General features: G+C 38.8%; 7 protein-coding genes across 12 annotated transcripts; 2 read left to right on the forward strand and 5 right to left on the reverse strand.

Moving 5' to 3' along the window:
• Positions 1-15,464: 15,464 nt before the first annotated feature.
• On the reverse strand, positions 15,465-64,239 carry FOXO1 (forkhead box O1). The gene is made up of 3 exons (XM_025170230.2): positions 63,439-64,239; positions 19,601-20,953; positions 15,465-18,476 (listed from the first exon to the last, which is right to left on the reverse strand). Exons 1-2 carry the CDS (start codon positions 64,006-64,008, stop codon positions 19,610-19,612), a joined length of 1,914 nt encoding a protein of 637 aa, XP_025025998.1. The 5' UTR covers positions 64,009-64,239; the 3' UTR covers positions 15,465-18,476; positions 19,601-19,609.
• A 24,253-nt stretch (positions 64,240-88,492) lies between these two features.
• On the reverse strand, positions 88,493-105,449 carry MRPS31 (mitochondrial ribosomal protein S31). The gene is made up of 7 exons (XM_007421201.4): positions 105,152-105,449; positions 103,725-103,973; positions 101,805-101,957; positions 93,766-93,900; positions 92,299-92,363; positions 90,767-90,916; positions 88,493-89,557 (listed from the first exon to the last, which is right to left on the reverse strand). Exons 1-7 carry the CDS (start codon positions 105,238-105,240, stop codon positions 89,298-89,300), a joined length of 1,101 nt encoding a protein of 366 aa, XP_007421263.1. The 5' UTR covers positions 105,241-105,449; the 3' UTR covers positions 88,493-89,297.
• Positions 105,450-106,916: 1,467 nt separating this feature from the next.
• On the forward strand, positions 106,917-124,774 carry SLC25A15 (solute carrier family 25 member 15). Of its 2 annotated transcripts, none has more exons than XM_007421203.4 (7): positions 106,917-107,210; positions 112,333-112,449; positions 115,429-115,687; positions 118,289-118,426; positions 121,243-121,412; positions 121,911-122,069; positions 124,510-124,774. In XM_007421203.4, the coding sequence occupies exons 2-7, from the start codon at positions 112,395-112,397 to the stop codon at positions 124,629-124,631; spliced, it is 903 nt and encodes a 300-aa protein (XP_007421265.1). In that variant the 5' UTR covers positions 106,917-107,210; positions 112,333-112,394; the 3' UTR covers positions 124,632-124,774. The 2 variants fall into 2 exon arrangements, with proteins under 2 accessions (XP_007421265.1, XP_007421264.1); XM_007421202.4 differs by having other exon boundaries at positions 106,917-107,206.
• Positions 124,775-127,018: 2,244 nt separating this feature from the next.
• On the reverse strand, positions 127,019-160,225 carry LOC103059712 (phosphatidylinositol 3,4,5-trisphosphate 3-phosphatase TPTE2-like). Of its 2 annotated transcripts, XM_025170344.2 has the most exons (20): positions 159,908-160,225; positions 157,514-157,590; positions 154,217-154,273; positions 154,001-154,081; positions 152,344-152,391; positions 151,350-151,511; positions 149,892-150,011; positions 149,291-149,390; positions 148,296-148,359; positions 144,823-144,887; positions 143,198-143,258; positions 141,203-141,284; positions 135,924-136,012; positions 135,299-135,360; positions 134,477-134,557; positions 134,013-134,118; positions 132,379-132,476; positions 131,301-131,396; positions 128,237-128,307; positions 127,019-127,159 (listed from the first exon to the last, which is right to left on the reverse strand). In XM_025170344.2, exons 2-20 carry the CDS (start codon positions 157,549-157,551, stop codon positions 127,057-127,059), a joined length of 1,584 nt encoding a protein of 527 aa, XP_025026112.1. In that variant the 5' UTR covers positions 157,552-157,590; positions 159,908-160,225; the 3' UTR covers positions 127,019-127,056. The 2 variants fall into 2 exon arrangements, with proteins under 2 accessions (XP_025026112.1, XP_087991463.1); XM_088135337.1 differs by lacking the exon at positions 151,350-151,511.
• Positions 160,226-164,288: 4,063 nt separating this feature from the next.
• LOC103059952 (fibrinogen-like protein 1) lies at positions 164,289-189,034 on the forward strand. The gene is made up of 8 exons (XM_007421205.3): positions 164,289-164,356; positions 174,254-174,340; positions 174,862-175,066; positions 179,475-179,634; positions 181,687-181,784; positions 184,333-184,421; positions 185,573-185,763; positions 188,308-189,034. The coding sequence occupies exons 1-8, from the start codon at positions 164,333-164,335 to the stop codon at positions 188,486-188,488; spliced, it is 1,035 nt and encodes a 344-aa protein (XP_007421267.1). The 5' UTR covers positions 164,289-164,332; the 3' UTR covers positions 188,489-189,034.
• THSD1 (thrombospondin type 1 domain containing 1) lies at positions 186,482-201,876 on the reverse strand. 3 transcript variants are annotated; one of them, XR_015795139.1, is made up of 6 exons: positions 201,469-201,876; positions 200,087-200,227; positions 197,908-198,858; positions 193,764-193,931; positions 189,812-191,868; positions 186,482-187,580 (listed from the first exon to the last, which is right to left on the reverse strand). XR_015795139.1 is itself a non-coding variant. In XM_015889025.3 (5 exons), the coding sequence occupies exons 2-5, from the start codon at positions 200,142-200,144 to the stop codon at positions 190,493-190,495; spliced, it is 2,553 nt and encodes an 850-aa protein (XP_015744511.2). In that variant the 5' UTR covers positions 200,145-200,227; positions 201,473-201,876; the 3' UTR covers positions 189,437-190,492. The 3 variants fall into 3 exon arrangements, 2 of the variants coding, with proteins under 2 accessions (XP_015744511.2, XP_007421269.2); XM_015889025.3 differs by lacking the exon at positions 186,482-187,580 and having other exon boundaries at positions 189,437-191,868; positions 201,473-201,876; XM_007421207.3 differs by lacking the exon at positions 186,482-187,580 and having other exon boundaries at positions 189,437-191,868.
• Positions 201,877-207,363: 5,487 nt separating this feature from the next.
• VPS36 (vacuolar protein sorting 36 homolog) lies at positions 207,364-226,489 on the reverse strand. Of its 2 annotated transcripts, XM_007421208.4 has the most exons (14): positions 226,341-226,489; positions 224,275-224,343; positions 221,653-221,723; positions 220,988-221,102; positions 220,569-220,658; positions 219,117-219,203; positions 217,291-217,323; positions 216,714-216,791; positions 215,720-215,854; positions 213,643-213,708; positions 211,700-211,764; positions 209,714-209,798; positions 207,731-207,807; positions 207,364-207,650 (listed from the first exon to the last, which is right to left on the reverse strand). In XM_007421208.4, the coding sequence occupies exons 1-14, from the start codon at positions 226,434-226,436 to the stop codon at positions 207,557-207,559; spliced, it is 1,161 nt and encodes a 386-aa protein (XP_007421270.1). In that variant the 5' UTR covers positions 226,437-226,489; the 3' UTR covers positions 207,364-207,556. The 2 variants fall into 2 exon arrangements, with proteins under 2 accessions (XP_007421270.1, XP_025026030.1); XM_025170262.2 differs by lacking the exon at positions 209,714-209,798.
• Positions 226,490-230,074: the final 3,585 nt, after the last annotated feature.

Here is a 230,074-nt window from a genome sequence, read left to right on the forward strand (position 1 = left end):
CATCTTTTGTGGGACATATAAGCAGACAGTCAGATAAATCTATCTAGAGGCCAACTATCCTAGCAGGATAATGATTAAGATGGTGTTTTTCAACCTTGGCAACTTTAAGATGTGTAGCTGGGGAATTCTGGGAGTTGGTCCACACATCTTAAAGTTGCCAAGGTGGAAAAATACTGGATTTAGGTGTTGGACTAGGACTGGGAAGATGCAAGTTTAAATCCAGTTTTCACCATGGATGTTCACTATCTCTCCATCCAAACTATCTCACAAAGCTATGAGAAAAGCTTAGAGAAGGGAGTTCTAGGTATGCTGCCTCGAGTTCCTTGAGAAAAAGTCAAATAAAACAAGGACAAATCCTGGTGATTAAAAGATATCCAGTTCCACTATCAAAGAAAGCATGTTCTCTGAAAAAGCTTTCCAAGATCAAACATCTTGTTCCCTTTAGTTATTGACCTTGTTGTAGTCACAAACATATCCTGTATTCCTCTGGTTTCTGGGACCCTCTAGCATTCCAGCATGTAAGAATGCTTATAGTTGAAAAGCACAGATGAATTATTTTCCAAGAGTATTTCCCTACAGGTATCCCCAACCAAACCATGAAGGAAGCACATCTAACTACGGTATATTTTAATTAATTTATAGAAAGTAATCAGAACAATCTCAGCAAATTCTTAGCCAAGTTGGTCCCTAGTGTATTTCTGAACAGATTCTAGCACTAAATATACTGTACATCTGGAAAATTATAAAAGTCTTGTTTTGAAATCAGTCAAACTAGTCACCTTCTACATCAACCTTTCTCAGATGGGTTGCTCTTCATATATATGGACTTCAATTTCTAGAATGCTTGGCAATGACTGGGGTATTCTAGGAGTGGAACTTCCTCTAACTATTGCCTCTAGATGTGTGGGACTACAGTTCTAACCATCTTCATGAGCTGGCTAGTGATGATTGGAATGGTAGTTCAACACATCTAGAAGGTTCCAGGAAGGCACAAGACTGATCCAAAACATTGAAAATGCAGACATCCTAGGAAAGCAAAATATTGCCCATATTCTGAAGGAGTCTGTGGCCATCAATCCTTGGCCCGTTCCATTAGTCTAGATCAAAATCCTTTAGCACATATATATCAACACCTGGCTTACTTTTAAACTTATTTAAAGGTAGAAATGGAGGCAAAGAATCCCAGATTTGCCCTAATATATAATAGATTGATATGAGGAAACCAAACAATCCAAACCAAAGTTGTTTGACTACACCTAGGAAAAACTGGTAAGAGGTGCTGTTCTCTTCCAATTCTCAGGTGGCTTTGGAGATCCAACCTGTTTCTACACCGATTATCACACACTGTCAACAAAAGAAGAGGAAACAGTCGTCTGCTTATGACAGAGGGTGATGGGGGTGCTGTTTTGTGGCTTTGTTAGAATAAATCTCCTTCACGTTGAGCTGGATCCCTTGTGACTTCACGGATACATCCATGTATTTTTCATTGTGATAATGGAGAGTTGCCTGCCCAGTCTAGCTTTCAGCCCTTGGATTTCCTGCTAGTCTCCCAAGTAAGTACTAACCAGGCCTGACCCTGCTTAACTTTTAAAGACCACCATGTTTCAACAGGGGAGGTCAGGTGTGCAAGAAATTGGCCCATGTATATAGATGCTAAGCAAACCTGCAATGCATAAATCCTTCCTCCCCATTTGATATTACCAGATTTTCTCCTGTAGGTCTTCCAAGAGAGTCCTCAAGGAGTCAGGTCTTAGGCCACTGCATATACTCAAGCCTTCTATGGCTTTGATCTTTTAATTCTGTACATATGCACAATATCCTGAAGCAAGAGAAGGCTTTTGGGGCTACTGATATAAGGCAGAGAATAAGCTACTTTTATGCATGTATGCATCCTTCCCTTCCCTTCCCTTCCCTTCCCTTCCCTTCCCTTCCCTTCCCTCTGAAATTCAGAAGCTGGAGGACTCCAAATAGTAGAACATCAATACTGGAAGGAGCTGGCTTAGCCAATGCACTCCACAGATATCTATGGTACAGAGATACAAAAGAGGACAAAATTTAAAAGGACATCTGATCAGACAAATCTGATGAAAGCATGAAATTCCATAAGGAAAATAATAAGGCCAACAATTTCATTCTTAGCCTCTCCTCCAAATGTTTTCCATGTTGGAGACAATTATAGTAAAAAAAAATTACATATGCAGATATGGTTCACTTAGATTCTATGAACAGATTAAAGAAACAGCAAGAATTACTCAGTGAAGGCCAGAATATACCATGGTTGATGTACTTATAAATTGCTGGAAGGATAACATGTGATCTTAAGAATGAGTGAGGGACTGTAAGAAACATGATCGAATTTGAAATGCTCCTACAATACCAGTGTCATCAGTTAGGCCACATATGTAATTTCCTATTCAGATATGACACAGAGACATAAAATGGATGCAAAACTTAAAAGAAACAATCGCAATACAACAATGGGAAGAATTATGGACCAAATCCATAAAATTTACTCCAAGTTATAACCTAAAAGAAAACTGATATAAAATGTTCTACAGATAGTACACAACTCTGAGAATAATTTCCAAGATATTTAAATCATTCAGTAATAAATGTTGAAAATGTCATGATACAGAAGGAACATTTTACTACATCTGGGGTGGACATGAAAAACACCTCATAACTGCTAGTAAGATATACATAGTACCCTTTGGAGAATTTTGGAAATTAAATTTGAAATGAAATCAAGTTTTTAACTAGGTAAAATTCCAGAATATATTAACAAGAAATATTACAACTTACTGAGATACATGCTTACGGCTGTGAGAATAAACTTTGCCCAATATTGGAAGAAAAATACAACACTGACAATATCTGATTGGGAACTTAAACGTGGAGAATACACAACAATGGCAAAATTAACAATGAATATCCCCAACAGAAGTTTAATTAAATTTAAGCAAGAATGGCTTCCGTATATACAATACATCGTGCAGAAAGGCAGATACAAACACTTACAGTATGGTGTTTAAGGGAATCTAAATGCTTATAAATATTGCAAATCTGTTGGAATATAAAGAAAGGGGAAGTTATCTATTTTTCCAAGCAGCTTTTTTCTTTTTCTTCTTTTTGTTTTGTTTTGTTTTCATAAACAAAATAAATAACAATACAGTGGAGACCTCAGTATTAAGCATTAAGCCCAAGACAGAAACTGTTATTATACTACAAAATAATTCAGTGCATTTTGCAATAATCTATCAATGCCACATTGAATTCTCTAAACCCATTCTGTACAATTCAAGCAATTTTATCTTCATTAACCTCAGAATTATAGTTAACATTTTTTCTCATCTTTAAAGGCTTAAGTTATCTAAATTATTATAGTACTAACAATTTCTAGTTCATATTGTACAAATACTATGGTGAGTTGGGTAATTAATTGTTTTACTGTATTATAAGATGCAAGTAATTAGCTAATAAGATAATTACTTGCATCTTATAATACAATAAAACAATTAATTACAAAAAAAGAGAAGAAGCTGGAGGACTAACTAGCTTCAATATAAGGAGCATCCATCTGCCAGCCTCCAGGCAATTAATCTATCTATTTAGTCCAGTGTGCCATTTCGACCCAAGAAAAACTGTATTCCACATCACAAACAAGGCAACAAAGCTCTTAAAATTGGTACATAGCCCAAACATGACCATAACAACCATGGATAATAGGTAAACTTCATGTTAGCCTGTATCAATAAAAATAAGTCTCCAAAATGGGATGTAGTTGTTTCATTCTATTTTATGCTGGTCAGATCCTGGTCAGAAAATAACCAGAATGGGTCGAGAGAAGGGGATCAAATTAGGGAATTCAAGACTCCTACAAGGTGAGATTGAAAGAATAGGCAGGTTTAACCTTGACAAGAAAAGACTGAGGGGAGATAGGAAAACAGTCCTCAACAGCTGAAGGGCTGTTACACAGAAGGTCATAATTCCAGAACACAGGACATGGAATGATAATCAAGTTACAGGAATATTCTGGCTCTCTGTTAGGAAATCCTTTCTAATAGTAAGAGCAGGTTGACAATGCAACCAGTTACCTAGGGTGCGGGAGACTCCCTTCTCTAGATGCATTCAAGCAGAGACTGAATAACAAACTATCAGGGATGGGTCATATGACCTAGGCGACACCTTCCCGCTCTTAGGATTCTCTGATCAGCCCAAGACAGTAAGAGCAAGTCAACAACACTTAGTGGTGAATGCCACCGTAACCCAAACTGAAGGAGAATTGCCTTTGCATGTCCCAGATTATTTCATAGAAAAGAAAGCCGTTCCTTTTACCCATGACAATCTGGATTTGAACGCAGGAATGGAAAGAGAGAAAGGAGAAGCAGTAGGGCCTGCAAATATTTTCAAAGAAAGTAAGTCTACTCATTTCTCATCTCCTTTATACACCCACTCTTGCTCTTTTCCATATTTTCCCAGGCAATTTTTATTGTAGCTTTTTTTGCTTCCCCAAATTGCCAAATCAAATGAGCTTCAATCCAGCAATATTGTTAACTCTCAGCAGTGGGACTCCGTGAAAAGCCACAGAACCTGTTTTGCAACATTTCCTGACCACCTTTCTGTTGACCTCAAGGAGGGGGAAAGGGATTTTGCAGGCAGGAAATCATGTTGGGTGTGTGCAAGGCTATTTTTCACTGTACAATACTTCATCATTGCACAGTGGTGAATAACTAGGCCTCCTTTACTTTAAAATTGGCATTACTGTGCAGCTGTAGAGTTGCACATATATTTATGCAACTTAAGGAAAAACTAGCCATATGACATGGTACAACAAACTGGGAGGAAACAAAATCTATGAGCTCATATAGGCAACCAACATTTCTACACAGCTGCTCATGGTTACCTGAGTCTTAAGTAATCAGAAATAACAGGATGATCTTCTTCCACAACCACTGTGCTCATGGCATGTGCTCACACACTCAAGTAATAAAATACAATTTTTCTCTTGTTTCTTTTGTAAGTAGAAGATCAGGCACAGGATTCCCTTATACATTCCATGAATACTAGAACTGCTTTCATTAACATGCTCACCAAGCAACGCCTGCATTTGGGGGGGAAAAGATCCGTTGTAGCAATTCCTCAGGAACAAAAGGAACCACCAGAGAGATCCTGCTCTAGTTAAATCCTTTTTCTTGGGGGATTGACTGTGCACTCTCTCTCTTTCTCAACTCCAGCTTTATACTCCTGTCCAATAACTTAGCAGTTGCTTCTAGAGATTCATCATCACTTCTTAGATCTATTTAATATTATCAAAACAATTCCTTCTTTAACGGCCTTTCCTCATGGCTCCAAGGGTTGTCTACCCAGCCTTCCATTGGGTAAAATTGGCTGTTCCTGCTGCCGACCCCAATCCTGCTTCTGTTTTGGCCTGTCACCAGATGGGTGGTTCCTGACTCCCAAAGGGCAGGGTGTGTTGAGCAAAGGCATTGATTAAATCCTCTGGCTTTGCTGTCCTCCCCTTTCAGGACTTCACCAGCTAGGAGGAAACCATGAACCGGGCATGTGGTATTGACAGAGGGGGAGGCCTGCAGATTTAGCCATCTGTCAATGCCCAGTATCTCCCCAAGCCTGGTGGTCAGCTCATCTGCAGAGCAGGGCTTTGCCCAGTAAAGCAAGAGAGCTTCTCTCCTGCTTTACTGGACACCTCTGAGTCTGCTGCTAGTTGGGTTTTCTTTCTTTCTTTAAAAGAGGGATTAGCACTCAGCTTGCTGTTAATGCAACTCCACCCAACATCTGATGGGGGGGCTCTCCCCGAGGGTAATAATCACCTGCTTTGTGGTCTTACTTTGAACCTGGGCCTAATTCTCTCTCTGCCTGCATCTGCAGGGTAGCTGATTTGCAGTCTGGGAAGGTGGTGGGTGCAGCAGAATAATCTGGCTGTTCCTAATGCATCATCTCTCAGATCTGCAGACACCAAGAGGTGAAAAGTCAGGGGAGGCCCAGGTGGAAAGAGCCAGATTCTCCCTCTCTCTAAATTGGCATGACCTAAGGGAGAGGGCCCAGGGACGACAGGGTGGGTGTGACCCTTCAACCTGAAGTGGCCAGGAGGTGCCAGGGTGATCCTGCCCCCCACAGTCATTTGTTTGTCTGTAGTAACATGTATGATATTTTGCACATCTTGAAACTGATGCTGGTTGCTGTTGGCTTAAAGGAAAAAACACAACTCTGAAACCAGATTAGCTAAGGGCAACTTAATGGTGCCTCAAGAATAGGCTGGGGATTAGATGGAGGCAACATATTGGGGAGCATGGCAGAAAAGGCACGGAGGTTGGGAAGTTAGGTGAACCTGTACATTATTGTGGTTAGCATTAATGGTCAGTAGTAATAGTCTACACCATTACTACTATGGTCTTGTCTACCATGTAGACAAGTTTAAAGAATTCACATTTAGGTTGCTTCTTTCGTCATTCTTCCCCATCATTTGTTCTTTTCTTATTGACAGGAGCTACGCGTGTGCTCTTTATGGAGAGGAAAAAGCTGCAGCTGGGGCAGTGTGCCAAAATGCAAAGGTTGCTTAGTAGGCACTTGATAAAGAGCACTATGGAAGCAAAGGGTTAGGGTTAGGGTTAGAGAAATAGGAAGGTGAAAAGCCAGGTGTTTTCTGAAAAGCAATAACAGTTATAGTTGGGGAAAGGGGGTTAGGTTATTTTTCAGGGGGTGAAGATGTTCAGACCATAATCCCCTTGTGTACATCATACAGTCGTATTTTCTTAAGGAAATCAATAAGAGATCCTTCCTATCCACAATTCCTTGGAAGATATAGATTTGGAGGTGCTACTTTCTATCCATCACCTCACTGGCCTTTTGCCTGTTCATTAGATCTACACATCCCAGTCTTAACAGTGAACCCAACCTAGCTTGTGACATTATCACTTAGATAATGTCAGAATGCCAAGCTAGCTTGTCCTACTTATATAAGTAGCATGCAGCTTTAGGAGCACTGAACTAGAAAAAGTAAGAGGCAAGTCACACGTGTGGAAGCCCTGTCACAAAGGCAGGGCAAAGAGCTGTTTCAGAGGATGGGTTGAACTCAAGAGTCAAAAGAAGGCAGTTATCAGTCTTATACATGATAATCCTAGGTGTCTTACAACAACATTCAGTAAAATCAGAATAAATAAAACTCACAGAACCCCACAGCAACAATAACATGTATGGCCCTGTGCAGGCAGCCGTGGTGTGGCCTGGCTTGGCTTTTCAGCTTTCTCTGCACAAAACTCTCAAAATGTAAGGGCTACTACATTACATATGAACATGACCCACTCCTAGTTTTCAGGCTGTACAGGTAAAAGCACATTTTCAAGCATCCTTTATCTTCTTGATTTATAGGGGTATGTAGGGCATCAAGTCATCTTGAAGAAGGTCTAGCTATGGGGTCACCAAGAGCTGACACTGACTTGATGGCCCAGAATCAGAACAGCAAGAGAGAAAGCAGAAGACGAATCATTTATTCTTTGGTACCAATGCTGAGAAGAGAGAGTTTAACCTGATATGGGTGGATGGGGGAGTAGCCGTGTGGAAAGACATAAAATTTAGACCCACAGGGATTATTTCAGCTGCTTACTCAGGATGATGTTAGTGTTATTTCCCCATCTTACCCACATGGTGATTACCTGTTGCAATCAGCATCCTTAATTGCAAGGTGAAAATTCCCAGTCTAAGTGCATGGCTTTAATTAGCATTAAGGGATTTCACTCGAGAGCAGAATGTCCAAGTACATCTTCATTCTGATCAGCGTTTTGTCAGTGGGTTTTTAGTTTTTTTCAAGTCAAGCATTTGCTAGATGAAGCTTACAAATCTGACGTTATAAATGATTAGTGTGCAGCCTTATTACTGACTACAAACCCTTCTGGAAACCAGGGAAAATTGGATCTGTCCTCCCTAGCAGAGTCTCTAATTAGTCAAGCTGAATTTTGCACTAATAATTAATAAGACATGGAAAAGCCATTAAACACATCACTGGGGGGTTTTGCCTGTATCATTCTTTGATTTTTATTTAATTGGTTTTGTATTCTGCTATCGTTATATCACTTTTATGAAATGTAGTTTCCCTTAGGTCCTGAGTTCTCCCTCCTGTATCTTTTTTGGAAGAACACTAAACGTTTATCATGACAATGATGAAAGCAATTTTAACTTGGCAGTCAATAATAGATTAACTGGGTGTACTTCATAAAAGACATGGGTATTCTAGGTGCATGTCTGAAATAGGAAGACTAAATGAACAAACACATAAGGGTTCAGTCTGAGAGAAACCTAGTTAAAGTTTGATGTTAGTTCTCTGCTGCGGCCTTATTCTGTAGTCACTGCTGCTGGTTGCTGCTTCTTTTTCCTGTTTCCCCTATTCTCTGATTTTGCCTTTCAATTCTTCTTCCTTCTCTTTCAACTCAGAGGCTTCTGTGAGGTCAAACAAGTCAAGATGGCATCTGCAACCAGGGGATTGAAGCCCTGTCCCTTTTTTACAGGTGTTGTGGACAGATGCACTTAAAAAGGGGGCAGAGCAGGACTTGAATCACACAGTCATGGCCACCATCTTGGCTTTTTGACTCCTCCTCCACAAATACCCCTGCTCTTCTTTTTTCTGATATTCCTTCTCCATTGAGCTAGCTCCAATTATTTGTTATTTTAACAATATGCCTATGACGGTATGGATAATTTTGTTCATCCTTTTGATGAAGGAGGTTGAGAGAAAAGTTTTCATGAATAAATCAATCTGAACTGTAGCAGAATGATTAGAAGTAGGAGGGGTTCAAAGCAAAGCCAACTTGCAGATAGCAATGCCAAAGGGCAGCACGAAGCCAAAAACGTGGGATCAGAGTTTCCATAATCTACAGGTTTAGTTTTTAAAATAAGTTGCTGCTCTCCATTTATACGTATATAAATCCCTCACCCCTTGCCAAAGCAAATCTTCTCATTTTGATACTGCCCCCACGGTGATTGGTAATTGTAGCTCATGTTCTGCTGCATTTAAAGACAGAGTTCATAAAATGTCAGTCCTTCTGAATGATGGCTTTCTTTTCACTCAACACATGTGTATCTATGTATATAATTTATATCCTGCTTTTCTTTCTATACAACACTGAAGGCAAAACAAAAATAAAAAATAGTACAGTAAAAGGCAAAATTAACATCAGTGTCATTAAACGGAAAGTCAGTTCCACCAGCTGAAAGCTGGTCACCATTTTCCCAAATGCGGGGAGACGGTCAGGGTCAGATACACCTCCCTGAGGAACACGTTCAGGAGAAGGTCCTCTCCCACATAGTAGTGAGCTGAACTTCCGGGACCAGGAGCCTCTTCCAAAGGGCTTCCCCACCGGATCTAAGAAACCAGGTAGGCTCAAGTGGTAGACCTGGTCCCTGAGATCACAGTGCTCTCTCTGTAACTATGTAAACATTTCCCTAACCACAGTTGTCACTCACAAATCCAGTCACAGCTGGGATCAAGGAGAGTAGGAGTACCCTCAAACTGTGAATCTACTCTTCCTGTGGGGGGGAGGGGTGTGCAATGCCCTGAAGCACTTTCTCAAGTAATTAACACAGAACAGTGCATGTGATAGCATATGCAGTAACCCTGATTGATTAAGCAAGGGTTAGCTGATGCTGCCTCAGCACTTGAAATAGCCACCTGTCTCCAGGGCCCAATGCCTTCATCACACTTCTTCCCCTTTAACCTTCCCTGGAGCAGATGTGCTGCATGAGGAGTGTCTGCTTCCATGGTGTCAGCTGTGCTAGCCATTCTCACCTTCCCCCAAAATCAGGAGTCTGGTGCATCTTTTTCAATTAGCCGATTTTATTAAAAGGTGTAAGCTTTTGTGAGCGGCCATTTACTTCCTCAGAGCTGCAACTCACAAAAGTTTATGCCATTTAATGAAATGGGTTAGTCAGAAAAGGTAATACCAGACTCCTCCTGACTTTTTGCCACCACAGACTCACACAGCTCTCCTTCTCCAACATCTTCCCAGAGGACTTCTAAGTTCAGTGACCCTCTGGAGAACCAGAACGAAGCCTTGGTAGCAGACCCTTCATTGTCCTTACTAAACATTTAACAAGGAGAAAGGGAATCATTAGAGAGCTCCCTCAAATCTGACACAATCCCTCTATTCAGCAGAAGAGGGATATGTCTGGGCATGCTTGCTAACTGGATGTCCCTTTTTTCTTCCAGCCTTCTTTCTCCATTCCATTTTTCCATCTGCCTTTCTACTTGGTTCCTTAAGCTCAAGGCCAAAGAGTGTATTTTAAACTGTGATTAAGAACATCCTTACATTCTAGGTGTTTCAACCAACCACTTTGTTTTTAAACAACAGGCAGCCACCTCCTATTCTAGAAAGTGCTCCAAATCTCAACCAAGGAGGACCCTCAGCAGTTTCCTGCTAGAACTTCTCCCTTCTGGGCTACTTTTTGCCTCCCAAAAGCAAACTTTGGGGGCAAGCATCAGGGAGGAGTGTGAATTCCAGCAACAATCTACTGCAGGGACATGTGTCTGGATGTGTATGATTGTCATACAAACCAAAATTGGTCAGTTGCAGTAATAATATGTATTTTAAAAATTCAAACCCAGGAAATTGGGAACACATTTACATTACATTCATTCATTCTGCCAAATATTTCAGTTTGTGCTATGGCTGTTTGCTTGAAGTCTTCTTCAAAATCAGAGACCAATTCTAAATATTGTTTTAAAACACAAAAAAACCTTGTATAACTTGGTTCATGCCCACTTTTGCCACCTCTTTTGGACAGGACTGCACCTGGGCACTTACTTTTCTGGTCCCCAACTACAGGCTCCCTCCAGTCAGCTTTCTAGTATTTCTTAGATTTACTATATACTCCAGGTTTTCTGCAGGAGCTCAAGGCTGCTTCCATGAGGATCTTCCTTCATTTTATTTCCTCAATAACATCCCTGAGATGTAGGTTGAGCTGAGAAAGAATGTAAGTTGATCCAATGAGCTTCTGTGGCCCAGATGGACACAAATCTTATACCAACATCTTAACCAGTGTAGGACACTGGATCTTCTTCCATATCACTAACTCAGGTTTTATTTTAATCCCAATTAAACCAGATTCTGAATACTTTGTGGTATTCCATTTTTTACCATTGTCTCTTCATGTGCTAAAGCAATCATTTCTGGCAACCGTGTATGAGGAGGCCTGGGTTGTGAGGGGCTGGATTTGTATCCATTGCCCAGTCCTAGAAGATCTACTGCCTGCATGAGAGAATGTGGCCGTTGAGAGCTCTGTTGCTACAGCAATCCTGTGGCCTAGAATGCAGTGGAGTGGGAGGCCCAAGTTGCACCCTGACTTGAATTAAGCAATCAAATTAATTAGCAGCAGGCTACCTGCCATTTCTTTTGATGAAATCATTAAGCTCTGCACCAAATGTGTGTCTCGTTTCTCTCACTTTGTTATAAAATGGGATACTAAAAACCTACCACATGTACCATTATAAACAGAAATATTCTCATTTAACTCAGACCACCAGAGATGAACAAGATTTATATTATATTATATTATATTATATTAATTTTATATTAGTATAGTATAGTATAGTATAGTATAGTATAGTATAGTATAGTATAGTATATGCTTGTTTTTGTAGACTGCAAGATGCTTATTAGAAAAGTTTCATTAATACTAATTATCTCATCCTCCAGATGAGTGATTCTCAATCTTCTTGACAACTGTCAGATGTATAGCCATCAATTCCCAGAATTCTCAGCAATGGCTATGCTGATTGGGGAATTCTAGGAGTTGCAAAGGTTGTGAAATACTGCTCTGTAATATGAAATCTCCCAATTATAACCTTTTTTAAAAAACAAGACTTTTTGAACTCCTTTGAATTAGGTCTCTAACTTTGGGGAGTGGTGGGGGTGGGGAGGTAAGGCTCATGATTTAAACTGGCCTGCTAAGAGCCACACTCCACAGAATACCTGGGGCCATGGCAAAGTAAATGAAGCCAGAACTAAATTAAATTAAAATTATATTACATTCATTAAATATATTATTTCTCATATATTTAACATACTCTTTTATTAAAAATTACAGTTTGGTAGTAGACATTGGAAGCATTCTTAGGGCCACAGCCTCTAAGTGCTTCAAAGGCTGTAAGCAGATAGCTAAGGCTGAAGATAGTTAGTTGATGTTAGCTTAATAAAAACAGGAAAAATTCCTAAGTAAAATGTCAAAGAATGGCACACAAATTAATGCCCTCGAAGTGGTTCCATTGGCTTATGAGAAGACCTGGTAGGCTGTGACACAACTGAAACCAGCCACATGACAGCACTGTCACTTTGAAAACAAAGACAGTCTATAAGAGAAAGTGGAAACACTGTTGTGTGTTTCACTCTTCATTTTTATGTATACCAAGTCATGTTTCTGTCGGTCTCATTTATTTTGGGGGAAACTCTTTGAGAAGACCCTTTTATTGTACTTTCCGTTTTTGTTGGGTTAGTTTTAGACTTATACTTTTTTTTTTAATAATATTTTACTGAAATGTTAAAGTTACAAAGTTAAAAGTTAGAAATGAAAAAGAAAATTGGAAATACAAATTATAAAGAAAAGGAAAAGAAAAAGTGAGATAAAGTAAAAGAAAAAAGATATGAAAAATAGATAACTTCCAATCTATCTCTGGTCTTAGGAATAATAAGACTATCATAGGTGCTAGTTTTTAATACATTAAGTAGGAATAATTCTTTGTCAAAACATATCCCATTACATTTATAATCTAATCTTCAAATCCCCATGTAAGCTTCACCCCACCTGCATTTTGTAAATAGTCCATCAATGGTTTCCATTCTTTAAGGTAACAGTTATTTGAGTTTTCTTTTAATAAGCAAGTCAGTTTATCATTTTCTGCCATTTCCATCAGTTTTAACAACCATTCTTGTATTGTTGGTAGTGTCTGGGTTTTCCAAAATTGTGCATAAAGAAGTCTTGCTGCAGTAATCATGTATTGAGTAATTCTAATACGATGTTTTCCTATTTGAAAATCCATTATCCCCAACAGGAATAGCTCTGGTTTAAATGGAATCTGTGTTTGTAGTATGCTCTGCATCAAGGTTTGTATTGACTTATACCTTCTTGTTAAACAAAGATAAAATTAAATGTTTAATTTAAAGATGAATTCAAACAAAACAAGTGGGTGTTTGAATCTCTTTTTTCAGTTGTCCTTCTACCTCTTGAAAATAAGAATACCTCCTCTCTCAGTTCTATTAGCAGAGCCCTCTCCACACAAGGCTGCATGTGGAAGCTATGCAGAAGGCCTCACATCTTTCCCCAAAAGGAGCAGCAGCAATATAAAATACTATCGCAAGTACTACATTATACTGACTAAACGGTACATGGCGTATCTCCTGTGACAGTGAAAGGGCAGGACGGAAGGACCCCAACAGAAAGGGAGGCAGATCAGTTGCCAAAAAGAGTGGCTGGCTATTTTCCACTGGTGATTTGCTATGATGATATAGCTACTCCAAAGAGATAAATATTGAAGTTTTAAAAGAAGTCCTGTTTTAGACATTGGCTTTGGGAGATAATCTACTTTTATTAGTAATAAGTAGTACTTTCGCATTCCGTACCAGAATTTATTCTGGTAATTGCTGTTAGTGCCTTTTCTCAGTGCTTTTTTTTTTTTTATAGAAACTCATCAGCATAGTCAAATACTGTACGGTTAAATGGGCAAAGAACTTTGGATATAATATAATGCTGGATCAGTGGGAAAATATGTGGAATAAAGATTTAAAGTTCACTTTTAATTATACATTAAAAGAAAATTTTTATAAAATGATGTACCATTGGTATCTGACACCAGATAAATTGTCTAGATTTATCCACCAGATAAAGGAACTTCAAATATTTGTTGGAAATGCAATCAATGTGAAGGTACATTTTACCAACTATGGTGGACTTGTGAAAAAGCCAAGAAATTTTGGTACATATGTATTTTGATTCAAAAGATTTTGAAAATGGATTTGCAATTGAAACCAGAGACCTTCCTTTTAGGTATGATGGACAAACAAATGGAAAGACAATATGGATATCATTTTTATATGATAACTGCAGTGAGACTTTTATAGTGGAAGGATTTACAAATACCTATAGCCAAAGAACAGATACTGAAATTAATGGAACTGGCAGAGATGGCAAAATTGACTACTTTGCTTAAAGAGAGGACACTGTCTAGCTTTGTTTCTAATTGGAAACCACTGTTGGACTTTTTGCTTGATACTCAAAAAAATGCAAGTTTGATTTTGGGATTTGATGACTGATGTATTTTATACCTATAGTAATATTTTGTATAAATCATATGTATTGTTGAAATAGATTGACTTTATATTTTTGAATGTTAATTATTATTTTTTACTATGTAAATCTTTAGATATTAGAGTAAGAGGTGAATGTATTTCTTTTTTCTTTTGCCTTTCTTTTGCTACATGTACCAAAAAAAGTCGGAGGTTACTCTTATTTTAATATGCTTTTTATTTTCTGATGTTTCTTTTTTTTCTGGCTTTTTTGTATTTTAAACTTTCTGAAATTTAATAAAATTTATATTTAAAAAAACCCTCATCAGCGTATAACCTTTGGTAATACATTCTATGAAGAGCACTGGAGTTATCAACCTAACTTTCCATCAAGCCTTTTTTTCAAGTGTTTCACTATGAGCACCACCATGCCATAATGAAGAACGGTTAACTGCAAAGGAGAAGGCTTGGTTTATGAAATCACAGTTTAAGTATATCTTGCTGTATAGCAGCCCTAAAGCCAGTTTCCTGGTTTAAATGCCATGGGGAAGATCATTTAGAAACAGGAAGTCTGTTCTGCAACAGAATATACCAGAGGAAAACGGAAGAGACTTCAAGTCAACACAACCCAACGTTTCTGGGAGCAGCCTGTCACCTCTATCTCAATCGCCTCTTTTTTCAAGCGCAATCATGATTCCTGCCAGGTCCAGCAGTGACACTTTGGGGAATAAGGGCACCCAACTAAAACAAACCAAGGTTCCAGATGTAGAAGGTGGTACAGCAGTTTAACTAATTTACAGTGGCATCGTTTTATTGCTGACACGTGGTTGTGGATGGTAAATGTCACAGCCGGAGGCAAATGTTTGTTGAGAAACTTAGAGGATGAGGAGCACAAATAATCCCAAACATTTAACTGAGTGAATGCAGAATTGGGAATCAGAGCCAGGGGATTTGCGTGCAAATCTGGGCTCAGCCAGTTCCTGGGTAACCTTTAGCAAATCATATCCCCTTAGTCTCAGGTCCCCATATATTAAAAAGGAAACTATTATTTATTTATTTATTTATAAAATATATTATCTTTCCAATAAAAAAAGCCTCTTCTCATGATATTACTGTAAAGACAGATTAGAAAGACTTCAAAGCCCTTTGCATATCTGAATGATTACAAACAATAACAAATAAACAGAATCCTTTATCAGCATACAGATAACCATATGAAAGACAAGATCATTAAAGTAATGCATATACATGTATGGGTTTATACAAAGGATTATTTTCAGTTTGGAAAAACATCAGGCACTTTTCCACAAATATCCAAAAGATAATCTGAGGTGTTCAGCAATGAAATTGCCTTCTCTTTACAAATCACAGAAATGACATATTTGATGAGGCAGTAATGGGGGAAGCCCAAAAGGAGAATGATTCTTTCCTTAGAAGATCTAGTTATAATGCAGTTACATTTTTTTTGTTTCCCTAAACCACATTGCTAATGTTAGGGCTTATAAAATGCAAATAAAATCATTTTCTTGAAATATTAATTCTAAATTAACAAGCCTGAACTTTTCATCCTGTGATCTTAAATTGTTTAAAAGTCATAGCATCACCAATCCAATTTATTGGAACAAACTTTATTGCAAACTTAAGATTGCAACCCTGAGACATGCTTACTAGGATGTCAGACCCACTGATTAGTCAGAATTATATCACTTATATCACAGCAAGCATGTGCAGAATTGCACTGTAAGACTTTTAAGGAACTGGTCCATGTTAATAATCATCTCTTCTTTCTAGATGTTCTGTTGAGTTGTCACCATTCAACAGTACAACTTTAGCTTATCATTTCATAGAATTTGTCAGTTTATCAAAGCAGAGATCTCATAAATGCAATTATTAATACAACATAAGTAGAAACAACGCATTAAATTTGAACAATTCTATTATAGAATACATTTCTCTTACAGAGCAAGACAGAGAATAGCCTGGCTGCTTGGAAAAGCAACTGACACACTTCACAAAGCCATCATATGCAATTTTTTAAACTACAGAATATAAAGATATATGCAGAAACATATATGATCAGTCTTCACATCATTTTTCATAATACCACACTCCATTATATTTTCAATTTCCCTATGGTTACAAAGGGAGAGTCCTCCTGCCCTATTACAGCATTACTGAGCATTGGGTCCAGGTAATGCTAACTGTCAGTATTTGAAATGAGCAGAGGTTTTCCTTATCTGGGCAAACAATATTCAATTAATATTCATAATGAATTAAAACATACACAGAGACACGGGAGCATTTAACAGTCTTTCCCAGGATTCTTTGCCAGAATTCTTAGAATATTCTTAGGTGTATAATACGCTTATGGGAACATGGGGCATTATATCAAAATATAATTAATCACAGGGTCTCCAAAGAACACCTTGTGTGTCTCCCCCATTAAACATGTACAGTTGAACCACATGTTGTATTAAATAGTTGGGGGAGGGTTAAAGCTTAAATGTCCCTCAGGGGCTGCACCTCACCTAATCTCCACTAAACCATCCAGGGCAAATCCTCATTAACTCACTCTCCAAAACACTGAAACAAAAAGATCTGGCAATTTCTTTGGGCCAATCCCCTTGTCTTTCCTGTCTTTTCCTCAGGTGCCCTTGAAATCTACTTCAGAGAGTTAGAAATCCAATTTGCTAGCATTATTTAAAGAGTTTTTTGAACAAATATTTTCTTTGCTTGGATTTTGGAGGGAGGAGGTTCAAGATCACATAAAAGAAAGATGAATGCACAGCGCAGCTATTATATCCAAGTGACATAAGATACAGCTCACAATTTCAATATTATTTATATGTATTTATATAGTGTAAGCCTGCTCTTATCAATCTAAGAGTAAATTATTGGAACTCCTTGATCATTGTAAAATGTTGGAGGCAATGGTCAGTAATCCCCATCAAAACTATTGTTATATTATTATGATCAAGATTCATTTCTAAAAAATACATTATTACATCATAATTAGTGTAAACCTGTTTCTAGCTGTATGATCTCTTCAAATCAGAATAGGAGGCAGTAATAAAAAAGAAATGAGGGACCATGCAATTAAAAAAAGATGACATTAAAATGGATCATTAATGAAAATATTAACACAGATGCCTAACAATCTTTATAAAACTTCATAAAATAAATACAAATATGATCTGTATATACAAAGTATTTAACAATGTTTAAGATGTTTGGATAGTCAATATAGTACTAAGAATACAGATCATCTTCATGCCAGAAAAAAACCAGAAATTTTATATGTAAAAACCTTCTGCTTATAAATCTTACAGAGTGCTAATAAAAATCCTCTCCTCTTATCTTGTTAAAATACTGTGTATAAAATATGCTGAATGTTTTTAAAGTACTGGATTCTGCATATTTTTAAGAAGCTTGTAAAACAAGAGATGTAAGAAAAATAGTTATACGTCTATTACAAATTTGACGTTTATTAATAAAATTAATTAATCTAGAAATGAGTTCTACAATAAATCTAGTACATATGCAAACGAAGCTTCTCAACACACTCTCTAATATAGAAATCTGAATGGCCAAAACTTTGGTTGGGTCATATTCAATGGTTTGTCTCATATAAAATGTACAGCAATTTTAACTCACCAAAAGACAATTCATCAAGCTGTTCACCATGTTCCATGAGCTTAATTACATCTAATACGTTCTTACAGAAATTAAGTTTACTTCTACAACTTATTCTATACACCACTTTGCCCATACTGGTGCCATATTAGCTAGGGATTATTGAATCTGAAGTTTAATACATCTGGAAGCCATCTATTTGGGGAAAGCTGCAACATAAAGTCAATTCATGATGCTCAAGTATCTTCTGCTTTTCTATGACATAGTAGTCAGTTTGGCACTTCCAAATAAAGACACTTCCAATGGCACATTCCTTATTTACAGCAGCAAATAACCTGCAAGTATCTGGCAAACATTTTGTACAAAAAAAAAGAAAAGAGAGAGAGAGAGAGAGAGAGAGAGAGAGAGAGAGAGAGAGAGAGAGAGATCTGCAGCCAAGACTGACGAGAGGAAAAAAATATTACACAAGAAAATGCAAAGCTGAAGAACATCTTTGGACTTCTTTATGCATATGCAGTTCTTGTAGTCAGAGATGTGTGCAGCACTTTAAACTGTAGCCTAGGATAATAGAAAGAAAACATACAATGACAGAAGGCATTCTTGATCGATACATCCCTTTACAAGGGTATATTTATGAATTACTTTTTAACTGGGATCCAGCAAACTTTGCTACTTTGACATAAGTCTGTCAGTGAGAATACTGAAGTATCCATGCCTTAGCAGTTGATGTAGTTCACCTTCCTGGGGTTTTACCCAAAAAAGTTGAAGATAAAACTATATTCAACTTCACGATAGCTTGCTGTTTGATGTCTGTTGTTGCCTTTTGATGAACCGCCCTTCTGTGGCACCATCACACACTGCAACTCATCTCCTAGATACTTTCAAAATGTAATTCTGCCCCAACATGCTTTCCATCATATAACAAAACAGCAGCAAATATGCAAGAATATCCTACCCAAACCATTTATTTTTAGAATATTGAGAATGAAAAGCATGATGGTAATTTTGAAATCAAGTCATTAATATGCTAGACTAATGGGAAAATATGTATCCCTTTCTCTTCCATTTTCTCGTTGCCCTTTCCACTGATATTATATATGTATGTATGTATGTATGTATGTATGTATGATTATTTGTGGCCAAATTGCGCCTAACTTTATCCTGCGCTACTAGACAAGACTTTTATCATAACAATTTACTACTATTAGAATTCAAGTTTCCTGTTTCTAGAAAACTCGTATCATATCATTTCTCATAAGATACAGTAGCATTTTTTCTAGTTTGTATATAAATTTTTTTGAAGTCCTGTATTTATAAAACATATTTCATCAACAAGGCAATTCATGTGTTTTTAAACTTTCTGATCTAGCATATGCTTTTAATCATATAACCAAACTATATAATGGCATTTACCAACAATGTTTTACGTGCCATATCTGTTGTGCCTTCTCCCTTGCTTTGTCTAATTTCCTTCTAGTGCAGAAGTTCCTTTAACACCACCGACTCTTGGAGCAGTTGTGTGTGTACTAACCATGAAAACAAGAGAGCTTATATGTGCAGCTTTTCTTTCTAATGGAAGAAACTTCCCCAAGCTGAATTTTGTCATCATACTAGTACTTTATCTTAAAACCTTATAGTGAATCCATTGCAACATATTCATAAATAACAAAAGGAGAACTAACCTTCCAGTCTTATCCTGACACCCAGCTGTGTGTTGTTGTTTTAACACCATGCGGCAAACTTTGGTTAGGTATCACACTGTCAAAGTTAAAATCTAATGTTTCCCCATCCATCAGATCATTACGAATTATTGATTCCATATCACAGTCCAATCGCTCAATGAACATATCATCTAAGTCACTAGGGAGCTTCTCCTGATGGAAAGAAACAATTCCCACTCTTCCATACCCATTACAGCTGTTCACAGTGGTGAAGGGGCTTATGCTATTCATTTGCATCGGGTGGCTCACAGGCCCTGGTACTGAGGCTTTTGCTGTGGATGAATGATTCACACTTGAAGCACGAGACACAGCGCTAAGGGTGAGAGACAAAGTATGGCTGTTTATTACTGGTGCTGGTTGGACGTGTCCTTGGTGAGAGTGAGCACTGGGGGCGATGATTTTGTTATGGGACTGCTGGCTGCCATATGGTGATATTGCAGAGTTAGAGATCATTAATACATTTTGTCCCAGCACTCGGCTATTAGGCTGGGAAACGTGAGTATCTACTGATGCTAAGACATCATTATGCGGCGGTGAATCAGAAGTAAGCAACTCCTTAAGAAGTCCTGGGCAATTATACTGGTTAATAGTTCCATAGCTTGATTTATTGTCCTGAATAGTCGGCATAGGTATCTGGGACAGAGAATTTATGCTAGGCTGGGCATAACTGTATTTCCTGTAGTCTGCATTTGGTGAGCCTATATTTGTGCTGGACGATGTATATGAATAACCAGGAGATTGTTGCATCATGGTGGTAGGCGGAGATTGGGTAGATCCAGTTAACGATGTATTAGGAGACAAAAGATTGAGATTATCCAATAGGTTCTCCATATTTTCTGAACTACTCATTTCAGAAAGGCTTGGCAGAGTTGAAGCCATTTTGGTTGTTGATGGAGGATAGACCATGGAATGCACATCCCCTTCTCCAAGGTCATCTTGTTCTGGCAGGATCGGGGAAAGTCTTCCACTAATGGTACTAGCATTAGAACTGGCTCGGGGTCTAAAAGTACTCCAATTATTATCAAAGTCATCGTTACTATGACTGCTGGGGCTTGCAGGCCATTTTGAGAACTGTGCTCCTGGACTGTCACCATTTCCATCTTGGCCTGCCTGAAGAGCTGATTTTTTCTTTGCAGCTCTCCCTCTGCTTTTGGCAAACTTGCTACTGTTGTCCATGGAGGCAGCTCTTCTCCTGGGAGACTTGCCACTTTTGCCTCCTTCTGGATTAAGCATCCACCAAGAGCTTTTTCCTGTTCCTTCATTCTGTACTCTAATGAACTTGCTGTGCAATGAGAGGTTGTGACGGATTGAATTCTAAAAAAGAAAACAAACGTAAGAAAGATATTGAATTGCTCTACTGCAGTAATATATCTTCAATCCCAAAAACAAATCCATCAGGTCCATCAAATGAGAAAAAAATCTTATTTCCCAACATAGTATCTCACTCATGCACAATACACAATTTCTCCTTTGGTTTTAAATTAAGAATGGCATTGTTATCCCTATTATGGCCAGTTTCCGATTTAAGAGAATATTTCTACAATATTGTAGACATTTGTTAAGTTTTTTTTTTTTTTTACAATCTCTATTCTCTATCTTAATTAGATTTCATAAAGGGAAATCTGGGGGGCGGGGAGGTGTTCTGACCACATCAGTTTGTCCCTTCTTTTTCAGATTCTTACCCCCTGCCCTTGCAGGCAACACTCTAAGGGCCAAATTAATGTTGCAGCAACATGATGCAGCAGAACTCTGCAAGGGAGGTACCCCTGATACTTACACAGTTAAGGATCTGAAAACAGGATTGATAGTCTCAAACAAGGACAGACAGTACGCACAGAGCTCTACAGAAGCATCGTGATAACAAGCCCCAGAACACATCAAGGCATCTGTTTACAAACTGAAGAACTGCAATGATTCCCTTGTGCAAATACAAAATTGGGCTTGCCTGATAGAAACACAGTACATATTTTTGAACTCATATTTTTGAACAGAGCACCATACCCCAGTCATGAAATCACACTTTTCCCATGTGCCAGGGATTCCTAAACTTTTTGCCATCATACCTCCCTTTAGAATAATCTTAATATACACACCTATCCTAAAAATCAAACACCAAAATGAACACAAATGAACAATGAAAATAATACAGTGAAACTTTATTTTTAATACAGACACAAAAAAATAAAAATCTTCATACCTCCCCTGGATTGTCTGCACCTCCCCAAGGGCAGTACATCTCACAGTTGGATGCTTTCCAGGCCAGGACCTTCAACACCACACCAAACTGGCTCTCCAGTCTTGTGCAAGGCTCACACCGCTGAACACAGAACCCTACGGGAAGCCCTAGCTCTGGACTACTTATAGAAATATTAATGTGAAATGCCAGCTGAGTCCCAGATATCCATAACACACACACACACACACACACACACACACACACACAGAGTATATATTCGTCTAACTTATATTTCTGTTACCACAATATCAGCCACAAAAACTATCATTCTTGTAGCGACACAGAGAGGGTGAATCAGGATCAACAGATCACAGTAGCTGTCACACCAAACTTATCACACCAACTAATAATACTCTTCACTATTATAATCAAAGGATCCTCAGTAAGTTGTCAGTAAGTACCACACACATCCAGGAAGCCACACCTGCTACAACTGAAAATTAACACCACAGATTATCAAAGGTCTGGACCTCAGACTTTCAGCCACACTGCTATGCAAAGCACCCTCCTCGTTGGGGCATAGCTGGAGAAGAAATTTCAAGACCTGCTATGGACTAATAGCTAGATTCTTTCAAAGAGGAACTGGGAAGTCTGGATTCATCAATAATTCCATCCCGTCAGCTTAGACAAACTTCTCAGGAAACAGACTAGACTAATGCAAATGCAGAGAGAGGAGGAGGAGGGGCTGCACAGGGGAATCACAGGACTCAGGAACAGTGTACATTGATGCCCCTGGCCTCAAAAGGGTGACCCATGGGCGAAGCTTACATGGGGATTTGAAGATTAGATTATAAATGTAATGGGATATGCTTTGACAAAGAATTATTCCTACTTAATGCATTAAAAACTAGCACTTATGACACTTATATTATTCTTAAGACCAGAGATAGATTGGAAGCTATCTATTTTTCATGTCTTTTTTCTTTTTCTTTTACTTTATCTCACCTTTTCTTTTCCTTTTCTCTATAATTTGTATTTTCAATTTTCTTTTTCATTTCTGACTTTTAACTTTGTAATCTTAAAAATTTCAATAAAATACTATTAAAAAAAAAAAAAGGTGACCCATGAAACCCACTATAACTTCTTCCTTGCCAGCGGACCAGATAATTAGTCTGAACAGAGAGCTATTTTACCTCTGCTTAGGGAGTGGGAAGCCAGCAGTCCATTCGCACCAAGCCTTGCATCACCAGGCCTATGAGAAATAGGGAAGGGGCTCAAGATTGCAAGAGAGCAAACGTGCCTTCTCCCAGCACGCCTGGGCACCTCCCTCAGCCCACTCTTTCTATATTAGATGTCCTAGAAGGGACTGAAATCAGGTGGGTGGGCAGCAAAGGCACAGATAGCTTTGCCACTGCCCAAACAAGTCTGCTATGTTTCTATAAAGGATAGGCATGGAAACAGGTCACTGGCCCTGCCTCTCTATCATTTGCCTACCACACATATATGCTAGACACACGGGAGATTTGCCTCTAGCATACAGATACAGCGTGCTGGCAGTGGAAGGAGGCAGCTCCTTTTTCTCCACTTAATTTCTTTGCTGGATCCATACTTGGCTACTGCAGAAACAGCACAGTGCTCCCCCTCCTTCCCAACCAGCATAGATGGGCAAAGGACTGCTGAAAGAGGGGCTGAGCACTGAAGTCCTTCCCCATGTATAGCCTCCTTGGATTTATGCTGGTCAGGCAACAGGCCAAACATCTCCTGTAAATTCAGCAGGCTGGAAGAAATGCAGGGAGCTCCACCCATCTTCTGGCAGCCCACTCTTTCACCTGGACGAAACTCCTAGATGAACAAATGAATGGTTAAAAACAGGCTGTATTAGCAAAATTGTAGATCAGTCCCAGAAAAGCCTATTGGGTACCAAGCCAAGTTGGCTGGAATTTCATTGAAGGAAGCCTGGATGTGCCTTCTTAAAGCCCAGGGGCTCGTCAATAAAGTCCAGTCATTAGTAGATGGTTCCAGCATGTTGTTTCTCTAATAAACAAAGAGCTATATTTTACAAACTTCTGTTTTCCTATTTAAAATCCATATCAGAAACAGATATCATTAATTCTGAATTTCCAAAAAAAACTCCTCCAGTGTTTCCTTGGGCAGTCAAGCCACAGACAAGAATTTTGCATCATGCCCTTGATGAGAAACAACTTCCATGGACTGTAATGTTTTAGACTAAAATTTGAAGTTTCTCACAACTTCAAAGCATAGATATTAATTGCTCCAAACAAAAATGAAAATTCCTTTAAGAAGCTTTGCAGAGTTTTTTTTTTAGGTCCATCAGCAGAATATCCTATCTACTGGTAATTCCACATAATGCAGAAGCTATCCCTTCTTTAACCTGATATATGTTTCTCCCTCCTTTGGAAGCCAGCTATTCCTTTGAAATCTTCAAATATTATTTGGTTTTGTCATAATATTAAGAATCTCTGTTATGCTGCTGCAGCCTATGAGAGCAGTTTGTTTTTTTTTTATAATGTTTTTTTTATTTTTACAACAAACACAAAACAAACATGAACAAACAAAAACATAAAAAGGCATAAAAAAGCATCTTCCATTTTATACCGTGTGTCAACCAGTTAAACTCGTTGGTGCCCCTTTCATAATCTTAAATTCTCATATCATCTATTCAAAAATATACTTGTATACTTATCAATTAACAATTATTAATCATTCATAGCTAATCTATAAAATCATATATTACAAAAAATTTTAACTTTCAATAGGATTAGTAATACATCTCCATCTATCTATTATATGTGTATATATATAATAATTAATATCAAATTTCTATTATAAAATTTCCTAATCTATTACATTACTATATTTTCTCATCTAATCATTAATAAAAACAAATCCCGTGTCATATAAAATTGCTTATCTTCTTACTCTAATTTCAAATCTCAATTTAACTCATCTCTGCACATTCCATAATTTTGAATAACTTCCTCCTGCATAAGTACTTTTTAATTTTTCCAATTCTTAAGAGTTACAATTCTAACCAATATCAGTTACAGTATCAATTACAATTCTAACCAAGTTACAGTTCTAACCAGATTTCACTACATGTTATCCAATTTTTAACTATATATCTCAGATTTATACTTTATTCCAGCGCTTGCATAATTTTGAGTTCACCCTTTTCATTCAATGTCCCAAAATATCTGGCTGTTCATTCCTTTTTTCTATATTATTGGATAAGAGAAAGCAATAATAAGTGTCCTTTTGAACATTCTGCTTTTGGAAGCTTCTGTCAGTTCCATCATTGTTGTATTCCCCTGATTTTCTCTTTAAACATCTGCAATAGTTTCTTTCAATATTGTTTTACTTCTTCTTTTTGTACATTCTCTTAGTACGATTTTCCATTATAATCTTGTATAATCTTTTTCTCACCCTCAGTGCCAAGAACAAATCTGTCTCTCTTCATTTATCAGTTGATTAACCCTTTTAATTCTCAGTTTATAGGCCTCACAATAATTCCGTTTAATGTTTCTGATTTCTTGTACTATTTCTTCCCTTTCCAATGATCCCGTTTTATGTTTAATTAAGTCCATTTTAGCTTTAATATCTTTTTTCTTTTTTTTTTTTTTGAGAATTTCTGCAGCTCTTCTTCCAATTTTTTATAGTCATCCTCAATAGTTTAAAGATCTTTTTCTGCATTGTGTTTCTCGTATAGTCTATTATCTTGATAAACCTTCATTGAGTCAAAGGATTCTTTATCTTTGTTCTTGCCAAAAATAAGAGAAAAAAAGAAGCAAAAGGAGAGAAAAAAAAAAGAAGGAAAAATAAAAAGAAAAGGAAAAGAAGGAAAAGGCTAAGCCTCTTTAAAAAAAAAAATCCATCTGGGGGGGGAATAGAAAGCAAAGCAGAGCTTCTAGCAGAAAAAAGAGCTACTGCCACTAATCAAGGCTCTTGTGACTGGCTCAAACTTTCCATCTTAATGTTTTCAAAGTCGCTTTCAACTCCACTTTCTTGTTTATAGTTACGGATGGCACCTGTATAAACATGCACATCCCACTATCTTTTTAGAAAGCACAGGGTCTTTGAGCGTGCGTCACAATGAAAAAAAAAAAGCACTAATTCGCGCCTCTAAATGGCAGTGCAACTTTCTTTCATTTACTTTCTCTTAACTCCATTTTCTCCCCCTTCTTTTTTTTAATAGGGTTCAATCTCGCCGCTTAATCCACTTTTCTTCACTTTTAAAAATCTCTTTAAGTTACTTAAGGTGTTCTCTAAGAATAGTTGAATAGTAAAAGTCCATCTCACCCAGTTGACACCCTTCTCTTCCATCTTCCTTTGGAGCTGTCCCGGCTTTCGCAGCCATTTTTGGCTGCCTCTCCTCCACCGGCTTCAAGAGCTTCTCCCCGGATCGATCTGGGACTTGCGGCGTCCCTGAGATCCGCGGGACGCGCCCTTTGCGTTCGCCATCTCTACGGGACGGCTTAGGTCCATCGGGACCGTCCGGGCGAGGAGATATCGGCTGCCATCCTGGGAGCCCAGGATCGCCCGCCGTATCGCCGCGACGCCAGCTCCGCCCTCTCTATGAGAGCAGTTTGTTGATTTATTGATACTCCATCATTACTGCAACCAATCAGCAGGATGCCAGTATGTAAGTTTCTTGACATAAAACTAAGGTATATGGCTGCTATGTCCAAGATCTTTCATTTATATTTTTTACAATCAATCCTTCCTCACTTCCACCCCTTACAGGAGATTTTTTGTTGTTCTCGTTGCCATATCTCCAGACAAATGTAAACTAATACATGTAGATATGACACTGATGGGGGGGGGAGACGGAAACACAAGCAAGTTTATTTTATTTTTGTGGAAATGGAATGGCTTTTTGTTAATTCATGGCTTGTTTAGGTGGGATAAAAATCTGCAAACAGATGCACGATCCATTCTTGGCCAGCCTGGAAGCAGCAAGGACAAAGACTGATCAAATTGTTTGCAAACTTTAGATTCAGTAAAATTTAGATATGCGTCTGTAATTAAACACTAAGAATTAAGATTAGAAGAAGATAAAGCCAGAGCAAAAGTATTCAGATTTCATTTGAACAAGTGTTGTAAACCCATTGGAAATGGTCAGGTTAGGGGTATATATGGTTATCAATTTCCTAATTTATTATGAACTCTCCTTGTTGCAAGATGCAAGATTTTTTTGCATAAGAGGTAGGTTAAAGACCAAATCGGTGTGGGTGTTTTGTATTGGGGGGGGGGCTTTTAAGGCTTTCTTGCAGGAGAACAGAAACCTGACCTCCCTTTCCCACTTTCTTGCACTATGCCTTCCTTGTCTGATTCACTTTTAATAATGGAATTAGACTGAGGAGTAAATTGTTTAAAGCATCAATGAGAAATGGACAGTGCGTGGTGTCAAATTTTACTTTCCTCCTTTGCATGTTCTTTTTTGGGTGAGAAGTAGGACCCTTCCCCCCTTTCACAAATGAATGGGAGAAACACACCATTGCTCTATGTGCCTAATTTATCTTGCAGGATGCTTCTAGCCAAGGCTTCTGTTAACTTGCTTCATTCATCCAATGACAAATCCAGAGATTATCATTTTCTAATTCAAACCACCATGTTTTGCTCTCCTTTCTTCCTGCTGAAAATAACTTAAAGATGGAGAGACAGAATAGTAGTGCAATGCCTTTTCCCTGGTAACATCAACAGCTCATCTTTGGAAGCAGCTTTAGATAATTCCGACTGGAAAAAAACATGAGGTCTGGAAAACTTTAAAAAAACACAACGCTCTGGATTGCTCAGAATAAAGTCCATTAATACAGTCCAAAAAGAATTTGACACCAAAGATGTTTTGTAGCCATCCTATATCCCACTTTACCACAGCTTGAAGTATGTTTATAGTGAGAATGTAATCCTGTGTGCAGAAGTATCTGTGCAAATTTTTCACTCCATCTACATAAAGACCATTTAGTATTTTGCAGAAACTGCAGACCTCCTTAGTCATCAGAAAGTTACAATCTAGTATTCTTATACAAAGGACATTCAAGGTCACTTTTGGAGTAGCTAAGCCATCTCCAAATTCTGCCAACAGCAACAAAAGTTCCAAACAGGAAAAAGTTTGCAGCAGAGCGCCTGTTACACAAATTCCTGTTTTTCACACAGCCAGGGGAGATTAAAGAAACTATGATTTACTACTTGGAAAAAAGTGTGGAAGAGAAATAAGTATTGCAAAAATATTTAGCATAGTTATTGATGTTGTGTCTACAAATCTTTGCCAAAGACAGACATGACCTGATAATAGTACAATTTTAAACACTAGAACTTGGCAACAGGGCCAGCAAGTGCAGTGACTGGATTTGGAGTCTGTTCCTTGTGCCTAGAAAGAACTTCAGCAGCACTGAAAATGAAAGGTGGCATTTTTCTAAAATAAACAGGAGTTTCACTTCAAAGTACATCAACATCAACTCAGTGTGTCAAATTTTATTGGTCTATTTCTTGGCAGGATTGATTGCAGCTTCATCCATAATAAAACTCCACTGGAGTTTCTCTCTAACTTTGGACCTTCTCTCCAACTTTGGAAGCATCACTCTGGAAACATTTTTGCATATGGGCATAATTATTCTATTGCCACTTTCATACATCAATGTTTCTATTCCCTGATCCTTCCATTATGTTTGGAAGATGGTCTGTGTGACCATTTTTTCCTCCTGCCAAGCTTAGAAAGCTAAGAACAGTCAGGATATACCATAGGCAAATCAGTGTCCACTCCAGTCAACCAAGCAGAAAGTCCAAAGACTACCAGCTTGTATCCCTCCCCTGAGTTACAGCAATTCCTGCAGTAATAAAAATCCCCTTGTCTCCCTCTGCACAGAGAAAGGGAGAATTTAATTTTTTAGCCCATGTTTTAAGTCCATATAGTATGCATTTGGCTATTTTGTGGCACATAGACAGACAGACAGACAGACAGACAGACCTTCTGTTATGACGGAAAGTTGTCTGGCTATCAAGACTTTCTGCAAATAAATTCCTATTGAATGCTGTGATGAAGCCATAACACCATCGTTTTACCATTACTCTCTTTCCCAATAGTTATAGGTCACACTGTAGAGCGGTGTATGGAAGTAGGGAGAGAGCAATGGCTTGCTTGAGTCTAGAGGTTTGGACATGTGGTAAGGAACAATCTGATGCATATTGCCGAAACAAAAAAAATCATGCCAGGCATTCATTGAGATTGTGAAACTGACCAGAAGGATTAAATAGGGTTCAGGGCTCCATTCTGACAATCAAGCTACACAGTTTTTTACAGGAATTGTGGAGCCCCTATAACATTGCCTGTAAAATCTGCTAGAAAGTGTTGAGCTTAAATGGTGGAACAAAGGTTGAGGCAACTGTTTTCCTGAATGGGAAAATGCCCCCCTCTAATCCTTGCAGAGCTCCAGCATCACAAACTGCAACCGGAAATTATGCTATTTGAGTTGGTCTGCAACCAGTCCAGAAGATAACTGGCTCATCTATTCCAGGAGGATAAGGTTGTGTGAACACAGCAACACAGCACCAATGCTGGATTGGCACAAACGTCATCTCCAATGGAACTCTGTGTTGCTATGGTCTTCAGGGATTAGCAGCAATACCCTCTTATCCCCATCTCTTCAGTTTCTAATCATGCTGTCTTTTCAATGATGCACTTTTCAATAATTTTAGCCAAAGTCCTTGGGTAGAATTCTAGCCAAAAAACTTCAGAAAACACATACCCAGGTTTGGAGAGCTGAACAAAGCTTAGGTGAAAATATATGGATCAAGTAAGTATCTTGGATTTGCACAATTAATTCACTGCACAGAAAGCAGTTGCATTTTATTATATACTCTCCTCTGAAAACAGCATCTAATCGCCAACAATAACAACTTCAAGGGCAAAGGAATTATTCCTGAAATATTAGTTGTAAGACAGAATACCGGTAATGCACTTCTATCTCTAATGTCTCCAGACACAAAATTGTACACTGTAAGAAATATTTCATTATCTTCTTTCAAGCACAGCAGAAGACATTTGGCTAAATCTAAACAGGTAGCATCCATTTGAATGGAATTATATGATTTCACTTAGCAGTAAGCTGTGCTATGTACGGCCCCAAACTATGTGTTAGCTTAAAAACTTTTCAGCCATCAATCCACTCCTCTTGGTCATGTTTCTTTACAGTAGACACATGGTGTGAAGGGCCCTGCATGCATGGTGAACTAGATGTATGGAGGACAAGAGTCTAGCATACATTCTTCATGTTGCTGTCATAGTTGTCAAGCAAAAGAACAGCATTTGAAATAAATGCTCCTTAACATGGGTATGCATTCAATTAGAAAGAAAAACACAAAGACATAAATACTCAGAAAATTTCTAAAAAATGATAGGGGAAGGGAATACAGACAAGATTGCTTCAGTGTATTCTTTTCACTACACTATTAGTATGACAATTGTGGGGAGAAAAAGGCCCCACTTCTTGACTCACAAAGACAGCATGTGTATGATAGAATCAGGGGAACGGGAAACAAGACTTCCCACCACTTCCATCCTTTTCAAATATTACTCAGTAAACTTGCTGCTTTGCTGTTAGCAATTTGCTACCCAATGTTTGTGGCACTTGAAGCACACTGTATCCTGATCAATGTTCCTGGGTCCCTGAACCAGATACATTAATTTTCCATCTACTGTCCATTCTGAAGCCCACTTATGTCCATCCACAGCAAAGCTTCTGCTTTCTGTTACTTAGAATATGATGTTCAGAGTACAGGAGGGGATGCTCTGAACTTTGGAAGCTGAGAGCTCTACAGAGGTGAAACTGACCAGCAAGGTCCCTACAGCTTAATACAGACTGTTGGTTTACAATGACTATTAATAGCCGGAAACCAGTGGTCTGATCCTCACCAATCTTTTGACTAAGTAATTAGCAAGCAATTGGGACACCAGATTGTTGAGTTTCCTGCCTTAACAGCAGGAGGAAACCAGTGATCCATTTCCTGCCAGCCAGCTGATCATGCTGATTAGCTGGTCAGCAGAAAAAGTGAACCAAGTTCCTAGGATTCCAGGGGTCACACTTTTGGTGGCTAAGGACTGCCTATGATCCTAGACCATAGCTTATCCACCCATGATATACTGGCATTTTAAAGTTTCAGTTAAACCTTAAAAGTCTTCTCCATTTCTAGCAATTACACTATCTATGGGGAAAGCCCTTGATATTCCATTAAAAAGAAGTATGAGATGATCTGCTCAGGAATGAATGTAATGTTTATAATAATGGTATTACAATATCACTTTTTGAACTTTTTATACTCTATTTAAAATCTTTTTGAGATATTTTAAAATAAGCAAGCTTGAATCTGATCACTAACAATAACTCTATAACCAAACTAGCCCATCTCCTTTAAGACAACACTGTTTTATTAGGAATTTTTTAAATGATGCAAATAATCAAACTATGGGAAAGCAGATGTGCATGTTGGTTTTGAAGACTTATCCATATTGATGGATTTAGTTAGCAGCTTGCTTGTCAAAATTATTTATCCATCAAATCATGGATATATTGATTTGGTACAATCAATATATTTGGTACATATAATGGTACCAAAAGAATTGGTTTTATCCTACATTTCAGGATTTGGTAACTGATTCCCATTCTGATACACAGAAAATGGTTTTCAAATCGTATTCCAAAATTAGAAAGTTATTTTGGAGATCTGTTGTACTGCTCTTTTCAGATGACAATTCACTGTGTCAAAATTTCAGGCAATGCCTTTAAAAGACTCTAATATTTTTAAAGTCAGTTATGAACTGCATCTCTGGGGAATTGAACATCTGCTTCATTAGCTATTATGCAGTCCTATTTTTAGCAGAATTGGGACCACCCAGAAATTACAAAGGAACTCAGAAAATGTGTGTGTATCTATGTTTGTGTATGTATCTATGAATGAGTGAGTGAGATAAAACCCTAGCTGTTTATTTCTTAATTCTCCATATGGTTCAATGTATTATTTACATTCTTTTTTTTTTTGGTTTTGGTTTTAAGAAATATATGTAATCTCACTTTAAATGAAAGTGAAATGTGCAGTGTAAAATGGATTTTTTAAAATAGCATATACATAGATTTAAAAAGCAGAAATGTAAACTCAAGGTAGCAAGAGGCAGCACAAAATCTTATTTAGTCAAAACCCAAACCACATATTATAAATGATTTTAAAAGGACTAAATTAATGCATTCAAACAACATATTTGACCTGATTATTTAATTAAAACATGTTGAGTTTATATAATACACTGTACCATATACAATCAAACACTGATTTTCCATAACATGCTAAGCCACAAAACAAAACAACCCTCCCCCCACCCCACAAAGCTAACACTAAACCAAGCTTTGAGATCATTCATATATCCTGCTTGCCACAGTGCAAAGACACCCCATTATCATTTTTCATGGACGCGTCCTTGAAAATGATATATCTTGCCACCAGCTCACTGCAGAGCCAGGCTGAAATTAGTCTAAAATGTTGTGGTCTGAAAAGTAATGTTTTCCCTCATATTGTGACACAAAACCTCTCATGTGGACATTCTAAAACACGTAGAGGGGCAGCCTTTGTAGGACATGCTCAGGTTCGGCCATCTGCTTGGCTCCAACTGACCCAACTGACAGAGCTGAAGATCAGCTCTGACACCATCCCCTCCTGTTTAGTTGCTGGTCTCTATACCTTCATGGACATTTTTGCTGTGGCTACAGGAGAGACAGGATACTTCACTTGTGTGCCCTAATTCCTCTTCTTTTGGGAGGTGCAGTTATGGGAATATTGACCTCATGGAAGATCATATACAGTCATCCTTATCTGGTAAGCAAAATAAAAATACATCTGTAATGTAGGTTTTGACAAGCAAAAATAAACCTCAGAAGTATTGCCTTAAAGGTTCTAGAGGACTGCTGAATTTAGAAGGGGACAACTCCGTGGGCTGCACCATCTCAAGTTCTGAAACAATCAGAAGGCTGGGAGGGACATCAGGAGAGCCTCACCTTATGGCATGCCTGGGAGAGTTAGTGTTGGAGCACAGACAATATTTATTGTGCTGACTTTGGCTGCTGGCACTAGGGTTCCTCAGGAAACAGCTGAACAGCCTATGCTTGTTCACCATGTAGAAGTACCTGAGCCAGATGAAAATCAATCCAGCCATAGTTTGCATGTCATCCAGCACTGGCCAGAGCCAGTGACCTAACCCCTAGCAGGAAGAAAAGAGACCAACCAAGCCAGAAACACAAGTGGCTTCCCTCCAAGTGGACCCTATAACTACCAAGGTGCTTTGGTTCTCTGCCGGGGGCCAGGAGACAGCAAAGCTGGGGGATCAGGGCTTCAAGAGCTAATGTTGGAGGCATGAACACTGCCTTTTATAGTTCTTCATTATCATCCTTGAGCCCCTGACCATTAGCAAGATAGAGGAATCAGAATAACTATCCTGATCACCAGGATCACTAAACCTATATAAGTCCCAAGGTATAAAAAATAGAACAGCTCTAGAGGACCCTTGAGATCAATATTCCTACAGCTAGAACTTTTTAAAGAACTTCTCATGATTTTCAGCTCCTGTAAGAAGAAAAGCAGTCTACTCCCTGGATGGTCCATTTACTTGCCATGATAAGCATGAAGTGAATAGGTAAGAAAAAACAGCCACCTAATAAAAATGACAGCTCAAACCTGAAACCCATCCCACAACATGATTGAACAGCTGTTGGTAGTTTATTTTCCTACCAGTGAGTGATGCTGCCCAGGAAGGGAAAAGTTATCTGGGAATCTACCAATCACTGCACAAGGTTACATGTTGGGCCAGGGCAGCAGAAATGACCAGTCTCACTGCTGAGGCACAGTAAAGAAAAGCTGCAGGAGCAGCACTGCTTCTATTGACATACTTTCTTCCCAACTCAAGGATAGGAAGAAAGTAATTACCATGGCCATGAGGAAGAGCCCTGAGCCTACTATATGAAGGTATCTGCCAGGTCTTTGCCTGGCTAGAGTTTAAGTGGAAAACTCAGCTGAATTGTGTTGCCTCGCTCATGCGCCACAACACACACTTTTCACACTGATACCCTCATGATATTTCAGCCTCTATATCCCAGTATTTTATTAATTTTTATCATGCTTTTCAAACACGCATCGCTGATTCTGAGCAGTTCTCCTTTACATACAGATCTAAATCACAAATTAAGAAGGTCTCTTGCCATTTAATTTATACAATCTATGTTATAGATGATAGTCAGGAAACTCCTTTGCATTGGGAAATCTCCAGGCTAAATAAAGACAAAATGATAGATTTGATAAGTCAAACCTAGAATCATCATGCATTTCCTGGAAAGTAATGAAAAGCTAGTGTAGCTGAGGAAACAACTACTTTGTTTAACCCAAAAGACCGGATCCCCTAAATTCAAGATGCCCCCTCCCAGGAATACCAGAATACTGTAAACTAGATTTGAAAGCCAAAATACATCCCAAAATCAGGGTCCTGCAAGAAAACTACACAGACATGTCCATAAAGTCATCAAGAGTAAAATTTGATTTAAAAGAGATGTTACTTATATCCCACAAAAGGGAAGATTAAATAGAAAAAGGGATATAAACACAAAAATCCTGTATTCTACCAAGATTTCCTACCTTGTCAACTAGAGGTACCAATCGCCATTAAAATCAGTCCTGGAGATTTCCCCATCCAATAAATGCATGCTTGTGATGATCCACCTGGTATATGTATGTGAATATATGTATAAATGCACTGGCCAGAAAAACAGCCTGAAAATGCTCCAGGACCCCCCCCCAAAATTGAATTAATGATTAGTGATTAAAATTATCTGTAAAATAAGGCACCTCACCCCATATGTGAGGTACCTTATTTTACAAATATGAAATTACAGATTTTTCCCAGGTAATTTTTGAAGTGGTAGGGAAAAATGTGTTTTCATTGTGGGTCAAGACTCCTGTATCAGTGTGTATCATAAACATTCAGGCCTGGCCCATATGTTTTTAATATTTATACCTACAATGAATTACAGATATTTAGGTATCAAAGGAAACAGTTGTTAGAACTGGCGATGAAAGCTGTCATTTAATTGTCAACTTACTCCATGTAAACACTTTTAAAAGGTCACTGTTTAAAAGCCATATCCCTTCTGAGCTGACAATAAAACACCACAAACTTCTTTAGCTTATATTTTGTCCCTATTTAGTATTTCCTGCAACTTCAGAATCATAAAACAGGAATGGCAGGCCCTAAGCCAAGAACCTCCATTGTTTTCAATGAGGCACACAAGAATTGGCATAACATGCTGGAAATGACAATGGAAGTAGACCTGGCCAGGCGTCCATTCACACTCCCTTCACCCGCTCTTTGTCTCCCCTTCCCCTCACAGGATGAGTTTTCCTCAAAAATTCCAGTACTGTACTGCAAACACCAAGGGGAAAAACATGCCATACACACTATAATGAGAAAGACAAATAGCCTGTTACATTTGTATTCCACCCAACCTCCAAGGAACTCAGTGCAGCCTTTGAAAGTTTCCTGCAGTGCCACAAACACTAGCTTCAAGTTTATGAATGGGACAGGCAGCAACTGAGATCAAAAGGCGTGCAAACTGCCCAGAGGGATTTATCAAAGCAGCATGCACCAGACTATAAAGTTCTGTTTAGCATAAGTAGTTTCTAACTGCACAGGCATGGTGTTATTCTACGCAAAGAATTTATTTCACTGCTGGCAAAACAGTGCAATATCCCTACTTTTATTCTGCTGCTCAGAACAATTCTACTTTTTAACAGTTCTCTGTGACCTTTTCTTTTACAGAGAGGTTTGTCCAGGTTCCTAATATTTTATTTGTTTACACGTAAACATATTAGGCATGTAATATGTTTTCTGTTTCAGAATGTTTGTTTTTCTTCCTTCAAGTTACTGTCAATCTTGTCATAATTTCTTTCCAGACCAATTTAAACAGTTAAAAAGAAATAACCAACATCGGTGCATGTGTATGTTTTTCCACTAGGTACACAAATGATGAAATGCAATTTATCAATAGACTACCCTGTGGTTCATTTAAGTAATCTTACATTCTGAATTTAATAGTCTTACAGGATGTCCCCTCCCAAGATTTTTCAACTGTGAAGCACCAACAAATATTTCTCTTCTCTACTCCCTTTATTATTCCCTGATTTAGACCAGTTTATAATCCCTGATAATGAGAACACAGCCCCAAAAGGTCTGCCAACACAGACTTAGAAACAAGGGAACAAAGAAAGGAAATACCCTGAGCATGTGCAGTTTCACATTTTAAACTTAGTTAAATCATTGTAACACCATTCCCATAGTCACACTGTAACTATGGGAATTAAAAACTTGCTTCTGCCAATGCTAAACATGCTTACTTTTTTTTTTTAAGTAATTTTAGTCCTAATAATAGACATAAAGAAAAAGAAAAGAAAACCAAAACTTAACAGAAATTAAATAAATGGAGCAAAAGAAAAAAAAAGATTATATACATAATATGATACTTATAGAAGAAAATAACTCAGTTTTTATACAGCAGATTCAATGCATGTGGAAAAAAAACTGTAAGCTTTTCTTGAATTAAATGCCTTTAGATCAAAAGGTGCATAGATAACATCATTTAAAGGCCAAATCCACTGATTAGTTAAGATGGGATATTCTAATTCCTCCTTCCATTCCTCTTGCAAATTACTAATACCCACCTGCAAAATTTTCTTTACTCGTCTATTTAAAAAAAAAATCGGGTTTAAAAACTTACAAAACTATTTCCAATAATAGTTTAAGAGTTTTGTATGCCGCTAGTGCAAGTCCAAACTGTATAGTCAAACCATGTTTTAATTATGGATACTGCCATTCCAGAGTTTTAGATAGACCAAATTCTTCTTATAGCACTTTTTAAAAGAAAAAAAAATAAAAATCTAGGACATTGACACTATTTCTTTAACCATGAATTCCCCCCAACCCCCCAAAACATTTACCTGCAATTCTCAAATAGGTTATCTGATAGATATATTTACCTGGGAAGCAATGTTATTTTATTGTAGAAAATGCGATGATATGTTTAAAGTAAATGTATATGACTGGCTAACTACTATCTATCTACCTATCTATGAATGAATGAAAGGAAAAACATATGCCATCAGTCCAATATCTCCAATCCAGCTACTGATGTGGGTTTTTGGGGTACCACTTTTTGAGTGGTTATCTGGGGAAGAGGAAGGCTTGGGCTGTCAGTCCCTGAAATGGTGAACAGATGCACCAGCAAGTGTTTGCTGGTGCTGGTATTTGCTGGAATTTTTATAAAACTTTTGATCTGGATGGGCCTTCTTGTAAAATGACAGTGCACAAAAATAAGCTGTAACTTCAAATATGAAAAATCACCAGGACATATGCTGTCACTGACATTATTTTCACTTACATGTTATTTAGGCTGTGGTGCTAGATGAGTAAAGTCTTAGATAATTCAGATACACTATGTAGCTTTACCCTATAACAATGAGAATTGCAAATATAGAAAATAGGGTAGCACTGAAGTCAATCTACTTACATACAGTACAAAGGTGTGCTATTTGCTAAGAATCCAATTTGTCTATTAAAAAAAATGAAAACATTTCTATCCAATTTATTTTTAATTAAATAGAGATTGATTGATTGATTATGTGCTGTCAAGTCAGTGTTGACTCTTAGTGACCACACAGATAGATCTCCATGACAATCTGTCCCTAACCTGTATTTTCAGGTCTTCCAACAGTGCACTCATCACCATTGTAACTGAGTCCTTGTTGCTGGTCATCCTCTTCTCTTTCCTTCTACCTTTCCCAGCATTAGGCCTTCTCCAGAGAGCAGGTCTTTGCATAATGTATCTGAAGTAGGATAATTTGAGCCTGGTCACTTGTGCCTCAGATGAGAACTCTTGATTTATTTGATGATCCATTTGTTTATTTGCTTGGCATTCCATTGTATTCTCAGGAGTCTTCTCCAACAAGGAGAAACACACACACACACACACACACACACACACACATTCATCTTAATATGTATATAAAATTCTTTTCAACCTTACTAGTTAAAACTAATAACCCGCATAGCCCAATGCACTAACCAGCAATTATCAGATCTATTTTGTAAGGAATGGCCCAGTTCTATTATATTTTATTTCTGATACTTAATTTCCAGGGTTAAGCAGTTCTAAGTCCAGCAACAACCTGTGCACAAATAAGCAAAACTGCAATAAATATATTCACTCTGACATCAATAATTCAATATTTCCAGTTTTTTAAAAATAAAATTGGCAGGACTAATAATCTCTGGTAGCCAGCAAATAGCTGTTAAAAACATAATTTACACTTACTGCATGATTAATTGAATAGCAGATGATTTATTACAGTAATGAAGATGGCTTTAAAGCACTAACAAATTCATAGTATCTGGCAACTATTTACGGTCTTGGAGTCAAGAATTGATCTCTCTAGTCTCTAATTTAAAAGTTGAAGATGATATGGAAGCATTGATGAAATTCGTGTTCAACCACTGAATGATGGATTTTGCCTTGACCATTTTAGAATGGAAATAACAACTTGGAAGTTGTTAATTATTAAATTAACAGATGAACTAGAGTAGGAGTGGCTTTTGTCATGCTATTGTTATCACAGCATAATAAGATCTCTCCCTATCCCTCCCTCTCTTTCCCCTTCATGGACTCTGTACAGTCATGAGGAACTGCTGCAGATCAACAAATTGGACAGATGAGATTATTCCAACAGAAACTTTTTTACATCTTCCAAATGACAGAAACAGTAGTTGTTTCTCCTCATCCTTAAACCTGCAGAAGCATCTTATTGAAAGAGCTACCACATCCCCAAGATGATATATAAAAAAGTGATTCCATCCATTATGGTAGGCTTCTATTAATCCTGCTACACAATAAGTAAAAGGAAGAAACAAAACAATATCTCCTCCTATTCCCTCACACAACAGCTCTGTACACACTTCATACTGTGGGGAGAAACTTTGGGTAGCAAAGCACAAGTAACCCATTTTTAATTCTCAGAGATTTCAGATTGTCTATTGTTGAATCTGGGATTTCTTTCATCCAGGTTAAAGTCACGGTGAGTCTGAAACCTTGCGTAAAATGGGATCTGTGAAGGATTAAAAATGGGTCAGCCTCACTAGGTAGACCAGATGAGGAAATCAATTCCACATGAAGGCTAAAATTACTTTTATTGAGATTGGCCCCCTTCCTCCACCCCCTATACTCCAGTGAATTAGGGAGGCATCTGCCTGAGCCACTGAATATTGTATCTCAGGGTTTAAAAAATATTTTAGCCCCCTTTACCTGGGTAAGGGTTCTTGCATATTTCTTTTAAGATCATCTTCCTTACTCTGTGCATTCTGCAACTTAAGTTTTATCCCTTAACATGTAATCCAATGATGGCTAATGCTTCTCATCCCCAATTGCTTTCATTAGCACTCCAGTCTGTTTGTGCTCCTTCAGTGAGCTAATGATTTCAGACGCCAAAAGTGGAAGCCAGAGTAATCAGAAAATGGCTTATTCTATATGAAAATATTTTTGGATTATCAGCTAAGTAACAGGTCCAAAGCCTTTACCATGATAACTAGTTTTATGTCAAGATGAAAAATCTAGAATGCCCCACCACATGGAATTCAGCCACTTTGCCAGTCAGAAGGTATTCTTGTTAGTTATAACTGGGTAAAAATAAAAGCAAAAGGAAAAGAGCCATAGCTGTTCTAAGGCTCTTGCCTTGTTTTAAGAGTTTGCATGAACCTGATGAGACTGTCACTTTCACTGATAATCACCTTCACAATATGGCACAGCTACCTACAGTACATTAAAAATAAATACATTCTCTTAGCCCATTTGATTATATAACCTTTCCTATCCCTTTCCCCACCACCTGCTGAGGTTTTCTAGAAGATTGTGCTAAGGGAGGAAATACAATTTAGACTATAAAAGCTAAGAAGACAAAATTATCTGTCCCAACCAAGTTCTCTACTTTTTCTGAGAGACCAGCCTCCCTTATGGGAACGTTTGTTTTATCTGAAGCCTAGAATATTAGAAGAAAAGGGCCTTAACCTTCTACAACAAAGCCACTCGAGTACCACCTTCCCACACGTACACACATCTTGCAGCAATCAAGCAACAGTAAAATCTGTGACAAGTGTAAAAAAAAAAAAGCCCACAACATTTAAAATTAGGAAAGCAGGTGCCCCAAACTCATTCATCCTTTAAACAGGCCATTAATGATCACCCATCTGCTTCCTGCTATATGTAAAAAAATAACGTTCACTATACTCAGTCAACCATATATTCTGTATATATAGATGGACAGCAAATAAGAGACTGCAGCATTCTCTCCAGAAAATCTAACTTTTTCAATATTATTTTACTATATCCTATTTGTACAGTGCTCTTGATTATTTAAAATTACTTGCTGTCTGTTATAATTTGCTCCCCTGTTCTTTGAGCTTACATCAAGATTTTATGAGCAACAGCTACATGAGCAAATTACCTGTTCTATAAAGCATACCTTGGTGGACTATAAATAATGAGGAATGCATTACAGGTAGTCCCCCTGGTTAAGAATGCCATTTACGGATGACTCATAGTTAAGTATGGAGCTTATTGTAGCAAAATTTGAGTTAAATACACAGTGATTCAAGTTCATTACACAATAGGACTACTCATTACACAATAGGACTACTCATACAGGTAGTCCTCACTTAACAACCGTTCATTTAATGACAGTTCAAAGTTATGACAGCCTTGGCAAAAGTGCTTTATGACCTTGCTTGCACTTACAATCATCACAAACCATTGCACCCCCTGCAGTCACGTGATCGTGATTTGCAATTTTTTTACGATGGTCGTTAAGCCATTCACCACAGTTGTTAAGCAAATCATTTAGTTGTTAAGCGAATCACATGGTCATTACATTCTGGCAAAAATGTCCATTAGGGAAGCTGGATTTGCTTAACGACCATGTGATTCACTTAACTGTTGTAAAAATGGTCATAAAATTGGGTCCGGTCACATGGTGACTCGCTTAATGACTGCCCACTTAACGACCAATTTTCCAGTCCCTATTGTGGTCATTAAGCAAAGACTACCTGTACGGTATTTATACAATAATACTGTTCTGGCTTACATACAAATTTGACTTAAGAACAGATCTTGGGAACAGAACTCATTCTTAAACTGAGGACTACCTGTATTTACTTATTTAATAACTTACATATTCATCTTAATTAATGATTATCTGCATATAAAAGTGCTTTTAAAAGGAGTTTTAAAGTTAAGACTATGAACAGCTACTAATTCTGATGCCTGTATATGATCCCTGTTATTATATAGAGTATTACTCTGTATACCAGTTGCTGAAGAACACGTCTGGGAGGTGCTAGAAGATTTGTGTCCTGGCTAATACTGAACTTTTCCCATAAATCTAGGTGCAAAATGTAGAAAACAAAGAGTACCATCATAGCATATTGAGCAACTCAGGCTAGTTCCAGACAGAAGGTCCCCATTGTTATCTCTCAGAAAATGACCTGCAGCTATTCCATCTTTTCCATGCTGGCAGATGAGAAAAAATGTGGGAGAGACCCCTGTACCAAGCCATCACTGAGGTGGGACAATTGCATAGTAACAGTCCCGGTCTGAATTATTATCAACCAAGTTCAGTCAAATACATTAATTCAGACACAGGTGTTAGGTTATTATATACAAATTACATGATAACTTTAGACTGCAGCAGAAGGAAAGAAGGAAAAAGGAAAGTGATAAAGGCATAATTATATAAAACTAGAACATCATCATAAGGTCTCTTAAAGGAAAATAAGACTCATCTTATTCACTCCTATCAGTGATTAGAAACAGGGCACGGGTAGCCATCTAAGCAAATGTTATTCACTCCCTAATGCCTCTTAGAAGGTATAATCATGCTCCCATAAACCTCTTCTTCTTAGTTTTATCTTGGTCTTTAAAGCTTTACTTTTTGCTATCTTCCCTACAGATATTCCCATCAGGGTCCACAGTAAACATGTAATTTGCTTTAGTCATTTCATAGTGCTTTTGAAACAGAACAGTCCTCAAAAGGAAATTATGCCAAATCCCAGACCTTTCCCATTTTGAATTATGCTCCTTTGACACACACACACACACGTGCACCCCCCTGTCAATTTATGGCTTATAATTATCAGTTATCATTCTTTTCCCCCTCGAATGTCCCTTTGAACCCCACATGACTCCTCAGAAATCTGGGGAGAGAAAATCCAAAACACCTTTTTTCTTTTAAAAGAAAAGGTGGGAAAATAATGAAAAATGGATGTGTTACTGACCAGCAAGCTTGTAGGAGGAGCTCCTCCCATTCCACCCTTTCCTTCCACCCTGTTTCCTTTCTTTTCTTTTCAACAGGAAGGCAGGATTTTATGGGCAGTAAGCATGCTCAATCCTCACTGGGCTATTTTTACTTTCCCTTTTTTAAGCTTCCCCCCCCCAAAAAAACTTCATTTTAGGGGGAGGGTTCTAGAGTAGATTTCAGGGTTTCCCAAGTCAGCTGGTATCTCCTGCTTGCATACGGCTGTTGCTGTTTTGACCTCCTAATTATGATAGTCACAGAATTAAATCAGGACAACGATGTTGGATGAAGCAGTATTAGGGTGGGGAAAGTATATACAAAAAGGAGATGCTTCTAATAAACCTTTAAAAGAGGTTTTTGAAGCTATAAAGTTATCAGAGACCTATAGAGGATACATATGCAATTCCCTCTGCAATTACAGGACCTCAGGTTTTCAGGTAAGGGACCAGTTACAATAAAGATCCCTTAACCATTATAAATTGCAACTTTCTATATGATTTTTGAACTAATTAACCAACACTGTATAGAGCACTCAGCTGAAGGGATTAGAACTGTATTTCTAAGTAGGAATGCCACGTTAAGCGAATGGCACAAAGTTCCAAAGAGGGCAGCACTGATGGAGCTAAGCAGCTGTGGATTTTATTTGCCACTTGGATGGCAAACAATGAGATAAAGTATGGAAAATGCATGTATGCTGAAAAGGCAGTGTTGTTATATGTGAATTCTTTTCTATCTTTCTATCTGGGAAGTAGAATAGGAAGTGAATGGTATAGAGAACAAAAGTACACTTGCAGAGTTTCTATTAGATACATTTTCAAACCTTGCTCCATCTCTGAACACCAAGGATGAGACAAAAGGAAATCTGAATGTATCTTATGTATATTTATGTAATCAGAGTTTAAAGGGAGACTTCCTTCTTAAACTTCTTTCCATCCCATTTTAGATTCTTAGGCTCTATCATGCATTATTTTATCTTTACAGCTAGTATGCAATAGATTAGGATAAGAGATAGAAGTTTGTTTAAAGTATCCAGTTGGCTTTAGCGGCAAGGTTAATAGAATCAACATTATTCAATTTACCATATTGCAGCCAAGAAAATGACAGAAGTTGCATATTTTGTTATAAAAATATAAATTTATAGAACATAATGAGATGCTTCTTCCCAAGAATTTGTCGTACCTAAAAGTCTGTAACTTCCATAATGAAAGTTGGCAGACATTGCTAAGTAGATCTAGATTAGGCACTTCATGACAATAAAAACAAAGCTGAATTTTCTTTGGCTATTAAGTTAGATTAATTTTAGAAAGCAGTCAGTAATTACTCAACTAAAATTTGGCCAGAATATTACTTGGTCATACAATTCTTGCAGAATTTTCCCAAGGATACTGTGATAATCACTGGAATTATCTTCTAATAAATTGATGTTATTTTGGTGCATTTCTTCAGACATTACTGAAAATACTGAAATCTGATCAACTTTGAACTAATGTCTGCCATTATTTCCATTAAATTGCTTTCTCAACAATAAAATGTTAATGTCAGGACTGTAGGCTTACTTTAAACTTTTCACCTTTTCTTTTCAGGATCTCATCAATTCCAAGGAAACAAGAATTTCTCTCAATTCAGTCAGTCTTCTGTAATATGCTTGTTTTGCAACCTGATCCTCATTCATTCTCTTATATGACCAAACCACCTTGATGTCCTTCTTTCACACAAGGTGTTCACTTTTGTATTCATTCCATGTTCATTCACATCCATTTATTCTTGGTCCTATCTCTTCTTGTTTTACCAACACACACTTCCCATGTACCCCATTCCCATTGCATTCAACTTACTTTTATCTTTCTCCTGTTACATCCAACCCTCACTTCCATGTAACAAACTGGACAGATACATGCTCTTATACTCAACCGTTTTCATTTCTTTTGACAAACATTAATTCCTTGCAGCATACTACAGTATGGCATAATCTGTATACAAACACAGTTTTACATTAATATCCTCAACTAGTGAATCTCTACCGTTGATAGCATTTTAATGCATTTCTCCATAAATATATAAAATGATCAGAGACATTACACATCCTTATCTTACTTTCTGCTCAATGATGGACCATTCGCCTAACATTCAATTTATTCTAACACATGGTTTACTTCCATCATATACCGCTTGTATTTCATTCAACATCCAGCCTTCAACTCCAACTTTTTATCATTTTTCAAGAGTTATAACCTGAGTTTTAATTCCATTCTTCAACATATCACTATTGTTCCCATACAAATCTCTAAAATATTCCTTCCAGTAGTCCCTCACTCAATTTCATCTCAAATGTTTTATCACTTTTATTTCTAGGAACTTTCACTGTACTGGAGCTTCTTGTTTAGCCCTCTTTACCCACTTCCAAACTTTTTAAAAAAATTCCATCAAAATCACTCTGCATTTTCTCTGCCTCTTTTAATTTTAATCTTTCCTTGCCTGTCTTTCACATTCTTTGTAACTCTCTATTTCTTTCTTATACACATTATAAAATATCTTTCCCCTATCCTTATTCTTTTGCAGTAGTCATCTCATATGTGCATTATTTTTTCATCCATACCCTCTTTAAATTCATCAATCCACCAAGGATCTTTTCTCATTCTTATCATTAGTGTATCTCCATACACTTCTGCAGCATGTAATTCTTTTCACTCTGTTGCAAGCCATTTCCACACTGTCCTTTCTTACATCTACTTTACACTAATTCTGATGGGAAATTAATATTTTGCATAAAAGAGTCATAATGACTGTCCCTGAAGATGTTCTATTCTCATTCTAGTGTTCTAGAGTTTTTGCCTGCATTTTTTATTAAGATCTACTCTTGATACTACTAAATATATTCTGTATTCAGAACCTATCATCATTTCTCTGGTTCTTCTATTATCACCTTTTACTGAAGTACAGCATACAACCCTATGGATTCCTATTTTCATACACACCACAGGAACTTAGATTACACCAATTTGTACTTTCTGACATACAATTTTTCCCTTAAACACAACCTTCACTTTCCTGCATGTATTAATCAACCCCTCTACTCATCAACCTTCCATCATATCTATTATATCATTTCCTTTCCTCTTAGTTTCAGATGCATAATCTTTCTTCCTTTCCTTTCCCTAATTCATTTATTTATCCTACATTCCAAGTCATAATCTTCTATATAATTTGGTGTCATTAAGTGGGCCCACAGATATTGACCACCACTAATCACTGTCACTTTGGTCAATCAAGGTTTTCGTGTAATATTTTCTAATAAGATATTATACTAGACCCATGCCAGATGTTGCATTAACTGCTAATTCTAAGGACAGTACTGGTCAGTTTTCGTATACTTTTTCCAATATCCCACAAGCACAAATAAATCTCACTTGTACTACAAGCAAGTTGTATCCCATACTATTCCACACAAGCTAGGATCTCTAGTCAGTAGATTTACCTTGTAAACCAACATACTGTTGTCCAAATCCCACCGACTAGGAGGTATAAACAGTGTACACTAATACACTCAGAGGCAAATGTATTAATTTGTAGCATCTAATGAATGAAGGCCAGGACACCCTTCCCCAGCAAAAGACAACTCTGGGGCTCTGAAGGCTGCCTTGGTGAGGACTAATCAGAGCAGCTATTTTGAAGGACTTCCTAACATGGGAGTTTGAACCCACTAGACCTTTGTGCATCCTCTAAGGTTTAAACTCCACTGATAATCCTTCCAACATGTTCTGGTAAGAGATTCTTAAAGTTCTTCAGTTAAGAGCTGCTGAAAGTCTTTTTTTCTGACTATGAAATAAGAGGCTTTATAGATATAAAAATGTCCTCAGTTTTAGCATATGTACTCATCAATTCCATCTGCTGGGGCCCTTTTGAGAATTGAAACTTTTTTAGGTAAATAGGCTTGATTCTCCAACAGTCCCTTGCTCAACCTCCAGACACTTATTTTTAGGAATTCTCAGTTCTAGATTTGACTGCTCTGGCTTAGTAGATATTTCCATCAGGGAATGGAATCAATTGATTCAGCAGGAAGCAAGATTTGGAAACTATAAGTATCTTGGTTACTTCAGAGCTATGAATATCTCTTTTACCCATTTATTTATTTATTTGTATGATTTTGCTTATCAGTGCCACAAGAAAGGAGGCACCAAAGAGTCCATTAGACCAATTCAGTACTAGACCATCCATTACTGCAACACCTTCCACTTGGGGCCTGGTTTTAGGGACCAAACTAGTGTTACTCAAACCTGGCAACTTTGAGATGTGTGGACTTCAACTCCCAGAATTCCCCAGCCAGCACTGGACTAAATTATTTCTTTCCTATTTTTCCCCAATTTATTTTTGGGTTGGCTTTATTTTTTAGGTGTTCTGTCTCAAATTTGGTAGCAACTGACTTCCTACATGTGTATACGGTAGATTTCTTGGTTAGATTATTGCTATTTGAATTAACACTGGACTTGAGTTTAGAAATCTGTTGCCACCTTGGCTTGGGCATATAGGTAGATGGAAGAGAAATTCTGAAGAAATGAAAAGCTTAGACTATTTTGGAATGCATTTACTTTCTTTTCCCTAAGTGTTGACCACAGCTTTCTCCTTGCTGCTCATTTTTATCAGAATCACATTTAGGAGTCCCTAAATAGCTACCAACTATAAATGAGATTTTCACTAGGGTTATTCATCCCAGTTACAAAGTCTCAGGTTGCTTATGGTCACTACCATGGAATTCATGGCTCTGGCCTCTAGTTATAAGGTATCTAAGGAGGACACAGTGAGGAAAGCTGAGCTAGTAGTGATCTCTTGGATTGCACCAAACTGTCCTTATCTATATGATTTTCATCAGCAGATCATTAACCTACATGAGCACACTGCAAACTACAATACAGGGAATACTAGCACACTTAAGTTGTGTAGAAAAACTTCAGAACATCATTAGACCTTGTTGCCCTGTTGGCTGCTTATTTGCATCCACTATCAGTGTAGCCAAACCTTTGTCATGTCTTGTGTAAGGGCTGTTTTTCCTGATCAATATAAAGTGCTTAACCACCAGTCCTTGAAAACTATGGGAAACTACACCATCTTAAAAACTGCTCTGTCTGCCCCCCTCCCCTTTTCTGGCCATCCCACTCTATCAATTTTTGGCCACTGTGGTTGAAAAGGATTGTAAGTTGCAAAAATAGTCATGCAGCCACATCTGACCTTAGGGGCTTGGGTTGTTTATCCTGGTATATCTAGTATGGCCCATTCCTCATGAATAGCAACTGTGAAACTTGCCCTAGCTTCTCCTGATTCTGGAAATCTCAGAGTAAAAAACTAGCACTATGCAAAGCATTCGAAAGGGATTCTTCCCATTAGGGCATCCCTCCTTGAAGTGTTAAAGCAACTATTTCCTTTGGAAGGCTCATGTGACTGCTCTGAAGGCCGTCTCTAGCCACCAAAGCAAGTTTGTGTTGCACAGCTACTTCACTTCACTGGCAGTCCCAGCAGTATTGACTGTACATTTCATGGAGACAGCCTTCAAAGCATTCGCTTGAACCTTCCAAAAGAAGCAGCTGCTTTAACACTTCAAGGAGCAGTGTCTGACTCATGCTATTTGGCACAGACCTGCAAGAAATTCCACAATCATCATGGGGAACGCATCTAGTGAATGCAGCCATTCCTGAGAGGTCTTCTGATCAGGATTTCTCCATCTCATCTTCCCCATGAGCCAGTATTGATATCTAACAAGGAGAGTGAACTAGAACTAGATATGAAGTAGACCAACCTCTAACGTTACAGAGTCCTGTAATCCAGGGATTTAGAGGGGGCTTTGCCTTCTCTAAAAATCAGGAAATTAGGACTCCTATAATCAATTAGAACATTTTGAATTGTTCTGAGGAACTGAAAGAAATTACTTTGCTTTATCCTACCTCCATTATACCTTCAAGGAGATACTCAACAGATACTCCTTCAAGGAGTATACCACATTCTTTCTTAAGTCAGAAGCATCCTGTTTGTAGTTCAATATAATAAGAAGGTGTGATTTGGTACCCAGGTTGCTCTTCTAGTATCCTGCATTATTTTGATTTAAAGGACCCAAGAGTCAAAAAGTTCACAGTAAGTCATAGCTGAAATAATAAATGGCTTATTTTTCATCCCGGTAAAGGAAATACATCATAACCCATTGTGATACATTCACAGATGCTGTTTTCACAGGAAAGTTTAAAAATAACTGAATCAATTTGCCTTGCTACTCACATTCAAACAAAGCCCCTTTCCACAATTCACTGGGAAAGAAAAGACATGTTTTCAACACAGTGAGTGAATTTAGAAGGAAACATCATCTTAAGAGGAGAAACAACAGAACCCCTAATTATTTAAAAAAGGAAGAAATTTGGCAAAACATAATTTGACAAGGCTGAACAAACCAGCTCTCCTATAAGCCACTGTCCTTTAACTCTAGAAAAAGGCTCATATATAGGTTGTATTTATACAAAATTCTTCTGGTTCTGCTGAGACAGCTTTTCCACAAATCAACAGGAGCACGCTTCAAGCTGCAAATCTAAATTCTGAGGGGTGGAAATGAGCACTGGTAGATTCAGTGGGGCTACTCAAACATACACAAAATCACACTCCAAACAGAAGTTTTACACAGTGGTTAAAACAGTGCTCTGTATGTTACACAGGTCCTTCTCCATAGTCAAGATTCTTCTATGATGTTTAAAAAACATTATATTCAGAAGGTTTTCCAGCAATGTGAATTAAAATTGTCCTTATTGCAAGTTCTACTCATTCATCCTGGCCAGTTATCCATGATTGCAGGTTAAGTATGATTAGTATTTAATATCCCTTTAATTAGTGTTTCTTTCCTGCATAAGTTTTTTTAGTTATTGGCATCCTTGTATTATGGCTTTCTTTTATAGTGAAATATCACTGCTTCACCATAAAGACATAAAAAGTTAATGCAAGATAGACAGTAATTAATATCCTCCCTCCACTGTATGCATATACTTATAGAGAATTAAGTCAACTAATTAAGAAGTAATCATTCATTACTAGCAGGCTGAACAGGAAACAATAACATTGGCAAAATGTGCATTGTAAACCTTTAATTCAAGGGTAGAGAATCTGTACCTTACTTATATAGTTATAACATAATTCCAATAGTCTTTCCTTACTGATCATGTCGGCTGCCATTGGAGCTGCAGATCAGCTGTATTTGGAGGCCAGATACAGTAACCCTTCAAAGTTTCTATAATACTTTGTCCTTCATTAGTTGTGTTTATTGCAAATAATCACAAATAGGTCTAGGGAAAAAAACAGTGAAGAGCAACACAGAGCACTGGAATATAATCATTTTGGGTGACAGTGTAATCTACATTATCTGAAAGAGGTAAATAATAAACGGTAGCAATTCTAGAAAAAAATATTACTGTGGCAGTAAAACCATACAAACATAAATTATTCACCAATATTTGAAGGTCTTCTGAAGAAACCTATAATGATCATAAGTAACCTGCATTATTTCCATCCACAACTACTACTTCTCTTTAAAATCTAAATCTCAAGATTCAACTGCCTAAAAAACTTAATTCCATTTTTTCAGCCTACAATTTTTATTAAGCACTGGAAATAACAGGGCAGGGTGATGAGAACTGAGTCACAATTGAAAAATAAACAAAGAAACCCAGATCTGACCATAAGGGAGATTTCTGCTTTTGGTGTTGAAAGCAACAGCTTTTAAAGCAACAGCTTTCTTGCAAAGATAGGTCTATGAGTGGGCCAGATAAGCCTCAACCACACTTCTTTCTGTCAGGTTAAGAAAGTCATGCAGATCTGTGAGTTTCAGGACAAAAATATTATCATTCATTTACTATTACAGAGGAACATATTTTTCCATTTGTTGCCATTTCATCGTTTCCCACCAGAGCTTCCATGTTTAAATGAAATATATGTCCAGTAACTTTAAATGTTCTCTTCTTACTGGAGAAAAAACATCACTGTCAGATTTCTTCTTGCAGAGTTGTCTGTAAATATCACCAGGGCCTTCTGGATGGATGGGCATCCACCCTATCCTAAAATTCACTTGCCAGACATTCTGGCAATTAGGTTGTCTTGCATTAATTAAAGGAATGAAGAACACAATCTGGCCCAAGGGTAGAATTGTCTCCTCCTAAACTTGCTGGACCAGACTGAAAGCTTTTCCACACCACAGCTTTAAGTTGCTTGACTGACTCCTGTGCATAAACCAGCTAGAAGTTAAGTTCATTCAAGAAATCCCTTTTCTGATTTCAGCTTCCTCCACTTGGCCATGGTGATGACTTGCTATTCTCTCTGGACCATGCATATCAAAGGACTTGACTGACAGGGTTTCCTATTTCTTTGCTCCACCCATTCATGCTGGGAAAGCAAGCACCAATTGTTTTGCCTTCTGTGGGCAGATCTTTAAGGATGTGGCTTCTGCTGAGAGGCATTGTGTAAGAATCCCCCTCATACCTGACACCAGTTCATGTGATGCATTCACCAATGGCCAGGTGGGGGGGGGGAGGGAGATGGATGGATGGATGGATGGATGGATGGATGGATGGATGGATGGAAGGAAGGAAGGAAGGAAGGAAGGAAGGAAGGAAGGAAGGAAGGAAGGAAGGAAGGAAGTTTGTTTTACCATTCTTCCTGTCATTCTAGAAGGGGAAGCTGGGAGAACTCTTGTCAATTTCATCTGGTTAACAAAAGGCCCACAGTCAGCTCCCCCAATCCACATCCTTGCAAAAAGAAAGAGACCAGCCTTTCATAATTCCACCACTGAACTTGTACAAAAAACCAAGAAGATCCTGCATTTAATTGGTTGGTTCACCAGCTGAAGTCTCTTTAGACAGGGACAGGCAGCCCATGAGATCACCCAGTGAGTGAAAAAAAAGGGGATATCCTTCCCTCAGCATGTAGTAACCAATTGGAGTGGAGGTATTTGCCTACCACAAAATGTGGTAGCACCTTAACCCTAACCAGGCAACATCACTTGCCCCAGAAGAAGTCAGAAAGCACTATTTTTGATGCAAAAGTCAGGCGGAGGTTGCCCTCCCTGTGAGCTGGACGGATTATGGTGCCAACCTACCTATGTGGCCACTAAGAGTCGAGAACAACTTGATGGTGCATAATCAATCAGATGACAATGTGAATTCCTGCCCTTGAGAAATGGTTAGAGCCCATGTTTAAATCAGAGCAACCCAGCTGTGCTGAACAAGCCCAAATCAAAGAGAAGAGCTTCTTCCTCTCCTGATACAGAGGCAAGGAATGACTGGTCCCTGGTTCAGCTATCAGTGGAGAAAGGAACCTCTTTCTCCATAAAGAAGAAGAATGGGACTAATGCTCCTGCCTTTTCATTCTGTGAAAAATACCATTTTTCCCCTCTCTGTGCTCCCAAATGGAGAATTTCTGAAAAGATAAAATTGCTTCTCTTCGATTTACTGCTGATCAGAAGAAAGAAGTGATATTATTCAAACTAAAAAATGGTGAGGGTGATCATTCCTGATGCCCATATTGAGATTCACTTGAGATTACAGGAGTTGGCTCAGTGGCTGGACTAGACAAGTGCTCTTCCTGTCTGTTCTATTACAGTTTTATACAGCAATCAAATGTTATAGGTCTTCAAACAGTAAAGTACATATAAGTGCATAACACTAGTATGCATTCTAATTTATTACATTTTGAAAAGCAGTTTATAAATTGTTTATATAAAAAATGTGATGTCTAAATTATCTGGAAATGCTAATTGCCAATGTTTCATTATTGATAATTACCTAAAGCCAGAATCTGCTATAATCTCAAACAGGAGTCTCCCACTTTATATATCCCATATAATGTGCCAATCAATTTCCATGGAAGAAAAGGAATTTGAATGTGTTCCCTGCCATAAGCCAATGCTCCTCTTTGACTTGGGTTAGTGATAATACAGTGAAGCCTCAATGCAATGGACTTGAGATGCAACAGACACAATTCCATGTCAATTTGCCTAGTAATGTCATTTGCATGATGACATAACTACAGATGATATACTCTTCAATTTAAAGGCCCCTCCTCCCCAATTTGTGGCTTAAATCAAGGTTTCACTGTATTTGCTATTCAGACCTGGACCTTTACAGAGTACCAGAAATATTCTGTGTCACTCCTTACTTTCTACCTGAAGGACCAATCAGCCCTACTATCTATCCTACCTTTCAGCTTTTCCTACCTTTTAATTTTTCAACTTCCTCCTCTATTTGCTTCTCTGAAATGGCTTTTCCAGCTTCTTTGACTGGCTTTGGGTCCTGGCTTGCAATTAGCTATCCTATATTTTATTTATGTCACCATGTTTTCTATTGCTTTCTCAGCCCTGCCATGGGACTTCATCCACCAAACAGTGTAATAAAAGGAAACAGGCCTTTCTACCACCACCAACAGTAGTAATTCAGATGTAGCTGAAGATCAAGGAGCCCTTGCAGTCCTGATCTTTTAATGGGAGTTCAACCGTATGCAAAAGTGTATGAACTATGTCCTAAATTAAACACTGCTTTTCTACTTGCAGTTCATAATCTGGTGCTTTTCTTTCTCCCTCCTTTTTTTTAAACTGGGCTGGGGAAATTACAAATGAATAATAATTCTGATGTGATTCTTGAACAGGGTCCCTACATTGTTCAGATGTCACTTTCTCTTCCTATTTGGGACGGTGTGAGGAATCTTACTGAACTCTCATTTTTTAAAAAATGGCATTGCTATTTTTAATAGGCTTATTTGTCATTTTAAAAAATTAAACGAAATAATTGAAGTGTCCCTCTACAGTTACACCCCTAGAGATATATAAACATGGGGAGGAGGAAGGAAGTCCTGGGATTTCCCCCAAGTTTTGTTCTGATCTTTCCTTCCCGTAGAAAAGAGACTGATAACGGCTCAATTTTAGCGCGGCTGTTCAATGGTCAAATCAGAAGGGATCTGTTATTAGTGTAACTTGGAATAGCAAGAAGTGGTAGAATAGGATGAACCTGCAAACAGGATGCATTTAGAAGCCTTGTTAAGTGGAAATGGTTTAATTTATTAAATACCTCATAAAATAAATTGCAGTGGGCATTAAAAATATAATAGCCTAAGAAAAGACAATAAAACCATAAGAACAAATGCACGTACCATTAATAGACATGGCAATCGGGCAAACTGCATTTAAAAACTGAAAGAACAATTAGGTAAACAGTGAATTATGAATAGATATTACATAGCTTTGGGGAAGGGCATTGATTGGTAATACAGTTCTATATTAAATGCTGTCTGGAGTTTTGATTTTAATTCTTCCTTTAGTTGCTTCTAATTAATTAAAAAAAAGCAATTCCACATTTTATAACAAAGTACTCAAGTATGGAAGGTTGAGTCCACGTGATTTAAGGTACTTTACCAGTACAATTAATATGTGCTGCCTACTAATGAATAAATATTGAGCTTCTCACAATTTCTTTTGCTGCTCTTAATGTAATGGATTAAACTAAAAATATGTGATTTTAATTATTGGCTGCAAAGTACATGGAGCACTAAGAGCAGGAGCCCCAGCAGAGGGCTTTTTTTCCCCCCAGGAACTCGTTAAAGTGGTACTTTCTAACATTTGCTCAAGAACTGTCTATGGAGTGCTCCCCTTGATATGAACCTGTCTGGGTGGTAGTATTTGTAGAGAACACCTATCTATCTATCTATCTATCTATCTATCTATCTATCTATCTATCTATGCAAAGCAAAAAACAAGCCCTGAAAAAAATACATAAAGAAAAATAAATACATGACAAAAACAAAAGTAACTAAAAAAGTAAAAATAGTAATGTATGCATATGAAATGTACACTTGTGAATTTAACAGAAACATTTTAAGAATCCACATTTAGTACTTCTGTCCAGAAGGATATTTAACATGCTAGGCTTAATATTAGATTTATGCACTGAGATTATCTTGGTTATGAAATCAAGCAGATATGCATAATTCTTGAAATGTTGTTATTGTTCTTAATCAATGAGACCTATAAATTATATGAAGGAATGACTAAGCTTGACCCATTTGGTATTTATGACATTCTTTTTCCAAAATGTATTCAGTCACAGGGTTACCATCAAGAACTAATGTTTCTCTTGAAAATTCCTCTGCTTTTGGAGGTGTCTTTTTTTGGTGTACAAAAGAATGCTCCGTTACAGCTGTGTTTGTTCCCCAGGCTCTTGACTTTTAGAAAATAAGTTAAATCTTGGTTCTTCAGTCAGGCCTTTTATGATGATTTTTTAAAATTTTAATGCCATCTTTTGGACAGTTTTGTATCTTTTTAAGCCAGTCAACTTGATCACCCTGACTGGGTAGAAAAGAGGGGTATAAATTAAGTGCACAAACAGAAAAATTTAAAGATGCAGAGGCCCTCCATAACACTGTAAGAACATACTTGCCCATAAAAGCCATAGAAAAGAATATAGAAAGTTTATTTAGAAAATGTTAAAAGGCAACACGACATCATTTGAGTCCACAAAAATCAAGTGATCCAAGAAAACAGAGACATCTGGGGGGGGGGCGGTGTATATCAAAAAAGACAAAAGTCAAGATGGCAGCCACAACTGAATGAGTGAAGCCCTACCCCTTTTCATGCACGTTACATACTACACCCATAAAAAGGGGGACTTCGATCATATGGTTGCAGCCATCATCTTTACCTTCTTTCTTCTCTAGATGCCCCTGCAAGGTTAGCAATATCAGAGAAAAGGGTTAGCACAGAAGTACCAAAAAATCATGTTACCAATGTATTTCGTACCATTTCACTAAATGCTGTCAATTATCCATGTTCTTGCTTCTCTAAGAAAGGTGAGCTCTAAGAACCCAGTATTACATTTAATTTTCCCTGGATCAGACAGATTTAACAGTGTTCTTTAATATATATATGTTTATAAAGTATAGAGATAGCACAACCAGTAATCCTGCTTGTAATTTCCACCTAACCTGACTGGCTTTAAATTGCTGGGCAAGCATATAAAAGAAGAACCATTACAGTAATCAGGAGGAGGAAATGTTGAAGCAGTAAAACAGAGATGGAAAAGCACATCCTGAAAAAATGTTTTCAAACATGCCTCTTGGCAGCCAGTTATTGGATGGCAGCATACTGTCGTTTTCAAACTCTTTAATATTAATATGTTCCCTTCAGGGTCTGCTTTTAACATTGCAGCTCTTTGAGCTGTACAGTGGGCAGGCATCAAAATCACACCAGTGTCCTCAATGAGCACTCAGACGTGCAAGTAGAGTTTTCTTTGAAACTAGCTCAACTCCTGATGACTCTATCCACGTGTTCATGCAGTTTCCTGGCAGTGATACCAAAGTGGTTTGCCATTACCTTTATGTGTGATGTTTATCAGTGTTAGACAATTAGCTTAATAATTGAGCAAGCCATATAGGACAAAAGCAGAGAAGTAATACAGAACGAGATCTTCATCAAACCGAATTGTTTATATCACTGCCTGAAAGATGCTTCAGTTCACAACTCAAACAGCCTCAGTTCTTCACTTTTTCAGACATGTCCTAACACTTTCTTACAGAGCACTTTGGAAAAGATTATATGAGAGTCTCACTTATTTCACCTCCATTCCTTCTCTGCGAGGTAGATTGGGCCAGCCTTCCCTCTGGACAGGCTGGTAGGGGATTATGGGAGCTGTATTCCAACACATTTGGAAGGTACCAGACTGGACAAAACTGAACAAGATCAGCCACTTCTCCAGTAATGTGTGAAAATGTAACAAACAGGACCCCAAAGCAGAAAGCACTGCTCAAGATTTTTTCTACTATTTGGGCCAGGAAACAATAAATTCAGAAAGAGTAATGAAAGCTGGGAAATAATAAATAATAAATAAATATAGAGTTGCTGGGAGCTGAGCAGCGTATAAATTTAATAAATTATTATTATTAATTATATTGGGAAGAAAGAAAGAGAGAAGAACTTAACTGCAGACAAGTCCATCCATTTTTTAGTTACTAAGAGGTTTTTTTTTAATCCATTCAATCAAGTCCGATTTTTGGAAACTGTTTGGACAAGTCCCTGCAGTTTTCTTGGCAACTTTTTTTTCAGAAGTGGTTTGCCATTGCCTCCTTCCTAGGGCTGAGAGGGAGTGACTGGCCCAAGGTCACCCAGCTGCTTTCATGCCTAAAGCGGGATTAGAACTCAGTCTCCCAGTTTCTAGCCTGATGCCTTAGCCACTGCACCAAACTGGCTCTCTGAGAGATATTCTTAGCATTATTCTTATTAGTGCTAGTGTTATTGGTGTTGTAGTAGTTATTATTGTTATTATACAAATAGTATAATAAAACTAGTACTAACATTACAGCTGCTTAGGTTGTACAGCTGACAGGTTTCAAAACGACATCTATGTCCTCAACATTCTTAAACATGTAAGTGAAGTCAGGTTGAGCTCAACTGCTCATGATTCGTGGCACATCCCTGTAGTTTTCTTGGCAGCATTACAGAAGTGGTTGCCACTGCTTTATTTTCTTTGTTAACTTCCCAGTCTATCTTATAGGCCTGCTCTTTCCTAGTGGTCTCCCAACCAAGTACTAACTAGATGCAATCCAACTTGCCTTTTTGACATCAGCCAAGGTCCACTGATTTCCAGATAAAAAGTTTCATACACAGGAATGCAAATCTACTAACCTATCTTTAAGACAATAATACATATAGAAAAAAAATCCCTGATATACCCAGAAAAGATTCAAAATACTTTTGAAGCTTTCTATTGAATAACTATTTCATGATTTTTATAGTAATATATTATTCCAAGCAACAACATCTTCTGGGTGAAGAAATATTAAAAAGGTATTAGATTATATAAAATCATTAAATGATAAAGATAAAACTTAATTCAAATATCAAAGTGAAAAAACACAATGCTATTTCTGACATTAAAAGCAGTTTTCCAGATGTGAAGTGCTAGAAATTCACCTATCTTTTACAAGCTTGCCAAGTGGATAGCAAGGCAAATTTTTTTATCTTAGCCGCTTCTCCATATCTGAATATATAAGATGAACATTCATTAAAGCACTTCTTAGTCCTCCTTATTCCTCCTCCTAAGCCTTAGCCTAGCAGTCAGAGGCAACTAGGAACAGTATGCAGGTGAAGAGTGCCAGGTGTTTTGTTATTCCTAGGGGGGCCCAGCATAAAAACCAATCAGTCTGCCGAAGAGAAAGGCTCTGCAACTCAGCATTTTACATGCAAATAACTTACATGGATAAAACTGACATTTTTTTCTCATTTAATTTAAACCTTAAATTAGTGACAAAAAGTCACTAGATAGGCAGCCACATAAATCATTTAAATAAATAAGCTCCAATGGTTTATTTACAAATATGAATTTAAGATGTTCTAAATATAGCATAAATTTTGTTTTCTATTCCTGTGAACCCTCCTATCAGTGGCCTCTGAATTAGCATATCACAGTCCAGCATTTTTTCTGCAGAGAAGCCTATTCAAGAGTAAGCAAATTTATTGTCACCATTTCCTTAAAAGTATTCCTTAAATACTGTGTTTAGCATTACAATGATCATATAGATTAAATAGGTAACAGTTCCTGAAATATTTTATTAATCGGGAGTTGTTATAGACATTAATAATCTCAGCTCCCACCTGAATTGGAAGACATGACAGTAAGCTCCATCTGAAACACCAGCATACAATCATGGAAGCATAATATTAGAAACCAACCTGATAAATTCATGTTGTATGTATGAACCAGTAATACAAAAATAGTATCCTCAATATTATAATAATACTGTTATCATTATAATATTGTATTGTGTTGGAAAGCTAGTATATTTCTATCTTTCCAACACAGGAAATATACGCAAGGCTGTTTAAAGGAAAATCATAATTTTCCAACATAGGATGATTGGGATTTAAAGAAATACAGACCCCAGGCTCTGATTTTTACTTTTTGAAAACAGGATGAGGGGGAGACATTGTTACCACATCACTGAGAGATCCTGAGTTTCTACATTGTTTCCTATAAGAGGCTGTCATTTTTTCCACTCTAATGAAAGATCATCATAGTATCAAATGAAACCAGGAAATCCGAGCTGCAGACAAAGAAATTGTCAGTTGTACACTTTCTTATGTCTGAGCCTCTGACACATGCAGATAATTCTGAATTCATTTCTCACTTCACTTGAAAGGCACATCAGAAAGTTCCGGGAGTTCTCATCTCCCTTTCCCCAAAGCTCTCCAAGTTGCAAAGAACTTGGAAAAGAAGTGGGACTTTTCTCCCCTGCCTAAAAGATCCTCACCACAACCTAAAAACTTTAAAAAGATAAGAAAACAAAAGATGACTTTCAGTTCACACTGTAAAATGTGGGACAGATGAGTGTAACTTTTATCTTCTTGAGGTAACACTAGTATTTCAGAAGGTGGGTGCAGTGAAGCTCTTTGTTGTTTTCAGATAAAAATTAGGAAAGGATATTGTTATATAGAATCATATCTCTTTGAAAACCTCCCTTTAAAAAATCAGCTCTAAAATGGAGAAGCTACCATATCACTTCATCCTTTTGGGGGTGGGGGGACATATTCATGTGCTTGAGAAGCAGAGCAACTTCTATACCATTTTTACAATTCTCACCTTTGAGAATTACTGGGATGAACCCTAAAGGAAGCACTTCTAATTCATGGATATTTCTAAACCGCAGATTATCTCTGACCATTGACCATCCTGGCTGGGCTTTATGGGAATTATAGCCCCAAACATCTGGAAAGCAGCAAGTCACCAACTTTTGCTCAAAAGTTTAATGAACATTTAAGTATGGGAGAGTCACAGTTTCTACTAGCAACAAATACAGTACTTTAAGCAATGAGAAAATAAAAATATTCAGGCAACAGATGATCTCCCTTCTCAAAACTGAGAACAATCACTTTGTCTGTACATCCCTTTCTAATATGGAATATCTAATTCACATGCATACACTGAAGCTCCTATTTTGATACCTATAATATTGTCCTCCTTTTTCAGTCCAGAAAACAAGTAAACTGAATCAAATACACAGACTTCACATAATTTTCACCAGGAATAGCAGGTAATTTTTCATAAATACTGACCTATGAATCTATAGCACAATGAAATCTGCATTATCACTTTGACATATGGATGAGTAAATCTATTTCATTTGGTTCACTTTTTGATTAAAGCCTATAATACACAATAAATCAAACTGACAAATCCATCAGTTCAGGCAGAGGGCATTGAGTGGGTGTGAATAGCTTCATCTCCAAGCAAGTTTGCAGCACCAAAACACTGGCAGAGATCCACATCCTATAGTAAAATTCTCCTTTTAATCCTGCCATAGCAAACCAGTCCTTCCAAGCCAGTTCCTGTATATAAATGGAACAAATTGTTATTGATATGTAACCTGGACAGGTTACAGTTTGGGTTTTAAAAAAAACCTCTCAAACAAACTGATTCACACAAACTTCTTGGCACCCAAAGGACAAAACTGTGTTTCTTTCTCTAGAATTTACAATCAGAGATTGTCTTAAGGATTAGATTTATTAGGTTATATCACCAAAAAGACTGAAGAAAACACAGAATTTTAAAGGCAGGTTTTTATCCGTTTGAAATCCATCTTTGAACAAACAGGCCACCCTGAGCAGAACAAGAAATGATAACATTTTTGGCAATTCCCCCTCTCTGTACAATTCACCCTGCCATTTTTCATGTTCTTCTATAGCCTCCAGAGCAGATTGGAAATGCAAAAGAGAGGAGGAATCACTGAAAACTACTTCTGGCTGCTTCTACTGACAGAAATCTCAGGTAAATCAAACACTGTGCTACAGTTTCTGCAGCACAGTGAGCTGTAGGTTGCAATCTATATGCAGATCTTATGCGGAGGTTACTCATTTCTTCTAGGGTCACCAGATCTGGCCTGCAAAAGCTAGAACAATTACTAGATGGGAGCAAAGAGTTGGAGTTTTCTGTGTCTCTTTCCTGCCATCTAGTGGCCACTGGGATTCTTACAGCCCAGATCTGATTTCATTTCTCTAATTTCTTTCATACTAATTATTGTACTTTATTATATGTTTCAAGGGATTCAGACACTGCATGAACAAGCTGATGAAAGGTGCAGCTTTCGCTAAGCCAAACTGCAGCCAATTAGTTGTTTTTGCAATAACTGACTTAAGTTTTATAACAATTTAAAAACTAAGGAATGTACTATATTGTATAAGCATTTTTCATCTTTAACATGTAACAGGATGGACAGCCAGGAATGCCTTAATCTCCCTTATCTTCAGAAATATAATTTGATCCTAAAGTATATGTTACCATTAAAAAAAAGAAATTGCTGAAAGGAAATTTAAAGCAAATGTAATTTAAAACATTCACTTCTTGATTAATTTTAGATAATGAAGACTTTGTAGATCTCAGACTAGAAATTTTGTTGCTTATGAAAAGCCCACTTTTTTTTTAGACTAATGTCAAAGTTAATACTAAAAGGAAGCAGCCTATTTCAAAAACTAGCAAGAAATCCAAAACATTTGTAGCAAGAATACAGTGTAAAGATCCCAGTCCATTTCTGTACTGTACAAGCTTTGTAAATTTCATAGTATTCTAAAACTCTCAGCTTGTATAAATAGACTTGAAAGCCCTGAGTGCTACAGCAGTGTTCAGGAAAGGCAGATAAAATTGGGGTTTTTTTTTAATTATCATGTATCATTATTTCAAAGTAAATATATTATCAAGAATTATCAAAGCTAGATTTTACTTGAATGCTAAAAATTGCTCAATAGAAATGTAATGGAATAAGTATAAGTACCATTTGGTTTTGCATCAATCAAATGCATAACAATTATTTGTGTATAGGAAGAGGGCATATTCATTTGATATGAATTTAATATGAACCAAATTACACTGAACTTTCCTAGTACAAATTGGAACACAGTAGTCCCTGGTTTCCAATTTTTAAATGCATATACCATTGAATGCACTCTCAGGGGAATTATATAAAAGGGCATTTTAGGGAAAAGTACTTGCTAAATAATGTAAATATTTAGGACCACTTCATACAAAAATGCACACAAACATTTGTATTGACTTTTTAAACAATTCAGACACAGACTGGAAACAAGACAGAATAAATGCATGTTACAGAATACGGAATACATATTTTTTCACCCTATGTTGGCCTATTAAGTAGGCATCAGCAGCTGAAACCTTGCACAGCCATGCTACGTAAAAATATTTATTAGTATACATTTTTCTGGGTAAAATCCTGTTTCCCTCCACCAAGAAAAGCATTTTTTGCCTAAACTGGTTAAAGGCATGAACACTTCCTGCCTTCATACTGTATCAGTACATGCCAGATTTCTGTAGAGAAGCTCAGTATATGTGACATACTCAAATTATGACTGTCTACATAAACAACAGATTGATAGATTAAATTTGAAATTACGTCTATACAAAAGGAAACTGGAAATAGTTTCCTACTGAACATTTAATGCTCAGCAATCTGTAAACACTTGAACAATTATTTTACTGGATTGCCTATGAGTTCATTGAAGTGTGTTTCCTATTTTCCCTTACTGAAAATGAAAACTATTGGCACGTTCACCGTATTTGTGGGATCCAGTTATCAGAACTGCAAATAAAGAATGAACTGAAGCTAATTAAATAAGAAACTAAAATTTAACTCTAAATCTGGCAATTTTGCTTTGTTTAATAATATGGCAGCTAAGCAAATGATCACTGCTAACTAGTTTTCTTTTTTCAGAAAGGGAGATGGGAAAGCCGACCAACTGTTTCCTTCCCTGAATGGCTTGCCACCAAATTCCATTGTTCGTGTACCTCCATAATGCTCTTCTTGGATTGGCAACATAAGGCACAACCAAAAGGCTAAATTTGATGAGGGCTGCCACTGCTTACCCTTAATACATTTGTCTTTTTTTTTTTAATTATCACACTATATCACTGGGAATCTGCTGGGAATCAGTAGTGTATCTCCTTAATATATTAATCATTTAGTTCTTTTACCAAAAAATGTCAGAACTCTACTCCAAACTTTTTTTTTCCTTTTTTTTGGCCCTTTGGAAAGCGCACAGATAGTATCCATACTATATTGGACTTACATAGCTAGTGAGCGCTCAGGAGCCAACAAAACATATCCATTCCCAAGATAAATTCTCAGATGTTAGTAAATTGTAATATCTTGCCCACTGGAAGGAACCCCCAAAAGCTCAAGCATCTCAATTAGTCATTTCACTTCATTAGGTAACATCTGCACCAAGATACATTAATGAAGTATGAGTGTGGCAGTGACTTTCTTAAAAAAAAGAAAACAAATTACACTTTTGAAAACCACTGTATTGATTTCTCTTAGCTTGCACGCTCTCAAAGCTATTATGTACAGATGCTTAACATGAACTAACTGACAGTGGCTATGATTTCAGAGCAGGAAGACGATCTTGGTACAATGTGGAAGCAATATAGAAAGAAGTCAACTTCGCACAGGGCAATACAGCTAGACCTGTAATATCCTGCTACTCCTTACCCAATGTGACATCCTCCAGATGCACTGGACTCTCATATGGGAGCGTGAGAGTCACAGACTCAAAGAGCATCAAGTTCAGAAAGGCTGCTTTAGTCAAGCAAAGCCGCTCAAGCGCCTGGATCACTAAAGGGCCTCTCAAAAAATACCAGAGGAAATGACACAGCTGTGCTTGAAACCAGCTGTCTAGCGAGTTATGTATAGCAACTGGGACAAAGACAGGAAAGGGCAGAAGGAACCGGGGACCCTTCTTAAGCCCAGCGCTGCCTCAGCGGCTGCTCGCTGGCAATCACCAAGGGCTAGTTAAGAAGAAAGAGAAAATAAAAGTGGGAAAATACGAGTCCACGAAAACCCACCCCTAGACACCCCAGCGTCGATAGGAAGGGGAGCGGCGACGCAGGCGAGCAAGCCAGGGATTATCCCACGGGCTCTGCAGATTTGTGGGGGCAGGAAGCGGAGGAAATGGCACGGCTCTCGAGCCGCTCTTCCCACTTCCCTCCTCTCCTCTGCCGGCCTCACGTTACCTCACGGCGAGGCAGCGTCGGTGCCTTTCTGCATTTCCCACCCGCCGAAGCAAAGCGGGCCAGAGCCGGGGGGGGGGCCGAGGGCCAATCCCACCCCCCCGCCTGCTCACCTTCCACCCGGCGGAGCTGTTGCTGTCCCCTTTGTCCTTGAAGTACGGCACGTTCTTGACCATCCACTCGTAGATCTGGGAGAGCGTGAGCCGCTTCTCGGGGGCGCTTTCGATCGCCTTCGTGATGAGGTCCGCGTAGGACAAGTTGCCCCAGGCGTTGCGGCGGGAAGAGCTGCTCTTGCGAGGGCCCGTCACCGAGGCCAAGGCGGCGGGCCCTGCGTGCTGCTGCGGCTGCGGGTGCTGGAGGCAGGGGAACTCTCCGCAAAGACAACCGCCTGAAACCCCGAGGTCTCCCGCTCCCGCGGCGGAGCTGCCCGTGCCCCCCTCGAAGCCGTCGCCTCCGCCCGCCTCTAGCAAGCTCAGGAGGTCACCACCGGCGGAGGAGGCGCTGAGGGCCGTAACCCGCCCGCAGCGGGACGGGGACGCGGCCCTCGCCGGAGTTGCAGTGGGCGTCTGTCCCGGGCTGGACGGGGCGAGCTCCGGACGGGGCAGAGGCCAAGTGCAGGACCTCGGGCGGGCTAGCGGCAGGAAATCAGGGTCGGTCTCCACGGGGTGAGGCGCCTCGGCCATGGCGAGGAAGGCGACGGAGGAGCAGGAGGAAAGGAGCGAGGTTTATTGAGCCGGGCGGGCGGCTTCCTCCGTCTGGCAGCGGCCTCCTGTTGAGCGCCAGACGCCACTTGACAAACTCCAACTCCGTCCCTCGGCCGCTCGCTGGCTGGCTGGCTGGCTGGCTGAGCGACAGGCGGGTAGGCGCTCGCACAGCGAGCTCAGCGTCCGGGCTGAGGAGCGAGCAGCAGCGCCGCCCCTCTTCGCCCGAGGCTAAGGGACAAGCGAGAGGGGGCGGCCCCAAGGGCCGAAGGGAACGCCCCTAAGGCTTTGCCTGCCTGGGTGGAGGAAGGCGGGTGGCGCTCTGCTTTTCACTCTGGAGAGAACAACGTTGGGGCATTCCCCCCCTTTCGACTTTCGCAGCCCACGCCGAAAGGGAAAAACAGAAGGGGCGCCGCTGTCCGTGGCCCTAAGGGAGGAGCGGGGGCTTCTCGACGTCCCTCTCCAGCCGCTCAGGGCCGTGTTCCTTCCTGGGTCGACGTCGGGCGGGCAGGGTTCCCTCGTCCGCCAAGGCCGCGCTCGCCTTAGGACTCTGCCCTCCCCCACGTCGTGGGATGGAGCCCCCGCGTGCGTGAACGACGGCGTGCCTGCGAGAGAGGCCGTGGGGGGTGAGGGTGTGGCTGCGGTGAGCCAGGCAGGATGTGCGGGTGGAGGGCGTGAGCGAAAAGCGCAAGCGAGGACATCATGCGAGAGGCGCCGCGCTAGCGCTGGGTACTTTTCGGGGATGTAAAGCTGCGTTTTAGATCTGTCTAAAAGTACAGATCGCGTTCTGATCATCAATATGTTGTGGCGGCTTTTGGAATGAAACGTGACTCGAAAATAATAAAGGGAGGGGGACAAGAAGCACAATACAAGGCGTACAGGAGTTTAAAGACCAGTTTAAAGTGGGTTGTTTACTCGCAGAATGGAGGCTGAGACGGGAGGCTGAGAGGAGGAGACCCTGCTGCTGCTGGGCAGGTTAATTAATTTCCCCACAACACACATCTGGGACAGGATCTCATTGGAAGGCCTTGGGTGCCGCAGAGACCTTCAGGCACAAGAAGACTCTAACGTATTCACTGTCTTCGGGGCCTTCTAATCTAGAAAATATAGCAAATGGTGCACCACACAAAGCTGGCCAAAGACTCCCCTAGCTACAGCCTCTATCTGCTGCTCTAGCAGGAGCCAGAAGTCCAGATGAACCCACAGATTGTACACCTAATTCTTCCCTGAGGGCTTCTGTACCAATAGAAGCTGGAAGTAAATTTCATCATCCAGTCCCACAAAGCCTCCAGGCACCAGGTCAAGACTTCCACTACATCTCCTGCTCAGCCTGGGGTAGAGATGTATAACTGAGCAACATCTCTCCCACCAACATGAAATGGAACTACTTACTCAGGAAAGAGCAGAGCCACTGCAGTGTCCTAACCTCCAGTCTTAATAGGTAGTCCAAAATGATACCATGGTCAATAGTATTGGATGAGTATCACCTAGAGATCCAACAGTAGTAGAAGTTCACTATCCCCATTCAGGTCCCAGTAAACAAAGTTTGGGGGAGACCACCACCAGCCTGGCAATGAAATCAAAGCTTTTGGGAAGGGAGCCTATTAGATATTACATAAACCAATACACTAGCAGTACCCCCACCTTATACCTAGCACCCAAAGTCACTTATAGGACTTCATATTCAGTTACCTGAGGAAAAATACATCTCACCCTCAAAGTATATCATGGCCCTCCCGTCTCCATCCCCTGGCCTTGGTGTAGTGGCTGGTGTACCACTTGAAATCCATCTCTCAGAGCTTGGACAGAGGGAACCCCTCCATCCTTGTTGACTCAAGTCTCTGTAACGCATGCTAGCTCTACTCTCTTCTCCATTACAGGTAGTCCTTGTTTAGTGACCACAATTGGAACCAGCAACTCAATTGTTAAGCAAAGTGACCACTAAATGAAACTGTGACTGTGCTTATAATCCTATTTCAACTTTCCTTTGCTTTACAAACCTAGGAAGGGCCTAAATGCAAGAATTGGTCACAAAGTTACTTTTTCATCACCATCGTAACTGCAAATGGTTGCTGTCCAAGGCAGTTGCTAAACGAGGACTACCTTGTATTAAGTTGTAGAGAAGCAGGGGCTTATGACAAACAGACCTAGCATTTAGCAGACCTAACCTGAATCCAAGGACCCATCTATCTAGCATCCAGGACCGTGGATTGAAGCTGAGGGCCTTGAAGAGGGACTTGGAACCAAATTGCCTATTCCGCTTCTGCTGTAATTGCCCATCCCCCACCTCTCATCACACCTTCAACTACTCATCACTACTAGAATCTTCTCCACAGTCTCCAATCTTCCATCAGTCTCTCTTGACCTCCATTCAGGGCCTCTCCCAACTTCCATTCACATCATCCTTCCTAGTGGTGCCCTCAAGTGGTCCTCTGCTTCAAGAAAGAAGCTACTCCAGCAGAATGGGCCGTAGGATACTCAACCTACTTCCCCAAGGCTTCGTCTCACTAGGTCCCTCGTCTGCCTGCCATCTACAGGTCTCTCCTTCTACGGCATGGGTAATTTACCCTTTCCCCACCCAATTCAGCTACTAGGCCTCTTTCCTCTCACCCCAGGGAGTTAGAGCTCCACATCCTTCCCTTTCTCTCACCAAGGGAGGAGAATGCTTACCAAAACTGCAAGCTTCCTTCTTTCCTCCTTTCTAGAGTTGGTCTTTCACCCCACCTGCCTGAACTATGTCCAGCCAAACAGCTCCAGATGTCACAACCTCTTCCTGGTGTCAGTCCCATTTCCCTCTCTGTATGGTGACTCCACTTTCACTATCATATAATCCATCCTTAAATCTAACTCTTTCCACCATGCTTCCTTCTTTTTCTTATTCTGTAATCCCAGTGGAGATCCTGTTGCTATTTTCAGAACTCTCCTCTCCTCTCCCAGTCACCACATCTCACTCTAGTCTCTTCATACCTTAACTCTCCTTCCACGCTCCACCATAAATCCTCCAACCTCCTCTTCATTTCTATTGCTCTCCTCATATCATGGGGCTTCTATCCTTTCATTTCCTATCAAAGAAGATGTTAGGAATCCAAAGCTGACTACACACCAAAATTCTATTCAAAACATTCCCTTAAATCAGGCAAAAGAGGCAGGAAGCCCAACAGATGAGTCTCAGGAGACAGAGCTCAAGACAGGCCAAGTGTTCTACTGCCCTTGGAATGTGCTGTACCCCTGGAATGCAGAACTCATAGCTTCTCAAAGCTCCCATGGTAAGACAAAAAGTGTACGGATAGTGATTGTCTGTCCACAATGGAATTGTTGGTATCAATAACTTACTGATCCAGATTATTGTACAGGGTCTTTTCAACACCAAACATAGTTTCTGCAATTTGCCCAACAAAGTTCATTGTCTGATGGGTGTTAGGAGTCTATAAAGCAAGCACTACCAACTTACTGCTGAGCCTCTGAGAGGGTCAGTATAAGAAATAGAATTTTAATTTGGACCCACAATTGAAAAGTAGTCTGTATATAGAATCCTAGAACTGAAAGGGACCTTGACTGCATCATCAAGTCCAGTCCCATTCAAAAACCATAAACCATAATGAACAAACCAAAATTAATGTAATATACTATGCCACAACAAATAAACCATATGATAGCCTGGTTCACACAGGCATAATGCAATTTGCTTGATTTTGGCTTACCTACTGTGGTTGGCTTCTAGTAGAGATGGATACTTCATGGACTGCATCAGATGCCACCCTGACATTCCATTTACATATGTTGGTGATGTGGAACTGCCCAGAGTCGCTCTGCAGGGAGATGGGCGGTGACAAACTTGAAAAATGAATGAATGAATGAATGAATGAATGAATGAATGAATGAATGAATGAATGAATGAAAGATTTCAGCCCATTTTGGGGGGTTTTAGGGAAATTTAATAGTGGGAAAGAAAGTAGTTTGCCTCCTAAAGTTCTCCTGCTCCCATTTCCACCTTTAATCCATCCCTGCTTTATGGTGATTTACGTTATGCAAGAGCCAAGTACCTGGAATGCAGGGTGCAAGTACAGTCTCTGTGACAGAGCAGTGTCTGGCTCCTGCTTAAATGTCTCCAACAAGGAAAATCTAACAGTGCAAAGGCAGCAACACTAAGCTATTCTGTTAGGATTTTTCTCCCAATAGTAAAAATTATTTACATGTGTATCCCACATTTCCTTTAGGAACAAGAAGTCTGTGAAGTAGGTGGGCTGAGAGACAGTGGCTGGCCCAGTTTCTTTCTGATATTCAGGATATGAATAAAAACATTGGAGGCTATCAAGTATAATTCCAGAACATATCATTAAAAATATCATATTAAGATGCATGCTTATGGCTGTGAGAACAAACTTTGCACAATACTGGAAAAAAGACATAGCACCAATGATATCTGATTGGGAGCTTAAACCTGGAGAATATGAAGTGATGGCAAAACTAACAGTATCCATTCATAATAGAAGTTTAGAAGAATGGCTTCCATATATATTACACACTATGCAGCAAGGTAAATATACAGGTAGTCCTCGGGTTACGATGGCAATTGGGACCAGAATTTCTGTTGCTAAGCGATGTCATAAAGTGTGATGTCACGTGACTACATCACTTAGCGATGGCAATTATGGCAGTCCCACTTGCTGTCATAACCCAAGGACTGTATGGGTTGTTAAGTGAGGACTTCATATGATCATGACTTCCTGCTGGCTTCCCTATTGACTTTGCTTGTGGAAGCTGACAATTATGTGAACGCAGGGATGCTGCAACAGCTGGAATTCCAAGAACCAGTCGTAAGTACCATTCATTTAGCACTGTCATAACTTTGAACAGTTGCTGAACAAATGGTCATAACTCGATGACTACCTGTACTGTAGTGTATGGTTTCTAAGGTTTACACCAATAGATACTGTAAATCAGTTTGAGAACAAAGGAGGAAGTCAGAAATTAGATATTTATATGGTTTTCAGGGGTGGACATTTTTTTCTCCCTTTTCCCTTTTTCTTCTATTTTTAACTATTATAAATAATATGATGATTTTGGTATTAAGCTCAAAAATTCTTTTTTTATATATATATATGAAAACAACTCAGTGTACTCTGTTTGGTATCGCTTATTAATGTTATGTTGTGATTAACTGTATAACCTCAGTAATTATCTGCTCTTCCATAGAATTTATTTTTTTCTGAAATATATCTCTGTTTTAAATAATAAATAATAAAGACATTGGACACCATGATCTTTCACTTTCCTGGCTTCCCTGCTAAATCAAGTTACAAATGAGGATGCTCCAGTACATATGATTAGTGTGATTATTAGCCTATGCTTCTTAAGAGATTACCTAATATTGGCACACTATGTCCCTGCTGAACTTTCTACACCAGCTTCATAGGCTGACTTATTGAGGGCATATTTCAGCATTTTCATCTATTGAACACCAGAATACAAATACAAGGATGGAGACACCCACCTTTCGGCCGCAGACATAGCTCCATCACAACAACTTGTGGAGCAATTAAGCTAAGAAAGAGGCATTGACACAGGTCATACAAGGAGGTGATGATTTGTGGAAATTTTAATTGTATGCTTTCTTCCCTTTGTTTATATACAGGCTTGTTTAGAACAGTGAGACTGATGCAATTAATTTCAACCATAAAAATGGAAGGCTATAGACACCTAGCAGGATGTCAGTGGCTTTGAGTTCAGGAGAGGTTAAAAGTGCAAAAGGTTGTGTTGCCAGAAGCCTAAAACATGGTTCCATTTCCCATATAGGAAAACACACAAGTTTATCTAAAAGAACAATAAGACCCTGTTTTCATATTTGCAAGGAATAACAATGTCAGGAAAGAGCATATGTGTGTGTATATGCTGAAATAATGAATAGTTTTAAATGGGATTAAATTTAATTAACATGAATATGCCCTCATGAAATTCTCATGTGTTGTAATCATTTCGTTATCATGCTTAATTATTTTTAAAAAGTCAACAGTAAATATTGTAAAATAGGCTGATTTGAGGCAACTGACTTGAATATGTGCAGGAGCAGACCCTGAAGAGGCACCCACAACAGGCCTGATTCCCAGGAAGTCCAACACTGCTGGGCTTGGAAGAAACAAAAAAACCGTGATAGTGGAAGGAAAAAATGTGTTTTATGGTCCAGTCATAGGCCCTGGCTGAGAAGGCCCTGACAGTAGAAGTACCGTATCTTTCTCCCAGAGGTGGGGGAATGCGCAGCTTCAGTAGAACCCCCTCTATGCAGTCCAGGGTTTTTCCATACTTTCACTTGTTTTCCGTTTTATTTTGAATTTTCCCTCTAGGAGGGAAGAAAAAACTTTTATTTTTTTTGGCTTGCTTTATCACATTCTATCTCGTCATCAGAGCATCTCTTAGCAGCTTATATTATATATGAAACAAAATTTAAAATATCCATGGTTAGTTTTTTGCAAAGTCTTTTTTGCTTCCATTTTATAACAAATCCAACTATAAATATGCATTGTTGTGCTGCAGCCTGCAGCAAATTTTCACCAAATTTTACTGAACTGGTTAGAAAATTCATTTCAAAATTGGGAAACGCATGCCTTCTTTATTGAAGTGACTGAAAAAAACCCAAAGGACGCTTCTTAGGAGTGAAGTAAGCTGTCACTTCCTTCCTGTGCTTTTTTCTTCAGAGGCACCCATACATCTGGTCAGCTCACTTGCTCTGCAGGCATGCACCAAATATACAACCAAAAGGACAAATTCATTTGCTTCAGAAAAACATGCATATGAGAGCATTTTGATTATTAAGAAGTATAAAAAGAAGTTATATTAAGTGTACAGTTCCTTTTTGCAATGTTATCTTACTATATTAAAGAATAAGCTCTTGAACCTTACAGTAAGCTTTGTTTTCCCTCCCTCACCATGGCTTTTTCCCATCGGAAAACCAAAATGCAAGGCATTAAAATCTCTCACTAGCAACGATCACCAAATTCAACTTGGCAAAATGTGTGCCATGTTTTGCAAAGCTGGCCACACCCTTTTCTTGCCCGAAACAAAGCAGAAGATGGAGCTGACTAGACAAGAATCTTCAGTACCTACGACTGGCTTGTCTAAGGTTAGCGAGCCAAGGAGTAGCTGGGAAGCACAGTTCTGTCCAGGAGACGGGGACGGCCAGGGGGCTCGAGAGACTGCTGTGCCTATCCCACTGGGTTCCTCATCACTTGAGGCAGTTGCCTCACTGCCAACATGGGAGATTATTATTAAAGGTATCTTAGAAATAAGGTAACTGCAGAAATATAGGCAAGAGTCACACCTGCTGAATTGCAGTCTTTGGGGCATGGGTGTCATTTTAATTACATCTCAATGAAACAGGATCCAATTTATTTCTGCTCCTGGGTGCACGCACACCTTGGTCTTGGTGCTGCCTAGAGTTCCAGCTTCTCATTCGAAACACAGACACAACCCTTTGCCCCAGTTGGCTGGGCAGCTCTGTTCTGGCCCTGGTCTTTAAGGGAGAAGGACCCTAAAGAAGCAGTATTTTGGTCCTAGCCTTTCCTGGGTCTCTTTGATGCTGTGGAGGAAGGAAGGAAGGAAGGAAGGAAGGAAGGAAGGAAGGAAGGAAGGAAGGAAGGAAGGAAGGAAGGAAGGAAGGAAGGAAGGAAGGGAACATTTGCACATAACAAGCACTTCATGTCAGAATTGCTCAACCGGTTGCCCAACTGGAAAGCAGCATCAATAACATGACTTATTTGACCAGGTGCAATTAACAAGCCATTGCTGACTATTCAAGACATATTTTGTATACAACCTTAAACTGAATAATCCATTTCAGTAACAAATACATAATTTATTAATGCTGTTTAAATTAAACATTGTAGAGGTTTGCAGCCTTGTTGTAGGATTCAAAGCATGTATTAATTGGTTACTATTCCCCTGGCTATACAATCCCCCACCCCCATCATTAAGACATTACCATCTGGCAGTATCAAAACAGCTAAAAATACATTTCTGGAAATATTGCTTGGGCTCATTATTTTTCATGTATGGTTCATCACTCTGAAATAAAATGAAGTAAAACATCTTATACATAAATGAAATAAACCTCCTTTAAAAAACCTAACTCATCTGTTTGAAAAAGAGCCGAGTGTAGTCACAAGAGGTAAAAGTATATCACGTTTCAGTTTTGGTTGTGTGATGTGGGCCTACCCATATGCAAAGGCCAATGTACCTGAGAATAAATGCAGCACTAAGAGCTATGTATTTTTCACAGTATCATGTGGCTGTTTTGATGTGCAGGACAGCTATTATAGTATTGCCCACATACCACATTTGAGAGATATCCTTTATTTATTTTTGTATTGCAATATGCTGGAAGCATCTCATTGTACATGGCACCGTTGTATATTAAATAATTTTAATGCTTGAATAATAAACGGGAAACAATATATTTGACACATTACACCCCAATTCATTTTTAATTTTAAAAAATCTCAGGTCATTTGTCAGTTTTGCAAGGGGGTTAGCATTAAAAATTCATTTACAATGTTTTACAACTCTGTTTACTCCACTGACAGTAAAGTAACCCTCTTCCCATTTTCTACAGTATATAATCCAACATGTCATGGTGTAATTGCCACGTTGTTTTAAATCATTTTAAAAAGAGTTAAAGCATAAAGTTGCTGGAATTAGTCACCAAATTGTCCTTCAAAACACTGTTCTTAGTCTGCTTGCAGAGATTAATCAGATATGACATAATTTTAAACTCTATAGCAGCAAGAGAGCTTCCAGAAATGTAACTACCAGCCCTTTATTTAAATATGGCTATGGATTATTATTACTTCTGTCATGGCAAATGGCTATTCCCACCCAATCTTGGCACAGCTAAAAAATGTAAACAGAGCTGGACCTGGGTAGTACTTGGATGGAGCTAACTAGGAAATCCCAGAATTTTAAATTTGCAAAAACTCCCCGGAAGGAGACCATTAATGGCAACCATTTCAATATTATTGCAAATCAAACCACATGGACATGTCTAGGCAACCCCCCAGAGTCAAGCTTTACTCAAGAGGGTCTTCACCTTTTTATTATCTTCACCTTTTTATTACTTTAGCTGAGAGTAATTGTTAAAGGTTCCTTTTATTCATTTAGACCAGGAATGCCCAGCTTGTTCTGGACTGAAGCCTGCACTTGGCCTTTGAGTATCATTGTGGTGGCAAAGAGAAAAACTAAATTTAACTGTATTTACATTTAAGCTTAATTAAAATTAAATGTGGTTAATAAGATTATTATCCAGTCATGTAGCTAATACCTTTTTCCTTTTGGCACATTAAAAATTACACATTTATAGCAACTTTGGAAGGTTTCCTGAGGTAGAAGGCAAGGTTTTAGAGGTCACGTGCAGGTCCAAGAGCTCAGTTTGTACACCCATGGTTTAACTCTGCTACCTCAGGGCGTGTCTCATTTTTCAGGCTTGTGGGCACACTGGGTGCCACCAGCCTGAAAAAGGGGGTGTAGCCAGTCATGAAATATCCATCTCACAGAAGATAAATAAAGCAGCGGACTGTAGCCACCCGCCATTTTATTTTTTGAGAATGCCTATGTTGATGGTCACATTGATGTCTCTGGGTGCCATGTGCAAGAACAGGGACTGTCTTATAACAGTCCTTATCTCATTCCACATGGAGTTAGAGATGGGTGAGATATTCATCACATGAGAATTTATATTTGGATAAATACATTTCAAACCTCTTGCATAAGTTTGGAACACACATACATGCCAAAATTAACATTTTTCAGAATTTTGCAGTGAAGTTTGTAACTCACTGCATGCAACTTGTGTATCACATATTACAGAAGAATACACACCATAAATAGCAATTTTGTGCATGTGTTCTCTGGTATATTCCATGCAGAAGTGCACACTGAAAGAAGTGTATGTATACCCTAAGAAACCCTGCAAATGTTCATGCACAATTTTTTCCAATGAGCTCATAAACAATGTGGCAGTGGTGGGGGTAATGCATTTGCAATCATTCCAGCCCAGCACTGAAATGTTTGGCTTCATCAAAATAATCTGAAAGATGTAGCTGAAATGTCAAGAGCTCCATGCAAACCCAACATTAATTTGTATCTCGGTTAATAAGCTTTTCCCTTATGTTTTCTCATTAGTGTACTTTCACTCTCAAAGTATGATCTATTGATATTTAAGCATTTATTCTGTAATTTCTCCCCCATGCTGGAGCCCTCGTATTGCGCTCACTGCGGTCCCTCTGCCACCCGCACTGGGCCAACCCTGTACCTACGCTTTAAAAAATTCAGATTATCGCCACTGCTTTGTCTGCTAACATACAGATTGACAGAGAACGCCAGTAAGTTTTGTGATGAGTCAGGTTTGCTTTCTCTGTGTTTTAACTGTCAGTTTCTACTTGCGTCGGAGCATCTGAAGGGAAGTCAAGTAGGTAATTGCTTAGGTTGCAGTTTTATCCTATCAGACTTTAATGGTTCAGAAGTTCAGTAAGATAGCTACATTTACCACTCAGAGCTGACGACTTGGTTAGAAAAACTGCAGCTGTAGCAACTGTCAGTGATATCTCCTGTTGTAACAGTTTCAAAGGTGTAACTCTTAAAGGCACTTATGCCTATGCTGAAGTTAAAGAAGGCTGCATGACAATGTTTCCTAAGCACCAAACTCAAATTTTTATAAAACGCTATCACATGATCTTAAAGGAATAGTTTCCAACCAAAGTTAAAAGGTTATTGGCAATTAGGAATATTTTGGGATATTTAAGCTAGCCTCTATTCAGAACAGTGTTCTTCCAGTAGAGGCTGTGAAATCCTATCATGTTTGGCAGAGCATTATCAAGTACACTGTATATGGAAGGTCATTAAGGATTGCTGCCCAAGCCAGAATCAAGTGGTAGCATATGACCCCAGCTTGTTCTGTAACCATGGTTAAAACTAGTCAGCATCCCCTGAATTTAGGCACAACAAGGAACTTTAGTTAGTTTAAAAGTAGAAGCATGCATTTCCAGTCATGGCTATAGCCGAGGAAGAAAAAGGAGCAACTTGAAACCTGTGGTTTTTTGTTTTGTTTTGTTTTTTGGTGCCTTCAAGTCAGTCTTGACTCCTGGCAACTGCCTGGACTAGTGCCTGTTTTCTTGGCAAGGTTTTCCGGAAGTGGTTTGCCCTTGCCTCCTTCCCAGGGCTGAGGGAGAGGGACTGGCCCAAGGTCACCCAGCTGGCTTTGTGCCTCAGGCCAGACTAGAACTCAGGGTCTCCTGCCTGGTGCCTTAACCACTACACCAAACTGACTCGTGTATATAACTGTAAATCAAATGTTAGCATTACACTTGAATTGGGCTACTAAATACTTGGTCTATTTATTTGTGAAACCCGAAGAGCCACCTAACTCCATAAAGATTCCGGGCCACCCAACTCCCTCAACAATAAAATATGCAGTGGGGAAATGTAATTAGTGTGACTCACTCGCACTTAGAGTGTCACGCACTGAGCTCTTTTACAGTGAAGGCAAATCTCACTGGGAGACCTCAGTCCAACAACTAGAGCTTACCACAAGTAACCCTTCTGAGGCCAGAAGCTGGCTGAGCTTTTTAGCAGGAACGTAGTAGAGACCCAGATTAGAAGCACATTTTCAGATAAGAACCTGTACCTTTCTTTTTTCTTTTTTCTTTTTTCTTTTTTCTTTTTTCCAAGTAGTGGCCAGCTTACACACACACAGAGGCATACATAAACACACATACATATACACACATCTATAAAGACTTTGTGCAGCTTTAATTTTTAATCACTTTTATATAAGATATAAATAATATGTAACATTAACAGAGAGGGAATTTAAGATTTATGATATTTATCTGTAGACAAGTTAACTTTCAACATATCCATTGTAACTTTGGATGCAAAGCTTGACACAGTTTTGAAGTTCTCCAAATGTGTTCTGCAGTTCTTATAGTACTGGTTACATTTGTTATCCTAGTATTTTATCCGATATCCATTTTATTTAAATCTTGAACTAATTCCCTCTCTGTTGCGTTTTACACATCATTTATATCTTATATAGAAGTGAAGTTATTAGAAATTAAAATTGCACAAGGATTTTATAAACATCCTGCAACTCTCTCTGGGTGTGTGTTTATTAAAATATGACTAATATAGAAGACAGAGGCATCTGCAGGCAGAGTCAAAAAAGTCAAAATGGATTTTTTGAAATGGCAATCTTTTCTATAAATCAAAAAATGATGCAGTACGTAGCAAAAGTTTTATTAGAAAGAAGCTGGGATACTGATTTTAAATCAATAATTTTGTAATTATTACTTTAAGGGTTTTTCTCAGATTCAAACTGAATTTGGTCTCTCTAGTTCACAACAATATCAGTATTTTCAATATACAGTAAGCTTGCTTTGATGGCTAAATATGGGCCAAAGGCTTTGGCCTCTTCAAAGATACCTGAAGTGCTTTCTTATCTTGTGGAATCCATGATGGAAGTTAAACCCATGACATATTTTTATTGATTTTAAAACAGACTTTGACTGTGGTCAAAACTGAAGCAATCTTCTGTTGATAGACGCCTCTTAGCACTCATTAAAATGCTGCATAACAATACTTACATTCAAATAAAACTTGACAACCAAAGACATCTTTTTGACCTGGTGCCTACTTATAAGGATGTAAAGCAAGTTTGTATTCTAGCCCCCTTATTATTTAATTTCTATATTAATGATATGGTGGCAAGACTCACAAAATTAGAACATCATTCTCCAAACCTGGCAGGAAGACCTACTGTACTTCTCTTGCATGCAGATGATGCAGCCATGATTTCTACTTCACCCATCAGTTGGAGAAGAGCCATAAAATCAATTGCCTCCTACTTCATCGACAACAATTTAATTATTAATTACGAAAAAAACAAAAAAAATAGGTCTTTTCAAAGCAGCCTTCTAGGCACAATCATAGGTGGCAAATAAATGGGAATGATATTGAACAAGTTCAGGCTTTTAAATACCTCAGAATTGTTTTTCATGCCACCAGCTCATGGAGGCCCCAAATTCAGTCTCTAAAAGAGAAGGACAGAAAAAGATTTTACAGTACTAAGATTTTTTTCGCACAATAGGCAGTAATTATATACCTGGTGGACTAAAAGTATTTGAGGCCAAAGTAATATCACAGCTATCCTACGGCTTCCAAATATGTGCATATGGGAACTTAGAACCATTAGAAGCTGTACAATCAAACTTCCTAAGGAACCTGATTTTTGTTCCTCATTGTGTTCCTAACGCAACCCCTCAGACTGAAGCTGGAATGGTTCCAATTAAAACTCATGCCCAAATAGCACATGTTAGTGACTGGCTCAAATTAATTTTCAACCCAGGTTGTCTGGCTTCTTTTACTCTTCAAGACAAATTCCAGACTTCTTGGTGAAAACTAAGCCATTGTGGATTTCCCCTCGATGTATTGACTCCAGTGGGATTTGATCAGGCCAAAGCATCTTTCAAGCAACATGCCAGAGATATGGCCCTGGAAAATGATCTTAGCCAGGCTCCACCATATATTAATTCAGTGAACCCACCAATGTGTTGCTCTTGCACATTACCTCTGCAATATTGTCCCCCAGAACACCAGAAGACCTTTTACTCTCGCTCATTGTAATGTTCTCCCCTCCGCCCTTTTGAAGCTAAGTTTCCATAATGTACCAAAAGAGCGGCGGCTTTGTCCCCCGTGGTGAGGGGGAAATTAAAACTGTGGGTCTTGTATTTTTATAGAAATCTATGAGAGAGAAAGAGAGAGAGATCCCCATGTATGACACAATACCCAGGCAAGCTGGAGGCTGATTATCTTAGTCTCTTGCAAGCTGACCAGGTGGCAGGGATCTCAGACAATATACCCGGCTTCTGTGTCAGAGCTATGATTAAACATAAACAGCTCCTCTAAGTGAGGTGATGCTGAGCCTTAATTAGGCTTCCATAACTCCCTATATTTTAGCTTCCTTTTTTTCCTTTTCCTTCCTTCCTTCCTTCCTTCCTTCCTTCCTTCCCCCCTCCCTTTTTTTCTCTTGTCCTTTTAAATATACACATACCATTTTGTTTTATTTTGCTATTTCTTTGTTATAATTGGTTGGACTATAATTGTCTTAATCCCAACAAACCCTAGCAGGGCTTCAGCAAGTATTAGAGTTAATATAAGTTAGCATAGTTTTACATTCTCATAGTGTTTTATAAATTCTAGTATTACTTATGTTCTTTTATAGTTATCTATCCTAGTTATTTATAGCATTTAGATTATTCATTGTAAAATTAATTGTAATTTTATAGGATTTTTTTTTTGCATTTTAATTCCTGTACTCCGTAATTTTACATTAATAATTTTATCTTTACCTTATTTTATTCTATCAATAAGACTTTTTATTTTTGTTTCTACTTTAGATCAATTGTTACGTTATTAGTTCTATGCTGGTCTATGATTGAAATAAAATTGATTGATTGATTGATTGATTGATACAGTGGATACCACTGGTGCTTATCAACTGTGGACTAAAGATATGGAATGTCTGAAAATGCCACATCAATGTTTGCAAATCCTTAAAAATGCTAAATTGTTATCAACAGTGAGATTATAATTGATTCATTAAAAAATTATATTTCAAATCTATTATACTCTCCAAATAATATATTTGAAAGGATGGACATCAGACTGGCTCTTGAAAATTTGTAATTTATCCATTTTGAAAAAGGCAATATTTTCATCTAATCAGAAAATGAAGCAGTACATTTTTCTTGGAATAAATTTTTCAGATAATTTTTTAGCCTTTTCTATTTGATATTAATATAGTGTTATAAGATAGATAGATAGACAGACAGACAGACACAGATAGATAAATATCTAGTATTGGTATTTTAATTTTTTTGTGTGGGTAGGTTTTTAACTTTGGGGGGTGTCTTTTTTCTATTTCTTTGTACTGTTTAGGTTTTTCTTGTCATTTATTAACTGTCTTTAGTATTTCATTGTTTCTTTCATTGTTTAACTTTTGCATTTCTGTACTCTGTGCATTTTTTGTAAACTTTCTATAAAAAAAACAATAAAATGGGAGAAATTTACAAAACTAGGTACAATATTCAAAATGAGAAATGGGAATTTTGGTTTCAGGTATTCTGTGTGATCTATAGATTTTTGTTAAAATGTACTTCTTACATAGTGTACGAGGATTTTTTTAAAGTTGCTACTTTAGTTTTTGTATAGATTGGAATCCTACTTAGTGTATCAGTTGCTTCTCTGTTATAAAAGGTTTATTCCTTTTTCCAATATTTTTTAAAGCTTATATAAAACAGATGAAACTAATACAAGAACCTAATACAAAAATACATTAAAAGAAAAAAAATTAAGAAAGTGCAGACAAAAAAGACCCCCCACCAAAAAAAACAATAAGAAGAAACTTCCCCCTTCATCCCAAGCAGGTATATTTAACATTAACAATTTATCACCGTCTCTTAAAATACAACCAAATATATCTTCATTCCATACTTCACCCCATTTTCTATAAACCCATCTCTAAATTCTCAGCTCTATTAATCAACAAAAGATGTAAAAATTAAGACATAACTAGCAACTTGAGTATTTAATCCCTCTTTCTATTTAAACATAATCCCCCAATCTCTCTTTTAATAATCAAAATCTCAAAAAAATCTCAAAAAAATAACCATTAATCATTACCAGAGATAGCAACCCATTATTTATCCCAATTAACAGTTAAACATTACAGGAAAATAAAAACTGTTATACATTACCAGAAATAATAATCCCTTATTTATATACCAAAAATAGTAATATGGATATTACAAACTAATTCATTACACCCAAATGAACATTTGGAACATTTCCAAAAAAAAACAAAACAAAACTCTATCCAGTCAAATATTCATTAAATAAGAGATAACAACCCATTACTTAACCATAATCAAGTAAACAATTTTGTATTTTTATTTCCTCCTCCCATCAATCCTTGAATCCCATAAAGTTCTAACATCTGCTTTCTTCTACTATCCTTCTCTCTTCTCTCATGAGAATCCTTGTCATCTTTGTCATCCAATTTGTAATTTCAATGTAGCCACTCCAGTAAGTCTCTTATATTCCACATTTAAATTTAAATGGGTAATCCACATCTCTCTTTTGATACATTATTTGTATATCCTTTTTTAATTTTTAAATGATCATCCAATTCCATTTGTAAATCCAATATTTCCATCTCTGTCTTATAGGTTATATTTTGTAAGTCCACCTTAAAGTCCATTTTGATTATCTTCCAAGGGACTTGTTTCTCTTCAATAACAGCTTTTGGTTCCAATGTAGGGTTAAATAGCCCAAGCATTTCTTGAGCCAACTTATAAAATATTTCCTTTAAAGTAGCCATCTGGTACTCTCTAGTGGTTAACCTTCAAAGCTTTGTCATAAAAGGTTCATTCCGATGAAAAATGCTGTACTTATTTGTAAGAACTGCATATTTCTGGAATTTATAGTAAATGTCAAGTACTAAGCGGATTCATTAGTTTACTATTTTATATGTTGAACCTGCATTCTCTTTTCAACCACATGGTTATATTTGCATTATTGTAGCTACAGTAGATGTTTCAAACTAGCTACAATAATGCAAATATAATTAAATACAATAAATACATAACAAAAATAAAATACAAATATTTTAAAAGGCAGGTAGTTCACCAATAAAACCCAGTTAAAACCAATTATGAGGAACTCCAGAGCCCATAAAGCAGTCACTGTGTCTTCTCTCAACTGCTTACCAAATAGGCTTCAGATGTTTACAAAATCTTATTGGTATTGCATGTCGAAAACTTAAGGTTTTTCCACTTGATTGGATCTGGCAAGATAATTTTAATGAGATGAAATAAGGTCAACTTATTGTATCCCATTTTCTGTTGTTTTCATATTTTTCTTTGTATTTTCTACAAGCATCTGCTCTGCATTTGTGCTCTTAATATTAGAAGATTTTAGCTTTGAAGAACAATCATACAATCTTATATTTCTTTAGGGACTGGCACACAAATGTGGAATTTTAAAAGCATGCCATGGGCATTCTCAAAAATGGGTGGTATGGTAGACTTGACCAGGCCCAAAACTGGCTCCTCATGATATTCTCTGCCATGCCCACCTACCTTTACTTTTTCTGGGCTATTTGTCACAGTTCCAAACAGCATGGAATAAAAGCCACCCATTGTTTTTAATTTGTTCCAATGGGACCCAAGAGAACATTCAAAGGAAACTCTGTAAAGGGGCTCTGGGCTTTTCCCATTTGTCCAGACATCTATTCATCCATCAGCAGAATAACTCACCCCGAACAGAACACAACAGAACCAAACTGGGTGTGGGAGAAGCAGCCAACCAAAGAACAACTGAGTTAGTTAAACTGCTCTGAGTATTTCACATGTCAGGTTTTAGACATTCATGTTTACTTTTTCACCGATACCGAGAATGGGTGAAATCATCATAACTGCTGAGGTTTAGCACAGTGACATCTTGATGAGGTTGGCTTTCTTGGACATCGAGGTGAACGGGTGTTGTGAAGTCGTCTCCATTTTGATGCCAGATGTTAGGCATCTTTTTCTCCCTTCCACAGATCTTGGGATATTATCCCCTTTCCACAGTGGCATTTGAATGATGCATCCTGAATGTTATCGTGAGTGTGAAAATTGATCTCCTAAGCTTATATCTGCACAAGGATACTTAATTAAACCCATGCAGTCAGTCAGAAGCACACTGTCAGGGGGGTAATTGAATGTCCTGCCCGCCCACCCCCCTTTCCCCTCTAAAATTGCAGTCCCTTGGCAACCGTTGCCTGGAGCTATACAAGTTCCACTGATCCCACTACTCCCCCACGACAACCAAGGGATGAGCCTCCTTGTATTTGCCCAGTATTATTATCGTCACCCATCAGGGACCCAGAATTGGCTGTAGCTTGCCACTACGGCTAAATGATGTTTGAATTAGCTCCAAGCAGCACCAGTGCAGGACTTCTTGCTCTATATTTAGTTCTTTGCCAACCATGAAATTTAAGATTTGTCCTAAGTATCCAGAGCATCATCATATCAGGCTCTTTTGTAAATGGATTAACCCTGCATTTTGGTTTTAACAATGTTATCAAGCATGGAGCAGAAAAACTGCCACCTGCGGTTATATGTACACCAAAGCTACGTATAACAATTTGGCAGCTCCTGATAAGTTTTTTGTTTTTAAATTCAGTCTATTCTTTTTGTCAGAAACAGAACTGCCAGAAAAGTAAAATATGGTGTTTACCCTTCCTCCCAAATTCAGTTTTTATAGGTGGAAAAAAAACCCGACATGGTTCTCTTGCTTATCATGTATTTGCCCTAGATAAATGGAGAGGCAGCATGGTATAGAGGATAAGGTGCTGAGCTAAGCGTGAGGAGACCCAGGTTCTAGTTCCTCCTCAGCCATGAAAGCTCCCCGGGTGAGTTGGGCTCAGTTCCTGTCTTTCAGCCCAATCTACCTCACAAGGTTGTTGTGGGGAAACATGGAAGTGATAGGTATGCCACCTCTAAATGAAAGGCAAGATACAAATCTAATAAATAAGAACCAGTTTGGCCTAGTGGTGAAGGCACCAGGCTAGAAACCAGGAGCTGTGAGTTCTAGTCCCACCTTAGGCATGAAAGCTGGCTGGGTGACTTTGGGCCAGTCACTCTCTCTCAGCCCAACTCACCTCACAGGGTTGTTGTTGTTGTGGGGAAAATAGAGGAGGAAGGAGTGTTAGGTATGTTCGTCACCTTGAGTATTTATAAAAATAATAAAGGTGGGATAAAAAAATCTAAAACAAATAAATAAACTCAGCTGCTGGGCACTTGGTCTCTTCTGGGCTTCACTAGATGGCATTATGCTTCTTTTGACTTGGGTGGCGTAATATAGAGAGGAAACTCAAATTTCATGTGTTTCGTATCAAGTGACATCTTCTGTTTAGTGGGGAATCATTTAAAAATAAATAATCCCCCCTAAGATACACAAATGGCTATTGCTAAAAGAATGGGTTGAGCACTCAGTATTAAATCTTAGCTCAATATACCACTAAAGTACAGACAAAAAGCTGTAGATGTTCACTTGTGTATAACAGCATTGCTATGTCTGTATTAGATATACACCAGTTCTTCCCCCCACCCTCCTGGACATAAAGGATGGCATTCTGTGCTATATTATGGAAGGAGAGTCCCATTTCAGGAGCTGCAGCCATGAGATGGAGCATCATCTTGGTACTGAATCCCAGTTCCAGTACCTTGGAGATTATTGTCATTCTCACAGAATTTGTATTCTATATAAACCTCTTGTACGCCAATGCTTAAGTATCTCTGGCACTGATACATATAAACAGATTTTTGTTAAGTGTTGCCATTGTTGATTGCATGAACAATCAAGAAGTTAAAATGAAAATTGCATTCATTAAAATACTCAGAATCTCATTTTAAGGTATTGTTAGGCTATCTAAAACACCAGGGATGTCCCACAAGAAGGCAAATGGTCAATCTATGAAGATTAGATAGGGCAAGGTCAGAAGCAAACAGCCTGAAACCAGACTGGTCTATTATAGCAACAATATGCAGAGGTTAACTGCTCTTCTCACCTAAAGGCGCAAGGTTCATGGCCTATTATGCTCCATAGGAGAGAGAAAGAAGCATACAAATTAAACCTTGCTTCTAATATAAATGGGGCTTGCATTTTATACTTGGCAGTTGCTGGATTTCTACTTCAAGGGCTTTAATCATTCTTGCAATAAACATATCTTATCAAAAATCTACATCTTTGAATCACTGCTTGTGAGGCTTCTATTATCAGTTGGAAGAAACCTGACAGCAAATCCAGCAACTCTATGCTCACTTTTATGGGAGCAAAGAATAACATGAGTTCATTGACCCAGACTATGCTGACCAGCCCTCTTGCAGCACTGTTTACTTCTGATCAGGTTACTTGCCTAGATAGAGCAACTGAACTAAACAAGGAACAAACTAGCACAATAGATGCATCAGATTTATGTTCTCATTGGTCACTATAGTACCCCTTCATGCTTAAGATCCTGGAATTGTAACTTTAACAGCCATTCTCCTACAGTTTCCTGATTGGTTGCTTGGTCAGATTTCTAGGCCACCCAACTCCAGAATGACTTAATGACTCTGGGCAACTTAATAGAATTAAGTTCTTGAGATTGCCCCAAGATCTGGATGGACCCCACTCTGCTGCCATTCCCTGCACAATTCTCATCTTTGTAAAAATAGACACATCACAGCATCTGAATAACTTTTCCAAGGCTTTCATTGCCACTCTACCAAATGCTAGTCTGTGGGCTATTTATTTACGGCTTCTTCTTTATGGTTGATAGTCTATTCTAAAAGGCAGAAGCTATCCACCACTTCAGTATCTTCATCAACAACTCTAAGGCTAGGTGCTATACCTGTTGTCATTAATTTAGTATTCTTTATATTTAATCTTAGTCCCATGTTTTCATTGTGTTCCTTGACTTTCACTTGCAGAGCTTGGAGATCATTTCCATTTTCAGCTATCAGAGTAGTGTCATCAGCATAGTGCATGTTACTAATGTTTCTTCCTCCAATTTTAAAACAATGCTTATCTTCTTCCAGTCCAGCCTCCCTCAATAAATATTCAGCATATAAATGGAATAAATAAGGAGAGAGTATACAGCCTTGTCTCACTTCTTTGCTGACTTGAAGCCAGTCTAATTCTCCATGTTCCATCCAGACTGTGGCTTCCTGTTCTGTCTATAAGTTTCACATGAGGACAATTAAATGTTCTAGGATTCTCATTTTCCTAAAGACATTCCACAGCTTGACACAATCAACACAATCTTTCTATAATCAATGAAGCACATATTGACTTTTAGGGGCTATTTTTTGGCTCGGTTATCCAGTGTGCATCAGCATAGATGTATCTTGTTCCTTGGCCTTTTCTAAAACCATCTTGAACATCTGGCATATCCCTTTCCTTGCAGAGCTCTAATCTGCATTGGATGACCTTAAGCATTATTTTAGTAGCATATAAAAATTAAGGATATTATACAATAGTTTGCACACTCTATTAAGTCTCTTTTCTGTGGTGTTAGTACATAGATTGACATCTTCCAATCTACTGACCACTGTGTTGTTCTCCAGATTTGCTGGCAGAGTTTGGTTAGAAGAAATTTTACTGATTTTTTTCTGTTACTTGCCATAGATATTTAATTAATTCCTGTAACTTTCCAACTTGGCATTGGCCAGAGTATATTCTAAGGTATCTTGAATGTTGACATTTTTACAGTATATCCCTTCCTTTGTTTGATCTTCATTGAATTAGTTACTACCCGATCACTGGCATCCTTTAGCATACCAGTTCCAGGTTGGAACCTCCTTCTGAGATTGGAAATCTTTTGGAAGACTCTCCTTGTTTTTCCATGTCTGTTTCCATCTTCAGTGTCTTTACAGATGTCGTAATACTGCTTCTTGTCTCTTCTAACAGCTCTCTGAAGTTCTTTGTTAAGAATTTGTCTCACATCTTGCTTGCTAGTTCTGTCAATTTCAGATTGAACTTGACCATAAAACTTGTCAACCTCCTCTTTTTCTGCATCAGTTATTGGAGCACAAATTTGAATTATTGCCATATTAAAGGGTTATCTGCAAAGTTGAATTGATATTATTCATTCATTGACTGCATTGTACTCAAGTACTGTCTTTGCTACATTCTTCCTTACTATGAAACCAACAATGTTCCTTTTTTGTGTCCTGAGTAGTAAATAGTATGATACTCTAACTGAAAATGTCCACTTCCAATGCATTTCAAAACATCAATGTATAGCTGATTCATTTTCTCTTTGACTGTGTTGAACTTTCCCATGTTCACACTTCTTACATGTCATGTTCCCATTGCCATTCTCTCTCTGCACTTTGTATTTTTTCTCCTGCATGGCAACATTAGCAACTAGATGTCCTGAAGTCTTTAATTTAGCCACATCGTAAACATCATTAGTACTCTGAAAGATCGTCAGTTCTTCCTCAGCTTTAATGCCATCTGACCTGAGGGGGCCATCATCTGCCACTATATCGGCAATCATTTAATATTTTCTATCCTTGTGGTTTTCTTGGTAAAAATACAGGAGCAGTTTACATTGCTTCTCCTGTGCAATATGAAATGACAACTTTGCCATTGTCACTAAAATGATCATCTGCCATCAGCCTCTTCTTGTATCACTGCTGCCCAATATAGGATGCTTGCTTTAGCTGGGCAGCTGGAATGACCTTCACATCTTGGGTGACCCTACTCAGAGTACACTTCTGGTGTTCTTTACTCATCCTTGCAGGAACAGCCCTGCCACCATGATGAAATAGCACAGGAGGACTTGATGGGGGGCTACTGTAATTTATTATTGTTGGTCTTACAGTCAGCCAGATGTTTAGACTGGATTTGGCATTTTTATCCACCTATCGAGTCTTTCCCAAGGACCTGGGATAGGCAGATGTTGTTTAGTGGTATTAAAGGTATAACTGCAGGATATAAGCTGTTCCAAGTAAAGCTGCCTTTTGCAATTGACTGATGGTGATTTTGTCAATGCCGATGGTGTTCAAGTGGTGCTCCAGACATTCTTGAATTGCACCCAAGGCGTCTATTACTACTACTACTACTACTACTACTATTATTATCATCATCATCATCATCTTCTTTAGGTATAACTCAAGGTGGCAAACATACTTAATACTCCTGCCTATTTTCCTCACAACCACCACCCTGTGAGGTGGATTGGGCTGAGAGAGAGGGACTGGCCCAAAGTCACCTAGCCAGTTTTCATGCCTAAGGCAGGCCTAGAACTCAGTCTCCTGGTTTCTCAGCCAGCACCTTCACCACTAAACCAAACTGGATTGCATGGAGGCATTTTAAATTCAAATGTTTGTGACCTTGTTCTAGAAAAAAGGCAAAAAAAATGTTTTCACTGTATCTTGCTTTAGTAGTAAGTTCTTTTGTAAGCTATTGTTTAGCTGTTACAGGGTTACTCTTCACTGGAGTCTGGGGAGGAGATGTTTACTTTAGCATGGTGAAATAGGTGGATACTGACATCTTGTGGGGGAGAAAAATGTAATATAGCTTCTTTTCCTCTAATAAACAACAGTATTTTCATATAATCCTCAACTGTCTGAACTATATTAAATCTCATTCTCTAAATGTTTGTGTATGTAGTTAATTATATTTAACTATTGACTTAGATTCTGTTTTCCTTGTGGGTCTTGCCCCCTTAATACTAATAGATGGTTTTCAATCCAAGTGGTCATTATCTTTTAGGTCTAAACTACCTGCATGTAAGTTTATGCCATCTTATCTATTCCCACAGGATTATGATCAGGCAATATCATTTCTTAAGCCATGCATTATGGATATAAAATGAGTCTGACTTAAGTAGATTTCCTAACCTTACCAAATCAAAAAGCAGATTAACACCTAAGTAGCTTACAAAACTAACAGTCCCTGCCCACAGAAGATAGCTCCTTGTGGGGCTCTCCCTTCATTTGTATTAGATGGAAGATATAATAAAGCTTCCTTCTTACAGTGTTTATGCCCCTGTGGGGATGGACAGTTGAGTATGTTTCTGCACTATCAGCTCTACAGTGATATTGGCAGTGCTGTTATTTTCCGAATTCTGTCTAGGATACCAGGTTACTGAACCCAATTTTACCTTTTTTAAAAGAACTTTCCAACAGCAATTCCTCTCTAATATATAAGGTTGCAAAATTCTGTGCAAGAACACGTAAAATTCACAGGACACTGCCAAACAATAACTGCTTTCTTCGTATATAGATATGAAATGCAGTATTTGTATAGCTTGCTTTGAAAATGTTTTTGTTGTGTAGTAGTTGTTGTATAGTGGTTGATAGTTGTTTTATCTCATTTTTTTTGATATTTGAAGACTTTTTACCTAATATTCTAAATTATAATTTAAATTTTATTCTTATTTTCTATGGCTGTGCTATTTCTATCTTATGCTGGTCAAACACCATCATAAACATTTGATTGGGTTTACTTTATCATTCCTGACCATCCACATAGTATTTCATTATGACTTTGGGCCAGTCCACCACTCTTAGCCCAATGTAACCCACCAGGTTCTTAGTGTGCAGAAAAAGGGGAGGAGGGAGTAATATGTATGTCACCTTGGGCTCCTGAATGAAAGGCAGGATAGAAATCTAAAAACCAAACAAATAAATCACAATATCATGCTCAGCAACCAGCATTTTCTTTGAACTGAGATGATCTCATTTGCATAAATTAATGCCATTATCCTATTCTTATAAAACAATAAAATTATTTTGGACAGTTAAAAAAACTGGAATGATATTAGTTAAGCTCCTATTGGATAGGATTCATATATATATGCTGATCTCATGAAAACTGTTCAAAATGTATTGGACAGAAAATACAGAAACATTCATTGAAGTGGTATAATTGGCCCAAAAGTAGAATTTACAATACAGGTAAAATGATTTTTAAAAATTATGTTTAAAAAACCTTAAAAAGTATGGGAGAGGTAAAAAACCAGACAACACTGAGAAATACATGGGATTATATAATAATTCAGATTTGCTTTAAACATATAAATATTTCAAGCAGATGTATCTAGTATTATTATCTTCTTCAAATTCCAAAGCAATCAGTGAGTCTGAATCTTATTTTAGCATACTTGATTAACTGGGTCACTATATACAAGTTGGGGATGAATGCAAATAAAACAGAAGTTGGCGTAGTAGATAGAACCAAGTGAAGAGGAACAGCTTATCTTTTTGCAAGATTTTTTTTCTGGAATAAAACTTCAGCTGTAAACAAGTTGAATATCTCCTGTGACCTAATTCTATTTAAATTGCACTGAAAATGGGGAAATAAAACCACAAAACTCTGTAACAATACAGAAAAGTTTGTCCTAAAGTGCTACACTATTAGTAATCATTATCAATGAACATCTGTAGGTCTGTGGTTCCTCTCTAATCTTTGGACTGATTTCACTCCAATATTTTTTAGGGCAAAAAACTGGAAAGACTATCTTAAGAACATTAACAGAGTAAGCGGAGGAATATACATTTTTACTCAATAATTTGCAAGCCAGATTAAACCAATTTTGCAGTTTTGATATATCTGAATCAGGTTCTTTCCAGATTATGATGTACAACTGCCCAATTATTATTTTCATGAAGCCATGGCTTTCTTTTGAGTTTTCATTTCAATATATTCTCTATTTCAATCAAGGCTTCCTTCTCATGGGCTTCAATTTCCTTAAGCAATGCTTCTTTTTCCTTGAAATAATCCCGGAACCATTGAATGTGTTCTATTTTTTCTTTCACGCTTAAGTATGGATTTTTGGAAAGTCCACATGCTACAAGTTCCATGAAGTGGCGAATTGGTCCTTCTTTGGGAAAGTCTGCCAAGTGCTTATCCAAAAATATATGTTCATAAAATTCAGCATCATCTTCAAGTCCTGACAAAGTTAAGGAAAAGAATGATACAATCACTGTAAAAACACTTAATGAAACTTACAAGCTCCCTGAGCAGACTGCAGTAAACTTGTCTTATAGTTTGCAAATTATGAGTATTAGTATTGTCATCAAAGCCCAATACTCATATTCATTCTCTTGAACTTCAAAAAGCCAGCTTGATAGTTGTTTGTTTTTAAAAATACTGCAATCATTTTTAAAAATTCAGTACAATGGTCAGCTGACCAAGTGGGATGAAAAGCTCTATGTATCCTCTTGTGCTATCTGCATGTCCCAAAGAGACATTTAAATTTTAGAGTCTGTCATTCAACTTATATTCTATTAAAGGGATTTTTAAAAAGTGAAACTGATAAAACTGAAGAAGAGCAGGTTAAGGTTATCTGGGGGGACCACATTCACATAGGCTTTATTTTTTTCACTTATCAAGTGAAATTACTTCCTGTGACCTCCATCCAAATCTTTGAAGGAGCCCTTAATTCTCATGACATAATTTTGGGGACATGAAGTGGAAGGGACAACTATCCATCTCCTTCTTTTGCCAGAAACTATTATGAGCAGGTGATGCTAACTCAGAATTGGGCTGACATGGATGTGTTTCCATTTATTTATTTATTTAAAAAAATAAACTAAAAAAACAGCTATATTTGACACTAGACAAAAAAATAAGTCTCAAAGACAATATGCAAATTCTGCAAATGACTTACCCATCTTTTAGTACATTATATATTATGGACTTATTTATTTGCATAGAACTTTGTATACCACTTAGACTCTGGGCAGTTTTAAGAGCCATGGTACAGCCAGCATATAATAAAACCATTCCCAAAGAAAAGAATGAAAAATCCTGATAAAATTACCATTACTAAAACCAAGTCCCAAGGATAGACCTTATTGAAAAGATGCCCCCTAATCATCATTAGCAGCTACGTGCTCAATGGAATAGGATGATCTTCCTAAAGGCTAACAGGCTGGGCACTCACAAATCTCCAGGGGTAAGCTGTTCCACAGACTGGGACTAGCCCCAAGAAGGACTATGTCCAGACCCCTATCCCTTCATCTCAGTCTGGCAGGAATTCACAAGATAGGCAGGATCTCACCAGCAAAACATTGTTCCAGCTTCCCCCAAATCCAAAAACCTCCATCCCCAACATTCACTGGGCAAAACCAAGCCCAGAGCCCTTTTGGATACTCACCAACTTCATTGTTAATTGGAAACTCCCAAAGTTTTCCTTCTTTTGTCCACTGTATCATCTCCTCAAAACCATTCTGTGGTAGATGCTGAAAGTTTGATGCGATAGTTTTGGCAAATTCCACATCCCAAAGTGTTGGTATTGCTACTACGTCTAAAACAAAAAAAACACCAGAACAAGTAAATGCTAGTAAGCCAAGTTAGCCACAGAAATGTTATTTCCTGGAGTTGACAAAAAGTATCAGAATTGTCAAGATTGTGAGAATTGTCAAAAAACCAGCCAGTTTCAAAATTCCAAAATATTGGTCGCTTTCTGCTGCTGCTACTGCTAATGAATGGAAAAATGCACAGCAAAGCACAGCACAATAAAATAACAGGTGTTTTTCCATATCATTTTTCTCCTCAATTTTCCTTACAGATTTTCTTGCTTTATTAGCTTCAAAACTGACTGAATAATGGATACTTCAATTAAAAAATTATTATTATTTTAAAATATTTTAAAAAGTGTCTTAAAATGTACGATGAATGAAGAGAACTGTAATGATTCTAGGTTTGTTTGACATTATTTGAACTAGCAGGAAAAGCAAGAAAACAGTACAATTTTATTTCTATGTGTTTCAGTCTGAAGTGAAAAATTAAAAAATGGAGTTCTCTAGATTTTCTCTAGATTACATATTTAAGGAATCTGTTCCTTAAAACAAATGCTGTAGTTATATGATTTAAAAACAACCCAGATGATGAATTCTTTGAAATACTGCATGTTTCAAAAGAGAGAGACAGAGAATAGCGTGGAGAATTGTCTTCTGGGGATATGGCTTTTGTATAATAAGCATGTAAATGCTGTCAAATATCTAAAAAACTATGTTTTGGAATGCATGCTGATAAGATGCCTATAAGAATACCCTTTCCAAATCCCATTAAAATCTAAAATGCAATGTCTGCCACAAGTCTCTCATTATTGGGAACTTAGGATGCTGCTTTAGATCAAGTCAGATTATTGAACTGTTGACAGCAGCTTTTCCAGCCTTTAATGTACTGTATTGGCCTTCATCTCTCAGACACTGCAGGCAAGGAATTCAGGGAATTGTAGTCAAAAGCATCTAGAGAGCATTATCTGGACAAGGCTAGTTTAGGCATTCAGACAGGATTTTAAAAATCGTACCTAGAAATGCTAGGAATTAGACTTCTTACATGCAAAGCATGTGCTCAATTGCTGAAGTGAAATTCCTTCCCTGGCTGAAAGCCAAACGTCTCCATTCATCATAATTTTCAACTCTTCAATTCAAACAACAGATAAAATCCTCTACGTTTTTATTGATTTACACTGTCTTTTAGGGTACCTGGTTCCAAATTCTTCATTGCTGTTAACCAATTGACCTCTTCTCCAAATACACATAGGGAGTTTCTATAGGCTAAACACTGATTAAGATGTTTTGTGGCATCTTCAAGACTAATGTATTGAGCATAGCATGGGTGAGTTTTATTATACTCAAATTATCTTCTTGGTATGATTACTGCAATCATTTTGCCACTAACCTGTTTCATGTGCTCCCTCTGGCTTAGGAGTGAAAATCTGTAGCCTTTCTCCAGAAAAGAGATTGCTAAGAAAAAAACAAGTTTTAAAATTTTTCATTTTGCTAGGGAAGTCAAAAGATCCAGTGTAATGAAGAATTGTGAATTCTGTCCCAAACTGTGTGAAATCTTAAACATACTCCTCTGATGTGTCAGTTTTCAAGCAATCATTGCCCACGCATTTTTCAAGCATGTAAAAATGAAGAATAAATCCATACATTGACAATTTCATATCAGACATAAATGAGGAAAAAGCAAGTAGCTGTATTGGTGTACCTTGAGAGAATGTTCATGAAAGACAGAAAAAAATAGAGAGAAATTTTAAGATATGCAAATGACGATAGAAAGGTAGTGTATAGAATGTATGCTGCAAGGAATAAATATTTGTCAAATGAAGCAAAAATGACTTGTTTAAAAGTACGCTTCTGCCCACTTTGTTATATGGAAATCAAAGTTGAGTATGTCAAGAGAAACACAGAAGTAAATGGAATGCAGAGAGAATGAGGTACTGAATTAGTATGGACAGTAAAACAAAAAGAGTTAGGGTCAAGAATGAATACAAAAGTGATGAGTGCAAAAGTATGTTGAGATGGTTTGGTCACATGAGAGCATGAATAAGGATAAAATTGCAAAAAAAAAATGAAGATAAAGTGAATGGGCTGTGAAGAAGTGGAAGATCAAGAAAATCATGGTGAGATGGAATTGATAAAATCCTCAAAAAGAAAATGGTGAGACGTTTAATGAACAAAAGGCAATGATTGAAGGAGTGCATGGATGTGGTAGAGGCAACAATGTTTTGTAGGGTAACAAAGTATGGAGAGGTACACTGAATGTTTTAGTACAATCTAACTTTAGCTATATTTCATTTTAGTTTTTTATATCATGCTTTACTTTCTTTGCTAACTACTTCTTACTCCCTTTCTGAATAATGTTGCTTACCACAAAACACTGCTGAACCCAAAAGGGAATAGTAAGACAGAGATAATGCTGACTGAAAATAGCCCTAAAGAGAACTCTCTAAAATTAGTGACCTATTTGATGAATTTTATTTATATCATTTTTTTTCAATAACTATGCTATATCACTGATATAGCCTAGTTGGCTGACATCAGGTCCACAATAGGAATCCCCTTTTTGTTTTGGATATCCCCTCTTTGCGTGTTGGAAAAGAATAACATTGAACTCAAAAATCTGCATATTAGATTTTACAGACCAGATAGCCATAATTTATATTTTTAACCTGATTTTTGTGGCATATTAAAAATGTGACAAATCTAATCCATTGTAGCACATCATAATACAGAGGGGTCATAATGACAAAGAATGTGGAATGCTTCAACATAGCAACATCTGACCATCCTTGCACAATGATTTGTAAATTCGGGATATATATTTAAAGAGATACATGCAGAAAATGATCAAGTAAAGTACCTTTTAATTCTACTGAATTCATTAATATGTGCCATATTGCCTTCTTCATCTTCATCACACTCAATTTCACTGAATGCTCTAAAGGCATCTCGTTTAACAGGTTTTTTTCTAATTTTCATGCTTGCCATTATTTTGCTGAAATTAAGAATATGAATTAAGAATTAGCATGTATTAAGTAGGATGCCCAGTACAGATTCTTTGTTCATGTTAGCTATTCTGGTGCAATAAAGAAAAGGAACACAAACATGAAAATTTAAAGAGAAATTCAATTGTGTGAATGTTCTGAAGCCTATTCTTTTTTTCCCTTCCATCTTCCCCTTCTTTTTTTTTTTTTCATCTATGTAATGTCCCACAGGTTCTTAGTCTGGAAACCAAAGAACAATGACTATATTTTCTGTGTTTGAACTGTGGTAATGGGAATCTTTTCAACTGAAGAACAGTACCAAGAATGCTTTTAAACAAACAAATAAACTCCACATCACCATCTTTACACAATTTACAAAATAATTCAATTTGGTCTACCTTCCTCTGGAAGATCAACCAGAACAAGGGTATCTTCCCTATTTTCTTGGAAATCAATAGGAATAGGCACATATTGGCAATGATCAGTGATAATGTCTTCCCAAGCATTAGGGCTATAACAGATAAAGCTCTGTTTAATCCTCTATTATCTGTAAGTAGTAGACTGAAAGGTAGACAAGTGAGTGAAATAAAGTTACCAAGATATACTGACTCCAGACCAAAAAGAGCTCTGTAAGTCAATATAAGCACTTTAACTAGACTTGGCTGATGAAGGTGTGAAGATGTACCTGACTGCTGATCTACAGGACAGGCAGAACATGCTGTATCAAGAAAACTTCCAGAACGTTTACAAAGGAAGCATCAGTATCAGTTTTCCAATATACAAATATATGGATAGTAGAACAGGAACCTGGAAGCATATCTGAAGAAACATACCTGGCCACCTATTTTTCTAATAGGAAGACTGAATTTAATCACATTCCCAGGATGCTGCAACCATCGTAAATACTTGCCGATTACCAAGTGCCAAAATCGGGTTCATGTGACCATGGGGACACTGTGACAGTTGTAGGTTAAAGACCTGTCAGATCCCCATATTGGGTCTTAAATAAATAAGAATGCACAGGGCTTTAACTATAGTCTTCATACTGACCATATGCAGGTAGTCCTTGACTTATGACCATTCTTTTAGCGACTGTTCAAAGTTACAATAGTGTTGAAAAAAGTGACTTATGACAGGTCCTCAACCTACAACCTTCACAGTGTCCTCACAGTCACGTGATTGCAATTCGGACACTTGGCAACCGGCAAGTATTTATGATGGTTGCAGCAACCCGGGATCACATGATCACCATTTGCGACCTTCCTAGCTGGCTTCTGATAAGCAAAGTCAATGGGGAAGCTGGCAGGGAAGGTTGCAAATGGCAATCATGTGATGACCCATTTAACAACCGTAGCAAAAAAGTAGTAAAATCCAGTCCCTATTGTGGCCGTAAGTTGAGGACTATCTGTACTCCATCAACTGACATAAGGGCAGTATCTGCTATTCTCAAACATCTGCTTCAAGATGTTAATAACATTACTGGTAATCAACAGACATTAATGACATCTTACTTCATAAAGCTCAAGATATATTGCCTCTTCCTATAGGTATTAAACACTCTTATCAGCACAAGGATCCCAAGAAACACCACACGCCAAACTACTTTAACACAGCCTTTCCAATTTAGTATCTTTCAGAAACACTGGGCCTACAGCTCTCGTAATTTTTAGCCAAACTGTCTAGGAATGCTGAGACTATAGTCCCAACACATCTGGAGAGCACCAAGTTGAAGAAGGTTGCTCTATTTTTTTCAGTTGTTTTGAAGGAAGCTTGTTTGTCACATTTTTAAAGAGGTATCAGCTATACTGACTACAACTTTCTAGCTCAGAGGTTCCCAAACTTTCTGAGTTCATAGCATCCCAAGTTGTTCCCAAACTGTGTGCCACGGCGCAACAGCAAACTCACTAACAGTTACATTCATTAAGGAGTAAAATATCCCTGGTGCCCCTGTGAGTTCGCTGCTTACCTCTGGCACTATTATCACATTGTTGTTTGGAAAATGGGCTTTCTGGAAAGTTTTCAAGTTTGAGTGCAATTTTTATATACAACATGCTCAAGATATAATCAGCCTTCTCATGTCACAGTCATAAAGGGAGTCCTCTGCCTGAGGATAAGCCAGGGACTAATCACAGGCTAGGAGAAGAGCAGGCCACCACCTATTTTGAAAGAAAATACCTGGGGACTGTCTAAACACCCCTCAGCCTTCCTTCACCTTCCTCCAACACCACCAATTTAAAGTACGGGGCATATGTACACCCTCCTCTTCTGCCAGACATTATTTTACAGCAGAGTTCTGACTGAGGAAGGATGGTGGGATAATTACACATAAAGAGGAACAAATGTCATTTCACATCACCTGAAGCACCCACAAAATCAATAGGAGTCCTCAGCTGAAGGCATCATGCAACTTAGTGTACAGTTTGACTTACATCTTCTATCTCTTCAGCTTGATGTTTTGGGTGTGAATGAAGGTCTTTCTTCCCCCTCCTTAATAATTGCATAGAAGACGACAACAGACCCGTTTTGTTTTTACTGTTTCCTCCTTGTTTGAGTAAATACACTTAAATATTTGAAGCACACATGATTTTTAACATATAGTTTACTGGTAACTGGGACAGTAAAAGAAATCTAGAAAATATACTTAGAATCAGGAAGCACAGAACAGAGAGCTATCTAAAATATAAGACAGAATATAAGAAGTAGACAGTATTTAAGTAAAATCTTGGCCAGAGAAACATCCATGAAAGCGACTTATAAGAATATCCAGACTTGACCAAAATTTGAATAGTAAACAACCTGAGAAATCTACTGGCCATTATCAAGCATGTTGAGGATATTTTACTCAAAGTAAATTGCCCATGGAAACATTTTGGAAGAATGTTATCCTGAACTATCAGATTCAGACATATGCAGTGCAACAAAAGCCAGCAAAGTTTCCCTAAACCGCTGTCCTGCCAATGGGAAAAGCGATTATCTCCATATAAGGGTCAATAGCTTTAATTCCATCCATCTCTGAGATGAGATTAAAGGAAAGGCTAGTGGCAACTCAGGCACTGAGTTTTAATTGCAGAAACCACCAGCATGTCGGATGGTGTTTTCTCATCACTTACAGGCAGTATAATGAACCAACCAGTTATATCAACTTGGCAAAGACACCACAGTTTATTTCCTCCATGAACTGGCCAGCCCTGCAATTTTACTTCAAAATCACTATTAACCGAAAGAGCAAACACTCTATAATGTATTCTTTTTTTTCTCCTAAGCAAAATGTTACTATTGTTGCTGAGCTTTTTGTAGCCCCTCTGAGCTGGAATTAAACCTGTATTATGCTTTTTCTATGAACTGTTATGTCAGGGCACAGTGGGATGGGGACAGAAATTGATATGAAAATACACAAAATTAATGTCTCAACACCATGCTATCCTTTGAATAATAGCGATCAACAGTTTAAGGAACTGGGATTCTGAAAGGGTATCTTAGTTCGAGATTTTGTTATTTATAATGAAGCTCAAACCTTTTAATGTATTTGTGAAATTACACCATAATTTCCACTGAGAGAATCTTCATTCCACCCTCAAAGTCTGTACTGTTATTATTTCCATTTAGCAAATATTCAGTCTTTCCTATATTTACAAAACAAATTGATGGTGAAGATTTAGTAAAGCAGTGACGCCTGCAGGTTATCTTATATCACTGCAAAGAAGAAAAAAAGTTGAGCCATAATTTACTGGCAAAAAACCATACAAGGAAACACAAAACTATAGTCAGTTACCCAGGGGTCCATTTATTTATCTCTTCTTGAGAAAGATATATGATTTTATGAAAGATCTGTGCATGAAGTATTTTCTATTATACCCTAAGTATTTAAATCAGAACATATATCAACCTAACAACTGTTTGATTCAATAAGGAACTATTTAAATGAAACACAATACAAGTTTCTATTAATGGGTAAATATTAAATTTGAAGAATTAAATGTCCAGTAAGGATGTGCAAAATTTGTAAATCCAGGAACAGACCGCTCCAGAAAACTGTGGAATGCTTCATTTCCCTCTGGCTCCACTGAAACTTCTCCAAGCTGAACAGTTCAGCACTTTTTAGAAGTAAATCCTCTGAATAAGCAACAGCTTGAATTGTCCTGGACGTAATGTTCCAGTCAAAACAGACCTGTTCTGGGGCTGGAACATCCCTGGAACACCTCAAATCACTTCAGGTTTTGAGGATTTATGTCTGGAAAGTACTGAACTGTCCCCCACCCCCACCCCTATCCCTCCAGATCAGCAGGAACTGAAAAATGTCTGAGATGATCTGGAGAGAATCAGAACATTCTGGAGTTCTCCACAATGGTCCATTCCCAGATCAATGGATTTTGCACATCCCTAATGTTCAGGAGAGCAATCCTGGGGACTTGTTAATGCAGTTGTATGCCATTTTTATGCAGCTTTAGGCAGACTAGTAGTGGTTAAGGTGCAGGACTGGAAACCAGGAGACCATGAGTTCTAGTCCTCCCTTAAGCATGAAAGCCAGCCAGGAAACTTTGGACAAATCACTCTCTCTCAGCACAATCCACCTCACAGGGTGGTTTTTGTGGTGAAAATAGGAGGCAGAACCATTACGTACACCACCTTGAGTTTTACAAACACAGGCAGGATAGAAATCTAATAATAAATAGATAAAAATAAATATTTTTATTAATGTCATTGGAATGCTAAAGAAATGTATAGATGATATTACCATCCACAAATTTCATCACACTGTTTGCAATACTAAGTTACGAAGAAATTACTAGTATAACTTTCAAATAGATAGCTTATGGCATAATATATCTAAGAGGTTTTGAAGATGCCATAAAAGACTGCTGGTTTTATGGCCACTACTAAATAATAGCTGTAATTTATAAAATATTACATGAAATAAAGTACATAGCACATGTAAAATAACAGCCTGAGCCTAAACTTCAGGAATAAGAAAATATACTGTTCTGGATGGGCCTGTACTCTCTTTAGGAAATGAATCATCAGGTGAGCAGTTTACTGACACCAGATAGCCACATAGTATCATTATCCACTTCAGTTGATAAAGCAATTGGAGGTCTGCTTTCCTTGATTTATGAGAGGCTAACTTCAATCTGGGATTACTGAAATGCATTATTTATTGGGTGGCCCTTGAAGATGGTCCAAGGAACTACAGCTGGTTCAGAATGTGGCAGCCTGAATACTACGCAAGACCTCTTTGAGGTTCCATACCTATGCTGAAAGAGCTTCAGTGATTGTCTTCTGAACCCAATTCAAGATGCTCATGATGGTCTGTAAAGCTGCATATAACTTGGGGTCAAGCTACACTCAGGACCATCTCCTGCCAATTCATCCTGAACACTTTGCAGGTCTCATGATTGATATGTTCAGCATCAATAACCTAATTCAGTTTTCTCTGTGGGCCCCATTTTATGGAATAATCTGCCACTTTAAGCAAGCATCTTTCTTGCTAATGTTGTGGAGAAAGTTAAAAACCTACTTATTGCCCAGGTTTATTAATGCCACTGTTTTAGCTTCTGAACTCTCTATTATTTTTATTTAGTATTTTTAAAAGATGTGATTTATTTTACTCTTTCTTGTAAGCTGCACAAAGCTGTAATAAATACATCAGGTGCTGCTGTATTTGAGGATAACTTTTTTTTCCATCAATTGGGAAGGAAAAATATTCCCAAAGTATTGGTTGAGCCATCAATGTAACAGGGCAGCAAATGTTGCACTAAGTTATTTCTAGCAGTGAGAAGAATATTAAATCCTTCTATGAAATATTTGCAAAAAAATGCCCATGAAATTGTCTCCAGTTGTCTTCCCACATCTTTATAAACATGAAATCAAAGTGGAATCTGGGCAAATAACAGCCAAGTAGACTCATAAGACTAATTTAAAAAGCAACGTGGGAAAATTTGGGAAAAGTAGATATAGAGAGATCACAGCACTATATACTGTAAATGTATCGGAGAGATAAACATATTAAATAGTGTTGATTTTTCTATAATATAATGGTTATGGGTTGTCTTCAATTCAATTTTGCTTGTTAATCTGACAAAAATGAATAATACAGTGCTAAGAAATGCAAAATGATCTCACTGAAATTGTGAAGAAAACAAACAGGAGGAGAAGTGAAAGTCTGCATTCTTTCCTGATCAGGAAAGCATTCCTTCACTCAAGATAACTGATATAGTACTAATTTTTATGCAATGAATAGATTGGATCCTTCTTCCATATGTTGAGGCAATGTTGTAAGGCCCAACAACACTAGAAAATAATTCATTGTACAATGGAACAAAATTTGAAAGTTGTAATTCCATTTCATCCTGGGATATTTTTCCTAAACTTTCTCAAACCATACATTTCTTCAAAATATACTGAATGGCATTGCATATGTTAACACCTGCAAGGATTTTATACACTTTTATTGGAAAAGATCATTGATTCCCTCTATGGAAGAATGGCTAACCAAACTGTGGGAATGTGGTTTGATGTCTAGAATAATTTCATATTTAAGAAGTAAATCTGAGATACAATTCAATCTTATTTGGAAACCATTTCTAGATTATAGCTCTACACATGGAATTGTGCCACATTCAAAATTTGGGTCTAGAATTATATTTTAATTTAACATATAATCTGCATATTAGTTACAGTGCTCTTCTAATGTGCTGTTGATTGTTTATAGTTTTTCCTTTTTCCTCTTACTGATTTCAGTTGTACTAGCCAAATAACTTTCAAGCCCAACAGAGATGCATTTGGACTAGAAAATGGGCACGAAATGTCTTATAGTATTTTCAGTTCTTAATTGTCTATTAGAGCATATTAGCCATATAATATTTTAGATTTGGTATTTGAGATCTGTTGGCTATCTGCCCACATTTTATTATTTATACTGTTTTTAATTACTTGTATCTTATATTCTTTTTAGTCTTTAAATGTGTATTTGAAAAAATAATTTAAAAAATATTAGTTTATAGGATGAATTTGATTTCTTATACTGTATGTGTTTTGATATGTCAGGGCTCTATATGGTAGGCCAGGCAATACACTATCGTTCTAGTATTGCTCTTAGAATAGCATGGATATTGTTTACCCTTAACAAAAAATGGTTAAAGGTCATAATTTTTAATAGATCACTATTATATTTCTGTTTGCCATTTATAAATTTATCCATTTACATAGATCCATTTACTTTTCTGCAATAAACTGAAAAGGGTCATAGATATTAGGGCTGTGCATTGCCATTTTTTCAGGAACAAATGTGGAGGGCAAAGATGGGATGCCAGGAAGCACCTCAGCTGCTGTAAAGAGTTGTAGACAGGTGCTACGTTTGCCTTCCATGTGCTCCAAAGCACCTTTTGGAGGCTGAATCTGAAGTGCTGGACAGCCCAAATATCTTCCTGCTTCAGGCTTATTGTAATTTGGTTTTGTGTAAGTTGCTTTGCAGGAAGCTGGCTAACAGATGGCACTTGGATGGATTCAGCAGGTTTAGTATGAATGTGTTTTATAAACTTCACTAATTAATCTCTTGGTTAAGCTTGATTATCCCAAAGCCATTTCTAGTCAATATTGAAAAAAAAAATCTGAAATGCATTACTGCAAATATTTCAATACCACTTGGTGCTGCACATATGACTTCACACTCTTTTGTGGAACTTAGCAAAGGAGATAGAAGCAGAAAAATGAGAAACTGCAGCAATGCTCTGCATATCATCAGCTTCAAAGAAATATGGAAATGAAGAGTTTGCCCAAGACCATTTTAAACTCTCTGCCTCCAAATCAAAATACACATTTTAAAATAAAGCAAAAGAAGGCAAACAAAAGCAATTATTCCTATTTGGGCCTTTCAGTGTGACAAGCATATTATGGGAACAGTATTATAGCTACAAACCTTAGGTCAGCAGTTCCACTTCTATGCACATTCATTTCTTCCTTATGTTTTTTTACCAAATGCAACAGTTCTGAAGTCGTCTTTTGTTTATCGAAAGGGAGTGAAGATGCAACAGCAGAGGCTGCTGCCTCTAATTCTGGAATATGCTTGTTGCTGAAAAAAAACCCCAAAATGTAAATGCCCATTTTACATTCTTTGTTGTCCACATTTTACTAACCTTCTGAAAACAGGCAGAAAATTAACAATGAATATAGTGAAATAAAGCATCATCCAATTTCTTCTGATGGTCACACTGTACTAGCAATGTACAACTGATAGGCAACTTCAAGGACCTTTCTCTCCCATTTTTTCTCAAAGATTGACACACCTTCAAATTGAGGACCGTTCTCTGTAAAGTAGGACACGTGTCCACTGGATTCCTTATTAGTGATGGGAAGGAAACATTTTCCAGGCCTTAATTTTTCTATTGAAAAATAGCTTCATAAATGTCATAATCTAATTAGTAATAATTAAATTATGCCTATTGCATAATACAGTATTAGGCAACTTCAACATTTCAAAGTTTTATTACTGTTTTTCAGGTGATAACCCTAACAAATACTTTAGATTATACACTCTTTTGATCAGAAAAGTTTCCATTTCAAACTGGCCATTTTCCTATTCAAATTGCCTTAATTTGCATAGGAATTTTTCAATTCCTTTTTTCCCATGGGAAATTTACATCATTATTCATAAGACAAAATCTTTGTCCTCAGGAAAATTTGTTCTGAAAAATGAATCAAACCCAAATATATGATTTTTGATATTTAGATCCAGCCATCCTATGATAAAATCAAGATCAGGCAGACTCCAGATAATGTTACATATTTTTCAAACTACAAAGTACTAGCACCAACAGGATACAGCACAAGAAGTATTCTGGTTACCTTCATATTTTCATTTCCTTTCATATTTTCATCAAAGAAAAAGACCTACACATTTGTATACAAAGATATATCAGTAACCTTTGCATGTATCTTTGCATATCCTGTGTAACCCAGAAGTGGTCAAACTACAGTACTCCACATGTTGCTAGATTCTCACTCTCATCAAATTTTAGCTCTCATCAAGCAGTTACTGTAAAGCAACAGCATCTGGAGGACCACTGGTGGCTCACTCCAGATGTTATCCAGTACAGATGAAGGAGTTTTAATTTACTTTCTTCTGCCTGTATAATCTTTTAATATCCTAGTCCCTCTCATGAGTTGCAGACAGAACTTCTTCTGCCTAGTTAGCTGAACAGAGTTCTCTGACTAGTGGATGATCTGCCATTCACATCTGAAAGGCAGAAGCCAGGACACTGGAACAAGCAGGAAGACTAGCCAGTGCTTTGAGTGAAAAGCAAAATGAAAAGGGAGATGAAAAAAATTAACACAAGGACAGGAAACCTAGGATTGCTGAGGAACCTGCATAAAGCTTACTGTGGTGATAAACTGCCAGTGTCAACATAAACAGCACCAGGTATGCTGGTAAATGGGACTGTCTAGTTCCTGGCAGATGGTTGGGCTTTTTCCTTTGTTCCTCACCACCACAATCTGGCAGATCATTCACATAGGATCAGAATTTAGAAACAATTTAAGCAGAGAACTCTTGGGGTCTTACTCAGCTGACAGGTTATGAATCCTTGACTGACGATGCCTCCACAGAAAATCAGAACAAGGAATCTGAAGCATTTTTCCTTCTTTTCACAATACAATGTATAAACCCATTTCTAAATCAGACAGAATACATACCAAGTGTCCTTTTGGCTCTTTATTATTTCCCTTTTAAATACTTCACTTATTTGATGACCATATTTGCTACCCTTTTTGGTAAACACCTCTTCAAACAACCACAGTATTTGTAGACAAACAGCATGAAAGTATACTCCCATAATTCTACCTTTTTTCTTCATCTTCCAGCAATCTGCTTCTAGCATTGCCCATCATCTTTGAGGCTTTCTGTTGTTCAAACTTCTTCTTTGTACTTAGTTCTATTTTCATTCCACGAATTAACTGTAGCAAATTTATCTTTGTTTTTACTTGTGTTTTCTGCTCCTGATTTGATGAAATATTTGTATTGGTGCAGCTGAGTGGGTCATCTTCCTTAGTGCAGAAGACAGGGGTGGTACTAAACAACTTGTGTGCTTTACTAGAAAAGATACAGAAAACACAGATGAATGGTACAAACTGATTTTTTAAAAATTTTACAACTTAAAATCTCATAACCACAGGTTTTTATGAGATTGTGCAACTGTGTGCAACAAGACTCAAATGGAATAATACGCGTAAACATTTAATATGTTTATGGTCAGTTTGTTACAGTTTTTTTTTAATGTCAAAGTACCTTAATGTCAAAACATACAAAATGTGCCTTATTTCACAAAGCTGCATCTGTAGCAAACTCCACTAGATACTAGTGTTTACTGTCCTTTACTCTTAAAATTTACATCAAAAAACTCAATTCCAGGAATGATATAACATGTTTCAATATAAAGCTGTCAGCATCATTTAATAATAATCACATCTTTGTTTTTGAGTTTCTCTAATGATTAAGGTTTCTGTGCAAATATTTTTCTGGAGAAGGAGCTTATCTTCTGCCAATAGCACACTGAATTTAAACAAAAAATCAGGTGCTACTTTGCATATAAAAACCGACCATAGGTTCCTAGCAAGAACCTGTTAGGGTTTACAGAATGTAAATATCAGGTGAGAAAATCCCAGAGATGAGAAGGAATTCCCAAATTCCCACAGTATGAATTTTGAAGAAAGAGAAGTAGGCTGGAGATATTCATCTCAAAGTAGCTGAAACACACTGCAGTACTTTGTTGAGGTTTTACATCATTTGTAATAATACATGTGTAAAACTACTGTTGCTGAATCAGTGCCTATTCACACAATACATTAACACTACTCTGTTTTACTGAATTAGTCAAACTTGTAGCAACCACAACCAAGCCTATTAACCAAAAACTCCTTACTCAAGGGGAGGGTGGAAAAGCTACCTCAAGATAGCTAGTAGTGTAAATCTGTGCTTATATCTGTACTGCATGCGTGAATTCAGTTGATTTGCATAAACCTTACGATATGGATTCCAAACTCTGAGGGAGCTGAAATCGCTATAAACGAGGCATTTTATCACTCTCTCATCTCTAAAACCTACTACCCGTGCATGCTTCGTCAACAAACATTTGGAAAAAGAATGATGCAGAGAAGAGGCCAACCCCCCTTGCAAATATGTGAAAGGAGAATGCTAGTTGCCTTCGAAATCGGGCATCAAACTCTTATACTCTACGGGGGAAAGTCACCTTCTTATCCCCCAAGCGGTACCTGTACAAGACCACAACGTCCTCCCCCGGAGCGCCGGAGCGAACAAGAGCACAAATGCCCCCGGGGACCCTGCCGCTCCTCCGCCACATTATTCTCGAAGCAGCGAGGAGTCACGCACACTCAATCTTTCTGTACTACGAAGTGCTTCCGCCACAAGGTTCCGACATGCTTGCGCCAGTCCGCCCGGAACACACGCGCCCCGAATATTGGTTCCGCAGCTAGATAACCTTTGTAACATTGAAAGGGGATGCTTCCAGAGAGGGAAACCTTCGAGCTCTTTTGGAAACCGACGTTTCTCGTATGCTTCCTAAACAGGAGGGAAAGAAATGCCGCCGTTTAAGTATCTATGTGTGCTTTTATAGTTATTTTTACTTGTAATTGTACGCCGGCCAGAGTCACTTTTATGTTAGAAGGCGGCTATATAAATACGATAGATAAATAAATAAAATCTATTGCATACATTCTAACGTTCAAAGCACCAAGAGGGTAGGGATATGAACTTTCAAAAGCCTTAGAGTCTGTTTTGTATAATACAGATTTTTATTTTACTTGATACAGTAAATCTATATGCTGCCTTCACTCAAGGGACACAAGGCAGCATGTATAGCCCCTCCTCCCCCATTTTTTCCTAGAACAACTATCCCCCGAGGTAGGTTAGGTTGAGTGATTTTCCCATGATCACCTCGTCCTAATCCAACGCGTTAATTTCCACTGGCTTTTCTTTCACCTCATCTTTTAATTATTTCGTTCTAGTTCCATTTTGGCCCTAGCCAGCATTTTCAAAATGCAACACTCGTGGATTCTGAATGCATCTGCCAGTTTAAATGAGTCGCTAATCATATAGGACACTTACTGCACGACCAAGTTATCTTTACCCAGCGAGGTGAAAGGACTTAGCTGACCCTGGCAAATCTTGAAACGCTAAGCAGAGCTGGACTTGGTTAATACTTGAATGGAAGACCAAGAAATATCAGAGCTAAACTATGTAGGCTAGACTAGGATTCTGGAAAAATATAGACAAATCACTTTTGTGTTGTTGCTGTTGCCAACAAAGTTATAGGGGCCTGACAGATCTGACTTATCCAGAGTCACCTTTGAACTTTAATCTCAAAGTATTTCCTACAGGATTCACTTTATTTGCCTTTATTTCTCCCCCCACCCCCTGCTTCGTTCTCCTACTGGTATTTTTCATTCCTTCTTTCCCTATTTTATTCACGTTTTACTAGCTACTGGGAAAAAACGTGGATGACGAATTGTTACTGGTATCTTATACATTTATAAAAATAGCAAGCAAAAAAGCAGTAACGTTTTCAAGGAGGCAAACGGGAATTACAAGCATAGCACGGATGGTTCCCATCGAGCTCAGGAGATCTTGGAACGAACAGCCTGGGTTCTTTCACGGTTAAGCCAGGGTTGGCTGGCTTCACACAACCCGCGAAGCTAGGAACGATGGTTTCCAAACCCTACTGACCGGGTTCACCTAACCCTTTAAGCCCCAAACCGAACAAGCCACACTCCGCATGGCGCGAGGTGACAATCAGGTCTATACACAGCATGCAAAGTGGTAGATCCAAGAAGGGGAATTAAAGACGCTCCTCCGCTACCAATGCTTGAAAGGTGAACTGCAAAACGCCCCAGCGGCTCCCCGCCTCCCACGCTCCCTCCAGGGCGACCGAGACCACCCCCACGTGGTCAGCCTTCGGGGAGGGCTTTGGGAGCAGCAGCAGCAGCCCCACCACCTCCGGTTCCGCTTCCCAGCTGCAGCTCCTCCTCCCGTCCTTTCCTGAGCCAGGCGCGTCGGGTGCGGGCGCCCCTTGCACCGCAGGTATATAGCGCTCGCTGCAAGGAGAGCGAGCCGAACCGTTCGGGAGAGGCGATGCAGCTGAGGCAGCCGGAGGGAAGCGCGGGGCTTTCGGCGGCAGCTTCAGCAGAGAGAACCAGCCGGCTTCAGCGGACACCCACGTGGGAGACCGTCCGTCCGTCCCTCCTCTCTCTTTCGGGGAACTGCTGCTGCTGCTGCTCCTCCTCTTCGCCCTCTTCGGTCTGCTGAGATCGGTCGGTGCGAAGTCTTGTTTTCTTGACGCTCAGTTTGGGGGGTCTTCGTTGGTCTAGACTTTCATCTCGGTTCGGTGCCGGCTTCTTTTTGATAATGCAACACTTGATTGTCTACTGCCTTCCTGGAAGATGCAAGCTGCTTCTGGCTTCGCATCTGGAGAGATGGATGTAGCATCTGCCTGCAGTTCTTTAAAATAGCTGAGCCTTTTCCCTGGATCAGCTGTGCCATAAGGCCCGGAAAAGATGCAGCTGGTTTAAAGAGTTGTAGAGAGATGCTACGTTTGTGCCCTTGTCCTCGCTAAGGCACATTTTTGGAACAGAACCCAAAGCATTGCCCAGTCCTGATTTAGGTATACATATACATATCATAGCATGGCACATGAATTTACCATATACCTAAATGTATATAACTTACAGAAAAGCATACCAGCACACATTTTGTGTATAGATATGATCTCCTTATTACCCCCCATGGTAAACAGTAATTAATACATTTTTGGTTGTGGCAATGGCTTCTCCTGGAGGATCTTGATAATAGAAATATTTCCAAATTTTCCAAGTAACTTAAATATGGCATTCTTATTTATGCAATCAGTTGTACTTTTATCAGTTTATTATTGTGCTTTAGCTGTTGCTAACTGCCTTGAGAATATGCATGCCCTTGAGAAGGGTTGCAATTAATGTTTTTCCTTGAAGTAAATAAATACATGCATTTTTCTGGGAGATTTAGTAAGAAAACTATTTTCCAATAATATATTCTTTTTGAGCAATGTAAAATGTTAACTAAGTTAATATGATCAAGACTTTTCCAAGCTATTCATTCATTCATTCATTCATTCATTCATTCATTCATTCATTCATTCAATTTATATAGCCGCCCATCTCAGACCAGTGACTCTGGGCAGCCAACAACAATAAAAACAGTCAAGATTTAAAACAGTACAAAAAATTAAATATAAATATAAATACAACCAAGAGATCTTTAAAAACTGTTAGTATCAGCACAACCATGAAATGGGGCCCTTCACACGCTTGGGGCCCTAGGCCCGGGCATAAAGCCAGGTCTTCAAGGTCTTCTGAAAAGCCAAAAGGATCGGGGCCATCTAAATCTCAGGAGGGAGGTTGTTCCAGAGGGCAGGCGCCACAGCAGAAAAGGCACGTCTCCTGGTCCCCACCAGCTGACATTCCTTGGCTGATGGGACCTGGAGCATAACCATCCTGCCGGACTGGATTGGACGGGTAGAAACAACTGGGAAAAGACAGTCCCTAAGGTAACCCGATCCCAAGCCATGAAGGGCTTTAAAGGTGACAACCAGCACCTTGAATTGCATCCAGAAACACACCGGCAACCAGTGCAGCTCCTGAAGCAGTGGTGTTACATGTACCGGATGGCTGACACTATTTACAACCCAGGCAGGTGCATTCTGTACCAGCTGAAGCTTCCGAATGCTCTTCAAGGACAGCCCCATGTAGAGCGTGTTGCAGTAGTCCAAACAGGAGGACATGAGGGCATGAGTGACAGTGAGTAGAGCCTCCCAGTCCAGAAATGGGCGCAACTGACGCACAACCCAAAGGTGTGCAAAGGCCCTCTTAGCCACAGCTGCCACCTGCTCTTCCAGCAGGAGCCGTGAGTCCAAGAGGACCCCCAAATTGCGTACCAGGTCTGTCTGGGTCAGTGCTGCTCCATCCAGAACCAAAGATGGAAGAACCTTGGTACTGGGAGGCCCAAACACCTAAAGCCACTCAGTCTTGCTTGGGTTGAGCCAGAGCCCATTGCACCCCATCCAGGCCCCTACAGCCTCCAGGCACTGAGATAGGACATCCATGGCATTACTCAGACAGCCCGGGGAGGAGAAATAAAGCTGGGTATCATCAGCATACTGATGATACCTCACCCCGAACTATCGGATCACCTCACCCAGCGGTCTCATGTAGATGTTAAATAAGAGGGGTGAGAGAACTGAGCCATGTGGCACCCCACACGGTAGGGGCCGTGGAGGAAGGAGGAGAACCAGCACAACACAGTGCCACCCACCCCCAACTCCATTACTTTGCAATGGATAATTTTAATTTGAATTATCTCAAAGATTAAAGTGTTAGAACTAGGAAACCTTAAGCTTCCCAAGGAAAGATGGTGTGAAAAAGACTAAATAAGAAGTTGGTTGAACCTGATTGTGTGCGAGTTGTGCATATAGTTTTCTCTCCCACAAGATGTTCAGAAAATTTTTTTGTATGTGTGTGTGTGTGCCTTCAAGTCATTCTTGACTCCTGGCAACTGCCTGGACAAGTCCCTGCAGTTTTCTTGGCAAATTTTTGGAAGTGGTTTCCCACTGCCTTCTTCCTAGAGCTGAGAAAGAGAGATTGGCCCATAGGCACCCAGCTGGCTTTGCACCTCAGGCAGGTCTAGAAATCATAGTCTCCTGGTTTCTAGTTTGGTGCCTTAAACTGATACACCGATTTCCTTTTCCTCCATTACAGTTTTTATTTACACACACACACACACATACACACACACACAAAGATTTTTTAAAGAGGAAAATTAATACTAATACAAACTAATATAAAGTAAGAAAAAGAAAGAAATCAAAAGCAAAGATAAAAGTTCAAGAAAAGAAAAAAAGTAAAAGAAAAATAGAAAAGAAAGAAAAAAGATACAAAGAAGTAGCTTCCCATATTCTTTACAGCAGTTATAACTACAATTACAAATTTACCTCTTAGTCTATAGTTACTCTCTTCTTTCTATAATCTATCCTGTTTAATCATCAAAACCATAAATCATAAGTTAATTTTTTTCTCTTTCATGCAAAAAGTCTATAATGGGTTTTTTGTCAGCCATAAATGTAAATATTGTCTTTTCTCTGATCAAGGAAGTCAATTTAGCCATCTCAGCAAGTTCCATCGTCTTCCCCAACCTTACCTCCATTGTGGGTAATGCTGAAATCTTTCCATCTTTGTGCATACAATAATCTCATTGCAGTTATCATATACAAAAACAAAGTTTCATAACTTTTTTCCAACTGTTTGTCTGTCAGTCCCAAGAGGAGGACTTATGGTATCAACTGTATATTCATCTTTAAAATCCCCTGAATCAGTGTATGTATTTGAATCCACAATTTTCCAGCTTTTTTACATGTCCACTGAACATAATAAAATGTCCCTTCTTGTTGTTCACATTTCCAACATAAATTTGAAGTGCCTTTATATATTCTAAACAATTTCTCTGGTGATATATACTAAAGGTACATCATTTTATAAACATTCTCTTTAAGATTATAACATACCTCCATTACAGTTTATAAAAAGATTACAAAACCTTAGTAAATTTTGGAGATGAGTAAAAATGTTAAATTGATTAAATTCAAGGACAGAAATGAAGGAGTTGAAAGAAAGGAAAGTAATGTATCCATTACAGCATTACATCCTGATGCCTTAGACAGCAAACTTCTCAGTCCTGATGATCATCAGTTTTATATATGATAGATTTAATAATACAAAGATAAAATGTTTGAATAGATATATAATACTTAATGATTTTTGTTTTGTTGGCTGACTGAGATTGGCAAAATTCTCATTCCTCTAAAGATATTACTGGTAGATAAATGACTAATTTTTTTGGTTAGGGTGCCAGGTTTTTCTATAATTGGAAAATGGAGAGAGTAGAAATAAAGGTAAATGTTGTTTTGCATTGATATCTCTGTACATTAAAGTTGGTTATTAAAACTGTTTAATAACAATTTGTGTGTTACTAATTGCCATCAATTGTCTGCTACCATCCTGGAAAATACAACGTTAGCTAGCTAGTGATTGGATTTTTGTATTTAGTATTTAGATATTAATGATTATTTGTATAAACTTTACAATTATTGTAACTGTTCTTGCAATTCTAGGCAGTTTACAATAAATACAATAACCCATCCATAAAATATTCATAAAATAATAACCTGCTAAAAACCATTAAACATTATTAGTAATTTTTTAATATTACAATCAAAACTGTTGTTACTGGTGGACTAATCTTTGTATCTGAACGGTCTCTTGGAAAGGTTTTGTTTTTGCCTTTTTATGGAAAGACATCAGAATATTAGCACATCTGGCCTCAGGGCCAGCTGTTCTAGAGGAAGGGGGCTGCTACTGAGAATATCTCAACCCCCCTGTTCTCTTTCAGAGTGGGTATCTGGAAAATCCTCTCCTCTCCAGATTCTGTTTGAAGAAGATGGTCCTAAAGTAACATGTTCCCAAGCCATATGGGGCTGTATAGGTAATCCCCAGCACCTTGTATTGAGCCATAAGCCTACTGGCAAACAGTGCAGCTCCTACAATGTCAGTGTTGCCTGGTTAAACTGATTGGTACCAGTTAGCAAGTAGGCTGTGTCATTCTCTGCCTGTTGCAGATTCAGAGTTCTTTTCAAGGACAGCCCCAAGTAAAGCAAATTGCAGTAATCTAGCTGATAGTGGCAAGAATGTGACTCACTGTCTTCAGCGTCTTCTGGATTTTACAGTTACTTTAACATAAATCATTCCTCAACCTGGTACATAGTGGAAAAGAAATCAAAATATGTATCTTGAAATATATATTTTAAAAGTGTCCATCTTAAGTTTTTAAAAATGCATTGGAGTAAACTTTAATTAATTGACAATTCCTTAGCCATACTGAGCCTGCATAGCTTTATAGCAAGAGAGAGCTAGACTGCGCAGGATTCAGTAGAGTTTGAGAAAATATGAACAGAAAATAGTAGGATGCTAGAGCAGAAGATTTGAAGGTAATTTACAGTATGGCTTTATTCTGTCTGATACTTTTATTGGGGTGAAAACAATGAAATTGTTTAGGACTTAAGTGTAGTTCCTGAATTACTGTAGGGAACAGTAGATCCCTACAGTAAAGATCCCAACAATAAACACTGCCTGTATTTTCTTTTTGCTAACTTTTTATAAAGAATGTTTGTATTCCCATGACATTTCCTCATGGTTTGGATGAGAGATCCAATCCCAGTAATTTATATATTGGAGTAACTTTTTGTTAAAAAAAACAAACCTGTGCAACTAAGTATATATTTAAATGCAACATGATTCTCAATGTGCTGTCAGACTAACATTGTCATTTCCCTCCCTCTCTAAATCCAATTTAGAGGTAACCTGTGTGCTACAGGAAACTTTATGATTTAGAGTCACCACAAAGCAAGTGGAAAAAATGAAAACGAATCCTGTCATCCAAGCTGCCGTTGACCTCACAGCTGGGGCTGTAGGTAGGTCTTAGGAAATGCTGTTTTCATAAATCCTGTTAAACACCAATAGCAGATGCTTTTATGCCCCTTAAACAAAGCCCTTCCCCAAGGTGTAAGGCAATTTTGACGACAGCAGTGCAAGTCCTAAGAGTGGCCTTTTATAGCAAAGGGACACTAAAGGCAGATAATGGTTTGACCTTGCCCTGAATTATGAGCTTCCCATGATTAGGTTCCCTTCATTGAATCCCTTCCTACAGAGGAAAGGTAAATGTGTAAGCAATGTTGTCTAATAATTTCCTAACTGTTAATTTATTGGGCACTTATTTCACGCTCACATGAGCATTTCAAAATGTGTCACAAGGAAAAGTTGAGCAATGAGCAAATGGAGAGACAAGATAATTTTTGTTTTGTTTTGCATTCTTTAGTATAGTTAAGTGGTGTGCTGGTTAGTTAACTGCCTTTTATTTGTTTGCAGTCAAATATTTCAGGAACACAACTGTGTAGGTGGCAGCTATTGGCATTTCTCTCTAGCCTCAGCTGTTTCCCGGGTGAAAGAGTGAAGACTGCCTTTCAGCCACCGACACAGAACAAGGCCTGTCCTGGTTTGCAGCATTGGGCCCTCCTCGGCGGGTGCTGAGGCCGAGCCCATAAGCTAAACACAAGAGACACATACTACTTTAAAGTGCAGACAGCTCTTTGGGTAAAATAGTTAGAGGGAAGTTTTGAAATTACCGTTGACACCCCTCTCCTTCTGCTGAGACCTACAGAGAGAATGCTGCTGCTATCAGAAGCCCCCAGAACTGCTGCATTTTCCTCTGCTAGGTCTGATCTGGGTGTGCCAGCTGTGCCAGTCTGAAATCAGTGAAGCTTGATATCCCGTGCCACTGCTGCTTGCTGCTTTCATTGTATATGGAATTGAAAATACAGCATCCGGTGACGCTAAAGGCTTGAGAAAATGCATCCCCTATGTACACAAACACATTTTTCCCCTGGTTGGTACGAGCCAGCCAGATCTGGGCCCCAGCTGAGAGTTGCTTCCTTCCCAGGGCCAGTTAAATTAAAGGTGAAGAGAATTATATAGCATATGTTATCATGGAGGAAAACCATTTTAGCCATCCTCTGCAGATACTGGGATTAAACATTCACAGAAGAGAAAGAATTACTCTGTGATACTCCTCTATATTGTAAGATAAGAACAGTGTTCCATGGTGCTCTTCCTATGGAAGGATTTCCCTATTTATAGATAGGAATTCTGGGAGTCCCTCAACCAGAACCCTTCTGATCTTTTTGAGAATGGCTAATATCCTCCTCTTGTATTATTTGAGAGCTGATCATGTGAAAAGTGTCTGCATATATTTGAATCTCTACTGTATTTCTGGACAAGGATTCAGAAGTGGAATCTTCATGAAGCCAGTACAAGTATGAGAGACAGAGAAATTTGCCAGAATCATTTGGCTGCTCGCTTGTTCTGTTCTTTAAGGAGAAGGGAGGAAAAGTAGGAACTACAAATGCCCACATCCACATTGGACCTTGCCTCATCCAAGACAGCACTAAGTTCATGCCTTGCTTGCATTTCTTCAGCAAGTGTAGTTGTCGCCACTGTGGTGGGACAGGCCGCTTTCAATATTTGCAGTCCGTTCCATTTTTTAAATGATTGCCAAGAGTACAATATATGTAGTTTCATTTGTAAAATGTGTGTCTTTAGATGCAAATAATTGTTTTTTATAGTTCAAAGCATTTCACCCTGGAAAGCCTCCAGGTGACATTATTTGGTTTTGGAGGAGTGGGATGGGGAGGTAACTTTTTGCTCACAAGTGCTTCTTCTCTTCAGGATTTCATGGGAGAACTCACTCCTTTTCTTTTCACCAAAGTAAGCTCCCCGGTGCCACTCCTGAGCTTTTCTCAACTCTTTTCTTTGATCCCGGAGGTGTTGTGCCCTTCTTCTAGCTCTCTAGAACGTTGATCGCTTGGCACTGCCAAGTGAGAAGTGAATGTTACATGGCTTTCTACTGTGATTTCTTCAAAAGGAAAAAACATGGTACTGGGATTCAGGTTCAGGAATTCATACTATTATATTTTGTTACAGGCAGAAATCCCGTCATTCCTTCAGATAATTTAGAGCAAGCATCAGTGGCCGTTCCACTTTTTTTTTTTATGACAGCACTCATGCTGATTAGATTTAGATCATGATTCTTTTTCATGGCTGAGTGAGGAATTGAACTTTGGTTTCCTAGATCTGAATCATAGCCATAGATGCCCTCTGTGCTACTTTTCTAAAATGTGTTATCCTCCATGTTTTGGCACTACAACTCCCAGAATTTCCCACCAACATGCCAAAAGCTGCATGGGCTGAGAATGTTTAAATTGTAATTCTAAAGTAGCTGGACAACACCATATTGGAGAAAGCTTGTACTGTGCTGATTCAGCTGCTATTATTATTGTTATTATTGTTATTTCATCTCACCTTTATTTTGTGCAATTCAAGGTAGCATACATAATACTTCTGCTTCCTACTTTCCCCACAACCATTACTCTGTGAGGTTGGTTTTATTAAGACCCTTATTTTGAAAAAAAAAATTGGGAGAGTATAATTTAAATACATATTGTTTATTTAAAAAGAGGAAAGGAGTGAGGGAAATGAAAAACAATTCAAATCTCAGAAAATCTCTGTTCTTGCCTAAAAGTTCATAAGATTTGGCTTTTAATTTTTAATTTTGTTAAGGCGAGGGGAGCTTTGGCAACATATGAAATTGTCAGATGACGCCCTGTCTGAAAATGTTGACCAAAGCACATATTCTGGTTGTCCCTAGCTTCAAGCATAAAATATTATATAAATTATTATATAAATATAAAATAAAAATTAATATGTGCCTTTTTTGTCAAGCATAATTTTCTTTCTCCAGTTCACCTCATTTTGCTTGAGAATGTCATGTAATTGCAAAAAAAAACCCCATCCAACAACTCACATTTCTAATGCTCTTATTTTCCTTTCTCATGTAGGAGGCACTGCCTGTGTGATAACTGGTCAACCCTTTGACACTGCAAAGGTGAAAATGCAGACATTCCCCACCATGTACCAAGGGCTTGTGGACTGTTTTGTGAAGACATACAAACAAGTGGGGTTCCGGGGCTTCTACAAGGGGACCACCCCCGCACTTGTGGCAAACATTGCTGAAAATGCTGTGCTCTTTATGTGTTACGGCTTTTGCCAAAACATCGTGAGGAAAATTGCTGGACTAGACAGAAGAGCAAAGCTAAGGTTAGCAATTAGTGTGTTATTCCCTCAACCGCTCTGCAACTAATACATGATAAAATAAAATAAAAAAAAAAAGTATCACAGCTCACAAGTAGAAGCAGTTTCACACCAGCACAGAAAATGGGATCAAGTTGAAATAGAAACTGCTCGAGTCAGTTTTTTTTTTTTTAATTGTATCTTGCCTTTCCTATGCATTTCTGGTACTTAGGACAACTGACAGTAGTTTAAAAAATAAATAGCTGTGGATGGAATCCTTAAGTTTTGGTCAATTGAGCCGTAAGGTTTCTCCAAATAATTTACTTAATTAGGTTATGGGTCAGATAGTACTCCAGGCCACCCAGCCTACTGCTACAGCTTTTCTTTAAAAGAAGTCTACAAGAACTACTTCTTTTCTCATGTGGGAAAAAAGTCTCAAAACCTTTTCCTTGACTTCTTATTCCCAAAGGAACAGCAAGAAACCTTGCTGTCCATAACTCAGCACTTTCTGTCCTCAGTCACCCTTTACCTTAAACCAAGGCCGGAAAGCCCATGGGCTGCACATGGTCCTTCAGCTGCCCCAGATTGCGCCAGAAATTCAGTGGCAAAATGTCTGGATTTGGGTGGTACAGATTTGTTTTCCAAACGTAAGGGCAGGAATGCAGACAGGAGGCCTTTGAGAGGCCTAAAAATGGGCCTGGAATTGGACAGCAGAAACTCAACCATGCAATTTCATACTGTTTTGGGGGTTTCTTAGATAAGGGTGGGGATAAGAGTGGCTTACTCCCATTCCCATTGTACATCCCCACCAAACTCTTGAAAAGCAGATGAAAAATATTCAGCTCTTTCCCTTCTGTTGATGTCACTATATCAGTGGATGGTTTCCTGTGACCCACCAGAAAATCAGGAGGCTGAGTTGAGGTTCCCGTCTAAAGAAGTTGCCCACCTCTGCATTAAACCATGGTTTGCTGATGAATCCTAAATAGTTGAGTTCATGCAACATGATAAGTGATAAAGCACCATTTCCAAATCACAGTGGCTGGATTCATATGACACATTGCACCTAAAATCAAATCATATCATGGCTTTGCATGATATATATACTAGATCAGTTCACTCTCTTCAAAGCCTATACTGACACTGACTTCTTTGCAAATCAGGTTTTTGTACTCCTTACTAGTCAGATCTCTATAGTAAAAGGTGTTCCAATGAAAATCCAGTTATAGTATTTTCTCTCTGAGGTTGATAAATTTCAGCTCAGCAACAGGAAGGGTAATATATTCTTTCCATATCTCATGTCTTAAATCCTTGAATTATATTTGGAATTTACCTGTTTGCGGTCACTGTTAGTCAACTGACTGAATGATGTGAGGCTCCAGTAGATCTACAGTACATCTGCTAATCTGACCTGTGGCCTTTGACAAATACATGACTTACTTTCAGAGAGTCACCCGACAGTCATCTAGCCACATGATTGGATCACCTGTTTATTCTTAAGATCAATGAATGACTTTTTTTTAATGGTAACTGTTGACAACATAAATTACAAGAAAATCCTAAGACAAAATTAAAATAAAAATGAAATATATAATATATAATATTAACTTAGCTTCCCTTAAAACCAAGTAGATTGCAGAGCAGCTATGGGTCTGCTAAGCTTAGTGTGAAAGGTGATGAATTGAGGAGGAGTATTAGCACCCCCTTAATGCCTCTATAAGTTGAGTTAAGTGAAAGGAGTCTTGAAGATAGATGCAAGGCATTTGAAGCTTTTGAAAGTATAAAACACTCAGGACAGTGGATAGGCCTGGAAAACAAAAGGTGGAAGCCAACATGAGTTTGAGAGAATGATACTGCAGCTTTGAAAAGGTTTGGAGCACTGCCCCATTTAGGCCACCTAGACATTGAAGGGTGGACAAAGCAGAAATAGAAATACTATGGAAATGTGCTGGACCACTGAGCAAGACAGGAAGGTGACTGAAGAAGATGGGTAGAAAACTCTATCATGTCCCTAACTTCTTTCTTGCCCTTTTCCTCATTTCATTACTGGAAGTGTTTATCGCTGTTTGCTCATTGAAGACAGCAAAAAGAAGGAATTTAAAAAAGGAATTTTGAAGCTATCTAGATATGCATTTTGGTATGGAATAAGTTACTTGGAGTTATTGGAGACCACTCGTTCCTTTCAAGCTTGGTACAAGAAAAGCATTAGCTACTAATGATACTTCATTATACGACATCCTGCTTTACAGCAGGAAATTCAGAAGATGCTTCATTAAATCCAATTCTGATGCTGCATTGAGAGCATGATGATGATTTTATCCCACCTTTTGATATATGTAACTCAACAGCAAGTATACCTAACGCTCCTGCCTCCTATTTTCCCCACAACTACCACCCTATGGATGCCTCAATCATAGAATAATAGAACAAAAGGATTGGAGATCATCTGGTCCAGCCCATTAACCACACCCCTCCTGCCCCAGCTTCTAGGTATGGTTCCAGTGTGATGCTGTAAAATGCTCCTTTGCTATCACTTTCCAGAGTTACTTGCAGCAGAGATGGGGGTTAGGTATGCCAGCCTTGAGCTGCATGTGATTTCCATGTGCTAGATACGCTTTGTCTTTCTTGCAGTGACCTTCAAAACGCAGCGGCTGGTTCCTTTGCTTCTGCCTTTGCCACTTTGGCCCTCTGCCCTACTGAGCTTGTGAAGTGTCGCTTGCAGGCCATGCATGAAATGCAATTATCTGGGAAGATAGTGCAACAGCATAAGTAAGTAATTAGTTACCCTCGACCCTGCCTGCCTTTTCCAGGTCTGGAAGTGGTATGACTCTTTGAATGAGTTTATTTCCCTGTACTTACATGTTTGTATATTATTGTTTGGGATTATGTTTCTTATATTTTGCTTTATTACATTTTATTGTTTTTTAATTTATATTTATTAGGAATCGTTCATAGGGTAGAAGATAAATCAAAAGAGGGAGGGAGGGAGGAAAAAAAAGTAAGAAATACAATCACTTCCCATCTTTTCAACAGATAGTTACAATTTTACAGTTCCTCCTCCCTCTTAGATATTATGCAAGTCCCTTCAGCCCCTCATTTAATCTACATCTTTCTTAAACTTCAAATCCATACATCTTTATTGTTGTTGATTATGTATGCCACCCTGAGTTGTGTGCTAAGTAGGGCAGCTATATAAATCAATTAATTACACACACATGTACATACATAACCTGGTAGGCTGTTTTTAAAACATACTTAGGGCTAGTGTTAGCAGTTTAGTCCAGTAATCTGATTTATGTCTTGCTAACACAACACACAATACACTTTCCTATCCTTACAATATACCTCAATACACCTGTCCTATCCTGTTTCTCACTATATGTTCCATTTTTCCCCCAATTCAATTTTAGCATTGATTTTTTGATGAAAGCAGTTTCCTTATGCTGTCAAGTTATGTATTCTCTGATCATATGGACTGGGATGGTTTTAAAGCTCTAGAAACTGTTTTGCGAGAGTTTTGCACTCCCTTTTCAGCTTGAACACACAGGAAAGGATTTGCAGGTAGGAAATGTGTGAGTTTTGTAGTGCTTTTTAGGTTATTTTTTCTTGCCTGACTACTACAGTACGCAGCTGTGAAGTCAGTCTACATTACAAAGCTGCAAACATACACGCATACAGGTAGGCCTCGGGTCACAGTGACAGTTGGGACTGGAATTTCTGTTGCTAAGCGATGGAGTCATCAAGCACGATGTCACATGACTGCGTCACTTAGCAATGGCAATTCCAGCAGTCCTGGTTGCCGTTGTTAAGAGAGGACTGCACAGGTCATTAAGCGAGGACCTCACATGATCATGACTTCTGATTTCCTGCCAGCTTCCCCCTTGACTTTGCTTGTGGGAAGCCGGCAGGGAATGTCAGACCGTGGCTCGCTGCAATGGGCAGAACTTGAGGACTGGCTGTAAGTACCATTTGTTATGTGCCATTGTAACTGAAGAGTCGCTGAACGAATGGTCGTAACCCGAGCACTACCTGTAGTTACTGATTTTTTTAAAAAAAGCAACATGTCAACAGAAATGGGAAGGAAACTGACCTCTAGACTTTACTAAAGCCTTAAATGCTGTTTACAGGAAACAACACACATTGAGGTGAGCATGCAGTTATCTTACAAGAAAAAAACCTTGAAATGATAATACCTCTCACTTTGCCACCATTGCAAATATGTGGCCTTCCTAACTACACTTCTTTTCCTACAATTAGAACTCTATATGCATCAGTATGTAACGTTGTATTATATGTTACAGCAGAAAAAAGTGTGGTGATAATTGATATATCATTTGAGAGCAGCAATTGCATATGGAAAAAACACTATATATCAGTACCATAGAATTCAAGAAGTTCCAGGATAGATCACACACTTGCTCTGCTTGCATTGTGCTATGTCTAAAATGTACAGTAATGCACCCCCCACAAATAAAATATTAAAAATCAGGAAACTTGAAACATGAAGTAGACCCTTGAATCAGCTCTTCCCTGGCTCTTATTTCAATGACCTTCTTCACTGACAGTATTGGAGGTCATTCCACATGGGAATTGAACTTACCTGATTTTTACTATCAATTTGAACATGCTGTAGATTGGTTGCTCAGACAGCACAGACTATTCAGTCTAGAACAGTGGTGTGGTCCTGTGTTGCTCAACTGCAGTTCCCAGCAGCTTCACCAAGAGTGCCAATGAGAAGTCATGCAGAGATATTTAGTCAGCAACAATTTGACAGCTATCAGTATCATACATTGGTCTAGGGATAGCCAAGGGTCTGACATACATGGCAACTCTGTGTGGATTGCACCTAATCTCTCTTGCAGAGACTCTTCACTTCATTGAGGCAAAGTGCTGCCTTAGTAAGTAAATGTAAGAAGCCACATTTTGCTTCTCTTATGAAAGATAAGGTCCCAGTTGTCCCATTTCAATGAATCCTTGGTGACAGTGAAGCACCCCTTCTAAGATTTACATATGCCTAAGACTCAACTCCCTATCTATCTCATCTTCTGCCTCAAGCATCAGCATCTGTAATTTAGATTCTGTGGAATCTGGGACTGATTGTAGGGCTATTCCCATATACAATCCCTTAGGAGGTCTCTATTGATCCATTCTGCTAAAGGGAATAGTTTAAGGCCCATTGCTTTTCTCTCTTTAATTCATGACTAGAAAATGTGTGGCTCACCAGATGTCAGTGAACTGCACCTCTGGGATCTGTTCAACATCCACACATTGCTTCCTGTTTTAAATGGCAGACAGGATTCTTAGCAGGCTTAACTACTTAGCAATTCAGATAAAAGTTTTATCAGGGATTAGTAGTATCTAGATATCTGTAGTCTAAATTGTACCAAACTACTTCTGAGTTGGATTTTTGTGAAATACACACTTTAATTTTAATTGTTAGTGTGTATTGTGTTTTGACAGTGCTCCAAGACACAAACCAGACATCTTTGCATGCAGTTTTTCCAGCTAGCTTTTCCCACCTAGAAACAAGTCATCACATTAACTGGAAAACTATGTTTGTAACAATCTTCTTTTTCTTTTCCTAGTACAGTTTGGTCAGTAATCAAAAGTGTTCTGCAGAAGGATGGTCCCCTTGGCTTCTACCGTGGTTGGTTTAGCACTTTGCTACGTGAAATTCCAGGCTATTTTTTATTCTTTGGAGGCTATGAATTGAGTCGGACATTTTTTGCATTTGGAAGACCAAAAGAAGAATTAGGTATGCCTTAGCTTGCTAACAATATGACATCCTTGTCTTGAAATAAATATAGCTTCTTTCAATCCCAGCCTTGCTGACTCTTGAGCCTAAAGGATTTCTGCATAATAAAAACTCTTACTGCCCGTTCAAAATCCTCTCATATAAACAGAACATTTCAGAGTAGCCTGAAGAATTACTGATTCAAAAACAAAAACAAATTAGGTGCAGAAGAGCCAGTTCCCATTCCTTCCTTCAATCCCTGACCTGCATAAAGAAAAAAAAAAATCTTAATAGTAGCCAAGTCAGAGATTTAGCATAGAAGAGGACAACTCAATAGTCCCTGGAAGGGAAACTCTTCTTTCCAACACACACAAATAACATATTTTCAGTGATTCTCATAACTTACCAATACATTGCACCTTAAAACAAACACACCTGTCTGCAAGTGGAGGTAAAACTCACTTGGGTTTTCTGCTATTGTACTACAATATATTAAGCTCCTGCTGCTTGCTTTTATAGGTCCTGTTGCGCTGATGCTCAGTGGTGGCTTCGGTGGCATGTGTCTATGGATTGCTGTTTACCCAGTGGACTGCATCAAATCTAGAATCCAGGTTCTTTCCATGGCAGGAAAACAAACTGGCTTTATGAGAACTTTTGCAAGTGTTGTCCAGCATGAAGGTTAGAATATGAAATGAAACTAATGGGGCCATGGGTTAGGGTATCTCTCAACATCTGCAAAAGCCAACCTATAGAATTAACTGTCCCCTATAGAATTGTGTCTATGCCCACAAGGGGCAGGGGGAACAAAACAAACCTGGCTGTTTTCCAGATAGCACTTCCTTGATTTTCATTTTTGCATACTGGCCACTAGTCTGCTTATAGTAAATAAAAATGGATTGATCACTACAGGAAACTACAATAAAGCAGGTGATGGTCACGTGATTACTTCCGGCAGCATTAGGCCAGCTCCTGTTTTCAGAAGTGTAGAGTTTGCCTCTTCAAAATAGCATGTGGCTACATCATGTATTTAGCTGAAAAGAACCAGCGAGTTCAACAGTTGTCATTTTACATCTGTTGCTGCTGCTATTCGTTTTCTTTGCAAATGGCAGGAAGGGGTTGTATCAGTGAAACTGCAGGACCAGATTGGGATAGGATAGATTATCAGAACCAGAAAACCATTAAAGTCCATTTTAGGAATAATGGTTGAATACAGCTGGGAAGAAAGGAGTAAGACCCTTTCATCTTTCAAGGCTGAGGTTGCAGAAAACTAGAAAGACAGGATTTAAAATGTTCTTTATTGCTATGTAATCCTGCAACAACGAGTAGAATGTAAATACAGCTTTTGGTCATGGATTTTTTGTGGAACAATTTACCTCTATTTGTTTTTGCACTGAATGTCATGGAAACAGAATGTAGATTTCTCATGTATTAGGTTGAACCCACTTGCCTTGATCTGGTTCACACATCATGCTAAGCCATGGTTTGCTGAATAAAGCACAGCTGGCTGGGTTTATAGGAGAGACTAAATCACAAACAGGCAAACCACATTTAAACTTAGTATAACATGTGAACTCAGTTCTTGTCTGTCTCTATCATCCCATGCCCTAATAGTCATTAGGAATGACCTCTTTTTACATACAGCAGGCTTTCCTAACCTGCCCCCTTCAGAAGGTTTGGACTGCAGCTCCCATCATCCCCAGTAATGTTCCAACTCTTCTGAATGGGATCAGCACCAGGCTAGGAAAAGCTACACTAGATTTTAAATTTTAGAATTCAATTTGCTGGATGTACATCAGGGATACACAACTCCTTACAGGCTTGGGGCCTTCCAATCTTTTCAGTAACTTTTTTTTAGAATGGACAGGGATGAAATTCTTTGGCCTATTTTTTGTGGGAGGGGAATTCATAGTGGGAACAAAAGGCAAACTGCCTCCATGACCACCCTTAAAACCCTTACATTCTGGAAAAAGGTTGAAATCATGCAACTGGAGTTTAGCAGCAAAATAGCTCCATTTTGTCACCACTATTCTGGGCAATGAGGAGGCTGAAGGACAGAAATGGCAGCAAATGGATTTCCCATAGCCTCCTGCTCTTATTCCCACCCTTTCTTGGGAAAAAAAAGTTCCACAACCAAAATTCAACCATTTTAATGCTTTTATGGGATGGCTGCAAACTGCAGTGCCCTAGGAGACTAGCACATCCAGGCAAAGCTTTTAAGAGATCTCTGAATCTTAAGTGTTTAAAGTTAATGCCCCTAACCACAAAGGGGCATGAATGGCTTTGCACAATATTGTAAACTATTTATTGAACAAGCCACAGTGATCAGGTTTCCCTATCACAGTACAGTAATCTAAAACCAAACCATTTTGTGACTGTATAAGGCAGCAGAATGGAACAAGGGCACATAAGTGGAGGACTCATAATGTGTATCATGATGTCATCATGCAAATGATGCAACTTACACATTTGAGCCAAATATGAAGGCATTACATAATCACATCATTTGTATGATGACATCTGCATGTCATTTTGATGTTATTGTGGCTTTTTGTGAACTGTCTAATCATTTCAGTAATTGTTCAGATTCCTTCATTGCACTGAGCAGCCTTCTGTCTCATTTTCTGTAAGAAAGTTGGGTTGCAAAACCTGCTAATCCATGATTAATTTAATCAGTCTAAGATAATATGATCAGCCCAACAGCCATGGTCCAGATAAAGATTTAGACCTAATTTTTCTTTCAAATGCACTAGCTCCAAATCAACTGCAAGACAGATTTATATAATTTTTATTATTACTATAACCCAATCATTTGAGCCTTACAATTTCTTCTTCCATTTCTCGAATCATTCACATTACATAACACGTTTCTGGACATTATCAACTACATGTTAAATTAATAATGACAAATTTAGATAAGGACAACTCATTTCATCTGATCAGCCCAAAAATATTTAACCATTTCTTCTGAATTTGGAGGCAAGCTGGAATTCATAAAAGTTTAGTTTTTGCTGGATTTCCTTCAGTTTTAAATCAGTACTACAAGATAGTCTAGTTTAAGAAAGTGATGGGAGTGGAGAATTCTAAGATAGGTTTTCTAATATTTATCTCTTGCTCATAGGTGTGTTTGCCTTGTACTCTGGACTGAAACCTACTATGATCCGTGCATTCCCAGCCAACGGTGCACTGTTCCTTGCCTATGAATATAGCCGCAAACTGATGATGAACCAATTTGATAGCTAGAACTTTTATCAACAATTGACATCATTAGAGAATGTGTGGTAACCACAGGAGTTGCCCAAGTGTGAGCGATAGATTTTAAAATCTGAAATGAGAGTAAAATGACTGGAGTTTTTTTGAAAAAAGATTTCAGTAAATGTGCTGTATTTTCTAAATGTTGTGTGCCTTGTTGACTTACGCATCTAGATCACCACTGATATTACATAATCTTTTAAGAGATCTTAATTACTCACTTCTGTAGAAACTTTAGGACCAGGGGTTTAAAAAAACATGCTGAAGTACCAGTTAACTATCAGCTTGCAACTTAAGTGAATGAACTAGAAATATGATATAATCTTAATATCCTGGGAAACTGGGCAGGAGGTGCATTACAGAGCAGTTTTTATAATGTCCCACATTTGCTAATTTGTATACAAGTCTACTTACTGGCTACTTGATTGTCACACACCAGAGACCACTGGAAAGCAGCTTACACATAAATAGACTCTAAAAAAATTCACCTGGAATCCAGTACCTAATATTCCTCTATAATCTTTCCCTGTTCCCAGAATGCACAGCCATTGTTCTGAAGTGACAGCTGGTTGATTAGAGAAATCATATGTTGTGTCTGCTTTGAAAGCCAGGAAAATGAAATATACAATGGACTACTGAAATTTATTCCTTTTTTACTTTGATAGAGAATTTTGCAGAGACTTTTCATTCTCTAATGACATAAAAAGTCTGAAAATTTCCCTTAAAAGTAAAAGCTATAACTATCCTCTGCTATGCTTTGGTTATAATAATTTTATATTTGCTTAGTTGTAGCATATTATTAGTATTGAGGTGGACATCAACTGGCTTAGCTTCTATAACAATGCACTGGAATGGGGTGATATTGCAGTTTGCATTTAGCTCATTGACATCTGGATTCAGCCTACATAGCAACCTCTTAGCTGAAACAGAATGCATTTAACAATATCCTTTACAAATATGCATGCTACAAACTAATTTTTAAAGTGCTGAACATCTTGGAATGGTAGCAAATTCTGCATTACATGCTAATTTTGGAAATTCAAAGTAGTATTAATAACTTGCTAGATCAGTTTTTTTCAAACTTGGCAACTTTAAGATGTGTGAACTTCAACATCCAGACTAGCTGGGGAATTCTGGGAGTTGAAGTTCGCAATCTTAAAAGTTGCCAAGTTTGAAAAAAAACTGCACTAGATTATATAACAGAATACCTAATTTTGCTTGACAGGGTTGCCTACAGGTGATTCGGACCAACAATGAACACTTCAGAATGAAAATACAGAGTATGATTTTTGTGGATATTGGGTGTTAAATCTGTTCTTACGCGTTACACAAAATCATTACAATACTGTATGACTTCCTGATACCAGTATTCCACTTGAATTATGCTTTCAAGGGAAAAAACCCCAACTACCAATTTTATCACCAAGTTATCTGAAGTAATAATATATATGAAATGGCAAAAAGTCAATGTGGAACTAATATAAAGCTGTCGAACTGGAATTCATTAACAAATATTATACTGCAACCAGATCAATAAGTAAGAGTTTCTAGCTCACCAAAAAAAAAAAAACAAGAAAGGGTGCTTATAAGGAAAAATTTGGGGAGCTAGTGTAACCACTCACATGTGCTTTCTACAGTGGAGGAGCCATCATCATTACATATCATAAATTCCAGCCATTTTAAAGACAACAGAACTCTACTTCCTATAGCAACTTCCCCTAACATGATATTCTCCATATTCATTCCCCTATCCTGGGTGGAAATTTTGTGAACTGAAAGCCTTCCAAGTCAGTGCAAAATATAAGATTAACTGATCCTACAACATATGGAGTTCCTGGATATGGCATGAAGAATGTCCAAATTACTCCAAAGACATCTTGTCAACATCCACTATCAGCTTAGGAAACTCAGTAAAAGCCCTGTGGAATGCAGAGAGAGAAGCAGCAGGCAGGATCTTTGGTCTCAAACCTTGGGATATCAGGGCCCACACCAAATGAATCTGGCACTAGATGCCATTACAAAATAGTTAAGCCTCATCTCCAGACTCCCAGTCATAAACTGCTATTGGAAACTGGCAAATAACCCAGCTTTTGGGGATAAAAAGATAAAAAAATTTTAAAAGGTCAGATTAAGATGATGAAGAGCTTATGAACTTACTGTTGAGTTTACAAAGAGGGGTAGGAACAGAAGAAAGTAGTAAAACTCACTGAAGACCTTCTAATTTTCTCACACACAATCCAGATGGCAAAATTAATTATTGTAATCATGATAGCGCTAGGACGCTTTTTAGTTTTCCATTCAAGGTGATTCTTTCTGCATACTGAGAAGGAATAGCATCAAAATACAATTCCACAGCAGGTGCAAAACTAGATGACTGAATTACTATGCAATCCTCAAATCGGTCTGCTTGCTTCAGTCACGGATCAGTGAAATTCAACTCCACGGCAAAATTTTCCCTGAACATCTTCCACATCTTTGGCTTGTTTAGGTTATCGATTTCATTTCTTGGAAGGTAAAGTCTAGGGAAAAGAGAAAAGAAACCTAGTTCTTTAATATAAACCATTTAAAGTCATGCACACAAGAAAGCAAAATATATTTTCTCATAACACTGCATTTTAGGATAACACAGTATAGTCTGTTAATTTTCTTTTCCCGGAAAAAGAAGCTCTTCAGCAACCCTTGGATTCCCATTAAGAATGCACATGCCTCCATGTGCATGGATGGTGCCATTGTGGCTCTGCAAATGCTATCATTCACCTCCAAACGTTACTAATAGAAGAAATGATGGTTGTGGCAGGTCTAAGAAAGCTGAATTTTCATACACATAAAACTCACATATTCATGAATATAAGCACTCAGCGATACTCATTTATGATGACACAAATAAATGCAATTGGGAGGAAAGAGTGTATAAATGCACCGAAATAAATAAATAAATAAATAAATATAAATAGTTTGGGAAGAGCATAGTTTGGGAAAAGAATATAGTAGCCTGCAGGCAAAATAAATTTTAGACAATGCTTATTGTATTTCCCTCTTTAGCAAACAAGCAATATGGAACATAAATAGCCCCTTCTAATGAAAGGGAGACTGGACACTTGCAACAAAAATGATCCTCTTGCTTAAAAGCAGTTAGATGCCACCTTAGTATTTTGTATCTCCTATATGGCAAATGAAAGTTACTTATCCACAGTGACAAACACAATGGTAGCCAGTAAGGAATTATTTTCAAAAAGGAGTTTTGAGCTTTTACTAAATAATCACATAACTTTTCTCAGAGACTTACTAAGCTTTATGAATCCATTAAAGGAAAAACAGTAATAGGAACATATGGACCTCTCTACATGGCAGAGGTAATTTTTTTTGAGCTGTCATTCTCTGAAAAGTTGGCTCATACTAAGTCACCAGTATTAAATGGCACGACCCACTTTCCCTATAGACTGTGACGATGATCCACAAAAAATATGCAACCCCATGGAAATATTTCTCTTGTCTGTGGAGATGAGCTAAACCTCTGTAAACCTAAAGTCTTTCACACCCTGGCTCATAGGCTTCTCTTTTCCAGCACATGTGTACTTTCAAACATCACAACTTACTGATAGTCCTGTATAAAAGCCGTGTGGAACCAAAAAAAGAAAGCACAGCCGTCATAGCCTTTTGGAATATCCTACATTTTAAAAAGACAAGAAATACAGTTAATACTACTTAAAAGCTTCCAAATGACTTAATTTACATTATCTGCCTTACCTTCCCTCAACTCCCATCAACTAATTAGGCCATGTTGGGTGCAACTGCATGATATTGCATTTGAGGGGCACCAGGTTAAGGAAAGGGTGAGACTACCTGTTACTCTTACAACTCTAAAACATATTATTATACCAAAGCTGACATGGGCAAACCATACCAAGAGCACCTGGTGAGTTTGTAGAGCAAAAGCAAAAATGTAGTTTGATGGGTCCTCTACCTGCTTCCAGGTCATTGGGAGGCAATCTCCACCCACATTTTTCTGTTATATATCAAAAGTAGCATTTTTCTGGCTTCTGGGGGAGGAATGGTGGGCTGAAGATGTCTCTGCAAAACCAGAGCCAATGACAGCAGCAAAGAATGAAAAGGCGGTGAGTAGACTGTCTCTTCAGAACCTCTCAGGACAAGGAGAGGACGGGGGATCGCCCACATGTGCTCTGGATGGCTGCTTCTTGCAAGGATGCTGCAGAACAGCGGTCTCCCGCACTGGGAGACAATGGGAATAGTCATTTTGCTCGCAATTGCAGTCAGCGCCTTTTAAAGGACACTACGTTTGCTAACCTCACTTGATAATCACTTTCAGAAATTGCTTATTAGCTACTTCTAAGGTATTAGAGAACTTCGGAACGAGTTTGAAAACACCAGGTGAGTTTGCCTTCAATCCTGAACAAAAGAAAATTTTAATCATAAGCTTAAGAATTTAAAGAATCTGAAATAAACAGCAAAAGCTAGATAAGATTTTGATCTTAGAAAGTTATTACGGACTAAGGGTCCAAATAAATTTGGAATGCTGAAACTTTTATAATAAGATTTTGGAATTAATTATAAAGAACAAACAGCTTCACGTGGGATACAGATCCTGTTTTGTTTTTTGCAAGACATAATAAAGATAAGTAATTTCATGATTTTAAAAACTGGACTGTAGAAGAGACTAAAGATTTTAGGTAAAGGAAAAAATACAAGCCTACAAAATGATGCAAGACGTTGTAACAATGAAAATACTGAAAGGAGATTTTTGAAGAATGAAATCAGAAAATAATTGCCACAGTATCAACAATGTCAGTAATGATGTCTACTTCTATGGATAAATTATGTCCAAAAGAAGTTATTGAAGAAATGACAGATGTAGAACAAATTTTATCTGACAAGATAGAGATGGTATTGAAAGTGGATTACAACTGAAGGCCAAGAGAATGACTCAGAAAAGGATGTTTCACTGGATCTACAAAAGAAACTGGCGGATGTTTTAAAATTTAAAAGGGAAATACAAATGACAAACCAAGATAGTGACTTGGACAATTTTTTCCTATTGGATTTACAAAAGAGGCTCCTTAAAGCCTTGAAGAACTCTGATGGGACAAAGACGAAGAAAAATCAAATCCTTCAGCAATATTTGAATGAACTAAAGATTAAGGTTGTCAGAAGTAAATGGAAGGAATATAAAGTTGGTTTATTTAATCAAGCTTAAAACAAGATAAGTTGTTACTTCTGGCAACCCTTTATGGACTTTCTGCTGACACTAGGACTGAAAAGATGATGTTTTATGGATTTGTTTATAGATAAGAGATAGGATGAAGAGATAATTGTTTGTAACCCTAGAGGGGGTGAAGAGTCACTAAATGTGTTTATATTTGTGATGAAGGTTGGAAGTCACTTCTTTAAATATTTCTTTTCTCTTTCTTTATTATAGTCTTACTTTTCTCTTTCTTCTTTTTCTTTTTCCTTGCACTTTTTACTTCTTTCTCTTCTCTTTAAGTTTAGTTTGTATTAGATTTTACTATTACGATCAAAATTCTTAATAAAATATATACACAAAAGTAGCATTTTCTGACTGGTGTCTGTTCAAGCATGCTGTCCAGTTCACCTTCTGCACTTCTTTACAATGAAGGCAAACACCTTCATTACTCTGCTCTGTGACAGGAACATCCCCTCCCCTCTGCTCACACCCCTCCATAAACATTTTTTTGTCCAAGTTCACTGATTAAAATCAGGGGCACAATAAATATGGCTTGGAAAGAACATCAAGCCATTATCATAGCCAAACCATAGGAAGAACTGAAATCCATAACAAGATGTCTTAAGCTGGTCATTTCTGGTCAGTTTATGCAGAGAAGTCCAGCAGCTTAAGGCTGCAAAGCAGAAAAGCCTGAGGTCTCTTTCAATCCAAGATCAACAACTGATTACTTCAAGACATGTCCATGTACAGGTAGTCCTCAACTTATGACCACAATTGGGACCAGAATTTCCATTGCTAAGCAATGCAGTTGTTAGGCCAGGACATCACACCATTATGTGACCGCACCACTTAGCAACAGCAGTTCCAGTAGTCCCAGTTGCGGTCATTAGGCCAGGACAGTGCCGTCATTAGGCAAGAACCTCACACTTCTCCTGCCCTGCCACGTTTGCCTTTGCTTCAACTCCCTCAACCTGCCTATCTCCCCCCATCTCTGCCCTTATGGCTGCCTTGCATTCTGCTACCAACACCACTGCCTGCAGCTGAACTTTGCCGTCTTCTTCCTCCTACTGGACTGGGATCCAGGCACTGGGCAAGGATGCAGCCCTGGGATGTGCATGGTGAGCACGGCAGGGCAGCAGAGCCTCATCTGCTGAAGGGAGCTTGTCAAGTCTCGCCAGGGAGGCAGCAGTGGGATGGTGAGGTGAGGGGCTCTTTGTCGCCAGGTGAGGCAGGATTGCTGGCTGCAGCTCCCCGGGCAAAGGTGGAAGGCTGTGTGGGAGGCACTGTTTGGGGTGGCAACACAACTGCAGGAAGCAGAGGGACACGGGTCTCCCGTGTATAAGATCAGCAGGAACATTAAACTTTTTAAAGCTTTTGTGCCTGAGATGGAATAGAATGATTGTTTCAACTCAGCTACAAATGTGAAAGATACACAAAAGATCCACCATTTTTCAACTTACAGAATTAGCTTCAAATCTGACTTTCACATCATTTCTAATGACAGGACAGTTCTTCAAACCAATTACTACCAAGTCATTTTCATGATCAAGGAACAACTGAAACGAAACAGATACACATCTTATTCTCACCCACTAAATACTTCTCACAAAATGCAAGACTGTAGTTTACTAGTTCCTTTTCTCATGCACTGAAATCACCATGGGGGAGCTTGGGGAGAGGTCCAGCTCATTCTCTGTTAATATTTCAATAGGTTTCTCCACTCCAGAGGACAGGATTATGTGTGTGAGAGACTGACAGCCACATACAAATTGCATTACCCATTCTGGCACAGAGGGAAGTTTTAGGGATAAAAAGTCATGCCATAAACTGCCACTTAGCTCTTGAACAGATTATAGAGTTCTATAATTATAGTTACATGCAATATTAAGGGCTCTCCACTGGTGCTGTAGGTAATGTTTAATTCTACTTTGAATGCAGCTTTTCCTAGTTTAATTTGCTTCTTAAAAGTTACTCCTCTCAGGGCATGAGCATTAAAGATACATTCTTCTCTGATCCTCAGATGGATCAGCAACACCTCCAGTTAATTTATCACTATTTGTGGGAACTTAACTGACATATAATCATCTAACAGCCTTTTTGGATGTTAGTCAAACAACATGTTAGTGATTTTTGTGAAGCTCTGGAAAAGAATCTTACCCTAACAACACAGCACAAGAAGGAATAGCAGAAGCTGTCTTATTACAAGTCAGACTACTAGTGTGCCTAGTACTTTCTTTTCTATACTGGTTCTCCAGGATCTCAGATAAGAAGTTTCTCTCTCCCCATTTATAGATGCCAGAGACTGAACCTGAAGCGTATACTTGGCATGCATATCATTAAGTATGGCCTTTCTCACTACTTTATTCATTACTGCCTATTTGGAGTTCCTCAATGAGTGAATTCAAAGCAAGGATGTATGCAGGCTTCATTGCAATACACAGATTTGTGCTGCAACTGAACATGAAATGAATGGAACTCTACTGACAAAATCCTGGCCTTCAGGACTGCAGGATCTTTAAATTAACATGAAGCTCTGACCTTGCAGTTCACTTGGGTTGCACAAATGCATTGAAATGCTACTTCCTTCTCCATGATTATCTTTATTCTGAAATCAGTCCCATTGCCTTTACCAACTCCTAAAAAGGGGAGGGGGGAGGGGGAGACAAAGATACGTATTAGATAATTACTGAAACCAAACAGTGGAATTCATATCTCAAACAGAAAATATCCTGTGATGTTGCAAAATGACCAGCTTTTCCATTTCCCAGTCCTCTCCAATCTAGTTTAAAATGCTCCCAAGATTGATTTGAGCTGTTCTGATGATTTGACCATGTAAATGCTAGGAATCTAGGTTTGCCAGTCTATAATTCATAGACAGCCATCAATCTATCATTCCTAGCTTGCTCTATTTTCAAGCTGGCCAATAACTGCCTCCTTTTACTTGGTCCACATCTAAGCAAGCATTCCTTTCACTCTTCGCAAAAAGAAAACATAGTAAATTCATAGTGTGTTTTTCTATGTTTCATGTATGCCTATACATTTATGTATCCATTGCTTTTGAAAAAAATACAGTTATAGTTTGAAGGGAAGCTGTGCAATAGGGAGGTAGATTGCTTAAAAATTGCAGGTGCACTGAAAAATCTCTTCCAGCTTCATGGCAGCAAACATAGATTGCCTTCCAACCCCTGAAACAGGTAATGCTGCCAAACCAGCAATTCTGTATTTGTGTACTTTCCCCAAATGTGCTGGCACATTTCTACAACGGGAACCCTAAGATGCTGGGAGATAAGTTGAGGAAAGCATCTCTACAAACAGGAGCAAAGATATCTTGAAACATAAGGCAGCTGATCAGTTCACTTCCTGAAGTGACATTAGTGGGCTAAAACAGCACAAACACAAAGGATATGTTGCAGCTGCAACCCTGTTGAAGCTGATGGCTGAATCTGTTTGGAAGTAGGCTGGAGGCCTCAAATCTCCTGTTCTAAGATGGTGACGGTCTGCTATAAATAGCAACTTCTGACTGGATCTCAGAAAAGAAACTACAGAGATCCCAACTCATAAGAATATTCTAAATAAATCTAGTGTCTTCATGTCCAGTCTGAAGAAGGGATAAAAGAAAGCTGGGGATAATATAGCCGATGTCTTAACCTGTATAAAGAAATAGGGAAAATTAGACTTAGCGCACAGAAAATAAACTAAAAATCGAATGCAAAATTCTGGCTAAATGTTTTACCTATTTCTACAAAAAACTGATGACTCTTAAATCAGATGTTCCTTCTGATTCAATTACCCCTTGACTCTTAAAGATTCCAGCCATTTAATGGAGACTGTTCAGGGAGATGTTAACCCCAGTTTTTCCCCCGCTTTGTTCTGTAACTTCTTTCCAATTTCTTTCCCAAGTCCTGCTCTTTGTTTGTTTTTTAAAAATTCTACCTCCAACAGATGATTCAGCAATCTGATTCAACACAACCAAGAGCCATGCTTTATTTGTTGATGTGAACTGACCAGCTAGCACGAGACCAGCTGACTGTAAATGTCAAGAATATTCAGCCTGCACATTTACAACCCTACTCTGATGGTGCTGTGTGATGGAGGAGGCCATCTCACCTAAGTGCTGGGATTGCACCATCAACTGGAAGATCCCCTTCCTGCAGCACTTTAGTGGCACTTACCTTGGATAGCATAGAGTTTTATGCATTTGATTCTGAAAGGCTTCACTGGTGGGAGGATCAGGTTGTATTCTAATTTCAGGGTTGTATAATATTCAACATACCTACTCTGCAAATAAAATTTAGGAGTGTCTTGAGACAAAAATAATTTTATAAAGAAATGTATAATACTTTCTATCTCTTCAAAGTTTTAAGCAAAGCAAATGTCAATCCAAAAAATGAGACGACCATTCTCTGATGTTTGACTTCATAAGGGGGAAAATTTTAATACTCATCTCCCAAGCTTTGCTTAACCAAAACATGACCAAACCCAAAGCTCATGACTGGATGAAAGGCAGTAAAGCAGCACTTAGAAATGCAAGGTGAAAACAGAAAATAACTATTTAAATTACACAGCTAGTTTGCGGCAATCAATTCTGTCAGTTCTTTGATTCAACCTTACACACAGCTTCATAGCAAACTTTTACCTGCGATGGAGTTTCAACACCCTGAAACTTGGTGCTAGTACTTTCATCAGTTCTTCTTTTACCAAAGTACTCCAAACTTTCCTTAAAAATTGAGAATTGTGTTACTATAGCTATTACAGCATCTTATAGTATTTGGTTTAAAATCAACTAGCTGGAGATCTTATATCAGAAGAGTGCTCAACTTGGGGTAGGCAGGGTGTCTCAGGGCTACACGTGACTTTTGAGTGGCATGTCAGAGCTACACTTCAGAAAACAGAGTGGGCAGAGTGAGGCAAAAAGTAATTTGGATTTAATTAAAAAAACAGTTACTGTAATTCATATTTAATTATTTTCCATTTCAGTCACATTATAAATTACAATTCATCAGCAATTTTTAGAAGAACTCTATGGGAACTCTAAGTAACACCAATTTTAAAAAGGGTTCCAAGAGAGATCCAAGTAATTACAAGTTGGTCAACTTAACAGCTGTTGCAAATTGGTAAAATAGTAATCAGAGAAAAAACAACTCAACACACATAGGAAGAAGCTTTGCTGAAGGAATTTCATACAGTAACAGAAGAGCATATCAGGGTCTATTACATGCAGTCCTGTATGTAGCAAATTCAAAGACCTTATCAAAGATGCCACTGAGTAAACAAGAAGCTGCACGCTACACGAGTGGTCAAGCCATGCTGAAAGAGTATCAGGTTTTAATTCTATATTACATTTGGAACCCACATAGAAGAAATTATGGGAGGTAGCACTTTTCAACATGTTCTGCATAAAGAGTCATTTCAGACTCACTCAGAAAGAAGAGGAAAAATATCAACATAGCTTTGGTACCTTCGCGCTCTTAAACTGGCCACTGTCAATAAGCCAGATGCAAATCATAGTTCCAGTCCTACCTGCATCAAAAAGGGGAAATTAGTGACTTGAAAATAATGATGCTGTCATGTTTACGTGTCCCCAAGAATGAGGCTATGACAGCATCAGTATTGAGCACCCCTGCCCCTGCACTTCCTAATAAATCTGAAAAGCACCTGACCCTACCAAAAGCTTATCTTGCACATCTAACACCAGGTGATGCAAATGGCTTTTGCAGACAGCTACTGTCAGTGAATGCTGGATAGAACCAGGTCTTTCATACAACCCAGATAATTGAGAATCTGAAGTTTTCAAAAGGGCTAAAAACAACATTCTCCCTGAGCATATCTATAAAGAAAGAGACTGGATCACTGCGTTGCATTCTGCATGGAGCTATTTCTAAGGCTTCAGTCAGCACATCCCTTAACTAGTATGTTATCTGGAAACATTTTATCAGCCCTTCAGCATTCACACTGACAGCTGCTAGCCTCTCTGTCCAATTCAGGGCATCTTTTTACACACTTTCTCCTGCACAAAGCAATTCTCAAAATACAACCTCAAACGGATCTTTGGGAATGCCTTCCAAACCAGAAAGTTCACTTACCTTTCCCACCTTTACAGTGTATTGCTACAACATTGTGGTTGTCCTGTTCCATCCATTGCCTCACATTAGCAGTAAATTTGAGCATCTCCCTTAAGGAAAAGGAAGAATGCCTCATTTAAGAGTTTATCCATTCTAGAAATTACTGTAAAAAAATTAAAATGTTCTCTCATTTATCAAAACAGTACAAATCACTGGAATTTCTTATGACCACGCACTATTCCCACTTAAGTATCTTTAAGCTGCCTCTGAGGAGAAGCCACATGAAGCACAAAGTTCATAGGGGAGATTTGAAGTACTTTCAACTAAAGGGGCTTGCATTGCTCCTCACAACTGGGAACCTGCTGAACTTATTAAAAGTTTTCTTTTCCTGGGAGAGGAGGCAGACAGATTGGGCTGGAGGGCTTTTGTGAAGAAAGGTATTTTGAGAGATGTTGTGATAGACTGTGGGAATAGAGGAAGGATCAGGATAGGATACCCTGCCAGAGTGGCTTAACCAGAGAACAGGACTACTGACCCCAGATTGTGGGTGTATGTTTGGTTAATTGGCTTGCATGGGAGGGATATGACCACACCCTTAAGGTTGGCAGATGTGGATGATCCTGGTTGTGATGGGTTGAGGTGTACATGAGGGGGCCCAGAGAGCAATAGTGGGGAAGAGAGATCAACAATTTGGTGACAATCCTTGCTTCTACTCCAGTGAGTCTGATTCTGGATCTATACTGTCAGCCCTTCAAGCTAGACCAAACTAGGAAACTGAAGTCATGCAGGCCAATACTACTTTTACTATAGAGTTACAGTAACAGAATCTTGCAAGCCTGAATGCATTTCACCCCTTCCTCTATCTTTGCGAGAACTAGGGAGGGTCCTGTATGAGACATTTTCTCAGGTTATAGTTCTGCCCTGGACTTGGGTTTCTTTAATCTGACTCTTGGTAGCAGCTCTTCCTCCTGTCCCTCAAGTTCTTCCTTTTCCCCATTACATCTACTAAGGTTTGGTAGTACTATAAAATGTTATATTGATTATGATATTGTATTAAGAAAGGCATATATTAATTATATTATTTTATTGTGATATTGATTTATATTATATATAATGTTTTTATTTCCTTTTACTGTGCTTAATTATATGCACATGCGGAAAAAAAACCCTACTACTAAAATTACTGCCAGTGACCTTGGTCCCAATTTGCTGCTAGTAAATGCCATGTCTACCGAGAGCACTAACATAGTACTGCAAGGAAGATCAGTTAGAACTCAGTTATCAGAAAACTAAAATCATGGCATTTGCCAAAAGGTCCAAGAGCCACTCCTGGAGCATAGGTGGCCACAAGATTGAGCAGGTCTCCTATTTCAAATACCTGGGGGTAGTCCTTCATTCTGCTGGTAGTAGGAAAGCCCACAGGGATACATTACTGAAAATGCACAGAGGAGCTCATCTGCCATCCTTAAGTTCCTCAAGACAAGAGGTGGCCACTATATTCTTGCAGCGCTCAAATTATTTGAAGCCAAGCCAATAGCACAACTTCTTTATGGTCCCCCTTGTCCAATTTTGCACCATTAGAACTTGTACAATCCAAAATTTCTAAGATTGGCCCTTCAAGTCCCAAAATGTCTCTCTAATGCCACCCTGAGACTAGAGACAGGCCTCATGAAAATGGAGGTTATACTCTACTACTGAGACTATCCTTTTTTCCCCTTGGCCTTGCCCCATTAACTATGAGGGATGATTTTCAGTCCACATGGAAACAGGCAGTAGCAACTAAAATCTCATCCAGGTCTTCTACTCAGCATGGGATACGACCAGGCCAAAGCACTCATTAAACAGCGTGTAGCAGACACAGAGTGCCAGTTGGATCTAGCCAGGTCCCCAACTTTTATTGCCAATGACTCCAGCAGGTACTCTGCCTTCCCTATGGCATACTTAACTAAACTCAAAGTACCTAAATACTGGAGGGCCTTTACTTTGGCACAATGCCATACCCTCCCCTCAGCTGTCCTTGAAGGTCGATATAAGAACATCCCTTATCCAGAGAGACAATGCCCCTGTGACTCTGGACACACAGAAACAACAGAACATGTGCTTCTCCAGTGCCTGTATTACAGAGACGTTCGTACTAGCTTCATCTCACCATTACTGCATAGATACCTAGGGCACTAAAAACAATTCTATACCTCCCTGCTGACAGGTTCTGCACAGCAGCAATTAAAATTTGTCAGATGATGACCTATGTCATAAACTAGTCTAAATAAGTATCTAGTTCGTCATACTAGAGTGCTCTATAATTTGATATAGTCTGCCATATGCTAATCTTTATGCTCCTCTACACCCATCTAATGTTCCTACCCCTCCTTTTAGATTTTTTTAGACTTTTGTTTTATATATACTTTCTAATACATATATTTTTATATCTTCTAGCGTTTCATAATTTTTCATTTAGATTCCTTTTAGATATATACTATTTTATATCTTTTAGCTTTTTATTATTTTTCTGATGTATTTTCTATGCTTTTTAAATTGATTTTACCCTACCTTCCTTAAGCTGGTCTTTGACCATAATAAAGATTTGATTTGATTTGCCATGTCTACCTGCAACAAAACTGCTTTCATCAACAAGCTAGTTGTGAATGAATGGACAGACCTGGCATGTATTTACCTAAACTTGGTGGGGATGTTAACCTTTTCAGAAATCTGTCTTCCTTGATTTGGGGTCCTGCAGCAACCCTGACATGAAGGCAAGGGAGGGAAATAGCGTTATTTTTAAAAGACACTAATTGTAACCAGGGCTCTGCTCCAGAGGCAACAGGGTGAAAATGTCTGCATATGAATTAGGCAGTAGGGATTCCTGCTCAGTGATTCCCTTGCTGAGCATCTTGGTCTTTAAGCTGGCTCCCCTCCCTTTTTGGTGCTGGGTGACCTTACTTTACTGGCCTTGGGAGCTGGGTAAGGAAATGCCCAGGAATTCATGGCCTCCATGGCAACCATAGGCTTGTCCCAGGTAATCTCTGGTTTGACAAATGCAGGTGGACTTACACTAGTTTTTACTTCTGAGCAATTGCTTTGTGATCTAGATATGGATGGCATATTTAACCATTTGTTATGTCACATCCTGATCCAACTAAGACTGATTGCCATCAGGACCTCTCTAGGACCCAAATGCTGAATGGATTTGGAGAATTTCTGGAGGGTGCTTGGGAAGTTTCCCAGCCATCTGGCAGGCAGTTCTGTCAGTTGCTTAACTGACCGCTGACAACAGGAAGAGCCTTGGCTCTTGATGAGATTGCTCCAAAGCAGCCTCTGTTCGGAAATCTTGGGATTCATCTCAGTTTAAGGAGGAGCTCCAAAGAGAAAATGACAGAATTGATGCCTGGAGCATCACTGGAGAAAGACCAAAAGGGATTTTGACCAAGCACAGGTATGAGCTCACACCACAGAGATTAGGAAGGCTAATCATCTTTACTTCTCTTCCATTACTGCACTGACAAGCTAGCAGGCTTACTTAGGATAGCAAATTCCTTCTTCAGGAAGGAAGGTCAGCTAGTTTGCTTGCCTGACTACAACCACCATTTTGTACAGCACTTCGCCAATTCACGGAAGCCTTGCATGGTGTCCGATAGGGTAAGTGGAGTATTACCTGGCTGTATTATCAAGGACTCTTTTTGATCTATTGACTTCGGTGAAGGAGATAAGCTACTCTAGCATGATCTCCATCATGTGTACAATGGCTCTCCTGGCTCCTGCAGGAGACAGGCTGGACCCAGGAGACTATGAATGCCTTGTTTTGAGAAAAGGCATTGCTTGCAGCTTTGAAGGAGGCTGTGGTATTCCCCTTTCTTAACAGGCTCTACTGGGATCCAGCTGTTTTAATGATTATCACCTCATCTCCAACACTCCCTGTTTAGGGAAGGTTATGCAACAGGTGGTAGGGATGCAGCTGCAGAATGCCCTAGAAAAGACAGATTATCTGAAGTCTTTTGAGTCAGGGATCAGTATGGGAACAAAATGGCATTAGTCACTCTGGTTGAATCCCTTTGCTGGGACCTGGATGAAGGAAGTGCACTCCTCCTGGTCCTAACAAATCTCTCAGCAGCCTTTAAATATCATCCACTGTGGTCCACCATTCTGGACCACCTAGGAGGGCTAGGGATTGAAAAGACTGTTCTCCAGTAGTTCCATTCCTTCCTGAACAGGCAGTTCCAATCTGTGGTAATGGGGAAGGAGAGGTTGGCTTGATGGCTGCTTCCTCTACTTTTAAACATCTACAGTATATAAAACCACTGGAAGAGGCTATCTGGTGGTTTGGGGTGAGGTACCATCAATATGCTGACAACACTTAATTATATCTTGCCACTCCCAGCCTGGCTGGAGATACTATACTGTGACAAGGAGGTTCTTTGTTTCAGCTGGTACACCAGTTGCAGTCTTGTCTTAAGTGGGAAGAGCTTCTTACAGTGACTCCTGCCCTTGTCACCACTTGCCCAGATAACTGCAAAGCACCCTACACAGGGCTACCTTTGAAGACAATTCAGAAACTGTAATTGGTCCAGAATGCAGCAGTCTGTGTGTGGTCAGCTGCTTGACACTATGACCATGTTATACCATTTCTGCAAACCCTGCACTAGTACCCTGGTAGTTTCTGGGTAGAATTCAAGTGCTGGTTATAACCTACACAGCCCTTTATGGCTTAGCACTTAGTACCTTCAGGGTGGCCTCCTTCAAGTGGATTTGACCTGTCCAAGGCTCTTCTCCTGGGAGAAGCTGCTGGTACTGCTTTATTTCTAGGAAGTGATGGGGCTGAGATCCAGAGGCATTATTTCTCTGTGATGGCCCCTGCCCTCTGGAATGGCCTCTCTCTGGAGATGAATTTGAGTCCACTGATTACTGCTTTCAGGAAGCAAGTTAAAAGCAAGTTATTCCAGAGGGCCTTTGAGTGGTAACTAATGTTGCAGGGTTCAGTTGTACAGAGTTTTAATTGCTTTATATTTTATTGTGGATGTTTTATTTGTACTTTATCACTGTAAACTGCCAAGAGTTGTAAAATAGCAGTATATAAATTCAATTTTTAAAAAAAATGTTGGAGAAGATTAAGGAATGCATGGTCCATATCTCTGCCAGTTTCTGAACACCTGAATAGGACTAGTGGCATAGGCTATTTTAATTTTTTCTCAAGATGTTTTTCATAGGCAATAGATATCTGCACACTGTAAACAGCTGGATTTGGTTTATTCATCCATTTGGTTTATTGTTAAATCTACACAGAACCATTGCAGAATCATACTTACGCTAGAGTGGGAACATTGTGGTCATCAATAAACATCCTCTCCACTCTATAATGGAAAAACTGTGGGTCATAGCCCTGCTCATCTGCAGGAAAAAAACAGTATGCAAATATTAAATATATAAATCCAGACAAAGTTCCATTAGGAAGATTCCAAAGCAATACTTTGTTCAAACATTTAGGACAATACTTTGTCCTAGCAATACTTTGTTCAAACATCATGTCCTGAAATGGTGCTTGGGGGCACCAATGTATCCACGGCAATTCCCCTGGGCATCCATCAGTCTCCTTGCCCTGCCTGATTTTTTACATTAAAATGCACACACACACTTTTTTAAATGGGAAGCTGCATGCCTTCAGCTTTATCTGTACTTTCATGAATACCTGGGTCCTGTAAGAAAATAAAAATGTTGAGCAGCTTTAATCAACATGCTTAGTTTTTCTGCCTAGAAAAAGGACAAAGCTAAGCCACGGAAATATAGAATATCCAGCCAAAGGAGTACTAACAGCATGACAGGTAACATTTTGGCAAATCTTTACTCTGAAATTGGTTATATCCCTGCCAGCCATTTTGAGAATAGGCAATCTTTACCAGCAGTTGTTTTGCAACAGCACCCCTTGCTCTCAAAACTTCAAATGTGCCTACTCCAAAAAGGCTGGCAACCTCTAATCTATACCAAATTTTATGTGAGTCAGAGATAAATCTGCCTCCCCTCTAGTAAGTGGATGGAAGTCCTATTTTTAACAACAGATTGGAGCAGATTTTTTTTATTTGCAACAAAAACATCTATATTGCAGTTATGTTTACAGAATCAGTTGCATCAAATTGCAGTATGTATCTTATCTCAGTATTCAAAGCCAACATTTCATGGCCATCTGAAGTGTCAATACCTATATTGTTCATTAAATACAGATATAAGGATGCATGCCATTCAATTGTCCAGAAAAAAAACAAAATTACATCCATCCCAAATTTCAGCTGGGGTTGATGGGGTAGCAAACAACAACATGCACAAACCTCCTCCCTGCCATTATACTGGATTTTGTTGCTAATAGAAACAGCTGCCAGCCAACATCTACAGTTTTTAGGCAGTTGCTGAGCTATAGGATAAGTCACTAATCTGATATCCACCCTAGAGTCTCCATGCCAGGCACCTGAATGCAGAAGCTTCCTTATTTACATTTCTACAATACTTGATCACATTAAGATAAAACTGTTGGGCACAATGAGAAAATTAAATGACATTTTCCTGACACTCCTTTAATGTTGCTGTTGTCACCGCTGCCTGGTAAGCAGAAAGCGATGGTGGTAATTGATGTAAGGCGCTTTGCCTAAAGCTCCAGAAGGTGAAAATTGGCTCTAATTGCAGAAACAGGAACTAAATAGCATTAGACTTGGTGGAAAAACAGCATTCAAGACTCTGGTATTAATGTTGTAAATCAAGTTTAACACAGAAGAGTTTGGTTCAACACGTGTCACAATGAGGTTTGACATTAAAAAGTGACCTGAACAAATTAGATTAGGAGAAGTTCATAACTGAAGCAGCTTTTTCCAACTTGTACCTTCTAGATGTTTTAACATTACAACTCAAGAATTTTCAGCCAGCAAGGTTTTGAACCCTTCATACCTGAAACCAGTAAGCTGGGGAAAAATGACTTGAGGAAGACTGTGTACCAGTCACTGTGCTGAAGAGGTTAAAAAAAAGTGGGAAGAAATATGTAGGTATCTTAAGGCTATTATCATAAACATTGAGTTCTAAAACATTCAGAACTTAACTTTAAAAGGAAGCAGATACTGTTTTAGCCTGGTGTAGTTAAGGTATTGGAAGAGTAACACCAAGGTTCATGTCCTCCATCAGCTATGGAAATTCACTGCACACCTAGAAGGCAGAGCTAAGACTAAATATGGTGCATGCCCTGCTTTGTGACTAGAAGAGATGCAGTTAATGCTTTCCTGTCTGCTCCAGTTCTGGTGACTAAGAAACAAAATAATACTTACTACAAAGATTGTAGACTTTGTAGTGGTCTTCGTGTTTTGTATCCAAGAACTTTGCAACTTCCTTATAAAAGAGAATAAGATATTGTAATTGTCAAGGAGGTGTGAATTATTGAATACTTTATTGGTGAGGCTGGTTTCAGACAGAAAGGAAGTATTTCAAGGAAGATTCAAATCTCAGACAGAGATCTCTGGTGCCAATATAGAGCTGTACAGCAATCTCCTGCAACCTGACTTCTACTCCATAATTTCCAACCAGCACACCTAAAGGGAATTACAAATATTGGCATAGCTAGATTCCATCAATAAGATAAAGCAGTACTTGGGGGAATTTGTGTTTAAATAAACATGTCAATTATTACTTCAAAAAAGAGGAAACAGGAGAGACAAACCAAAGTATATATATTGTATATGGATAAGCCCCTCCATAGGTTAGACGACTCTTGAATTTTTAATCAAAATACTGTTCCATGAAAAATGTGCCACCCATGGATAAGCCAACTCTCGAAATTTTTGTATGTTCACAATTGGCTTATCCTCAGGTGGCTCGTTTTTCATGGTATTTTGGTTAAAAATTTGAGGGTCAGCTTATCCACGAGTATATACAAGTACTTTAAAAAAAGTATTAACATATATGCTCAAGGATAAGCCCATCTGTGAATAAGCTGAACTCAATTTTGGGGGGTGTATTTTGGGACCTAAAATTCTCAGCTTATCCATGAGTATATATGGGTATGTGCTTATCATGCTATAACCCACAGTGAGGACCTACAGCAAATCTTCATTTTGCAGATCATACTGATTTTTTATTCAAATGCAGAATGCATTTTTTTTTTTGCTTTATTTGCAAACTGAAAGGAATGTACTTTTCACTGCTAAATGTGGTAATTGCTGAGGAAGCCAGATAGCCAGCATTCTGAGGCCTGTGGAAAAGAGACCTTAAAGATCAACTCACCAATTTGGAACAGGGATATAATACCCTTACTGTACAACAGTGACTCTCAATATGTGGTGCACAGACTGCTATTGGTCCACTTAGGTCCATGCAGTTTAACAGTTTCTTCATGTTCATGGGGCAGAACCTGCTCATGGCCACAACTCCACTTCCTTGCATAGATATATAGCAACAGCCCACTCACAGCACCAGCCACCACTTCCCTGCATGTGTTAGTCAGCTGCTAAGGACCTGCTCACCACATCAGACCCTCTTTGTTGCATGCATCAACAGTTAGCTGAAAACCGGTCCACTGACACATACTGTACAAGTGATAATACCAGTAGTAACGTTTTAAAAAATGGTAATAGTGAATAGGTGTCAAGTACAGTTATCTTTTCTCATTGCTTAACATTGAAAACCATTTTTTTCATATGTTAAGTAGATGTTAAATTTATATAAAGATTCATGACTAAGGCTTTGAGGTAAAAATCCTAAAGACAGACTTTTACTCTGCAATACAGCTTTAACAACCAAGATGTCTTTTCTTCTATGATTAATATGATTATCTCCTACCATCTTACTAACATTAAACATAGCCAATGATAATTATAACTGGGAGTAGGGGAGAACAAAGAGAAAGATTCACAGAATGACAGAAATTATTTCCATCATCTTTTAGACTTTAGATTACCCATATAGGATTCCTGTAGAAAGCTTGCTGCCCAGAAGATGGAAACGACATTGCTATAACACGAGCTGACAGATAAATACAAATAAGCAAAAAAGAAAAAAGGAAATGTAAGATTCACATTGTGAGACAAATGTGAGATTTTTCATAGGTTTAGCACTTCTTTGAGTACAGTCATATGAAAAAGTAAGTACACTCCATTGATTTTTTCAACATATTCCAACAATATTAATAGATAAAGGAGATAAAATATAACAAATAGCACGCACCATTTACATTTTGTAGTCCGTTGTGTAATTTAAACAAACATAAATGCAAATTTTGCATGTGGAAAAACTAAGCACCCCCCTACGTTTATCACTATCTCAAATACCTAACATTAGAGTACCAGATCAGGTCTTCTTGAACCCGTTTTATTGAAATCTCAAACATTTAGTTTGATTTGCTCTTAGTTGTTGAAGAATGTAATATTACCCTGCCTAGATCCAAAGAGCTCTCAGAGGCCTTCACAAAGGAGGTTATAGATGCCTATGAGTCTGGGAACGGATTTCAAAAAATTGCCAAACAACTGGATATCAATGATTCTACCGTCCAGAAGATCATCTACAAGTGGAGAAGGTTTCAAACAACTGCCAACTTGCCCAAGCAACTCAAGAGCAGAGCACAAGATGCTGAAAGAAGTATCTAAGAACCCCAAAATTTCATCACGGGACCTACAGGTAGCTCTTGCCACTATTAATGTCAAAGTGAGGACTCTACCAAGAGAAAGAAGCTGCACAAATTACATATACATGAAAGGTGTGCCGGGAAGAAACCTTTGCTGGCCAGAAAGAACATCAGGTCAAGACTAAAGCTTGCTCATGAACACCTAGGCAAAGACCAGGACTTCTGGAAAATGTACTCTGGGCAGACAAGGCAAAGATAGAGTTATTTGGCTACAGTACCAGAACACAAGTTTGGCAAAAACCAAAGAAAGCATTTCACCAGAACTGATACTGACTAAAAAGCATGGTGGTGGAAATGTTATGGTTTGGGGCTGCTTTGCTGCATCAGGGCCTTGGCACTTCATCATCACAGGATCCACTATGAATTCATTGTACCAGAGGGTGCTTGAGGATATGTGAGACCATCCATCAGAAGATTGAAAGTGAGCCGAAAGTGGACTTTGCAACGTGACAACGACCAATGTCATGTTAGACAATGACTAAACATTCCAGGAAATCCACCAAGGAATCCCTGAAAAAAAGAAATGGACAGTTCTAGAATGGCCAGGTTAAAGTACAGATCTAAATCCCATTGAGATGCTGTGGGGTGATTTGAAATGGGTTGTGCATGCAAGAAACCCCTCAAACATTGCACAGCTGAAAAAAATCTGCATGGAGGACTGGGGAAAAAAATCCTCCCACTTGATGTCAGAGACTGATAGACAATTATAAGAAATACCTACTGAGGTTGTTTCTGCCAAAGGGGGCAATACCAGGTATTGGATCCAAGGGCATACTTATTTTTTCCACAGAAGGAAATGGTGTATCTGTTCATTTTTTTTGTTGAATAAATGATTGCAAAGTCAATTTTTCATAGGTTTTTTCTTCAATTATATCACCTTTATATTTATATACTGTTTGAATGAAGATAAACATTGATATGCCCACATATGCTAAAAAAGAAAAAAAAAACTTTTTACATAGAGTGTACTTACTTTTTCATATGACTGTAGATTAAAAGCAACAGAAACCATTAAATAATGTTAGAGATTACAACAAGCCCCTTCCTGTCACATACACCTCTGGGGTTTGGAATTTGTACATGCTCTTAAGCACAAACGTGATGGCTTGAGAACTTGTGGCCATAGTTGCAGATATAACTCTGGTAAAACATTTTTAAAGGGAAACAACTCGATTAATTAGTGACTTAACCAGTCCAGAAGTAAAAAGATTAAAAAAAAACTGAAGCAGAACAATTTTAAGGTTAGCACCACTAAGCAAGCACTAAATTTTAGGCAGGAAACAAGTAACTGTGTGTCAATGACTTAACAAATACCCCATGGTTTAGTACGTTAATAATGCAAAACAAATGTAACAAAACATGGACTGAAGATACTGGACGACAGAGTCAGAATACTACCAGGCTGGGAAAATGTTTTTTATGCTTTGCTCCAAACAGATTGTATCAAAGTAGACTCAAACATGTTTAATTTTTTTCTAAGCTTAATATTCAATTCAGATTCTTTTCCCCAATATGTCAGACTGGCTTCTCCAATTTAAAAGGCTTTCTTCAGAATGTCAAAGCACTCCAGATATAGATACCTGATAACCTATTCTCCTCATAATGGACCGATGAAAGAATAATAATTGCAGCATTTTTTTAAATGATCAATTTTTGCAAATGTGAAGGAGTAAAATCTGGAATTATAAATTTGGTGCTTTTAATAAAGAAACAAAAAGCATGTTGTATTACAGTGATGATATAAAAGGATTCCAACAAATAAAACATTCACTACCTGACCTAGTAAAGGATCAAGCAATTTATATCAGTGTCATGCCATCAGGTCTCTTATAACACCCATATTGAAAAGGTGCTACAGCTAAGAAAATAATTCTATTTCTCTAGCAAAAATAATGTTTAATAAGAAAAAAAATACTCCCAAAGTAAAAGTATTTTATTAGAACATATCTAAATCCCTACATCAATCAGTAACTGTTCATATTATGTAGTACAAATGAATTTATTAAGGTCCATGAGAAAGTTAGTAATCTACTTTATCCAATTTTAAGTATTGCAATTTTTCACAATTTAATACCCTTCAGATACACTGAGATAACACAATCCCAGAATTGCCAGTCAACTTGCCAATGGCTAGGTTCTTTCAAGCTACAGCTGAAGGACCTGCTCAAGATCTAGTCACCTGTTGACTACTGGCAAGAGAAAATGACTCCACAGTCCATTGGCAAAAGCTGCTAATGCAATTAACATACAATGATATTTCTCCCCCATTCTTCCTCATTCCCTGGCACCAGCATTCTGCCCTTTGTGAGGAACATCACTGATTCATATCAAAATTGTATGTGTAAACGTTCTCTACTATATTAGACTTTATAGCCAAACATAATGACAGAATTAAAGATTTCCTTCTGATACAAAGAGAGGCACGACTATGTAAATACAAAAGGTATTGGCTCTTGGCCACATTAAGATTTTGTTACGTGACTCTTAGCTCTACACCTATCCTGTTATGCATGGTTAGACTTTAACTGCTAGGTATAATTGGCAAGGTCTACCTCAGCAATCACTGATTCTCAACACAAGAAGCAATAGTGAAGAGAAGCACAGGCATGACCACACTTCCCTAGTATCAGTCTCTAGAGATGGGAAATGGAACAAAGGAGAGGTTTCCTCTTGCACACATTCTTCCATTATCCTTGGATGCCTAGATTTCCATTTATGATCAATTTGTCCACTAATCAAGAAATACCAACCAGTGACGTAAGTGAGATCCAAATCAAAGCCACCTTTTGTGTAACGCCTTTTATTTTCTGAGACCTGCCAGCCAACAGAAAAAAAAATCCAATAATATTAAATGGTGATGTTAGGAAATAGACTGGTCAGTCATGAAAGCAGAAATTCCCCCATATAAAGATAAAGACACCTTCAAATCACTCAACTCCTGGTAACTACCCAACCGAATAGTGCAGAAGTGGTTTGCTCCTGAATACTTCTGGGAAATTTTCCAGTTTAGGTAAGCAGTATTAGTATTCCCTTGATGGTCTTCCACTCAATTACTACTCAGGCCTGATCCTACCTAACTTGAAGCCCTCCAGCTTCATAGTCATAACTTAGTTTAGTTCAGCGGGTGCAAAATCCTGATTTGGGAGCTTCAGCCTGACTTTAATGGGTTCTTCAGAAATTCAAGAATAAGAGCTTCAGGAGCAAAATCTGTAACCAGTGTTTAGCAGATGACCTGTTATCTGAAACTCTGAACAAAAATCTGTATATTACATGGAATCACAAGGCCTGAAAAGGTCTACATTTTTAACTTCTAACAAAAGACCTCAGTGTTTCCTGCCTGGTGTTCTCTAGATAGACTGGAAGTACAACCCTCAATTCTAAACTAACATGGCCAAAAGCTAAAAGTTCTGGGAATTGTAGCCCCAAATTACAAAACAGCTAAGGAGGTGAATACTATCATATGTGATTTGAGCCTCCCATCTTCCTGTGAAGAAGTCCCCAAATCCTTCTATCCCATCTTCCTGTACAAAGATACCACAGAATTTAAGAAAAAAAGCCAATTAAAAATTAATCATATTTATATTTATTAAAAGGAAAAACAGCCAAAGATTTCAAAATATATACACAAAAAGTATGGTTTATCTGTTTACAGGAAGACAAGCATGTAAACAACTATATCAGCCTTCTTAGGAAGTGAATTCAGCAAATCTAGGCACCAGAGCTGACAAAATTCAATTTCACTTACCATCCTTCGGGCAACTTTTTCAAGTCGTTCTGTCTCAGAAGCCAATCGAAAAATTCTTATCAGAATTATAACCCTCAACATTCGAAAAATGATAACTGTCCTGGGAAATAGAAAGATTGGGATTATATCAAGTGTTAGTGCAAAATATAAACTTGGCAATACCTAGATCATGGTTTAGCTCCAACTCCAATGGTATTTCAAGTTTAGGAGTCTGTAAGTTTCAATCATGCCAAATTATTACACAACCTGATTTCCACAGATAAGGACAATGTCAGTATCTACAGATATCAGAGTTGTAGTAGTAGTAGAAGAGGAGGTAAGAATGCCATATGATATCTACTTTGTTTGAGGGGCAAATGAAAAAAGAACCACTATTGTTAAGACAGACGTGATATATCAAAAAGATATCACTCACTCTTCAACCAAAAAATCCTCCCATGGTAAGCTAGATAAAATCAATGCATGCAAGACCTGATAGCTTACAATCTGCCCACCTCTCCCTTTTAAAGAATAAAAATTGAGATCTTTAACAAATAGGAAGGAACAAAAACATTGCATTTCTTTACTTTGGAGTTAGGTTGATCAGGTGCATATTTCTTACCTTGGAATTAGGGTTATTCCACCTAAGTCAGAGGAAATATATACAATATCGACCAACAATGTACCCACAACAATGATGCTATCTAGAATGTTTAATTTGGAGTGGAAGTACTTTTTGAAGCTGAAATGCAAAACAGATAAGGATATTCAAACACTAAAAAAATAACAATAGTTTAATAGTTGCCCTCTCCCAGCATCAGAATGACACAGCTGCCAGTAAAACAGCTGCTGCCAATAAAGCTGCAGCACTGAGCAAGCAGGGGAGGAAGGAAGACAAGATGTCTACCTGGGCCTTTATTTTTCTTCCCTCAGACTGAACTCTGTAGAAAAGAGTATAGTTCTAAAGAGAGTAACAGTAGGGTCCATATAGGGTTTAAGACAAAAGAAATATAGGGGTCAGCAATAAATATATTAGAAATATAGAATAGAAAGATATAAAGATACAGAATATAATGTGGATAAAGATCCTATGGAAAATAGATAGTTAAAACAAAATATAGTTTTAGTGGTATGATACTAATTTCTGAAATAGTTGAAGGCATTTATAATTTACCATTCCTTTTCTGGTGGTGGTAGGGGTAAGCTTTCCTGGTTTTGTAAAATAAAAGTCTCCCCCAGCCACTGAAGGGAGATTCAAAAACCAAAACCAACTGTCCAGGTTTCTAATACTTTGAGTCTTTATTGAGCATGGGTCAATCTGATTATTTAAATATCCTGCCACAGCACTCCATATTGCAACTATCTACTGCAAGACCCACGCTGTATACATTATCCTCTCAGAATCCATACTTAACCAAAACAGAGCTGCTGAATTGTAAGAAGTCAGCATCAGCATCTTTGGGGGAAGCACAATGTTTTTAAAAGTACAAAAAAAGTGATTTTAAAAAGTTAGATATGCAATCCCTTTACAAGAAACAGCTCAGCACTGATCATGTTCAGTGACCATAAAATACAGACTGTTGAGGGAAAAACTGGAAGGAGACATGGAACCGAGGTTGCTTCTAGATTATGCCTCTGGTGTGCAACTGCCCTGCCTCATTCATGAGATTTTACAGAAAGTCAAGATGATATAAAATTCCACTTAGAAGCCTCTGTGTTTTCCTCATCAATTCTTCCATCTTTTCTTTCTACTAGAAGAATATAAATTTAAAAAAGAAAAACAATTACATGTTTTTGTTTGGTTATGATCTATCTGAAAGCGTTTCAGTATCTTGAAAAATTAATATGGTTGCTGGAAATATGAACAGGAGCATTCCAAATTATATTTTTTTTGGCAGATCCCCAAAAACTTTAAACCTTTAAAAAGAAAACCTTTAAAAAATGTTATTCCCAATCCAGTTCTACTATAAGAATATGTAGATCTCCCTTCAACCCTTAGGGTGAGTTCTAAATTCCCATATTTCATTCCATCAAGACTTCTGTAAAATCAGCAGGTTTCTATATGCACATATGCTCTTACCCTTCAATAAACACTTGCAGGATTACATCTATGAAGAAAAATAGCGCTATACTCAAAGAGATGTTTCCAATCGTGTATTCAACAGACTCATATGTGTCACCAATCAATAGAGAAAGAATCACAAGTGTAATGTCCACAAAAATAAGCACTAAACCAAAAAATCTGCAAATGCAAGGGAGATGAGAAACATAGGCATATTTCAAAACAAAAAGAATGCAAATCATAACTCTAAACGTTTTGTTTTCCTTTTATATAAGATGTTAAACTCCAATTGTTTTTGGACTACATCTTTTGTTATCTCCAGCTACCATTAACTACAGTTTTTTATAATAAAGACTGTAGTGAAATAAATTCTGGGGACCCTTATTTTGGAAATAAAATGTCCTATTAAATCCTACCAATTCAGTAGTGTAATAAAAAGGTGCTGGGGAGCCACAAGTATGGTCTACAACCTGCTCACCTGTATACTAAAACAGTTGAAAGGACACGGGAAAACTGCCAATTACATGTATTAATGTAAATATTTTAGCGAACTCAGATAGTGGTCCAAGATTTATCTAGAGAATATTTGATCAAGAAGCACATAGCACAATCATATGCTGGAGGCATGTGCATTACAGACTGGATTCATACATTGTGCTAGACCATTACATGGTTGGTTTGGTATCATGTGAAGTGAGACTCTATGGATTGCAAATTATAATTTATGGCTTAATAGTTGAATGAATCCAGCAAACTGATTTATTGAAGAAACCATGGTTTATAAAAATGTTTAAACTGAGCAATACATTCTGATACAGTAAATTTGTAGTATATGCTTAATGTGCACAAACTGTACTTAGATAGATGTATAGGAGAATTAATATAATTTGCTTTTATTCAATGGAAGCAATTCTGACTTTCTCAATTCTGAAAGAAGAAAATTGAAAGGGAAAAATTCACTGTACAATTCCTTCCCTGTACTTTATTAAGTTCATGTAAACATAATACTTACCTGAATCCAAAAGACATCACACATGGCGATACCGTTTTTTTAATCTTGCTGGATAGTCAGGGGAGAAAGGGAGTGAAAGAAAATTATTAAGGATTTTGACTAAGATTTCAAAGACCAAGTCAAGCCTATCAAACCAAAATTATGTTTGATCTTGCTGATCAAGTTTAAGTAGTGATATCAATTCCAGAGTTTACCAGTTATTAGCAAACTACAGGTAGTCCCCAGTTTAAGAATGAGTTCCATTCCCAAGATCTGTCCTTAAGTCAGATTTGTATGTAAGCCAGAACAGTATTATTGTATAATACTGTATAAGTAGTATTGTGTAATGAACTTGAACCATTGTGTAGTTAACTCGAATCATTGTGTATTTAACTCAAATCTTGCTACAATAGGCTCCATTCTTAACTATGGGTCATCCTTAAACTGGGAGTTCTTAACCCGGGGACTACTTGTAATCATTTCTCGAGCTTACTATATAGATTTGGACATCAAGGATGCCTAAAACTCCAATTCTTACCTCTCAGCATTTAAAGTTTTTCACACTGCTTTTCCAAGGCTCCAGATTTTTTGATACTGAAACTTTTGTTGTATTTATAACACAAAGTCTGGAACCACATACTCAACAACACTCACAACATTTCTAGGCCTGCTAGATACTATTTAAGTCTCCTAGTAATCCTACATTTTCTTTTTTTCTTAAAACTCCTCAAAGAAGCAGTTGTTTCTACTTGTCTCAAGGATTTTTGAATCCAAGCTTTAAAAGATAATAAATAAAGTTTATAAATGTCAGTTTAGTTAACAGAATCCTATCAAGAAAACCACTGTATATTTTTGAGTGCACACACCCTGGATTCAGCTGCATAGATCAACTGTGCCTGCAAAACAGAAAAAAACTGCTTTTCTTACCAAAGATACATTATTGTTCCTTGAATACCCTTGTCTTAAGCAACCAACCTCCCAAGAACTGGAGTCTGAAGTTTATTATATTCAGATTATATCGGTAAGCCTTTTTTTGTTTTCTATGGTTCTAGTGTTTGTAATTATGTAATGGTTTGATTTCAATGTTATTTTACTATTTATTTATAATTATTTACTATAGATTCTCATAACCACATTGGCAATTGGGAAATGCTTCCAGAAAAACCACTTGACAGGAACTATCAGAATGGCACATTTTAACAACTAAATGCACACTTTAAATTTAGATGAAATGATAAACTGAAAAGGACTAGGAACAAATAAAGTACACTCTCAAACACTAGTCTTCCTCAATCAAGGAAGCCAACATTCCATCCCTAATGAAATGTTTAATCTCTTCTGATCTGTACTGGAACTCTCCTCCTGCCCCATTTTCCCTCCATAGGTTTTACAAATTTTTGCAACCTTTTGTGACTATACTGCCATTTCAGTACATATGGGCATGAAATTTACTTTACATAATTTGGGGTGGCCTGTACATTTTAAAAATAAATGCATAAATAATTCTATGAAGTTTTGTGGAGTCTACTATTTGGAATTAGCTAAATGCAAACAGAAAAATAATTATCTCAATTTTCTTATCTTAACTCAACAACAGAAAAGAAGAAAGAGAAAAGGATATTGCTATTTATAATATTATAACACTGTGTATTATTTAAATTTTTCAAGTTCAGCTTACCTCGTCCATGAGTCTGAATCAGAATCCTCTTCATCAACACCGTCATCAAGAGAAACAATAGACTCCTTGGTTAGCTCTTTTCTGCCATAGAATTAATCAGTCAAGCTGCTATTACAATATTTCTTCTTCAGTGGTAACATAATCATCTCCATTTATCCAAAGGACAAATGTTGTGTTATTTAAATTTGTCAAGTGTGTTCAGGAAGTTCAACTTACTTAGTACACGTGTCTGCATTACAATCCTCTTCAGTAGGCTTCTTGGTTGATTGATTTCTGCCACAGAATTAATCAGTCAAGCTACTATAGTAATATTTCTTCTTCAAAGACAACAGTCCTCTCCTCCGTACTAATCTCTGCCCTCCAGGTGACACATTCTAGGATTGTAGACTGGGAAGTGGAAAAAACATCCCAGAAGGCAAAGGCAAACTACTTTTATGTTGGTGTTTCATATGGATGTGTCCATGTAATCATCAGGAACTGAGTTTGACTCAAGAGAGATTTTATCTTAACTACAACACATCTGGAAACTACTAAATTGGCAGATGCTGCTTTAACACTGAATGAAAAGCCATTCTATAACACCAGCACTTTTACATAGTATCAATCTTCTAAACATATACTTTCCTCTTTCTTCAAAAACTGCAGGAATCAAAAGCACTTGTCAGGGTTGGGAAGGAGCAGCCAAGGGCACACCCTGAAAAGATGTTTTATGAATTCATCCTTTTCATACATCTAGTCACCGAGGGCAGAGGTTTTTCTGCTTACCCCAATGCAAGTCATCCATTTGTATGTAAGACTGAGAGAGTTTCAAGTGGGAGAATTTGCAGACTAATAGTGCCAAGGAATTTACTACATCATACTTGTTTTTCCCAAGTTCTTCCCACATTCAGTCTAAATACAAAATGCCCTGCACATCAGATGGTCAAAACATAATGCAATTCAAGTTGGCATTCAAATGAAATGTCTCATCTATTGTAATATATGGAAGTTTGCCTGTTTGTATTACAGGTAGTCCCCTGTTTAAGAACAAGTTCCATTCCCAAGGTCTGTCCTTAAGTCAAATTTGTATGTAAGCCAGAACAGTATAATACTGTATAAGTAGTATTCTGTAATTAACTCGAACCATTGTGTATTTAACTCAAATCATTGTGTATTTAACTCGAATTTTGCTACAATAGGCTCCATTCTTAACTATGAGTTGTCTGTAATCCGGGCGTTCTTAACCCAGGGACCACCTCAAACCAATGAAATAATAATGGGGAGGGAAAAACATGATTAGATAATAAAGAAGGTATCAATTTGCACAACTGAATTTCATTATTCAGGTTCATGTATCATGATAGAGTATACTATGGTTAGATTTGATTATGATTTAGCATGATACACAAATGCAGCCGTTGTGATTTAAAAATAGTATTATATGCAAAAGAGGCCATTATGGCTTTTTCCACAAAGCATGTTAAAAGAAACCATAGCTTACCATGATGTATGAAACCAGCCATATAACCATATATTACATCTTGAAAGATATTTCCACTTTCTTGAAATTAACTAAAATGTAAAGTCTTCTTCCAGTTGAGCATGACCTTGAATGCTTTCATGGACACTGCTGTGTAGTTTTCTTGCCAATAAAACAAAAGTGCTTTGCCACTGACCTATATTGATTTTTTGCCTTTGGTTTTACTTTTCAGTCTTGCTATAACCCTGGCATTCAGTGCTCTCTGCAGACTTATTCTGACAAAAGCAGTATTAGGCTGCAAGCTGTCTACCCCTTTGGGGTATGTTTGCAATGTCTTGACACATGGAGGAAGGTAATGGCGGTTGTGTTCCAATTCACATCTTCCCCAGTCACAAAGACCACCATCTTTTATATGTACATAAAATGTATTCAGCAGCAACACCCAGAAGAATATGATGGCTGCACTGCAAACCTCCAAAATCCATTTCTCTTTCATCTCATTTTTGTTTTATTAATAATAATCTGCCCAATAACCAAAGTTGCCTAGATAGTTAACAAGCAGTAAAATGCAACTAATCTATAAAATGTAAAATCCAATATGTTAAGAGAATAAGAATTTTCAGTGTTCAGTGTTCTTTTTAAAACACTGCTTATTTGGAATAGCTTTTGTAGCCATACTTAAGTTAGCATGGTTTATCTTTTTCACCATTATTATTAATACCTGAAAATCAAAAATGGGGCAAATTATCTAGATTATTTTTCTAATGTTTGTACATTTATTTGGTAGAGATCAGAGCTAAAAGCAACAGATTTGTTTCTTGTCTCCAGAAAAAGAAAGAAAGAATAGGCATAAGCATGCTTAGAATATACCATGCAGTTCTAGGAAGTTCATCTTAACAACTGTATTATTAAAATGCTATTTATAACTTGTCAATCTCTGCCCCCCCCAAAAAAAGCAAAACCAGAAGCAGCAGCTAGCAAATCTGTTAACATTTTTGAAAGAAGAGAGCAGTGTCATATGCACTTAAAATAAATATGACCAAACAGAGAACTTACTTCCACATACAGTACATTCAGAAAGTATTCAGACCCCCTTCACTTTTTTCAATTTTGTTATGTTGCAGCCTAATACTATAATCATTCAAATTCATTTTTTCTCATTAATCTACACTCAGTACCCCAAGTCCTGGTTGTGCCAAACTTCTTCCATTTGAGAATTATGGAGGCCCTGTGCTCTTGGGAACCTTCAGTGTAGCAGAATTTTTTTTGTAGCCTTCCCCAGAACTGTGCCTTGCAATAATCCTGTTTCTGAGCTCTGCAGGCAGTTCCTTTGACCTCATGGCTTTTGCTCTGGTACAGTATACATTGTCAGCTGCATACTTCTACAGAGGCCTTCTATAGAGAGGTATGTGCCTTTCCAAATCATGTCCAATCAATTTACCACAGGTGGACTCCAATCAAGGTGTAGAAACAGCTCAGCAACGATCAAGAGGCACCTGAGCTAAATTTCAAGTGTTGTTGCAAAGGGTCTGAATACTTATGCCAATGTGATATTTCAGTTTTGTCTTTTTAATAAATTTACAGACATTTATAAAATTCTGTTTTCACTTTGTCATTATGGGGTGCTGAATGTAGATTAATGAGGAAAAAAATGAATTTGAACGATTTAGTATCAGACTGCAACATAACAAAATTGAAAAAAGTGAAGGGGGTCTGAATACTTTCCAAATGCACTGTATGTATGTTTTTGTTTTTAGAGCAACCGTAAAGTTTTAAAATATAATTGAACAATTGTGATGATGGAGTAAAGACAAAACATTTCAAGGATTTATAAATCTCACAAACCAAGCATGCATCAATTAAATTAATTCATACTTTCACAATACTATAACTTGGACTCAAGCCATATTCTCATATGGTTTGGGTAGATATGTTGTCACATATCTAATATTAACTTGAGGTACCAGCAACTGAATCTGGGATTCTCTGTATTCAGAGCATGGGTGCTGCCACTGAACTATGGTTACATTTATATTCCAACCAGAATAACTCACCGATGAGAGCCTTCTGATTCACGGTTTACAGTTGTCATTTTATTTGCTTATGGAACGTAACAAGACAGAGATACTACCTATGAGGAGAAAAAAACACAGGAACTGTTGAGAATAACAAAAGAAGTATTTTACACATACAAGTTATTTGCTTAATAAATTTAATAAATTAAATTATTAATGTGTACATACAGGCTACTTAAGTTAATCCATCAAAATCGATTGCACATAGTCTGTAAGTTGGTTGGCACATCAAAGCCACATGTGAGTCTGGAATGCTTCAATCTGGTGATTCCAGATTGAAAGCTCTACCAAAGAAAATAAATTAAACAATTATTCCATTGTCCTCTTTAATTTGTTTTGTTTTTCAGAAAGAAAAAACAGAAGAAAATATAGGAAGATTACAAATAAAAGACTCTTCATATAGTACTAAAAACGGAGCTGGATGGCTGTACAGTAAAACATTATTTGAAAGGCTCCTTCACTTTGGCCAACCTTCCCCAACTTCAGATACTGTACATCAAATGACAAACCTCAAATCCCAGCCTCAATCAGCAGGATCACTGCTGAATGGGAATGATGGCAGGTGCACTTCTGAAGAACACCAAAGTTAGACAAAGCTGGCTTCAGCCTATTTTTCACAGAGGTGTATTTGATTGCACCAGTACTTCAGACTGGAATGAGAAATTCAGCTGTTCAATTTTTAAAAATATTTCCTGCAAACGGAAAGGAAGCACCTTCTTGTCTAGTCTTTCCCAATATATTAGCTTTTCAGTGGAAGATTTAGAGTAGCAAAGTAGCTGTGGCAAGGAATACATTGCACATCTACAGCTAGTGTGCCAGTTGCAACCTTTCATGAACCAGTCAGACTTAGTTACTTATCTCTTGGTTACAACACGAAGTGACTACTGCAATGTGTTCTATATGGAGCTATTCTGGAAAAAATAGCAGACAGACTGCTGACTGATGTAAGATGCAGAAAATGTACTGCCTGATGTTTGTACTGAAAGATCTACAGCAACTGCCAACTGCCTATTGACTTTTAACATCCAAAATAGATTAGGACCTGAAGGACCACCTCTCCTGCTTATTTATATCAAAAGGAAAGCCCTTTTGAAAGTATCCCTGCTGGCAGAAGCTCAGAAGCTGGGGCAGAGGATAAAACTGTTTTATCTACATATGGGGAAAAGCCCCCATTTATATCTCCAAAATGAGAAGAGTATTTCTGCAATTTCAAGAAGTACTTGAAAAAAAATCTTTCATAGAATTTTGTTTTATCATCATTTGGAGTCTGAATTGAGGCAATTGATGGTTTTCCAGATTCAGTGAAAATGTGATAAATTGTTCTTCATTATCCTATTTGTTTTTCTGGAATCCATGGTAAATTTTTCACATACATGGCTGGTCATTTTTTTCTATCCAAGGTCACATATTTTTGACAAAAATGTTTATATTCCAACAGACTTATCATTATTGATGTGTGTCACCTGAAGGCATATAGTAAGTGCTTTTTTCCTTTTTTTTTAACTTGATTTTTTTCCTTTGAATGGACCATTCAGCACGTTAATATTAGTTGAAAATATCTTGATTTGATCCATAATAATTCTTAGTTCAGTTGATGAAAAGAGTTCTTTTTTTGTCTATATTCAGAAGAATTTTCAGCAACAACCCTATGCTGCACTGGGTAATCTTGAGAACACCTTCAGATGAGCACAGAAATGCGGTTAACCTTTGCTCGATAACAATCACAAAGGGCAGAAGAGGAGTGTAATCATTGTCCTGGCCGATTTCTTCCTCCCTTCTCGGCTCCGCCAAAATCACGTCTTAAACAGAATTCAAGCCCCCCGCTATGGCCGGGTAGCCCCGAGACCCAGACCATCACCGGGGCGGGTCTTTTCCCCCTCCCCCTCTTCTGGGCGCCCACCCATAGCAAACTCACTCTGCGATGACGCACGCTGTGAACCTCCCACAACACCCCTGTATTCCCACCACAGCCCCAATCAAAGGGGGCTCGCTGAAGGGGGCTACGGGGCAAAGTTTGGGGCGAAGGAGAATCCAATCACGGCAGGAAAAATGGGAAGAGAACGGAGGAAGACTCCGAGTTTTCCACACCTTAAGTTTTCCGTTCTCCTCCCTAAGGGAAACCAAGGTGGGGGCTCACTCACTATATCGGGGCTTACAGGGAGGAAGACGGACAGAGGAAGCGCTCCCTTCAGCTTCCACGGACGGTGAGGTCCCCGGTCTCCCGCCGAACTGACCGCCCAGGCATGCAGGGCTGCCCCTCTGCCCGGGCGCCTCCTGTCCTACTTAACCGCAGGAAGGAACTGGCCGGCTAAGCTGGAGGGGCTTCGGACGGCACAACCAAGTTCCCGCCCAGCCGCCCGGCCTCACGCTCACCTGCGATGACCCCCAAAAGGCTCTCCGGGTCAGTACCACGGAGCCCCTGCCTGGCAATTTCGGGCTACGAGCAGCAGCAACCAGAGTGGCTGACAGAAGCCGCCCCTTTTGGGGCGCAGCCTCATGCTGGCTCGGCTGCGACTCCACTGGACGGAGACTCACGCCTGATAGTTGCCATCGCTAGCAGGGCCCAAGAAAGCGCTCGGCCGCGGCGGTGGAGGCTTCCCGCGAGGTTCCCCTATGGAATCCGTTGCCAAGGCCACACGCTCGGGTCAGAGGTGACTATTATCGCAGCCGCCGGCGGCGGCTATCCCTCTTCCGCGGCGCGTGATGGACGCGCGCGGGGGTCTGCGACATAAACGAGCGCTTATCGGCAAGGCGGGTGCTTTTGAGCCGAGGCACGCCTCTGCCTCCGGAACACTGTGCTCTGTTTCGCATAAGCCTTGGTTTTGTTAACCATGGTCTGTTGAAAGAACACAGTTGGCTGGTGTCATGTGTAACCCTAGGCCTTGGTTTAACTATTACACGAAAACTAGTTGTATTTATACACCACAAAATAAAAAGACATGATGGTATACGTGACATGGATTAAGGTTCAATGACAGGATTCTCATAATATGCTATGCCATAAAACTTGATTCGCAAGCCACCCTGTGTATAAATCTAAGCTTAGCACAAACCCATCAATGTACATTCCTTTCAGTTCCTTGATTTGGGCATTACAATATGTCGTGATTTGTTTTAGTCATAATGCAGAGTAATTCACCAAGACTGGATGCTTAATTCTGATTTAGCATGTTTATTTTGATCAGGTATATATTTATTTACCCATATTTGTATGCCACCTACTTCTTGTGATTCCAGACAGTTTACAGCACATAAAAGTATAACCTACATGGCCTTTGGTCATATTTAACCACATTGGCTTTATCTATAACAATAAAACAATATTAAAACCAACATAATAAGACAGAAGGAATTACAATGGTATAGATGGTACATGCTCATCTCCCAAATGCTCTCTCAAAAAGCTCAATTTTTACTAATTTCTGGAAGGCCATTAGCGTGAATGCTGATCTGACCTCAAGAGGGAAGCCGTTCCATAACAGGTCCTACTATAGGAAAACATTGGGGGACCATTAACTGTTAAAAGAATTTGTTGGGGAGCATGCGCCAGATGAGCTATGGATGAATGGAGTCTTATTACCAACAGCTGCTTGAGACCAAGGTCTTCATAGACTCGGCCATTGTGGCTTGTAAAACTGTGGCTTATGACGGTAACAGGCAACCATGGCCTCTAGTTCTATTTTTATACCACCAGATTTCCCAAATTGCACTGCTGAAAACTAGATTTTGGCAACATATGTCTAAATTAGTGCATTAAGCCTTTTCCTAGCTTAAAGCATCTTAATTTGATAGCAAAAGCACTCACCCCCCAGCAGGGAACACAAAAAAGATGAACAATTTGGCTTTTGATTAAATCATTGTCATGAGTTTGGAGACCAGGTTTATTTATTTTAAGTGTGTGCCTTAGTCCCAAAAAAAGTTTACTCCTCCTGGGTTTATTTTCTTGCATACTGCATGAACTTTGGCTATTTGGAACTATCCATATGTGGTTACTGAGGTCAACCTCAAGTTCCATTCTATTCAAACATTCCTAGAATAAGTGCCATTAAACTTACTGGAACTCACTTCTGAGCCAACATGCATAGGGTTCCATATCAATCATTCTTTCAATATAATAAATATTAAAAACCCAAGCCCCTTCCAACAATACAGAGCTATACCCATAAATTAATTACAGTAATTTAAATGGGATTGGAAAGGTTTTCAAACAGATGACTCCTTATACTAGCATTCAAAAATATTGTCTAGCTTTTCTATCCTTCTCAGTGGTGGAAAAACAGCAGAATATGAATTGAAAACAGCAACATTTGGATTTCCTACAGATTTCAGTTTGTAAAGCAGAATGATTGTATAGTAACAGCCTCATATGGAAACTATATTATTATAAGCCTGAATTAGTCCATGCTATGGCAAGATAAAGGCCTCTTCATTGAAGTGTGCAGTTTTGTCCAGTTATCTGGGCTGAATTTGATCTGGTTACAGAGTTCTTTGGACGCTGAGTCCTGCCATCTGGGTGTAAGATTCATCTCCCTCCTGACTGGTTAGGGCCTCCCAGGAGATGACACCTAGCAAGGTTCAAGTGGTAGTAAATGTCTCCTCCTAGGAGGGTGTGGTTCCACCGGTCTACTTTTTAGGGAAGGTAGGTGAGAAGGTGGTAGGCCTGCAGCTTCAAAGGACTCCATGAGAAGCATATTATCTGGACCCACAGCAGTCAGGGTTCAAGCTGGAATATAGCACAGAGATGGCATTAATCACACTTTTGGATGATCTCTGGAGAGCTCAGGGTGGGGGTAGTATCTCCATCCTGGCCATTATTTATCTGTCAATGGCTTTCAATACCATAAATTCTGGGCTAGTTAAGGGGGCTGGGAGTGGGAAGCACTGTTCTTCAGTGGTTCACCTTCTTCTCCATTGCTGCCTCCAGTTGGGGGAGGGGGGAGAGATTCAGCCTTAGCTCTCTGCTAAGTTGGATGCCATAGGGCTCAATTCTCTCCCAATTCCTATTTAGCAACTACATAAATTATCCCTTGGCATGGGGTGAAGTTTCATCAGTATGCTGCTGACACTTAATTGTACATCTCTGCTCTGGGCCATTCAAGTGATGCTGTTGAAGTGCTTTCTCAGTGCCTGAAGGCTGTGCATTTCTGGATGGGGTTGAACTATGTAGAGGGAATGACCTTGAAGGACAGGTAAATCAGATAAGCAGGGCTTGAGTCCTGGCCAAGAAATTAACTTGAGAAAACATCTCAGACAAGCCTCTCCCTAGTTCACATGAAGATAAAGGGAGGGAGGGGGGAAGCACATTCAGACTTGCAAGATTTTGTTACTATAGCTTTACAATAAAAGTAGTCCCGACCTATATGGCTTTAGTTTCTTAGTCTGGTCTACCTTGTAGGGGTGATAAACCCTGACAAGACCGAGTGCCTATGGGTTTTAAGGCTCCCTGTATCTGGCAATTTTCCATTGTTCATTCTAAATGGGGTTATGCTCCTCCAAGCAGAGTGGGTGCACATTCTGGGATCCACTTGACTCATGGCACCAGTTTCAAGAGCAGGTGACTGCTGTGGCCAGGAGGGCCTTCACACAAATTCATCCTGTGTGCCAGTTGCACCCATTCCTAGATGGAGAGGCACTCCTCACAGTCATTCATGCTATTAGAACATGCTCTACCTGGGGCTGCCCTTGAAAAACATTCTTGGGTACATGAGGGTATGTCCATCTAACACTACTGCACTGGATCCCAGCAGGGTTCCAAGTTCAATTTAAGGTGCTGTTTGTCACCTTTAAAACTCTGCATGGCATTGGACCAGGTTATTTGTGGGACCATTTTCCCCTGACTCTTTCTGCCCATCCCACCATATTTGTCAGAGTGGGCATGCCCCAAGTGCCCCCGGTGAGGCAATGTCACCTGATGGGCCCTAGGAAGTGTGCCTTCTCTGTCAGGGTGCTTGCCCTAGGGAAGAGCCTCCTCCAGGAGATACAGACGACCCTAACCTTACTGGCCTTTCAGAAGGCTGTGAAGACCTGACTCTTCCCCAAGGCATTGGGGCCACGCTGTTAGTTCTGGGACTCTGGTGTATGTATGCATGGTGTGGGTCTCCTTTGGGATTTTTAACAAGGGGGCCTCAACCTGAATTTTTTTTTGTTTACATGCTTTACAATGTTTTATACATTATGTTCTCTGCCCAGAATTTTGTGGATAAATGGGTGGCATTATAAATTTGATAAATAAATAGTTAAGGACCATGGTCCAGTGCAGATTGGTTAATAGATGTTATTGGATTTCCCAAGCTAGGGATGAGAGAATGACTGGCCCAAAATTACCCAACCAGCTTCCATGTCTAAGAGAGACATATCTTCATATCTAGAACCTGGATCTCTAATTTCTAGTCCAGTATCTTAACTACACTGGCTTTCAGAAGCTGTATTACACCAACATAATTGTAGTTGTAGAGAATTTTGGCCTGTATTTTTCATTTTCTCTCTTTCCTCTTCTCCCTCCCTCCTCCTCCTTTTTTTCCAGTGAAAGAACAAAAAATCAGATTCTTTCCTTTCAGCAGCCCTTTATGTCATTAAAGAAATAATCTATTCTAAAATTTCCAGAAAGGGTTTGTGCCCTTTACTGTCAGTAGAGGGAGCTGAAAGAATTCCTAATAGATCTTTTGAAATATTTATGATTTTTCTAGATATAAATTTACATCACTTGACAGGGTAGGCAGGGAGGAAGATAGGGAAGCATGCACACTATCTTTACAGAAGAGGCAAAACTCATGCATATTCAGCCACTCAAGCACTTGAATGCATCAAACCACAACAAACAGGGTAAGCTTATTTTCTTTCATTTACGTCTTTCTACTACATTTGTAAAAGTTCATTTTTTTTTGTTTTCTCTTTAATTATAAAAAAGCTCTGAGATAGATTTATTGCACTTATTTTTCCAGCCTGTGAATATTTGCCAATTTGTTTATACAATTTGAGGGGATGAGCTCGAAATAATCTGATATTTAATCACTTTTTAAAAATAAGTGTATTGGTCTTGTCATCACAATAAATAGCATTTTCCTTTGGCTATTGCAATTCTGAAGGTTCTGCTGTATATTCTTCAATGGACCCAGATATAGGACTTTATGGTTTTCTACTCTCTCCTATATGAAAGTGGGGGGTGGGGGGGTGACACAATTTACAATATGTGTGCTTTGTTCTTACCATCTTTGGGATTTCTCTCCTTGTAATCCTTTCCTACTTTCCATTTTTTTCAGCCAGAATTCCTTCAAGGCTGTGTTTGCAAAACTTACCTACCTAAGATAACTAAGGATTCCTTAACTCAGTTTTGTAGATTCACACAATGTCCTGAACTAATCACATGGTTTGTACCTGCTAGACTAAAAACTGGCTGGTGCCATGCAGAGACAGCCAAACAAGGAATGTTACTGTTACTTTCTCTTTCATAGTATTATAAGCTATCTTGCCAAGAAATTATGTCCTGGTTTGTTGTTCAAACCAGGAAATCCTTATATTTCCAAGTTGGGAGGAAAGCTGAAGAAAACTATTTGTGTAAACAATGTTAGTTCTTAGATTTTTTTAAAAAAATGCCTTTGAGTGTTGTTAGGACTAAGAAGATAAATCTGAGGTTAGTCTTCTCCACTAGATGACTAGTAGAGACTGCCTCAGTTGCTTTATATCTGTATCCCCACATCACACATAAACATATAACCTGATGAAAGAGGAACCTAAGGGGCAGGGAGAGTTCAACTTTCCCCATCTTCTCAATGGTGGCTCTCTCGCCATTTTTTAAGACTTGCAGTTGCACAGCTACTGCCAAAGATTCCAGCCCAAATGGGTACCAGCTAGCAAACCAAAGTAGTCCTTTGTCTACTAGATCATTTGCTGCTGGATTACTAGAAAGTAACTTTTCCATGATTTGCACCAACCATGGCTGAGTATGTTTTGCAAGCACCTTCGAGCGATGTGACATAACTCTTACAAAGAAGCCTGTTAAAAATTGTGCTTTGCAAATTCCAGCATGCTGGAAGTGATAACCCACTTGAAAACTCTGCAGGAGATTTCTCCTTTCAGCTGCCCGTAATGAACTTCCAATAGCTCTGGAAGAGAGGACAGGAAAGGGATAGGTGTCAGGCCTAGCCCAAAGAACTCCTGGAGACCATGCAGGTTCAATCAGCAAGGTTTATTTGCCAGCACCTGTTTACAGAAATCTTCTCAGACTGACCACTAGCTATTCCAGGCACAGCTATTCACTATCTTCTGGAATGTTTAGGGATGTGCCAGCTTTCTCCGCTTATCTCCAGAGCATTGCTCTGGAGACGAGAGCACCGCTTTCACCCCCCCTCCTCCATTCCAGTCCATCACAATAGGGCATGTAATATTGTAAACCCTAATTGTTTGAAATTTATACTCTAGATTTCTACCTCTTATTCTCCTCGGTTTGTACATTGTATACTATGTGTCCATTCAACAGGATAAGGTGTCTTCATGCATAGAAAAGTTGTACCTGTTGAGTTTTCCCCTCACATTTATTGTTAATAGAACAGAGAAATACCACTGAGAGCTGCAGTATTCCGCACATCCCTTTAATTGCATCATAAACATGCCCTAGTAAACATTTTTAAATGCCACGTCCTCATGATGCTGCTTTTCTCTCATCCCCAGCCAATAGCTGTTGTAACAAAGTAATCTTTGGCTATTCCAGTTCTAAAGTGGTTTTTCTCTCTTCTCCTAACACAGTTTTGGATGGTCTAGCATGCTCTATCAGTGATGTGGTTGATGTCGTGGTCAGGGGATCTTCCCACCTCCTACTGGCTACTTTAGGCTGCTCTTGGTCACTGCCCTCATTTTGACTTGGGCTGCAGGAAAGGCCCACATACATGAGTTCTGTGGAGGCATCTGCCAGCATGCACAATTAAAGAAAAAACAAAGCCTATGTAAAAGATGGTTTCTGTAGAAAAACCCTAGGTGGCATGTTGAGGAGAAAAAAGAGGCCGTACTTTGCATTACGAGACTTGGTCTTAACTGTTGTTTCACTGAAGGGCCCTGTCTTGTTGTCCCACGATACACACTGTGGACTGGAACGTGCATTAGGACACTACTAAGTGGTTTTACTGTTCTGTTCAGTACAAGATTATCTCTGAAGCAGCTGACACCCATGGCCTAGGAACAGCCTGTAAGCATGCTACAATCTGAGAGAGTTGCCTGAAAGGTCAGATGTTTCTTTGTGTCCAGGCTGTTCAGTCCTGTTCTCCCCTCTATCTGCTTATTGAATGTGGAACCAACATTTAGGAAGAGCTTGAGAGTGTGAACAGGAAAGACACAAGAATTCATCTCCACCACAAACTCACTAAATTAACTCATAGCATGATCCGATACATGCTTGCTACACTGAGGAGGGTTTCCTCTGATAAATGTATAACAATTGCCTAAATACTGCTTTGGGCAATCCTGTATTTACAACCTGGGAGATAATGCCGGTGAGTTGTTTTACAGATTCGTTTGCTAAGTCATGCAGAAACATCCAGTATCTACTTTTATTATTCATTTATTTGAAACAGATGCTGGTCAGTGCCATAACACTTCTATCCATCTAAATATTTCTGTCCTCAATAACAAGCCAAGTTGCTCAATTGGGGTGGGGTTTGGTATGCTTGTTGAGTCAGTTGCATCCAGTTTGTGTCCAAGCTGAGAGTTGCTGAAGTTCTGCTTGCCATGCAGCTGCTAAGACACAGGAATACTATTGGTCAAGTTGTTGGCAGGACGGAAGAAATAAGGAAAATAAAAAAGACAAAGAGATAGAGAAAAGTTATTGTATAATTTATTTTCACATAATACTTGAATAAACAGCCAAATTTTCAACTACATTCAATTCTACAGTATTAATGGCTGATAATCTAGGCCACATTCTAAAAAATAGAGGATAGGAATTCCCTAATTTGCTTTCCTCTGGAATAGCATGTGTTTACAGTAGTAGACTCTGTTACTACAGGTAGTCCTCACTTAACGACCATTTGAAGTTATGACGGTGCTAAAAAGTGACTTATGACCGTTGCAGCACCCCCACAGTCACGTGATTGCGATCTGGGCACTTGGCAACCAGCTCGCACTTACGACGTTTTCAGCGTCCCAAGCTCATGTGATCGCCATTTGCGACTTTCCCAGCTGGCTTCTGGCAAGCAAAATCAATGGGGAACTGCCTGATGCACTTAACAACCACAGTGATTTGCTTAACAACCGCTGCAAAAAAAGTTGTAAAATCAGGTTTGGTCATGTGATGATTTGTTTAATGACCACATCACTTAGTGACCTACATTCTGGTCCCAATTGTAGTAGTTAAGCTAGGACTAGTAACATGATGGCTTCTATTTATTTTATAGCAAGTAGCTGATCCCCCAAAAAGCAGGCTCAAGCCTGGTTGGTGCTGAATGGGAGACCACTAAGAAATTCTAGGACTGTAGATTAAATTTGGAAAATCAAAAAAACACCCTGGAAGACAGTGGCAAATCACTTCTGTATTGCTGTCAAAAAAACTGCATGTGTATTTCCATATAATGACCTGGTCTGGAGCTCAGAATAAGAGTTTTTATCTTATTTTGTATGCCTGCTCTGGATACTATGGGAGCTGAAGTCCAACACATCTGGAGGGTATGAAATTAATTACTGGAATAAAAGTAATTTGAACAAAACAAGTTGAACAACTAAGACATCAGAAAAAACAAATGACAGTATCTTCTCAACAGAATGAGAATCAAGGTCTGCTAGATCAGCATTGCTAATGGTTGGGGATGATAGGTGTTGCAGTTCATCAACATCTGGCAGCCACATTTTTCCTCTCCCAGCTATATACATACAGCTCAGTGGAGGGGGACTGGCCTTTAGGATTTTACTGAAATACTGAGAAATCACATATTAAAGGTGTGCAGTGCCTTGGATTTGATTCCAAAAATATGCTGTGTATAGGAGCATGTATGCAACATCTGCCTGCAGCTTTTTAAAGCAGCAGCACTTTTCCTAAGATCATACAGCTACCTGCTGCTGCTGCTGCTGCTGCTGCTGCTGCTGCATGATCCTGAGAAAAGACATAGCTCCAAAGCACTTTTTTGGGATTGAAGCATTGCCTAGCTCTAATGAAAAGTATCACTTAAGTCCAATGCTCAGCTTCTTTCTGGTGGGAATAGTGTTATGCTGTGGGGAGGGGGGCAGGAGAGGGTGTCAAAACTAATAAAATGGTGGATGCTTCATCCCGATCCAAGTCCTGCCCTTTTTGTATGTGCATCAACATCACAAGTATGTACAAAGGGGTGGAGCTTGGATTGTGACTCCACATCTGACATGTTGCTACTTTTGATACTCCCGCCCTACTTCACACCCACAGACACCGTTGATGTGGTTAAGGTGCTGGAGCACATGTGGTTAAGTCAGGATACTCTAAATCTACCCTTCGACCATCAATAGACACATAGAAATAAACCATATTTACACACGATTCAAAAAAGACAACAAAAAAGCTAAGAAGGAAGTAAAAAGACCAGAACACATCCTCTCCAGCAGCCAACACCCAGATAAATAGGGATTAACATCAGGCAAGCAATCAAGCAGAAAACTATACCCCCTAATCAAAGAACTACCAAGGAGAAAACCACACACCTACCAAAACTGGCAGGGGAAGCTACTGAATGTAAACAGGGAGCAAACCCCACACTCACTCGTATTGATGATGTTACCTAGTTGGGTAATGAAAGGTCTGCAAGCAAACAACCAAGTTGAGAGAGCAGCAAGGACTCTACATTTTTATATTTGGGGTTAATTTGCTTAGTTTCACTTTACAGTATTATCTGAAAGCGGCCATCTACCTCTTTTTCTTTTTCTTTTATAAACCCATGCTATGTGTTGCCTTTAATGTATTCTTCTTCTTCTAGGCCTGTTTTCATGTAGAATCTACAGAGAGAGAGAGAAAAAGAGAAAGGAGATTGGCTGGTTCACACATCCAGCTAACTAGGTATCACATGTACAACCCCCACTGACTGCACTCACACAACATACTAAGCTAAAAATATACATATCACATTTTAAACAGCGTGATATGTGAACATGGCCAGTATGTTCACTTTGCACTCAGAACTACTGAGAGCAGTGAAGCAGCTGCTTCTGAGAACTTCGTTGTTTATGAAATAGGCTGATGAGAATATTATTTGTTAAAGTTTCATTTTTTTGAAAAAGGAGCAAACTTATGTAATCCACATTGTTGCCAGAAGAATAGGTGCATGGTTTGAATGTTACTCAGAGTTTCACAGTAAACTAATATTAATGGGTCTTTATTGTAAAATGGCAGGGAAGTGATTTACTCTGAATTTTGCCTGTTCCTGGAAAAGGGAGTAAATTTGGCAGGCACATTTTGAAGGGCTTTCAGAATCTCAAAATGGCTATCTTGGGAAAAAACAAAATGTTCTTAGTGTGTTTTGATTACAGTGTTTTTGGTCTCATCACAGAGCACATAAGTCTACTCTGGTCACACTTTTTTCTGTACACTTACATTCTGTGCATTTTTTGTAAGGGTGAATATGAACGCAAAGTGTGTTTGCTTTCAAATATGCCATACAAGATCATTATCAAGAGAACTGTAAATGGCTGCAATTATATGCCATTACACAGCTGCAAATGTGGGTTTGAATAATATCTGAAATAGTCTCGGTCAAAATGTATAAAGCATTGGCAGAAATCTAGATTCACCTCACAGACAGGAAGGCTGCGATCTTTTAACCACTTATCAGTGGGAATTACTTATGAACAGACCTAGATAAGTTTGTGCTATAAGCTGTCACATGAATGGATTCAATCATGCAGGTGCCAATATAATACTTGAACTAGGGAAGCAGTGAGCATTATCAATCAATCAAATCCTTATTATGGTCACAGACCAGCATAAGCAGTGACCGTTATGAAGGAGGTTCAGGGGAGCCTACAGAATTCTCTGGGTGCTTTCTCATTGGCTGTATTCACACATCGTGCTAAACCATAATGTGGTTTGTGGAGTTTCTGGTTTTTGTAATGCGTGGACATCAGCTATTGTATTTTGGTTTGTAAACCAAATTTATGGAAGTGTGTAAATCTATAGCAGAACTCACAAGGCCCTCCATACCTTATTTTCACAGCCTCTGGCGTGACTGCCATAGTTCAGTTGCCTGTCATTATAAGCAGGAGCATATTAAACCTGTAATGTTGTTTTTAATAGGTTTAGCACGATTTTTTAAAAATAAAACTCAGTCCCTAAAACAGGGCAGGGGAGAAGTAAATCCCTATCCATACGCATGATGCAGTCCCAGCCATTTTGTATCACTGCCTTTCCACTACAGTCCTGTCCATTCAACTACCTGTCACGGGTTCTTTTTTAAACTGTACCCAATTTGACTGGCACAGACTCAAAAGAGCCACCAAAAGCACTGGACCCTAGACACTTGGATTTTTATATCTCCCTATAAGGGTTGGGGAGATGTTTTATTTTGAAAAGAACTATCCAAGATACAAAAGTGAAATATGAAACTTACAAGACTATATGTGTTTTCTATTGCCTCTATCCTATATTCTATTCTATTATTTCTAAATTACTATACTAATTACTATAACAATAATAATTACCATTACTATTCATTTACTATGACATTATTTCCTCTATACTATTCTCTATTGTATAACTATTCTATAACAATGCTTTCTTCTTAGAAACACTGTTCCGTCTTAATTCCTCTCTCTCGAATTTCTGCTTTTTTCTTCTCTGTTACTGGCCAGCATGTAGAGTACTTACAACTTTCCACATTGTGCCTTTGTACTTGCACTTTCCCTTGCTCTTCCTCTGTACTGTACTTTTTTCCCTCAGGACCATACAGTTTCTGTGAAAGAAAAAATGCTTTATCTTTATGCTTCTATTCGGCTGCTTGTTCACTGCTGCTGCCGCAGAGCTTCCAAAACATGTGGGTCTCCTCCCATCTTCTCCCCCCCACCTGTTTCAAGGTTGCAGCTTTTGTAAGCAACTCTATTGTGCTGACGCTGGGGAGAAGGCTCAGATAGGAGGGGAGGGAGGCAACACAGGTGCCTGCAGTTTTGCTAAGCGGCCTGCTCTTTTACACCACCGTGGACACTGAAAGATTGAACACTCAAGGTTTATGATTTAGATCAGGAGTCTCAAACTACAAGCCTATGGGCTGCAGGCAGCCTCCCAAGCTATTTTCTTTGGCCCACAGTATCTGATAGGTGTAGAGGACACTGCCCAGTTAGGCCTGGGCCCTGAGCACCATGTAGGTTGTACAGGTTAGGCTACAAGAAATGCTTCAGGATTTAAGAAAGAGAACAGTTTCTGCCCAACTAGGAGAGAGAAGAAAAACAGGATTTGGGCAGCTCCCAGTAGGATGGGTTTTCCAGATTATATCATCCTAGATATTATCTTGAAAAAACATTACCATCAACTGGTTAATGAAAAATGCTCCCAGCTAAGTGGCCAGGATTAAATGTCTGTTTTATATCTCTGTTTCTCAAGCAGCTTTGTTTTGCAGTTAAGTTTAATACATGAATGTTTAACGGCATTCCATGGTGCTTATTTTCATTTTTGACTCACTATAGACTTATATAAAAATATCTATATAAAATAAAAATATCTTCTAATCAACGGGTCCTCATGCAACACTCATGACACTCATGAGGTCCCTGCTTTAGTGTGACGGTGAACCTATCTTTTCTGAAAAATGTTTCCTTGAAATTATTATTTGCCACTGGACCTCTCTTCAATTCTAGAACCAATCTGAGAAATTAAAAATGACTAGACAGTGCATATTTGCAAGGTAGAATTGATGGTGAGAAGAATGAAGCCCCCTTTATGGAAAATATCCCTTCGTTCCCCTAACCCTAACCTTTTATAACATTTATTTTGCTCTTATGTCTCAATTTCTGCAAAATACAGTATATTTTCTTATTTTGGACAAGAGAACATCTGTAACAGAAGCAAATTATTTCTGTCTCCTCCCATTATTGAAATCATTAAATTAATTGACCATGTTTGTGACTCATACTAACCAGCCTTCCCCGAGGATGTCCACTGATGAGAATTTAGGGAGTTCAAAGTCCACACATCTGGAGGGTACCCAGCAGAGACAAGCCATTTTGTCATTAGGATTATTGTGCAAATTGAAACCTGGAACAGGTTATGGTTAAAAAGTGCTATTGAGTCTATCCATGCCTTGTTGTTAATTTGTATACAGTTAACCATGACAATTACTCAGGATGCAGGAATGTCTGTAAAATTTTGTTGTCCTGTTCTGGCTTTTGGGTTATCAGGGCTTTGTTTTGAAAATGAACAAGGTAATCAGTATCCCCCTTTTCACACAGTGGTGGTTTTCCTCCCTAATGGTATTGTGGTTGCTGCCCCTAACAAAACTAAATAAATAAAACAGGAAGCCCCAGCCAAAACAAAGTTTGTAGGGAGGCTAATAAACGATGACCAGTCTTGGTTTTCTGTGTTGTATTGGGCATGTTCAGTGGTATTTTAAGCATGATTAACTCAGCCTGTTTTACCAATAGAAGAGGATATGTGTAGCTCAGGGTTGAACTGTGCAATCCTTGGGGTTCTCTGAGCTTGGTTGTTTTCTTGCAAACGTTTCGTTACCCGGCTAGGTAACGTCTTCAGTGCTAGAATGGAAAGCCTGTTTTGCATGTTGTACAAATGCAGTTTCTAATTACTGATAGGAAGTTGAGCAATCACATAGCAAGTTGGCACCAAGATGGGTGTAGCCAGCACAGACTTTGTTCACAAGTAGGTATCAGATGATCAACATCTCAAAGGCTTCATACACCCTCCCAAAACCATATTGTGGTTTAGACTTAGAGCACTGTGCAAACCGAAGTATTTGGAGATCAGCTAAGCAACCATTATGACAACATACCATAGTGAAAGCCCCATTGCTGCTATAGCAAATAAAAAAGGAAGTTGCTTTTCTCCCAGCGTTCCTTTGGCTGCGATGCTTTTATATTTCAGCCATTCTGGATTAACATCCAGCAGCAATACTACCTGCCTATAAATCTGAAGACTGTTGTGGCTGAAGGTGATTTGAGCAGACAAATAAACAGCAAGAGGTAGAGGAGAACCTGAGGCCGTGTTGCACACCAAATGAACTACAAATTAGTCTGTCTCCTTTTAGAGAATCTCCAGTCAGAATCTGGCATCCAAATTTGCAAAGGATAATTTATGACAGCAAGTTTGTTTCTGTTTTAATAGAAACTAGTACAAACTACCCAAGAAATTTGAATTACAGGTATACTGAAGAATTCCAGTGTACACACACACACACACACACACAAAGGCTTTCTGCATCTCTGCTGCCACCCAGTGGGAAGTGCATAGGAAATGCAAAATGATATGGCAAAGCACTCCATCAAAACCAAAACTAACAATGCATCTCTCTTTTCTAATACTGCAAATAAATACAAAATAAAATATGTAAAAATAAAAAAAAAGTAAAGCTGTGCCTAAAACACAGATTTTAATTAGTTATCATCTAAAGAAACAAGAGGAAGAGAAGGCGTGGGGATAGCCCTCTCCCCACCCCACCTTCCTCATCCACTGAGAGCTACCTTGAAGTCTCAGCGTCAAAACAGGAAAGGGTTAGAAAATAAGTTATTGTCAGCATGTAATGCAAGATATCCATGTCCTCCCCTTTCACCTCCCAGCTCTGTCAAGTGACTATCCCAATGATTCGGCTGCTGCTGCTTCTGCTGTTCCTTGGACCATTTTGTTCACCTGCACCACGACTCTCGGTATGTAGAAGTTGGATGTGTGTGATGAGTTTTCTGCTAACACAAAGAAAAGAATCCTGAATGGCTGTAAAACTGCTGAATGTTTGGAAATTTTCTCAGCTCAAGGAGAGTTAGCTTGCTGGCTTGGTCAACACCGCAGCCATTGCTGAGGATCATAATAGCCTAAACATTGAAATTCAAAATTTAAAAATATAATAAACACACCTGTTGAATAATGAGCAACCTTTACTGTGGTATATAGGACTTCAGCATGCTCTCTTTCAAGCATGCTGCCTTTAATCTGGAATGGTCCTACATAATATGGGGGCATATGTGAGTGCATGAACACGCACACACGTACTACGGCCTAAACCTATTAGCATCCTACAGCTGAGTAATCATGACTACTGCAGACTGAATGAATGAACCATCATGAAGGCTGAGGATCATGTTAGGAGCCTTATTTTGCTGCTGATATCTTACTCTAAATACTCTAAAGACAGATGTGTTCTTCAGGTGAATATTTTTCCCCTTCCTTTCAGAAAAAAGATGAGTGCCTCTTAGAAAACAGCAAACTACAGAAGAAGTTGAAAATGCTTCAAGATTTATTCCAGTTATGTGAATTGCAGTTGAAAGACCTGCTGGGGAACAACTATCACAGAAGAAAAAGTAAAGTTTTCTCTGCCAGAGTACACCTGGATATATTTTCGCCCACGACTAGTGGAAGTCTCTTAGTCTATGATCAAGGTAGACTCTCTAGGGGATGAATTTGTCTTTCTTGAAAATTACCTTGTTATGATAGCCTTCTGTAGACTCCTGGTTTTCAGGAATATTGGATAATAACCTGAGTTATTTCCAAACATCTTAAGGGCCACATTTTCTGGGGAAGTGGGGATTTGTAGTCCAAAATGGCTTGAGAGTTGGGGATAGCTATATTTTATTTATTTATTTATTTTATTTATATTTCAAATTTAGTCACTGCCCATCTCACTCAAAGAGCTACTGGGCAGTTTACAGTAAAAACAAGAATAAATACTAATTAAAATACAATAAAACAGTGTTGTTAAATAAATAATGTATTCCAAGGAATAGATGGCATATGAAAAGTTATTAGTCTATGGGAGCCTCTTCAGGGTGCTAAACACCCCCAAAGTTGGTTACCCCTCCTCACACCCCACATGAGTTGGCAGAGCCAGGTCTTCACCCCTTTTCGGAAGACCAGGAGAGTAGGGGCCCACCTCAGCTCTGAGGGGAGAGTGTTCGATAAGGTGGGGGCAATGGCAGAGAAGGCTTTCTTCCTGGACTCCATCAGTCAACATTCTGTCATGGATGGGATCCATAACATAGCTTCTCTGCCTTACTGGGTGGGACGGGTCAATATAATAGAATGAGACGGTCCCTCAGATAACCTGGTCCCATGCCATGTAGGGCTTTAAAGGTAATGACCAATACCTTGAATTGGACCTGGAAGCAAACTGGCACCCAATGTAGCTCCCACAGTAAAGGTGTTACATGTGCCATCCTTAGGGCACCCAAAATTGCCCACGTGGTCACATTCTGAACCAGCTGTATATACTAACCTTAGTTGGTTTAGATAATTTCTTTTATATTTTTAAACAGGTAAAGTCCTTTAAAGATTTTATCCAATGAAGAGTTAGTAGTTACTGCCAGTTTTTAATTAATTTTTTTTATCATAGAGCAGCATTTATTCTTCCAAAAGTCAAACATCTAGTGATTATTCTTCAAAAGTGACTAGCACCAGATATGAATCTACTAATGCTCTGGAAGAAAATGTTAATTTATCCTGGCATTTATCATAGCTATCAACAAATTTCCTACAGTCCTGCAGGAAAACCTTTCCCTGGAAAAATCCTGATCCTCAAATAATCTGGATGGAATAGGAATTAAGACATTGGTTTTTATTTTTTAAAATTGCTATGTGTCCTCTCGAGGGCTTCTTCGGGCATGGTCCTTTGAAGCCTGCTATATGTATTTATCTTCCTTCTGTTTATAAAAACACTTCTTTTGCAGCCAGTTAAGGAAAAAAGCAACCTAATAATAGTAAGAGAGAGCAAATTCTTAGTCTTTTGCTTTTCATCTGCACTGTAGGGCTGGCTATTCCCTTTGCACTCAGAAACTCAGGAGTTTATTAATGAGCAATGGCTAGGAGCAGGGCAGAGGAGAGAGATTATTGAGTGAGCCTTGTTATCTTTTTAAAGTTCTGGTGCATGCAGCCTGAGATGCAGTTTATAAGTATGCTTTTCCTTATGAACTTTTGTTTATATACTGTAAGGCCAATGGTTACAGAGGGGGGAGGGGGAATGTAAACGGACGTTCATCTTTAAATGTATGCAATTGGTACTGTCTGATTCTGCTTGTTGCTTAATTCTTTTTAAACAAGATACACTTTTACCATTCTTTTATCTGAAAATGAGCCTAGCTGAACTCAGTTGGACTTTTCATCTATACAGTATAGGTACATATAGGATTGCACTGGAAAGATGGCAGTTTGGCTGAAGTTTCTATAGAGAAAAAAATAAAAGTACTCCCATAGGTGGTTTTGTATTGGTCGGAAAAAAAGAAGAAAAAAGAAAATAAGAAGGGTGTTGAAGAGACAGCTGTCATAAGGCCATGACCATTGTTCTAGGGCACAGAATATGAAATTATGGTTTAAGTTACAAGAAGACAGATTCCAATAGAACATTAGAAGACCCTTCATAACAGGAGGTATAGTTCAGCTGTGAAACCAATAGCCCACAGAAGTGCTGAGAGACTCTTCCCTGGAGATGTTTAAGCAGAAGCTGTGGAGGACACTTTAATGTGGATTCCTCAGTGGCATAAATGCCCTTCCAGTTTTATGATTCTGTGCTTTGTGGGAAGGAGTGTGCAGACCAGATTTTTGCTCTTCATCATTGAGAACTGTATGCACATGGGAAAGAATGTCTGTTGTACATTTGTAGATTTAGAGAAAGTGTGATAGTGAATAAGCTTGAATTATGGAATGTGTTGCATGAATGCGGAGTTAAAGGTTAGTGGCTGAATTGATAAAAGATATACATAACGGAAATAAATGTGAAAAGATATGGAATATGGGATGCTTAGCAAATTATTCAACACTGAGCAGAATAAAATAAGGATATTTGGTTGTTTAACTGTATTTATGGATAAATATATAAAGAATGCTTGTAATGACAATAGAGGTACATTGGTCAGGGACGTGAATATGCCTATACCTCTGTATGCAGACAAAGCTGTGTTGATCACTGGGAACCCAAATGATTCGCAGCAAATATTAGAAAAATTGTATGATGCAGATGAGGAGTGTGGCTTTGGAAATTAATGTATCAAAGACAGGTGTGTTTTACAAGGAAAATGGAATAAATGATTGAAAAACTAGAGTAAGTAGTTTAATTTGTGTACCTTGATAGAACATTTACTAAAGATGGGGAAATGGAGACATTTTAAGCTGTATAAATCCTGATAGAAAGATAGTGAGTAGTACTATGTAGTCTGTTGCAAGAAAAGAAACAAAAATAGCTGATATAGGAGTATGCTTCTGCCGATTTTGTTATATGGAAGTGAGATTTGGGTATGTCTTGAGAAACATAAAAGTAAGTTGAATGCACTGGGAATGGGTTGCTTAAGAAGTGAATGTGGTAAAACAAAGATAAGAGCAAGAGTGGTCGATGAATGAATGTGGATCAAAAATGAATGTGACCAGTCTGAAAGAAGTATGTTGAGGTGATTTTGTCTGATAGAGAGAATGAACGAGGATCTAATAACAGAAGGAATGCAGTATATGAAAGCAAAGCGAAGAGATTGAGATGAAGACCAAGGAAATCGCCTGTTGGGTCAAATGGATGAAATCCTCAGAGAGAGGTAGGAAGTTTAATAGGCAATGTACGAAGCTGGGTATGGATGTGGCAGAAGCAAGAATGGTTTGTAAGAATGGAGAAGTATGGTGAGTGGTTTAAATGTAAAGTACATTTAGCTACAGTTCCTTCTTTTCCCTTTCCTTGCTTTGCTAAACTTTGCTTACCTGGAAAGGAAATAGCACGAAGAGAGGCAGCTTCTTCAAATTATGTCTTTGGTAACTTGAGAATTTGGGAGAAAGATTACACAACTGTTGCACTTGCTTGCTTTGGAAGGTCCTTTTTTAGAGAGAGGCTCTATCCACTTTAACATTGGCTCTATCAAGTACAAAAAAATATGTCATTTGAAATCTTTCCCAAAATTGGGCTGAAAAAATTCTGTATCTCTGGTATAAATATTATGAATAAATTTAAATAACTGTGATGATGGTTTGTTTGACTAGACCTCTACAAAGGTTGCACTAAGAAGGTGTGTTGTGTTATTGAAATTACCACCTCTTGCCATCTGATTCTGAAATATTGGCAGGTATGTTTTATCTGTATCTATACCAGACCTAAGGTTGATATTTGATCAAATGGGACATACAAAACAAATTAGTGTTAATTTGTCTTCCACAGGACCTAATTATACATTTGTAGCTTTTAATAAGGTGTAATCCATCTTTTTGAGACCCTGAGCTGCACTTCTAATTTGTTTCAATTTTATTTGCCTAGGAGAGCAATGGGTGGAGCACATTGGAAGGTTCAAAGGCTGGATGCATTCCATCTCAACTTTTGCTCGCCCACTGCACTCTTTCTTGGGCTCCCAAACCAGGAAAAGCCACATAACTGAAAATCAGTGGTTTTGTTCCAGATGCTCTGAAAACCAGGGATGAGCTAGACAGAGTCTCCATATGTCTCCTGAGCTGTGAGTTGCCCAGCCAGGAGGGTGTAATGGTAAAGTGTGGCATCAGGGAGACCCAGATTCAAGTCCACCCTCAACCATGGAATCTCAGTGGGTGACTTAGAGCCAGTCACTCTGTCCCAGCCTAGTTCAGAGGGTTGTTGTTAGGAAAATGGGAGGAGGGAGTGATTACCTAGCTCTGCAACAAAAGATGGGATATCAATCAAATAAATAAAAAGGTCCATGCTTTAGATCTATAGTAATGGCCTATGAATTTGGGGGGGGGGGTGCAGGAATGCAAAAGAGATGATATACTTTCCTGTACTGTGTAGGACTGCTGGATGTAGTTCCATCATTTGGAGCTATTGTTTGTTTTGCTTTGTTTTGATGCTTTGTTTAGATTGCGCAATGTTGTTTAACAGAGGAAGAAGAGAAAGTGGGTACTATAGAATTAAACCAAGAGAGGACAGAGAACCTTTTCTTGTGTACTGTGATATGTCAGACGGAGGAGGGTGGACTGTAATCCAACGGCGGAGCAACGGCAAAGAAAATTTCTACCGGTAAGTTTCTGAGTATAGTTAATAGCTCATGTGGAACAACTCTAGGTATTGCCCAAAATTAAGAAATATATCCACAGAGACAAAGATGTGAATAAAATTTGCAGACACTATTTGCTACGAATCATAAAGATATACATTTAGAAAAAAATATTTCAAAACGAAATGCAGTAATACATATCTCCCAGCTAGTTCAGAATTAAGTCTTGAGCTCCATTTTCCTGCAGGGTTATGGGATTCAAAAGCCAAGTTGTTTTGCTTTATAGTTCCGCACAGGTTTATCTAAAGACCAAGCCAAGCTGATATTTTCTTTTGCGAAATCGCAGTTCTGCAGGATTTGTAGACAATTCTTCCCATGGCAAGAATTCTTGTTTTAGCTCCTGGCTCCGAGTTTCAGTGTTGTGTTGCTAGTGCCTCTCTGTATATAATGGTTGCAATGTATCTCCCCGCCCCCCCCGCCCCCCCTCCTATTTGAGCTGCCATAGGAGCATACAACTATGGTTGAGGTTTTTGGGCTGTGTATCTGGTTGCAAAAATGGCATTCTGTGCTCACACAATATACAAGAAGGCTTTAAATGCAGAAGGCAGCTTTGCAATCAGAAAGCTTTGTCCTCAGAAAAACTGCTCAGATTTTTTTAACAAGGCACAAACAAATGTGAACATTGTAAACTAGGAATATGGGAAGTGGAGGTATAGAAATGGATTTTATATGAAGGCAGATATTAATCATTTTTGTTGTTCCTGAATCTGCGGTAGTTCAGGAGGCAGGGCAATGGACAGCATTTTTGGTGGGCTTATTTTTCAGCTGTGGACTCATGGTGTACCCTCCATGTTCTCAGCATTTAACGATCAAGGAAATGACGATTAAGATTAGATTCAAACTGTTTTGTGGGGGACTGGAAAATAGAAAGGGTGGTGATGTGGAAGTGTCCTCAGTCTTAGGACTTCTTCTTAGAATTCTTTTGTCTTTAAACAGGACTAAGACTGGATAGCCCTTCAAAATACAAAATAGGTCACAAGCCTACCTTTATTTTTTTGTTGTGAAAAGGAAATGCATGACTTACGAAACAGATGTCATTTGTTTAGCAGGGACAACAGATAATCATTCTGTTTCCTTGCTGCCTCTTTGCAATATTTTGCAATGGCACAAACTATGGTTACAAATACCTATCCCAAGATTTCAGAAAAAATTACATACCATAAGTGCATGTTATTAGTGCAACATGATTATGTGATTAACAATTGTGTCGGTTACTCTTAGGACACATCTACACCACTCTCATTTCCATTCTCCAGTCTCTCAAAAGCAGTTTGAAGCCAACCTGCAGTCATCTTAGTTTCTCCCAGTCTTCAAGCATGAAGCATTGCTTTGAGGAGAGCTGATAAGCTGCCATTCCTCTGTTATATGGAAAAGATCCCATGAAAAAGATGCAGAGTGATGTAAAAGGTAGGAAAGCAGCCCACTGCATAATTTCTATAGGGCTGTAACAATGCAAACACTGTCCATTTTTACTATGATGTCAAATACATTGGTGCTGGATCGAAAATAATCTGACTTGGCTACCGAACACAGCCAACAATGGGAAGTCAGGCAGGTCCAGATCTTGCTACTCTGAGCTGATGCAAAGCTCTTTTACAACAGTTCCCACAGTAAATATGAAAGGAAAGGGGAAGGTGAAGCAGAGGAGAATATTAATTGAGAATATGGATATTTCTCGAGCTTTTATGTCTGTCTTCCTCTTTTTTGTAACACAAGAGATGGAAAAATATAATAATCCACTTGTATTTATCAAACAAAAAATTAGCACAACCAAGTTGGAGGCCTGTAGGCAATTGGCTGGGAATCAGAGGGTATGGCCTGAAGACATATGATACCTGCCATTTTTACAGCAAGTCATGGGTAATATTCCTTAGAAATCTCATTCAACTGTCTTGAATTCTATGATGAAAGAGAGATGTGATATCAATGTAACAGTCGTAAAAATATTACAATCTCATATTCCATAGCCCTAAATGGTGTACTGTGGCTAATATGTGTATACCTCTTTGTTACAGAGAATGGCTTGATTACAAAGAAGGATTTGGACAATTTCAGGGCAAGGATGACGAATATTGGCTTGGTAATGATAAGATTTATGATCTGCTTTTCAATGGTAAGGATAGCTACCAACTAATTTAAACCCAAATAAATTAATTTCCTGTATTAGCCTATTAGTGAATGCAGGGCTTTAGATCTTCTTCCTTTCTCTTATGATAAATTCCGGAAGAGTCTATTAAGGATAAACTATATATAGTGGTGGAAATGTGTTTGGCCTCATAGTTTCTTCTTGCCTCCCCACAAAATGGCAAGGAGCATAGTGCTGGCAAACATCAAGGAAAGGCAATGTAAGAATCTAGGTGTATTTAACTGTGGAGGTGTTGGAAGGAGGAATACAGTGTATTACCAAGGCTTGACCTGGTATCGGATGTACATGGGGACAGAGATGGTGTGTTTATTACATGACCCAAAAGCCTTATTTGACATCCAGTGCAGACTCCCATGTGTCAGATTGCCCATACTTGTTTTTTGTAACTCCGGATAATCTTATTTAGGATTAAAGTGGCCAGAACAGGTCTAGTTCCATTATTAAAGAAGATTATCAATATCTCCTTAGGGGTGCAATGTAGTCTCCCCTCCCTAAGATAGGCAGTTATGAGATCTCTTCTGAAAAAAAGCCCTTTCTTGACCTAGGAGATCTCTACAGTTATTGACAGTCCCCAATATTTTAATTCTGGGAAAAGTAACCAACAGACATGAAAATGGGGCCAAATCCAACAAAATGATGCTTCACAGTGAAGCATAAACTCCTGCATCTCAGTAGGAAAAGTCAAATGCATAAATACAGGACTGGGTTGTCTTTGACTTGGTAATAGTATGTGTGAAAAGGATCCCAAGTCCTAGTGAACACCCAGATGAATCTGAGCAAGCACTGGGACGCGGCAGTGAAAAAGGCCAATGAAATCTTGGATTGCATTAACACATGAAAGCTACCAGGATGACAGTGGATCTAGAAACCAAGGAATAGTTAAATGTTTCGTTTGCAAAAAAGGGCATGTTTAATTTGCAAAAAAGAAGATTGTGGAGGGATACGATAGCTATCTACAAATATTTAAAATAATGTTATACGCAAGGTAGGATGGGCATCTTCTCTGTTGAACCAAGGGCAGACCAAGACCAATAAGTTGCAATGAAAGGAGATTTAGGTGGAGTATTAGAAGAATTTCCTGATGGTGACAACACCTTGAGCATCTAACAGTTCATTTAGAACAGCTGTGGGCTGTCACTTGCCCTTCGCTGGAGGTTTTTACCTGGCACCTAGATGGCCACTTGTTGGGATTGATTAAATGCCTGCACTGAGCAGCAGCTGGGACTAGGTTATCTTTAAGATTCCTTCCAACTCATATAGTCTAGGATTATCAAGCTGTAGTCTTGTAATTCCACCCACATCTGAATACGTAATACTGTTTATCTGGACCCATTTCCATTGGGTTTGCTTGAAAGCTTTTTTCATGTCAAGCTTGATTCCTAGGGACATCATGGAACATGCATGTGGTTTTCTTAGCAACAAAATGCAAACAGCTTGCCATTGCCTTCTTCCAGGATGTTTTTTCAACCTGCCAGTCTGGGATGTCCTGGCAGCCTGTCATCCAAGTATAACCAAGTTGGACCTTGCTTGTTTTTTGTGATTAGCCAAGGTCAGATATATGCTACTACCAATTGTTTCCTGGACCCAATGTGAAGGTGCTGATATTGATTTTTGATCCTCTAAATAGTTTAAAGCCTAATTATCTTAGGGATTACCAGTTCTCCTATGAAGATACTCAGGAGCAGCCCTTTTGAAGTTGCTCCACTCTCAGAGGGATGTTCTTCTGGCGTGTGGGGAAGGGCCTTCTCCTGCATGACTCCCAGGCTACTTCTTCAGGAGTTGCATCTAGTCTCCAATCTCTCTGCACTTACAAAATATGTAAAAATGTATCCATTTTGCCAAGGTTTTCATTACTAAATGATTTCAGTATTAATTTTAGTATTAATTGTAATTTCTATTTTTAACTTTCATATGAACTTTGTTTTCTAAATTTTGTTCAGTGTCTGTGTATTCATCAGAGTAGAAAGGCAGAACAGAAATTGAATTAACATTTATGATAGTATAGTTATGCAGAACCATTGAAGAGAGTGGCTAACCCTTCTCCTTGGGCTGCTTTTTGGTTCATGATGTAATGTGGCTTTTCTTTCTGTGTGTAACATGGTTACAAAAATATTGGAACAACAATTGCCTTGCTGGCCACACAGGAGGACAGAATTGTAACCCCAACAGGATTTTACCACCAAAACATGGCAGCAAAGCACTGATTGTTATTTGTACAATTTTCCGTCAAATTCAAGAAGAAAAAGATAGAACAAAGCCTTTAGGCATGCTTTGCACACCTTAAATGTTTAAGACAGCTCCCCATCATCAACTCGCTGAAAACAATTAGCCAGAACTGTTTGCATGACATCTTAACATCATCCTTGCCCTGTAGTTCCAGCCCACCAAAAATAATGTTTACAAAATGTAGTTCCCCAAGTGAAGGAAGATTTCTTACTCTTGCAATAATTGCAATGAATGGCCTGCTATGCCCCTTATCAGGCAGATGCTGTTGTTGTTTTTTTTAATATTTTAGGAGGAATCTCACTAAAAATTGATCTAATGGACTGGCATGGGGAGAGACGATACGCAATTTATGATGATTTCCAGATCAGGAATGAGACAGTGAGTAGTCTGACCTATGAGAATGAAATAATTGGTCCTAATGACCTGTCATATGAGAAGCTTATAGAGAATATGGTGACAGTATCTCATCAGTATTCCAGTGAGCTAATATAGTAAATAAAATATATGACCAAAGACCTATATTTAGGTCCTCCTAAACAAAAGAACCAAAGCAATCACCACTTAATTTGAGCTGAAAGTCAGAAAGAAAATTTCTTATTGGTAAATCAAAGAGCTTCTAGAATAATGTGTCCAGAAAAATGTAACAAACAATGATTTTAAAGAACCAGCTGGGACTACAAGAAGGGAGGGGAAATACAGTGTACTAATGAATTGTCATAATTTGAAAACTCTGATGGGACTGGAACATTTTTCTCACCTCTTTGGGATTGGGATTTCTGTAGTTTGAAACACTGGAGTCTGTCTAAACCAGTGTTGTCCAAACTTGGCCACTTTAAGATGAGTGGACTTCAACTCCCAGAATTCCCCAGCCAGCCTGGGGAATTCTGGGAGTTGAAGTCCACTCATCTTAAAGTGGCCAAGTTTGGACAACACTGGTTTAAACTGAAACTAGGACCCTGGGCAAAAGTGGTTGTGCTATTGCCTAATGATCTGATATCCAAATTCTACACCCATTATCTCAGCAAATCAGAAGAAAGCAGGGAGATTATGGCCTTTACATCTGATTCTGCCTCACCAGAGAGGTGGCTCCCCTTCCCCACAATTACCACTTGCCATCCCTTCCTCCATTCAAATGGAGAAATGCCAAGTAAGAGGTTGGCATCCAGAAAACTGTGTTTCTGAATGCTGAGAGGGTCAAAAGAGCATCAGTGGACCTTGGGAGAGGTGGTAGAAAGCTAGGCGGGGAATTTCTGACTGCTGCCTTCATCTGTGGGCCAGAGATTTCCCCCAATTGCTCATAAGGGGAAAGTGTTTAATCAGTACCATTGTTCGGCATTATGGAATGCTCCAATTTCTGACTAATCAGTGAAAAGCTTGAACAGGGGACTAATCAAGACTGAGAAAAGCTGGCTCCCATGTGATTAGGCTCTGAGGTTTTGTGATATTCTGTGGTGGCACCGGTCTGTGACATATGACTCTTCCTTAATCTTGAAACTTAGTAACAAGAGGTTTCTGTGGCTTTTCTTCAGAACAATTACAGGATATGGTTTGGCATTTTTTCTGGGACTGCTGGGAATGCTTTGTCTGGGGGGAGCAACTTTGAGAGCCAGTGGTCTGCATCACTCAATGGCATGCCCTTCTCTGCTCCTGACAGGGACCATGACAGGTTCCTGGCAGGCAACTGTGCTGAAGAGAACAAATGCGGCTGGTGGTTTAACAGGTGAGTTAATTGGCAACACCCCTTCTGAAGCCACATAAAGAGTAGGCAATCGAGACAGATCTCCCTCCTGGATGTCTGAATCTGGGGAGACTGTGCGGGATTTTGTGTGCCACACTCAGATATACCTATTGCCAATCTAGAGAAAGACGAATGTGGTACAGAGATAGGCAGGGAAGTCCAGGCTTCATACTTCTCCACAGCTAGGAAGCTCACTGGGTGACCTGAGGTCAGGCACTCTTAGCCTAATTCATCCTTCAGGACTGGGGAGAGGATGAAAAGAGAGCCACCTGAAAATTCCTGGAGGGAAGGTGGACTATAAAAAGAGAGATTCACACAAATCAGTTTGTTGCACGCACCGGTGTTACCCCCATGTTTGCAGGAAGGGAGCATGAGAACCACCACCCCTTTCCATTGCTGATACGCTCAAATGCAAGCAGGTTTAGAAAAAAAGATTATCATCATTAACACAGTTATACGTGGCAAAAAGTGAACAAGGAGAATTGTAATGTGTGTGCAGTCAGAACAAAAATATTGCTTCTCTTCATGGGCAGAATTATGTAGTGATTTTATACAGTGGTGCTTAAAAATTTGTGAACCCTTTTGAATTATCAATATTTCTGCATAAATATGACCTAAAACATGATCAGTTCTCCACACAGGTCCTAAAACTAGATAAAGAGAACCCAATTAAACAAATGAGTCAAAAACATTATCCTTGTTCATTGATTTATTGAGGAAAAGAATCCAAAGCTACATATTTGTGTGTGGCAAAAGTATGTGAACCTTTGTTTTCAGTAACTGGAGTGCCCCTCCTTTGGGCAACTAAACAGTTCCAATAACTGTTGATCAGTCCTGCACATCGGCTTGGGAGGAATTTTAACCCATTCCTCCTTATAGAAGAGCTTCAACTCAAGGATGTTGTTCAACTTCCTCGCATGAACTGCCCACTTCAGGTCCTTCCACAACATTTCTATAGGATTAAGGTCAGGACTTTCACTTGGCCATTCCAAAACATTAACTTTCTTCTGCTTTAACCATTCTTTGGTCATACAACTTGCGTATTTTGGGTTGTTGCCTTGCTGCATGAGCCACTTTCTCTTGAACTTCAGTTCATGGAAAGACACCCTGACACTTTCCTGTAGAATTTGCTGGTACAACTCAGAAGATGTAGTTCCATCAATGATGGTAAGCCATCCTGGTCCAGAGGCAGCAAAGCAGGTCCAAACCATGATATTGCCACCACATTTTACAGATGGGATAAGGTTCTTATGCTAGAATGCAGTGTTTGCCTTTTGCCAAACGTAACGCTTTTCATTCAAGCCAAAAAGTTCTATTTTGGTCTCATCTGTCCACAGAAAATTCTTCCAATAGCTTTCTGGCTTATCTATGTGGTTTTTTGCAAACTGTAGATGGGCAGCAATGTTCTTTTTGGAGAGTAGTGACTTTCTCCTTGTGACCCTGTCACGCACACCATTGTTGTCCAGTTCTCCTGACGGTGGTCTCATGAACACTGACATTCGCCAATGCAAGAGAGGCCTTTAATTCCTTAGATGTTACCCTGGGGTTCTTGGAGACCTCCTGAAGTATTACACACCTTGCTCTTGGTGTTATCTTGATTGGTCAACCACTCCTGGGGAGGGTAACAGTGGTGTTGAATTGCTTCTATTTCTACACAATCTGCCTGGCAGTCGACTGGTGGAGTCCAAACTCTTTGGAAATAGTTTTGTAACCTTTTCCAGCCTGGTGAGCATCAATAACTGTCTTTTGGAAGTCCTCAGAAACCTCTTTTGTTTGAGCCATGACACACTTCCACATGCCTGTATTGTGAAGATCAGACTATCAGTCAGTGCTCAGAATTCTGTTCTTCCACACAATGTTTTTGACTCATTTGTTTAATTGGGTTCTCTTTATCTAGTTTTAGGACTTGTGTGGAGAACAAATCACATTTTCAGTCATATTTATGCATAAATATTGAAAATTCAAAAAGGTTCATAAACCTTTAAGCACCACTGTATACTGTATGTTCCTTTCCCAATCTTGCAGTCCCTAATCCATCCTTTCTTCCCATCTATCTTCCCATCCTTTCTTCCCATCTATCTTCCATTTAAAACAAAAGGGTTACCATTTATTGAAGGGCCCCAAATGGAAATAGCATGAATTCAAGAAAATGCAGTATCAGGCAGCAAATACAGTATCAGGCAAGTCAAGTGGCAGCATAAAGCAGCTCGTGCAGTTTTATTATAAAGTTATCAGTTTTATGCAACTAGCTAAACTAATTTTTCATATTAAACAAAATATGTATGCACATCTTTCCTGATGTGGTGCCCTCCAGCTATGTTGGAGCACAACTCCCAGAAATCTCTGTTCTGCTCCAGCGCAGTTGGAGGTCATCTGGCTGAATGAGATTTCCAATACCAATCGATTGTAATGTAATATCTGATGATAATTAAGTTTTATATCATTTTATCTAGTTACATGCATCTGGGCCATTCCCTGACCTTTCATTAACATCTTTTTCTAATTTTTTTTCATCATTTCCATAAGATGCCATGCAGCAAATCTCAATGGACTATACTACAAGAAGGGGACATATACCGGTCCCTTTGATAATGGAGTGGTTTGGTCAACGTGGCGAGGCTTGTGGTATTCCCTGAAATATACAGCTATGAAAATCAGGTTCCAGTCCTTTCTGGATGGAGAGAGTGGAAATGGTGAAATCAACTGAGATGTTTACAGGCACATCTGAGAAAGACAAGCAGGCATGCCAAAATTACTGTATATGTGGTCCTTGGCTTAAGATAGCACATTGAAAAAAATCTTACAGAAAGAAGCATTGTCCATGTTAGATTTTGCTTTGGATTTCCAGTCATATTAGTCCTGTATTATACCAGTTGACTAGTAAAAAATGGCTTTTCATTACAGAACCTCCCCTTAAAAATAGACAGGGGAAAAAAAACTCTTTTCTTTGTTGAAGGCACGAAGGACAATCCCGCTTATTATCTACCTTTCCTTTAAAAAAGCATATCCAATTGTTGAATACAGCTTTGCATAAGCTGATACTTTAAAATTTGCTTTCAATATTCATTTTGTTCCCCCTCTTCAAAAAATTAACCACCTTTCAGGGAAATGAAGAGAAAGAAAATGTTGTGAGCCATTGGGAAGAAAGAGCTTTATGGTTCATAAAGAGAGAATGAGATCAGTCTTTGTTTAGAGCAGTGTTGTCCAAACTTGGCCACTTTGAGTGGACTTCAACTCCCAGAATTGCCCAGCCAGCCATGCTGGCTGGGCAATTCTGGGAGTTGAAGTCCACTCATCTTAAAGTGGCCAAGTTTGGACAACACTGGTTTAGAGGGTGGTATGAATCCCACCAGAGACCTTCTAGGAAAGGGAATGGGTTGCTGGCTGCTGCAACACAGCTGAAGGATGTTAGATGGGGAAGGCAGATTTACATGTCATTCCCTTTTTTTTAATTTGTATTTTCATAATTGATGGTTTTCTTAAACTGAAGAAAAGGAGAGAAAAATGAAAAACCTTGACAGCTGCCTAATGAAATAAAAAGCTAGATGGGCATTTTCACAAGAGGTTTTTTAATTATTCTGAATAAACAGCATGTGTTTAAAGCTGTAACTTTTCAACTTACAGTGTTTAAAATCTCATGACTCCATGATGGGTTGAGTGTAGCTTTGGGACAGATGTTCTCTCAGCCTTCTGCTAAAATGTGAACTATTATATTAATTCCTAATGTGTAAGAAATTATCAAGTACATTTACATCATCCATATTTAATGCAATTAAAGCAGCAGCAATTGCAGAAAGATGTAATCCCAATTATAAAAATGTCTTTTCAAATAGCATAAAAATAAACATTAGTTCATTGTCTATATATGTCTAGAACTTGTCTGTTATAAAGTACTAATAACATTTTTTCTTTCACATTATGTATTTTCATTTAGATTTTCTGAAAGAAACACTTTCTATAACTGTTTGCCAGTGGGAGAGACCAAACCCAAACTGCTTAATTTTAAAAAGTTTCTTCAACTGAAACTTACTGAAGGTTGCAAAAGATATGTTTCCTTGTAGGGGAAGTAATCTCTTTTAAGGATGATTCTTCTGAAGCTTTGAAGAATATTGCTTTGCAGTTGAACAAGGGAAGTATGAGAGGATATCTAACAGACTTGGCAAGTTAGTAGCTGGAGTTGCTGTGATGCAAACAGTGGTTAAAGAAGCATCCAGGGCTTGTCCAATAGAAAAGAATAGACCGGCTGTACTCCAACAGTGCCTGTAACCACATTAACCTCTTAACTAATACCAAATGCAGACCTCCGAGCCTGATTTTATAGGCCACTGAATGCCATGGCATCGGGATGTCAGACATTTTCAGTCACTTAGCAGCCGTTTACAAGGAATGCTGAGGGTCACCAATTTAAAATGTATTAAATGCTCCAATGAGAAAGTCCAATACTGTAAACTGTATAAATCAGCATATAGGATTTGGCCTTAAGAGGTCTATTTCTGAGACAGTTTAGAGAGAAACTCTGCACAAGTACATATTTAGTCATTATTTTTGTGTCAGGGTATCATTTACTTTTCCCAAGTACTTGGCCTGCTTCAACGGAATGATAATTAGGCCTCCTTTCCTTCGTAAGGAGATTTCTGTTAAAGTACATTTTGAAAATTCGAGAACTTTTGCAGTTGCTAATGCTGCAGCTTCCCATTTGCCCACAAGAAACTCAGATTACCAAATTTTCAACAGTTAAAGTACTTATTTCACCTTCATTTGACTCAAAATATCCAGGCAGGTCAAACATTTGTTGTTCTGAGTCAATCAGACCAAAGGAAGTATTGTCATAGAAGTGGCATCCAGTATCAGACGGAAAACTTTGGCATTTGCTCTTTCTATATTGTGAAGGACTCAGAGTCTCCCCTTTCTGGTGACCATCCTTGAGAGTTAGGAAAGTAGACTCCTTCCTCCAAGCACCTGTAGGACTTGAAAAATGTCCACTTCTGGTTCTCTTATGTTCTGATTTATCAGCACAAGATATAAGAGATCCTGGTGGTCGATTGTTGACCAGATCTGGTTTCTTCTCTGGAAGTTTCTGTTTGGGAGGAATCTGTCCCCACCAGCTCAATGGCTCTGTGGTTAAAGGAATGCTGTGATACAACTCAAGTTCCACAGTGTTCTGTGCTGTATTTTTAGATTTAAGGCAATGCTGTTTTTCCATAACAGGATTCCACATTTTGGCTCTGCAGTGGTTGAATGAAGTCTGACTTGGTGTAAGGGTGGACATGCTTCTCTTCCGAAATGGTTTTGCTTTTCTAGTTTCATGAAAACTTGCTGTCCTTCTGAACTGTGAATTTCTTTGGTATCCTCTTTCTGTTGACTCTCCTTTGTTATCAAAATATCTGAGATGGCTTCTTCTCATTAAGGAGTGACTGGAGCTCAACACAGAATTGGCCTGCAATGATGTACAATCCATTCTAGAACAGGGCCTGTCCCCTGATAATTTTAGATAATCAGACGGCTGTTCTGGAAATGGAGATTTGATTCTAAACTTACTTGCAGCTGCTGCCTCTTGATTTTCTGTTTTCATTGTGTCCGTGAGAGAGTTCTGAGCAACATGATAAACTTTGGTGGTTTCTGTAAGTCCCTTTTTCTTCATTTCTTTCAATTGCTGCTGGGCAAGACGATAGCTGTAAATGGGAGGAATGATTTTTTGAGCACTGGACTGCAAACTCTCATGAACTAATCCTCCTCCATCTTCTGGGACAAAATGAAGGCTTCTCCTGAAATTCAAGGGTATGTCAGAAGGTTCTCCTGGGGAAAAACAAGAGGCTTCTCCCTCTGAAAAGCTCTCTTGTTGATGTCTGTCTGGACAGATATCCTCTTCATCAGAGTTCTTTCGGAAGCCAGATGAATGAGTCGAGTCACAGTTAATTGGACTGCTACACTTTGGGGTTCTGCAAAGCTTTCTCCATAAGGTTATCAAGATCGTTGCAAAGATTATAGATAAGCACAATGATATCCCAGTGACAGTTATTAAGTTATTGGCAGCTCTCTCTCCTCCCATTTCAGGAGGAAGTGTTGTGAGGAGGGCAGCTGTAGTGACTGAAACAAAGAGTAAATACACCAGATAATGTGTGATTTATAAGTGCCAATCAAACCAACGAATTAAAAAGCTTACTACTTCTCGCTCTGTGGCCTTAAAGCCCTTTTTCACTATTTCAACACTGGCTTCCTGCTATCACTGCATGCCAGAACTTCACTAGTTGAAATGCTGTATTTTAACAGACTGATTTCTGATGCTTGGATATGTGTAGCCTTGTAGTCACTGCTTATTACTCAGACTTGGTATTGGAGCTGGTCCAAAACAACATTGGAGCCTTTTTTTCCTCTTTCATAACTAAAATTTATTGCACAACTAAAACACCTGTACAAATGTGTGATATTTGTGCAGAAGTAACAGCCCCATTTGAACAACTTGATGGCTATTCTGGCTATTCAGGGAACAAGGCGCTTATTGTAAAAATCTACTTTACTGGGACGTTTTGGAGGTGCTCTTCATGTTTGTGATTTTGTGAAACATGTTTGGGATATATAAATGAAGATTGTTTAAAAGAAATATGCTAAAACATGTATTGCCATCTCAACTAGGTCAGGTATTTGGGCCCACAGAATGCTCTGTTGACCAGTAAAGTGCTATCCTGCCAGATGAAATGTATAAACTATTCATGACATGTGTTACAGATTATTTTTTTAGATTTATATCCTGCCTTTCATTCAGGAGTTCAAGGCAGTATACATAGCAGTCTTTCCTCCCATTTTTCACTACAAAGACCACCCTGATTACAGACTGCAAACAAAAGAGGTCAAAGAAAGACACAGTTCTGCACAATGTATGCAGCTGGTGACTTCCATATATAAATGCACATTTAGAAATATTAGAACAGAAATACAATACTTCTCTCGATAGTGGGAGGTGTGACTGGGCAGCCAGTGTGCTTGCTAAAAATTTGTTCTCCAGCCCAAGTGTTACTTGTGGATCAAGGCCACTGCTGTCCCTTCTTAAAGTTGTACAAACTCTAAGCAGGCATGAGCTAGAGAGCCCTTTCAGTAGATGACACCATCCAACAGAGAAATGTCCTCTCTAAAGTAGGACAATCTTTTTGAGGCAGAGATTGGATCAACCTCAGTCTTTTAGCTTGGCATGCCTTCATGCTGCCTTTTTGATATCTGCTGAAAAACAGTCTCTTATGGACTGGCATCACCAGGATAAATTCTCCACAGATTCACTAAAAGACCAATGAGAACTACAGTTATTTAAGGCCAAGTGGTGAAACATGATGAATGAATGCAAGAAATGAAAATGCCATCTACTAAATCTCAAGGGGAAGCTACAAAACTATTTGTGGCTGAGGGGGCCTGGCTCGTTTTGGGCGGTGGACAGCAATTCCAAATCAGGTTTATCCTGGGTTTCTTAGGAACTCTGTTACCTGGAGGCAAGGTTAAAAACTGTTAAAGACCATGATGATCTCAATATTTGCACAGCTGTCACTCAAGAATAATTAAATGACAGCAATTGGTCAATAAGTCTGGCTGCTGTATGACTATGATTTTCAATATGTAAGTAATGTATGACAGCCTTTCCCAACCTGATGTTCTCCAGATGTGCCACTTGTAAAATTTTCAATGCATGTATTTATGTTATATCACATACTCACTGGGCTTTAGGTGGCTTTACAGGGAAGTACCTTGGGAAATGCCAGTTCGTGTTATTCCAGAATGAAACCTCCACGCACTTTAGTACATTCATGTGTACCAAATATTATCAGACACAGCTCTATACTGTATACTTGGGTTTCCTTCTTTCCTTCTTTTCTGCCCTAGACTTCCATGCTGACTGTTGTCCCCAGACAATATATACCGGGACAGACAGATCTCTTAAACACATACAAAAACAATGCAAAGTTGTACAGTGTTTTTGGAACATCAAGCATACATACTGGGGCATTCCTCCAAAGAACACAGAGAGGTTTCCTGTTGCCTCCCCAGGCAGCCTTGCATCGTCTGGATTGGGAAAGGTGTGAGGCATTCCCGATAACGCTCACGAATGCCACCTCCACAAGTGGCACTACACGAACTCCAGGCCTGCCAAATGCTCCAGGATCCTCCTACAAGTACATAAAATTACATTACTGTAGGGAGACATTTTCTTAAAGATACCAGCCATCCTGCTGAAAAAGCAAGACAGATTAATTTACTACCTTCTAGTGAGTATTTGGATTGAAATTCCTTGTGGGAAGCAAACTATCCCCCCAAACAAGATAGACTATTAGTGGCTTCAGTGGTCAGTGGAGCAGACAAAAGACCTTAGAAATTCACCAGACTCCAAATGGCAGCAGGAGACCTGAGGATATATGAATGTACAGCAAGGAAATGTGGCTGAAGCGGATGGCCCTTCTGGAAAATGCATTTTTGTAGCAAGCTGGCTTTTCCACCAGCCAGGAAATAACCCAAGGTTGCTTAGCAGGAAGCAGCATCGATCTGCATCTGCCTTTGTATATACCCATCACACTCCTTTTAGGGTAAGCAACATTATGCAAAAAGCAACAAGAAAATGAATAATAATAAGTCACACAAATAGAAGGCAAAAGATAAAAAATTAGAGCTAAATCAAGTTTCTGTCCTATTTGCCATGCCGCTCCATACCTTTCTATCCTTGCAAACCATATTTGCTTCCATCTTATCTGTACACTTTGTATATTGATTTTTGTTCTTTAGGCAGCACTTCTGCCCTCACCGAACATGCACACATGCTTGGGAGATAAAAAGTGTTACCAACTGGGTGTTAGGAGTTACATTTTAAATCTGAAAACAGGAAGCCAAAAACACTCTTAGCTACAGCATCAGGTGGCCTAATTCTACAAGCAAGTCTTCTGCCATCTTCAGTGCCCGCTTGTCTCTGGATGGCTTTCAACAGTCGTCACAGGTGAAACCAATGTGTGGAAAGACTAACCTGGGGAAAAAGTCTCCACTTTGGGGTGATAAACACTACAATTTATTTTTCCAGACTGACACCTCGTTCCTAATAGGTGATATGTCATGTGTGCTGAAGCATTAAGTGACTGTCACTGAGGGACAATGATGGAGGAACCATGTGCAGTGATGGAGCAAACCACCTTTGCTATGCAGACGGTGCCAGATTCAGTCCCTTAGCATCTCCAGTTAAGAAGTGTAAGAGACACTCCATGTAAGAAGTGATAAGAGAGACTCTAGAGAATGGTTGCTTATCAAAGTAAGCAATCCTGGGCAGCTGGTCCAATAAGTAGTTTGACGTTATATAAATTTCTAAATTCCACATTGTGAGCACTTAATGTTGACCGAATATCATATGGGAAATTGTGCTGCTCAAAGTCTGTTCAAACATAGTACTTCTCAATTACAACAATTTCTCATTAAGCAGATACCTGTAATATGCTAGTTCTGGCCTCCAGATAACCCCACTATAAACAGAAAAAATAACTGAATGCCTGGTGAAAAGAACAGACCTACCTGGATTCAGGTTCAAATTCATGTAAATAATTTGGATTGTACCAAGATGTATAAGAATCCAAGATGGGAGCAAATGAGGCTGGGCTCGTAATTTCATCTACTAACCTCCAAAACATACAGAGCAGGAAAGACACTTCAAAGAAGGGGGGGGGGAAATTTGCAGCCTGTTAGATTCCAACCCCTATTACTCCCAACTACTTTGGTCAGAAATTGTAAGCCGGATACTACTGGGCTACAAGTTTCCCAGCCTTCCTCTAAAAGATCCCATACCAACAATCCAAGAAATGAAGAGTAGCAATGAGCCCCATCTTCTAGGACTGCTTGGAACAAGTGGAACACTTGAGTCAACTTTCAGAAACCCCAGTTTGGCAGTTGCATAATTTCTTCAGATTAGAAACCACATTGGTTACCATGTTGGAAGAACCTGGTCAGCAAATACCCCCTATATCAAGAGTCAAGAATGCTGTCAGGGGCCTTTCCTCCCTGTTGGGTCAGAACTGTGTGCCCGTGGCAGATTGGGCTATTTCCTTTCTCCTTCTCTCCTTCCTGGCCAACGGGCTGCTAGGATGGGAGAAATCACTCTCGCAAGTGATTCGAAATAGTTGGTTGGGAAGGGTTTACAACCCGGCCACCTCAAAAGAGGGGCAGCTATGCCAATATATTGATCATGATGGTTTGTGAGACGTATCTTGTTCATGGCATAGTTTTTCCCCACTTGTACACTTAATTCTCATTTGTCTGTACAACAGGTAAGAGCAGAACACGGGTGGGTGATGGAGCCAGGGAGAAAATGCAGCTCTACTGGAATTACCAGAGGGTTTATGCTGGCAGTCCTGGTTCTATGCCTTTAGTAACAGTTCCATGCAGAGAAATTAAGTAGGTGATTCATTTCCTGGCATAGAAGTGCGTTTAACTTTTGTATGCTGGGCTGCTGAGAGGAAAAGGAGCAGAACTAGTAAGAGAAAGCTGGCAACTAGAGACCGCCGTCTTAGAACTTTTAATGAATCAGACATTTTACTCCAGAAAGGATACCGGTATGATTTCCAGTGACCTCTGCTTGAAGCCCTTCTCTCACAGAGAAAGCTGAAGGCTGGGTAACAAAGCAGCTACATAATCAACTGCCAGAATTATTTCTTGACCAAGCATCACGCACCAGCAGTGGTGAAGCGCCTGATGCCCTCCCCTCCTGAAAAGGAATTTCTAATAATGCCAAGCAGCAGCCACACCCTTCCAGCTGGAACCCATTCAAGTATAGCTTGAGGAGTCAGTCCAAATTACCCCAAACACCCCAATTGTACTGGTGGGCAATGGAAACGAAAACATACGGTCCTATGTAAGAGTTTGGTTGTAGAGCCCTAGCATAGAGTGCCATCATACACATATATCATCCTGCCATAACCTGGGACCTTGCAGATATGTTAGACTGTGGATCTTGACAGCTGTAAACCCAACACATCTGCAAGACACCATGTGTGATCTATCATCTCTACAGCAATCTTCTTATTAAGGATCATCTGTTTAATATGTGAAGAGATTCAAAATGGCTCTTAGTTCATTTCTCCCCAAGACCATGTGAGGCTCTGCTGAGAAAAAAGACATGCTTTGCACACAGTCACACAGCAATCAGGATCATCGAATGTCTTTGGACATTTGCTACCATTAATTGCAAAAGAGAGAGGTACTTTCCCAGTCAGTGCAGCAAACAGTCTGAATCTCACCAGAGCAACTTGGCATGTTCTTGTAAGTGTGCTGATAACTCCTTTTTTTCCTAGCTAATGTTTTCGCCATGAAGCCTTATAGAAAAATCAAAGTGGCTTACCGTGGCTTGCCCAAGGCAACCTAGAAAATTCTGTGACTAATCTAGATCTGAAGCCAACGCTCGCACATTCAAATTCTGCATTTCTGTATTATTTAAATTTACTTGACTTGCCTCATCATCATATATGTCTTCTAAAATGGGGAATAATTTTTTTAAAAATGGAGATAAAACAGGAGAAGATGCATGAGTTGGAGTGAAGCAGGGGACACAGATTAGATGGGTATCCGGACTGGGTTGGAAAAATCTGGATGGCAGATGGCAGGAAAGGGAGACAGATAAAACTTGCTCTTTGCAGCCATCTTGTGACCTTGTGGATTTCTGCAGCTCACATCTGGCACCCCTTCTTTAGAAGCCATAGAAAACATTCTACAAGGCAATTTCTTTCTTTTTAAATAAGAAAGGCAAGATTTCAATGGCATAGTCCAGCCTCGTCTACAGTGCAGAACTGCATACATAGGAGAGGTTTTATGTAGGATATTTATTTATCTATCTGTTTTAAACATGCATAAGCTATTCATTCCTTTAATAGATATAGGAACATAGAATACAGTCCTTTCCCCTTCTCCTCTCGTCCATCTAACAAACTGCCAATGCAAAAATTTTACCATATTTAGCAGGAATCCTATCCTGTGTGTGCAGCTCAGCACTGGTGCAGACTTATCTGCAGAAGGTGATAGATTACGCCTATGTATTATACTCTAGTTTCCAGAAGGAATATGCATCCAAGAAGAAATCCTTCAGTTTGAAATGAGACATTTTGGAAAAGTAATACAAACCAACATTCCTTTGGATTAGCACACATTCTTTTGTCCATGGTGGGGAATTCACTTGGCTGGAAGGGCTAAATTCAAAACAGTATTTATTTGTGCCACTGTCGAACAACGTGCAACTGAATTCTATCTGGTGGTCCTCTGGATTCAAGATGCTTTCATATAGTTTTGACACCATTTGTCCCAAAGGGTGATGCTTAAACACGGCAATGCGCCCAGCAGAAGATGTGCATGGAGGAGAAATGACAGAAGCCACAACCGAAGACTCACATAACACTTCTTCTGCCATAACTAGTTTGTATCCAAATTTGTGCACAAGATCTATAGGTCCTGATGAAGCAATGATTGAATCTGTCTCTGCTGATTTCAGGAATGCAGCAACGTATGCCTCTGGGCCGACCACATGGCAGTCCAACTTCGCCCACTGTGACCCCAAGAGAGAAAGGCTTTTCCTTGTTCTCAGGCCCAGTGTCTCATTCGAGATCAATGTCCCTAGTTCGTATAAGCTGCTGGTTAGTACTACTTCCAAAGAAATCATTGTTTTATTTAGCGGACATAAGTATTCATTAGTAAACAGCCCAAGTTGAAGGGAATTCCCATGTCCTTCTGAAGTCCTCCTCAAATCAAAGTTAAATATAGGCCACTTCACACTGAGTAGAAGACTTTCTCCATTCCATTGAGGATTAAGCCCTCTGATATTTTCAGAATCCAGTTTGAACCAGTAACTTCCAGCACTCTTAAAATAAGAACACTCAAAAACAACTGCACCTTGATGCTGATCTTCTGGAAGTTGCTTTTTGACAACAATTTGGTTGGTGCTGGCCTCCATGAGTAAAACAGAAGTGTTTTTCAGTGTGTCATTACCATCATAATAATTCTGAAAGCCAACAGATACTGTAGTATTGCTTAAAGCTATATGAGTCTGTTGCTCCAAGAGAAGTTTGATTGCTCCGAGAACTGGAAAGAAGGAATTTGACAGTGTAATTAATCAGCAGAGAGCATGAAGAAGAAGTAGAATTTAGATGCTTTTCTGGAAATTTAATATAACCAAGTATAGAAGCCCACTTAATGCATGAAGTGTGTTACTGAATACAATTCCCAACATCCCTGAAAACCATACTCAATGGGAAGGGGTGCTAGAGTTGTGGCTCCAAAGATTGCTGCTACTTACCCCAATCTACACAAGACATGACTCTCAAACTATTATCTGCTTTAATTTCCAATCCCAATTTAATGTAATCCCAATTTAATGTAATTCAATACCAATGCTCATATGTAGAATAGATGAAAGATTCAAAAAGCCCAATTTTGTTTTTCAAAATAGTAATTCTATCCAAAGTGTGTACATATGCACAATTGCTGAGTTATACAACAATTCAGCTGCAGTAATCAATTTGCACTTATAATGTGCTTAGTCCATATAGTTCTCTCATCCTCCGCTCTTAACCACAAATGAGAAACCCCCACCATCTCCACTCCTCCCTCCTAAATCTTCTCTCTCCTACCATTCTTACGAACAATAATGTTAAAGCTGCTATATCATACAATGTAAAAGAGAGCCACTAAATTGGCCAAACCTATCTCCACTACTTTTGAGTGCCTCTCCCCAACTGGATTTCAATTTGTTAAGAAAGAACATCTTATTGTTTACTAGAAAGTTAAAAATTTAAAAACATTAACTAGCTAAAATAGAAGCTGACAGCTAAAACTTTAACTAGTTCTCTTGACATTTACCCAAGAAAAAAAAAACCCACTTACACACTATTTTGTGTATACCATGGTAAGAGACTTTATCTTCTGCTTGGTGTAATTCAAGCCAATGATGTTGTTAAATCTAAAATTCATTAAGAAATGTGATTTTGGGTCCATGACATTGTCTGCTTCCCCCCACCCAAAACCACCACTGGGGGAGGGTCCTTTTCACAGAAAATCACCCTTCATATATGGAGAGCAAAGAAAACAGAGAGGACAACAGGCTAGTCTGCTTGTCCCAGTTTTCCTCCAGGTGTATAGAGTTTATAGGCAAGGAGAATAACTGAAGTGTCTTCAAGTCACCTACTGAACCTCTTCCAACTTGGTGCTTTCTGCTATATTATATCATCCCAAGGACTGATGGGATTTGCCAACCCATCCATCTGGATATGACATTTCAAAATGACAAGAGCTAATTTTACCATATACTCACCATAGTCACAGAGCACAACTAGCAGTAGGTTTGGAAAAATGTTCAACCTCTGTTTCATCCTGATTTGGTGATCTCCCAACTCCTTTTATTCTTCATGTCCTATTCCAGTTCCAAAATAAACTTCAGCTCTTACACAATTTTCTGAAATTGAAAGCCATGGGAAAAAAATCAGAAGGTCATGCCTATTAGGTCTGGGAGGGCTCAGGACCTGCAGCGCTAATTCTCAGACTTTCCAGGGTGCCGCCTTCCCTTGAAGATGTATTTTCAATACAATGCCCATCATCTTCTTCCAGCAAAGTCTGTGGTCCCAGTGGTTGGAGCGACAGACTCCACCATGTAGCTATCGTTGGGACTTTTATGCAAATAAGAAACTAGGAACTACAAAGAAGACCTCTGGAGCCAGACATCTGAAACGGCTGATTCTCTATACTTGATTCAGTGGTGCAAAAGCTAACTAAATGGATTCAGGATCTCAGCAACTATATACCTCAATATACAGCCTGGGCTACTACAAATTGTGTTGCCATAGCATGGCAAACAGCATCCTAAAAGGTGCCTTGGAACCATAAGCAATCCAAAATGCTCTTAAACAACGTCATTGCTTTAGAATAGAAATACACCTGCGGATAAGTGGTTTCTGCATCCCATGAGAAGTCCGACCGTCCACAAACAATTCATGCTTCTAGCAGGCTGGATCTTACCAGTATATTTAACCAAAGGTTCTGCGTCAGTGCAAAATTGCTACACATATGCTTTCCCCACAGATACCATGAAAGGACCGGCATGCACAGTGCAATTCCCTTTCAGAACAGAAAGCTGAGCTAGGCCCTTTAACATACTTCTCAGCAGTGGCAATAACTTACTACCCTCTGCATTTATGACAGCTAGGATGTGAACAACCCTTTAAAGTTATTTTCACTCTTTACCGTCAGTTTATTTTCCCAGTGCAGACTTGCTCCAGTCTTGACTCTTTTTAGTGTTTTCTGCAATTGCCTATGGGTCTGGATTTCAGTTATGTACTTTATTAGTTTCCAGTGGAATTATTGGGCAGCTCAGAAACTCAGTCCAAAAGAGAAGGGAAAAAAAAAGGTGGGGAGAGTATTAGAGCAATCAATGAAATGCTAAGTGAGAAATCCAGAAATCATGTTGGAACAAGATATAAAGAGTTCATTTTTAACCGCACACGACCAGATTTTACTGAACTGTTCAATCTACAAAACCACAGCGCAGACATGGATCGGTGCATAGAAGAATCACAAACTTTAAAAAAAATCGTATTCCCAAAGCAATCCATCTAATGGGGGGGGCGCGGGGGGGAACTCCACCGTCCTTGGAATATGTACCGCATTTCCCTTCTTCACCGATCGTAACTCAGTGCCTACCTACTGATTCAAAGCGCGCTGGGCAGCGTGTGAGAATCCAACATCTGCGGGAAACGAGGCGTAACAGGCGGAGCGCGAGGAAGACCGCAGGAGACAGCCGAGCGCGCTGAGGTCCAAACTTTCCTCGAAGGGGATGTTTCCTGTCTGCTCGGGGAAGGAGCTCGTCCTCCGCAGCAGGGCGTCAGGTGAAGAAGTTCAGGAGCAAAAGCCGCGGGGGCGCCAAGAGCTGGCCTCGCCGCCGACCTCTCGCCCGTTTCTCCCCGCGTTGGGGGCTCATGTCTGGAGCGGGAGCTCCGCGAAGACTTCTCCTCCTGGCTACCGGAGGAGGCGCGCCTGAACTGCCGCTGCCGCTGCCTCCCAGACGCGGCCGCCCCTGCCTCTGCCGCTCTTGGAACTGGGAGAGATGCGCCTCTGGCCTCGGGCGTGGCGCAAAGAAAGAGACGGGAAGCGGACAGGCAGGCTGACTGGCCCGCCCCGCTGGAAAGCGCTGGCGCAGCCGCCGAGCCCAGCCGGGTCGGGGAAGAAGCGCGCCCTGCCGCCTCCCACCGCGCCCTTCCGCGTGGGAGGGCCGCCCCCCTGCCCGGCTCAAAACTGCACTGCGGGACCAGCTGTGAGGCGGGCCAGGACCTTCCACGAGCCAGCGGGACGCGTGTTGCAGCGCGCGTGCGATGGTGCCAGCCCAGCCCACGAAGTTTGTCCGTGGTTAAGCGTGTCGTCGTGCGAACCGAGAAAATTGGGTTCACCGCCGCACTCCCAGCGAAATGAGATAATCCCTGCAGTGGCTGCGTTCGTACAAGTCCCCTGAAAATCTGCGCGTGCCTCCCTGCGGGAAGGAGAGCGCGCTGGGAGGGCCCGGAGGTCCTGGGCGCTGCAGGCAAAATGCACTGAGACAGGTGGAAGATTGGCGGGGAGGGCGGAGAAGAGATTCTTTGTGGGTTTCCTTTCCCCGGGAGTTTTCAGGGATTTTTGAAGATGTTGACTCGATTACCGATTGAAGGTGCGATGGACATTTTTATCTGCGAGTAAGCCTGAATTTCATTCCAGGTAGGCGAAGTTTGGCTGCTGAAGACTGTAGGGTCGCTGTCCGCGCGACGACTTTTCTTTGAGCTAGAAGCCGGATACACTCGCTTCCTAAAGCTAAGCTAAAAGTAGCCGACAAGATTTCTCCCCTGGAGCTGGGCTTTGACAGTTGGCAAGAAAAATGGTTATTTATCCACTTATTTAATGAATTCCAATTGAAGGACCATTCAGTTAATCTGAAAATGGGTGAAACACCCCCAGTTAAATAACTACTGTAAAGGGCTAAATAATGCTTGTAAGAGCCTGTTCAGCTGGAAAAGGTTGTAAGCTGAAGAAGGAAATGGGGCCTGCCATTTATTGCCAGCAGTAGATCAATAACCTTTGCAGGAATGAAGGCAAGTGCTCCCTGTGATAAATGAACAGACATATTGAAATGCATCAAAGAGGCTGAATAAAATAGGCATACATAAGGAAGCTGGAGATATACTCATTTAGCAGCCACAGTTGGGACTGTCAACTTGGCCATTAAGCAAAGCAATCACTAAGCTTTCCTTTGCTTTACATACCTGCAAAGGTCATAAAAGCAAGAGTTGGTCGTAAAGTTACTTTTCCATCACAACTGTGAATGGTTGCTAAACAAGGCAGTCACTAAATGAGTATTACCTGTAATGGCTGATCTACTTGGTTTCTGAAGATGATTTATACCTCTTGACTGGTGGAGAAGGATCAGTGGGGAATAAGCAGGCAGTGGTGAAGCAAGGCATACAACTACTTCCTCCCAGTCAGATGGTATATTTAATCAAATTAACTGAGCTATATGCTCTGCCCTGTATAACCGAGGGCTTCTACAGTACAGTACATTATACTATGGAGCCAGTGTGGTGCCATGGTTAAAGTGTGGACCAGGGAGATCTGGGGTCAAGTCCACCCTTGGCTATGGAAGCTCTCATCTCACTGGTTGACTTTGGGCCCACCGTTCACCCTCAGCCCAAATTTCCTTATAGGGCAGCTGCGGGGATAAAATGAAGTTCCCCAGGCTAGGTGCTTTGAGCTCCTAGAGGAAAGGTAGGATAGAAAATAATTAATAAGACTACATTAAAGAATTCCTAAGAACCTTAAGTAAAAATTAGTGCTTTAGTGAAAGAATGCAGGCATTCCTCTTTAACTTCCATTGTATGTCACCACTGGTCATGCTTCCTAAGGATGCTAGGAGTTGTAGTTCAGCAACATATGGATTACTTACCCCAGGGAATCACAAAGTAGCCAACCATTTTTTAACCAAGTGTGTTGTGTGAATCCCGTCTGTGGGGATTACTTTATATTTCAGTGTGAATCTACTTTGCCTTTTTCTCTTTAAAGGGATTCTTTTGTGACAACAACAAAAAAAAGGATGAAAAAAATTACATATGAAGGGAAAAAGTGACAACACAGTGAATCATCTGTTCTGTGGACTGTTAGAACAGAATTTGAAGAACACTGATAGCAAACTAACATTCCCCTCCAAATATAACCCATGATACCTGATTCTTCAGAAATATTATTCCCTTTTATTTCAACAAGACTGAGATTACAGCCTAAGTTTTTTTTTTCCAACTGTTACTTTAGACACCAATTTGCCACATACATATTTACCTACTTAAAGAATACTTATAGCACATTCCAGTAAAAATGTCCAAAGTGGTGCAAAATCACAGAAGGCAGGAGATTTCTGGATAAGAATAGTCACAAGGAATGGAAATAAAAGTCCTAACTGATATGAATCCTTGAAGGATAAAAAATATTTTTTTATAAAGTGTCCATTATATTCAAAATCACTCAACAGAATAAAAGAGCCAGGTGATTGAATACAGGGCTCTTTTTCTAATGCTTAAACCATCACACACAACAATGTGTGATAGTTGCTCTTGCTGGCAATGATAAGGCTGACAAAAAAGAAAAAGAATAAAGCAGCCCAAAAACAGCTGCTGACCACATGAAAGTGGCATGACAAACAGAATGAAAAATAAGCACATCTGATTTTTAAAAATCTTGATAAATCAGATTTAAGGCAAATGACACTTTTTCAAATGTAGGTACAACATGTACCCATCTAATAAAATCATTTTATTCAGATGAGTTTTATGGGTGCTATAAATCTTAAGAGCCATCAAGTAAAATAATACCAAATTATTTCTCTCACGATGCTAAAATCCAGGGTTATTGAACGAAACTGAACAGAGGGAAGTTCAGGACAAACAGAAACCAGCATTCTTCATCCAGTGCAGTTAAACTAAGGCCCAGTTTGTATGTGCAGCTAATGATCCACCAACTGGGCTAAACATGAAATATGACTCTGGCTTGAAAAAGCCAACAAAGCAATACATTAATATCAAAACATGGCTCTGTTCCCCGGATTTGTATGGTGTGATTAAGCCAGTCCTGCATCAACTTACCAAGTTTAACCAGATCATGGCTAGCTTATTAGCGAGACCATTCATGGACATATCCTCCACTAAATCACCCTTATGACTTAACATGACAACCGAACACCCTTTATGCATTTTGTTTCCAGATGTTGTTGTTACCAACTTAGGTGCTTTCAAGATGGGATTAGTCAAATTAACATAGGTTGAGGCAAACAATGACTCCTACTTGTAATAGCTATATGTTTATCTGATAGGCAACATGAACAGGCGCTACTAGCAGTTTCTGTCCTTTGGGTGAGCATCCTAGAGACATCTGCTTCATCATTCTATAGAATAGGTCACAAGAGTTTGTAAGCCGGTGGTCTGAATCACCAGGACTCTTCTTGTATTAAGATTTGCTACCATTTTAATACATTTCTGTACGTATCCGATATGGCATTTGTACCATACCAGCAAGAGAAGGGAGAAGGAAGTTTTTGCTCTTTCATTCTCCCCATCGCTGTTTTATGAACTGAACTTTGACTGTGGGCTCAGCCAAATAAGGGCAAACAATGCTGCTCAATTAAACAGAGGACAAGAATGTTCAGTGGGCTTTTCATCTCTCTTGTCACCCAGAATGAGACGAGGAGCTTGCACTGCCTGAGGAGCTTGGCTAATTCCACTCCCTGGCAGCCTTGGAGTCAGCAGCCAAAGACAATACGTAGTGATGAGATTCCCGGTTGAATGGAAGAAGGTGATATATGTCATCTTCTTCCCACTATGTATGGATTACTTTTCACTTCGCTTTTATTGAGAAACTGAAAAAGGGACGTTCCCAGTTTTCTAATTATCAGAAAAAAGGCACAAGGGCTGTTTCTTAATTGATTTAACAGAGTGTGCAAAGAAGATCACAAAAAAACACAGTCTCAACAACAGGATATATAATCAGTGCCCTTCCCTCAATGTAATCTAGGAATCACACAAGGAAGAGAAGGGTTGGCCTTCTTCTTCTTCTTGAAGAAAAGAAACAAGAACAAAGACACTGCTTCTCTTTGCAAATTAAGACGTGAACAATTAACAAACTTAATACTGCAATGTATTTTCAAACCCTAAATGAGCCCACCTAGCTACATTTTATTCAGAAGACCCCCCGCCCCTCACACCATACCACCTATAATCTAAAAGCTGGCTGCTTTAAACAGATTTGTGAAATCCACAGGAATTGCTGCCAACTGTAGTCACAGAAGAATATTGTGAGTTCTTTCTTAGCAGGAATGTCTCACACACACGTTAATATTTGAAAGTAGTGAAAATTAGAAAATATAAAATTAGCTGCCATACCCCACAACAAAATTATAGACCACCATACAATGAAAATGGGAGATGACGGCACCCTTTAAAAAGACTGCAATTCCAAAGTGACTGTTACTCTCTAGGTTTTAAAATCTCAGTGAATTCACCTGAAAATACAATCATACATTCCTTGTATTTGCATTTTACTTTACAAATTTAAATTTAAATTGAATTTTAATTTATATCAGAGTAAAAATTCAAAGGATTTCTATGAATACAAATAGCCATACTGACAATTTTAATACCATGGTTTGGTATTAATGAGTATTTTAGACACTCTTGATGCTAAAACCCTCTTGGCTATCCAAGTGTGAACTGTGGATCTGGTGGGAAAACAGACCTTATCTGAATGGTAGGGCAATGAGATTATTGGTATTTGATAGGATATAATTTTACTAAAAAAGAATAGATCATTTGTGAAACCAAAGAGTTCTCTTCTTGTTCAAATGAGTTTGTGTCATATAAAAACTGATACAGTACCAGCAAACATTTCCAAGACAAAGAACGAGTGCTCTCACAAATGTTTCATCTTTATCTTTTAATATAAAGATGAAACATAAAACACTGTTTGGCTTAGAAGGACACATGGCAGAATGTCTTTCTTCAGAGCTATGCAAAAGAAAAGACAAAAATAGAAACTTTGTGGAATCAACAATCAAAGAATAGAAGGAAGGAAATTTGAGTTCACAATGCTCCTTGTCTTAACATCCAGGACAAAGCCACACACAAAACTTTTTTTTTTTTTTTGGTTACAGATTCATTCTTCCTTTGAAAATAATTACAAGCAAATGTAGACATGGAAGTTTTGTTCCTAAAATATGGGCATTTCCAGAGTAAATTACATTATTTACATTGTTTTGCACTAGACTGACCCAGAATTAATTTATTTTCCTCCTGATAATATTTTATTGATTTCAAGTTGCAGACGCAAATCCATGGCAGAAGATGGAATAGGGACTACATTTAACAAAGACTGCTTGTTGATTTGTCTGGCCTTGCAAATAGCCCACAATTAATTCTCCCCCTCCCCATGCTTTTTAAAATCACTTCACTTTCTTCCTTCCTTCTTGAAAAAAAAGTCATTAAATAGGTCATTGCGGCCAGTTTGCCCTCAAGACCTGAAATGGCTGCAGTGTCATGATTTCTATAAGCTTTTATTAGTATTATTCTCTTTCTACACACTACTAATCTCTTCCTCTCTGCTCCAGTGAAAACTACTATTACAACATAGTAAAACCATGATATAAATGGATATATATCTTGACATTCTTTTCTTCAGACTGCATGTAGCAAACATATTTAAATATGAGAAAAAGAGAGCAAATGAATAATCAGCTTTGTGTAAGAAATAAATTTGGATAGAATCGCAAGCCTTCTACAGAATCATCTCTGCAAAGTTGGCCCATCTTTTCAGCTAACAGCAACCTACAAAGAGAGTAAAATGTTTTTGAATTATAATCATAATTGCTTCTGTTACCAAAATCACAGTATGTGGAGGGGTTTACCTTTCTTTGGCTAAAAGCACAGACATTCCTACAAGCTTTGCAAACTCTTCTGCGGTAAGAGATCCCTTCTCAGAGACCTAAGGGGGAAGAAAAGGTTCAGAGCTGAATAAATATTCTGTACTTTACAATACTTTTCTACCGTCTTGTTGGTTTTTCCATGAGTCTATTATTCAGCAAGTATTTTTTTCTACTATCTTTGATTCAACAGTTTTACCATTCTGAGCACTTGTTAAACTCCCAAACATTTTTTCCTGCAAACTTTGCATCAAGATGTAATAAAATGCTTGAGTTCTCATTTGGTTTTCCCCAAAATAAACCACCCGGTTCTATAGCTATCTACTAGGAATAAGCACCATTGAATTTAGGGTTATAAGACGCTATCATATTATGACTGCAGTCTTAAGCCTAAGATGACTGGTGGGAAACCAATCAACCCAAAAGCTGGACTTCCCCCACCCCAAGCCCTAGGGGATGGTTGATAAAATGAGGAGAAAGGCAAAGAGAACTCCCATAATCCAGCGGTCCTTTTGAAGATGATTGCATGTTTCTGTGGGCAACTATGATACTAGGGAGTACATGTTCACAAAGATAAGTATGATTCTTACATGTTATAGGGAGTACTGTGATTGTATTTGTGCATTATACTGAGGCTGGCTTTGCAAACACTCCCATTAACAGACAAATGGATTCCTTCTCTGGATGATTAAGGCTCACGAGTCAAAAGTGGCTTGCTTAGCAAAGCTTAATATGATGTGCAAACATAGGATTCTAGTTCCATTCAGCCAAAAGAAATTGGAAACACCACAATCTGTTGGTTTTTAATAATAGGTAAATAGGTCTATTAGTAACTTTGTTACCTGGCTTGCTCTGGGCAATGTCAGAATACTGCCTTTCATATGTCATGCTGTGTTTGCTTTATCAAGCCAAGGATACATTATCAGCCACCCATCTTCTCCCAGATGGATTCATCTCTAAGTATGGTTTGAATGACTTAATGTGACATGCAAACTGGCTTGTGCTATGGAATAAATCTAACAAATGTCATAAGGAAAAGCATGCTGTGGATTAAGGAAACTTGGAACATTTTTTAAAGCTTATATTTCGGGCTTTTCCCACATGGAAGTTGTCTGAGGATTTACATGAGAACAATCCTTGTTTGGCCTTGAAAAATCCTCAGAGTCCTGAGAAAACAATTCTCTGTTGTCCTTTTCCCCAAGAATGTGGTGAGTCAATGAGCTGACTCCCCTCTCAATGGGGAGGGAAGGGGTTCAGACTGATGAAAGCAGCATTGCAGGGGTCCTATGCAAGCTGTGATGTGACATGAGCACCCATAAGGAGTAGCATTTGTGACCCAAAGCAGTGATGATGAAAGCAGAAAGATCTAGCAGAAGAAAAGGAGTAACAAATGTGATGAATGTTTAGCTTGTCTTCACTATGTGTGAAGCAGCTGTGCCCTTTTTCACAGACGGCTTATTCCCACTCCCAGAAACAGGAAACCTTTTGAAGCCAGGCCTGTGCCCCTAAACTCTGGGTCAAATACCAGGCCTTTCCTGCTTTGCAATTTAATTTAACAAATTCAACTATTATTTTAAAGAGTAAAACAAAAACAAAAACAGTTCTGACTAATGTTTAAAAACAGGGGGTTTAGAATGAATTCAAAAGCTTTCCAAACAAGCATTTCCATGACAAGCAGTCTAAGTGGAAACAAGAGTTAAAATATTGCAGAAATTGTCTATATTTGCAGCACTAGAAACCTGTTTCAATAAAGATAGGAAATAATATATGCAGATACAGGGGGAATCTGTCACCATTAAAGTTAAATATGCTGAGCCCAAACCAGATAAATGTCTTTTCTCCTGGCAGGTTTAAATGCATGGGTTTCAACGGATGTGTGCTTAACAAAAGATAATAAGGAATAGGAAGAAGCCCATCTAGATGCAAAGTTAGGGAACAACAATATCACTGTTTCCTTAAAATACATACTGTCTCTAAAGCAGAAGCCACCATTTCTTCTTCATTATGTGACAAGAGTTCAATCACCATAACACCACTGTCGAATATGCGTAACCTAAATCCCCAAGAGAGAAGAAAACGCAAATCTGAACTCTATTCTGCCACCAAAGAGTTGGGCTACCTCAGTCTAGTGCTAATCCTATTTTGGTACCCTCTACTTCCCCTTTACGCTTAGAAGGGCACAAAGAAATAGAATAGCTCCATATCGGGATCTAATCAGTGTTTTTCAACCATGGCAACTTGGAGATGTGTGGACTTCAATTCCCAGAATTCCCCAGCCAGCATGCTGGCTGGGGAATCCTGGGAGTTGAAGTCCACATGTCTTCAAGCTGCCAAGGTTGAGAAACACTGATCTAGAAGCAGAAGTCCTAGCAGTTCTACGGTTGCAGTTACACATGTTCAATTGGGTTACTAAATTAACCTGTCTTCTGGATTTAAACTGAACCATAAGCTGATTCCACATTAATACACTGAAAAATTAATCAAGTTTAGCATGTTGCATAAACGTAGCTTCTAAGTTTCTAATTGATCTGTCTTCGAGTATTGTATGAACACAGCTTCTAACACAGAAGTTAGTTGCTTCCCATATACTTGTGCTGTAAGCTCCTTTCTTGCAAGTGGGCAGAGCCCCTCTCCAGATTTTTTTCTCTGCTCTGCCTTTTCTCCTATCTCCATCACCCAGGGTTTCCTCAAGTTCCTGTTTTCCTACCATGGGCTATTTTGTCTTGCTTTCTTTAGCCATTTTAATTAGCCTTCCCAAAACTCCTCCTTCCTCATTGTATGCAGCCTGCTTTGATCTGAAGAGCAGTGAGGGTTTTTTCCCAGAGCCCCTCCTCATCTATTAGGCTCTTCTTTTCAATTCCACACTTCCTCTTTCCTGTAACTCAAAGCTGGTTCTCTATTTATCCATCTTTCCAATGCCCTTTCCACACTGTGTATCCATAATGTCTATATGACATGCAAACCCTACTTGATCTACAACCTCCCTACGTGTAAGCTTTTATCTCAATCCAAATGTCAGATATCTCTTTCCTCATATATTTGTACTGTGAACTGCTAAGTTCTCTATCTTTCAAAATAAAATCTACAAAACTATTCATGTTTAACAGATCTACTGTATAATTATTTGTCCATCAAATATCAGTCTTCCTAAACCTGGCCCCTTCAAGGTTTTTGGGAGGTTCCATATAATTTCCAGTTAGTAAGATAAATAGCTGTATGTTTGGCAAAGAAGTCAAATCAAATCTCTCTGTAGTATTTCCATTCCATCCGTCTGGAACATAGTTGTCAACTTTTTTTGTCTTTATTCCTGTACTTTTAATTCAGGAATATTAGATACAGGACAAACAGATTTCTGTTGGCAAAGCTTTTTCCACACATGGGGACAAAGTGATAACAACTCTGTGTAACTTAATTGCATGTGTCAGAGGGCTTCTAAAGACATAACAGAGCTGATGAAAACTCTAGTCCAGTATGATTTCTAAGTGCATGAGGAAGCAGCACAGCCAGCTTTACTTGCAATTTCTTTTGAGTCCTCAAAAGAAAGGAAAGATAATTTCCCCTCAACTAGCCAAGCAAATCAGCAAGGCATATAGTGGAGGAAAAAGTTTCAAGCCTATGCTTTTAGAAATGTAGGCATTTGCTATAATTACTGCTCACAAATCAGTTTATCAGAATGACATTGGACAATAATATGTGCATTTTCATATGATGAGAAAAACCTGTGCATTTGGTTTTTCTTTGTCACTTCCTAATTCTAAATCTTGTTTTTCCCCATATAAGAATCTGAGGAACCCATCAAATAAAGGTTCTATGTGCACCACCTGGAGTTTCTGAACAAAAGGCCAGATGTAAATCTAACAAATAAATAAATACAGGGAAGAGGAAGGGACTGAGCCCCATCCTACCATTTGAGAGGTTTCCCCCACACCCCATTACGTTCTGAAGACTTCTTACCTCAGAGGTAACTTTAGTGATTCCAGCATCTTACAAGCATTTACTAGATCTTCAGGAGAAAGCAACTAATGAGAAAATATACACGTTTAATTTTATAATAAGCACACTTTTGTACTCAGTATACCTCTACAAAGCCTTTACAATTAAGTGACAATTGTTTACAAGTGAGTGGTGTTGACATATATTACAATCCTCATTCTTTCTTAACACACATGAACACGTGACACTTAAAGAATGGGGACCATAATATATTCAGATGATTCATACTTGCTGAAGACATACGTATTGGGCTTTTTGGAATGTTTCATTGTCATTAACATGATATGTTGGACTATAATGCTCACAGTCCTCCGGTTTGTATTACCAGCTGGCCTGCAGATGATAGGCATTAAAAACTGATGCAGCTGGCCAGCACCAGGTTGGGGAAGCCTGTCCTACTTTGTCACCACGCCACTGAGCCTCTGAAAAGAACAATGGAGAGCAGAAGGTGCCACCATATTCTTCTTTGTTTCAAGCCAGCTGTTTAGAATGTGCTGGCCTTCCAGGCCTCAACTCAAAATGCACAATAGCTGGAATCCATCTCTCCTCCTGCGCATCTGGCAATTCTACAGCAAGATGCTGGCAACGCAGTACAGACATCGCTGCTATTTGGAATGTGTCCCTTGGCTCTCCTGCTAGCTGATTTGTAGCAGAAAGCCTTACAGATATTCTGGTTTTGACTTACTCCATTTCTGTGAGATTTTTAAATCTTCTCTCTAACCACAGTTTGTGCATACCCTTTACATATTTTACTCTATCAACAACCCCAGGCTCTCAAAACAAAAGTTTGTATGTGTATGTACATACACCCACACAAACACACACAGAACTTAATAATCTGCAGACACACCTTTTTCTGGCTCTCATTTTATAAATCTGTCTGCTGTTTTACCACAGGATCCTTACATTTTACAGTACAACGGTATACAGTGGTACCTCTACTTACGAACTTAATCCGTTCCGTGACTGATCGCAAGTCGAGGTGGTCGCAAGTCGAGGTAAATTTTCCCATAAGGTTCAATGTAAATACGGTTAATCTGTTCCGCCCTCTGAATTTGGTCACACCCCGAAGCAAATTTTCCCATAAGGTTCAATGTAATTACCGTTAATCCGTTCTGGCGTCCACGGACCACGCATCAGAGGCGGAAAAGCACCCGCGCGCTGCGCAGCGGGGTGGCAAAATGCCCGTGCGGGGCGGGGTGGCAAAATGCCCGTGCCGCGCGTCAGGGGCGGAAAAGCGCCTGCGCACCGCGCATCAGGGGCGGAAAAGCGCCCGCGCGCCGCGCGTCAGGGGCGGAAAAGCGCCCGCGCGCTGCACGGCAGGGCGGCAAAACGCCCAGGTGCCGCCTGTCGGGGCGGAAAAGCGCCCGCGCACCGGGGCAGAAAAACACCCGCGGACCACGTGTCAGGGGCAGAAAAATGGCCGCAGACCATGTGTCAGGATGGAAAAATGGCCGCGGACCATGTGTCAGGGTGGAAAAATGGCCGTACCTCGAGGCAGAGTTCGCACATCGAGGTAAATTTTTGGGGCCGGAGCTGGTCGTATCTCGAAAATTTCGTAAGTAGGGGCGTTCGTAAGTAGAGGTACCACTATATATGTTTCCTAAAAATAAATCCTACTGAGTTCAATGGAATTTCATCTCAGGTAAATTTGTACAGAGTTGCAGCCTTCAGGATTCCAATCCACACATTCCCATTCTACTGATTTCCAACGCATTGCTAGATGCCTTATCATGCCAGGACAATCTTCATGCTGTTAACTTCTATAGCAAAAAAACAACGGCTAAGGACCAAAGATAGTATTTGCCATCAGCAGCTGCTCCAGAAAGAAGGTTCCTTGGGATATTTAGTGAAACTCAAATACTGTAGTTTTGTCAAAGTGTAGAAGATAAGTCGTTCCTTACCTCTAGGCCACGAGCTCGATTCACCAGACAATAAACTTCTGTGAGAGACATTATTCCTCCCCGCTCCTGTTGATTTAAGAACAGCTCTTTAAAACACCAGTGATGCTACCCCAAAGCATATTTGGCAATCTGACAATATCAATATTTCCAGACAGAGGACTGGAAAATTAAAAATGGTGCTAAAGTTATAGCCTGAACAGATGTAGCTTCACAGCAGCAACAGACTAGCGCCAAAACCAACAGGTGGAGGACAGGGGTACTGAGCCTACCAGCACATTCAACAGAGCCATAAATGTGTCAGGTCCTTCCAGTCATTTTCTGCCAGTGGTGCTTAACATTGCCAAAAATACAGTCAAATCAACTCAAATCAATAGTCTCTTTCTATAACCAGTAGAGATATGAAAGACTGATGGTGACAAGCAGAAATCCTTTTTCTAAGACTTAGCTTTTAACAAAATATTAAAGGGAAAAATGGAAACATGATTTATATTTGCTCTCATATGCCTTATCAGCAATTCATTTTCTCAGGACTTGTATTCATTTGCCATGGATTTAGATATGTCTCTTCTTAGTGTGCTTGGATGTGGATAACTGCATTGGTATCCTCCGATCATCTTTAAGAGTGTCTTCTTTATTCTCTGGCATCCAAATATAACATTTATGCTATAATGGATTTTAAAATTCTGTATGACATTCAGGTTGAGGAAATCCCTCGGAGAGTTTTGGTTGGCTTCTTCTCTTTAAGCATCAGCCAAGCTATCAAGAGTTTTATTTTTCATGTATTTCACTGAGTTCTAGCTTCTACCTGGCTGGTTTTATATTTCTTCTTTTATTCTACTCTTGGTTTTATTATATGAGATTGATTTTAGTTGTTTTCTTTGCTGTACAGGTAGACCTCACTTAGCAGCTGCCTCAGGCAGTGACTGTTCAAAGTTACGACACTGATGAAAAAGTAACTGTGACCAATGCCCACATTTATGACCTTTGCAGCGTCTCTCTCTCTGTGACTTGTTCACCATTACAGTAAGTTAGTAAGTGTTGTCCTGTGCCTGACCCGTTTTTTTTCTTTTTCCCTCCCTCACAGACCAGAGAGATTGCCTAAACAAGCAATTTCTTCCTGAGCTGCTTTTCTCCGCAGCACAGAGCTTTTCTCCGCAGTGATTCCCCAAAAGATGCTAACCCCAAGTTAACAAGCTCAGCTCTGTGACCTTAATTAGCTGGCTTGCAGCTGCCTCCTGAAACTGACAAAACTTTAATCATTTTCATAACTTTGGCTTTTGTTTGCCTCCTAAGTAGCTCAGGACTCCAGTGCCACCAGGCAAACAGCTGGCACTAGTACGTCCCTTTCAATGTGTATTCCCCATTGTGTGCCTGCTTATTGTCTTGTAATCTCTTCCTCTCCAATGAATGTAAATACAAACATTAATTCTTGCTAATTATTCCAGCACTGGGGTGAGCATTTCAAAGGGCAGGGGAATGGGGAAAAAGGAAAGCTGAAATAAAATCGGAAGCACAGTCGCAGTTATGTGGTTTTCCACTTAGCGACTGTGTCACTTAGCGACCAAGTTGCCAGTCCCAATTGTGGTGGCTAAACAAGGACTACCTGTATTTTTATTTATAAGCAGTTCTGAGTTAATTTTATAAAGCAGCATATTTATTTATCAGGCAAGTTACTAAGATTTCTTTCTTTATAATGAGAAAGAAGAGAATCTTTCTCACTGAACAGAAAGGAAAACAAAGATTTACAGTGGAGGAACTGCAATCTGTAGATTCAAGATTATTCATGGATGATGTATAAAATAAAGATTCCTTTGGATCTGGTTCAAATATTATTAACTTTGTAGGCAAGTCCCTGTATTTTTTTGCCACCAGTTCAGAAGTGATTTGCCACTGCCATTTTTCAGGATATTTTTTTCAAATTCCATATCTCGACTACAACCCCAGGATTTCCTAATGTTCTCTAATCCAGGTTCTAACTAGGCTTAACCTTGCTTAGCTTTTTGAGATCAGCCAAGGTCACAGTGTGCTGGTATGTAAGATTGTACATTAAAAAAAAAAAGACAGGTAAGTACTTTACCTCTAAAGGTGCCTGTAAAATTCCAGCTAATTGTTTTGCCAGCTGCATATGGTAATGAGTGCCAGATCCATGGGTTTCCCGGGTAACTGGGTTAGCAATACCCATGCTCAACAAATAGGATTTGAATCTTATTGTCTAAAAAAAAAAGGACAATTTTAAAAAATAGTACAGAATATCAGATTCTTTACTAAACAATAGATAATTAAAATAAATTATCTGAATTTTGAAGATCCTAATGCATGAAAATAGGGGGAAAATTCAAAACAAAAGAATGATGTCCCAATACAGAGGAGCCAGAACAGCATTGATGGGAAGGGAGAGAGGGAGGGGGAAGACGAACAAGATGTAATTGAAAGGAACTATTCCTCAGCGTGATGTGGTCATGACATACATATGGCATGTTTGAAAGCAGGCATTATTTTCAGGGGAGGGGTAAAGAAAGGCTATTGGGAGAAAGTGCAATAGAAGCTGCCAGAAAGGAAAACCACCAGCATTTTCCAGCTAGGGGAAAGGATGTAGCAGGATCACCTGTCACTCTTCCATCACTCACTTTCTGAAGCAAACCTACATTTGAGGAAGCTTGTTAATCCACATAGTGGCTTGGTAAATTTTCCATGAGAATATTCTTTTTTGAGAAGCTTCCCTTAATGATATAGGAGTGTCAGCTTTGTTGTGTTTATTAAGAGTGGGGTAGAGGGAAAGAACAGGTTTTCAATCCAAGCATAAGATACAGTACAGAAATGGAATGAAATGGAATTTTGTTAAGTCCCCATTTGTAATATCATATTATGCAACCAGTGTAGTATTGAGGACCACATGGTGCTGTACTATATTGGCTACATTTACACAATACTAATCCAGGAACTTTTTAAACCAAAGTTCACTGAACAAACTACATTGACCTGGTTTATCAAAAACAAATGAGCTGTATTACAACTTAGCATGATGTGGGAATCGTAATGTTCAGACTGAATGTAGCAGAATATTAGCTGACCTCATCTTCAGTGATGTCACCCTGCTTTTCTCTGATCTTGCTAGCAATTGATTTTGACAGCTCCACCATTTCCTTTGCCTGTAAGACACAAAATAAAGCTGCTGGGTATGCAACACAATCTTGCCCTTTAATGTGAGATCAGCTTTTTCAGGCTTGAGTGCTGAACAGCTGCTCAGCAGGTCAAAGCTAGGAAACAGAGCTCCTGGACTAGGTTTGGCTGGCATTTCCCTTCCTTCACAACTCAGATGCTGCTGAGCTGGATTCAACTGTTGCTATTGAATAGACAAATATCCACCATCTGGACCTACCGTCAATAATAACACTTCACAAGTAATCATTAAGCTATGAAGATTCAAATAATGCAGAGTTTATTTACGGTGTGTGTGTGTGTGTATAATGATGTATGCTATACTTCTATATAACTGAGTCCCTGAACCTCCCTCCCCTCTTTTATTCTGTTGAATAAAATCAGTTCCCAATCTCTGGTCCTAATTAATTTTGATAATACTAAGTGCAGCACAACATGCTCACTAATGTGGTATGCAGAACAAGGGTACTGGTAACGTGGAGATACTACCTTTTCCATCAATTTGCTGAGGTCTTCAAAAGCCTGGAATAATAAAAATGACTTAGTAATACATATTTTCTTCATATCGCAAGGAAATGGAATTCCATCACACCAGTACAGTAATTCCATCATTAACTTTCCTCTCAAATTCAAAAAACTAAAAAACAATCCTTTACTATTTTTGGAGTTCAAGTACCCGTACTTTTAATACGTAAATAATTAGTGGTATTACAACATGCTTCTGCTTTGTAATCTAAATGGATTATACTTCTGCGTAGAAAAGCACACTGGAGACTGAGTTTAAAAAAACCTCCCACCTTCTAGCAACCCATTTTCAGCATGGTTTGAAAGAAAAGTAAACAGTTGCTCTAAACCAGAATATTCTGATCTAATATGTACAAGGCTTGTATTTATACTTTTCAGCTTGTAAAATTATGCATTTTTACAAGCTGAAAGTAAATTGACACAACAGGAAAACCTGGGAGCATTTAACAGGGCATGATGCCATGCAGTTTTTTTCTGTATGTATTTGCAAAACTCACAATGTTAATCAAAACTGCATATTTAGCATTGCATTTAGGGTCTCAACAACATGAACATTTTTTTTACCCAATGACAAAAGAAGAAAAAGAAAATCTAAATCAACAGACAGCAGGATGTAAATAATCCTTCCTCTAATTCAGGGTTCCTCAACCTCAGCAACTTTAAGATGGGTAGACTTCAACTCCCAGAATTCCCCAACCAGCATGGCTGGCTGGGGAATTCTGGGAGTTGAAGTCCACCCATCTTAAAGTTGCAGAGGATGAGGAACCCTGCTCTAATTGATTCAGGCGTTAGTACAAAGGAGAAGGAATACACACCTGAAAGGAATTTCCTGAGACAAACAAAGAACTAAGGGAACCACTTTAAAAAAACTGACAACCAGGAGGCGCAGGAAGCCCCTTCTAGAATTCAGGGTACCAGTTTTGAAATCAACTGATCGGACATTAGCATTATTTCACAATGTTTTCCCTCAACTGACATCCATTGCTCGTATTCTCCGATGAATGGGGGAGGAAAGAGCAGGGCTACCTAATGACAGGGCTCATGGCGATATGAAAAGCACAGCCCTAGGATATCTTTGTCAATCTGCTAGGAGAGCCGCCTTTGCCCTGGTAGTTCACAGGCTGAATAGTAGTGGGGAGATGACTGATCTCCTGTAAAGACTTGTAGGAAATTAGCAGAGAGAGGCATAGGGCCTTAGAGCTGCAGGGTGCTCAACTGGATTTAACTCAGCATCTGCCAGCTGCAGAAAGCCCTTGGTGTGCCTTCATCCCTGTATTGGCCAGGAACTGGATTTCAACTGTATTTGCTTTCACTTTTTCATCTGAATTGGAGACTTGTAGTTCAATACAAATGATGGTTAGATTACAAAAGTTGGTGTCAGAACCTATGATTAAAAGTTGGGTTATATTAGAAATGATCAGGGCATGTGCTCAACCAGGATCCTCAGTTCAGACAAAAGAGTAAGTTATGGCTTAACAAAAGCAGCAATAAACAGTCTCCCTTTTGAATGAGCATGTGTGAGCAAGAGGCATGTTATAGTTTTAGCTTATGTTGCTCAGCAATAGTTATACTTATGTTGTTTTTGCTTATGTTGCTCGGCAACCCAAGGGGAACATCTGCATTTTAACTGAATAAAGAACATAATTTAACTGAATAAATAATAATAAAAATAATAAAGAACATAATTTAAAAAATAAAGATATTAATAAATTGATGCAGAGTTTGGTCCCTCAAAACATTAAACTATGTGACTACAAACAGCTACACTATTTCTATAGAAAATTACTTGCCTCAGAAATATTTTTATCCATCTCTTTTCTTCTTTCTTCTAATTTCCTCTCAATGCCAACAATCCCTGCAGCTCTTATTCTCCCACTCTGAATAACAAAACATATCAGATAAACAAATTATGAAGGAAAAGCTTAAGCTCCCTCACCACCATTAAAAGCAAGTAAAGATCCAACATTGACGGCTGCATTTAGATGCAGTGCTACACAGTGACTGCCTTTATGCGTCCAACTAAAACCATGGTTTGAACAAGTTAGGAAAGAAACCACAATATTTGCTGACAAGCAAGAAAATAAAGTTGACAATTTCTTAGTCTGTTTTGCCTCCTTTCTGGCTTCTTTTGCTTTGTGTCTGTGAATTGGGTGAGGTGAAGAAAGATTCCAGCAATAGGAAAGGGAAATGTTCACATCAGTTATACTAGAGAAAATAAACCAACAAACCAAGTTTGACACATAGTGATTTATTATTTACAAATAATGATTTTATTTATTTCATTATTTATTACCCCACAGCAAACATGGTTTATTCTCATATTCTTAATCACACAGCGTACCAAACCAAAAACAAGTAGCCATATTATGACTTTGAGCAATATATGAACACAGCGTATGTGCCCAGGGCATGGACTTGTCACCTCCCATTCATCATCCAATGCAGATTAGATGCCTTCCCTTTAGTTTTCAACTCATGTCAAAACATCAAAGGGTTAATTGGAATTGTATATTATTGACACAAACCCACTTCATAAACCATAGTTTAAAGTTCAGGAAATCATTGTTAAGAGCAAGCACAGATTGCTGGGTCCAGACATAAAGCTAAATTCCAGGTAATTAAAAAGGGAAGCAACATTTCCCAGTCTCCTCTTTGTGGCTGTGCTAGAGAAGGAGAGAGGAACTGATGGGATTAAGGTTCATGTAGGTACACGGGAAACCTTGATTGAACAGACCACTTGGGGAAAATGGGTGTCCATCATTCCTGATCGTTAAATTAAAATGGTTATCTGCGTAACATGATTATGCAAATCTGTACAATGTCAGAAACACAGTGGAAATTTTGTCTGTTGCATCCAAAATCTACTAAACTAAAGTTTCACTGTGATCATAACTCATTGTCCATATAAAGGCAGAGTATCACTGATTTCCAAAAATCGTTTTCAGCACACCAAGTTATATTGGGATTCTACATTATTATTTTCTCCCTCTTCCCTAATAATAGAAGTTATCAACTATGCAATATGTACCTCTTTATAACAAATACCTAGTTATATCTTTTACATTATTTTGAAAGAGGTTCACTTGCAATTATATTGTATTTAGTCCACTAAAGTTTCTTGATAACACATCACGTATTATGCCCCAGGAAGCCTCTTCCTCCTTGATGTCTTATCTGCCATATCTTAAATATCAATCTTACTTAGAAATAAAACATCCAAATGTCAGAAACTGCATACGTACCTGTGAACCCCTGTTAACCTCTATGGCTTGAGAAGCTGGCATGTTCTCCCATCTGCGCTGAGACATTTCTTCAGACAGCCTCCTGAAGAACTACATGGCAATGATTTCCAAAGGAGAACAATTACAAAAATGCATTGAAACTAAAATTCCAATACTTTGGGTAAGTTATAAATAGATAAAGCTGTTCCCATAAAACTTAAACTTGGTTAATAATATGAAATTTAGTGCATTGCTCATCATTGAAAGAATCTAAAAGTGCTGCAGTCCACATTGGCACGAAGCCAATGAAAAATGCAACAACAACAGTAATAATCTTGGAATTCCATTATCTCCCCTTAAAAGAGTTTAAGAGTTTTAACAATGATAAAAATTCTTCAGATGTTACTTTTATACGACAGCCATTTAGAAAGCATACCTACCTCGATCTGACCATGTTCTTTGAAAGAAAGCTTGATATATGAGTATTTACTACTCTGGAAAGGACCAGGATCCTTGTTGGAAGGTACTGGATGAAGATGAACTACTATTTTGGCACTAAAGATATAGAAAGAATAGGAGAAATGGGGAAAATATATTTTTTGTTATTAAAGAATAAATTCTTAAAAAGCATTTTTTTTCAATTTTCATTCAGATTACCTTTCATTTAAGATAAGTAAAAAATAAGTGGGTTCCCGTTTCAATTATTTTGTATTTTTAAACATCACAAGATTTCTCAGTTAAAATACTACACTTTGAATATATTTAATGGAAAATTTGGGATAGGTACATAATGCTTGGTCAAAATAAGACACAAATGAACCTCTGAAGGCCAAAAACTACAAACCAAACTTTCCAATTACTGGCTGGCATTGGGCATAAAGTTCCAGCAAGAAAGCTATAAAGTTGATAGGAGACAAATATTTATTAGATTTATATCCTGCCTTGAGTTCTAAAGCTCAAGGTGGCATACTCTTCCCACTTTTCCCTACAACATCCCTGTTCTGAGAGAAAATGACCAAATAGCTGCCAGCACAGAAAGATACAGCAATGGCTAATTTAATACATCTTTATTGCCCTTCATACATTTTTGCTGCTGATATATTACCTTTTTCCTATCCCTGCTGCCTGCTCTTCAATGAAGATAATTTGGGAAAGAGGAACAGCCATACAGCATTCCTGCAATAAGACACAAAGGCTAAAGCAAAGACATATTTGATGGAATACAGTGTGTTCTTCTAATAAATTGTAAATAGTCAACATTGTTCCCACAACAGGTCTATCATCAAGTATACATCAGACTGCATGATATCTGTGTGCAAAAATATCAATCAGTAGTATAAAGCTAATACCCAGTAAAATCTATTATTATTTTTTTGGGGGGGGGGGCTTGGCAATTTTTTTTTTTTTAAGCACCCATTTGTCAGCCAAAGACCATCTGCAACCACTATCTTCCTATTTTCCTCTATATTGCCTGAGAAATTTGAGAGCCTGGATCCCAACAGATCTGGAAAGCAACACACTGGGAAAAACATACTCTGGCAGATTCTTCCTCTTTCATCTGATCACCCCCTACCTTGTGACTGCAGTCGACAGTTATTCAGCAGTGATGCTGACTTAAATATTTTACTTACAGTCATCGTGCAATCTGTTCTTCAAAGATCCAAAGGTAATCTTAAGAGAACAGTGAGCAGGATATAAATATGGTAAATGTGTAATCACTGTTAATTGCTGTTTTGAGTGCCCTTCAATAATTAAATCACAAAATTCTGAACTTATTGTTGCCTCTACCTGCATCAATGCAGAGTAAGGCCCACTGAACTTATTGGGCTTACAACTGAGTAGTCCTGAATAAGATAGCACTCCAAATTATATGGCAAACATCTAAGGTATGACAAGATAGTTTACCAATTCCACAGTTCTCATGGTGATTAAATTTTTCAGCACTTCAATAGCATAAAAAAAAAGAGAAACATTGGATTTCGGATTTCCAATTATCTATTTACTGAAGAGAACAATGGGCAGTGACATATATATAAATGTAATTCCTATCAAATAACTTTGAAAGAAGGACAGAAGCTTAAATAACAGGGGAGCATTGGCTGGCTGGTCCAGGGAACAGGAGAGAATAATCAAGCTCATGGATCATCTCAGTATGATCCTTGGTGTATGCTGGTCTATTAGGCCCAATTTTTTTTGTCACAATTCTCATTTCGATAGAAATAAAGAACTATAGTCTGGACAACAACAGAATCCTTAAACCTGGTTGATGCTAATAGTTTCTAATAATGGGAAATCTTCTTTGTGGACTTTTCTCTCTTAGATATTCAAGAAACAAACTGAGATTCCTTCACCAGATTCCTTTGGAAGATGGTATTATTATCATTTGACAACTTTAATAAAAATAAACAACAGGCTGTTTTTAAAACTGACTCTTACTAATTGATCTCAGGACTTTTTTGGACACAGCCATTTTAGCATTTTAGACTGAAAGTTCTTGGATAGAATATAAATGATAAAGTTTACAGTAGTTTATTAATATAATTCTCTGAAATGTTCATTGGACTCTCAGTAATAAGGCTGAGCAGGTCAAATAACTAAATAAGTGACTAGGCACATGCATATTTTTGCATTCAAATTCAGTTTGCAATTACATGCAGGTACTTGGAAGAAAGTTTGAAAGAACTCGCTTCCCAGTAAACATACAGAATGGAATCCAAAGTTACGCATGCAGATTCTATTCACTCAGCACAATTTTTCTTATTTGTTAGATTAACATCCTGCATTTCATTCAAGAACCCAAGGTGGCATGCACAGAGCTCCCTCCTCCCATGTTTTCCCACAGCAGCTACCCTTTGTGGTAAGAGAAAGTGACCGGCCCAAACTCATTCAGTGAACTTCTGGAGCCTCTGGTCTCCCCATAATGTGGTTCAACCACATTGACTCTTATTATCTTACTATCCTTTCCCCAGAAGCCCGCCCACATCTCAACATCTGCTGTGGTGGGTTGAGGGACACTCCAGAGCTGATTCTGAGAATGCATAAGAACTGTAAAAAGGGAATTACTCCCCTTCATTCCATAAGCAGAAACCAATTCACAGAAATAAATGACATAAATAAACCACATTATGTCACTGAAATAATGTGGCTTCTCCAAATTTTGTATAGAACTACTGAGCTAGCATCTATGGCAACAGCTGCTCTTACAATATTGATCTATACAATCTTCTTGGGGATAAGGAGATATGGCCTTTTAGAGGCTTTTGCATTATTCTGTCCGTGCGCTAGGAGTGACCAAGACCTAAATCTCCTCCCAGTAGCTTCTGTAGCTACCAAGCAATTGCAGCAGAACCCCCCCAACAGAATCTGATGTAAATCTCCTGCAACTATTGGTCTTCTGGAGAATGGCTGGCCCTTGGCTGGTCTTTCTTTGCTAGAAATGTTTTTTGGTTTTCTGGTCCAGTCCCTGGGGGAAGAACTTGCATCTGCAATAACCCACAGCTATTTTAAGAACTTGTGGAATGGTCCAAATAAATCACAGTCACTATTTCTGAGCTCTCTCTGCTTACGTCATAAATCTCCCTAGAAATGTTCTACATTTTTTTTTTTATCCAACAAACTGAAAAAATATAAAGTTGAGCATAAGGGTTTATTTTGGTCATACAATTATCATATCAAACTTTATCATATATTATAGGAAAATTACATATGCCAGAATAAATCTACTTACATGATTTTTCTGATCTCTCCAGATCAATCTGTGTGTACTAAGGAGTAATACTCCAGTATCAAACTTCAGCTAGAGAAAAAAAAAGTAGATTTTAAGATACTCGGTTCCTTTGCTTCCTGCAAGATGCTATCTTTGTAGAATCATACTATGATGTGTTAGACAAATATTTTGTGAACACCTTGTATTCAGTTAGTAAAATCTACAAAATTAGACTGCAGAAAGGGAGAAGCAATTACACTGCTTCTAATTTAATGGCGCGCATCCATTTCCCAAGGAAAAACAATAAAGTGCAAGGTGAAGACTTGCAAAAGAACAGTCAAAAGAAAATGGCATAAAAGAATTCAAGATTTAAAGATCTATCAACAAAAGGTAGCTGAGGCTATGTGTTTTGAAGTACACTTATGCAAGAGAAAATATTTGTCTGCAACTAAAGGTAGGCCATTTTAAACAATGCTGTATGTTTTCATCAATGTATCTTATTAACTAGATCTATCTATCTATCTATCTATCTATCTATCTATCTATCTATCTATCTATCTGACCCCTCAGTCAAAAATATAAGAATTCACGCATTGTACTAGCCTGTCGTATGATTATTTTTTTGCTTAGGATGAACCCAACCACTGTGCCTTATTAATATATCATATATGGTCCCAGTTTTAGAGTTCTTTAACTGGATGGTCCTAGCAGGATCATTCAAAACCACTGTACAACTTTCCCTCCTTCAAGGAACTCTTACAATAGGACAAAGAAAGAAAAGGACTTGAAAAATACAAGTGGCTAGAGTGGAAGTCCATGACACCTGTGCTCCAATGAAATTCCATGAAGTAGGCCAAGCATTTATACAGTGAAAGCTTAATCTGAAAATACATGAAACTCTTCTAAGGATGCCCATCACCAAGGCACTATAGACATGTACAAAAAAGAAGCCTTATACCCTTATTCATTCCCTAAGCAATATTTCATCAACCCTACCAACACATTTTACTTTCTTTTTCCGACATGGTCACCCTTTACACTAATGTAAAAAGTTAAGCAGCAGATTTGAGGATACTATTACTGGACTGATTCACATATTATACTAAGCAATGTTCTGTGTATGTGTTCATAGACCATGGTTTACAAAATTGGGCTCGCACAAGCCAAATCAAAGGAGGGAATATTTCTTTTAAAACAGGGAGTGCTGTAATACCCGTATCATCCAAAAACAAGGTTGTATGCCTCTTCTTTCAAAACTATTGATTCTACCCGTGGAAAATGTAAGCTGAGTACAGTATTTAAAACAACTACTTCCTAATGAATGTCTCTCAATGCTAGCAATTTTTATCTTTAGGGATTTGGATTTTTTCCCCTTTTTGCTAGTAAACAGTGAAGGAACCTATGGAAAACACAGGAGGGATTACAAATACAGTAGAAGACAACAGCAACTGCCCTGTAGGAAAGATCTTGAGGGCCTTTTACATTCCAGTATTTTAACACTGTACTTTTATCATTGTGTTTTCATTGTATTTGTAAACTATTTTAGATAAACGTGTATCCATAACTGGTGGACTATAACACTGAAGAAACAACTTCACACACGGCCTAAAAGACAACACACAAGCACACAGATGCACCAAATTCCTAACACATTAGGCATGTGAAGAGTCTTCCTTAGAGGTTGCACGTATATGTACTGGGATTAGTGACATTACCAATGGCCCCGTGCAAAAGGGCATGCAGAAATCGATCCGAATATAAATGCCGCCTTGAATAATGAATGAAGAAGGCAAAGCTAATCAAACGACAGGAGGACATCCGAGGATCCCGATCTACCAGACGTGTAACACAGGCAAGATTTGCTGGGGCCTGGAATCCGGGATGGAAACGGATTCTTGCTACGCGACTCCCTGACCCCCAGCAGCGCATCCGCGGGTTTCGCCCGCAGAAGAACCGCCTGGGGGCCCCTCAATCCCCATTCCCCGCTTCGCCGGCTGCCTTTAGGAGAGACCCGGGCCCCTCCGCCCTCCCTGCCCACGCAGCCGGCTTCCCTCCCTCCAGGCGCAGCTTCCACCAGCCGCCCTGACCTTTTCCTCCCCATCGTACAGGCGGACCCCGCGCTGCTGCGTGACGAGGTTCTCGTGGATCTCCAAGAGGCCGCTAGTCCAGGCGAAGCGATCCATGGAACCTCCGCCGCGCACGAGCGCCTCCCTTCCCGGCAGCAGAGCGGGCTCGCCCCGCCTATGGCTCCTCCCCTTTGAGTGAGTTCTCGTGGTGACGAGGTGACGTCAAATGTCATCACTGGCGGCAGGCCTATAGGCGTCATTTTTTAAGCATTGCACCCACCCCCGCCTGACCCTCTCTCCAGACTTCTTCGGCGGTAATTCCTGTAAGTGGAGCCACCCCAGCTTTCTCACTGTCCATGGGAGAACTTTATTCTCCAGTTTCAAAGTACGAAAGATGAGGTTGAAGAAAAGAGGCTTTCCTGAAAATTCATGGCATAGGGGAAATTTGATGACGTCTACCCGAAGCTCAGTCTGTGGAATTTATTTTCAAGTGAATACGCATCAGATTGGACTTCACGTCTGCAAACTGCACCACTAAATCACAAGAAGGAATGGCATTTTTATATAGTCTATACGTTCACTACTAGTGTTTAACACATTCAACAACTCATTCTTTAACAGAAATGAAGCAAATGGTACAGAAGGTGTGGGAACTTGTGTTGTTCTATTTGATTAAAAAAAACAACAACCCTTCCTTCCACTTCCAGCAAACCTGCTATATATAGGTGTACCTTGTTTTATTGCACTTCGCTTTATTGCACTTCACTGATATTGCAGTTTTTTTTACAAATTGAAGGTTTGTGGCAACCCTGCATTGAGCAAGTCTATCAGATGATGATTAGCATTTTTTAGCAATAAAGTATTTTTAATTAAGGTATGTACATTGTTTTTTTAGACATAATGCTACTGCACACTTAATAGACTACAGTATAGTGTAAACAACTTTTATATCCAGTGGGAAACCAAAGAAATTGCATGACTCACTTTATTATATTCATTTTATTGTGGTGGTCTGGAACCAAACCACAGTATCTCCAAGATATGCCTGTATTGGTGATGAAATGCTGTTGCATCACATTGTTTAGCATCTCTCACCTATCTGTCCTATTAAATTAGTTCTTCAGTATCTAGACAAGCCCAGCTAAGAACTTGGCTAATGTCAAAAAGCTAATCAGGGTTGGATGTAGTTACTACATGAATAGGGGATCACAAATTTCAGAGCAAAAGACAGACTGAGAAGCTGAAAAAATATCCCAAAGGCAACAGCAAACCATTTTCGTTTTGTTGCCAAGTAAACCATATGAAAATGCCCTTTAAGTTACAAAGAGTCCAGCTCAACTCAAAGGATGCAAATGTATGGGCTCCCAAGGAAAGGATGGGAATTGGAGTCCAAGCTTTTGTGAATGCCCCACTGCAGGAAGGGGATATACCTTTGTCCTTGAAAAGGAGATTAGCAGACCACCTCCTTGGATCCAGCTATACTGGACAATTATTGCCTAATCTCTAACATTTCCCCTTTAGAGAAGTTTATTGAGAAAGTGGTAGAGCAACAGCTACAAAAGGCTCTAGAAGAAACTGATTATCAGGACCCTTTTCGGTCAGGTTTCAGGCCCAGACATAGTCAGAAATTGCACTCATTGATGACCTATGGTGGGACTTACATGGAGGGAGTGCAATGATATGAATCCTGCTAGATCTTTTGGCAGTCTTCAATACCATCAACCATTATATCCTTCTGGTTTGCCTGGAATGGTTGGGAGTTTGGGTACTGTTCTGTGAGAGTTTGGCTCCTTCCTGAGTGGATGGTCCTATCTGGGGGTGTTCTGTTCGAGGCCAGACAGGCACATACACCAAGGAGCAGCTTGCAAGAAGCTTTACTTATGATTTAGCAAATGCAGGCAGCAGCAGGCAGAGTGTGCGTGCAAGCACAGGCACAAAGCAGCAAAATCCCAAATCCCTGGAAAGCTTGCCTACCATGAGTTCCAAATGGCCAGAAGTTCCTGTCTAATTAATCTACAGTACTAGAGTTTTTTGAGGGTGTTAATAAACATGTTAATAAGGGTGAGCTAGTAGACATCATCTACTTTGATTTTCCAAAGACCTTTGATAAACTCCTCATCACAGACTTCTCAGTAAGCTTAAAAAACATGGAGTAAAAGGGTACGTCCTCCTGTGGATAAACAACTGGCTAAAGAATAGAAAACAAAGAGTAGGAGTAAATGAAAATTTCTCACAATGGAGGAATGTAACTAGTGAGGTCCCTTGTGGTTCTGTTCTAGGACCAGTGCTTTTTAATATAACTATAAATGATCTGGAATCGGATGTAACTAGTGGAATAGCTAAGTTTGCTGATGACACTAAATTGTTCAGAGTGATATAAACAATAAGGAACTCTGAACATTAGGGGAGTGGGTGTCAAAATGGCAGATGTCATTCAATGTGAGCAAGTGTAAAGTGATGCATGTTAGTGCCAAAAATCCTAACTACTTATACAAACTAATGGGATCAAAGCTAGCAGTGACTGATGAGGAAAGAAATCTTGAAGTAATGGTAAACAGTTCAATGAAGGTGTTGACACAGTGTGCATGTGCTGTAGAAAAGGATAACAGCATGTTAGAGATAATAAATGATAGAGATGCCAATATCATAATGCCCTTACTGTATATAAATCAATATTGCAACTGGAATATTGTGTATAGTTTTGATTGCTGCATCCCAAAAAGGATATAGCAGAGCTAGAGAAAGTTCAGAAAAGATGATGAAAGGGCTTGAGCAGTTTCCCTGTGAGGAAGGGTTATGAGACTTGGGTCTTTTTAGTCTAGAAAGGAGGCAAATGAGAGGGAACATGTTTGAGGTGTACACATTTATGCATGGGGTAGATAAAGTGAGCAAAGAGAAGCTATCTTCCCTTTCCCAAAATACTAGAAGCAGAGGTCATCCAGTTAAATTGATTCATGGAAGAATCAGGTTAGACAAAAGGGTTGTTTTTGTTTTTTACACAATACATAAATTAAACTTTGGAATTCACTACTGTGAGATGTGGAGCTGGCTATCAGCGTGGCCAGCTTCAAAAAAAATTTGGACTGATTCATGGAAGTAATGTGGATCTGTGGATATTAACCTTTTTTTTTTTAAAGATTTTGTTATCCCACCTTTATTATTTTTATAAATAGCTCAATTTTTCCCACAACAACACTGTGAGGTGAACTGAGAGAGTGTGATGGGCCCAAAGTCACCCAGCCGGCTTTCATGCCTAAGGGAGGGCTAGATCTGAGTCTCCTGGTTTAGCCTGGTGCCTTAACCACTAGACCAAACTGGCTTTCTCTAAAACATCTCAAGAATCCCTTCCCCATTCCCACCACACTGTGTAGTGGAGTAACCTTTGAACAACCTAAGTTTGTTTAAAATAAGAGTCATGGAATTTAATGGGACTTATAAATCTCTACTTATAAAAGAAACAACTCCTTCTAAACTGGTGGAACAATAACATCCCCCTTTTCAAAGCTCCAACTTCCTTCTTTCCTTCCTCCCTCCCTCCAAAAATAAAGAGATGGGAAATGAACCTGGACACAGCTGTGCTACAATATAAAGTGAAGTCTGGAAATTGAGTCATGGCAACTGGACTTCTTTTCCTTCTGGTAGAGACGCTTTACTACTTGTCCAAGCAGCTTCTTCAGCTTCTTCTTGTCAGCTTGGACAAGTAGCGAAACGTCTCTACCAAAAGGAAAAGAAGTCCAGCTGCCGTGACTCAACCT

This window comes from Python bivittatus, unplaced genomic scaffold (assembly GCF_059951505.1).
Source record: "Python bivittatus isolate LINGU-HERP-01145 unplaced genomic scaffold, Pbiv_v1 ctg000020_np1212, whole genome shotgun sequence".
Taxonomy (NCBI): domain Eukaryota; kingdom Metazoa; phylum Chordata; class Lepidosauria; order Squamata; family Pythonidae; genus Python; species Python bivittatus.

Excerpts from the sequence above, each read along its gene's own strand:
- MRPS31 (XM_007421201.4), bottom strand. The coding sequence starts at position 105,240 with ATGTGGCGGAGGAGCGGCAGGGTCCCCGGGGGCATTTGTGCTCTTGTT. Across the intron at positions 90,917-92,298 it reads AGAGGGAGCACATGAAACAG|ACGTAGTAGCAATACCAACA; the intron begins GTTAGTGGCAAA and ends TTTTTGTTTTAG. Across the intron at positions 89,558-90,766 it reads TCCAATTAACAATGAAGTTG|GACTTGAAGATGATGCTGAA; the intron begins GTGAGTATCCAA and ends TAACTTTGTCAG.
- VPS36 (XM_007421208.4), bottom strand. The coding sequence starts at position 226,436 with ATGGATCGCTTCGCCTGGACTAGCGGCCTCTTGGAGATCCACGAGAAC. Across the intron at positions 220,659-220,987 it reads AAGAACATGGTCAGATCGAG|TTCTTCAGGAGGCTGTCTGA; the intron begins GTAGGTATGCTT and ends ATTGCCATGTAG. Across the intron at positions 217,324-219,116 it reads TGGATAAAAATATTTCTGAG|GCTTTTGAAGACCTCAGCAA; the intron begins GCAAGTAATTTT and ends TTATTATTCCAG.
- LOC103059952 (XM_007421205.3), top strand. The coding sequence starts at position 164,333 with ATGCATCAAACCACAACAAACAGG. Across the intron at positions 164,357-174,253 it reads ATCAAACCACAACAAACAGG|CTCTGTCAAGTGACTATCCC; the intron begins GTAAGCTTATTT and ends TTCACCTCCCAG. Across the intron at positions 181,785-184,332 it reads TTATGATCTGCTTTTCAATG|GAGGAATCTCACTAAAAATT; the intron begins GTAAGGATAGCT and ends TTAATATTTTAG.
- SLC25A15 (XM_007421203.4), top strand. The coding sequence starts at position 112,395 with ATGAAAACGAATCCTGTCATCCAAGCTGCCGTTGACCTCACAGCTGGG. Across the intron at positions 112,450-115,428 it reads CCTCACAGCTGGGGCTGTAG|GAGGCACTGCCTGTGTGATA; the intron begins GTAGGTCTTAGG and ends TTTCTCATGTAG. Across the intron at positions 118,427-121,242 it reads AAGATAGTGCAACAGCATAA|TACAGTTTGGTCAGTAATCA; the intron begins GTAAGTAATTAG and ends TTCTTTTCCTAG.
- LOC103059712 (XM_025170344.2), bottom strand. The coding sequence starts at position 157,551 with ATGACAACTGTAAACCGTGAATCAGAAGGCTCTCATCG. Across the intron at positions 134,119-134,476 it reads GTGTTGAAACTCCATCGCAG|AGTAGGTATGTTGAATATTA; the intron begins GTAAAAGTTTGC and ends TTTTATTTGCAG. Across the intron at positions 131,397-132,378 it reads CAACCCAAGTGAACTGCAAG|TTGTTCCTTGATCATGAAAA; the intron begins GTCAGAGCTTCA and ends GTTTCGTTTCAG.
- FOXO1 (XM_025170230.2), bottom strand. The coding sequence starts at position 64,008 with ATGGCCGAGGCGCCTCACCCCGTGGAGACCGACCCTGATTTCCTGCCG. Across the intron at positions 20,954-63,438 it reads ACAGCTCCGCCGGGTGGAAG|AATTCAATCCGTCACAACCT; the intron begins GTGAGCAGGCGG and ends TTTCTTTTTTAG.
- THSD1 (XM_015889025.3), bottom strand. The coding sequence starts at position 200,144 with ATGAAACAGAGGTTGAACATTTTTCCAAACCTACTGCTAGTTGTGCTC. Across the intron at positions 198,859-200,086 it reads AGTTGTGCTCTGTGACTATG|TTCTCGGAGCAATCAAACTT; the intron begins GTGAGTATATGG and ends CCTTCTTTCCAG. Across the intron at positions 193,932-197,907 it reads GCTAATCCAAAGGAATGTTG|GAGGATCCTGGAGCATTTGG; the intron begins GTTTGTATTACT and ends ATGTACTTGTAG.